Source organism: Sus scrofa, chromosome 1 (assembly GCF_000003025.6).
Source record: "Sus scrofa isolate TJ Tabasco breed Duroc chromosome 1, Sscrofa11.1, whole genome shotgun sequence".
Lineage (NCBI taxonomy): Eukaryota > Metazoa > Chordata > Mammalia > Artiodactyla > Suidae > Sus > Sus scrofa.
In genome coordinates this window covers 250,728,580-250,972,372 of record NC_010443.5, presented here as the reverse complement: position 1 = coordinate 250,972,372, position 243,793 = coordinate 250,728,580, and the positions used below count along the sequence as shown (strand labels likewise).

Below are 243,793 nucleotides of genomic sequence, written 5' to 3'. Positions count from 1 at the left end.
TGAAAGCAAGTTTTGTTTTGTTTTTTTTTTTTTGCATGTATGTACTACAGTTCAGACTTTTATATTTTAAACTGGAGTAGGGAGGGGACACAGAGGTCTATTTAAGTCATATAAAAATTAAGGGGTACGGGGTGAGGCTGGTCTAAGGATCCCCAGGGAAATTGCCCTTTGAAACTTTTAGGATGTAATCTTTATTCTAGCCTTTTCTACATTCAAATAATACGTATTTTGGTTTTGGTTAAAATGGGAATTTGCTTAAGGAGGTTGCTGAAGCTATGAAGATATAGACACCTAACAGCACTGTACTCCTCAGGACTTTTCTTGTGCCCTAGAAAATGCAGGGAAGTTTTCCTGATAAGACGAGAAGAGGTTCACACAACAAATGTGAACTGGCAGTAGGAATCCAAGAGGCCACCTTGCTCATTCCCTGGAGCTATTTTGTGATGTATACTCTTACTCCGTCGGACCTGCTGGGTTGTACTATCCAATAGGACGAAAGACACTTTCTGGTTCTATCCTAATCAGCGGAGCCATGTATACCTTGAGTCATAAATTGAGGAGCTTCTAAAAGATTGCATATTCACAAAGTTTCTGAAACTCATCTTTTAGCTATGCCGAGAATTCACGGTTTCAGTAATGAATGTGCATGTTGCCAGGTACAACTGTAAAACTGTTCTCACCTTGGAATGGTTTTCGTTGTAAACAAAGTTACACTGCAGGACATGAGAATATTCCCACAGGGAATGGGCCCTTTGGTGGGTTAAACTCCCCAAGCGAGTCTGGTGATAGACAGAGATGGTTGAGCTTCTAGATTTTAAGTGATAACAAAAGAAAGTCCTCCGTGCATATTTCATCTATGTTCATCTGTGTTTTGCATGGACAGGGTTAAGTTTTTAGAAAGGAAGGACTGGTTTAGTGCCAGCTGCCATAGTCCCTCCTCTATTGCCATGTTCCCATACTCCCTTCACCTCTTTTGCCACCCATTGGTTTGGTGGCATTAAATAAATGGCCATTGTCAAAGGTGTTCTGTGGTCCCTTGAAATGAAGTTCTGCAGGAAGTGACAAGAAAATAAACTGTTTTCAGACTTGGCCTGAACATTTTATACCAGAGATGAGGTTGTCTCTCTAGGAATTTAGAGAGAGATGTTTTTTCCCCCTTTTATAAAAACTTGACCCTAACCAAAATAAAAGCCTCCTCGCATGTAGAAAAATACACGTTTATCACCAGAAAGCAAAATGGACTGAAGCAGATACACATCATTAACATTTCAGAAAGGAGTCAAATCAAACTCCAGAATCTGAGTTTTCTGAAAGCCTTTGAATAATTTGAAGAAACCATGTTTGGGATTTGGCCAGAAAGGAATACCCTAGCCCCTTATACTCTCCATTACTCGGTATTAAATGACATCACTGGACATTGTCAAGTCACTTTTAGAAGCAACTGATTTTGCTTATATAAGGAACATACCATCATTGTGGATAAAAGAAGCACAAAATAAAACAAGAAAATCCTCTTAGTTTTCTGTCTGGCACTAAAAAAGAAAGTCAAGGGTATACAAGCCATCAAGATTTATCAGAATATGTAAGGTTTAAGTTTATCATGTTAACTCTTAAAGGATCTTTAATTCAAAGCCATTGAGAATCTATTTATAGGCAGATGAAACATCCCCCCTTCCCCTCTTTCTCCTCTTTCCATTTAAAAGGGTTCTGATTACGTGATTTTAAAAGTCCCACGAACCATGAGCTCCAAAATGACCATGGTTTTGCAACTTTATAATTGATTCTCTAATTAGTCTGATGATATAAGTCAATACCCTGTATTTTTAAATGGTGTGATACCACACATGATAACGTTTTTACAGAGAAAACGCCAGTACCAGCCAGGAAAGCAGAATGTTCACAAACACAATTCTGTTTATATTTTCATTATGAAGGGGAGTTCCTTGTCGCCGCAGGTGGGGTTAGAGGTCTTGTCTCATAAAAGTACTGGCTGAGTCTGAATCCCCTGCGATGACAGGAAAACAATGCAAGCTATGCAAATAGATATGCCATATTCAAACACACCTTCGTTTACTGTGGCCACCCGTCATTTTAATAAAAGTAACATATTTTACTTGAAAACCCATTGAAATGATAAGCTTTAGCAGTAAAAGTATAGCGAGAACTCAAATTCATGTAATTTGCTAATCCCTATACTAACTATTGATAAATGAGTTTGCAGATTATCCTTGGTCTTTCAGATTTCACGTGTGGTGTTCTGTAGTGAGAGGTGCAGATCAGTTTCTTGGTGAGAAAATGATTCACTGATGGACGCGAGGTCCTCCCAGGGAATGATCTGTCCTGGAAGATTCTGCTTCTGTTTATCAAACAGCACGCTCAAGGCTAAATTCCATCATTCCACTCACTAACTGTGCTTTTAAAAACTCATGTAGAATAGTTTCAATCCCCAAGTGAGTAAAAAAAAAAGGATAAACTACAGTAACCTTTTAGATTGTTTCTTTCTAAAGGAATTATTAAAATCAGAGATTGTCCAAAACATGGAAGCTGTTTCCTTTTCTATGTAAATAGGTTTATTGGGCATGTCATTTTCTACAAATGTTTAAATGATGCTTAAATGACCATTTACTGAGGAGCATGAAGCTGAAAGTAGTGAGGTTTATAGGCAGCAGAACCAGTATTATTTCCAGATAATAGAGCAGTTTTATTCAAAAACAGCTGCTTTGGTGAACCTGAGATTTAGGGATCATTCTCTCAGCTGTTCAAAGACAAGGATTCCATGGATGGAATCATCTTAGAAAGTAGAACTTGGCTCGTTATTTTTCCCTCTGAATTTTTAAAAAATTTACTTACTGGTGATAAAATGACTTACTTTGTGCTTGTTAAAGACATAATTTGGGGGGGGAAATTACTTTTGAAAATTAAAAAATATTCTTTTTCCCCTAATTGGAATAAATATAATTTCAAGTCAAGAAATTAAAATAACAAATAGTTAGATTTAGCACTAAGAAAGCTATTTAGGACATATTTAGTTGGTTCTCGAAGAAAATTCTCTCAAGATCATCTTATTTTTCCCTCATTTACTTTCCACAAGAGGTTAAACTTGATATAGTTCATCTTAACATATGTTTTTTGAAACTATGCTCTGTGGAACATGATAATTCTGTAAATTATCTGAAATAATGCTATGGACATTTGGGCAAAAAACTTCAAGATATTTCTGTTTTAAAATCAATGTTACAGCTTTATTTCATTCCTGTATTATTTTACTACATTGCTTCCCTTTGGTTTTATTATATCTGTGGCTGTCTGCTTTAGGGGAATGCTAAGCATTTAAAGAATTGTTCATTGTGTTCTAGATAAAAACATCCTTGATGTTCTGGAATCTCCAGAAGTTGAAGGAACAATGCTTGAAGAAGCTCAGCTATGTGTCACTCAGTCAGTATTTGCTGAACCCATTAAAATACTTAAGGTTGAGAAGATAGGGCTTTCTTAATCTCTCAAACATTTTTTACATTTTAGAGTATAATTTGTGGGGTAGATAAACCTACATGGTGATGATATGGGAAACATTCTCTTTCTTGTGGGGACAGAAAGAAAAGAGTCCAGATGTAAGGCTCTGTAATCAACAGGGCAGGTGAGATGAAGAGTTAACTCAGGTACAGCACCATCCACAGTGGAGCAGAAGCATCACAGCAACCACAGTAGGTCAGAAGAACTGTTTTAGAAATATGGTCACTGCAGAGATACTCCTCAAAATGACCCTTTATTGAAAATAGATTAATGTGATCAGAAAAATCTGTGAAAAAGAAAACTATAAAAATTTACTTTTTTTTTTTTTTTTTTTAGAGAATAGAAGCAAGGCTCACGAATTTGCTTAAATTTAGAGATCACGACTGATGCTCAAAACAATGCTTGTTTCATGTCCTTAGAAAGTTAAAAATGGTGCTTCTTATATAAAGGGCCCACCAATTAAGTCATAGAGAGACAGCTGCTAATGGGCAGGTTATGGAATCAGTCCCTACAATTCAGCTGTGACAAGCGCTGGGTTCTTTTCTTTCACATCAACTTCATTTCACTTTTAACAGAAGGAAAGCCATAGATGCACAATACTGTAACCTGGAAGCTTATGTAAGGCAGCAAAAAGCATCACCCTAGATTGGACAGACTAAGTAAGGTCCACTTTTGGCTACACTAGCAACCAGCTAGAGCCCATAGCATTTTGCCACACAAGATATAAAAGCAAAGATCCACAGCAAGGGCGGCAAGTGAGAAATCAGTGACGTGGCGATGTGTGACTACGTGATAGAACACACGACAAAATGAAACCCCGGGTGCCCACGGTTTCAGTTCCATTCAAGTGAATTAAGGCTACTAGATCACTGGCTGATGTGAAGAGTCCATTCCAATTGAGCAGTAAGGAACCGATTCCCTCTTGAAGACACAAGGAAAGGTTTAGAGGAAAAGTGAGTTCTTGGAAAGAATGAAGCACACACATGCATGTTGTCTCTGAGCTGAGGAAACTGGAGAAAAATGAAAGGGAAAAAAATAAGAGGGATCAAAGCAATCCAACTGCAAGGCAAGGCAGGTGTTTGCTTCCAGTTCACAGTATTGCAGTTAGTGGTACAGTGAGGTCTACGTAAGTGGTGGAGAGCACAGAGGCTGCCCAGAAGAAAAGGGAAGAAAGAAGTAGTCACATGACAACACAGCATTGACATCGCTTTTTCTTTTGGGTACCTGGGGCTGGCTCCGTGGCCAGGCTCTCTTCCTTCCCTTCAGGGGATGAGGGCTCTGTGGTGTCTGAGATGAGTCTCCCGGACACCAGCTCGGCTGCATTCCCATCAATAGTGGATACGTCTGTTACTGTCTTCTCCCTCAATGACTTCTCATCATCTTCATCAATGAGGACCAACTCAGCCTTGATGGTTTCATCATAGCCTAGCACCTTCTTAGTCTCCTCTTCATCCTCGATATTTTGGTAGCCCATGAAAATCATGGTGACTGGCTGATCCAAGTTTGCCTCTGGCCCTTCAGTGCTGGGGGCTGGAGCCTGCTGCCCTGGGTTCCCAGAAGAATGATCTTTCCTAGACTTATGGACCATTTCTAACTTGGCTTCTTTGCAGAGCATGTGTTCCTTAGGGTGGCTGAGACTTCCATCTGCAATCACAGTCCTTTCTGACACGTGCCCTCCTCTTAAGCTTGATTGTCCAGCCTTCTGAATAAGCTCTTCTACATCCTTTGAGCTTAATTTATGAACTCCATTTTCTACTATGGTGCTTCCTGAGTGCACCTCATACACTACTTTGGTACCATCATCAAAGACTTTGACTCCTCTCTGATGGACCCCCTCTGGGCCAATGGTGGATGTAGAGAGAATCTTGGTCTCTCCTGTTTGTTTGTCTTTCTCCACATTAATTTCCATGGCGTACACAGCTTGAATGAAAACAAGAGAAAGGAAGTGCATGTTACAACAAAAAAAGCCAGTGAATGGTTAATTGCCAAACAGACAAAAAAAGGTGTTGTGCCCTTTCTGATCTAACTGCCAAGCATCTTGAGTGTTAGAGTGGGTGCACTGCACAGAGGTAGTTATATGTGTTTTTTAACACAGCAGCTAAGTGCACTGGGAAGACACATGTACAGAGTTACCATATATCAATGGAACTCAATGGAATTCATGCTAAGGAAGATGAGCTAAAATAAGGCCACAAGCAACTGTTGAGATCCAGTGTAGCAAATTACAGAGAGGCTGGCGACATGCAAGTTTACCTTGAATGTGAGCATAATTTAGGCTTATAGGCAATTTTAAAGCCCTTGGTCAAGATATAACCTAGCTGCAAAATCTTAAATCTTTTAAAAACTCTTTAACCAAGTGTTCTACCTTTTTTTTTTTTTTTACATTTTCCTTTCCTGATTAATGGAGATTATGCAAAGCATCTTGCAGGTGGCACATGGCTCTCCTTTACTGTACTATAAAAGAACATACTTGCAAAAGTTGAAAGCCATGAAAGGAGTGAGTCAGATTATATGCTCTGTGAGCTTCAGTCACTTAGCTAGGTTTCTAAGACAAGAATTAGAAAAAGAACAGAATAGAGGTGGCATCATCCCACAACACTGGAATCTGAGGACAATGCTTGCACGAGGCTTCTCCCCCCATCATGTATATATTGCCAAATCCTTGTGATTCTACTCCATACTGTTGTTCTGATCTGTCACCTTTCTGCTCCACTGCCACCAATCTGAGATACTACTTACTTCCTCTCCCCTAGATGATCACAAGAGCATCCTACCTGGTCTTCCCATGTCAGCCTCTCCAATTCTTCCCAAATCCTGCTGTCAGTCTGAGCTCCCTAAGGACCAGCTCCTTCCTATCCTATAGGCTCATGTGACACTCCAGACTCTAAAATCTGCTACCTCAGAGGCTCCCTGCAAGGCACATGTTGTAGAGGGGAGAAAACTAGGCCTCAGACCCATTGAGCCAACTGTCCTCAGGCACCCTTCCCTGAATGACCCATAGATACATCAACCTCTACTGTTTTAAAACTGAATCCACCTTCTCTCAAAACTCCCCCATAAGTCTTGGTATGAAGTAACAGCAGCTCTACTACCTGGACTCTCAAGCAAGAATTCTCAGAATCATAGCTGATATGTCTTTTCTCCCTAATTTTCCATAGTCAAACAACTAATTCTATTTCGGATGTATTTCCTCATGCATGTATCACCTTGCCACAATCCCTATCTTCACTGCCTTAGACCAGGCCCTCTTCTGCTCTCTGCACAAAAGCCTATGTCTGATTTTTAGCCACCACTTCTGTCTTTTCATCACCAAAGGCCAAAAGCAGCTGAGGCCTGATTTTGGATGGTCAGAGGAGGAAGGAATTGTTTTTACATTTTAAAAAATGTTAGGGAAAAAAAGGAAAAAAGGAAAGAAAGAACTTAAGAGAAAAGGAAAGGAAAAGAATATGCCGCAGAGATATTATGTGGTCCACAAAGTCTAAAATATTTACGATCCAGCCATATATAGAAAAAGTCAGCCAAGGCTCCACTTGGCCCACAGAGTTACCTTACTCACAAACCCTCAGTTGGTGCCTCTGTCTGCAGAGGGTAAACACCAAACTCCTGAGTTTGGCATGTAACTCCTTTTGGCATTTGTCTGTGACCTTCCTTTCTTGTCTTGTCTTGCAGCCCCTCTCATTCCACATGCACTCAGGCCATAACCTAAGTTCTCACTATTATGAGGACACCCAATATCCTTTCATGACTGTTTATCCTTGTGCCTGCCTAGCCTCTGCCTAGACTGCCTTTTGTACCTTCTCCACTGGCAGACCACAAGAGTCCTGTGTCACAACTCTACTTGTCATTGCCGTTGAGTCCCTACCTCTTTCTGAAGAGCCCTAAGTTCCTCAACTGTGTTAAGAAGGTCCAAACTATCTTCTCAATCACATGTTCCATTGCTCTTTCCCTCTAGCACAGCCAAAGAACCACATACCATACCTAACATTTCCTGCTTTTGTTAAGATTTCCTTCTCTTTGAAACGTCCTTCTTCCAAGTTTCTGTACCTCCAAATATTACTCATCCATCTATGCCCAGTTTAACTGCCCCCTCTTTTGTGAACCTTCTTTGATTGTCCCATCTCTAAGTCATCTCTCTCTTCTCAAGATGCTCTAAACACTTCTTCTAAACCTCTCTGAAGGCACTTAACACTTTTCACTCAGTAATGTAATTATTTGTAGGAATGTTTTTTATTAGTTCCATAAATTTTTTAAGATCCTTGAAGGCTAGTTTGTTGCCTGACATATTTTTATGATTCCCCTTCCCCATCAACACCTACCTTAGAGCCTTTTGTATAAAAGACACTTGCTATACATACCTGTGAAACAAATGCTACTAATTGAAAAGTCTAATTTGTTGTTTTATCCTAGTCACAAATACTTTATATGACACCAATGACAAGGTACACACAGTGATTAAATTTAAATTGGTTTCAAAAATAGCAATACTATTCTGTCTCTTTGCAAAATAAGATACAATCTGATCATAGTTAATACTTAAATAAAAAGATTTTGAAGCAAAATCCAATGCTGATTTTCATCATGTCTATTTTGAAAGTTCCATTTGCTCAAAACAAAGCTCTTGAGTTTCCTCAGTGATACGGTGGAAGAACAACCAATATTTGCCATAAAGCTACACGGGCTCACAGAATGATGGTATAATCAAGAAAAATATGTCTCTATAGTTCCTTATTTTCCACAAAATGTGTCATCAAAGAAATAGAAGAGGCATTTAAAATGTTGCATGGGCTCCAAAAACCTGTCTTTAAATATTACATTTATATTAAAAGCACAGTTTTGAGTTAAAACATTATATTCTATCACTATTAACACACTCATGGGACATATTCATAAATAAGGAAGGCAAAAAATGATTGTCAGTTGTAGATACAATACCCTAGACATCCAGTAATATGTGAACCAAATGATACACAGACTTTTGATCGATACAGAGTATAGAATAAAACATTTCTATTTTTATATTCATATGTGATAGAATATAAATTATGGACATGGGAATCTTTAGGGATGTCCCTCTCTCTCGGCCCACCAATGAGAATGCTGTCATTGTTGGTCCAATTTTCCTTTCTCCACCATCCTAATCCCCAGCTTCATCTGATCTTTGCCTATTCCTAGAATCAGAGACTAGACAGAAAGGAGGAGAAATTCTTTGCTAGAACGGTTAAGTAAAACCATACCATAAAGAGCTGAGAAAAGGGGAGTTTAATGGTAGGGACAGCAAAAGCTGGAGGGAGATGGATATGGAGGGAATATTCTGTAGTAGTGGATGATGCCTTGGAGAGTTATTCCTGGAAGAAAGAAAAAGGAATATGAGAAGTGCTTCTGTGTGGAGATATGAATTGGATCCCTTTTAACATCCTTGAGAAAAAGTAGGTAAAGAAGAGATTCCCTTTTTGGTTTTTGTCTGTGATTTTAAACTGTATTTTGTTACATGTCTGGGCCTGAACCACATGTGACATGGTTTTATTAGGGTTGCAGATTAATATTTATATTTTCATGTTATACACTGTTCTGGCAATATTTCTAGAATATGAGAGTAGAACATTTAAAACATATTTATAATAAATAAAACCTAGTTATGTTATGCCATAAAATACAACATCCACATGTATTTTTTTTCCTCAGATAAGACATAGGGGCTCAAAGGAACCACAGTTTTTGAGTAGGTTTCTTCAGGTTTGGCTTCACATTCCTCGTGAGACATTCCTGGGTCTCACATGCCTTCACTCTCTTCTCTAGTAAGGTATACAAACACTTTGAGAAAAAGTGAAGCAAACACTTTGAGAAGCTCTGGCTTAACACAAAGGCAATATTTAGACTTCATGGATACACATATGACAATGCTATTAGACATTCAGAAAACTGCACAGGAAGTGTGAATGTTTATCTTAAATGTGTTGTTTGCGAATAAGTATTTATATTTCACCCCAATTCTTAGCTAATAATATCCCAAATGTAAACTAGGGTGGATGTGAACCAGTAGGAAAATAAGACTTACATTTCAAATTCAACATTTTATGGTTTTTTAGGGTTTTTTTGTTTTTGTTTTGTTTTGCCACATCCATGGCATGCAAATGTTCCCAGGCCAGGGATCAAACCTGTGCCACAGCTGTAACCCACGGCAGTGACAAAGCTGAATCCTTAAGCCACTGAGCCAGCAAGGAACTCCTCAACATTTTGTTTTTGATACAGACACACAATTTTTAAAATTCTCCTGCTTTTTACTACTGTCAAGTAGTATATACCAGAGACCTCTCCCTTACATCATCCCCTCAGCTCTAACCACAAAAAAACACTCTCTAATATGCCATTTTCCTCCCTCAAACTTCCCCATGCCACAGATACACAATGATGAGGGTTGTAACAGCTTGGCACCTGCTCATCTTACTGAAAAAAAAAAAATGAGGTGGGGTACTGCTTAGGGGAGGAAACTTTCTAGAGATCCCTTGAAAGAGATTTTGAAAGAGCCCCATGGATATAAAGAAAAGCATTTGAGGAAGGACTAGGAGACAGAGGAAAAAAAGAAAGAAGACAGTCTGAGGGGATGACTGGAATCTAGAAGTACGTTGCTATACTGATAGATTCCATTATTGATATCGAAATATTACACACTGATGCCAAAGAAACTGGGGGATACAAAGTGTGTTTGCTCTTCCCGCCAATAATCCAATGAGAAAGCAGAGTAATCTCTCCATTTTGTTAATGACAAATAAGAACCAAAGCGGCTTAGTTTCTACAAAGGGATACAAGTGGATGGGTGCTGAGTTTGGTTTTTTTGGTTCTTCTCCCCAACAGCTCTCTCATCAGTAGAAAAGCTATCTTGAAGAAGCAGAGACCCACTAATGGAGGTTAATAATCTCAGTGTCTAGGTTCTGAAAAGACCCAGGTGTGGGTAAGAGTGAGGGGCCGCTGGGGAAGATACCTGTGCTCATAGGGCCCAGAGAGATGGTCTGAGGAGAGAGAGTCACTGACTCCAGGTCAGACCTCCTGCCCTGGCTCTTTGCACTCTCTTATCCCTGTCACCTTCAGCCTTGGCAAAGAGAGAGCTGGTATAAGGGCTATAAAGAACCCAGGAAAAAAGAAATAAGAGCACCTGACACAAGTAATGGAAGGAGGCCACCATTACAAAAAGAATGGCACGATGCCCTTTCAGAAGCCAAGAGCACACAAAATAGGACTCTGTGCTCCATGAGGATGCAACATTCAATCACCGTTAATTCCTCGACCCTGGCTTCGCCCAGCTCACTTCCTCTGACTCATTGATCCATGGGTGGAGGAATAAGGCTGGGGATCACATGTAACGAAAAAAAAAGAAAAAAGATGAGCCACACTGTCATCAGTCAATAACATGGGAGGTGTTGTGGGGAGGGAGAAGGTCAGTGAGTCCAAATTCCTATCTCGGTCACATTCCAATTTGAGGCCTCATTTTTCCCATTTGTACAATGAAAGGTATCCATGTGTTTGCTTTTTTAAAATTGAAGTATAGTTGATTTACAATGTTACATTAGTCTCAGGTGTACAGGAAAGTGATCCAGTTATATATGCATATAAATACAAATATAAATATAAATACAGATATATATAAAGTATCCAGATTTGATAGTCCATGGGGCCATGAACAGCCTAAGTGAGTCAGTGATGTGTCAAGTAGAAGGGGTCATCAAAAGACAGCCAGACCAGGACCACCACTCAGCAGTAAGATTATCACAATATAATGAGCATCATGTAGGTGCCAGTGTACCTCGCATGTGGAAGAGAAGCAATACATATGCTTGGTTCATTGAATGAACATTTGCAGTCTCACCCCTTTGAACGTATGATGATACATATACATGTATGTTCACCCCCTTCTCTTGGGGGTGGAAATATAAAATTGGCATCACAATGTCAATAACAATGAAAATGAGGACATTCCTTCAGAGTGGATCCCCCCTCTCCTCCCAGAGGGCAATCCCTAACTTCAAGAAACAGTTATCAACAGTTCCCACTGTGGGTTTAAGAAACCAACTGCAGCAACTCAGCACAGGTTCTATCCTCAATCTGGTGCAGTGGGTTAAAGGTTCTGGTGTTGCCACAGCTGTAGTTTGGGTTCAATCCCTGGCCCAGGAACTTCCATGTGCCACAGTTGCAGTCATAAAAAAAAAAAAAAAAAAAAAAAAAAAAACCACAGTAATCAAACATTTCTTCAAATCAACTGTTTTCGCAAGACACCTTGATATAAATGAAAATAAGTCAGCAAGGGCACAATGTTGATGGACAAACATAGGCCAAAGCCAATTTCTCATACTGATTTGGCTTTGATCTTTTTGGTCAGGAAGGACAGTTTTCGGTCTGAAACGTGCTGGAAAGAATACTGCCAAGAGGTCATTGAAACGCAGATGAGTAGAGAAGACTGGAAAACAATAAAGCACCTTGAGGTACAAATGCTCTCAGTGCTTTGGGCTGTGAGCTGCAGTTCCCGTGTCGATGAATATGCCTCAAGGATTTTATATACCAAGAAAGGTGCTGGAGAGAGAGACTCAAAAGGTCTGATCTTCAAAAATGAAAAGGGAGGAATTCTCTAAACTACATAGAAACGACTTGACATCGGGGCTGGCTAAGTTCTAGAGTTCATTTTCAAGGAGCAGAAGCAGTTTCAAGGAGCACATGCATCTCATTTTCTGCTTTCTTCAAGGGTTCCAGAGAGATTCAGCAAATGCCAGAGATACAGCATATCTGGATCATCATCAAGTCCCTCACATGCCAATGGACACAACAGAAACACATGCCGTGGGCATTAGGACAACTGCCAGAACTTGTCACTGGTTGAAGGGCCACACCCCATGGATGCCAAGTGAGGATTCCCAATGGCTGGGCCCCTGACTTTGGTTCCCACTGGGTTGTTTTTATCAGTGAAACAATGATAAATAAAGCAAACTTGCTTTTCAGATCTGAAGTGATACTACATTGAGAGGCAAAGTGAGGGTATCAGGTGCCACGACCATGAGCCATAAAAGCCTGGGCAACAGAGAAGAGAGCTTTCTACTTTCAGAACTGTTAAACCCTTGATTCAAATGAAATCTGACGCAGAAATACAATATGGAAACACAAGCACCTGGGAGCTGCTGGGTTTGAAATGGGAGGCGACATCAGGGTCCTAGGTACCACCTTCCGGAGGCTCCTCAGTGACCCCAGGGGGCCCTGACACTCATGAGGAACTTTAACAAGAAGAAACTGAACAGCCATGTCAAAGCTACCAAGGGCAGACAGGTGCATGGCTCAGCCTTGCTTCTGCCTCTTGAGATGAGACATAAAGGATTTTGCAGGATCTTCTGCACATGAGAGGGTGAAGCAGGATGTGCACAGTGGTGGGGAACAGACCACTCACTGCCACTGAAATGATTCTGGAGCAATGACTCCACTGGACAAAGGAAAGGAGGCTGAGCAGTGACACACGTTATACACTTTGGAGGCTTTATCTTAGAGCCTGATGCTGAAAGGCTGTGATGGCATGTGAGTCGCATGGGCTGTGGCATCCAGCTCAGCTCTGCAGGGTGACTTGCTCAGCCCAGAGGGCACAGGGCAGCTCTGAGCCTTACATTTCAGGAAGATGAGCGACAAATCGGGGAGGGTTCAGAGGGGAGGGACAGGTATGGTGGAGGGTGTCAGAGCAACCTCATCATCTTGAGACCTGCCCAAGAGACCAGGGCAGTGGGTATTGAGGGGATGGCAAGTAAAGCCCTGGGAAAAACAGGACATGAGAGTCCCTTTCAAATCCTTACAGGGAAGTCAGAACTTAGGTTTGTTCTGAAGGGTGCCAGGGGTCAGGCTAAGGAACAATGGATGAAAGATGAAGGCAGCAGACTAGCAGTGGCTCCATCAGAGGAAGAACTCCCCACTGTCAGACCAATTATAGACTGAATAGGCCACCTACAGGGAGACTGAACTCCAGTCTCCCAGGGTCCAAGGGGAATGGCTGCTGTCTGAGGCCCTCTTTGCAAAGGGCTCCCACCGCCGGCTTCCATATTTGACTGAGGGGTTGGCATAGAGGCCTTCTGATTCCGAAAAGCAATTATTCTAAGGAAAGGCCCACTTATACAAAATCCAAACCCTCCCAAACTCCAAACCACCGGAATATCTGTCATAATACTGAGTGATGACCAGTGACATTTATTAAATTAAGGGCCCTGAGATTGTTTACATTTCTGAAAGGATATTCCTAAAGCAAGACGGATTCTATCTAGGAGAAAGAATTCCAGGGCAAAGTGCCATTAACTCATATGCTCTCCATGCTCTGCGGAGTCACTGCTAGCCATAACCCATCATTAATCTGGATGCTCTATTGCAAAACCAGCCTGGAAGAAGCAGTTAACCACAGCCAATGCGTATTCTCCCATGACACTACATTTGTATATTTCCATAGTAGATACATGTATGCAAATTAGTTCTTAACTAATAAACCAAAATACATGTCAACTTATTTCTTAGATTTTGATTACATAACACTTTGTTAAAAATGCAGTGGCTACTTGGATCATTATGCTTTTACAGTATCTTCAAAGATGAAGGATGCTAGCTTGTAATAACGTGTGTATTTCTATGCACACAACACTACAATCCCAGGAACCTATTACTCTCCAACTTTACTTTCCTTGACTACCAATCCTTTTCATCTCTCATAAAATTGAACCCCCCACACTGGCCCTACCGCCTCCATGAACTGACCCATTAGTTGGGTCATACTGCCTGTCTTGTGAGGAGCAGAAACATAGAGAAGGGCTGGAAAGCTATTTACCCACAGCTATTGGGAATTACCAACATTCTAGTAACAATAGAAAGATATGTGACTTTTGAATAGCCTATCTCAGAAGTGCACTTTGGAGTATCTGAAAGAATCCACAGCTGAAGTCAATGATTTCTTTGATGCACAAGTGTAAGCTGCAACGTTTGGCTTCTCCTTTTTTCAGGGATATATGGACCTGGCTTGGGTTTGAGCAGACACGATATACAGTTCCCTCTCCGACCCCTCACAACTAAGAACCCTGCAAGTCTCTCTATGAAAGTAATATGCTAAGATGTTTACAGAGACACCCAATAGATATTTAAACTTAGTCAGTGTGCGTGACAATTATGTCAAACTTACTTGCCCTTGTATTTCATTTTTATATTAAAATAAAGAGGCATTATTTGTTTCATAAAATTCAGGTTGGTCTGTATAAAAGATTTCCTCTGCCTTAACAGGTCACGATTTTGTTTCAGAAAAGGTGTCATTATGTGACTTATTTTCAACATAAATTTACCCATCATGTAAAGCAGAATGAGATGTTCATATTCAACTTCATCTACTTTGTCACTAACTGCCCAACCTTGGCAATTCAGTTTTCCTTTTAATCCCTGCCCTAAATGCAATTCTGCACAGAGCAAAAAGATTAGTATAGAGATTTATCATTCATGGCCGCCCAGTTCTGATTTCCAAAGTACCTTCATGCTGAACAGAGCAAAGCATAGCTCTCTATACGCTTTACACTCACAAATGTATTATTTTCTAAAATCATACTTATGCGAAACATGAGCAAGAAACATATGTCCTTTAAATTGCTCCTTTTATTTCCCAGATATACCACAGTGGCTAAGCAATAACTCCAGAAATGGGAAGACTTAGAAATAGATATGTTTCCAATATACAAACAGCTCGATTCCCAAAGGGTTCCAGCAACACACTTGTATGCTTTGAAAATACTTTCCACCCAGCACAGCTCATTTGCTCTTCCACAATTCCAACATAAAAAATAAAAATCCATGGAGGCAGTGTACAGGCTAACTTTGAGGATAAGGACAGATATAAAGACCACAAACACGAAAGACAGACTCTTGAAGTAGGAGAGAAAACACTATGATTTTCCCCAATACTCCCTCCCCTTTAGTCCGCAGTCACCCATCACAACCCAGTAACTGCCCCTCGTGGCCACAGAAAAGTCTACATCTGAAGCTGAGCTGAGGATGGGGTTTCCACCACCCCATGTAAGGATATCTGGGCCTCCCTCATTAATAAAGTTCAGGGAAACGCAAGCCCCATCATCAGTCCTGGCATCAAAACCAAATAGCTCCCCAGGACTTACCAGCTGCTCTGCTGGTCCCGTCCTGCCCAGGTGATGGTTCTCCTGTTCGTGAACAGAGGGTTGGCAAGTCGGGGAGCTGGGAGGAAATGTAATTTACTGCATCTGGTAGCAGAGAACAGGGAAGACAATTAGGCACAGTGTTGGGAGGCCCAATAGGTTGGCTGCCGAGGCAGCAGCTTGTCTGCCCTACATAATGGACCGCAGAGGCGGCCACTGCATGAGAGGATCAGCATAAACAAAGACCAGCATTTGCCCAGGGACTGGTATTCAGTAGAGTAGCTGAGGTAGGAGGGATCCTGGCCAGAGAGCTCAAGCCCCGGGACGGCTCTATGTATTAAAAGATTGATCAGAAAGCTCTAGATTCCAAGAGTACAATGAGTTTGGGGGATGGGGAAGAGAGATGGACCAATGAGAGCCATTATCAACTTGGTGGCATTGATCAAATATGCAACCTCATACTAGACATGCGCCTTAAACAGACCTGGAAAATAAACTGGGGGCCCTTTCCTTGAACTGCAAATATAGCTTTATGTGCCTGATTCATTCAGAAGACTAATTTCATAGGCATCAAACAAAACTCCAGAATCTATCCACAATTTTAATATCTCTGGCTGATGTTTCAGCTAGGAAATCCTGAGATTTCAAATAACAACACCCAGTGAATTCACCATGAGCTCAGTTGTAGGAAATTAAGCTGCACAAAAGAGGGAGACCAGTGCTGCTTGGGAAAATACCTTGAAAGTCCATTTAGGGAGGTGAGACCCTGGAGGGCTGGCATGCCAATGCATGAGAGGAGAGGAGGAAACCCCTGGGGTGAAACCAGGAGAAGGATCTGTGTGTTCTCCAGGGAGAAATGGAAAGCAAAGGAACATTCTAGAAAGCTGGGCTCTAGGTGATGTGACTTCTTGTGTCACAGTCGCATCCCAGAATCCTGGAATGTCAATCACTTGTCAATGATTACACCTAACTCCTTACTGCCTATTTCCACTGAATATGCCACAATCACCTCAAACTCAACGTGGGCAAAACAGAACTCTCATCTCCGTTCACCCGCTACCTCCCTGTACTGTGTATCTCAGTTCACTGGCACCACAAAGCACTCAGGCTCCTGTGCAGTGCCCTTAACCCCCCTCCTGGGCCCTAGTCTAGCCGCTATCTCCCTCACATCTCTTACATCTGTCCCTTCCTCTGTATCCCCATTGATGCTGCCTTAGTTCTGGCAGGTTTCTTTGTCCTTTTTAAAAATCTCATGCTGGAGAGGACTACAGACAGGCACTGGATAGGATTAGGATCAGTTCAGCTTGACACTGAACCAGACCGTCGGTATTTGTGTGAGTCTGAACAATCCAGAATGTACTGATGCTGGACCATCATGTTCTTAGGGCAAAGAACACACTCTATGCGAGCAGATGGCATGGAGTCTCTCTAAGAGAATGGATCTGTCTGCATCAACTCTTGGTGGAGATGGGTCAGGAAGTCAGCAGTAGGCAGGCGGGCCCACAGTTGGAGGGTCTGTCCCCAGGGCCATGTGTGCTGGAGCTTGGGTCCTGAGTCAGGCTGACATGGTTGAAGGCCCTCCCCTGCAAGGAAGGAAGGTGGGCCTTTGAGATGAGGGTGGGCTGGGAGATGGCCATGAAACAGCCTGCAGGAACCTCTGAAGATGTACTTGAATTTGAGACTGGGCCTCTGAGTGTGGCCACAAATTCTACATTGCCCATTATTCTCCATGTTGAACTGCCCTGCTAGGGTTCCTCCAGTCAGGTTACAGACTCTGCGGTCACTGTGGGAGCTGTGGGAAGGGTCTGGGCCCCAAGCCAGCACAAGGCAGGACCAGACAGAGCAGCAGTGTGGGGTGAGCAGGTCCTGTGGGGGTAGGGGAAGAAATTAACAGTGGCCCAGCAAGGAGGGAGCAGCAATGGGAAGGCTAGAGAGACAGAGTAGGGGATAAGAGATGACCAGAGCAGAAGTACAGAACTTCCAAATTTCCCTGAAGATTTCCAGGAATCTCTGGAATGGCAATCTTAACAAAGATGACTTCCTGTATGCAAATGAGATGATGGATGCTCAAGTCATGAAGACCAAGTAAGATATGGGTCTGGTACATATAGAATTCCTATATGGTATGTGCTATATAGAGAATTCCTAGACAGCTCTGCATACTGAAAGTTTTCAGAGCTAGAAATAAAAGCCACTTGCAGACAGGGAATCCTGCAGCTGAAAGAGCATGTGATTCTAGTGATTATGTCTCAACCTCCTTCAGGAGACCGCTCCCTGCCAGATGCAAGTAGGTGGTGGAGTTACCTTTGCCCAGCAGTCACTGGTTACAGGCTTGAGGACTACAGCTCTTGGGGGGATAGAGGGCGCAGGGCTGGGGCTCCATAGCTTCTAAGAGACAAGGGGGTCCAAGGAGTGGGGCATAAGGAAGGGGACAGGGCAGCCCCTCAGTCTATCAAGTAGTAAATCCTAGCTTCTGCAGCCAGGAGGGGTCTGATTGACCAACCCAAGGAATAAGCAATAAGACCTCCAAAGCTGCCACAGGGAGAATTTCTTCACATGGCCTCAGGAAACCACTCTCCTCCTGCCAAAATCAGGGCAGTCATGCTTCTTCCCACCATCAAATAAGGTAGGGAACAGTCACTCACAGAGCAGAGAGGTAAGGGTAAGTGCTTCTCATTAGTTCCAGCACTGCTGAACACTCTACTGTATGAAGAACACACACACCCAAAGCTAGGGAAGTGAAGTTGATGAAAACTCTCCTGAAATCATGACTTCTGGGCAGCTGAAGACACACAGAGATGTCCCAGCAATTGGTAGGAAGGTATTGATGTGGGAAGGGTTCCAGGCCACCGCAGACAGGGATGGAATGGAAACCTGAGAAAATCAGTCTCCAACAGCAAGGATGAGATGGACCCAGGTCAGACATCTTCCTTTGCCCGTTCCAGCAAGGGTTTCACACCAGCTCCACAGTGGAAAAAGAAATGACGTAGCCCTAGGTAAACGCTACATGACATGTACAGTGACGCAAAACACTGTGCCTATTAGAGGGCAGTAAAAACAACCCACCCAATAGATGGTGACTCCATCGTATAACAAGTGTGTATATGGGGTGGGGAGGAAATGAGGGGGGATCAGAAAGTACGTGGCCAAGAAATTCTACTCAAGACTGGAATATTTTCTCTTGATTGCCAAGGAGACCATGTAATCAAAAACCACTGGTGATCCAGCAAGACAGGACCTTTATTTCCTCTGAAAAGCACAAGGGGGACATACACAGGATACCTGAAATAGGGTCATTTCGCATGCACACACTAGCAGCCATCTCCTTGGCAACTCGTTAAACTGCGGATGCTTTTGCTGATGATCTTGGACAGTTACAGAATTTCAGTTGGACCTGGATTCTGTAATCATTGTGTTTTAGAAGTTGAGTGTATTTCCTAATTCCTATTTTCCATTATTATTCTGTGATCTTTTTTTTTTAGTTAGTTCTTAGTATCAACAATTGGTTGATGCAAAGTGGGTTTTGACAACTTTGAAATCAGATAAAATAATCAGGCTTCCCAAAGTCCCTGAACTGGATATGTCTCATGATGCATTTTTACCCTCAGACCACAGAGTGACCTATAAACACTGACCACATTCTTGGAAGGACTTGTTCCCTCTTTCAAACTCTTTTCTTTGCCAATGGATGTGGTGTAATTGAAAGGTCTCCCTAGACTTAGTGAGAACTAGACACGGAAGGATTTATAATCCAGGGTGATGAGTATGGCCTCTGGCCATTTCTTGGGATCCCTGAGACTGTGCATCCTCTTAAGCCTCGGCTTGCCCATCCCGTCAAAAATCAATGGAGGATAGAATCAAGAAGGCTGTTTTCTCTGTAGGTTCCCTCCTCAGTCACCATCTGGTGTCTTACCATCCATCCGAACTATGTAGATGAACAGATGCAAGCACTGGGAAGTATGTAGTCCAGGAAGAAATGAATGTGAGAAGTTCAGGGTCAAAATAAAAGTGTGGAGAGAGTTTATAACATGGCTTCATGGATGCCCACTAACACGTCATAGGCTACGTGAGTCTCTATGTCCCATATGACCTTCCCTGGAACATGACAAACAGGCTCCATCCCTTCCCTTATCAGAGAGAGGAGTCTAGGAAAGGCTCTGGATTGAGAAAGGAAGAAATGAAAGCATAAACGGTCAACGTGCACGCTTCCAGTATGTGGGCATCTGTGCTTCACGATGTCTGACCCTTATTGTGTTACAACACTGCCTCAGGGCAGCCCTAGCATGAGGGGAGCCTACTGTCCTTCCCAGGCTGCCATCCCAACTCCCCAAAACAGGCAAGGCTGCCTCCTCAGCCCATGCTCCACCCCCAAAGCATAAGTGCCTTGATTTGGCCACACCATGGAGAAAGTTCTAGAACTAACATAAACCTTCTTCCTACAGTTGTGCTGGCTCGATTCTGACTTGTCTCTGAGCATATGCACTGGGAGCAGGAATTTAATACCTTCCTGAAGATCACCCAGGGAGCCAAAATCCAAATCCTCTGCCTTTTATTTCCTGGGGGAAAAAAGGCTGACCAAACCACAGTTTGTTTGTTGTTTTTGCTGAAGTAAGAATTACCCTATTGCAAGGATCTTTGGTAATCCACAAAAAGGCATTCTCCATCTCTGCATTTTAAACTCTTTAAGCACAGATTTCCCAAACACATTGGGAAAACACTAATGCCAGCGCTCTTTCTGCCTTCTGATTGCCTTCCTAGTTTAGAGGTCAGCCTTTTAAGAATCAGGCAAGCAGATGGTATCTGACCCTTGCTGACAAGTTCTGGCATTTTAAGGGCCAGCGTGCAAGTGGGAGTTAAGTGTTTTTCATGAGTTTGCAGCTAAAGTTAGAGATGCAAGGTGAAGGCTGAGAAACACACAATCCCAAGTTCATCCCACAGGCCTCCGTGAAGAAGAGCAGAGGGCGGGGCCAGGAAGGGGCGGGAGAGAAAAAGAAGGCCCGCCCCTGCCAGGATGGAGTCAGGAAGCCGAGGCCCGGCTCCCATCTTTCATGTGCTCCCAACCATGCCCCCTACCTTCCTCGGAGGAGGTTCTGCCCAGCCTTGTTTCCCTGGAAGGCTGGAGAAACGGCCGTTTTCTGATTCAGAGTAAAACCAGAGGCCTTAGGAAGGTTTCCTAAACACCAGATAACCAGTTTCTGATGTGTGTCGTAACCTGGAGACCAAACCACCAGTACGAGTGGGCTCATCCTTGCCAGCACGTTTTAAGGAAGAACCAAGCAGTGAACTTTCTTCGGGGATCAAACAGTAAAGAGAGGAGCCAGGCCAACCGTGGAAGACTGGAAGGAGCTGGTCCAGACACAGCCCTTGAAAAGGCGCGGCAGAGAAGACTGGGGGCGTGGCCGGCCTCAGCGCCTGCGCACAGCGCTCCCCTTCTCTCTGACACCCTTAGGAAGCAACACATCGTGTCTCGCGCTGAACCCACTAAGCTGGCGGATGGAGACATTCAGGTACATGTGGGAAGAGAGCGCTTACACTTACCTCCATCCGTACTGGAGAAGCTCTGTGGAAACAAAAGCAAGACAGAGCGTCACTACACGTGTGGGAAGAGGGCCTCTCGCTCATTTAACCCACCCTTCACCCCCAGAGCCTGACTCTGATGGCCAAACCCAATGCTGTTTCACCTTCTGGGAAATTTGTTTTGGATCTCAAAATGTAAGGGAAAGGTTTACCCTTCCCACCCTTGACCGAATTTCACCTTATACCGAATTTTTCTACGGAATTTTTTCTTAGGGGTTTATTTCAATTAACCAGCAAAGGCCCTTGGTGGTGTGGGAGAAGTGGTATCAGGAAATCTCCTCTTAATATCAATCTGATTAGATTCCTTTCTATCACTACTGAGTATCTGGGGAAACAGGAGTTATAAAACGGAGGGTGAGGGGGGGTCCTGAGTTATCCAGAGCCTGCGGGCTTTATGAATTCTCTCATTGCTACATAGCACCATCTGTTTTTCCTAGACAGGCATACCTCATTTTATTGCACTTCAATATTGCATTTTTTACAAATGGTAGATTTCTGACAATGCCAAGTCAAGCAGGTCTGTCCTTATTCCAACAGCATTATTTTTAATTAAGGTATTGCATTGCTTTTTTTTTTTAGACATAATGCTATCACACACTTCATAGACTACAGTCTAGTGTAAACATAATTTTTACATGCACTGGTAAACCAATAAAAATCATGTGACTCACTTTATTGCAGTATTTGCTTAATTTCAGTGGCCTGGAACCAAACCTGCAATATCTCAGAGGTATGCCTGTACAGTGAAATTTCATGGATTGACATTTTGGTTTTGGAATTCACGTCCATTTGATGGGGTTTTACTTCTGGCCTTTAGTGTAAAGGGAAAGACTTCAAGCCACAGGGAGCCTATTTAAATCTGCTTCTTAAGAATTGGCTTTAAAAGTCTAATGGGAGATGCTGTCTCTGGCCTTAGGCATAAAAGGGTTTGGACAGTAGGGAGATGGAGTTGATTTTATGACTTTTCTCTGAGCTTCTGGGCAGGCCAGGTGGTCCTACATCTGAAGACAGGCCACTCTCAGCTTCAGAGATGGCACTGGTCCTCACTCATCTGCCCTTCATTTCAGAATGTGTGGCTGAGACTTCTCCCCAATACCAACTGGCCTTTTCTCCAACTGGCACCATGTTGCAACAAGCGTGTACTTCCCCATGGGTGTAATTTAGAGAAATCACATTTGTTTTCTTCACCTTCTGAAAGTCCTTGAAGGATTTTTCTGTCTCTTTTAGTTTCTCTAGAATGATTTGCTCTTTGGCAGATATCTGGGATTCTTCACTTTCTAAGGCTTGTATTTCCTGCTCCAGCCTGGAAAACACACAAAACAGAGGACAGGTTACTTTATTGTCCTGCCATCCTTGGGCCAGAGAGCAGCTTCTTCCTGTTGGGTGACTTCCTGGCCGGCTCCGTTTTACATTATGCTGTGGTACCCAGCCAAGGTTTTACTTTACGGAGCATCCTGTGTTTTCAGCTTTGCCACTCAGCAGACATTAGTCAAAGGAAAAAAACCCAGAGTTCCTGCCACAAGTTCACTGCCACCACCTTGCAAGAGGCTTTGATGCCTTCCCCTCAATTCTCTTCAAGTGCACGTCCTTCTTTTTTGCTTTTTAGGGCCGCGTTTGTGGCACATGGATGTTCCTAGCTAGAGGTCAAATCAGAGCTGCAGCTGCTGGCCTATGCCACAGCCACAGCAACGTGGATTCTGAGGTGCATCTGTGACCTACACCACAGCTCACGGCAACACCAGATCCTTAACACTCTGAGCAAGGCCAGGGATCGAACCTCCATCCTCATGGATATTAGTCAGGTTCATTACCTCTGAGCCACAACGGGAACTCCTGCAAGTGCACATTCTTAATCTGGTAGTATATATTCTTACAGAACACAAGCAGACTATCTCAAGGAAAACAGCTTCATATTCTCCTAGCTCAGAATAACTGCTCTTCTGTTAAGTTGGCCAAAGGGTGAAGAGACAGTCTTGCTCAAAGGAAATATGTTGCCAGGAAAGGGCTGGTGGCCAGTACCCTGGGGAGCCTGCTGTCACCTTCCTCAGTGGCCTGACCTCTACTACCAAGAAGAGAGGAGATGAAGGGACTGATACAACTGTCCCTACGCTTCTGGAACTTCCCTCAGTTTTTACGAGCATCCTATATATTTTCAGAAAAGGAAATTTCAAGACAACCAGGAGACTCTGGGAATATTCCAGAATAGCAGCCAAAAAAGGTGATGATTTGGAGGAAGTCTGCGCAGCTATATCCTTTCAGTGAAATTATAGTAATGACCATTTGGCTTTTATTGAGCATTAAATCTGTGCCAAGAACTGAGCTAAGAATCCATGTGGATTATTGTATTACACCTTCCCAATGACCCTATGAGTAGGGAATCCCCATTTTACAGATGAGATCATGAAGGGGTGGTCAGGTTAAGGAACTAGCTTACTGCTGAGGAGCCTTGAAGCAAAGGTTCAAGCCAGGAAATGTGACTCTAGACTTTGCTCTTAATGATTCTGTTAAACTCTTGTCACCTGAGCTCAACAGGACTTCACAAATAGCCAGGCTTGTTTCCCACTAAGTGCCTTGCCATAAATTGGGTGGTGCTATAACGCAGCCATGCCTGTGGGGTTACGAAGGGATGGGTGAATGGTCCCCTGCCTACAGGACTGCAGACTGTTATGCTCTCAAAGCATTTGGGCTGAATTCATTCATCCATTCATTCATCTGAGACTAACACCCAAAATAAAGTGTTCAGATCTTCTGAGGGGTAAGGAGCTCAAAGATACAGGCATGGAGTTACTCAGGGTTGCACTGTGCCCCTCAGAGGCCTTTTCTGTTTCTTCATTTCAAAAAAATGACTTCTGGATGGATGAGGCTTTGCAGCAATCACTCTGGGTTATGAAGACAAACACTGTGTATAACTGCACCCCCCCCCCGATGAACACAGCTTCAGACATACTGACCATTTCCATCACAGATCTCATCATGACTTAGATGGTCCTACAGCATTTGGCCTCCTAGTTCCTATACGGCCTTCACTCCTACCAATGTGCCTACCTTACTTTATGCTTTAGACAAACAGAGATCATCCTTTTCTGCCCATTTGTGCCCCATGATTCTTTCTTCTCCAAGAAACCCATCTCCAAACCCTAATCATTCTTGAAGTCTTAGTTCACATACCATCTGCCCCATGAAGCTTTCATAGATCCACCACCAGGAAATAAAAAGACCAGTGATCTTATCAAGTCCAGTCAATGTTAGAGCAAAGGTTCTCAACCAAGATGCTTTTGTCCCTGAGGACACATTTGGCAATGTCTAGAGATATTGCAGTTGTCCATTGCTCAAGCAGAGTAGAACTGGTGCTACTGGCGTCTAGTGGGTAGCAGTCAGAGATGTTGATAAACATCCTACAAAGCACGGGACAGCTCCTCACAACAATTACTTGCCCTCCACGACAATGACTTGCTTCCCACCCAAAGCCGAAAGTGTTGAGGTTTAGTAACTCTAAACCCTGCATTAGAGAATATATAAATTATTCATTTCCCCTACTAGCATATAAACTCACTATGAGAAAGAGCATAAATGCTCAACATAAGTATGTTGAATGAATGAAAAAAGCTGAACCAAGCTGCAACAAGGCATAGATCAGCCAAGATGAAACCTTCAGGATTTCTGAGACTGGGGTAAATTCTTCAGCAAGCTTTGACTCGAGAGGCTGTGTGTGGGCTGATATGCAAACAGAATCTAGAAGATAGAGGCCAAGCAACGCTGAGATGTATAAAGAGATATAAAGCTCATTTGTTGTTCCGAATGGCCAGCAAGTTTTTGCACACATCTGTGTAAATGACTTTGGGAGGAATCAAGGAAAGGAATATGAGTATGGAATGGCAACAACTCAAATGATCCATAAATGGAACTAATTCAATGGGTAGAGGGGCTCCAGGCTAGAGGTTTCCTGTAGAGATTGGATGATAGTACCAGCCAGGTGAGTTCTGAGCAGATTTCAGAGGAATCTCAAAAAACCAAGTATCTCAGCAGACATTTAGGATGTGGATAGTCTACCACTCTCAAGCAAATTCCCTCCCTTCCCCCTTTACCTCTATTGGAAAAGTATGTACATTCCCAACCCACTGATGTTGGTCTTGGCCACATGACTCTCTTTGGCTTCATGGTGGGCGAGATGTACTTCTGTACCCCTTGCCTTTGTGTTCAACCATGTGACCTGCTTTAGCCAATGGGATGTTAGCAGACATGACATATGCACGCGTGCGCGCACGCGCGCACACACACACACACACACACAAGCTTGGAATGTGTTTGCCCAATGGGTTTGTCCTCTTGAACCTCTGCTGGCACCAAGAGATGAGCTTCTCTGGTAGCTGCTGTCCCTTCAGCCTGCACTCCAGAAAGAACACATGGGGGGTTGTCAGAAGCCTAGAGCCAGAAGCCATGCCCAGTCAGAGCTGCACCTTAAATTAGAGTCACTCAACTAAGCCCAGCCTAGATCCTCGAACCCAGCCTACTCTTCATAGAAGTGTTGGCAAGAATAAATGATTATCGTTTTAAACCACTGAGTTGAGAGTAGTCTGTCATATAGCACTATTATATAAAATACATATATATTTTACATATAAAAAGTAAATACTATTTTATATAATATATATAATTTATATAATATATATATCCCAATTATATACACACACACATCCCAATAATTCTTGAATCTAAAAGATTTATAAGCTACCCTTTCCTTACTTCCCCCAACCCTCAAAGAAATCTGGAGGGGTCCAGGTCACCCCTTCATGAGGATTAAGATTGAGAAAACAGGAAAATATCAGTGGTAGTTGTCTCTGGGTAATGGGATGTTGGGTGATTTTCATTATCTTATTTATAATTTGCAATATTTTCCCAATTAAAAAACTCATGTATTCCTTACCTATCAGAATAAAAGCAATACATCACTTTAGAAAAATGCCCCCTTGGACCAAGTGCTGAGAAGGCTGCCCTGCACAGGCTGTGGACTCAAAAAGGAGCCAGGGTCTCAGCTTCTGTGCTGAGTGAGGGGTTAAAATGGGCACACCCCAACCTCAGTTTACACTCAATGCATCCAACACTGACAGAGCCTATTTGCCCAGACTCAGAGTGAGGCACTACAGGGGATTCTAGACTAAAATTGGGTTAAAGAAATGGACTTTAAAAAAAGGCTAACCCTACGTAACTCACTTCTCCTGGTGAAGCAGCCCCAAGTGATTAAGAATTCTCTGTGACCTGATGCCCGTTGCCTGGCCTGGTTGTCTCCACTGCCTGCCCAGGGCCCTATGGGTTTCAAGGCTCTTGGTTATATAGTTCAAGTGCTAAAGATCTGGGTCATGATACTGAGTAACTGAGAAGGAACGGAGAGAGAAGGAGAGAGAGGGAGCGGAAAAAAGTAACAAAACTAGACTTTCATGATAACAACTGAGTTTCATCTAAAGGGAATGAACTTGGGAAACTGAAGGTTTAGAGAAGTCTAAGTGAATCAAAACCCAGTGGCAGATTTCTCTACAAATGCACATGGGTCACTGGACGGCCTGGGTTGCCTTCTTTACTCAGAAAACCTGAGTCCCAGGGCTGAGGAGCTTCCCAAGAAACCAAGTGTCATGGGGTTAATAAGAGTCACCTCAGCCAGGCTAGAAATACCATTGTTTTGTAGTTTCAAGACCAAAATCAAATGCAGTCTTCCCTGAAGGAGCCAAGGAAGTATTGCGCTAAAAATAAAGACCAAGCAGGTAGTGTAATTGACACTCAAGGTTAACCAAGGCTCTTCAGGCTAAGACAGGTATGCATAACAGCCTCTGACCGGCTTGCTCAGTTTCTTCCAAGCAAGAAGCAGACTGTAATAGACGGTAAGGAAAGGTGACACACTGCAGCTGTGCAGGTTCAATTTACTGGAGATGAGGTTGCGATCCAGGCCAAATGGTCTTATAAAATCTACCTAACCCCAATAGACCTTCATCATGGGAAAATAAAAAGGACCTATGGCTCTGTGAAGTTCATGGATCATTCTCTCATTTCAAAGTCCATTTATATATCTATCCATCCAACTTAATGCAAGTGCCTTCCTTGTATCAGGCACTGAGCTGAAAATTAGGGACAGAGCACTCAATCAGCCACAGTGTCTGCTCAGGAGAGCTCTTGGTTAAGGAATGAGAACAGCCAGGTAAACACATAAATTGCAATTCAGCCCAAAAAGAACTGGAGGAAAGAACAACAATTTAGAAAAGTGTCAGTTCCGCCAGGGAATGTGGCAGAACTCCAAGTTGCCTGCCCAAAATCCCTTCCCCGTGCTAACAGAATCCTTATTTTGTTGGGGATATGTGTCAAGGTGTCCAGCTTAGAAATTATTCATCCCAGCTTCCTTTGCATAGAAAGGTGGCCACAGGACAGTTCCAGCCAATGAGAGGTAGGTAAACATTGTTGGGTGGGACTTCTGGGAAAGCTCCTTAAAAGGAAGAGGGTTGACCTAAGCAGCATAGGCCCTTCCTTGGCCTTTCCCTTCTTCCTGTCTGGTACAGGGACCAGGTGCTAGACAGATGTATTAGCTTTCAACTGCTGCTGTAACAAATGACCACACACTTTGCAGATTAAACAATATACTATATTATATTTCTGTGAGTTTGAAGTTTGACATGCATGTCACCAGGCAACAATCAAGGGGTGGTAGAGTTGCGTTGCCTCCCGCAGGCTTTAGAGAAGAATCGTTTCTTTGCTTTTTCCAGGTCTCTGAGGCCACCAATAGTCTGTGCCTCATACCCGACTCCTCCACTGTCAAAGTCAGCAACGTGGCATCTCTGACCAATCTGCCCCAGTCACATCTCCCTCTGACTCTCTTCCGCTGCCCCCTGTTCCACTTTTAGGAATCTTTATGATTAGATTGGGCCAACCTAGATAATCCAGGAGATAACTCAGGGTAACCGCTCTATTTTAAAGTTGGCTGTTTGGAGAGCTTAATTCCATCTGTAACTTTAATTCCCCTTTGCCACGTAACCTGATATATTCACAGGTTCTGGAGATAAGGACATAGGCATCCTCGGGGGTCCAGTACTCTGCCTACCATCAGGGATGTGATGCAATAGGCAAAGTAGTCATCTTGTGTCCATAGAGGCAAGAGTCTGCTAAGGATGGCTGAGTGTGCAGAAAGAGAGAAACTGTCTGGGTTCTAGCTGGCATCATGGAGTGACTACACCAGCTCTGGAGTGTTTGCTCCAGATTTCTTATTGTGAGTTGAGGCCCCTGTTGTGATCACGTGAGTGCAATTTCCAACAGATACAAAGTGGTGAGAAAAACTTGGTGATATGCTAGCCGGGTCTTGGAAGATGCCTTCCCCAGGTGGAAAAGAGAAGAAAACATGCTAAGCAGAGGACACAGCACAGATCAAGGTGCAGAATATCAAGTATCCCTCCCTCACCCAGGAGCCTGTGGCCTTGGATGGCCTTTGTGTCACTGCATCCTCTACCCTCCAGGGCACATGGCTCAGCAGGGTGCCTCAGAAAAGTCCTCAGTATTCCTGACCCTCATACCCATCACTCATTGTTCTTCTGGGCCTTGGATAGCCCAGAAATACCTGGCCTTCAAGGCCCTGGTGGGGCCCTACCTTTCCTCACCTGCAATGGGAGAAAAAAAGGCTCCAGCAAAGAGAGAAGAAGACAGGCAGAGTGAGTGGGACCCTGGGCCATTGCTTCTCTAGCTCCTGCTTCCCATGATCCCCAGCTGCACCCCTGCCCTTCTTACTTACAGAAGCCAATCAATGTTTCTTTTGCATGGGCAGTTGAATCCAATGAGTACAGACTAATATGAACTGGGTTTCCAGTGGTCTTACTGGAAGAAAGCTTTGCCTGTAAACTCACGTCTACTCCCTTTTTCTTTCTCCATCAGTGATGGTGAGAATAATTGCTACAACACTCACAATTATAACATTGCTTTTGTTAGGCATATATTGCTTGTAGGTGAGGATTACGATGAGGATTTCTGAGTGCTTCCTCTGTGCTGGGTACTGTTCTGTGCATTTTATATGCATCATGAAACTTCATCTTCACAATATCCTATGACATAGGAATTCTTTCACTCCCATTACATAGATGAAGAACTGAGATACAGAGAGCTACTGACTTGCCCCAGGGTCTCAAAGATAATGTGGGGCCAAGATTTGGACCCTGATTTTAGAGAACCTGTAATAGAGAACCAGGACTCCTTGTCACTGCTTTCAACTACCTCACTAGGATCATTTTCTCCTTTTCCTTGCTTCCTCAAGAATGCATAGCATGGGGAGTTCTCGCTGTGGCAGAATGGAAACAAATCTGACTAGTAACCATGAGGTTGTGGGTTCGATCCCTGGCCTTGCTCAGTGAGTTGAGGATCCGGCATTGCTGTAGGCTGCAGTGTAGGTGGCAGGCATGGCTTAGATCCTGTGTTGCTGTGGCTGTGCTGTAGGCCGGCAGCTGTAGCCCTGATCAACCCCTAGCCTGGGAACTTCCATATGCCACGGTGTGGCCCTAAAAGAAAAAAAATGCATAGTATGGAGTTCCCGCTGTGGCACAACACAATCTGTGGCATCTCCAAAGCGCCAGGACACAGGTTCAATCCTCAGCCTGGCACAGTGGATTTAAGAACCTGGTGCTGCCACAGCTGCGGCGCAAGTCACAAATGAGACTTGGATCTGATTCCTGGCCTGGGAACTCCATATGCTGAGGGCAGCCAAAAAGAAGGGGGAGAAAAAAAAAAAGGAATGCATAGTGCATCGCCATGGGTGTTTCACGCTCACAGAACCACAGATCAGGCTGGAAGTGGAAGCCACTTGAACTGATTTCCAGAAACTTGAAGCCCCTGAACTGCTCTTCACCCAGCAGTTATCCTACATTTGCTTGAAATCCCCTGCACATGGGGAACTCACTACCTCCCAAGGCAGCCCTCCCCTCCTTGAACAGTGCTGACCCTCAGAATGCTTGCTCGCGGGTTTAGACATTGTTTGTGTGCCCATAACTTTCACACATGGGCTGAATTCCATCCCTTGGAAGCACAGAGGTCAAGTTTAGCAAACGCCACAACTTGTAGGAGCTGTACTTGGGAAATGGAACTTGTGGCTCAGTGGGGAGCATGGTGACAGGAACAGGGGCCCCATAGTGGGGTGATGGGTGGTGAGAAGAGCAGAAGAGGAGAGGGTAAAGTGACCAGGAGAAAGGGGGGCTTCTGGGTTTCTTCATGGGCCCAACCCAGCACCCAGTAAAAGTTGAGGTGGCAGTAAAGGGCAGTAAAGAAATTGCACAAAATCCTGGGGACCCTAAGTATAGTTCTGGAGGAGCTCTAAGCAGGACTAGTCTATTCCTGACAATGCCCCTTTACAATGTCTCTCACTATGGGAGGACAATGGCCCAGGTCACACACAGAAACTGTGAACTGGCCAACCACAGCTGCTCAGTTGACATGCGTTAGAGTCTCAGCAAAGCCTCTCAGAATGAAAAGGAGATGCTGACAGACTAGTCGACGGTGCTGAATTCGGACCTGTTCTCTCGCATAGAATGTCCATTTCATAGCTGAGCAGCCAAGCAGTGTATCTGTCTGACCAACCTGCCAAAACAAGCACCTCAGGGAGAGCGTTTGCTTCTCAGAGGAGAGGAAAGCTGTCCACGCTGCTCCTTATGTATCCAGCCCAAGGCAACCTGTCAGAAAGGCTGCTAGCTGTTCACCAATTCCCATCGTCCCCCTCTTTCACAGCACCCTAAGCCCTGAAGGCAAGCTGGGCACACAGACGAATGTTCACATTCCTCTCCATCTTTTGTAGCCATGGATAGCATATTCTGGCCAAAGGGATGTAAGGCAAAGTAGCGTAGGGTAGCTTCTAGAACCTTCTTTAGCCCTTTCTTCTTTCAGCCCTCTTTTCACCCCTCTGCCTGAAATGAGCATGTGTGCAGGTGAAGCTCTAACTGCTATCCTGGATTCTGACAAAGACAGGCGAGGGGTAAGCTGGAAGAAGGCTGGGCCCCTGAGGAATTCCCAGCACACAGCCACCAGACAGCTCTTGACTGCCTACCTGTGGATTGTTCCTGGACAGAGAAATAACACATCCTGTTTATTTTATTTATTTATTTTTTCTAGGGCCACACCTGTGGTATATGGAAGTTCCAGGCCAGGAGTTGAATTGGAGCTGCAGCTGCTGTCCTACACCACAGCAACGGCAAATCCTAAGCCCAATGAGCGAGACCAGGGATCAGGGATCGATCCCGCATCCTCATGGATACTAGTCAGGTTCTTAACCCTCTGAGTCACAACAGGAACTTCTAAACGTCTTGTTTAAGCCACTGTTACTGTGGTTCTCTGTTATCTGCAACCACATTTAATCCTAAGTAATGCAAGACATTTACCACATATTATCGAATTTTGAATGACTGCTCCTTGAACTAAGCTGAGAATATGGGGCCATAGCTAATCACAGCTCAGAGCCTCATTAATGTCTCAGGAGCAACGGAAGGAAAAAAAAAATAAAGAGCAACTGCACGGTTTGCAATTCATTCCTGCTAATCAACCCTCCCTTATAAAATGGGGCTTGGCTAGATCTGTGCTTCACTCCACTCCGGCCCAAATCCCTGTCCCATCCACGTCTCAGCTGGGAAATTCCTACTCTGCACAATAAGCATCCATGTCTTAGCATCTCTGGTGTGCTAGGACTGTGATGTTTGTGGCAGCTTGATGCTCACAGCCCTTCCAGCTGAATCATGTCAGGAAGAGTCAAGGCTGGACTGTTCATACACTTGAAAGACCTTCCCAACCTTGCAGTACAGTGAGCTAATCAATCATCCCATACATGAGATTCAACAATGATACAGCTGAAACTAACTCAACACTGTAAATCAACTGTATGCCAATAAAAATTTAAAAAAAAACCTCAGCAACATGGAGCTCACCCATGACCCTGGAATTCTGGTTACAGAGTGGGCGCAGAAGACACATTATCTGCGGTCCAGAAGTGAGTGTGGTGAGAGATGCTAAGGTGGGCATTATTAATTTTGCCTGCTCAAGATCCTGCCCCTCCCCTTTGGGGAACAGCATTCAGCTCCTCCACTGGGAAATCATGTCTCTAGAACACCTTGTGGGTTTGGTGAAACTATTGATCAGAGGGGCCCCACATCCCTGGCCAAGAAGTGGAAACACAACTGACTTAGGTCAACTGGACTCTTGTCCAAAAATCTGCATCTTGGAAGGAGTGGCTCTAGAATGGAGAGTATTGGGAGTAGGGGTGGGGATTGGAATCCTTTACAGCAGAATTAAAGACTGCCGCATTAGTTCCTGCTGCCTGGATCCTCAATTCTGCCTGAGAAGTGATTGTCTAATCCCTCCATTCTAAGAATATTTAACTCTATGTATGTATGTATGTATGTACGCATGTATGTATATATCTATCTATTTTTTGATGTTTGAACAAAATAAATATATTACCTATTCTTTTAAAAATTGGAGTAGATTTATAGGGTTGTGTCAATTTCTGCTGTACAGCATATGATCCAGTCATATATATACACACACACACACATAGATATACACATATATATGTATTTTAAATTTATCTACCTTTTTTTTTGCCTTTTGTCTTTTTAGGACCGCACCTGCAGTCCAGTCTAGGGGGTCCGATCGGAGCTATAGCTGCCAGCCTACGCCACAGCCATAGCGATGCAGGATCTGAGCCATGTCTGCTACCTATAACCACAGTTCACGGCAATGCCGGATCCTTAACCCACTGAGCAAGGCCAGGGATCAAACCTTCAACCTCATGGCTACTAATTGGGTTTGTTAGCCACTGAGCCACGACAGGAACTCCTATCTACCTATCTTAATAGCTCTTTCCATATTCCATATTCCATATGTTTCCATATGTTTCCATATTCCAGGTAGGACCCCAGCACATTACTGGTTTCCTTTCACACAAATAGATGCTACAAACTTCATTTTCCATATTTCTGGAAAACAGTGCATTTGTTTCTATGGAACTCCCCAAATATTTTTCATTTGTGACTCAACTTGCAAGGAAACAGTTTCCTTTTATTTAGATGAGTGTATCTGGAATCACTGCAGATCATTTGGTATTTTATGGTGAAAAAGGTTAATGGCCCTTAAATAAACAGAGGATTTCCACTTCTCCTTGTGAAAGAACAGGGCCTTCCTTGACTGTAAGGTGTCAGTGGAAACTCAAGCCCTTTCTTTTTATTTTTCTACATCATTCCTGAGACAGAAATATGGCAGAGAAGAGAATGGTCCCTTTAAGAATTCCTAAAGTATAGCTCATATCCTTTTCCTTGTTAAAAAGTTGATGGTTCTCCATTACCTCCTTCCTGAATCTGACTGATCTTCCTAGGCTGGAATCTGATTGCACTTAACACCCTCCAGACTCTGCCCTAACCTCTTCCCAGCCTTCCATCTTCTCTGTTCCAGAACGGAGGGCTTGCTGCTCTGTGAAAAAGCCTGAAATGACTGCCGCCACCCCTGCTTCCAACCCCATCTGCTGAAAACACCTCTAATAATCAAAGCCCAAACTGAATTGTTTCCTCAGTTACATTTTCCTTAAATCCCCCCAATCTAATATGTTCATGCTCCCCCAAACCCCATACTCTTAGCCTTCGTAGGTAGTCGGTATACCCCAGCTGGTATCAGAGCATTCAAAGTCTATTTACTCTTCTCAAACCTACCTGTACCGTCCCTCTCCTGAGTATAGGCTTATTGAGAAATAGGACAACATTTTACTTTATCACCATACCTTATATTCTTTCCTGTGTATATAGACGGTCAAATAAATATTTGTTGAGTGAATGAAAAGCAAAGGAAAGGAAGAACACACTTTAAAAGGAATCTACGGTGAAACTAACTTGATGGTGTTATTCAAGATTATTTTTAACATCTTGGCTTGGTTTTGCCACTTCCCCTCTCTCCTCAAATATACTAAAATGTGTATATTCATTGAAAAAAATGTACATTGGATTGATTTCTATTTTTACCTTAGTGTATAGCTGGGACATATCAGCACTTTTCACTACTGATGTTGGTACAGGCAAATTTAATCCCAGGTCAATAGGAATGAAAATTTGTCTCTCCATCAGTTTTCCTTAGCCCGTGGAAACCAGCCAGTTCTTCTCTTGTGTATTTATTCCATCTGGAATTACATGGCTTTGTACCATCAGAATCTGTACAAGTTGATTTCTACCACAGAAAATCATTTTTCCCAGCCTCACTGAGCACTGATTTCTTGGGTGTGATTCTTGTTTGAGTCTGTTTCATAGGAAATAAAGAGCTTTGATGACACGAAAGCTGAGATGATCTCCTTTCAAAGCAATACATTTCGCAGCAGCTTAAACCCTTTCTTCCTGAGAAATTTCTCTTTCTACAGGAAGAGAAAAAGTCTCATCCAGCCTTTCGCCTCCAGCCTCTGATTCAGAGACTCTCCGGCCTGTGCTTCTGCCTGTGCACCTGACCTTGTGCAGATTCCCTGGGATGGCACTTTATCAATGCCCCCCACCTCCCCCCCGCCACCGTAGCTTTAACTTCTCTCCAACATGCCTCCTTCCCTTTGTCCCTTTAGAATACATTCACTCACACCCAAAAAGAGATGAACTTCCCTTGACCCCACGTCCTGTGGCAGTTCCTGCTGAACTGCTCTTCCAGATCTCCTCAACAGCACCTGCCTCTTTTTGCCTCCACTTGCTCACATCCCAACCACCCCGCGACTTACGCCACTCCATCTTGGCACCCGCCCCTCTGTTGTATCTGGTCTTGTTAAAGTCCATGACATCCTAACTGCCATGTCTAATGGATATGATTCCGTGTGAATCTATGATTAACTTCTTCCTTTCATAAATCGCTTCGGACCAACCCTCCTCCCCTTCAGGGGCCATGACACCACATTCTCAACACGGGTCCTCTTCTACATCTTCATTAAATGTTCACATGGCTCAATGATCCATTCCTGGCTAATCACACCCACCTTCATGTTTTAATTCCCACCTACATGCTGACATCCACCCAACCTGTGTCTTCAGCTTCTCTCCCAAACTCCAGCCTCTATATGCAACTGCAGGTTCAATGTCTCCACCTGGATGGTCCTCAACTTCCTCAAACCCTACATATGCAAGACCAAACTCATCTTCTCCATAGAGGTGTTCCTCCCTCTTGCCTTCTGTGGTTCACTTGTTGATACTACCACTAACCCATTCTACCTAAGATGGAAACCTGGATGTCACCTTGACCTCTGACTTGTCCCTCCCTGGGAAATATCACACATACATCAGCCACTATGTTCTATCAATTGGTTCCCCAGGTAAATGCTACTTACTAAGAATCTGTTCAGGTATCATCTCTTTCTGGAAGTCTTCCCTGATCCCTCCCCAGTGCTTACTTGCTGTCATATCTTTTAGATACATTTACGTCACTGATTTTATGCCATTGTATTTTAATCCCTTTTGGTGAATTCGGAGCTCCATCCCCAACTACCATTGGCAGGTCTCTTGAGGAGAACAGCCATCTCTTCTTTATCTTTGAATATGGCTTCTAGCATCTAACTAGCTTGTGTCTAACAAGGAACTTGGCTCAAGAAAGTTCTCAAGAAATGTTGATTGCATAAATGAAGTTGTTCTCATTGGAAGTAGCCTCAAAACAGGTATGTTGGCTCAACTCCTTTGGTCAAAAATGATTCTTAAAAAAAAAAAAAAGGCAACTCTGGACTTAGTACAAAGAACAATTAAAAAGAAATGTGTCTTATTTGATTTCTCTGAGATAAGATAACACAGAAGGGAGCTTCTGTGTTTTCTAGACCCCAAATGTCTTAAATATATAATTTTACCAGACTGTGTGTGTGTGTGTGTGTGTGTGTGTGTGTGTGTGTGTGTGTGAGATATATGGTTTTTATTTACTCTGGGGCTCATCTTAATAAAGCCACAGGTGGAGGACACATAGATGTGCAGAAACTAGGCCAGCATGATGAACAGCCTTAGCGTTTACCTCATTCCCCCCTGTGGTTCTCTTTGAGCTCATGCCTTCATGTAGGAAACATATGGGCTTTCATATCGGATTGTGAAAATTGTTTACGTGGCATATTTCTCTTGTCCAAAGCCCTGTTTATTCGCTGTTTGTGCCTAAACCCAGCACTCTGTGATAACCTTCCTGCTGAGTTTGAGTTTCCCATCAGCCTCTGTGTGTGTGTGTGTGTACATCCACATGGCTTCAGCCACAGCTTTTATAAGTGCCAACACAGGATCATCAATGCATTTCTGTCTGTTGTACCACATTGGAGGTTACAGTGGAGAGACTGAGAGGGCTTTCGAGATACTTGTGTTGGTATATGAATGAGTCATTCATGGAAAACCATGATTTAGTATCCAACAGGAGTAGTGGTAAGAACAGCTAACACTGGTTGAGCATTTACCATGAGCCAGACAACATGCTACATGGTTTATAAGCATTATTCAATTCTCTGCAATCTGCACTGTAATGGCTACTATCATCTGCACTTGGTAGATGGTAGACCAGAGGTTGAGAGAAGTTCAGTAACTTGTGACTGGCCACTAGTGAAGAGTAGAGCTGAGATCTAAACCCACGTCTACCTGCTGCTGGAGCCTAGGATATTATTTTTCTTTTCTTTAAAAAAAAATGAAGTATAGCTGGTTTATAATATTGTGTTTGTTTCAGGTATACAGCAAAGCAATTCAGTTATGTATGTGTGTGTGTATATATATAAATATATAGGTATGTATATGTATATATGTGCATACATTTTGTATGTATTCCATATACATTGTATATATAATGCATTTTTCTACTCTTTTCCATTATAGTTTATTATAAGATATTGCAGAACCTAGGATATTAACTGCTGCCTTGTGCTGCCTCCTTCCAAGAGCAAATGAAATTGTTCCTACACCAAAACTTTCCAGAGTTTCCTCTTTTTGCTGCAGAATTTCCTTTTCCAACATCTTGGTCAGGGAGAGATGCTATGGTTGAGGCTTGAGCTGATGGGGAGCCCCTCCCCTCATTTCTGGCCTTGGGTCCGCCTTTCCACAGAATGGAACGTGGCTTGGAAATCAATGCGCTGTGAGGGTGGAAATGGCATCTGTATTGCTCTGACCCCTGCGGTGCTGACAATGCTTTGTACACAGCCAGTGCTCAATCAATGTCTCCTGTAGGCATTTGGTTCTGAAAGGGAACATTGCCACCGCCAGCCACTAACAGCCTGGGCTTCCATGAGCAGCCCAACAGGGCACCGAAGGACAAACAGTGCCTCTGGCCTTTGAGCCCTAGAGAGGAGAATGGTCTCCATCTGAAGGCACAGGTGACAGCTCAATTGTGCCTGAGCAGGAAACTCCGAAGGAGGCTGCCCCGGGATGCTGTGGCAGGAGCTGGGAGGTCTGCGAAATCCATACGATCTTCCTAAAAGGACTGGTTCTCTCAGGTTTGTTTTTTTTTCTATTTGTGGGTTTGCTTTTTGTTTTTGTCTTTTTAGACATGCACCCGCAGCATATGGAAGTTCCCAGGCTAGGGGTCAAATCAGAGCTACAGCTGCCAGCCTACACCACAGCCACAGCCACAGCCACAGCAACAGCAACACAGGATGCGAGCCACATCTACAACCTACAGCACAGCTCACAGCAACGCTGGATCCTTACCCAACTGAGCGAGGCCAGGGATTGAACCCATATCCGCACAGTTATGAGTCAGGTTCATTACCACTGAGCCACAACGGGAACTCCTGGTTTTTTTCTAATCATGTTTTCCATGCTTGACCTGACCAGGTGACAGCTCCTCCACCAAGGAGAAATTTGTCATCTCACTGGGATAATTCCAAAGTTATTCTAAGAGTTCCTGCTCAGAACAAATCAAGCCAATCAGGAAGCACCTCCACTTGGGCTGTGCCTGACTGATTGTTTCCCACTTGGACATTTCCTGCCATTGTTCCCAGGCATGTTCTCAGAGGCACAGCTACAGAGCCCTGCCCCTTCCTCTCCAGAGCTCAGGGCTATACTGGTGCTTTTGGATCATGAGGTATACACCATACTCAGAGATCAGGTATTTGGTTGGGAGGAAAGATAATAAAGGCCGTTCCTGGCCCAGGTGGTTAAAGCAGACAGCAACAGTGTTTGGGTCTCTCTGGGTTACTGAGAGAGGGTGAAATATGCTGGGTCTTTCATGAATTTCTTATTAACCATTTGATAAGCTCTTGAGCTGGTACAGTGATAGTTGCCCAGGCACTACTTTTGAGAATTTCATCTGATAAGGAAGGCAGATGTATAAACAGTGACCAAATAGTGCTCTGGGGAGTTCTAACTGGATGTCCCCAAAGCATAGGGGATGCAAAGAAGAAAGTTGACTAACTCTGTTGAGGAAGTAGGTGGGGCAGGATTCCAGGAGGTTGAGACATTTCAGTAGAACTGGAAGGATGAGAAAAAATGATCAAGGCAGAGGTGTCTAGAAGGCATTATGGGCCAAGGGGATGGCATGGACAAAGGGACTCTGAGGCAGAAACGTGCAAGGAGGTTCAAGCACCTCTGTAGCTTAAGTTCACTCAAGCACCTGTGTAGCTCAAGTTCACTCAAGCACCTGTGTAGCTCAAGTTCACTCATGCAGGGAAGAGAAGGAAGTGGAGGGGAGGGTCCAGGACGTGATGGCTCTTGAACGCCACTGTGAGCAGTTTAGATTGGATCCCGAAGGCAATAGGAAACCATTTGAGCTTCTGGTTTGTCCATCTGCTTTTTCTGTTTGTTTTTGTTTTGCTTTGTCTTTTGTCTTTTGAGGGCCACACCCGCAGCATATGGAGGTTCCCAGGCTAGGGGTCTGATTGGAGCTGTAGCCCCCCGGCCTATGCCACAGGCGCAGCAATGCAGGATCTGAGCTGTGTCCACGACCTACACCACAGCTCACGGCAACGCTGGATCCTTAACCCACTGAGCAAGGCCAGGGATGAACAGTTGGGTTCGCTAATCGCTGAACCAGGACGGGAACTCCTTGTTTATCCATCTGTTTTAAAGGAGTGAGCAGATCAGCCGTGTTCCAGAAAGATCACACCCACACCTGCCGCTGGGTGAATGGTAGAGGTGGATGTAGGGCAGAGGAGCAGAGTGAAAGCAAAAAGATCAATTAAGGATTTATCCAAGCAGGAAACGAGGTGGCCGTGCAGGGCATGGACTACTATGAGAAGCAAAAGAGTTCCATGGATTGACATTTATACCCTAATAAAACTGAGGACGTCCTAGGTCAACCTCTTTGCACCAGTATGGCCCCACAGGCTGGGCTGCCAAACAAAAATGAGTGACCTTCAATTGTGACACTAACAGCAAACGCAGCTGAGGGAGCCCAGTGGTGTGGACTTAGCAAGACCCTCGGCTTTCCCTTCTCCCCCAGCACTCTCTCTGCCTGCCGCTGTCCAACTGTTAGAGGTACCGGGAGCTTCTCTTCTCTGGGCAAGAGGGGCAATACAGCAGCAGCCATCTATGAGCCCTTTGATGGTGTTCGGTAAAGAGCTGGCCAAGATCCGAGTTTGAACCTCGAGACCCTGATTAAAAAACGTTCCGAGGACTGAAACGGTCTCAAACCTATTTCTACCAAGAAAACCAGCCCTCAGCCTGAAATGTTGCATCACCGCCCTCCCGTGGCCTCAGCAGGAAAGAACATGGAGCTAGAGACTAGGGTCAGCATGGAGTCTGGGCAGATGCTGAGGCTTCCCCTGGTTCCCTGCAGCGAAGAGACGGAGTCAACACCTAGCACCTGGCACCGTGTCTTCTTTGAGTGTCCTGCATGGGCTGTAGGCACATCGTGGCCCTGCACTATTGGTTTCCCCTTGGCACGTTCAGAGTCTCTCTGGCATCTTATTTTTCCATCTTACAGATACAACAGAGACATTTTTCATCTTTGAAATGCTGCAAGAAGGCCTCAGGAGGCCCTTTTCCCGGGGTGCATCTGGTTTTCAGAAGCAGCTACAGCCCCCTGGCTCCAGCTCACGTGTGCCCCCTAGTGGCCTGTAGGCTGCGCAGACTGAGAGAGAATGACCTTGGTGGATGAGCCCCGCCCCTGACCTGCGCTCTGGGAAACCCAGCTTAGGGCAACTGAGTGGACCGGTGTCCCACGGAGCCCCTGCAGAAGCTCAGGAAAGTCACACACCACATTCATTATGCGATTTTGACACAAAAACTTTCAGAACTACAATAAACTTACACAAATATTTTCTCTGATGAACTTTATCCTGACAGACTTAGCCCTGATTCTGTTTTATGACAGCCAGCTGAGAAGTCCAATGAGAAAGATGTCTATTTTGGGGTTTTCAGATCCCAAAGGAAAACAAAACCTTCCTTCTACCAAGAGTCTGCCAATGAGAACCTCCAGATACAAAATGTTTCACATGTAGAGATCAAAGCCTGGGTCACAAAGCATTATGTAAGCCGAAATAGAGAAGCTCTTAGAAGCAAGACCTGCATCGGGTCCAAAGGAGAAGAATGCCCTTTAAAACGGATCCAGAGGCTTGTGCTTTTAATGGAAGCCTTCTGTCAAAGGGATGATCTGATTTGCCACTTGAAATGGAAACTTTGGGATAAAGAGTACTTTGTGTCCCCAAATAATATATTTAAAAAAAAAAAAAAGCTGCCTCTTCTCAGTGACTTGGCTTGTACAGAACTGGCACAAGCCATCTCTTTATCCAGCTGTGGTCCCACCCCTGGATGTGTCTGTTATTCCTGGATCCGGAGGCTAAGGGAGAATTACCTGTTGAAAGCACAGGAAATCTCACTGCAACACGCAGCTGTAAGAGAGAGCTCAGGGCAGACTAGATTGGGTATTGAAATAGTGCAGGCACTTCAGTGTGGAAGATCTCACACGGGGCACGAATTTGTGTGTGTGTGAATGACTGAAGGATCATAAGCTTCCTAGGCACAGATGAGGGTTCTCGTATTCCCACAAAACCCAAATCATCCCTCAAATATAACAGCAGACGTGTGTGTCATGCTTTACAGCTTACAGAGTCCTTTCACAGCAGTTAGGGATTGTTTTGTTCCTATCTGGGGTTTTTTGTTTGTTTTTCCATTATTTTGTTTATTTTTCAATAAAAAAAATTTTTTTGGACACCCTATGGAGTTCCCCGACCAGAGATCAGATCCGAGCCGTAGTTGCAACCTATGCCGCAGCTACAGCAACGCTGGATCCTCGACCCACTGTGCCAGGGGTTAAAGCACAGGTATCAAACCTGCGTCCCAGTGCTCCAGAGACATCACCAATCCTCTTACGCAGTAGTGGGAACTCCTATTTATTTATTTTTAAGTTGAAGTATGGTTGGTTTACAATGTTGTGTTAGTTTCAGGGGTATAGCAAAGTGGTTCAGTTATACATATATACATATCTTTTTTTTCCAGATTCTTTTCCTTTCTAGGTTATCACAAGATATTGGATATAGTTCCCTGAGCTATACAGTAAGCCCTTCTTGGTTATCTACTTTATATACAGCAGTGTGTATATGTTAATCCCAAACTCCTAATTTATCCATCCCACCCCATTCCTATGTTATAGATAAGAGAATTGAGATGAAGGAAAAAAAGAGAAATCGGCATCAAAATACCTTTCATGTCAAGATCTGATTTCTTCTAAGTCTCTCCCAATTGTTTCTATAAGTAAGAGGCAGCAGGATATAGTGCAAAGGAGCCAGGATCAGGAGTTCAATTAGCCTGCCATTTCCTAAAGGAAAATATGAGGAATTGCCTGGATTTTCTAAGTCTTCACTTCCTCGTGTATCAGATGGTTATAAGGATATGGAAGAGCTATTTCTATGCTATGAAGATTAAATGAGTTAATATTTAAACTATCTCAGAGTATCTCCTGCCATTGAGTAAGCATTATTTAACAGGAATTCTATCTCTTCTGGTGCTTTTTAAAAAATTGAATTCAAAGACCATTTTGTGAGGAGTTCCTGTTGTGGCTCCGCAGTAACAAACCTGACTAGTATCCATGAGGATGCAGGTTCGATTTCTGGTCTTACTCAGTGGGTTAAGGATGTGGTGTTGCGGTAAGCTGTGGTGTAGGTCAGACTCGGCTCAGATCCCACGTGGCTGTGGCTGTGGCTGTGGCTGTGGTGTATGCCAGGAGCTGCAGCTCCTATTGGACCCTAGCCTAGGAACTTCCATATGCTGCAGGTGTGGCCCAAAAAAGCAAACAAAACAAAACAAAATTGTCAGATACTGCATGCACTCCTTTACAAGACAAACCAAAACATATTCAATGGAATAAATTCCAATTCAGCCTCTGAATCATATAGTTCGTGGTTCATAAGATTCAAGAACACCCATAGATGTTATGTTAAAACAGTTTTCCAGAGAATGTAAATAAGCTCATCATCTGAAGGCTGAAAGGAAAATTTAAAAAACTGATTATTGGCCTCAACAATGGTGAATGTTAGCATGTGTGTGTGTGTACATATTTTTAAAAATCCAGAAAATCTAATTCAAATTCTGTGTGAGAGAGGCTTATGTGCGCATGTGGCTCCATCTAGTGGCGAGTAGTGTCCTGTTCCGCCAACGGGGGTAGTATGCTTGGGAATTTACCTAAAGTGTCTGGGAGGAAACCACTGTGCTTTGCATTTGGTATCATGTGGTTATTTGGGACAAGAAAGCTCATCATATCAACATTCGAGTGTCCATCATCCTCAATGCTTTGTTCCCTTGTTCTCAAAGGAACAGTGCACTTGCCGCTAGTGGGTGTGTACAGGAATCTGCAGCCAAACCCTGTGAAGCTAACTTGTTATAGACTCTGTAACAGGGAAAGAAACTGGTTGAGAAGATCTTTAAGGTTTTGGGAGGCAGGGACTGGGAGCATCTGAACCATCTTCATTTCTATAACATCCATGTGATGTAAGACATCATCAGTGGGTTACAGTAAGTCACCCCAAAGGCCGGTGATGAACAACCTAACCAGTGACGTGGTCCAGCAGGGCCAACCTCTGCCAACACCCATGTCCTCTCTACCACTGAAGCTGGTCACTGTGTTGACAGAGACCCTAATACCCTCGGCTATCCTCACTTCTGCAAAGCAGCAGCGAGACCCTGCAGGTGTGCAAAGCCCCACCCCCAGCCCTGAGGTTGGCTTGGGGTGTCCCCACCTCTTTGCTTAAGGAGCAGCCCTTTCTCGCATACATCTGGTAATGCAGCCCCTAGAGCCAGTAGCGACATTTGGTTCATGAGGTCAAGCCCAAGATGAAGTTCATGACGTCTGTGAGGTGCCAATTGCAGAGGCCAGGCCACGGTCATCTCAGGAACACCAGCACCCAACCCAAGGACTCGTCAAAAGAGATCCTGGGTCCCTATGGCACTGAGTGGGGGCCTGCACCCCCGCCACCTGCTCTCCAATGTTCTCCTCTCCTCTCAGCCAGGGAAGGGTTTAGCTGTGTTCCCCCTGGACAGAAAGTTCCTCCCAGAGCCAACAGGTCCACATATATCCTTGGATTTCCACGTCAACCAGGGCCAGTGGCAGAGTGCATGTCTGGGGACAGACGGGCAGGCTCTGCAATGAGGCTGTGGCACCTTCTACCCTAAGTGCTATCTGAGGCATGGCTGAGTAGATCAATAAGTTCATGGATTTGCTCCACCTTTAAATTAATTAAACAGAATTGGCCCTTTTAAAAGAATTCAATGATGACACATCTCACCAGACAAAGGACTATAAGCAGGGCTTCATAAGAGACCCGGGTCCTCTCCTGCTTTAAAAGGAGGCTTTACTTCCACCTTCTCAGGGACCCAGTCAATGTAAAATGAGGGGATGGCTGAATTGACTTCATAATGAAAGAATGTTACTGTTCCAACCACATTCCTCCCTTTAAGTTCTCCCGCTGGCTAGAGATACAAGACCCACAGAGGACAAGCTCTGTCCTGTAAGAAGACAAAGACAAAAGGATACGAACCCATTATGTGCTGGGCACAGATTAGCCACCTTACCTGTATTAACTAGGTGAAGCCTCACAAGAACTCAGTGAGATACCCAGTACTGATTTCCGCTTTACAGACAGGTTAAGTAGCTTGCCCAAAGTCCCATGCAATTAATGAGGGGCAGACCTGAAGTTCAAACCAAGGTCAGTTAATGTCAAAGATCATACTCTTTTCCCTGCATCTTGGAATAAGCCCCTGCTCTGCCTTTCAGAAGCAAAGGGAAAGAGGAACCGCTAATTCATGGCAGAACTCCATTCAGGGTCAAGATATTGCTGAGATTGATAATCATAACGAGGAGGGGGAGGAAGAGCAGGAGGGGGAGGGAGAGGGGAGGGAAGGTGGGGGGAGGATGATGCTCTACGTGATGCTTTCTCTGGCTCAAGCATGAAGATCTCGGAATTACTGAGCGATCTGCCCTCTAGCATCCTGGTCCAGCCCGACCCAACCTAAACTAACAGTCTGCGTAGCTGGTTCCCAGTCTACCTTTGACTTGTCTACCTCCCTCTTTCTCTAACTATAGCATTGAATGAGCATCTGAGTTTCACCCCTGGGTTTATTACAGTTCCCCTGCTCTGAAATGTTTAATCATGTTCCACGAGCTTGAGGATCAATTCTAAGTCCCTCAGCTCACGCAAAGCCCTTTAGGATCTGACTCCAACCTGCTATTCTAGTCTTTTCTCCAGAATTGCTTCTATAGTTAGGTCTGTGATCCTCTGGTGTTTAAAGAGATGGCAGATCCTGTGCAGAAGGAACGGCTCACGCTAGCCATGCCTGGACCACTGCTGCTGATAAAGAGGGTGATTCTGTGAGACTAGCAATCAACTGTTTCCCATGCTCACTGTTTCCATGCTCTCCTCCCCACCCCCACCCCCCCAGCTCCAGGCAGGGACAACATGCCAGAGATAGTAACAGCCTCCAAATGGAGTTGGGCCCTCTTCAGCTGTTTACAACAGGTGGCTGAGCTGTGACAAGCCAAATAAGCTTGGTCAGTACAGAGCGTCCATGACAACCAGCAGACCTTGCCAGTTAAGCTTCAATCCAATACGCATGTGGCCAGCATCCTCGCAACTGTATCATCCAGTAAATCAAGACTAGCTCTAGAGCTGGGATCCAACCTGGGGCCTAAAGGGGCCAAGGCCTCACTGAGGCCGAGGAAGGGCCCCCATGGATGATATCCCGGTTTATTTGCTCCATCTCAGTGACAGCCCTTTAGCTCCCATCCCGACATAGCCTTCGTGGTTCATTTCCTCTGAGCCTGGAATTTCCTTCTTATGAATTGAGGCATCTTAAACTTGACTTCGTATCTTTTATTTTTTAGAAGTGGAGCCATCACTGCTTTAAAAGCTTCAAGTATTAAAAGTTCTGGGTTGAGGACTTCCTGTTGTGGCTCAGCGGCAACAAACCCAGCTAGTATCCATGAGGATGCGGGTTCGATCCCTGGCCTTGCTCAATGGGCTAAGGATCCGGCTTTGCTGTGAGCTGCGGTGTAGGTTGCAGACATGGCTTGGATCCAGTGTTGCTGTGGCCGTGGTGCAGGCCAGCAGCTGTAGCTCTGATTTGACCCCTAGCCTGGGAACTTCCATATGCCATGGGTGCAGCCCTAAAATGCTAAAAAACAAACAAACAAACAAAAGTTCTGGGATGGGACCGCAAAGCCCTGTCTGAGGTCAAAGTTAACTTTCTTGGCAGTAAGAAGTACTTCTCAGAAGAAGACCTTCTAACATTAAATGGTAGGACTCATGAGCAATAGAAACATAAGTCCAGAAGGTCCAGGAGATCTCCAATTACCCAAAGTGCAGGGACTTTGAAGAGTGGACTTCCATTGTCATTGAGTGGATCCAGGTCTCTTGAGGGTAGTGACTCTTCCATTTTCATCTCTAACTGAGCTTGGCCTCTATTGTAGCATTTTGATAAATGTTTATTTTTTTAACTCAGTGAATTTTATTATATTTATAGTAGTAAAACCATCATCACAACTTCATTTTATAGCATTTCCATCCAAAACTCCGAGCCCATCCCTCCCCCTCCTCCATCCTGTTTCCTTTGGTAATGATAAGTTTTTCAAAGTCTGTAAGTCAGTTTCTATTCTGCAAAGAAGTTCAATGTATCCTGGTTTTAGATTCCACATATAAATGATAGCATATGATGTTTGCGTCTCATTGTCTGACTAACTTTGCTTGGCATGGTAATTTCTAGGTTTACCCATGGTGCTGCACATGCAATTATTTCATTCCTTTTTATGGCTGAGTAATATTCCATTGCATATATGTACCACATCTTCTTTATTTACTCCTCTGTTGATGGACATTTAGGTTGCTCCCACGTCTTGGCTATTGTATATAGTGCTGCAATGAACATTGGGTACATGTATCTTTTTGAGTCATGGTTTTCTCTGAATAGATGCCTGGGAGTGGGATTGCTGGATCAAATGTTAATTCCATTTTTAGTTTTCTAAGGAATCTCCATACTGTTTTCCACAGTGGTGGCACCAATTTACATTCCCACCAACAGTGCAATAGCGTTCCCTTTTCTCCACACTCTCTCCAGCATTTACTGTTTGTAGACTTTTTGATGATGGCCATTCTGGCTGGTGTAAGGTGGTACCTCATAATAGTTCTGATTTGCATTTCTCTAATAACTAGCAATGTTGAACATCTTTTCATGTGTTTTTTGGCCACCTGTAGATAAATGTTTGTTGAATGAATGAATACACCTTAGAAAGATTAATCTCAGCCAAATCCCACCAGAATAGAAGCCCCGATCCCAAGGCCCTCAAGGACCATTCCTTTCTCTGAACTCCTGCTATCTTGAGAACAAGTATGACACCTCCAGCAGCTGTCATATGTATATGCCATCCATCAGATACCTAGACTGTTAGATCCTAAGAGGAGGGGAGAAGACATCAACCTCTTTTGTATAATCCCAACATCTTGCCCATTGCTATGTGTGACACACCATGACTATCTACTTAATAATCTTGTTCCAAATGGATATTATATCAACCACATCAGGCCAATTAGTTGTGATCATGGCCATTTGCTCATGGCAGTTTTTGTCCACACTTCTATGTAAATGAAAGCCATGCCCAGAAAACAATCTTCTTTAGTTCAGGTCATGATTAAATGTCAATCAAAGGAATGGAAACAAAGGCTCAACATCCAGTAGGAAATGCCTGTCAGAGAGAAATCTCACAAGCCTTTATACTTAGAACAACTGTGGGTGTGTCACCTGTGCTACCTTCATTCTGTTCTTCCTCCTTCCAGTAACTGTATGGGAAAGCCCTTGGAGCCAGGCAGTGCGCGAGGCGATGGGAATATAAAAGTGAATACTATACTCTCTTATCCTGTAGGAAGCTGAGGCTGGAGGGATGGAGAGAGGAAAAAACAACAGCTTCATATGTGCTACAATATAGTAAGTTCTAGGCTACAAACACTTCTGGTGGCCATGTATCCAGTGTTCAGGGCTCAGAGAAAGTTGTACCTTAACTAAGGCCTGGCGGATCCATAGGAGGTGGCCAGGTGAAGAGGAGCAGAAGAGTGTTCCCTGCAACAGGAACAGCATGTGCAAAGAACTTGACCCAGCGAGAGCATGGTCTGTGCAGGAAACTGCAGAGAGTGACTTGGGGCGGGGGGGTGATTGGAAGCGGAGGAGGAGGCAATTAAGGGAGATAATGTTGGAGAAGTAAGCAGAGGTCCTGTCTTAAATAGGAAGGAGTTCGGACTTTATCTTTCAGTCCAAAGGGCTATGGGGGCAGGTTTTTAAGCTGGAGAGTGGCATAATCAGATCTAAATTTTGGAAGACACTTCTGGTGGCTGGACAGAGTTTGGGTTAGAAGGATACCACCCTAGAGGAAGGAGGACTGTTAAGAGACTGCTGAAGCAATCCACAGGGAAAGTGATAGCCTGGACTAGGGTCATGGCAGTGGGGGTGGAGAAGAGTGAAAGGATTCTAGAAATGTTTGTGACATAAAGTTAACAAACAAACATAGGGTAGAGAGGGGGAGGTGAATCAAGGACAATGCCCTGGTGTCAGACTTGAGCATGTGGACGCACAGTGGTGCTTTTCAATGACATTCAGAACCAAAGCGAGGGAATTTACTAGAGAAAGTAATGAGTTCAACTTCTGACATGTTGGGGTTTAGGCGTCTGGGTGAGAGCCAAATGGATATGTCCAGGAGAAGCCTGGCTGAATGGACAGCTCTAGAGAGAAAAATCAGGATGAAAGAATGTTTGTGTATCAGAAGCCATGGGAACAAAGGCTATCACTTCGAATATGAAAAGAATAAGGAGCATCAACGTAAGAACCTTAAAGGAACAACATCTCAAGGATGGCCAGAGGAAGAAGAGACAGAATGATGCTGGCATTTCAAGTAAACCAAGGAGGAAGGATGGTTCAAGTAAGAGGGAGGAAGGATGGTTCAAGTAATTCAGGAGTCTCATCTGATACAGAACAGTCAGCTAAGGTGAGGATTAAAAAGTCCCCATCATGCTGAGCCACTGGTGATGTGGCAAGTGCAGGGTCAGAGGGCATGTAGGAGAGTGAACAGAAGGTGAGGGGGTGGAGACGCTGGGCATGGAAGATCGCTCCAGGAAGTGTGGGGCTGAAGGGGAGGAGGGGGAGGGCAGTTAGTGAAGATGGGGTATGGAGTCAGTGGAGTTTGAGGAGGGGGAGAATGTCTTACAATAAATGGCTCTTCCAAAGTCAGCTATGCATTCATGGGATGTTCACAAGCATCACATTGTTTTTATTAAGACCCCTAATTGGTACCTTCTAGATTGACCTTTCGAAGGTGCAATAATTCAACAAGCAATGGCGAACATGTCCTAATGAAGGAAACAACTGTCAGATCTTATAAATGTGGACATAAACTAGTCCAGGCAAGAGATATTTCCAACATATATCAGAGCAGAAGCATGAATTCAGCACTCTGTGAAATGCTTCAAATGGCTAAAAAAGACAGGACTTTTGAGATCTGTTACTTCACCCATAAAACATTATGGATAGATGCAAACTATTGCATTTAGAATGGATAAGCAACTACTGTATCTCATAGGGAACTATGTCCAGTCTCTTGGGGAAGAACATGATGGAAGAGAGTATGAGAAAAAGAAGATATATATATATATATATGTATGTGTATATATGTATATGTGTGTATATGTGTGTATATATATGTGTGTGTATATATATATAAGTGTGTGTGTGTGTGTGTGTATATATATATATATATATATATATGAATGACTGGGTCACTTTCCTACACAGCAGAAATTGAAGGAACATTGTAAATCAACTACTTTTAAATAAAAAAATTTAAAAACATTATGGAGAGAAAATTTTGGAGAATGGGAGTCTGTGTGTACATGCAAAGTTGAAGTAACCTGTATTTGAAGTATTGGGAGTTTGACCTTGATATTGCTATGACCTGGGGCAGGTGTGAAGGGTATAGTTGTTGCTGCAAAGGAAGTAAGGTACCACTGCTTATGTGCTTTTTTTGGTTCAAATTACTGTTATTTTCAAATAAAGGTATACCCAAAATTAATTCTCCTTAGAGAACAGAGACCACCACAAATAGATTTCAAAGGATACTTCAGTAAACTATTTTTTGCCCTATTAAAGTATAAATCCTTCTGATCTGTTAATGTGATTAACCTCATTTAATGCAAATTCCCATACTCCAGTGATTAAAGGATGTTTCATGTGTACAGCAAGTGGGCCCCTCCACACTCCCTGTCTTCCTGAATGAGCTGGTAGCAAACACAGGGGAACTGGGGGGAAAGAACGTGAGTACCACAAGGCACAAAGGTCTTTTTGAAAATGGTGATGTACAATCATTCCCACCACCCCCCCAAAGAAAAAACAACCATATACCTGTACTTACTTATATTGATCAAAGTGAATATGATTTGGAACATAGCTCAGGATTAAATTAAGGTCCCTTCAAATACGTAAATAGTGAAAACTGGTCTGAGGATCATCCCATTTGCTTGAAGCAAACACAGGTTTTGGGTCATGGAAGATAACTAGCAGCTATCTTTGTCAGATGCTATTTTGAGAACTTTACATGTGTTCACTCCTCTCATCCTCTCAACAATCCTCTAAGTATGTACTGTGAGTATTTCCATTTTACAGATGAGGAAACTGAGGCACCATATATGATGTAAGCAGTTCAAGGCCATGAGAGGTGGTGAAGTGGAGATTCGAGTAGAGTGAGAATGCTTGCTCTAGACCTTAAACCATTCATTCCGCCTTCCTCGGAGGATGATGGGTTGGCCTCAGACCTTTCTGCTCACAGGTCAAGTGGCAAATCCACATTTCCTGTTACTAGAATTCTGTGTATAATCTGGAAATCACCTCTAAGGAGTGCCAAAAAAGAACTTGGGACTAATTACCAAGTGAAGCGAAAGATGGCTAGAGAAGATGCCAGGTAGGCCATGTGAAAGTCAGTGGCATCATTCCAAATAGAAGCCCAAGGAGCATCTTAATAATGTTCTTTATCAGCGCTGCATCCGACTCTACCAGACATAGGACATACCTGGAACCTAGGTGTCGCTCTTAGAGATACGAGGTATGAAAGATACATCCTTGAAACAGGAGGATGTCCCTTCTGACTCTCCCCAGTAGTTCTGTGATCTGAGGGTGGCTTCCTCCCTGCCTGGCTCCACGAATACGGTCAAGGCCATGGCAGTACCGGCCAAAGGAATAGCCACTCAATTGTAGAATCTCCCTCCCCCTTCTTTAGAAATAAGAGGAATGTGCATCACTCTGAAGTGGTGCAAGTGTGGTCCTACCTGAAGGCAGGAGCTGCACACACCGGTTGCCAAGGGTATTTCCAGCTCTCAGATGATTTTCTTAACCATGGAGAGTCTTTCAGATGGTCTCCCAAACCAAATCATCTCTCTGGGCCTCCTGACAAAAATTCCTCGGAGGTCCCCAGGGAGAGAAAATCTTATTCTTATTCCTATTTACAGATTCATCTGGGACATTAACTGATTTTTCTCAAGATCACACACCAAAACATCTGTGTGGTGAATGTTAAAACATCAGTGGCTTAGAGTCCTGTCCTTTTGTTTCACAGAGCAGACCCCAGCACCCTCATATTACCCTGTATGGAAGGCCTGAGATGCCCCCAAGTTCTGCTTGTAAGACAGCTGCTCCTGAGAAAACCATATCATCATCCTGGGCCATTAATTTGGAATTTGTGATTACTCATCAGGGGCCGAGATTTTCTCTTGCATTAGCTATAGGCAAAGATGGAAGCTCTGAGACAGCCTAGGGGACCTGGGTTTCCTTGCAGGAAGATCAATGGCTGGCTGGGGTATTCTGAAAGTCCTGGGGTCTCTCCTGGCCTCAGGCGTGATGGGGTGCTCAGTCTAAAGACTCTGCAAGTATTTCTCTAGATCTAAAGATAAATTGGTGCAAAGAGATGGCAATGACTATCTTTCAACATTTAGGGAAGAACTGTGATTGTGGGAAATACATTCATCTCTCCGGTGTCTGCTCTGCAGCAGTGTGGTCAAGGACTATGGTTTTATCCAACCCATCACAGACCAATGTGACACTCAGCTTATGACATGTGTGACTCACCAAGGGCTGCGGCAACCCAAAAACTACAGTCTGAAAACTAGTCTCAGAGATAGAGCCACTGAGTACCACTTGGTTGTTATGGCAATGCCAAATTGCTGCTAACGTTTCCAAACACTCTTCTGGTAGTTTCTGTCCTTATCTTGTTACAGACTGATAACAACTGGTAATAAACAGGTGCCTGACCGGAGACAGTCCATGAACATACTTTAAATAGCACTGGGATTAGCCATTTTTCTGTAGCAAAGCAAGTCCCCTAAGGACCTGAGCAGATCATCACGCTGACAATCTAGATGATTTTTTTTTTTTTTAGGGCTGCACCAGCAGCATATGGATGTTTCCAGACTAGGGGCCAGTTTGGAGCTGTAGCTGCTGGCCTACACCACAGCTCCCAGCAACACCAGATCAGATCCCCAAGCCACTGAACTAGGCCAGGGACCGAACCCACATCCTCAAGGATACTAGTCGGGTTCATTAACCGCTGAGCCACAATGGGAACTCCTGATTTTTTAAAAAATAAGTAATTGGAAAGCAGAATGTCCCTTCAAAAAAATAACCTGCTGAGATAACTCCAGCTTCTCACCCGATTTCACCAGGTGTGCCCCACAATTGGCCTGAATTTGTCTAAAATTCATTGATCATGTTGTCCTACTTCTTTTGCCCCCAGAGTTGTTCTTATAACAATTGCAAATATATATGTACCCAACAAAGGAACACCTCAATATATAAGGCAGATGCTGAGCACCATAAAAGGAGAAATCAACGGTAACACGATAATAGCAGAGGACTTTTAACACCCCACTTACATCAACAGACAAATCATCCAGACAGATAATCAATAATGAAACACAGGCCTTAAATGACACATTCTGGATACTTCAAAACCCAATCTACTAACCAATAATGAAGCAACTGAGGGAGCAGGCAAAACCCACGTAAGGCAAGATGCTTGCACAACATCTGGCAGGAGGCTCTTCCATTACTGGCCCTCAGGAAACTCACTCACAATGCAGATAGATGTGCTTGACTGCAATTTCAGAGTGCTTCCTCCCTCACCTGGCCCAGCTTCGTAAGCTGACCCCAATCCAGAAGCATCCAGACTTCAAGGTCTATAAAGAGGGACTTTGCCATGTGGTCCCTGGAGAGTAGAGTGGGGACCAGAGAGCCAGTGGAAATTGGCTTTCATCCCAGGGGAAGATCCTTGTGACAATGAGAGTTGTTCCAGTGTGGACTTGGGTGTTACTTTGTGAGGAAGTGAGTCTCCTGTCACTTTCAGCCTCTGGGGAGAGATTATCTACTGACTTCTACTCACTGGGTTCACGGCAAATTCGAGTATCAGATAAAAGTTGATCCAGATAACACCTCTGTTAGGCATGCTCTAAGATTTCACGGTTTTATGAGCTGTCATAAAAATCGCTGCCTTTGCAAAACCAGCCCAGTATTGGATGCCAGAAAAAAAAAAAAAGGGCAACCATTACTTTTTAATGCAGAACTGACTTTCATGGCTCAGCGTTTGAGAGACGCCTCCTATTTCAAGCAACTGAAACACTTCATGTCATTCTTCACTGAAAATCATTAATGTTATCTTCATAAATCTTTTTAGGGTTCTGTATTCTGAAGCTACTTGATGGGGTTATTTATTTTTTATCTTAGTATTAACACTTGTAATTCTGGGCTTTAGAGCAGGGGTTCTCAATTGGGGGCTATTTTGTGTCCCCTAGGAGATACTCAGCCACACTTGAAGATACTTTGATTGTCATTGACTAGAGGTGGAGGGTGGTGCTACTGGCATTTACTTGGTAGAGGCCAGGAAGCTGCTACATATCCTGTAAAGCACAGGACAGCCACCCACAACAAATGATCATCTGGCCCAAAATGTCAATAGTGTTACTCATGGGAACTCTCTCTAAAAGGATAGAGAAAACAATAACAATAGCACTACTCTTACCTCCTGACAGCCTACTGTACTTGGCACTTCACAAATGCACATAATCTCCACATATGACAACAACTCTTCAGAATGGGCATTGCTATCCCCAGCATACGGGTGAGGAAATTCAAGTCCAGAGAGGTTACATGGCTTATCCAGGATCAAACAACCTGTAAATTCAGAACTAGGGCTCAAACCAAGGTCAATTAAATTCCAAGGTCCAGGTTCCTAAGCAGTATGCTATGCTGGGAGCCCTTTACTCAACTCTGCATCACTTCCAGCAGAGATTTAAGCTGTATACAGCCGAGAAAGTGTACTCACAAGCAAAGGGCTTAGTGAGAGAAGGAAAGGAACCAAATCTGAAAAATAGAACCTGTCCTTCCTGAAACAGCCTGAAGGGGGCAGCCTCCCCAGTCATGATGACCACTCACTTTGGATCCAAGCCCAGCACCTGCCAGGTCTCTGCCCATTTGCTTCCTAAAGAGGCATTTATGGGGGCTGAGGAGGAAGGAGCACGTTTACCTGTCCATCCACTTAAACCATGAGGTAAACTTTAGTTGATCTCAATGAATATCACAGGTCTCAGAGATTTTTAGTTTTGAAGAGCAACTCTTGGGATTCTGGAGAATATGCTTTGGAGCCAAATGCTGGCTCTTTCACTTCTTAAGGGGGCATTTGGAACAGCAAATTACTTTATCTCCTAAGCCTCGGTTCTCCCGGGTATAAAATGAGCATCATTATCATCACCATTACTCTGAGGGAACGTGCTGGGAATGAAAGAAGAATATTCAGGAATTTAAGGAGGCCCCAGAGCAAGGTTAGTACCCAGGACAGAGTAAGAGACCAATGAATATTAGATGATCTAGTGCTATCATTATGTCACCATACGGTTTATAGTATATAGAGATTTCTTTTGGAGAACCAAAAAGAATAGGAATGAGATCAGGACTCGCCAAATGTGCTGGAAGGGCACAGACGTGGAAAGCCAATGTGGCATGCTCCATGCCCTGCCGAGAAAGAACAGTGTAGCTGAGTTAAAATTAGCAGGCAAAAAGAACACACTGAATTCTGAGCAAGTGTCCTTGTGATTCCAAGGAACATTGCGGTGGCTGCCTTTTCTAGAAAGGCTATTTGTGGGTGGCTGTCATCTTCTTGGTTGCCAAAATCCCATAAAATAACACACACATGCTTATGCCTGATGTCGCCCGTCTTCTGCTTTGAGCCTCTCAAGAATGTGGAAAATGAAATGAATTCTGGTGTCCATCAGAGACCAACAGAGGCACTCGAAGAATCTTGAGTCGGAAGCAGAGATGAGCCAAACCCCTTGCATCTTGAATTTTCTTTCTAAAAAGCTGCATGGCCCTCTCTGGGTTAGCAACCGAGATGTAATATTTTATTTAATGAATATTTTGATGTGACATATTTTAGAACTGACGCTGTTCAGATGAATTAGTCACCTCTGGGATGAGTCAGTTACACACAGGGCTTTTGTTTCTAAGATAACTTAATCTCTTTTCCTGTTTCTGGCCTGTCTCCAAAACTACTTCCTTCTGCAATAGTACATTTCTCTGCACAGGTATATTTGCTCAAAGAGGGCTCCCTAGCCAAATTAGAGCATCCCAGAGTACTGCAGCTGGAAGATCCTGAGAGATGCCTTGCTGAGAAGATGAGGAAACTGAGACCAGAGAGGATGAGAGACTTGCTCAAAGTCACACAGCAAATTACTGGCAGAGCTAGAATCAGCACCTTGGCTTTGCAACAGTTTGTTCTATTTTCATTTACTGCTCTGAGGTCTCTCATCCTCACTGGGGTAATTCCGAGGCAGGGGAGGGGAGAGACAAATTTTCACTGTATTTCTCACCAAAAAAAGTTAAGAGCAAACATTGAAATAAAACCTGGTGAAATTAGAGAATCTTAGAAGGGAAAACCACAAGGTGAGTGATAAGGCTTTTTAATTGGAGAAGACACTACGGAGACAGACTAGTGTGGATCTAATTGCCTAAAATTTCCAAAAGCATCAATGGGAAATCCAGATGTGGTCTGCCAGTGACTTCCAGGGACCCACCACATCCAATGATGGTGTGGACAAATGGTTGATGATGGGCCCAAGCCAGAACAATCCTTTGGGTTTTCCCAATATCCCACCCCAATGGGAAATAGAGCACACAGAAGATCAAACATTCAAAATGTTTTAAAAAGAAAAATATCTCATTCAAACTTTGCTTTCAATAATTCCAGCTTTTTTTTTTTTTTTTTGTCCATTTTACTTCTGGTTTCTAGTGAGCCAAGAATATAATCAATGGACAGGGCCATATGGACATTGCCCGTGAAAAGTTGTACAAAGAATCTGATGCTCGATTTATCCATTGTACTGAGTTCTCGTCTTCCTTTCTTGTCACCTTGATGTCATCATTTCAAGGCTACATTGCTCTTAATTTCAGTCAAAAATCTTGAAAAATGGTAGAATTTTCTTGCCTTTGGGAAAATAGCCAGCTGTCTTGACCTGTATCAATTTGAGTCGGATAAACCAAGGCTGTTTCTGATCAAATGAAAGCTTGGCTCCATAGTAGGGCCTAGGGCGAGAGACCTTAGCCCAATGCCAGAGAGACAGCTCTGCTCTCACCTACAGGAATCCCAAAGCAGAGTTCGAGTTTCCTGGAGTCAAAGCACTCAGGCTTCAAATCAGTCTGAAGTCAAGGGTCAGGGTTGTCCTTCTTTATCTGTTTACGTGAAATCAATTTTCTTACAAATACTACTTCCTTCTCACTTCCCTTGGGGATTACAGGTATTAAAATGGGATTTCATTTATGATCTATTCTCTTTTCCATTTATAGCAATTGTTCCTGAACTTGACCATGCACAGGAATTACCTGGAGCAGTCTTTGAAATATGTAAATTACTGAACACTCCACTGCATCCAAATTTCCTGGAATGAGGCCTGGAATTCATATTTTTAAAAAGCTTCTCAAGTGATTCTAATGCCCAAATGTAATAGTCTAGTTACATTTCCCTTCCTTCCTTCTTTCCTCCTTCCCTTTCTTCTTCCCCTATTCCCCTCCTTCCTGTCCTCCCTGTGGGCTGCCGTTAAAATCTAAGCACCACATACAATAGTTTTAAAAGAGAGACAACAGTCTCAATTCCAAACCACCACCAATTTACAAGTAACATTTTGGAAGAAAACATATCTATAAACTTCCTGAGTGGTTCCTGGCACTGGAAAGAATTTTTGAATCAGAATTAGAAAGGTGGTTATATTCTTTCTCTCTGAAGATATCTAGGGAAACAGACATATGTCTCAATGCAAATTCTCATGCTTTAAGTCTTTATCACATTCAGAATGGCCCAGATAAAAGCTAAGGTGTGACTTAAGTCCTACATACGCTTGAAATTTTGAGTTAGGCTGCTATCTTGACCTTCTCTTATTCTAAATGAAATGACCCAGCTCTCCCTTAATCTTTCCTTGTAGGCATTCTCCCTGCTCCTTTTTTTTTTTTTTGGCTTTTTAGGGCCACACATGTGACATATGGAAATTCCCAGGCTAGGAGGTCAAATTGAAGCTGCAGCTGCCGGCCCACACCACAGTTACAGCAATGCAGGATCTGAGATGAGTTTTGGATCCTTATGTTTATAATGAGGCTTTACAGCAGTTCAGGTGACTAAAGAGTGTGAGAGAGAGTCCATGCCTGATTTCAGGAAAGTGTCTTAGGTGACTGAGTATCCTTTAGGGGAAGAGAGGGGAGAGTTCCTTTCTTCCCCTGGGACTGGAGCTTAAAGATGCTAAACACTGGGAGTTCCCGTCATGGCGCAGTGGTTAATGAATCCGACTAGGAACCATGAGGTTTCGGGTTCAATCCCTGGCCTAGCTCAGTGGGTTGACGGTCCGGCGTTGCCATGAGCTGTGGTGTAGGTTGCAGACACAGCTCGGATCCTGCATTGCTGTGGCTCTGGCGTAGGCTGGCAGCTACAGCTCCGATTAGCCCCTAGCCTGGGAACCTCCATATGCCCCGGGAGTGGCCCAGAAATGGCAAAAAAAAAAAAGATGCTAAACACTGCAGAGGAGAAGCAAGATGAAGTGAGGTGGAAATTGACATTTAGGGTAGAAAGAAACGCCTCCCTCAGGGGGCCCTAATGACGCCCATTTGCAGTCCTGCTTCTACAGAGAAGCAGTTTCAGGGAACACAGCTCATCCCCCAGCAAATGGCCAATGGCTATTTGGCCAATGTCCAGCCAAGCCATGATTATGGCAGAAGAAAACGGCCCCTGAATCCAAGCCTAAACACCCTACCTCCACCCCTTTAGGCTGTTATGGTTTCTTTCCTTCTGGCTTGGCAATCTACCATGTAAATGGGCTCTAAGAGATTGCCTGTATGCATTGAGTGAGTTCTTTCTTCTCTTAACTCAAAGGCTAAAAAGAGATCTTCTTTATTTTTCAGAATACAGTCATGCCCACCTGAACCATAAACCAACCTCTAAGTTTTAGATCTCACTCCAGTGATTAATTTACTCAAAACTGAGTCTCGATTTAAGACTCTCTTTCCACGTGTAATGGCTTGTCACAGGAGGAGAGCTACCACCTGTGGGGCCAGAACAACAATATATTTGTATTCAAGCCAAACTGGAACTGCCAGTTTCATTGAAAACCACATTTTCTGATGCCATTTAAGAAAACCAGAAAAAAACCACACAACTAGTTTTATCCTACTTTCCAAATCCTGTCTGCCTTCCGGCTATAATAACGCCTACTAGATGAAATGAACATACATGTCAGGCTCAGTGAGAAAAATACCCAGGTTTGAAAAAAAAATTTGAAGTCAAATTTTCTGCCCATCAGTGTGTACAAGTTCTCCCTCCATATCAGATCAGGGCTTGCAATTCTCATCTCTGATTCTCTATCCTGCCTGGAACTCCTTGGCAGCGCAGCACTGCCCCCACTTGAACCTGAACCGCGAGCTTTCCTGTGAACAGACTGTGTCCAGGCCACTTGGTTCCTAGGATTTTGCCAATCTGGATGGGAGACTAATCCCTCGGCCCTCTTCTGCCAGGCTGGAGTCCTTGGATGCACGTTGCACCCAGGACCCATCCTTGCATTCAACAAACAGCTATGGAGCATCTGCTTGGTGCCAGACCCATCTGTCATGATTACATAAAAACCAGTAAGAAAGAGACAGGAAAGGAACTGGAGCTTTTAACAATAAAGACAAAGGGATGTCAGATGGGGTCAACTGTGACTGCAGCTGAAAGCCCTGCGGACTTACCACTTTAAGACTTAAAAACAAACCTACGACACCATTTCTCAGAGCTACCTTTTCTTCTCCAATTTACTGTCAATATTTCAGATAACCCTTGGTTTCCTCATCTTGCCTAAGATGCAGCAAGCAGAGCCACTTCTGAAGAGAGGGAATCCCAGAGGCTCAGGACTCAGAGCTAATTCATCCAGCCCCCTCCCTCTTTCTATCTTCTGAGCTTCAAACAGGAAATCCCTTTCTTTCTTGGGTCCTGGAGGTACTTGTTCTCACAACCTTGAAGTCAGTACTTTCAGGATTAAAATTTCTTTTTCCAATGTCGTGTATGTGAGAGAGAGAGAGAGAGAGAGTGTGTGTGTAGTTTAGCCTTTCCAGTGTTATACACACACACACATATATTTTAGCCTTTACCCTTTGTATTTTAAGTGTGTGTGTGTGTGTGTACATGCATGCATGTTTATCTATATGTACGCACACACATCCCATGTATGCTTTTTCCTAGTCACTTTACTCCACAAGCAAAACTTGGCCAGGCTGCTCTGAGAACTATTTAAGAGACATTAGGACCCAAGCAAAGTAGGGACACAGACCTTTGGGGCTTATAATCAGTTTGCATGTCCCTTTGGGGAGGCTACTGGAGTCCCCTATGTACCCTCATTGGCTTCATTCACTTTTGGGTATAAATGACTGGTAGCAAGTTAGCTATTACTCTTCATATATTTTTTCATGGCCACACCCACAGCATATGGAAGTTCTCAGGCCAGGGACTGAATCTGAGCCACAGCTGAGACCTACTCCACAGCTGTGGCAATGCTGGACCCTTTTAACCCACTGTGCTACACAGGGGATGGTAACTGTGCCTCCTCAGTGACCTGAGCCTCTGCAGTCAGATTCTTAACCCACTGCACCATCGTAGGAGCTCTATGGATGAAACTCTCCAGGGTGAGATTTCCAGCAGAATTTGGTGGGATAAGGTGGAGGGGGGTGGATTTAGTTCTAAGGCATCGCTTCTCCATCTTCCCCCAACATCCCTCATCTCTGGCTGGGTGTCGTGGGACATGGTGTGGCTATAGTTCCCAAATGGAAACCTGCATTTTTTGCTTCTGTACGAGCCTAGCCAGACACTGGCCATTGGAAGGTCACTTATCTCCCAGACTGAAATGTTCAGAACCTGCTTGAGGACCACAAAGAAAGCAACTCGCCCTCTGAGCACTGAAACCAGACAATACTACGTTAATTTTTAGAGCTCAGGCACACAGCCCACAGGGGGGCCCTCAGTTTCAATTCTAAGACCTTTGGCTACAGTTCTCCCATTTCAAACTGATCAAGTGTAGCAAATTTGAAAACAAACCCACTAATAGCTAACAGCCTGAGCTCAAGGAAGAAAAGGACAAAAGCTGCCAGAAGAACTCAAAAAGGGGGCATTCAGCTAAGGGGCAAGCTACCTACCACACCTAGCTGGTCCATGAAGACATCACTGTGCTGTGATGTCTAATACAATACTTAGTACTCGGAGTAACAACTCTGGGTTGTCTGGAAAAGCTGCAGAGGCAACAATGCACATAGTCTGTGTAGGCAACTGATTGTAAAGACCTGGGAAAAAGTGAGGGTGTCAAGAAGGGCCCCCTAGAGGACAGTAGTGGTTACTGCACTGTAAAGCCACAGCCAGGGGCTCTGGGCTGGAGACCACCTACCTCTGAATGTTATCTTCAAGTTGTTTGACTCTGAACTCATCCTCCTCAGACTGCCGCCGCCTGGCTTCCTCCTCTTCGGCAGTTCCAGCGGGTATACCCTGCAGCAGCCATTTTTCCCGAAGCACTTTGGACTGTGAAGCAAACAGAATAGACTAGATGATACCCTTCTGTCCACACCTTCCTCTTCCTCCGCGGTGCCCAGGTTTCAGCTCCGCCCCTCATCAGGGTCCACCTGAATCGCTGCTCACTAACTTGGTCCCCCTACGTGCCTCCTGCCCAAGGCCGGGAGAGCCACCAGAAAGACTGATTTCCACATTTTCTATTATTATAAAATGTGAAAACACAGAGAAACAGACAAAATTGAATGACGCGTGCCTAAGTAACCTCATCTGGATTTGACGATTATGAACATTTTGCCGTTTTCCCCCCATGGATTTGTTCTTTCCACCAAAGCATTTTTAAGTAAATAATGAACATCATGACATTTCACCCATAAATATTTTAGTACAAGTCTCTAAAAAATAAGGATGTTTTTCTACACAACTACAGTTCCATTATAAAATATCTTAAGATCATTTAAGATTCAGTCCATCTTAAAGTGTTCTTTTAAAAAGATTAATCTATGTCATGCATTTTCTTAAAAACTCTTTAATGACTCTCAACCATCCTCAGCAGTGGTCTTTAAATGGTATTAAGATCATGCACCCCTTCTGTGCCAATGTCCTAATATAATCATGGAGTAAAATGAAAAGTTTTTGTGTTTGGGGTCAATAGTTGGGAGGAAGAGATGGACTGGTGCTTGGAGAAGGGAGATGAAAACAGCTCAAGAGAAAGGCATGCTGAAACTTCCTAAAATGAAGAGCAAAACACAGAAAGTGCCCTGGGAGAGGATTTTTTATTTGGGTCCCATTGCATGGCCCCTAGATGGAAGATGGCTACTGGGGAGTCTGCAGAGGCTGAACCCTGGGCATCATGGCTGAGTGTCCCTGTGGGCAGGTCGGTGGTCAAGGGAATGGACCACTATGAAGACACATCATCAGTTCTGCCAAAAGAAGTGTGCATGACCAGTTCTTCCCAGCAAGGGCAGGAATAATGGCCATAAAGCCAGTCGACATAGAGCAAGTGCTAGGTTCTCTGGCTCCTTGTCATCTGCTCTATCAGAACTGTGTTTGATCTCATTAGGTAGGGTAAGGAGGTGGAAGAAAGGGAGCTGTCATGATGACTAAGAACTGGGTCATGCATGGTTTTGGACCAATTAAACATTACAGAAATGTGAGAATGGACTGTCTCTAACATTGTGGACACAACTTCAGACTATTAGAGTTTCCTTTCAAAGGCTCTTAGAAGCAAATGCTACATTATGCCATAGACTCTCATTTTATATGGGATTAAGGGCTATTTATTATGCACCTATAAAATGAGATACTAATGATTACTAACATTTAGGAATAATAAATTAGAATTTCTTAATGGTTCTGATTCACCATTCTACTGAGAAGTCCAGTAACCATTCAGCACTGTGGAGATACAACTGTTTGTACAGAAGCAAGTTCTGCTGGCTGGAATTCCTGAACTTCTGGAGGGACCTCTGGTTAGCAACGCACCATCCATGTGGTGTCCAGCTATCCATGGTTTTTACTGGGGTTCTTGTTCCTTTTTCATGACAAATCATCATTGGTGAGATCTGTTCCATCATTCTTAGAGTACATAGAGAGGCATATTTATAGCACTTGACCTGTAGCTTTCCACTAATTAAAGACAGGACTTTGTTCACATATAAGCAATTCCTAACAGCACTGCTAAAGTGGTTGCAAACAGGAACCACCCCCTCACCTCAATGTGCTTCAACAGTTAGTTACACATCGTTGCTAACATGTTGCCAGTGAACCTGTTGTATATAAATAGCTTGTGACAACTACTAAGGAAAGTGTGAGAAAGTACTTAAAAAACTTACAGGGCATTGTTTAATAATATAAATCCATGTGCAAAAGCTTAGTGTACAATTTGTGTATATTTGTAGCTCTCTTATGAATTGAATTGTGTGGTCCCCAAATTCATATGTTGAAGTCCCAACCCTCACTACTGCAGAATGTGACTGCATTTAGAAATAGGGTTTTTAAAGAGGTAATTCAGGTAAAATGAGGTCATTGGGATGGGTTGTAATCCAACATGACTGGTGTGTTTATAAAAAGAGGAGATCAGGATGCAGACATGGATGGAAAGAAGATCATGTAAAGACACTCGAGGAAGATGTCCATCTACAAGAGGGCACTGGAAGAAACCAACCTTGCTGACACCTTGATCTTGAACTTCTAGCCTCCAGAATTGTTAGAAAATACATTTCTCTTGTTTAGAATATCCACTCTGTGCTATTTGTTATAGCAGCCCTAACAAATTACTACATTCTCCAGAGCTTTAATCACAGAGACTTTTTTCATTGGAAAGTAGGAATGCGTGTGGTGAATTGGTTGCTCTTCCTAAGTGAGTTATAAAAGGAAAAAATTCAGAACAACTGTTCTCAAGTCACTCAAAATTCCCCAGGAAGATCATGCTGGCCTAGGGCAAGAGGGAAGAGTGATTAATAGGCTGGATTCTGGAGCTAGTTAGACCGTCACTAGCTGTGTAACCTTGGACAGGCCCTTAGCCTCACTGAGCCTCAGTTTCCTCATCTGTAAAATGGACACAACAACAGTGCTCATCTCAGAGGCGTGTCATGAGGATTTAAGTGAGTTCATAAATTAACAGTGCTGGGTCCATACTTAGTACTATAGGAAAGTTTATTATTGTTGTTCATCCTGTTGTCTGGGTCTCTCCTCTTTGTACCTGAAAAAGAGCAGGTAAAATGCCACCCAAGACTTCCTCCACTTCTCCTGGAAGAATCAAGGTCTTCTGTAGTGGAGAACATTTTCTAGAGCAGTATTGTATTGTGTTGTATTGCATTGTGGCCACGTCCATGGCATGCATAAGTCTCCGGGCCAGGGATTGCACCTGTGCCACAGCAGCAAACTGAGCCAAAGCAGTGACAACGCTGGATCCTTAACTTGCTGAGACACCACTGAACTCCTAAACATTCTTCAGATTGCTCCCAAATTATTTCTTTTTACACCTGTCCCCCCTCTAGACTCTCAGTTCCCCAAAGGCTGGGATCAATCCTTTTTTTTTTGGCCACAGCCATGGCATATGGAAGTTCCTGGGCCAGGGTTCGAATCCAAGCTGCAGCTGTGACCTATGCTATAGGTGCAGCAATGCAGGATCCTTAACCCACTTCACTGGGCCAGAGATTGAACCCATGTTACCACAGAGACCGCCAGATTCTTAACCTGCTGCACCACTGCAGGAACTCCTCCTCACTCACCTTCGCATCTCATCATCTCACCTGATTCAGTCACAGCCAATGAATGAGTGAGTTGGAAATTTTTCAATTTTCTTTCATTCTAATTACTAGGGAAGAGGGTGTCACCCTTTCAGAGAGCTTTCTGTGCTAAAATATTTGACATTAAACTAGTTCAACCCATAGAAAGTAAAAACCTCATTAAGATTTTGGAAGGTAGATGTGCTGGCAACCTTGGACTTGGTGTGTAGACCCTTCTGGAAAGACAGCCATGGACAGGCCCAGTCTTCTGTGTCCAGCAGCAGATACTCTGCAGGCCAGGGCTGCTCTTGCAAATGTTCTCTCTGATCTTCTCTACATAGTGTCTCCTGCCACCAAAGGAAGGGTCTAACCCCATCCCCCATTTCTGGCCAGTTTAGCCCCAGCCATCAGTTGGTACCTCTGACAAAAGCAGCCTGGTGACCAAGAACACCAAAAGCACATGTGTACCCAGATCTGTCTCTTCTCTGGATACAGCAGTGGTATCACCAAAACATCCCCAACAGCTGAAGCCAAGAAGAAGGGATCTAACAGAACAAGACCGGAGGCCTGGTCTCAGGGAAGTCTGTTTCACAAAGGTGTTTTGCCCTTACAAAAAGAAAAAAATATATATAGTTGATTTTTCACTTGCCCCCAAAGTAATGCTGTTAGGGAAAACCACCAATTCAAATACATTTGCCTCTAAAGGCTTCCTTAACCTACTTCAAATTCCTTCATCTTGCCTGAGAGGCGACTGTGTTCAGGCCTCAGATAAGATGCATCCATTGTGTACTGATCATGCAGGCCTATCAAAACACCCTTTTCCCTCTATTGATCTGGCTCTCATTGGCCACCTGAGGGTCTCAGAATTTAGTGACAAGCAAAGCCCAGCAGAAGTGAAAACTCAAACTGAAAAGTTTTTATTTTTAATACCCTTATTGTCCAAAAAACATACATCTTCCCCCCTCAAAAAAAAGTTTCAAATCTTGCAGGTGCAAAGAACTGTCAAAACTTCACTTTTGTCAAGTGGAGGCAACCGTGAAGACAAGAAGCAGACAGACAGCTGGCAGGGGACACACGGAGGAGCCTTGACAGGGCTCCCGAAAGGCTAAGGGAGAGAGCCCGTGAAGTAAATCTGGTTCTTGCTCTGTGAGGCAGTACAACTTTGGAAAACAAAACTAGCGCAGAGCCTTCAAACGTCAGTCTGCATAGGGATCCCCGGCAGGGCTTCCTAAGACATAGATTCCAGGGCCCCACTCCAGAAATGTTGATACTGTGAGTCTGGGACAGTGCCTGGGGATTTGAATTCTATCATGTTCCCAGGTGATGCTATCACTGGTGCTGCTGGATGGAGGACCACAGTTTGAGTAGTGCTACATGAGGATCTGTGACCGTCCAAATGCCTGAAGGATGCATACGCTTTCCCTCTGGCTAGCCAAAAGGAACTGCTCATCCTCTCATAAAACTATCTCCCCTCCTGCACCCCCATCACCTGAGCAGCGGGGTCCCCATCCATTCTCTCTATGCCAGGTACTCTGCCAGGTCCTGAAGGCACCACTCGGAAGGACAGGCAAGTCCCCACTGTAAGTCTTCATCCCAACAAATAAGGTTGCAAGATCATGCCTGACTATGATCAGTGCATGACAGGAGGTGGGCAGGATGATGTGACAAAAAGGGATGGAGGAAGGACACTTTAGGTGGGTAAGAGTGGAAAGTGTGAGATGAACAAGTGTCTTGATATTTTTTTCTGCTTATCTGTCATTTTCATGAAGTCAGATCTAGAAATATGTTTTACCTTAGAGTTCTGGCTTTGGAGAAATAATTAGCTAAGACTTTCTCATTCTAAGACTTATTATTATTATTATTTTGCCTCTTTTTGTCTTTTCTAGGGCCACACACATGGCATATGGAGGCTGCCAGGCTATGGGTCCAATCGGAGCTGTAGCTACTGGCCTATGCCACAGCCACAGCAACGCAGGATCCGAGCCACGTCTGTGACCTACACCACAGCTCATGGGAGCGCTGGATCCTTAACCCACTGAGCAAGGGCAGGGATTGAACCTTCAACCTCATGGTTCCTACTTAGATTCGTTAACCACTGAGCCACGACGGGAACTCATTCTAAGACTTATTTACCTGTGATTTCTTCTTATACAGTTGTGATTTTACTTTTTACACCATCCAAATGCCTGAAGGATGCATAAGCTTTCCCTCTGGCTAGCCAAAAGGAATTACTCATTCTCTCACAAAACTATCTCCCCTCCTGCACCCCCATCACCTGAGCAGTGGGGTCCCTATCCATTCCCTCTGTGCCAGGTACTTCCCCCCTCCCTGGATCACTTCCCTTCCTTCCCACTGACTCCCAGCAAGATCCTGGTTTGGTTTTGCAGGTTTGTTACATGCTTCATTCCACACCAAGGCTGATTCAAGTCCCTGATAGAAAACAAAAACAAAAACAAAAACCCGGGTTTTTTAACTTCCACTCAAGCTCTGTTTACAGGTCCAGGGGAGGTATGATGGGGAAAAGGATGAGATATAAAATTCCTTTACAATGGGTACCCTTCCTGCCTGGTCAACATTTTATGTTTTTTGTTTGTTTTGTTTTCTTTTGTTTTAGGGCCACCCCCATGGCATATGGACATTCTCAGGCTAGGGGTTAAATCAGAGCTGCAGCTGCGGGCCTACATCACAGCCACAGCAACACAGGATCTGAGCCGTGACTGTGACTCACACCACAGCTCATGGCAACGCCAGCTCCTTAGCCCCTAAGTGAGGCCAGGAATCAAACCCGCATCCTCATGGATACTAGTCAGGTTCATTTCTGCTGAGCCATGAGAACCCCCCTGTCAGTATTTTAAAAGTTGAACTTGGCCTTTCACACAGACTAGTAACCAAGAAAGGTCTAAAATTGGTTTGAAAGGTTCACAGTCGTGAGAGACACTGTAATGACTTTGCAAGCAAGGCTCCTCGTACCCTAGCAAATGACCTTGCTGGATGGACAATAAATATCTCACAGGGTCACAAATCAGTCTTCGCTTTTTTTTTTTTTTTTTTTTTCCATTCAGTCTTCTGGAGAGAAAAGGCTCTGGTTTTTAAAATGTAATAACAATGTTCATAACTTGGATTAGAAGAAAACTCCAGTCAGGTTTCCTGCTCATGAATAAATAATTCAAAGGCAGCTTATGTCCTAAAGCTGTGGTATTAGCAATTGGATTCTGACGGTGCTGACTCTGTCATACAAACCTTTCTAAATGTGACAGTCCCAAAGGGATTCATGTGGCAATACATACTGAGTGGCTACTCTTGCTGGGACAAGTAAAAGAGACAGAGCTCTGCCAATTCAACCAAGAGGCAAAAGAGAATATTAAATTCAGTCTGCCTGGTATAATACAATAGTTGATTTATGTTTTTAACTCACATGATCACAAGTCACATAATAAAAAGAATAAAAATAAGTAATTGTTTCCATGGAATTAAAAGCCAAGACAATTTTTCAAAGAAAGAATAATGATGGCTCTTGCATTATGAAATATAATAATATATTAAAAAGCTCGAGGGGTGAAAAAGAATAGTATGGGCACAGCAATGGCAGATTAATGGAATAAAAAGAATCCATGAATGGAGGACTGGAGCATAAGTGAGAAATATGTATATGATAAAGAAGACATCTAAATTGGTGGGGAAAAGAACAAATTAATCAATAAATCCTGTTGAGACAACTGGCTCACCATCAGTGAAAAGAGAAGTTATTCTTGTCTTATACCTTATAGGAAAATAAGCTCTATATTTTAATCCAAAAAATACCGAAGGGTAAGAATCATGATAGGTAAGGGTTTAAGATGGATCTGTTCCTTCCAAGGACAACATCAAGGTCAGAAACCATAAAGGGAATGAATGTTAGATGTAGTTTCATAAAAATTATGGGTTTGTGTGAGAATTTAAATGAACCCATATACAAAAATCAAAGAGAGACAAAGACTAAAGTATTTTTGGGTACAAATGTTAACGTAATTTCACTTTACTCAAAGGCTGATGAGACCTATAACAAGAGTAACATATCTTAATCTATAAAAATATATTGAGTTCTACTTGGGTGGTGAGCATATAATTGATATTTTAAAATATATTTTCCTGTACTTTTGAATTTCACTATTGCCAAGATCATACAATCCTTCCTTTTATAATCAGCAAAAAACAATACAGCTCTTAAAATTGCTTACTGGTCTCATAAGTGAACATTTCTTGGCAATTCTTACATCACAAATATTAGATACTCAACATAACTAAGGATCTTGTAAAAAGAAATCTGAGATTAATTTGGCCAGGGCTTCAAAGTATCTGGAGGTTTCCTAATCATGGGTGTAGCAGCTAATATTTCAACATTTCATAGTTTGGTCCTTCATTGCCTTAGAGAATTTGTTTATCATCCATATAAAAAGTAATAATACTCCATTTTGTGCAGTTACTGCGTAGCCGTAAACATTGCAACTAGTGAGTGTGTTAATCAAATATTCAAGTAGCAACATGACTGCCTTGCACTCTATTTATTTGCTTTGACAAGAGACCAGTGAATCTAAATAATTCATATCCCATTACATGAGAATAAGTATCCACAGAGTGATAATGAGAATTATATCTTAATAAACGTGAAATCACTATCGAAAGCTTTGCCAGTTAACTTTGCACTGAGAATTTTTTTCCCTTAGAGTGCATCTGGGATTTTGAAAAGGGGTGAACTAAATACTAATTATTGACATATTTCTCTTTTTAAATGATGTATAGTTGATTTACAATGTTGTGTTTCAGGTGTACAGCAAAGTGATTGTGTGTGTGTGTGTGTGTGTGTGTGTGTGTGTGTGTGTGTGTGTACACATGCATATATTCTTTTTCAGATTCTTCTTCCATATAGGTTATTACAAAATATAGGGTATAGTTGCCTGTGCTATAAAGAAGGTCCTATTGGTTATCTATTTTATATATAGTTATATGCTAATTACAAATGCCTAATATATCCATATCCCTCACCCCAACATATTTCTTTTCCTTTTTTTTTGGCCATGCCTGCAGCATGCATAAGTTCCCAGGCCAAGGATCAAACCCAAGCCACAGCAGTAACCCAAGCCATAGCAGTGGCAATGCCAAGTCCTTAGTCTTTAGGCAACCAGGGAGCTCTGACATATTCTTAATGTTACTACAAAGCACTACCAATAATCACTATGGCACATCTCCATGTAGTCCAAACTTTCCAGAGCCCATGAAAATATACTTAGAGTAAAAGAGACTGTGATAACAGTAGTTGACATCTCTCTAGACAAATCATTTCATTGGAAGAAAACAGCATCCTGGAAACAGCATGATAATGGAGATAGTCCCAGGGTTCAGTAGTCTCTGTGTTCTTGGGCAAATTACCTGATCTCACCAGTTTGTTTCCTCACCTGTAAGATGGGGAGTGGTCATGATTGACAGGATGTATTTAAAATATCAGGCACATATAGGCACTGAAAAAAATGATGACAATTATTGAAGATGGACAAGGGGATGACATGGCTGCTGTGCTGCCAGGAGGAAGCTCGCTGGGTCTCCACCAAGAGCTCACAGGGGAACTGGAACATCAATGAATTTACTACCATCCAGGGGTGAGACTGCCAAGCTCAAAACTGAATGATCACAGAGCAGATGATTCACGCTATTCAAGGTCAGTCACCGGTTAACTGCTGTGAAGAACATACTCCCTTCTGGTGCCTGAAGTGTCAGATCTCTCAGCCAGGCACCGCCTTCCTGATATCTAATGACTCAGCTGTTTGGAGAAGGATGAAATCAGAACAAAGAGAGGCAGAGTCATGCGGGAAGTTTCACCTGTGCCTCTGAAGACAGATGACTGTCCTCGCCCTACTGCAGACCCCATCTCCCTGGGGCAGAGACACTTGGTACCTCAAAGAGCTGGGATCTCTATTCAGGGTCTCTCTCCAATAAACCACCTTTGAAACCTCTGCGCATTCCTTTTTTTGTTGATCAAGGCTAGTGGTCCATCCTCGTTCTATTATACAAGTCTTCCCCAGAGAAAGAAAATTACAATGCATTGGTCTCCACCCTGCTAAAATGTCATCATGTCCAATCCTTTTTTTCCCCAGGTATAGCAAGATTACCTTGGTGAAAGTGCCTTAGTCAATCTCATCTAGTGTGTGAGGATTTTACCAGGATAACCATAAAGAACTATCTTGTTTCTAAATCTTTGAGAGAATCTCACTGCTTCCTCATGCAGTACTCAGTCAGTTCTACTGTTGTTTCTGTTGATTTGATGGATGGATGGATGGATGGATAATAGACAGGTGGAGTAAGAAAAGAATACTGTAACACTGGACTGTATCAGCAATAATTAAGTCCTTGGTTATCTTCTTTGATACCCAGAAAGATGAGACCAAAGAAACTGGATCCTCTGCCAGATGTTTCTTGCCTGACTTTTGATTCGAAGAATGCAAAAGCAAAGAACCACACTGAGCTGAAAGAGAAGAGTCTGTCTAGTCAAAAACAGTCTCTCATTCATTTAGTCTTCTTCGTCAAAAGTTGACCTTTAAGCAAGAATTCGCTGAGGTTTTAGTACATTTTGGTCTCTTATAAGAAGTGAGCTGACTGTCCTCTGAGCCAGAGACCTAGCTCTGTCCAGATTGACCTTGAACAATTCACTGGGTTCTATTAAGTATGTTTAAGCCCCCTTCTCTTTAGGAATGTGGGAAGGAAAGAGTAGCAGCATGAGAGATAGATGCAAGCTCCTAGAAAGAAAGGTCCCCAAATGGATCTGCATGATGAGCGGACAGAAGCATATCATGCCACCTTTCTTCCTTTTAAACACCTTTTCCAGTGAAAGTTGATGGTGGACTGATAAATATGCAAAGCAGATTTAGGTCATGCTGCTATTTAAAATCTGGAGCTTGCTTGCTCACGATTTCATTCTGAACACTCATTTTAGCACAATCTCCTCTTCTAGAAAAGAATGGGAAATGCAACCCTAAATATGAACCTAAAAAGATTCATATTTTAAGAAAATCTGAATAATCCACACTATCATCACCATGAAAGTCAGTCCCACCTTCCCAATCCACCCTCTGAGCAATGCAGTTCTGTCCATGCAATGTCACGACAACTTGGGTTGAGCAGGCAAAGCTTTTCCTAAAAAAGCCCAGGAGCAGTGAAAAGCAAGCAGCAACTCCCAGCTGGCTACTGGTCACACTATTCTCTGAGCCTGCAGAAAGCAACATTCTGCACAGAGTGGAGTCCTTGTGACAGTGACAGAGCTTGCTCCTGGGCTGCAATCAATTATGATGCTTAAGTGCATTATGTTTTAAAGAAAAATAAATAAGCATATCTATCCCCCCGTCTCTCTCTCTCTCTCTCTCTCTCTCTCTCTCTCTCTCTCTCTCTCTCTGCAGTGGAAACCAACCAGGGCAAATAATTTCAATTCTGTCTTTTGACCAGCTGCTCATTCTAACAGAACACTTTCAAAATTGTTAAAGTACAAATAAAACACATGCATCATCTGAATGCACAGCATTGCTCTTTTCTCAGACCATACTGCTCTTACCTCCCTTTCCTCCAAATCAGAAAGACAAGATTAATACTTCTAATTTAATAAAAAGCATTATATTAAATGTATCTTTGGGAACCTCTACCTATACACATACACACATGCACACACACAGCACCTATGCATTGGAGACACAGTCCTGGAACACTGCCTCACCCACCATGTGGAAATTCTCCTCCAATTTCTATATATAACCACTACTGTTCACAGGCACACGCCACCCCGCAAACGCATCCACAGGCACCCCATCGTAGCAAAATGCTTGCAGAAACTGGAATGCTATAACAATGTCTTAAATTTGAGAAATGCACGAGAAAAGCCCAGAGACGGTTTCCTGACTGAATGAAAAAGGGCTGGTTCAGCCCGCGGCAGCGCCTTCACACCAGGGCAGGCTCTGCCCAGCTCTCTGGAGTGTGATCTGCATGCCTAATAATGGACCAGGTTCGTGGGATCAGCCGCTTACCTTAGAATGCTGCAACAGAAGTATCTGCTCGTCAAGCTCTTGGCGCTTGCCTTCTATTTCCGTCTGCCTCTTTCTTTTTTCCTTGAAAATAAAGAGAGAGAGCCTGTAAGTGTGGGTGGGTGTTGGCTCCAGGAATTTGAAGGCAGGAAGACGCAGCAGCAGCAGCCCACATCTGTCGAGACCCTTGCAGAGAGGCTGGGCGCACACGCTGTGTCACCTGCCCCTCCGTGTCTGGGTGTGTTGTGAGCAGCATCATTCTCCTAACATGTCTGCTGTGGGCTCGGTGAGTGGGAGAAATTCTCCTCACTCAGCCAAGCTGCAACAATTTAATCCAGAAGAAAAGGCAGCTTCTACACTCACACACACACACACACACACACACACAGAGTCGTGGTCTGTGCAGTGATAATTTAGAGACAGGGAATAAAAATGTCCCAGTTGGTAAAGACAGAGGTTGTTACAAACTGCAACAATGACAGAATACAACAGTGGGAAATTCTGGGGTTCAATTCCAGAATTGTCAAAATCCCACACACAAAGATTCCAATGCAATTTCAACTTCCGGAGGACAGATCATCCAGTTGGACCTACTGAACAATGCAAATTAGAGGGATGATCTTTGCTTAAGCTAGTTTGGGAAGGAGCATGTCATGGGGGTGGGGGTGGGGGGGCATGTTCACTGCAGTTCTATGAAGTCTGGACTCCATCTTCCTGAGTCCAAGTCTCACCTTTACCATCTGCTACCTGCTTGACCTCTGACAAATTCTTTTATCTCCCTGGATTTAAGTCTTCTCTCACATAAAGAAGAGATAAGAATAGCACCTAAACCATATGACTGGGGCATGGATTAAATGAGATGATATATGCAAAGGACCTAGAACAATGGCCTGGCACATAGTAAATGCTCAATAAACATTATTGGCCACCACACTTACTGTCACATGTTTACTTCTACACAATGTCTAAAAACTGGATTTCAAGGGATGTATTTCTTTTGTATTCTGAGCATATCTGCTCCATTGGAATGTACCCTTCATACTTTTCTTCTCTATGTATCCCAAATATAGACAATAAACATCATATAAACGTGATCAATTGAAGAGCAGAAAGGCCTGCCCTTACGATAGCTTACTTGTTCAATGTTCTGTTTCCAAAGTGCATAAGGGGATGATTTACCGAGACATTTTCTACTCTGGATTATTTCCCTTTATTCACATATGCAGGGAGAAACTTGGTAGACAAGACATAATGGAATTTCACAAAACAGCAGCCAAATCCTGGAGAAGACAATAATGCACAAATCTGGCTGTTGAGGCTCTGTGTTAAGGAAGCTTTTATTTCATGCAGTTGCTCTATTTCTGGGGATGTGCGTGTACCACTGCTATTCGAATCACCTTGGTGATCATTTGTTTTATAGCCAACTTCTGCGCCACGCACAGACATTTAAGAAATAGCAGCTTATAATCTCAAACCACTGGGACATATTATCCAAGTCAGGGACATAACCTCCGTGCCAAAATGAGGCCTGGGAATATTTTAGGAATTCACCATTTACCAAAGAACTCCAATCAGTGGTGCATCACTGATGCTCTTAATCCCAGAGGAGGTACGAGCATACACAATGTATAGCAGGAGGTGGGAAAGGTGAGGCCTAGCGAGGAGAGCCCACATGATATTCGGCATCTCAGAGCATCTGAGAGGTACCACGTGATAAAGCAAGGACTTCCAGAACCAGCCACTCTCTCTCTACTCTAGGATTTCTCAAGAGTAGGTTTATCGGACTTCATCTTTCATCTGCACCAGCTATTAAGGTATGTAGTTGTGCTACCTTTAAGACCAGAACCAAAAACACAGTGTCATGGGTACCCAATGCTGAAGACTCAGAACTCCCATAAATGTTAACTGAGTGCTATGTGTGCTACAGACTGAATTCTTGTGTCCTCCCCCACAATTATACGTTGGAACCAAGTCTCCAAGCTGATGATGGTATGAGGAGGTGGGCCCTTTGGGAGGAGATTAGGTGATGAGGATGGAGCTCATGATGGGACCAGTGCTCTTATAGAGAGACCCTAGAGAGCTCTTTCACCCCCTCCACCATATGAGGACGCATCAAGAAGACAGCTGCCTAGGAACCTCAAAGCAAGTCCCTGCTAGACACCAAATCGGCGGGCACCTTGATCTTAAGACTTCCCAGCCTCCAGAGCTGGGAGCAATAAATTTTCTCTTGGTTATAAGCCATCCTGTCTATGGCATTTTGTTAGAGAAGCCTGGATGGATGAAGACAATGCTCTAATGACCTAGCTGGTCCTTTGCAAATCTTTCCTAAGCTTTCCTACCTCTGTGCCTTTGTTCATACGTCCTCACTATGTAAGTTTCCCTCCACCATATTGGGGAACCATGCCTTGAACAGAAGAAATAGCACCAGATGGTACAAGCAGTAACCTTTACATGAGGAGACTCATTAGGTCAATGTGAACAGATCTAATCATGAAAGATGCAGGTTTTAAACTAGTTCTTCGACGAAGTAACTAAGGCAGGAATTGTATAGATACAGATTAATGGGCAGACATCCCAGGTAAAGGGAACCATGTGAGCAAGCGTAGAAATACACAGCATATTCCAGGGATGATGGAGAGGGAATTAAAACTAAGGTACAGGGCTTGCTGTTAGGAATAGGAATCAATGATTCAAAAGACTGGACAGGACCAGACCTTTGACAGTCTTGGATGCCAGGCCAAGAAGCTTGGATTCTTGGAAATAAACCCTGACACCTATGGTCAATTAATCTTTGACAAGGGAGGCAAGAACATCAAATGGGAAAAGGAAAGTCTATTCAGCAAGCATTGCTGGGAAACCTGGACAGCTGCGTGCAAAGCAATGAAACTAGAACACACCCTCACACCATGCACAAAAATAAACTCCAAATGGCTGAAAGACTTAAATATACGACAGGACACCATCAAACTCCTAGAAGAAAACATAGGCAAAACACTCTCTGACATCAACATCATGAATATGTTCTCAGGGCAGTCTCCCAAAGCAATAGAAATTAGAGCAAAAATAAACCCATGGGACCTCATCAAACTGAAAAGCTTTTGCACAGCAAAGGAAACCAAAAAGAAAACAAAAAGACAACTTACAGAATGGGAGAAAATAGTTTCAAATGATGCAACTGACAAGGGCTTAATCTCTAGAATATACAAGCAACTTATACAACTCAACAGCAAAAAAACCAATCAATCAATGGAAAAATGGGCAAAAGACCTGAATAGACATTTCTCCAAAGAAGACATACAGATGGCCAACAAACACATGAAAAAATGCTCAACATCACTGATTATAAGAGAAATGCAAATCAAAACTACCATGAGATACCACCTCACACCAGTCAGAATGGCCATCATTAATAAATCCACAAATAACAAGTGCTGGAGGGGCTGTGGAGAAAAGGGAACCCTCCTGCACTGCTGGTGGGAATGTAAGCTGGTACAGCCACTATGGAGAACAGTTTGGAGATACCTTAGAAATCTATACATAGAACTTCCATATGACCCTGCAATCCCACTCTTGGGCATCTATCCGGACAAAGCTCTACTTAAAAGAGACACATGCACCCGCATGTTCATTGCAGCCCTATTCACAATAGCCAGGACATGGAAACAATCCAAATGTCCATCGACAGATGATTGGATTCGGAAGAGGTGGTATATATACACAATGGAATACTACTCAGCCATAAAAAAGGATGACATAATGCCATTTGCAGCAACATGGATGGAACTAGAGAATCTCATCCTGAGTGAAATGAGCCAGAAGGACAAAGACAAATACCATATGATATCACTTATAACTGGAATCTAATATTCAGCACAAATGAACATCTCCTCAGAAAAGAAAATCATGGACTTGGAGAAGAGACTTGTGGTTGCCTGATGGGAGGGGGAGGGAGTGGGAGGGATGGGGAGCTTGGGCTTATCAGACACAACTTAGAATAGATTTACAAGGAGATCCTGCTGAATAGCATTGAGAACTGTGTCTAAATACTCATGTTGCAACAGAAGAAAGAGTGGGGGAAAAACTGTACATTGCAATGTATACATGTAAGGATAACCTGACTCCCTTGCTGTACAGTGGGAAAATAAAAAAAAAAAAAAGAAGAAGCTTGGATTCTATTATACAGATGATGTAACATCATTGTAGGGTTCTAAGCAGAGAGTATTAAGGTGAAATTGAATTTTAGGAACATTAATCTAGCACTGGTGTATAGGATGGATTAATAGGAGTTAGGAGGAGTTCCCTCCATGGCACAGTGGATTAAGAATCTAACCACAACAGCTCAGGTCGCTGCGGAGGTATGGGTTTGAACCCCAGCCTGGCACAGTGGGTAAAGGATCTGACATTTCCACAGCTGCAGTGTGGGTTGCAGCCACAGCTCGGATTCAGTTCTTGACCTGGGAACTTCCATGAGTCACACTTGTAGCCATAAAAAATTTAAAATTAAAAAAAGGAGTTGGGATACTAATAAATCTCCTTTTTGCTTAAGTTACTTCGAGTGGTGTTTCTGTCACTTGCAACTCAAAGAGTTCTCACAACTACAGAAGGCTTTTTCTGCTCCCTCCAAACAGAATTCATCACTTCTTCCTTCTTTCTTCCCTTCATGGGCTATGGAACTTTCTACATTAGGACCTTCAGCACTTTAGGACTTTATTCACTTAACTTTGCACTTAACTGTGTACAAATCTCTACCAAACTCTGGGCTCCTTGAGGACAAAGATCCTGGCTTACTCATATCTCCAAAGTCTAGAGTGTTGTACGATGAAGACAGACACTCAGTAAGTATCTCTGAATGAGATACTCTTCTCCTCCCATCATGTTTCTGTTTGTCCAGATCTCTCACTCAAATGCACCGTGAATGTGCCACTCATGATCTCAGTGGCAGTAAAATAGCTCATTGAAAACACATTAGCCATAAGTCCACCAAACTGGAAGTATCTTTCAGTTGAAGACATCAGGCCACGAAGAATAGAGCCTTATTGCTCTGCATGTGAGAAAAGAGTTGAAAAAGCTCATTCTGGGAAAGAATCGTGGAAGGTTCATTCTGGGGAGAAAGGCTGGGGGAAGTAGAAATTGCAGGGAAAGCATAATGAGCTGACAGTAGCAAGCTATTCAAGGGAAATATGCTCCAAGAGACATTTGGAATGAAGTGATCTCAGTCCATCAGGAAGATTTCCAGATCCCTCCACGAACTGGGAGGCCTAGCAGGCCACTTTGATCATCTTTCTGTAAATTATATCTTTTCCTAGCAAGTATTTTCTGGAAGTATGGCAACATTATGAAATGGCAAACTCTTCATGTAGTAAGGCACTCTCCCCTCACCCAGCCCACCCCCACCCCAAACTGTACAGAATGGAGGACACTCCGTTCAAGGCTGGTTAATAGGTATTATGGGATTAGAAGTAGGTAGGAAGGCCATGTCCACCCCAGGGCAGCTTCAGGAAGAGACCCTGCCAGCTGTGCTGTAAGCCAAGCTTTGGGAAACGCAAGGGGGTAGCTGGGGGGAGGGGTCCCTACTTAGTCTCTGAGATACAGTGCGAGAGGAAAGAGGTTGAGCAGGAAAGGCTGTGAGAGGCAGGGAGATGTTGCTCCCTTCCCCCTGCTGAAGCCCACTCTGACTTGGGCTAAAACCTAGAGCCCCAGGATGCAGCAGTGGGAAGGAACTAGAAGGTCTACTCAAGGCAATATTGCTGCTGACATATCCCAGAATTTAGATGAGAGGGATAAAAAAGAAAATATATTAAAATTGAAATGTTGCAACCTCTCCTCTTTCTACTGCTAAATAAATCAAATTCAGTGTTGACTCCTTGTATTGTGAGCTTAAGGCAATGGTGTGTCCTTCCCCATTACACAGGCTTGTAAGTGACTTTGGGCCTGCCAGTTTCTCAGCCTTGGCAATGCAGAACCAGAGATAGAAGTAGTGTGCTGGAAAAGTACACAAACCAGACTATTTTAAGTAGTGTGCCCTTGGAAAGGGAAGAGGGTACTCTAGATATCAGGAAAACTGAAGATGGACAGAAAGGATGACAAAAAAAGAGCTGAAAGGGTTTGGGGCTAGTTTTGCAGTTTAAAAATTTAAAAATAAAGAGACTGACATTGTGGAAAGCAGTAGGGAAGATCTTCAAAATACTGAAAACAGAGTTGCCATATGACCCAGCAATGCCATTCCCGGACATACATCCAGAAAAAAGTATAATTTGAAGAGATATACCCCGATGTTCACAGAAGCACTATTTACAATAGCCAAGACATGGAAACGATTTAAAGTCCATTGACACAGGAATGGATAAAGAAGATGTACTACATACAGACAATGGAATATTATTCAGCCATAAAAAGGATGAAATAATGCCATTTGCAGCAACATGGATGCAACTCGATGTTGTCATACTAAGTCAAGTAAGTCAGAAAAAGATTAATACCATATGATATCACATTATGCAAAACAAGTTTAATATGAAACTAAAATATGACAAAATGAACTTATCTATGAAATAAAAATAGACTCATAAAGAACAGACTTGTGGTTGCCAAGGGGGAGAGGGAAAGGGGGAAGCATGGACTGGGAGTTTGAGATCAGCATATGCAAACTAGTATATATAAGGATGGATAAACAACAAGGTCCTACCTATAGCACAAGGAACTATATTCAATATCCTATAATAAACCATAATGGAAAGAGAAAAAAATACTCTAGTCAAATGGTTGAGGAGATTCTTGGAGATTTACAATGCATACTAATTATTCTGAGGAAAATCTTTACTTAAAAAACATCTCTTTGGGGAGTTCCCGTCGTGGCTCAGTGGTTAATGAACCAAGTAGTATCCATGAGAATGTGGGTTCGATCCCTGGCCTCACTCAAAGGGTTAAGGATCGGTGTTGCTGTGAGCTATGGTATAGGTTGCAGACGTGGCTCGGATCCTGCATTGCTGTGGCTGTGGTGTGGCTGGAGGCTACAGCTCAAATTGGACCCCTAGCCTGGGAACCTCCACCTGTCACAGGTGCAACCCTAAAAAAAGGCAAAAAATAAATAAATAAAAACTGACAACTTGAGTGATCAGGTATAAAACAATTAAGGAGGGGTCCACTTAGCGTAGTCCAACCTCCTGTTCGGCTAACTTGAATGTTGTGTGTGCTCAGCCAGACACATCTCTATTAGAGATCACTTACCTGATCTCAGTGCTATTACATATTAAGACCCTCTCCCTGGCTCTAACCTCAAAGTCACCAACTACGATTTTGATTTCATTCAGGCTTTGAAAGTAGTTACCTAAATAGAATGATAACCCTTGTTAAGCTCCCTGTAATGTCCACCTGCCATAAAATAAATAACCTGGCACTTGGGTTCATAGTCAAGTGTACTGACAGCTAAATTGGTATGTGGTTTTCTGATCTCACAAACTAAGTAATAGAATCTAGAGTCAACATAAAAGTTTTGGTCAAAAGGACAAGTAAACTGGATTTCTTGTAATTACACTGTGCTGCCTTGCCATGTACCCATCAACCTTCCACATCATCATATGAAGTAGGGATTCTACAAGTCTATTCATTCCTCATGGCTTAGTTTTGATCAGCATTTCCACTTAGATAACATCTGTTTTATTCACCTGGTTTCAAGTACAGGCTCTGCCACTAACCCCTAGGTGACTTAGACAAGTCCCTTATTGGTTCTAGGCCTTAGATTTGACATTTAATGTGAGCAAGTTGGACAGGACTCGCTCTACAGTTCCTCCCATCTCTATGACTCCACGATGCTAAGGAGACTAACTTCATGTGCTAGACAACCTACAAAATGCAAGAAAATATTTGCATATGACACGGCTGGCAAGGGGTGAATATCGAAAACATATGAACAGCTCATACAACTCAATATCAATAAATAAAAATGGGCAAAAATTCTAAATAGACATTTCTTCAAAGATGACATAAAGATGGCCAATAGGCTCATGAAAAGATGTTCGAAGTCACTAACTATTAGAGAAATGCAAATCCAAACTACGGTGAGGTACTACCTCGCACGGGCCAAATGATCATCATATAAAAAATCTACATATAATAAATGCTGGAGAGGGTGTGGAGAAAAGGGAACCATCCTATACTGTTGGTGGGGATGTAAACTGGTACAACCACTATGGAAAACAGTATAGAGGTTCCTTAAGAAACTAAAAACAGAGCTACCACATGATCCAGCAATCCCGCTCCTGGGCATCTACCAAGAGAGCAGATACATCTACCTCAATGTTTACAGCAGCACTATTTACAATAGCCAAGACATGGAAACAATCCAAGAGCCCAGAAAGAGATGATTGGCTTAAGAAGACATGGTATCTATATCTACAATGGACTATTACTCAGCCATAAAAAAGAATGAAATATTGCCATTTGCAGCAACATGGATGGATCTAGAGATTATCATACTGAACGAAGTCAGACAGAGAAAGACAAAGATTTTATGATTCACTTATATGTGGAATTTAAATAATAACACAACTCAATCTATATAAAACAGAAGCAGACTCATATAGAAAATTTATAGTTACCAAAGGGGAAATGGAGTAGGGGAGGGATAAACTAAGAATATGGGATTCATAGATACAAAGTACTATACATAAAATAGAGAAGCAGCAAGGATTTACTGTATAGCACAGGGAAGCATATTCAGTATCTTATAATCATTTACAATGGAAAATAACCTAAATATATATATACACAAACACACATATTTATACAAAACTGAATCACCTTCCTGTACATGTGAAACTATCGCAATATTGTAAAGCATCTATACTTCAATAAAATTTAAAAAACAATGGTAATAATAATAATGGCAACTAAGTCTACTGACTACTGGCTATGGGCCAGGCTTTGGTCTAAGGATTTCCCTTAAGTTTTTCATTTAATCCTCAAGAATATTTTGAGGGGAGCTCCAGCCTTGGCTCAACTGTAATGAACCTGACTAGTATCCATGAGGATTCAGGTTCAATCCCTGGCCTCGCTCAGTGGGTTAAGGATCCAGCACTGCTGTGAGCTATGGCATAGGCTGACAGCTGCAGCTCTGATTTGACCCCTAGCCTGGGAACCTCCATATGCCACAAGTGTGGCTCTAAAAAGACAAAAATAAAGAATACTTTGGGGTATGTGCCTTTAATATTCTTGATTTTATGAATGAGGACAGTCAAACCCTGGCAAGGATGTCTAAATTTGTTCAAGGTAATGAGCCAAGAAGTAACCAAGCAAAGGGTGAAACTGAGACAGTCTGACTCCAGGACCCTTTACCATGGCAAAGATATGTTTTGGCTGCTAAGATTTGTTTAGCTTTGAGTGAACTCCACCCAAGACACACGAAACATATTATTTCACCACCTTCCTGCTTATGAACCAGAACTTTTCAGAACAAATGAGATGTTGAAAATGCAAAACACTCTGATGTCAAATCCCTCCACTTCTAAAACAGGAGCCCACTTACAAAATCCAAGAGCATTTCCCAATTCCAAACAAAGAGGCTGAGGCTGGGTTGGAACCTTCAGCAATGCCTGGTGAACTAATAAATTTGTTTACTTAACTCTCCATGGGAGACATTTCTGGGGGACTGAAATATCTGATAAAGAGAGAAAATGAAAAATATTTCTCTCCCATTTGGACTTTTCATTGAAGAGGCAGCAGCTAGGAAAATTCTCAGTTGACCATGTTGGGCTCATGAGTGCAGAAAACTCTGAATCCGGGCTTCTGGATATCAGAATCTATCTCCCTCAGGTTAGACGGCAGGAAGAGTAAGGAGCAGAGGCATCCACCAAGTTGAAGGTTCCCTCCTAGGAAGATGCTGCAAGGTCTGTCCAGGGAAGAAACATCTCTGGACAGGAAGCAGGAGTGGACACTGCCTGGACCTTGAAATAAGCAGCTTTCCCATGGGCTTCTTGCAGGTCTCAGAGCAACAGCCCACAGGACAGTGGAGGAGCTGTGGCGAAACTGAACACAGCTGTGCTGGTTGGAAATACAAAACAGTGTGCACAAAACTAGAAAGAGACACAATGCACAGAATCCTGTTGTCAACAAAGGACCACAAACTCCCAGAGATGAGCCTAATTCCAAAGACATACACACCTTTTCTGACTTTGGCCAATCACGTTTTTATTCGTTTCTTTAGATGTCAAAATCAGGTGAATATCTATATCTGTCTCTATATTTATATTGCCCAGATTAAATAGAGCATTTAAAAATATATTAGGAATCAAGAGTTCCTGGTGCGGTGAGGTGGTCTGAGATCCAGCATTGCCTCTGTGGCAGCATGTGTTTGATTCCCAGCCCCGTAAAATGGGATAAGGATCCAGTGTTGCCACAGATGCCCTGTAGGTTGCAGCTAGGTCTCAGATTTGATCCCTGACTGGGGGAGTTCCATGTGCCACAGGTGTGCCCAAAAATAAATGAAATAAAATAAAATGTATGAAAAGTGAAAATGTTGGTTAGAAACTAGCCTTTAAAAAATAAATAGGGGAGTTCCCTTCGTGGCTCAGTGGTTAAGGAACCCGACTAAGATCCAAAAGGATGTAGGTTCGATCCCTGGCCTCACTCTGTGGGTCAAGGATCCGTTGTTGTTGTGAGCTGTGGTGAAGTTCACAGATGTGGCTCGGATCCCACACTTCTGTGGCTCTGGAGTAGGTCTGCAGCTACAGCTCCAATTGGATCCCTAGCCTGGGAACCTCCATATGCCGTGGGTATGGCCCTAAAAAGACAAAGAGCCCTAAATAAATAAATAAATAAATAAATAAATAAATAAATAAATAGGAGTTCCTGTTGTGGCTCAGTGGGTTAAGAACCCAACTAGTATCCATGAGGATGCAGGTTCAATCCCTGGCCTCGCTCAGTGGATTAAAATCCCACTATGCAAACTGCACATCCAGTGTGGCTGTGGTGTAGGCCAGCAGCTACAGCTCTGATTCAACACCTAGCCTGGGAACTTCCACATGCCACAGGAGTGGTCCCAAAAATAAAAAAATAAAAATAAAAAAAAAACATAATAGGAATCTAACTAATAGATGTGCATGGCGAGAAAATACAAATACACAAAGAAACTATATGGAGAGTGGAATCTCCCTTTACCCCACCTCTGTCAATTACATTCCTTTAGGTTTTGTACATATTTTACTATGGAAAAAAAAAATGAATGTACCAACATATTATCCATATGGGTCTTTTTTTTTTTTTTTTTTTTTTTTACTTCACCTACAGCACACAGAAGCTCCCAGGCCAGGGATCAAACCTGCACCAGAGCAGTGACCCAAGAAACAGCAGGGACAATGCTGGTTCCTTAACCCACTGAGCCACCAGGGAACTCCCACATGGATCTTTTATTATTTACATGAAATCAATCACACCATAGACTTCCTGCTTTTTGTCTTACTTCTTAATCATATATCTTTGAGATTCTTCTATGATAGCGGAGGTCCCCCTCACTCTTTGTAACTGCTGCATGGTAGTTCACAAGTGTCCTTTAACCTATTTTTCCAGTCTGCTGAGGATAGATTATTTAGGTGGTTCCCAGGGTTTTATATGCTATTATAAACAGGGCTGCAATGCATCTTCCTCTGTATACATCTTAGAGGTACTTTCGTGGCTATGTCTATAAGGTAAATTTCCAGCAGTAGAACTGCTAGATCAAAGGATTTGAGCCCTTAAAATTTTAATAGCGCAAGTTGCCCTCCCTAAAATACTTCTCTGTGTTTGATGTGATGTAAACCTGATTTGAAAATAAAACTCAAGAAACTAATACAAGTTTTGATGGTTTTCCCCCTTATTAGCCATATCCTTGGTGACCCGGGGGATTTTATGTGGAAGAAAATATCTACCACCTTGTTAGTAACTGTAAGCTGTTTTAAAAACATACGAGTGATATGTCCTTATCATAGACTATTACTCTGTTTTCAGGTTAAAAAAAGATAATTTTTTTAATCTCATGAACAGAGGTCTATTATGACTCTAACAGTTTTCTGGAAGGAATAAAATCTGTATCTCTTCCCACACTGTTAATGTTAGAGTTATCCCATAGCCAAGTTGTGCACACTTGTCCATTATGAAAGAGGGTCTATTATTTCTGCTGTTGTTGCTGTCCTCCTTGGTTTAAAAGCACAAAATTTGCCATCCACCAAAATAATGTCTAGATGGACTCAGGCATTGTAAAAACTGAAAACATGAGAAAAGAGAGTGACTCTCTGATTTTAGGATGGGAAAGGACTTTATAGAAAGCTTAGAAAGAAATGACTAAGTTCGACACTGATAAACTTCATTACATAAAACTTAAAACTTTGGTTTTTATGGTACCAACCATATATAATAACTCAAAGGCAAGGGCCAATCTAAGAAAAAATATTTGCAACATATACATCAAAAGGCTAAGACCGCCAGTAAATAAAGAGTTCTTACAAATCAATATGATTTTATAAGGAAATATATAAACACTTTGATACAAAAAAAGGAAAAATATAGGGAAAATTTTCAACATTATTAATAACCAAAGAAATGCAAATTAAGCACTGAGATACCATTTTCCATCTATGAAATGTACTCTTCCCCATGTGTTCTGTGTTGGGGAGGGTGTGAGAAAAAAGACCCTTTCTTTGATTGCTGTCAGAATTATATATAATAATTATAAAAGTATCATTATAAACATATACTTTTCAGAGTTATAAATTGTCTTTCCAGAAGGCTATTTCAAAAGTTTTGATGGACTTTGTGAGAGTTTATCCAGAGAAAATTATCTTCAGTAGGTTCAAAGACTTTTGTAAAGAATATTCAATACAAAGATATATGTCAACATCAAAAAAAAAATCAAACAGCAAATAATTGGTCAAATAAGATGGCATCTTATAAACCACCAAACAACTTCCTTTGTCACTTGGAATAAATTCAAAACGAGCCCATCCACGGTCCGCATTTACATCTCACACTGTCCCTCTCTACTCCTCACTTCCCACTCCAGCCACATTGGCCTTAACCTGAGATCTGCCACAGGAGGCAGGGAGGGCAGGCAGGTGGGGTCTATACTAACTCTGGCTCAAAATCAAGGGGTACTTTGCATTCCTTTGTCATTTGCCTCCATATGCGTATCTTTCTGGGGAATGGTCCAGAATTATCATTGCAATCTGAGGTAAGATTCAAGAGTTACAGGTTATTAATACCACGTAAGTGGTGCCTCGAGCTCATTATTTCTGATATCTGGCTTCCAGTCTCATCCAGGTCTTGCCATGCATGAGCCAGCTGGATGCCTCCACACCTTGACCTTAATTCTCCCCACAATGTACAACCCCAGATGACCATTAACATCACCTGAGGAACACTGCAAAAGACCAAGCCCAGGCCCCACCTCCAGAGACTTTGACCTTATTGGTCTGGGCACTAGAGGATGTAAATGCTCCCAGGTAGGTTTAACATTGGCCAAAGTGGAAAATCATTGCTGAGCATGTGGCAATCTCATGGTCCAGGCTGATAAGCAAATTCCTATGCTTAAGCTGATTTGAATTCTTTCTCCATCAGTCTGAAATAAGCTATTTGGTTAAAGTTTGATAGAAGACAGCACTGGCTTGGTCATTTTTCTATTTTTGTAGTTAAATCTTTGCTTCCTTTGCTCTTCAAAGTCTGGGTTTCAGCCACAGGTCGATGGGGTTTTTGACATAGGGCTTTTAGAGTGTGTACTGAGCATGTGGCTTTCCAGGATCAACGCTGCTTTTTTAGTGTACTATTTATCATCCTTATCAGCTGATGTCTCTTTTCGCTTCCTCTCCCTTGAGGCCCCTTCTCTTAGGATTAGTTTAGATGACTATTTTGTACCCCAGGGCCTGAGTGATTAAGCAGGTCAGAAGGAATGAGGTGGAAGTTTGGCTATAGAACCACAGAAAACATCCTAAATGCAGGTGAAAATGAATCTGCTTTGATCTAAGGTCAACAAGTTTTGTGCTTTTTTTAAAAAAATTATTATGGTTGATTTACATTGTTCTGTCAATTTTGCTGCACAGCAAAGTGACCCAGTCATACATATATATACATCCTTTTCCCCATATTCTATCATGTTCTATTGCAAGTGATTGGATAGAGTTCCAGGTGCTACATGGCAGGAAGGTTTTGTGCTTTAAAATGCTACACTAATCTGAAACTAATACAACATTGTAAGTCTATTGTAAATTCTATTCCAATAAAAATAAAATAAAATAAAATAAAATGCTACATTTCAAAATGCAGAACGACCACGGTTAAGAAAAATATCATCCCTGAGAACAGGTTGTGTTCTATGCAGCCTGCACCTATAACACCTCTGAATGCTAAGAAACAGCAATAAATATGGCCTGAGCAGGTTTTCAATCAGCTTTGAATTACAGGCCATAGATACCACATATACCTCCAAAGCCTCACAGGGTCCCTCTTCAGTCTCCTTTGGTGACTGATGACAGACTGACAACAAGGACAGGGAGTTAGTTCTACTGAGGGTCTGGGAGGCCCATATGGGCCTCTCTGAACTGACTCAGTTTCCCTGGGGCTACCTTACACATTATGAACTAGGGGACCCATCCTATCCTCTTCCTCTATTCCAGCACTTTCCAGGATCTCATCAGCATTTATTTCAGGCAAGTTCCTGATCAGGGTAAAGGACCAAAGAACCCATGCTGATCATGGTCTAATTTAACAACAAGCATAGAAAATAATGCAAGAATGGAAAATCACAAACTTGGCAAATAGCATCCCTATTACGACACGCTCCTACATCTCATTTGCTTGTTTGACGTGTGAAAGCCAACCGACTTGGAAAAGGAAAGTGCTATCCAAGAAACAAACAAGATTATATGAAGTGATGCCAAATATTCATTTCCTGACCTACTTTAATAGGGAAGGTATCTATCTGCAAGTCCCCAGCTGGATGCCTTATGTGTAGGCTCATTTTGAAATGTCTGCCTCCCTAAAGAGTTATTAACGCATGCCAGCCTGGAGCCCTGGAAGATTTGACCTTTGGAAGATTCCTACCTTTGAGCAGGGGGCTGAAAGTAAAATAGGTAAAAGTTCCATAGAGCACTGCATTTGTTAGGGAATAAAGAACTTTGTGGAAACCCTTAGATCTCTCTCTCCCTCCCCCCATTTCTCTTCCTCTCCTCTCTTTTACAGAGAGCCCATGGTCTGTCCTATAACCTCTGTCCTCTCTTGTGGGAGTTGGCTAACTTGCTCTATAAGGGCCACATAGCAAATATTTTTGGCTTCATAGCTTCTGTCACAACTACTCAGATCCCACCAGCCTCCCACCTTTTATCTGTAGAAAAGCTTTAGCCTCCTAGACCTTCCCTGAGTTCCAAAAAGAAAAATTTCATCAAAGAAAAAAAAATACAGAAACAAAACAGTCAAGCAAGACAAAATAATAGTAATTTAGCCATGAAACAAAGTCAAGGACCTTTAGTTCCTCCTCAAGGGCTACAGATAATATCTAGAGCCATGTCTGTGAGCTGTCCTGCAGATACTGAAACCCCTACCAGGTGGAAACAGTTCACAGCATGCTGACCACCAGCACAGAGACTGCAGACCAGATAGTACCAAAAGGCTTATGATTGAGATTCTCAAAACATTGCTCTATTACCCCACCACCAATCAATCAGAAGAAGGTACATGAGCTGATCACGCACCCCAGGACTCACTTGCTCACCTTGCCTTTAAAACCCTTTTCCTGAAAGCCGTGGAGGAGGATGTGGTTTGAGTCTTTTGAACATGACCTGCTCATTCTCCATGCTTAGCCCTGCAGTAAATGCCATACTTTCCTGCACCACAAGCTGGTATCAGTAGATTGGCTTTAATGCTCTCAGGAGAGTAGATCCAGGTTTGGTTTGGTAATACTCAGCTCTTCCCTCATAGCACCAAAGCAGCTACAGACACTACATGAACAAATGGGCTGTGCTCCATCTGGCCAAAGGCTGTACCTTGCAGACACCCAGCTACAAGTATTAAAAACCAACCACCCCATGCTCTGTCACTGACACAAGCTCCTCCTTCTAGGAGGCTGAAGTCTGATCGACAAACTGTGCGTGCGCATTGGAGGTGGTGGTGATGGTGCTGGGTAAGTACATGTGGATAAGTCACAGAGAAAGGAAACATGAGAAAAACACCAAGTCTCATGAGTCTTGAATCAGTGCCCTTGTTCCTAGAAGAGAGAAGGAAACGAGGGAGCACAAAGGAAGAGGAGTCTCACTAGGTGTTCAGTGCACCTGGGATTGTCAGGTGTTATTTTATTCAAGTCTCACACCAAGAAGGTTGCATGACCCCTACTTTGCAGAGGAAGAAACTAATGCTCAGATTGGGAGGGCATCCAGGGCACAGAGGAAGAAGAGGTGGTGCTGGCATTTGCCCCCAGCTCTGTCTGGCTCTGAACCTGTGCTGTGTTTTCCCCAAAGCCAAGGCTTCAGTGCTAAGGGTAGTGGATCTTAGAGCTTTCTGCCTTCTAAGCCTGGCATCCTCCATCACAAAGCTTGGTGAGGGCTGGCTGATGGAGGAGACTCGGGCAAGAAAGAACCACAGTGGCCAGAGACATCTCACATGATGCTGAACCCTTACCAAGGTGGCTGCCCCCCCTTGGGGTCTTATTCAATGACCGTGTGACAGGCAGGACACCGACCTGCCACTTACTTCTCTTCCTCTGGAGGCAAGTCCCTATGACCATGGGCCCTAACCTGGGTGCCCTGAGCTTCTCTCCCACCTGGGGTCCTGCCCCTCCCACCCTGAACCTCTCCTTTGCTACTCAGTTCCACCAGTTTCCACGTAGGACCTCAGAGAGATCTGGCAGCAGGGAGTGGAGAGAGGGGGCCTGCTGTCCCACCTGGACAGCCACTTCTCCCTCCTGCCTCTTGATCATTCTTCAGATTTCAACTCAAAAGTCACCATCCCCATCCACCCAACCTAAACTAACCACACTGTCCCTACACGCAGGCCTCTCTACACATCAATGGATGCCTTGTATTTTCTCCCCCGGTGCTTATCCCAATATGAAATCACCTAGTTTATGTGTTTACTGGTTGTGATCAGTCTCCTCTCTTTAGGATGGGACTTCCTGAGTCTGGAACCTTCCAACTGTCCTGCACTATATCCTTAATGCCTAGCATGGTGTCTGGTGCAAGGGAGCCAACAAATAAATGAGTGAGTGAGTGAACACATATGCACACCTGGTGAGTTCTGTTTCCAGTGAGGATGGTGAGCTCAGCGAGCCCTCAGCACACAGGACTTCTGCATCATCACGGAAAGCAGTTAGAGGAGTGGGTATTTTTCCTCTCCCTGGGACTGTGCAGGAAAAAAAGATGGAGCATGCATGTGCTCTGCTCTTTGGGGGCCTTCTTACACTGACAAGCAGGATGACATTAATACTGTCTAACCCAGAAACACTGAAAAATCTCTGAATCTAGTTAATAGAGCAACTTTTAGCAAGTCAAGCACTTTTTATGGCTGTCCTAGAGCCCTCTGGGGAAGTGACTGCTCTCTCCTAAATTGTGACCTGTCTCTATTCCACCTTAAGCTGCTGCCCAGGAAGTGGCCATTAGCTAAAGGATAATAGAAATATCCTTTTAGCATGGATACCACATGTTAAAACAAAACAACAACAAAAAAAGCAAAAAGACTCACAGATACAGAAAACAAACTGGTGGTTACCAAGGGGAGAAAAAAGGAGAAGCAACAAAGTAGGGGTGTGATATTAACATACAAGCTACTATGTATAAAATAAGATAGCAACAAGGATACACCGTATAGCATAGAGAGTTATACCCATTATCTTATAATAACCCATAATGGAATATAATCTGCAAAAATACCAAATCACTGAGCTCTACACCTGAAACTAACATAACATTGCAAATCAACTAAACATTTCAATTTAAAAAAAAAAAAAAGCAAAGACTGTGGCCAGCAGCTGCATGGACTTGTCTTTTAGATCATGCTCCAAAGGATCCCTTTATTTCCTTTTGGGAGGATCATGGAAGAATAAAGTAGAGGAATCCTGATTGTACCTGCTAAAAAGAGGCAGCTGGAAATGACTTGCCTGCGTACACCTTACACAATGTAAGGTGTAAAGCGGCCATTCTGAATTCTACCCTACGACCTCACGACTTACTTCATGAAGCCTTATCAGCACACACACCCCCTTCCTGACATTTGATACCAGGGGACTAGACTCACCCACAGTCCAGGTTTTTTACTGCACAGTGAGACTAGACAGCAGTAGGGCATGTCACACATGAGTTGGGTGGCCTCCCTCTCGCTGGCACCCATGTAAGGCCCTGCAGCTTGAGTCATGCAGAGACAGCAATGGGTGTGCAGTGAAGCGCTTAGCATGTGCATGATTGTACACAGACACATGTGCAGGCATGTGTGTCTGCAGACATATGCAAGAGCTTGATGTTTTTCTTTTTAAATACATTTTTTTCTTTTTTTTACAGATGCACCTGCAGCATATGGAAGTTCCTAGGCTAGAGGTTGAATCAGAGCTGCAGCCAGGGCCTAAGCCACAGCCACACCAGATCCAAGCTGTGTCTGCAACCTACACTATAGCTTGTGGCAACACTGGATCCTTAGCTCACTGAGCAAGACCAGGGATCAAATCCACATCATCATGGAGACTAGTTGGGTTCTCAACCCCCTGAGCCACAAGGGGGACTCCCTTTTAAAGTACATTTTTATTTAATAATTTTCAATAATTTTATAACAATGTTGCAAAGATAGTACCGAAAGCCGCCACATAACCCTCACCCACCCAGCCTCCAATAATACTAACACCTCTCACAACCCTGGCGCATCTGTAGAAACTGAGAAGTTAACACTGACGTCGTGTGGTTAACTAAACTTTAGACTCTTTGGATTTCACCCTCCCCCCTCTCCCACTAATGTCCTTTCTTGGGTCTATAATCCAATCCAGGAGGCCACACTGCATTTAGGGCCTTTCTGTTTGACAATTTAGGATATACCCCCTTAGTTCCCCACCAAATGGGCTTTGGAAATGGAGAAGATGGCTCTCAGACCAATGCAATGCTGGGGTTTCTTACTGTCACATTTAGTTTACTTTTCTTTAGTAAAATCCCTTCTCTAAGCCTCCGTTGGCTAGTGTGCAAAACAGAGCTAGGAGCAGAATATCCTTCACATGATTGTTGTGAAAATTAAGTAATTCTGGAAAAGTGCTTACTTAGCTGAAGGCCAGGCATACAGTACACCCAGTAAATGTTACCCTCCAAGATCCACTCTTAACAGTGACAGGAGCCACCGTAACCCACATTCAGATCCACCAACAAATGGTCAGAAGCTAGTTGGAGGCGCAGACCTCAAATCTGAAAAATACAGTTTCTGTGTGCAACCCACCAAAGAACTGGGCATGGCTACTGGGATCAGAAACCTGAGGTTTGAGTCCTGGCTGCTGTGTCTTGGCTGTGTCTGGGGGTAGGATGCCAGGGCTGTGACAACTGTGCAGTGGTGACAGAAGAGGGCCACTACTAGGCAGCCAGCTGGTCTTGTTCTGGCTCCTACAAATGTTTGGAGCTCAGCACGAGCAGCTGGGACAGAGCCAGGCCAGAGGTAACACAGCCAGTGAGCTTTAGCTGCTCCTTGTTCCACAAATCAAACCAACCACTTCGGTGTCATCAGCACAGTCCACTTAAGTACCGCACACTCTATTCCAGGGAAGAAGAGGATGGAACCCACACTGACCGAGCGTGATGTATGCCAGGCACATTTATATTACATCACAGTGGTCTTCAACTTTTTTCCATACACCTTTTAGTTTGTTTTCCTTTTTATGGCCACACCCTCAGCATATGGAAGTTCCCAGGCTAGAGGCTGAATGGGAGCTGCAGCTGCCAGCCTATGCCACAGACACAACAATGCGGGATCCAAGCTGTGTCAGCAACTGACATTGCAGCTTGCGGCAAGACCAGATCCTTAACCCACTGAGCGAGGCCAGGGACTGAACTGGCATCCTCATGGATAATAGTTGGATTCTTAACCTGCTGAGCCACATCAGGAACTCCTTCATACACCTTTATCTATAAAATATTTTGCGTTTATACCACATGAATACTTACAAATAATAAACATAATCTATACATACCACTGAACCAATGTATACATTATAGAATATGCCAAAACAGGCATTTAAAATGAATAATCTATATGAGTTCCTGTCATGGCGCAGCGGAAACAAATCTGACTAGGATCCATGAAGATGAAGGTTCAATTCCTGGCCTCGCTCAGTGGGTTAACAGATCCAGCATTGCCACAAGCTGTAGTGTAGGTCGCAGATGCGGCTTGGATCTAGTGTTGTAGGCCAGTGGCTGTACAGCTCCAATTCGAACCCTAGCCTGGGAACCACATATGCCATGGGTGCTGCCCTAAAAAAAAAAAAAAAAAAAAAGAGTAATCTATAGATGAACTAAGCAATACACTAACTCAATTAAAAATTCATTTAAGTAGAGGTAAATCTTAGTTCACGAAGTCTTCTTGAGAGTTCCCATTGTGGCTCAGCAGGTTAAGGACCCAACGTTGTCTCTGTGAGGATGTGGGTTCAATCTGCAGTGTCAATCAGTGGGTTAAGGATCTGGCATCGCTGCAAGCAGTGGCATAGGTCACAAATGTGGCTTAGATATGGTGTTGCTGTAGACCACAGCTGCAGCTCTGATTCGACCCCTATCCTGAGAACTTCCATATGCCACAGGTGTGGCCCTAAAAGGAATAAAAAAAGTCTTCTTGATAATTTTGAACTTCTTGGGCTCAATCCTTAACAGATATGATCAGCCTATCTTTGCTTTTACATCTTACTGGGGCTGATTTAAAAAACTTTTCAAAGAAGAAGTGTCAGCTGTCATTTTGGTTTGGCAGACACTGTTAATATTAGCTTCTAATTCCTGGTTTGTGTGCAAAAACCTTTTTAAGCCACACCTTCGGAGTGGTAGCATTTGTTGAATTTAAGCAAGATAATATTCTCAGTGAGCTCATTACCTGCAGAGAGAAATTGCATAAAATAGAACCTGAAGAATGGGGACAGAGCTGCCAACCCCTTGTATTTCTGGAACTTTCTCTCTTCTCTAAGGGCATGCCTGCAACATGCAGCATATTGTGGACAGCGGGGTCAATCCATATATTAAATATTAGCAAAGCTTACTAAGTAAAAAAATGACGAGAAATGCTAAAAATTTCTACCCACACTCCCAAGAATAGCCCTTTATATGCCCTGGTAACACAGCCAGTGAGCTTTAGCTTTGGATTCCGGTCTCTGCTCTGAATTGCACAAGAGCCCTATCAAGTAAGTGGATAGCACCATTCCCGCTTTACATGTGAATGGAACATGAGGCCCAGATAAAATGTGCATGTATGATGTCAACGGGGAGGTGATTTTTTTTTAAATTGAAATACAGTTGATTTATAATATTATGTTAGTTTCAGGTATACAGCAAAGCGATTCAGTTATATGTGCAACTGAATACACATATACACACACACGCATATATATGATATATATATTCAATATCTTGTCATAACCTATAATGGAAAAGAGGCAATAAACAAAAAAGTTTATGACAAGATATTGAATAGAGGTCCCTGTGCTATAAAGTGGGTCCTTGTTGGTTATCTCTTTTTTTTTTTTTCTTTTTTAATCTGTATACTGGCTTATTTAAGTGATTACTTTCCAAATATGATTTCTTTCATCCTATATCTTCTTTCTTTTTCTTTCTTTTCTTTTCTTTTCTTTTTTTTTTTGCTTTTTAGGGCCACACTTGCGGCATATGGAGGTTCCCAGGCTAGGGGTCCAATCAGAGCTACAGCTACTGGTCTACGCCACAGCCACAGCAATGCAGGATCCAAGCTGCGTCTGCAACCTACACCACAGCTCACGGCAATGCCAGATCCTTAACCCTCTGAGTGAGGCCAGGGATCAAACTCACAATCTCATGGTTCTTAGTTGGATTCTTTCCCCTGCACCCCAACGGGAACTCCGGTTATCTCTTTTATATACAGTAGTATGCATCAGTTAATCCCAAACTCCCAATTTATCCCTCCTCCTTTTCCCCTTTGGTAACCATTAAGTTCATTTTCTATGAGTCTGTGAGTCTGTTTTTGTTTTATACATAAGTTCATTTTATCTTTTTTTTAGAATCCACATATAAGTGATATCATATGATATTTTTCTTTCTGTCTGACTGACTTAGTATGATCATCTCTAGGTCCATCTGTGTATCCAGCATGTAACTTTATTTAATGATTTTTAATTAATTTTTATGGCCACCCCCATGGCACATCGAAGTTCCCAGGCTGGGGACTAAACCCAAGCTGTCGCTGAGACCTACTGCAGCAATGCTGGATCCTTTTCACTCACAGTAAGATGCTAAAACTTTGGTTGACATAAGGATTTAAGGGGTCCTTCTCAGCACTCAACACCATACCTGGCACATGGTAACGCTCAGTGAACAGAGCTGCTATTTCTGTTTGATTTTCCAGTGTACTATCCTGGGTAGAGCTGTGATGCTCCCAGGGCCTGAGCTGGCCCCTCTGCTCTATAAGACCCCCCAGCACCTCACATCACAAAGGATTAGTCTCAGATTCCATATGGCTTTCCATCCCTATAAGGATGCTGATTACAAGTCATATCTTACTTCCTGTGGCAACCCTGCTAAGACTCTCATCTGCATATCCTTGGAAAGAAAACTATTTTCCTTTATGGAAAAAAAATTAAAGGCAGTGAAGGAGCTCAATCCCAATGGATTTCTCCCTATTATGAAATGACTCTTCTTTTCCCCATATTGATATTATGTTAACTCATTTGTATGTTAAGACATACAAATTGTACACTACAGTTCTAAGGGATGTGGTGTCTTAAGGAAGGAGCAGAGCTACAGACAGAAAGAGCTGGACAGGAGAGAGGCCCTCGACCTGAAGCTGCAGCATCCCACCGGGGGGGGGCTTAGAAATGCTTATTTTCTCAGATTGTCACAGGTCACAGTGGGGGTGGGGTGGGGAGCATAGTTGGCATTGACTGTTGGGAAAGTAGAGACACTACATTTCCTACGATGCGTAGGGCAGTCTCACATCAATGGTCAATCAATGGATAATGATCTCATCATATATACCAAAAACTTCCCCAATGGGTCATGCTTAGAACATTCCTTGATGGTCAAGGGAGTCTTCAAACTAGGTGAGCCCGCAGACTAGAAGTTGGGACCTGTGGGCGGGCCTGAGAGGGCCAGGGTGGTCTGGGCAGCTCTGCTCTCACAGGCCTCTGTGAATACCTTCAGGACACGTGGCAGCCCTTTTCTGAAGGGTAGCCCCAGCTGGACAGGGAGCGCCAGGTCTGCACACACCATGTTGAATTCACCTTTGCAAATTCCAGGCCCACTGTGGTGCCTAAAAGTTGATTTTAAAAGGTGAGTTGGTTTGCCTTTAATGAAGCAGGCTGGCTGGACAACAGCTCTGGCATGAGGAAGACATGGGTCCAAAAGAAGGAACCCAAAGGCCTAGAACAGTATATCTCAAAAAGCCATCAACTCACTGCTTGCATCAGAATGCACATTCCCAGGCCCCATGCACCTCTTTAGGGAGGGGGCTCAGGTACAGGAACTCTGCACAAGCGCTCACCATGTGAGAAACACCACAAAATTGTGTCAGGTAATCTGTGACTGGGGAGTGGGTTTTGTTGGGATAAAGGAAGTTTGGGACTTTTGAGAGCTCTTCATCACTACTGCTGAGGAAGTTTCTGGATCAGACATCTGTATTTGTGAAAGTCTTCTGAGGTGTCTGGGTTTTTCCATGAAGGCATGGAAGTTAAATGAGAAATTCAATTTCTCAGTGTAGTTTTCTTAATTTTAAAATAATGCTTCTTTCAGACTCACATAGAGAAGAGACTTGTGGTTGCCAAGAGGGAGAGAGTCGGGGAGGGAAGGATGGGGAGTTTGGGGTTACAGATGCAAACCAGTATATACAGGACGGAGAAGCAGTGAGATCCTACTATACAGCACAAGGAATTATAGTCAATATCCTGTGATAAACCATAATGGAAAAGAATGTAAAAAAGAATATATATATACACACACATTTACATATAAAACTGAATCACTTTGCTGTACAGCAGAAATTAGCACAACATTGTAAATCAACTATACTTCAATTTTAAAAATAGTGGGTAATCCCCACTCATATAATAACTAAAATAAAATAACGTTTCTTTCAAATATGGCAATCAGACATGGACTATTGTTAGGCAGGAAAGAGGGACTCATATAACCCCAGGGACTGAAGTAAGGAAGTTCCAAAGGGCTAATAACCAACTTCATTGTAGCACCACGCATGAGCCCAGCACTGTGCTACACAGTGACGTGGATTTACTCATAACACAGCATCCTTAGAAGTGGGCGTGGTGAGCGTCATCCCCGATTCACAGATAGTGAAGCTGAGGCTTAAAAACATTAAGTAACTTGGCCACATTTACACATCCAGTAGGTGACTGGACCAGAAGTCAAACTTAGGCAGTGAGACTTGCCAAAACCCCAGCGGGGACCACTTCCAGCACCTTCCATGCATACTCTCCAGCCCCTCACAAGCATACTCTGCACTCATCCTATGAGGAGGTGGGGTCCTACTTCTACCTATACTGGATCTCTGACACCTGTCCAGCCTTGGCACTTAGTGAGGCTCCCCTGTCTCTGCATTTGTGAGTTGAGGTGAAGTACTACAAGTGGAACAAAATAGAATCTGTCAGTATCCTTCCAAAAGGAAATATTTCCACCCTGGATGGTTGGTTGGCTCCCAGTCTGTGACTTTAGAATTTGTAAGGCTCTACTGCTTGAAAATAATTAGCTTTTTAAGTTTAGCTGACAGCTCAAATCACCCAAGACAGGGAGTTTCGGATCATTTTCTCTACCAAGACAAAAAAAAAAAAAGAGGAATTCAGCAATTAAAAAGTTCAAGTTCTATACTGACTTATCAAAGAAATGGACTGATTACATCGAAGACTATAAAGCTCAATATTTTCCAATAATTATCAAGAAATTCTTGGCACATCAATTATAAACAACTGAGAGGGCTTGCCTAATTTTAGCCTTATTCATTCTGCTCCTCTAATTGCACCTGTCACTAATTTTGAGATAAGTTCAGTAAGAATCCCATTATCTATGGGCCTGAAAACAACTCCCAGAAGATAACCAAAGCCAGCCAATCTCCCTCAGGGAACTGGCTTTTGGGAATGTTTTTGGTTTTGCTTTGGTTTTTGTCTTTTGTCTTTTTAGGGCTGCAGATGCACGCAGTATAGGGAAATTCCCAGGCTAGGGGCTGAATCGGAGCTACAGCTGCCAGCCTATGCCATAGCCACAACAACGCCAGATCTGAGCTGCATCTGCATTTTATACCACAGCACACAGCAATGGCAATGCCAGATTCTTAACCCACTGAGAAGGTCAGGGATCGAACCCACATTCTCATGGCTAGTAGTGGGGTTCTTAACCTGTTGAGCCATAACGGGAACTCCACTGGGAATGTTTTTATTGAAATTTTTTGTAAGTCATCCAGCTTCATTGGACATGTATGCATGCAACTGGACAGACCGTAGCCCAAGGATGTCAAGTGGTGGTTTATCTTATTTGTCAAAAATCACCCCAAACTATCATGCACCTTGTACCAGGAGCCATGGGGGATGGGGGCTTAAAGACAAAGGAGTTACACTCTCCAGACCCTGGGTGGAGAGTTCTTATCTGGGAACTCCCTAATACAAGACTAAGTTCAGCCACAGAGAGGCACCCAGGGCTATGGGTAGGAAGTGAGGTGGGAAAGGAGCCCTTACATGGGTGAAAACACATGCCCCATGTGTGTGTGTGTATGTTGACATGTGCATGAATACTCCTTCGCATGTGTGTGTGCTGGGGGAGGAGGTGATTACACTTACTCAAGGGAAAGAAATGACTGCATTGGAAAACCCACTGAACACTTCCCCTCCAATTAAACAGCTCCTAATTCTAATAGCAAGTTTTCTAAGGCTCCAGGGACCCAAAGACTCATTATCCATTCATTCCCTTGACATGCAACCCCTAAACTTGATGTTCCCCCACAGATCTGGGTGGCACCCAGGAGTCTCCATGAGCCTTCACCCTTTGAAAGTTTTAAGAGTTGCAGTGACAGGTGTACAGACTCTGGGTTGAGACTGGCCTGGGCTCTAGTCTGGACTTTGTCAACACTGAGGTTGTGACCTGCAGGGGTCCTTGAGCTTCAGAAGCATCCTTGGCAAAATGGAGAGTTGTCCCTCCCACCTAGGACTCTCATGTATTAAACACAGCACACAAACATCCAGCAGGCCGCTTAAAACCAAGCATCCTCTCCTCTCCCCGCCCCCACCTCCCCCAGGCCATTATGTTATTCCAACCCAGGTTTGGAACTATTGGCTGGGACTTTCCATTCAAATTAAATAAACACAGTCCATTCTCTTCATTAAATGGAACCATTGCTTAGCTGAAACCACTGCTTGTTCTTTCCTTTTCTTTAACAGTTCATTTTTCCTCCGATACAGGAAAGGCAGGCATGAAAAGGCTTTGCTCAGTCTCAGCTGGCAGTTGGACCAAGATCAGAATCCTAGGCCTAGAGGTGTTTTGGTGATGAAACATCAGCACCAGCCCTTGATTTGGTGAAGGGACCTGCCTTTCCTTCAGCCCTATACACATACACAATGTGTCCATGAAGCTTGTCAACCGCAAAGTCTATCTGGACCATAAACTGGTTCTCTCCAAGAATCCTACATTCTGTTTCTAGTCTGTGTATAAGGCAAAATTCATCTATAGTCCAAGTCAACCATGAGCATGACTTAAGAGGTCCACAAAGCCCCCAACAGCAGTGTCTCAGGGAGTCCACTGCAGTCACCTCCTCCTCCTACTGTGAGCCAGGTCATCGCCTTTTTCTTTGACCACCAGATAAAGAAGCTGACTTGTGTTTAGGGGCCAAGAAGCATGAAAAATATACTTGCATTTTTAAACAGAAAACTCATAAACAGAGGCTGGTAGAGATTTCAGTAAATACATCAATCTCCTATGTCATACTCACCCAGGGCATAAGCTCACAAAGAATCAATGACAATATTCAAATGGGTCATTATTTTTCCTTCTCTCAATCTCATCTTGCTTCCAATTTTTTATTTTTTTGTTTGCCTAGCATAACTCACTTATGTTAAATGTTTGCATGATCAAATTTTCCATCAAGGTTTATTTTGTATTGACTTTTTTCATAAAAAATTAATGACTGATTGACAGATTGATTTTTTATAAGGGAACAGGTTAACCAAGTAAAATTGGTTATCTCAGTCCAGAGACCTTAATTGAAGTCACTGAAAACTGCATAAGCACATTCTAAATGATGCTCTGGCCTGGATAGGGGATATGCACCCTTGATAAAGAAGAAAGAGCAAAGGGAGCAGGGCAGAAGAAAAACTGTGAAATGAATGACTTCTGCGCAGCAAGAAACACTTCATAATTTTTTATCCCAGAATCTTGCAGCAGATGGAGAACTCATAAATCTGTTTTTATTCTCTCTCCACAGTGAGCAGGGCAGTCCCCAGATTCCTTGATTACATTTACTACAAGGACCTACTATGCGCTATACTCTCTGCTCCAGGATGCTGGGGAAACCAAGATAAATAGGTCATTCTCCCAGTCCTCAAAGCACTCCCTAGCTAATCAAGGAAAGCAGGTGAGGAAATAATAAATACAGTAAATCCTATGGATATAACAAGACACACCTGGGGGAGTTCCCGTCGTGGCACAGTGGAAATGAATCTGACTAGTATCCATGAGGATGTGGGTTCAATCCCTCGTCTTGCTCAGTGGGTAAGCCATCTGGCATTGCTATGAGCTGTGGTGTAGGTTGCAGACGTGGCTCAGATCCCCTATTGCTGTGACTGTGGCATAGGCTGGCAGCTGTAGCTCCAATTCAACCCCTAGCCTGGGAACTTCCATATGCCATGGGTGAGGCCATAAAAAACAAAAATAAAACCAACCAACCAAACCAACAAAAAACAAGACACTCTTGGATGAAATACAAAGTATGCAATCTTGGGAGAGGATGGCCATAGGGCTTTATAAAGGAGGTAATACAACAGGGTATATGTTCCCCAGACCAATGGAGAAGTGAGGAAGGCATCCCAGGGAGAGAAGAGAGCCTACACAAAATAAGTAAGTTTAACCTTGTACAATTTTTCTATGTTAAAATTTCTTTACATAAGTAAGCAATATCTCCTCTGTATGCTAATTACTGGCTGTGAACAACAGCTGAGGCAGAAAGCAAACTCCTATGAAATCAACAACTAAAGCATTATAAAACAAATCCTATTTCTCCCTCCTCACTTGATAATTTGAGATAAAAGATTCCATTCACAAAAAAAGCTCTACATTCCATCACCATATCATTGCCTTTTAATAAGACTCTTTCAAGATCCATTTTCTAATTACAATAAATGGAGCCTATTTTAGGTTTGTTTCTGAAGACTTACTCCCCTTCATGACTTAATTCATGTAGTGATATTATTCTTTCCATAGGATAGGACATGAACCCATGAACTCAAAGTCACAAGAACTGCCATGTCTTAAGAAAACCCAAAAGGCAATTTCTCTGTATGAGCTCATCTTTAGTAAATGAATTCCCATTCCAGGAAATAATGGTGAAAGTCAAAAATCTCTGGTGAATGGTACAGCTGCACCAGAAGATAGACTTATACATCTATCATTTTTACATGACAGAGCACGCTTGAAATGAGGTAGCAACTGTGCTGGAGAGCATGCTATCACTCACAGATCATGAACAGATCACTCATTTGGGTTGTCAATAATTCACTGACATTTGATGAGCAGAACTAAGTTGTACAATATTGCTCTGATTCAAGGAGTTTCATGCACGGATTAATCCAGAGGAGATACACATGGCCACTCCATACCTGTCCTAGAAACTCAAAGTATAGGAAGAGAGGGTATTTAGGTCATGTCACATTTGGAAAGCTGGACAGAAGGTGATGAATTGCCTTGTTAGGAGACAGCCTGGTAGGCTGCTATGACAAAACAAGTCAAGAAACAAACCAACCTAGAATCCAAGAAGAACAATGCAAATTTTAGCTCACCATGTTCTAGATAAGTGATCCAATTCAAATCCCCTAAAGTCTCTGGACTTTGTTTTTTAATCTATAAAATGTCAGTGACACTACTGACCTTATAAGATTGAAGTGAGGGTTAAAGAGATAACAAGTATAAAGTACTCAGCACATGGTTAGGTAGGTACTCAATAAAGGTTGGTTCTACTTCTCTTGCCCTGTATCAAGTAGTCATCCAATTATTTCCCACACCGTTTTGTCTTTCTAAGTCAATAGTATATGATCTTTGAAGGCAGAGACTTTTTTATTTTTGTTTTTAAAGCAATTTTTTCCACACCATGGTACATTGCATAATGCTGAAAACACAGTTGTGGTTCTCCTAGGGCAGCAAGGCTCCAGCCCCAGGGGATGAATCTTCACAACTTTGCTTCCCTTTGCTAGTGACTGGTCTGGGGTAGGCATGCAGATGGGTTGTAGTCAATGAGATGAAGGCGAAGTCTCCTGGGGAGGGGGTGGATCCTCACTGAGCAAATCATCATGAAGTCCAGCAACTCATAATTCTTAAAAGCACTAGAGACAATTCTGATGTCCAGTGAGAGCTGAGAGTAACATCTATTTTTCCTTTTTTAAAAAAAAATTTAAATGAATTTTCTTTATTTGCAATTCTGAGAACTTAATTTTTCTCATACAAACCATTTTAAAGGAAAATGTATTTAAGATACTATAAGAAAAGGATTATTTGCTTTTTTAAAATTGAAGTATAGTTGATTTACAATATTTCAGGTGATCGGCAAAGTGATTCAGTCATACATATATTCTTTTTCATTATAGGAAATTAAAAGATATTGATTGAATATGGTTCCCTAGGCTATACAATAGAACCTTGTCGTTTATCTGTTTTATATACAGTAGTGTATCTGTACTAATAGTGTATCTATTAGTGTACCTGCTAATCCCAAATTCCAAATTTACCCCCCCCCCATTTTTCCTTTTGGTAACCATAAGTTGGTTTTCTATATTTGTGAATCTATTTCTGTTCTGTAAATAAGTGCATTTATATCATTGTTTAAGAATCCACATATAAGCTGTATCACATTATGTCTTCATCTGACTTACTTCTCTTAGTAGGATAATCTCTAGGTCAATCCATGCTTCTGCAAATGGCATCATTTCATTCTTTTTCATGGCTGAGTAATAGAGAATAACTTTTCCAAACCAATGACCCTCAAGCTTCTTTGATCACTGCCTACTTTGGTCACCCTATGCCCCACCTACACCTTTCCCTTTTGGCAATTCCAACTATCTACATGGATGCTGCATTATAGGAGTTTTGTTACTGAATAGCAGCTAGACCTTCTAGTAGAACTAATTAGAGTCTCTGACGCTTCAGAGTCCATGGTAACATGCCAACTTAAGTTCATAAAGTCTCTTGACAATCCACTTAGTAGGTTACTCTAGCAACCCTCAGTCATGCGTAAAAACTGGTATTTTATGGGACTGTTCATTCATTAAAGAACTTATATTGTGATCTTAGTTCATAACCAATTAGGAGGACTGTATTTTGAGAATTGCTGACCTAGAAAACAATCATGTGTTGAATCAATTACACCCACTTTCTGAGTTCCCATTACGGCTCAGTGGTTAAGGAACCCAACTAGTATCCATGAGGATGCAGGTTTGATACCTGGCCTTGCTCAGTGGGTTAAGGATCCAGTGTTGCTGTGAGCTGTGATGTAGGTCACAGATGAAGCTCAGATCCTGCAGTGCTGTGGCTGTGGCATAGGCCAGCAGCTTCACCTCTGATTAGACCCCTAGCCTGGGAACTTCCACATGCCTCAGGTGCAGACCTAAAAAGTGGATATATATATATATATATATATATACATCCACTTAATTGAAGATGTGAAAAGCTATATGGCCTCAACTTCAATTATCCCCAATAGCAAGTCTTACCAGATACATCCACCCTCCACTCCCCACCCCATTCACATCCTCAGGCCATCTTTCTCACAGATACTCACATTTTCTTTAGCTTTCTCCTCAGTCCCCCTTTCTTCCAGTTCTTACCCAACTAGTTCAGAGAAATTTCTTTCCCTATCTTCCTTGTGCAAGGTAAAAAATATCTAAATAACGTAAACACAAGTAATTATTACCAAGTCAAAAATGTGCTTTACAGTATAATTATACATAATACCCGTGTCATTATCTTTTAAACTCTTGAAAGACCCAAGAATCCCTTTGAGAATCTTCATGAGATTTCATCTGCCCCCTTCAGTCCCTTAGATTAAATATACTTTGCCTCAATCACCAACATTCATGATAAAAAAGTAAACTTTTTGAAAATTCAACATTGGAGTTCTATTTTATTTCCCTGCTAGTCTTGGAAGGCTTCTTTCTTTGCCAAGTTCTCTGGAAATATGTACTAATTTGGGTACATTATATGTTAAAACTAATGACTGTGGACTAGCCTGGGATGGTAACTATTTTTATACTTAAATATTAAGTTACACCTTATCTCAGAGCACATTTTCTCTATATGTTGGCAACTCCTACAGTCATATCGAAACCTTCTTCCCTTACTTAAAAAAGACATCATTAACAGCAATAGTAAGAAAAGAGAAACATAAAACAAGATGCTCAAGAGATATGACCTTACACTTTTTTTTTTTTTAGGGCCACACCCATGGCATATGGAGGTTTCCAGGCCAGGGGTTGAATCGGAGCTACAGCTGCTGACCTGCACTACAGCCACAGCAACGCCAGATCCAAGCAGTATCTGCGACCTACACCGCAGCTCATGACAATGCTGGATCCTTAACCCACTGAGTAAGCCCAGGAATTGACCCCGCATCCTCATGGATCCTGGTCGGGTTTGTTAACCACTACACCATGAAGGGAACTCCCAACCATATACTTTTACATAAGTATACATATATAGAGAGAGAATATATATACATATATATGTAAAATTACATATATTATACATATGTGTGTACATATATCTATATATTATTTTTTATGGCTGCATTCATGTCATACAGAAGTTCCTGGGCTAGGGATGGAATATGAGCCACAGCTGTGACCTACACTGACCAACGCTGGATCCTGCACCAGGTCGGGGATTGAATCTGTACCTCCACAGTGACTTGAGTTGCTGCAGTTGGATTCTTAACCCACTACGCCACAGCAGGAACTCCTACCTTATATTTTACAGTAATTGTATAGCAGATGTAGCTGTTAAAGTCTCTTCATAGGCAAAGCTATTTAAATATTCCTAGGTTTTATTATGGCTCAAATATGTATCTATACCTGCTTCTGAATGACACAACAGCTCCATTTACCAGCAATGAAAACCAACCAGAGGTTGGTAAAAATAGAAGGCCATGTAAAGATCAAAGCAACTGGAAGAGATTTAACAAAAGAGTCCATCTGAAGAGAGTATTTGGGCCCCAAAGATGGAAAGAGCCAAATATGCCATGAAGGCCTCACACAGGGAATGTGCCCTGTCAAAGCAGAACTGCCCCGTTGTCTCAGCTCTTCAAACTCCAGCCAAGACTTTGCAGAAGAGAAGCAATAATAGCAGAGGTCATGGTGATAGTGGCAGGGATGATCAAACAACAGCAGTAGCAACACAGAGCCAAGAACTAGAAGGGGCATCTGATCAATAGACCTGCATGTAGGACACAGGGTTAAAGGTAGATTTCAAATATCTGCTCGCACCCCTTTTCCTACCTCCACCCTGCTAGTCCAATAGGGGGCAGAAGGGACACAGGAGTGAAGGAAGGGAGAAAGAATTCCAGAAACTACAGTGATGGGGCTAAGAGCAACAACCAGCCTCGTTTCTCATGAAGAGAAGGTGCATGTCACTTACATCCCTGCCTGTCCTTCTTCAGGTCAGTGGCCTTGGGAAATCTTGTGACACAAGCACTAAAAACTATGCTTTGAAGGTTTTAAAGAATATACAAAGTAGAGCAAAAATTACTTCTTTCCCTTTGTTAAGACCATAACACAAAGACATACATTTGTATATAGCATTGAAAACTCTCATCCTTCCCCCTACACACACACACATAAGTCTTTTAGGAAATAGACTGGCATCTTCATTTTGTAGATAATTTTTTAACTTCCTTTGAATTTCTAATGATTTTTTTTAACTTCCTTTGAATTTCTAATGATGACAGAGAGAGCCAACTCCACAAAACAGCCAGTTCTATGGTCTATGCAGCCTGATGGTGAGAAAGTTCTTTGGGATTTTCAGCCACTGTTACCATTCGGTGGTTTTCCCAGTGGTTTCACCCTCTAGAACCAGATAGATAACACATTTGTTCCTTCTCCAGCATGATGGCCCTTCGTGGCATTGAAAGCTATGTCTGTGACTCCAAATTTAAAATGAAGGTTTGGCCAGGGGAAGGAATTACCCAAGATCTCAGAGTTATTTATCGGTGGGTGCTTGATTGGAATCCATGCATTCTGGCTCAGGCCCAGGGCTGTTCCCAGAACCTCCACAAGAACCCTGTGAGTCCTGAAGTTCAAGTCAGAACCACATGGGTTCAGGGCAGAGTCCATCTGACCATCTCACCTTAAACATGTAGCGATCATGAAAGGGGTTTTGGTACGTGGGCTACACGTAGTCTCTGTGTGTAGACTCACACATGCTGGATACTTTAGGACATGCCTGTCTTGCTCAAAATGTGTCCCCCTTCTCTAGAAGCTAAATCACTTCCCAAAGCATGACCTCCAGGAGCTACTTTTGAACAGTACAACCCTGGTCCCTGGCCACACCTGGTTTGAAGGGAGTCTCTGTGAGGTGGTTTGGCCTGTGACACACAAACTTAAAAACTGTTGGGCAGCCAAATTTGATTAACCACATGCACCAGAAAAACAGGGGAAGTTAGGTGGAGAGAGAAATACTGAGCAGGAGAAGGGAGAAAGAGGGAGAAGGGAAGGGAAAGGAAAGAGATGGATGGATAGATAAGATGGGAAGACAGATAAGACAAATAAAGATTCCAGCGACTTTCTCTTTCTTGGATTTTATGTTCTCCTTTGGCCCAGACACACTTCTGATCCTGTAAGATGCCCCTGCATCCTTAGAATAACCCACCCCTTTTCCCTTGGGTGAGCTCAGTCTACTCTCTATTTCCTAGAACCCCAGGTTCCGACTCATACATTTTTCTTGTCACATGCAGTTATGAATCTGGTATTATTTAACCCTTCCAATCTGACTACTGCACAAGCAGAGAAAAAAAAAGAGAAGGGTACCCATGTCTAGAAGGAAAAACATTCACTTATGAAAAACTATATTTGTGTTTAGAAAAAAATCAACTGCCTTTGGTCCTAAAGTGCCTATTACAGGCAATGTAATCTGATGCATTTTTTTTTTTACACAAGATGAGCTTATAAAGGTAGCTAAGCGAATGGGCTCCCCACTAAGTAGAGTAATGTCAGGGAGAAGATGAAGATGGTGCAGGTCTTGGACAGGTGGCAATAGTCCTTTGCTAATCAGTGACCACAGGGGAAGCATTAGAATCAATTTGGGGACACACAATACACTACTATTATCTCAAGATATCTTTTCTGTTAGACTGTGAAGTCCTTAATGGCAGGGACCATGCCCTTTTCACCACCATGTCCCCACCTCTCCAGAATGATATATGACACAGAGTAGGTACTTAATCAACACTTCTTGAAAAAATGCATGAATAGATGGATGACCCTAGATGATTCCAAATGAGGTGGACCCCAGCAGCTCGGTGAAAAAGGCTCTGTGGTGGGGAAGGGATCCACTCATGATTCCAGATTATGGGAATGTCGGTTCATTCAGCCATTCCAGGACTATTATTCAGAACCTACTCTGGAGACCCAGACATTAGGTGGCCCCTACTTGGGGTTGTTCCTGGTACCTCCCAGCAGCTCCCAAGGTGGCCACCTCCCCTGGCCATGACAGGAGTTGGAAGTGGTATCTGCGTCTGATGCAGCAATGGAGGAACACTTTAAAAATGATCTGAGGAGCTCAGCAGTAAAGAATCCAACTAGTATCCATGAGGATGTGGATTCAATCCCTGGCCTTGCTTAGTGGGTTAAAGGATCTGGCATTGCCATGAGCTGTGGTGTAGGTTGCAGACATGGCTCAGATCTAGTGTTGCTGTGGCTGTGGTGGAGGTCAGCCGCTGTAGCTCTGATTTGACCCCTAGCCTGGGAACCTCCATATGCTGTGGGTGCAGCCCTAAAAAGCAAAAACAGACAAACAAAAATGATCTGAAATCAAGGAGGCTGAAATAGACTGACTTCTTAGAATGAAATCAGGAGGCTGTGTTAGAGCTAAGAGTTCCTATGATAGTTAGGAGCCCAGCTGGGACAAACTTGGGGCAGCAACCAGAAGTCCATGAGTCCAGCATGCTGCACTAACTGAAGTGTCCAGGGGATGTCCTTGGCTGCCCCCAGTTAGAATGTGTCAGTTATGAAAACCAGGTCTAAATGCTATTGGTATACGTTGTGTAGAGTGCTGTTCAAAGGAAGAGTCTGAATCCATTTTCTCTAGTCACTCCGAGGATCCCCCTAAAGACGAAAACTGAGAAGAAGTGAGGTTTCCTTTATCCTGGGCCTAAGATCTGCTCACAAGCCAGAATTCAAATGACAAAGCAGTTAGCATCACTGGCATTTTTGTTGAGTCCTTTCCATTGATTGTCTGGGGCTGGTGAGATCTCAAATAAGAAATATTGGAGTAAGGAGTTCCCTTCGTGGCTCAGCAGTTAACAAACCCGACTAGGATTCAAGAAGATGCAGGTTTGATCCCTGGCCTCACTCAGTGGGTTAAGGATCCAGCATTGCTGTGAGCTGTGGTGTAGGTTGCAGACATGGCTCGGATCAGGCTTTGTTGTGGCTGTGGTGTAGGCCAGCAGCTATAGTGCGGATTTGACCCTTAGCCTGGGAACTTCCATATGCTGCAGGTATGGCCCTAAAAAGACAAAAAAAGAAAAAGAAAAAAAGAAAAAGAAATATTGGAGAAGACAGTACTTGCTTTTGAGCTCCCGGGAAGCTCTGAGATCACTTCGCCCTTAATGATTTCACCTCTTTGCCCCTTGAGGGCTTGAGCTAACGACAGGCAGAAGAGGGATGGATACTGAGCCCATCACCATGGCAATCATCCATCACAGGGGACTGAGGTGACAACATCCCACTTCGAGAGCACCCCAGACAGACACACAGGGAGATTTCCTCCCAAGTCCTCCTTTGAAAAAGTCTTTAGATGAAAAAGTCCAACAAGACCGAGGATTCAGGTTACCATCAAAACTTCAACCACACAGTTGAGTTGATCCCCAGATGGTGTAAGATAACTCTTAAAAAGTAGATTCCTGGAATTCCCGTCGTGGCTCAGTAGTTAACGAATCCAACTAGGAACCATGAGGTTGCAGGTTCGATCCCTGGCCTCGCTCAGTGGGTTAAGGATCCGGTGTTGCCATGAGCTATGGTGTATGTTGCAGACGCAGTTTGGATTCTGAGTTGCTGTGGCTCTGGTGTAGGCCAGCAGCTACAGCTCCGATTAGACCCCTAGCCTGGGAACCTCCATATGCCGCAAGTACAGCCCTAGAAAAGACCAAAAAAAAAAAAAAAAAAAAAAAAAAAAAAAAAAAAAAAGTAGATGCCCAAGAGGTTTAAATTTGACCAACCTGGAGTTTCCATCGTGGTTCAGCAGTTAATGAATCTGACTAGCATCCATGAGGATTCAGGTTCAATCCCTGGCCTTGCTCAATGGGTTAAGAATCCGGGATTGCAGTGAGCTGTGATGTAGGTCAGTGGCATTGCTATGGCTACAGCTCCGGCTCAACCCCTAGCCTAGGAACCTCCATATGCTGTGGGTACATCTGTAAAAAATGCCAAAAAAAAAAAAAAAAAAGTGGGACTCTGCGAAGGGTTTTTCTAGTGGACAAGTGCCTTCCTAAGTAATTCTTGGTTCTGCTCTCTAACTGGTCAAAAAAAATTAACTTGTAGCCTAAATGGTCATTTCCATGGCAACCAGATGTTCCATGTGCACTACTCAATTTGGTTTCTCTGAAGAGCTGAGAAGAAAAACTGTGCCACAGAGAACATAAAATCTCACATTCAAATACACAATAGGAGAAAAATACACTGTCTAGAAAAACACATGATGTGTCTATTGATGTATCAATAGCCAACTTAAGTTTGAATGATGCTACAGACCTGTCAATGCAGATGTTCATGGGTCCCTAAGCCTTATTTAGAAAGTCTGATGAAGTAAAGTGTCAAAACTATATATGCCTTAGCATTTATGATATTTCTATGAAAAGGGCTATAAATTTAGGAGGTGGTGTATTTGTTCAAAAATTTCCATAGTCGGACCATTTTATTCCCTACAGATACAGAAAATGCTGAGAAATCAATGTTTAGCTAAATGAGTTCTTTCAAGGCAAATACCCTTCTAATCACAACTCAGTTCGAAATAAACAGAACTCCATCAGCCACTCAAGAAGTCTCTCCATGTGTCCTGCCCCAATTTAAATCCCGCTCCCTTCAGGCAAAAATAATCACAACTTTAGTTTCCATGTTATTAATCCTCATAGCCCCTATAGTTATGAGATGCTGTGGTTCAGAGTCATTTTTTCACCATCAAAAGATTGCATATAACGTTAAAATATTCCAAAGGTTTATTTACACCTTTCTATTTTACTGCTACTCACATTTAATAAGTATGTTCACTGGTGTATTTGTTAACATCTTGCCTTATTCCAAAAAAAAAAAGTCAGGCTAAAGAGATGCCATGAAATTGCCTCCACTAGGAGGCGCTACATCCTTTTATGTTCCCAGACACTGGAAAGACCACGTTTCTATGAATGAAGTCACAGATGAACAGGTAGGAAATCCACTGAATGACTTCTTAACCTTGCCACATATCACAAACAAGATTCACTATCTTAAATTCAATACACACAGGTCCTCAGAGGTCCTGGTGCCTGGCAGGCTCAGCAAGACTGAACCTATACAACTACTTTTCCCCTCACAACCCAAATCCCTGATATTAAGGGAGGGGGCCAAGAATATATGTAACAGACAAAAGGGCCCTGTTTCTGAGCATCGGTGAAATACAGCTGGTTTACAGTGGTGCTACCTTCCTCGCTGTAAGTCGAGTCACAAAACAATGAAACTTTCAGTGCTCACGCCTATGATGCTAAGGAATTCTGAGCATCCTTATGGGCTCTGAGGCGACCAACTATTTGCTCTCTGGATTCTATTTTTCAACCCACCTACATTGCACAGCTCATATACTGAGAGGCAAATCTCCACTGCAAATGTACACAAGCCTGTATCATCTACTTTTATCCCAGTGTTTGGTTTTTGTTTTGTTTTTCAGATTAAAAAAAAAAATCTGAGTCATAGAGCTATGAACTCTTTAATTATAGAGGCTTAAGGTTTTTTAAAAGACTCCGTTTGCTGTTCTTGTGACTCACAGCTATTTACATTTCTCTGGTCCAATAGTTCTCAACATAACAGGTAGGTTCTGATGCCAAGCCTGTGTTAGAAATAGTAGGATATCATGTACATGCAAGGGGTATTCCTAGTTCAACACTGACCTCAAATCAGACCAAAAGGCCAGCAACTGTGCCCACGCCATAAAAGTGCCAGCTGGAATGTTTTCACATTTTAAATGTCCACTGCAGTCTAAATTTTAACCAGAGATTTATAAGATTGGGTTGATTGATTTAAGGAGTTCTGGGATGCATGTCATTTTATATCTATCACTTCTTTGGTCCCTAAGATTGTTTTTTAAAATATGGCATCACGAATTTGGAAAATTCAGTAGAGATGAATAAATCTGGTTGAATAAAGCTGAGAATGAGCTTCCTAGAGCTTTTTTTGGTTTTTTTTTTTTTTGTTTTTTTTTTGTTTTTTTTTTGGGGAAGGTATTAGTAGTACCTTCATGCAAACTGGAAGTTATCATTCAGCTTCATATTCAGTGAACAGTAGAGGATAGTTTTAAGAATATTTAGGGGAGTTCCTGTTATGCTACAGCAGAAACAAATCCAACTAGTATCCATGAGGATGCAGGTTCGATCCCTGGCATCGCTCAGTGGGTTAAGGACCCGGCATTGCCATGCACTGTGATGTAGGTCACAGACATAGCTCGGATCTGGTGTTGCTGTGGCTGTGGTGTAGGCTGGCAGCTGTAGCTCTGATTCAACCCCTAGCCTGGGAACTTCCATATGCCACAGGTACAGCCCTAAAAAGAAAAAAAAAGAATATTTAGGGTTAGTAGATGCAAACTATTACATTTAGAACAGATAAGCAATGTGAGCAATGTGGTCCTGCTGTATAGCACAAGGCACTATATCCAATCACTTGTGACCGAACATGATAAAAGATAATATGAGAAGAAGAATGCATATCTATGCACAACTTGGTAACCCTGCTGTACAGCAGAAACTGACAGAACACTGTAAATCAACTATAATTAAAAACTTTTTAAAATAAAAATTGTTGTAAAAGAATATAGCCTTTTAAACCAGGCTGTATTAGAATCAGAAGTGAGTTTGATACTTTTTTTTTTCACTCCCTAGTGTTGCTTCCAGATCATGACTGTCCTCCTAGAAAGTCTTGCTTGTTCCCTTTTTCCAACCATCCTCATCTCTGTCACCAAGTGATCTTCCGGTTACTTCCTCCCATCTACTGATGACTGCATTCCTTGGCTCACGGTCTCCATGTCAAATCCCACCATCATCCTGGTGACCTCAGTGTTTGTGTGCCTGACTCATCCAGCCGTTATTCCCACAGTTCCCTGACAATCTCATCTCAGATAGCCTTGCTCTTCCCCCTCCTCAACCACCCCTCCCCAGGGCTGACATCTGGCCTCATCACCAAAGAGGAAACCTTAGGTACAAAGGCCCAGATTCCAACCCCAGCTGCTCATCCTTCCCTCTCTCTCCTGGGCTTGTCCTCACCACATGTGCTCTTCTCAAGCTCTCTCATCTCCGACTTTATCTTCTCCCCTCTCATCACAACTTCATCTTCTCCCCTCTCATCACAGCAGGCTCTTCCCCTTCATCTCTGTTCAGCTAAAGCCCCATGAACAATCATGTCCAATCATTGTCTTCCTGTATCCTCAACCTCCTTGCGTCCTCATCCTTTGGCTACATCCATCTGGCAAAATTCCAAAGCAGGGATCAGTGCCCATCCTGAGGTCCCAAGATAAAACCCCCACATAGGGTAACAGACCCTGGTGGAGGACATTCGTAACGCTGCCGGAGATTGCCACTACAAATCCACGGTCTTCAACCTCAGGCAGGCTCTCAACAGTGTCCGGGAATCCTTGTACATGCTTTTTGTCAACTCTGTAACTTCAGTAGAAGATGCTTCCTGCCCATGCTTAGCATAAGCAGGAACTCCTTACATTGTTTGGGTTTTTTTTTTTTTTTGTATATAAAAGGCTCATCTCAGAGTTCCCGACATGGCTCAGTGGTTAACAAATCCGACTAAGAGCCATGGGGTTGTGGGTTCGATCCCTGGCCTTGCTCATTGGGTTAAGGATCTGGCGTTGCCATGAGCTGTGCTGTAGATTGCAGATGCGGCTCGGATCCTCCATTGCTATGGCTCTGGCGTAGGCCAGTGGCTGCAGCTCCAATTCAACCCCTAGCCTGGGAACCTCCATATGCCATGGGAGTGGCACTAGAAATGGCAAAAAGACCAAAAAAAAAAAAAAAAAAGGCTCATTCCCAGTGCCTTGAATTCCATCATTTTATCATCTCTCAAAGATCTCAGGCCATCAATTATCCTTCCACTCGTCTTTAGCTTTCACCTCTTTCTCTATTTTCAATTAGCTCTTTCATCTCAGAATTTAGATTTATCTTTTTTAAAAAATGGTGTATTTCCCATTGTGGCTTAGTGGGTTATGAATATGACTAGTATCCATGAGGATGCGGGTTCGATCTCTGACCTCACTCAGTGGGTTAAGGATCCCTTGCACACAGTAGGCCATCAATACCCATTCTGCACATCAGTAAATGAGGAGAATGAATCCTTCCAGTCTTGGCCAGCTCACATCTTCCATCTTATCTTTGCATCCGATTGTTACAAAGTTCTTCCAAGAGAGCATCCTTAGATTTAGAATCCTTCCACAATCAGATTCGGACTCATAGAGGGTTTCTAAGCCTGTACTTTGATGTTTCTAGATTTTTTTCTCTTGAAAACTCCATCACTGACACTAATACATCAAGTGTACCTTTAGATACATAGGCATTTACACGTCCACATGTACAGGAGTGAAAAAGCACAATGGGACCACGCAGACCTTAGGTGATGGTACGAGTATGTATTGTGTGTCTGTCTTCATGTGAAGGATGCTCACCCCTCACACCCTAATGTGGAACTGGCACCTTCTAATGTCATCCTGAGGGACATGCCAAACTCCTCCTATACCTCAGAGTATGAGAGCCAGGGAGTGTCAATCAGTCCAGTCACCATATTTACACAAACCCAAAGGGCAAAGGAGGGGTCAAAGTCAGCCGCAGGGACAGGAGTTCAGGATGTGGGAGTGATAAGGTTGACACAAGAGCAGGTGGGAAACCAGTGAGGACAGTCCTGGGGGACTATCACAAACCATCTTGTGGTGACCGTGTCTGACTTTTATCAGTTGGGGCTCAGGGTGTGGCATGTTATATGCTTTGTAGTCCTAACAGAAGGTAAGAAGAGTTTGGCTCTTGGGTCCTCCCAGGAGTCTGGGGGTCCCTTTGAAAGCCCAGGATGCCCTGGTAATAGCTCCCATGTCCCTGGATCACTTGTATTGGCCTCATGCCCAGGTCTCTTCTTCAGGACTAGCCCTCTGGGTCTCCCAGGGCATGGCCCACAAAAAGCCCTCTCCTTCTGTCATTTCTCATCCCTACCTCTTTAAAGGGAGGCAGAAAATGGGGAAAACACTGACCTCAACCATGCAAGGCATTAAAAAGTAGCAGCTTCAGCAACAAGCCAAGCATTTACTAGCTAAAGGAGGAACCAGGCAACCAGAGACTGTTACAGATCCCTGACACCTGGGATTGAAATCTAGCCATTTTCTTCCATGGATGTGATCTACACATCTCACTGGCTTTTTTTTTTTTTTTTTTTTTTTTTTTGTCTTTTTGTCTTTTTGCTATTTCTTTGGGCCGCTCCCGCAGCATATGGAGGTTCCCAGGCTAGGGGTCGAATCAGAGCTGTAGCCACTGGCCTACGCCAGAGCCACAGCAACGCAGGATCTGAGCCAAGTCTGCAACCTACACCACAGCTCACGGCAACGCCGGATCCTTAACCCACTGAGCAAGGGCAGGGACCGAACCCGCAACCTCATGGTTCCTACTCGGATTCATTAACCACTGCGCCACGACGGGAACTCCCTCACTGGCTTTGAAATAAAGGAGCCCCTATTCATTAGGGCAAGCTGAGAGATGGGCAACCTTTTGATGCCATGCAGATCTCACAGCTCTGGATAAATCAAGCTTCGGCAGCCACACAGTGGTTTTTCTTTCACTTCCTGTGGGAAAACTTTGGGAGAAATCTAGGTCACTGATAGTCTAGCACTTGATTTACAGCAACAACCGATTGCTAACTTGGCTTTATCGGATCCGCTCTGGAAAACGTTTTCAGCTGCTATGGGCAGTCCTGTTAAATTGTGCAGACCTGCAATCGTTTTTAAAAATCACTCAACCATCAAAGATGTGATTTGGTCTGCTTAATCTGTGCTGACCTTGCTTCATTTTGCAAGGCTAGGGTCTCTATCCTAACCTCCGGCAGAAGCCTTCCAGCTGCGTCTTACATTACACTTTCCCAAGCTCTGCGAATCTCTTATCTCAGGCTACTGAGAAAACAGCTATCGCCATTTCCTCATCAGGGATGAAGGGGCTCAAACACGGGAAGGTCTTGTGACAAAGCCATGATGCTGCTGGATTAGCGTCGGGACTCACACCAGGTAGAGTCACTCCACTTCACGACCCTAACACACCCTACACACCTGCCCTAGGCAAGAACAAGGTCAGTGAGGCCAGGAGGAGGATCTGTGGTTTCTCTCTACCCTGTCCTGATTTATCTTAAATATGGACCATGGGGCCATGGATGAACTAAACATGGATTTTGCCGGAATGCTATAAATGGTATGCTGGTATGTAGGCCTTCCATCTGCGCCGGGGGAAGGAAGCAGCCGTTTCTCATCAGCCCCTCCTTGCTTCCTCGGCACCTGCCCTTCCCAGATTCTGCAGCTGGTCCATGCTTCCACCCTCAGGCTCAGCCCTACTCAGTGCCTGAGCCAGCTCAGACCATGGTGGGAAGGGAGTCTGAAGCTAAGGGGTGTACCCCCAGGTGCCTCCCTTTCTTCTGTATGTGTATTTTGTTTTGGTTTTTTTTTGTCTTTTTGTCTTTTTAGGGCTGCACCTGCGACATATGGCAGTTCCCAGGCTAGGGGTCGAATTGGAGCTACAGCCGCCAGCCTACACCACAGCCACAGCAACACAGGGTCCAAGCTGCATCTGTGACCTACACCATAGCTCACGGCAACACTGGATCCTTAACCCACTGAGCAAGGCCAAGGATCAAACCCGAGTCCTCATGGATAGTAGTCAGGTTTGTAAACCACTGAGCCACCAAGAGAACTCCTTCCCCTTCTTCTGAGCTACCTGTGTGTCGATGTGATTCCACCAACAAGCCCGGTCCCCACACCCAGCCCTGACAACTCAGGAGGAATGGTTAGAATTCCATATGCTGTCCTTCCTCTGTGCTTCTGTTACACTGCCTACTACTCTCCTTCCTCTCAGACGGGTGTTCCTGTTGCCGGCTGTCCTCAACTCTTCCCAGTTCTCTTTTCCTGAATTGGACAGATCCCGGCTCCAAGGTAGCCAGGGGCCCTCTCTCTATGTGTCTCCATGCCTCTTACCAGGTATTTCACTGATCACCAGTTCTGTTATGTGACAAAGATTGTTACTGCCTTGGCCAGTGGGGCACCAGCTGCATATGTAAATCCAGCCCTAGACCCTGGACCCCTGGTTCACGTGTGGCTTCCACTCAGATCCCTCCCAGCTGGCCAACAGCATTGAGATTTATCCAGAATGGCTTACATTTTGTTTCTTCCAGATATACTTACTTTTGGGGGGGAGGGGCTGCACCCTCAGCATACAAATGTTCTTTGAGATCGAGCCCACCCCACAGCCACAGCAGTGACCTGAACCACAGCAATGACAATGCTGGATCTTTAACTGCGAGGCCACCAGGGAACTCCCCATATATACTTACTTTAAGAAAAATGCAATACAAACAGCAACACCAGCAGCTAATTATTACAATCATTATTATTCCTAGAAGATGTTTCATATATAAAAACTCACTACAGATTGTTTTAAACATGGTAACTTTTCATCATGCATTGGAAATAAGATGTAATTTATAAAAAGGAATCCAATTTAGAAAACATAATACTCTTTTCGTAATGTTTTGATCCTACCACCCTTTCACTGCCCTTGATCCACCTCACAGCCTCACTTCCCTCTTTGGCCAGCTTGTAGGTTCCACCATCAACAACTATAATCACACTCTTCCAAAAGTCCAATTCAAATGAAATCCAACACTTTGCCTCTTTGCACCTGTACATATTCGGTCAAATATGCAAGAGAAAAACACAGGACCATGGTGTCAGTCTTGCTTTATTTTTTTTAATTTGACTGGGTGTGGTTGATTTACAATGTTGTGTTCATTTCTGATGTAAACAAAGTGATTCAGATATATATATATATATATATATATGTATATGAATACATACATAGTGATTCAGATAGATAGGTAGATATAGATATTCATGCATATATATTTTTTTGTTTTCCATTACGGTTTATCACAGGGTATTGAATATAGTTCCCTGTGCTGTACAGTAGGACAACCTAGTATATCCATCCTATATATACCAGTTTGCTGGTTTTGCTTTCAGTTCATAACCTTAAATCACAGAAAGTCCTTGGAGTTATCCAGAAATCTGTGTTTCCCTAGACTGATTCCTCTCAAACTGTCCGAGAGGATTATATTATACTTCCTATCTCCTCAACTTCCAACACCTCTTCCCCCATCCTCACTGCCATTGGATGACCTTGCTTCCCACTTCATTGAGAAAACAGAAGCACTTAGTCAGGAAGGCTCAGCCACACCTTACATCACAGGCACCAGTCTTCTCATTGGCCCCGTAGGCTCTGCCATTCATTCCTCTCGTAGGAGGACAACCTGCCATTTGTGCTCTCGATGACATCCTCACTCCCCAACTCAAGGATGTCCTTCAGGCATTGGCTCTCTCTCTCCTGCCTCATCAAAGGTCCCCAGTCTGTGGGTCATTCTCAACAGAACTCAAACATGCTCTAATTATCTCTAAAAGCAGCCTCCTCTGAACCCACATTCCCCTTCATCTACCCCTCCTCTTTTCTTTTTCCCTTTATAACAAAACTCCTTCAAAGAGTCAACACTCTTGCTGTCTCCAGTTCCTCTCACGTCTCTCCCCCAAATCTCCCCCATCCAGCGTTCCCCTCCACCTCTCATCACCAGTCCAGGGCACCAGTAACCTCGACACTGCTACATCCAACAACCAGTCCTCAGACTTCAAATTTCTTGGCATCTCACCAACCTTTGACAAAGATGATCACTCTTTCTAGAAATATTTGCTTAAATTCCAAGCCATCCCTTCTCTTAGTTTTCATCCTAATTCACCGGCCATCCTTTCTTAGTTTCATTTGCTGGTTCCTCATCATCTCCTGCAAACTCAGACTCTTGTCCAGCGACTTCCACCCCCTTGGGGATGTCATCCAACCTCCTAGCTTGAGAGACCAAGCCAATGCTGATGATTCCCACATTCATGTCACCAGCCCAGACCTCTCTTCTGAACTGCAGACTCATACACCTAACTACTCCCTCAACATTTCCACTTGCGTGTCAAATAGGCATCTCTAATGTAGCATTTCTAAGACTGAACTCCTATTTTCCCTCCAAAACAGACTGGGAGGGAGCATCCTTGACTTCTCTCACATTCTACTCAGCGAGAAAATCCCTTGAGCTGTCCATCAAAGTGTATCCATCATTCGCTCGGCTACCGTCTTGGTCCAAGTAGGTTTCATCTGTGTCTTGAATTACTGCAGTATCCTCTCAACTGGTCTCCCTGCTTTCTCCCTTGCCTCCCTCACTAACTAGTCTCACCACAGCAGAGAGAGTACGCCTTTAAAAAAAAAACAAAAACCAGTTCACATGGTGTTCCAAACCCTCCAGTGGATCCTCATTTTACCTCAAGGGAAAGCCAAAGTCCATAACCTAGTATCTAAATGCATGTCATCTCTTCCTGGCCACCACCTCTTTGGTCATATCTCCTAGCACTTTCCTTCACCACTCTGCTCCTGCCACACTGGCTTTCCTGCTGCTTTTAATTATTATTCTCATCATCGACATTATATAAGTTCCAGGTGTACAGAGTTATACATCAGCACATACCATAAAACAATCACAACCATAAATCTAGTTTTTACCATCTTTCATCCACTTAACCCTTTACCCACCCATCAATTCCCTTCCAATCTGGTAACTAACCTGATCTTTGTATCTATGTGTTTCTGCTTCTTGAACACACCAAGGATGTTCTCACTGTGCCTTCTGCCAGGGGTGTACTTCCCCCAGCTGCCCACGTGGCTCACTCCTCCATTATATGTCACAGTTCTAACATCATCTTGTTGGGAAAGGGTTCCTTGACCATCCAATAAAGGCATTCCCGCCTAGTCCCCTAGTCCCCATACTACAAACCAACACAGCACATGCTACTCATTTGCCTATTTGTAAGCTGTTCCTCTTTCTATTTCTATTCATCTAATTGTAAATTGTCTCACCCTTCCCACCCACCACCACCACCACAAATGCAAGCCCCATGAGGTCAAAGACCATGTTGTATTTACTCTGGCATCTTGAGCACCCACAAATGTGTCTACCACGTAGGAGATGCTAAAAAAAAAAAATCTATGCTGCCTGAATCACATAAACTTAGACTCACTTGTTGATAGATCATACCTGACTTTATAGCTTTAAATTGTTCACAGAAAATGAGTTGAATTAATGAAACTTTCCATTTAGTAGGCTCATTTTGCAAATAGATCAAAGGGATGATGGTTTTTATGTTTCTCATTTTATTATTGAGTAATGACAAGATCATGTCCACACTGTTTTCCCCACGAGGAACATAACACATTTTGTGGGCACACAAAAGGGGATGCCATGGCCTTGAGAAAAATAATTGTCATGTTACCAGGCAGTAAGGCAAAAAAGATGTGTAACTTTGGATGAGGCTGGTTTAGGGGACAGGCAATGGCTGGCCCCGAACCTAAGACAGGGCTTTCCTACAGCACTAGAGCCTGGAGCCTCGGAGATAAATGGCTCCATGTCAGGCAATCAATCACTCTACCAGCTACACTTCCAGTAACTAACAAGCAACACTGGAGCAAGGCTCACCACACAGCCAATACCCTAGGTGCTTTGGGAAGCAGTTCAGCAAACGTATCCTAACCTTCTGATCATGGAGATGTACAGATGTTAGAGGTCACCTGGTCCACTTCACTTGATCCATAAATTACCTCTTCTGCCCACATACCAACTATCTGTCCAGTCTCTGCATTTTGGGGCAAGCTACTCACCATCCCATGAGGCAGTTCATTCCAAACTGGGCCAGCTCTAAACGCTGAGGAATTTCTCCTTATCTTGTGTTGACAGCTGCCTCCCTGAAACTGATATCTACTGGTCTTGGTTTTGATGCAACTTTCATGACTGGTTGTACATTTGTGCTCCAGCACCAAATTAGATGGTCATAAACAGAGCAAGCTGATTCTCTTTAAATCCTGTCACTTGCCAGGTAAGCAATCAAACTGGAATTTTGAAGAAAAAAAAAAATCCATTGCCCTTTGATACAGTAATTCGAATTCTGACCACTTTAAGAAACCTGCATTTCTCCACTACAGAGGCTGGAAAAGTTAGCAACTCACCTTCCCAGACTTTTTTTTTTTTTTTTTTTTGAGTGAGGGCAGTCATGTGACCCAGACTCCCCAAAGAGCACGAGAGCATCAACAGTTCCTTATGCCTTCAATGAGAAGTCCCTTAACCCAAGAGCTCCCTTAATTGTCCCAATTTCTTCTTTGAAACTAAAATACTTCTTAAGCTATTGTTTCTCAGCTTTTCTGGTACTCACGGCCAAATGTACTCCTAACTAATGATTACACAGTCAATTAAAACTGTATTTATGAAAAGTTTATAACAGCATGAGAACACATTCATGCAAATGGTTTTTTGTTGGTTGTTTTTTGTTTTTTGGCTCTACCCACAGCATATGGAAATTCCCAGGTCAGGGACTGAATCCGTAACATGGCATTTACCCAAGCCATGGCAGTAACACAACCAGGTCCTTTAATCACTAGGCCACCAGGGAACTCCCATGCAAATGGTAAGTGAAAAAGCTCAAAGGGAAATTTAAATGGAGTCTAATTATACCTACATAAAACTGATGTCAAGAAAATCCCACAAATTTGTTAGCTGTTGAGATTATGGACATTTTTTCCCCTGTTAGAAGGTTAAAATATTCAGCCCCCCACAGCAGGTACTTTTAGATGATTTCATTCTCTTCACTTCTTTGCACATTTCACATTTTGTTTGGGGAAAAAAAAAAGATGTTAATAAAAATAAAAAATCCTTTGTCCTGGAAAATCTTAAGGAAAAAAATCAACCAATTATGACTTGGGGAAAAATCCACAGAAATAAACTCTGCCAAGGCCTCTTGGCACTGTCATCATTAGAATTTTGATTTGTCAGCTAACCAGGAAAATGCGTACTCGAGGTAACGGAAGGCTGGCAGGAAATTGACAAATTAACCTCAACGGCAAAAAAAAGTCAAATGATCACTGCTTGATTCCATTACTACTGCATAAATAATCATGATTGTTCAAAAATGAGGGAGAAACTACCAAGTTCTATGATTTCACCTCTAGGATGATAGGCTGTTTATGTGGCATCTAAATATTATCTTGGAGGAAGAAGCTAATGAAATGCAGATCCATTCCAATCCAGACTGAGATTCCATTCTAGCTTGGAGTTAATTAACTGAACTCCAATTGCATGTAAGCTGAATTTTAAAATACAATCAAAATATGTAGATGATACTCCTTCTGACCCGCTGTGATGCCAAGCTGATTCTCTTAATTCCTTGATGCCCTGCTCCATCTCATGAAAGACAATGCAAGAGGCTGTAATGCATTCTCTCAGTGATGAGGTGATGCAGACGTAACAACACTCAGCCAGGTGAAGACTTCTGCTTAACTCAGGGTAAAGCAGGAAACTTGGCTGCATCCTTAAGCCCCCTGGGGAAACTATCCAAGCGGCTTTGGCAACAGCGATGCTACAACTCAGTCACCTAATTCAGCTGTCAGAGCTGGGCTGGGAATTGTCTCTTTCTGGAGCTGCCTGGAAAAGGGTGGGGCTTCAAGGGTGGCCAGACAGTTTTATTATGTGTGAGTCTTTGATTTCCTTTGGACTCTATGGGCCTGGTCTGGGACACTGCCATGGGGCTTCCAAGCTCTAAAGAGTGTGAGTAGGTTGTTGGCTTCATTTAGACATCCAGTCATCTCATCTGCTTCTTAACTGTCAAGGTGCACATACCCATCAGATGCAGACACGAACCCCAAGCCACTATCTGCATCTTCATACAATGTCTACTAGGGAGGCACGCAGCAGGGTGAGGGCTGGGGGATTAGGCCTGTGGTGCTTCCTCCTTCTTGCTGATATGAAGTTGCCTTCGTGTCTTCTGCATTCTTCCCACACAACTCACAGACACACCTGGCTCCATCGGCACATACAGCAAAGTGTTGAGCAAATGAGGACTTTGGGCTGTGTCTAGTCCTAGAGGTTTGTGAAGGTTTCCAGGTCTCTGATCCCTGCTTGGCCAATCACCAACCAAGTGATGGAGGTGAAGTAAAACCATCTCCAAGGTAGCCTCCTTTCTGGCTGGGATCCAAATGATCTTGAGCCCCCCCCCCCCCAACCACCCGGACCTTGCATAACAGACACACCAGAAAATAAGGCTCAACAAGACGAAATCAGCAGGCAGGGAGTGTGGTTTGCCAGCAAGGATTCTGTCTGGGCAATGGGATTTTGATTCCAGTTCTGCCCTAACCTCCCGCCTCTGTTCTGATAAGCAGATTCCAGATGAGTCTTGCCACCTCTCACCAATCACATGCCTGGGGCCTAGAGGCTGCTGGCCTGAGCTGGACTCTTTTCCCTTTCTTTCTTTCTTTTTCTCTCTCTCTCTCTCTTTCTTTCTTTCTTTCTTTCTTTTTCTTTCTTTTTTCTTTCTTTCTTTCGTAAAGCACAAAGGCTTTAATTTTATTGAACGTACCCTGCAGTGATGATCTGTACGTGCTACTTTCCAACTGTTCCAACTATTCAACCCTGTTCCAGCTCCATCATCTGGAATCTTGAAGAAATAATGACAGCCTCCATGTTTCTAAGCAGTAAGTCTCTAGCCCTATTTCTCAATGTTCCATTTTTTTTTTTTTTTTATCTTGACCAAGAACTTCCTCCTGGATGGACTGCTATCTCATTCCACCACATGGCTGGGACCTAGATACCCCCTTTGCCACCATCCTGGGGATTCTTTTTCTCTTGTCTGAAGTTGCTTTTTTTTTTTTTTTTTTTTTTTTTTTTTTGGCCATCCTCTGCAACATATGGAAGTTCTCAGGCCAGGGATCAAACCTGTATAACAGCAGTGACAACACCAGATCCTTAACCCACTGAGCCACCAGGGAACTCTGAGTATGCTCTTAAGGAGTCCCTCTCTCCTCATTGGGACCTTGAGTTCCAACTGGTGCTATACTTTTAGGACAACAGGCTTGCCAGCTGAGGTGACATTTATCACAGCTGAAGGGGAGAAAGCTTCCCCAGAGTTGACCCCATCATCTGGCTTTCATAGCCTGGCCTTGACATCCGCCCAGCCCACTTCACCATCCTGCTGTAATTAATCAGACTGGGCTATTTGAATGGTTTACTGCTACAAATGGCCTGAGTTCTTTAGGTTTGTTCTCCATCTCCCACTCACCACCGCAGACACCCACACATAAGCCAATTGTCTAATCAAGGCTTGGGGTTCTAAAATGTCATTCTTCCCTCCAAGGCAGTTAGAAGCCCCTATTTAAGACTACAGAGTCTCCACTGACTGTAACAGGAAACTGTAATGAATGCTCCATGGATTCCAAGTGTTTAGGAAATAAAAGTTATAAATAGAGCTGTAGAAATCAACAATAATAAACACATCTTCCAGACTTAAAGACTCCATTTTGAGCAAAAACAAAATATAAAACTAAGATGACAGATGGGCTTTATTCCCAGTCCTAATGCTGCACAATAGAGCACAGTAGCTACCTACAGGACTGTGCTGAGAAGGATGCTGAGGCCAGATCTGAGCTGAGCATCCAATAATTCCATAATTAATTAGAGATAGACGGGACCAAAGACAGGCAGCATGCAAGCCATTTATTTGCCAAACCTGCAGTGGTCATTTGCACGGGCTTTGAAGCCAGGTCCAAATTCAACTTCAAACTCAGCTACCTTGTCCTAGGATGATGTTTAACCTCCTTAAGTTAACATTTCCTCACCTATTAATATATTGACAATGCCATACCTCCAACAGAATGCTGATATTCCCATTAAATTTTGGCAAAGCAAAATATGTTGTACATATTCAATGCCTAATAAACAGGAACCCTTCTAATATTAGTTCTTTAGTTCTAAAATCAGTTCTCAAAAGTAAATGTCCTGAAATAGGCTCCTCTGACTCAAAGATTTGTTTACGTTGATTCCCATCTTGTTTTCAAATCAATAAACCTCACACTGGTGTGTAGGAGGCAGGCACTGGGTTGATGATAAATACAGCATTTCTGCTCAGCATCCTCTCCACCAATAGCCCCTCTGCAGTGGCAGGCACTAAAGACTCTGAGTGGCTCCAGACTGAATTCTCGGCTTCCCCTAAAAATAAGCTCACAGACTGAGTCACCCCTTTATTCCCAGGCTCCTCTGAAAGTTGAACAGGATGTCAGTGTCCAGAAATAGCCTCCACATTCCAACTCTAAATTGGCTTCCATCAGCAATAAGGCTCTCAGCTGAAGTTGGTTAAGATGATGCTTCTGGGTTTTAGGAGAAAGAAAAGGATTTTAGGTGACTATAAAAGTTAAAGGTGACCTCTGCACCAAGGTGAACAGACAGGCTACCTCAGAAGCCTCTGGGAAGTTACTAGCTCTGACAATGTTGGGGCTCAGGGAGCAGTTCAGTGCCTCATCTTGCCTCCACTCTAACTCCAGGGCAGTCTAGGACAAACCACGCATCTTCAGTGGCTCTGCCAACCATGGGACCAAATCCTGGCCCCCATACCTGCCACACCTGGCCTTCCATGACCCAGCAGCCCCTGCCCTTTTGGCCTCATTTCTTGGCCTATTTCAGCTACACCCAACTCCTGGTCAATTCCTGATGCTGCTGCCCAAGCCTTGTGCGTTTGGCCTAGAACTTGAAACAAAGAATAGTTCACCTTGGCCACCTTCACCAGGCCTAGACTACTTTTTGTCCTAGGATGGGAGGGCCTGATGGTCCATGGGGCCAAGAAAGGGAATCGGTGAGTCTATGAGACTTGGGTCATGGGGACCACACTGTGGGGACTCAGAGGAGAGATGGAGGGTGACAGGGAAGGTGTGTGGGAAGTAGTGGGGACATCTGGCCTAGGGATGTGGATGATGTAGCCCTATATGATCTTGGACAGACTGCTTCCCTGAGCTGCTCTTTTCTCTGAAATGAAATACAGAAAATAACCCTCATCCTGCAATTTGATGCCACAACAAGACAATGGAAGTGAGAGAATTCTGCAAATTCTAAATAGCCACGAATCCACCAGGAATGTTTTGATCATTATCGGTGGTGAGGAGGGGGACCCTTCAGGGTCCTGAACGAAACATGGATGGCCCTGATGGTGGCCGAGTTGACACGTGAGCTCCAGGATTCAGTCTTACATTCTGCCCTCTGTTTTTCACAGGCTTTCAGGGGAGGGGATGTTTAAGCTTTCTTCATTCCATCTTAGTGTGAAATGCTGTTCTGGCCCTTTCCAGATAAAAGGCTTTTGATCTGAGACAGAGGATAAGGAGACACTGCAGGTCCTGGCCACTAAAAGGAAGTCATGAATGTGACAAATGGCAGTGACTTGAGGCATTCATGGCACCTCCTACTTTTGAATCCCTGGGCCATTTCCCTTCGGACACAACTTCTACTTTCATAGCCAGAGGCAGATTAGGGTCTGAATGGCCATCACTGTAAGATACGGATATCATTTGGAAACAAGAAGGGACCCTGCGATGGGCTGAACTGTGTCCCTCCATAAAAGATACAGTCCTGACCCTGAGTGCCTCAGAATGTGACCCTAGTGAAACATGGTCTTTACAGAAGTTCAAATTATGTCATTAGAATAGGGCCTGGTCCAATATTGTCTGGTGTCCTTAGGAAAAGGGGGAATTTGGACACAGACAGGCACATGCAGAAGACCATGTGAAGAGCCACAAGGTAAAGAAATCCAGCTCTAAGTCAAGGACAGAGACCAAGGGCAGACCCTGCCCTCATGGCCCTCAGATGAAACCCATCCTGCTGACACCTTTAAAACTTTATTATACTTGATTTACAATGTTCTGTCAGTTTCTACTGTACAGCAAAGTGACTCAGTCATATATATATTATATATATATATATATACACACACACATTTTTTGCATATTATCTTCCATCATGTTCTAATACGAGTAATTGGATATGTAGTTCCCTGTGCTATACAACAGGATCTCCCTGCTTATCTATCTCGAATGTAATACTTTGTATCTATTAACCCCAAACTCCCTATCCATCCCACTCCCTCCCACTCCCTCCCACTCCCCCTTGGCAACCACAAGTCTGCTCTCCATTTCTGTGAGTTTGTTTTTGTTCTATAGATAGATGCATCTGTGACATATTTTAGATTCCACATATAAGTGATATCATATGGTATTTGTCTTTCTCTTTCTGACTTATATCACTTAGTATGAGAATCTCTAATTCCATCCATGTTGCTCCCAATGGCATTATTTTGTTCTTTTTTATGGCTGAGTAGTATTCCATGTGTACCATATCTTCTTAATCCATTTCTCCGTCAATGGACATTTAGGGAGAGAGGATTAAGATGGCAGGAATAGAAGGACTGGAGCTCAACTTCTCTCCTAAAAACAACAAAATTCATAGCTAAACACTGAGCATTCTTCACCCAAATGGACCAAAAACCTTAAAAAAGATACCCTACTCCAGAAGAAAAAGAGGAGGCCACATCAAGAGGCAGGAGGGGAAATTTTGCGATATAAACAACCTCATACCTCCCGGGTGGGAAGCCCCACTGGACTGAAAACTATCTGGTTCACAGAGACTCACCTACGGGAGGTGAGAGTTCTGAGCCTGTGCGGGGATCAAACCCTCACGTGCGGGGATCGGGCACTGGGAGAAAGAGCCCCTGGAGCATCTGGCATTGAAGGCCAGTGGGGCTTGTGTGCAGGAGCTCCACGGGACTGGGGGAAACAGAGACCCCATTCTTAAAAGCCGCACACAGACTTTCACATGCACTGAGTCCCAGGGCAAAGCAAAGTCTCCATAGGAATCTGGGTCAAACTTGACTGCAGTTCTTGGAGGACCTCCTGGGAAAACAGGGGGGAATGTGGCTTGTTGTGAGGAATGGGCATTGAAAGCAAAGTTCTCGGGAATATTCAGCAGCCATGCCTTTCTCTGGAGGTGGTCATTTTGGGAAAATCTGGCCCCACCCTCAGTCAGAGCTCAGAGGCCTCAGGCCAAACAACAATCCAGGTGGGATCACAGCCCTGCCCCTCAGTAAACAGGCTACCTAAAGACCCCTCAGGCACACAGCTGCCTCTAATCCCATCCAGAGACTAAGCCCCACCCACTAGAGGAATTAGAATCAGCTCCACCTACCAGGGGGCAGGCATCAGCCTCTCCCATCAGGAAGCCTACAGCAAGCCCTCCATACCAAATTCAGCCACAAGGGGGGCAGACACCAGAAGTAAGAGAGGCTACAACTCTATTATCTGTCAAAAGGTCTCCACACCAAAAACCTATCAAAATGAAAAGACAGAACTATAACCCAGATGAGGGAGAAAGGAAAAACCCCAGAAAATCAGCTAAGTGATGAGATTGTCAGCCTCCAGGAAAAAGACTTTAGATTGTTGATGCTGAAGATGATGCAAGACATTGGAAATAAACTGGAGGCAAAGATGGATAACTTACAGGAAACACTGAGCAAAGAGATACAAGATATAAAACTGAAACAAGAAGAGATGCAAAATACAATAACTGAACTAAAAAATTCACTAGAAGCAGCTAACAGCAGAATACAGGAGGCAGAAGAACGAATAAGCGAGGTGGAGGACAGATTAGTGGAAATTACAGTTGCAGAACAGAAAAGAGAAAAAAGATTGAAAAAAATGAAGAGAGTCTCAGAGAACTCTGGGACAATGTTAAACGCACCAACATCCATATTATAGGGGTGCCAGAAGGAGAAGAGAGAGAGAAGGGGACAGAAAAAATATTCCAAGAGATAATAGCTAAAAACTTCCCTAACATGGGAAAGGGATCACTCACTCAAATCCAGGAAGCACAACGAGTACCATATAAAATAAACCCAAGGAGGAACACCCTGAGACACATATTAATCAAACTAACCAAAAATAAAGACAGAGAAAATCTTGAAAGCAGCTAGGGAAAAGAAACAAGTAACATACAAGGGAACTCCAATAAGGTTATGGGCAGATTTTTCAGCAGAAACTCTGCAGGCCAGAAGGGAGTGGCATGATATACTTAAAATGATGAAAGGAAAAAATCTCCAACCAAGATTACTCTGCCCAGCAAGGCTCTCATTCAGATTTGAAGGAGAAATAAAAACCTTCACAGATAAGCAAAAGTTGAGAGAATTCAGCAACACTAAACCAGCCTTACAACAAATACTAAAGGCACTTCTCTAGGCAGAAAAGAAAAGACAGCAACAAGAAACAAAGATGCCACAAATGACAAGGCTCACCAGTAAAGGTAAAGATACAAAAGTAAAAAAGTAAAGGTAAAGATACAGTAAAGATACGAAATCATCCATGCACAATTATACCACCAAAATCAGAAATCATGAGAAGAGGTGGGTGCAAATGCAGGGCACTGGAGATGAACTTGCAATTAAGAGAACAATTTAAAACAATCTCATATACATATAGACTCATTTCAAAACTTCAGAATAACTGCAAACCAAAAATCTACAATTGATACACAAACAAGGAATCTCTGGAGAATAAATATATCTCATAATAAATAAATGCATAACCCACCATGAAGGGGGTCATTTGACATCATTCTCGGAATGCTGAAGTCTTCTTAGATCTGATTCTGATTTCCTCTCCATCAAAGAATTTATGATAATTATAATAATGCAGCTGTACAATTAAACAATACAGCTCTACAACTGTATTATTAATAACCATTTCTTTCCATGGTACAATGTAAGGTCTATAATGTCTTCTTTATCACATCACCTAGAATGGTGTAATGTCTATATTGAAGAATCAATAAGATGTAACAAAAGGTGAGGACATATTTATATAGTTACACTGTTTTTTAACCAATTTACGCATTTTATATTTTACTTATTTTCAGAGGGTGTAGTGTATTATTTTTGCTATTCTTACCAGTTAAGTTATTCTTTTTACTATGCTATATAAAATATTTAATGGTATATAAGGTTTTCTTTATAAATTTTAGTTGCATAATATACACAATTTTAATATAATGCTAATTTTTAAAGAAATGTAATAGATAATACTAAATAGTAAAGATGAAAGCCATACAAAATGGGATAAAGTATAGAATAAATTTCCTATTTGTCTCAGCATATTTTCCATTCATTTCTCCAGAGGGAGTCACTTAATCTCTTTCTTAAGATCCAACTCGATATAATAATCTGTGTGTCACTTAATCTCTTTCTTAAAATCCATGATATAATAATCTGTGTAAAATATACATATTTTATTCTGTTAAAAAAAATTCAAAAAAAATGGACATTTAGGTTGTTTCCATATCTTGGCTATTGTGAATAGTGCTTTGATGAACATAGGTGTGCACATATCTTTTTGAATGAAAGTTTTGTCTGGATATATGCCCAGGAATGGGATTGCTGGATCATATGGTAGTTCTATATTTAGTCCATCCTGCTGACACCTTGATCTCTATTTCCAGCCTCCAGAGTGGTGAGACCACATATTTCTATTGTTTAAGGCACCCAGTCTGTGGCACTTTGTGACAACAGCCCTAAGAAATTAATAGAGACTCTTTATAACAATCCAGTGAGAAAAAGAACTTCAGAAACCCCAAGTGTCCAAATTGGGTAGAACACTAATGTGTCCATTTGGTGAAAAACAAAGGTGCTAATCCCACATAGAACATTTTGGAATGTGCTGACCTTTCTGTCAGAGAAAACTAATTAGAGATAGCCCACTTTTATTTATTTTGAAATTCCTCTGTAGCCATTATGAATCTCCACATGCCTGGCTTACATGCATGGCCCCTACTCTGGTGGTCCACTGCGAGGTAGGCAATGAGGACCGCAATGGCTTCTGCCCAGCTGTTCATGGCAGATGCATGCAGCGAGGTCACTGTAGGTCAAGAGTCCTACCCCTCACACTGCTCACTGCTGCATCTGGGGTCACAATGGGGGTCCAGCCCTCTCTCTTCCCCAGAGGATAAGATGTGGAAATCTCCCTCAGCAGACCTTCAGGAATGGGACAAACCAGACTGAAAACTGATTTCCATGCAGAAGGGAGGTATCAAGAGTGGGCTGAGCTCAAACACATTTATGAACCAAAAAAATGTTGCCTGCCATCCCAGCAAACAATGATGTTGCTGGCCATCAAGCCATCAGCCACTGCAGATGCCCAGACAGTGTGTGCTGAGGTGAATTCAGGAAGGAAAAAAACAGGATGGTGGCCTTAGATAGTTTAGATGCATATCAAGAGAATAACCTCAATGAGTCTAGACTCTCGCATCTTCCCATACATAAAAAAGCACAAAAATCATTAACTTGCAATGTCTGTTTTCTGTGATTGGCAGTAATCTTTTGTTGTGGGACTACATGCTTTTGTTTTGGTCTTTTTTTTTTCCCCCCCAGCAAAGCCTCCCATATATCCTGGCTCTCCCCTAACCTCTTCTGAACAGTCCCTCAGAGCTATCTGAGAGGCTGCCACCCCAGGCTGTAGTCCACAGTAAGGCCACTAAATAAAACATAATTCTCAGCTTTTAGGTTGTGCAATTTTTTTTTGTTTGTTTTGTTTTTTTTGGCCGACACAGTCCAAGCAAAGAGCAGAGAAAAAGAGTAAAAGAGAAAAAGAGTAAAGATGGCAAAATGACCATTTCATCTGAACAAGCCTTCCTTGGGCATTTAGGATGTACCTTCTTCTCTCTCTCCCAAGCTTGGGAACCCCAAGCTGGGGCTGGATGCTTCCCTTCCCTTGTGAACTTGGATAGGAGACCAAACACACAACCCAACTGGGAGGGTTTACACGAAAAGGAGACTGGAGGAGGGAACCTGGAGAAATTTGCTAGGGAAGAGCCTTGAGCAGGTGGCTGGGGTAGCCTCAAGTGAGGGGATGGAGGGAGCTTGAAAGCGGAAGCCTGGTTAAAGAATTCAGGGAGTCCAGGGATGGGCCAGAACTCAGGGCAGTCAGTTCAAGGCTATTTTCACCAATCTCTACCTGAAATGTAGCATCACCTGCAGTTACAGACATAAGCACAAGCCTTGGAAATATCAATATCTATGACTTTGTCACCAGTAGAAATCACAGGTATTTTCATTCCTCATTATGGTTGTCGGAGATAACCCAAAACATCACTTACGTTCATCAATAATTTGAAATTGGAGTATATATTAGCACTGCCACTAGATTTTACTTGATACAATATAAAAGCACAGCTGTTATCTATTGCAATTTTCTAATATTATGCTGCCTGGATTTCCATGTAATCGGTCCTCTTTTTAATCTTGTGTGTTTTATTTTGTGCATTTAAGCATTAGTCTGAGTCCACAAAACTGCGGAGGGGCCCAACTCTGCTTAAAGTGATGGCAGGCTTGGGACCTAGGTGAAATGTACCATGGAAGGCAGCAAAGGGGGCATGTGAAAATGACATTGTCCTTGTCCTCCAGGAGCTTATAATCAAGTGACGGGAGAGAGACAGGAATGCTCCTCTTTGCTCCTTTTCTCTTGCTTCCTGCTTCTAATCCCCATCAAGCTGACTATAGCACCTCCACTAGGCCACATGGTGGATCTAGAAAAGACACCTCTTCCTCAAGACACCTTTCTGGCACATGCTGGAAAACTGCCCTAACACATATACAAAGCCACAGTGATCACATGTGAACAGTGCTCCCAGGGGCAGTGACGACCACAGACAAGGGCCCAGCTGATGAATCACTGAAGAGATACTAGGTAAGAAGCCTCCTTACACAGGCAGGGCAGCCCCCCCCCCATCTCCTACACATAAAAGACAACTCTGGTCTATCATGTTGTTCTTTCCCCTAAACCCACATACAGTCTCAGACATCCTCCTAAGACAGTCAGAGTTGACACAGGAGATGAAAACCATTTGTCTCCCTCTGTGAGAAACTTATATTTTCATGGGAGATTCTGGAAAGTAACAAAGCCTTCAAAGCTTAAAGGCATGAATCCCTAGGGGTGAAAGTTTAAGCTAAAGCAATGAATCTCTAATGCTGAAAGTATGGGAAATACATTTGGTCAGGTATCCCTTATATTATACTACATCAGTGGTTATAAAGGGACGTATTTTGTCCTCCAGGGGACATTTGGAAAGGTCAGGAGACACTTTTTATTGTCATGCCAGGGCATAGGCGATGCTACTAGCAGTTACTGGATAGAGACCAGGGATACTGCTCAACGTCATACAGGACAGCACCCAGAGCAAAGAATTAGCTGGTCCAAATTGTCAATAGTGCCACAGTTGAGGCAACCCTACAGTAACCCCATACTAGACTTCCTTTTCTCCCAGCAGCTGCTCAGAAGTTGTCCAGATAATTTCAGGGTTTGGCACATGTCTGACCAGAAAGACAAAAGCCATCCACTGGCAGACAAATGCCATCCACCGTAAGTGTCCACACCACTGCAGGTCCCAGCACGTTCACACAGCCAGCCCAAGTACTGCAGTCACAGCTTTCTAAATCTGATTTCACAATTATGGCTCTGCTATCTTCCCAAACCTTGGGCAATTTGAAAATATTTACTAAGACACCAAAGTCCCTCTGGAAATTTCCAGGCAGACAAGACTCAAAATTGTAGCTGGCCCTTTGGGACAAGAAAAGGATGGGGGCAGAAAGGACACATTGGATGATTCAGGGAGGCCAGAGTGGACTCCACTACCCAAGGCCACCAGCAGCTTTTACCTGCTGGTCACTTCATTTGCAAAATGCAGCCATTGGCCTCTATAGCTTCCATGAGGTAACCGACCCTCAGCAAAAGGCTAATGAATGACAGGGCAGCTGCTCAAAAGCCACTTTCCATTGGCTTCCTGCTCAGACTCAGAGCATGTGGTGGCTGTGGTCTCTGACTCCCCTTCTGACACTTCCCCCTGAAAATCCCCAGGGAGCACAGAATGAGGTTTCTGGCAATTTCTGGGGAGGAAGAAAAATGATCCGGAGAATCACCAGTGCTTTGCCTCTCCCCTCCCAGCCCCTGGCGATGGGAAAAAAGAAATGGTTTGGAATGTAATCATTTATTTTTTGATGGGCCAACCGTTGCCTCTAAGAGATCAGATTTTCTGTTTTTTTTTTTCAAAAGAAAACACGTGGTTGGCTTAGACAGCGGGATGTAACAAGAAAATTCGAGAGTAGCAAAACAACATGGGAGCACTTCAGTAAATGCAAGCCTCTCATCAGAGTCGCCCAGAGTAGAGTAAAAAGGATCAGTAAAGTCTAATACTTTATTGTTCTGAACCGCCAGCTACCCGACAACAGTTACCTCTTCAGCTAAAAGAGTCCTGGAGCCTCCATGGCAAGTGTGACCATGGGAGATAACAGAGTTTAAGAGCAGGAGTCGGCCAAGTTTCTCTACAAAGGGTCAGACAGTAAATAGTTTAGGCTTTGCACGCCCTATGGTCTCTGGTGCAACTAAACAACTTTGCTGCTATGAAATCAGCACAGACTACGCATAAACGAATGGCAATAGCTGTGTTCCGATAAAACATTATGCGCAGACCCTGAAATCCGAACTTCCTATAATTTCCACATGTCATGAAATATTTTTTCAAACATTTTCCAACCATTGGCAGATGTAATAACAACGTATTGCTCACAGGCCTTCTGAAAAGAGGTTGCAGGCTTGATTGGGTCCACTATCATCTGCGGACCCTTGGTCTAGACAGAAAATTGGAATTTCCACTCATTCTGCATTCTGAAGGTACTAAGGAAAATTGATGTTCCTTCTTGCCTCATTGTGATTCAGAAATCGCACACGTAAAATTGATAAATGAAAAAACAAACAAACAAGAGAAATCAATCCTCCATCAGAGCATTCTCAACCACACTATCCTGGCGGGGACGAGCTGGTTGTGACCACTGCATGACTCGCTGGCAACACACCACAAGGCCTCATCTTGGTCAACACAGGATAAAATGTATGACCTGCTAAAGGCCAGCATTCCAGTGATATTTTCAAAATCACGCAGTATGAACAATCTTCTTGTTTAGTCTTCGCAGTTTCATATCATTCAAAGGTTGGGTCAAGCAAGGGAGCTGGGAAATGCACTGATTTCTGAAATCCAGTTGTCCTCTGCCCTCCAGCACACATTAATCCATTTCTTTTTTTTAAAAATTTTTAAAGTATAATTGATTTACTAGTCCATTTCTTTTTTCTTTATTATTATTATTATTATTTTTAATAGTTATTTCCCCAAGACATTTTTTTTCTGCTGTACAGCACAGTGACTCCGTTACACATACATGTACACATTCTATTTTCACACATGATCATGCTCCATCATAAGTGACTAGCCCATTTCTTATCCTCCAGAAAGGATATGTCTAGAGGGTTTCTTGAAAATTCACTAAGTCTGGAAGAGGCCCTATTAGCCTTCCAATACATGCCCTATCTTCTTATAAACATATTCCTATTTAAAACCAATGAGTATTTTCCACACTTATGATGGAAGAATGAGACATAGACCTAGAAAAAGTGGCTTCTGAACTCGTTTGTGAATGCAGCATATATGGGAAGGGGATAAGTTTAATGGATAAAATACTGGATGCCCAGTTACATCTGAATTTCAGATAAATAGCACATCATTTTTTAATATAAAAGTCTATCCCATGCAATAACTGGACAGCCTCTATTTTTAGTTGCTAAATATGATGACTGTAGGAGGGGATAGTGCAAAAAGAGATAGGCTGGAGTGGAGGGCATTTATTGGGGAAAAGAAAGAATTTGTTACAGATACGGCAGGGGCGTTCATTATGAAAGAGTTACCCACCAAAGACTGGGAACCTGTTTCCTGTTCTGGTTAACTGGACCCAGTCCTAAGTAGTTTTCAGAATCCTTAAAGCCAGGATGCAAGGTGGGACCAAGGAGAAATACTTATATTCCAGTGTGTACAGAGTTTAAAAAACAGTGCTTCCTGGGGGAGTTCTGGGGGCTGACGGACTGTTCTGTTTTTTGGGGTTTTTTGTTTTGTTTTGTTTTTCCCTGGCTGTACCTGTGGCATACACAGATTCCCAGACCAGGGACTGAACCCACACCACAGCAGCGATCCAAGCCACAGCCATGACCATGCTGGATCTATAACCTGCTGAGCCAGCAAGGAACTCCTTTTCTATATGCTGAGTGTGCTGGTGTTTACACAAATCTACATGTAACAGGATTCAGAGAAGCGGACATCAAAAGAGTCACTTTTGTTCTGGGTTAATTATTATTTTACAGAGTGATTTCAGTTCTTCGTTCTTACAGAGAGTTCATTCAGCATGGTGGATAAGGAACTGATTTAAGCAGCAGTCCTGACTATACCCCAAGATCATGGTTTTCATGTAATGTCCCCATCCGGGCTCTAGCTTCCGGCAGGCCCTCCACCAATTTGCCCAACTTGCCTAAACATACCTACATCTGACTTGGAGTCAAGCTGTAACACGACCACCCTATCACCTCCACATACCACTGGCTTTGCAATTAAATAAAATACGCTGTGAAAGGCAGAAGTGGGAACCTGGGGGGCCCAGGGTGGGGGTTGGGGGCAGGGCAGGATGGGGAATGAATCCAGCCCACTCTGTGTTAAAAAATCTCACTCTGTTTGGTTTGGCCCACACAGTGTTTCCATGGTTGTGACTCTTTAAATGTCAACAGACTTTCTTCCAAAGCTGGATTTCCAGGTGCTCTTGAAGAAGTGGAAGATCCTGAACTCACATTCACACCAAGCACCCATCAGCTGGAAGTGCCCGCTGCCTGTCCCCGGGGCACCCACCCTCGCCCCTGTCACCATCACCATCCCACATCAACCTGCCACCCCACCGGTGCACAGCAGGGTTTTGTTGTTGTTGTTTGTTTTGGTTTTTTTTTTTTTTTTGTCTTTTTTTTGCCTTTTCTAGGGCCACACCCATGGCATATAAAGGTTCCCAGGCTAGGGGTCGAATCAGAGTTGTAGCCACCAGCCTACGCCAGAGCCACAGCAACTTGGGATCCGAGCCGCATCTGCAACCTGCACCACCAGATCCTTAACCTGCCGAACAAGGCCAGGGATCGAACCCGCAACCTCATGGTTCCTAGTCGGATTCATTTACCACTGAGCCATGAGGGGAACTCCACAGCAGTGTTTTTAACACCCAAGAGCAGGCACTCAGCAGGGGGTCTGGCACAGGGGAAGCTCTCAGGAACCACAAGATCCTTCCTCTCTCCCCCGAAAAGAAAGGTACGGGATGAAGCTGCCATTGTTGGCTTGTCTTCTGAGCCCTGGGGTGCCCTGTCTCCCTCTAGGGGAGATGTTCCCTTCCTGCTAAGCCATTCTGCCTCTGGCTTTTCTCTATGGCTGCAGGCTCAGGGCATATTTTCCAGAGGCACCGGCAGTGACATATCAAGACGGAGAGAGATGAGGATGGGAAAGGGAGAGGGAGGGTAATTGACCAGGGGAAATTACTTTCACCTTCGCCTCCTGGTCTGTGTGTTTTCAGGGCCAGTGCTCTCTCTTCATCGTGGCCATCAGATCCAATGCTATTTGGCTATCAATCATTCTCACTGTAGTGTGAATAAGGATGGGGTGTGATCAGGCTGCCAGAGTCTTACTTCTAGTAGTTGGGAGAAAGCGTATATTCTACAGCCAGCCTTCGGGCCTTCTTCTGACCCTTCTCCACAGACCTAACCCAGCTAGTAATCAATATTCTTTGGGTTTTTCGGCGAGTTTTATTTGATGGACAGCACTAAATTCTGAACACATATGCTCAGACTTCACTATTCAGGAACAAGGCTGCCTACATACCACCTGGAAAGAAAAATGGGCAGTCAGGTGACAGGCTCATCATTACCTATAGCGTGTTTTTGCTTGCCTGATGTCTTTTCATGGTCACTCATGTTGACGTCAGGCTTTCCAGATCTTTTTTTCTTTTTCCTTTTTTTTTTTTTTTTTGCTTTTCAGGGCCACACTTGTGGCATGTGGAAGTTCCAGGCTAGGGGTGGAATTGGAGCCAAAGCTGCTGGCCTACGCCATGGCCAGAGCAACGCCAGATCTGAGCTGCATCTGTGACTGCAGGTTGTGGCAATGCCAGATTCTTAACCACTGAGTAGGGCCAGGGATCAAACCCACATCCTCATGAATACTAGTCAGATTCATTACTGCTGAGCCGCAGTGGGAACTCCCAGATCCTTTTTTCAATTGAACATTTTTTTCCCCAGCTTTGAGGTTTGATTGACAAATAAAAATTGTATAGATCTACAGTATACAATATGATGTTTTACTGGGAAGTAATGACCGCAATCAAGCTCATTCATACATCTATCACTTCACACAGTTACCATTTGCACGCAATGATGACACACAAGACCTAGCCTTGGCATATATGATTACATATATCATATATGTCATATATATATATATATTTCAAGCATATATGATTATGAACAATAGTCATCATGCTGTCTCTTAGGTCTCCAGAACTTTTTCAGCTTATAACAGGAAGTTATCTCCTTTGATCAATTACTTCCCCTTCTCCCCCACTTCCCGGCCTCCAGTATCCACCATTCTCTTTTGTTACTACAAGTTCAATGTTTTTTTTTTTTTTTTAGTTTCCATATATAAATGAGATAATGGGTATTTATCTTTCTATGTCTGGCTTTTTCTCACTTAGCATAACACCCTCAAGTTTCCCCATCCATGTCGTCACAAGTGGCTGTATTTCCTTCTTTTTAAAGGCTGAATAATATTCCATTCTATGCGTCCCACATTTTCTTTATCCATTTATCTGGGCAACTATGAATAATGAAGCAATAAACATGGGAGTGTACATATCTCTCCCAAACAGTGATTTTTTTTCTTTTCTTCTTAAAGTTGATTTACAATGGTGTGCCAATTTCTGCTGTACAGCAAAGTGACCCAGTCATACATATATATATATATATATATATATGCATTTCCTTTCTTATATTATCTTCCATCATGTTCTATCACAAGAGATTAGATACAGTTCCCTGTGCTATACAGCGGGACCTCATTGCTTATCCATTCTAAATATAACAGTTTGCCTCTACTAACCCCAAAATTTCTGTCCATCTCCCTCCCTCCCCCCTTCCCCTTGGCAACCACAAGTCTGTTCTCCATGTCTTTGAGTCTGTTTCTATTTTGTAGATAGATTCAGTTGTGTCATACAAGATAGTGACTTAATTTCCTTTGGATATATACCCAGAAGTGGGATGACTAGATCACATGGCAGTTCTATTTTTAATTTCTTCAGGAACCTCTCCACTCTTTTCCACTTTTCTGATCTTCTGTGACTCACCATTGCACAGGGGCAAGGAAATTTTTGAACCATTTTCCAACCGATTAGAGGAGGCAAGTATTACCAACCCAAGCAGACAAGTCAGGCCACAGAAACTCTAGTTAAGAATGAACCAGGAGCCCAGAGGGAGCCACTGGGTTGATGCCATGCTTCTCGGCCAAGAGGGACCTCTTCCAGGTGCTGGCTCTTCTATCCATCACATGCGGGACATGTGTCTATCACAGTCACCCCAATCCTGAACCCCTGAGTGGTATTTATTGGTCTCAGAATTTCTGGCATTACTGCTCAAACTCAGAGGAAGGGGATCCCCTGCTACCACCAAAGGGGTTAAGTTTTCCAAGCATGTGTTTTTCTCTTAAGAATGGAATAACATTTTTTTTTTAAAATAACCCTCAAAGTTTTAAGTTTCAGCCCTGAATTTAAAAATAAAGTGAATCCTCAGATGACTGGTTATAATTTAGAAAAAAGGGGGGGAAAATTCCCACCCACCTAGAATAGTAAGTCAATCAGTATAATTCAGCAAAAAAGTAGTAAGGGCAGGTTTTACAAATGCCTTGGAGACATTTTGCTAGTGCACAGACTGTCTAGAGCTTGGAAGCCGGAGGGGGAGTGAAATAGGCTGCCAGAGGGGAAATGATGAGTAGGGAAGATGAGTTCTGAGGTCTGGCTTGCAGCCTTTGCTTCTCCAGCTAGGGCTTTTATCTTGGGGCCCCGTGCGGTTTTTCGTTCCCCTTCCATTTTAAGCAGGGGAAAGGGGTCAATTTCCCTATTCCTCTCTTCTAGCTAAGCTCAGAGGATGCTATCAAAGCACTGATACCAGAGTCAAAGACTACCCCCAAGTATTTTTAATATATGTTCAAGCATTATGCAAATAGGCTACAGGCTTATCTCTGTCTATATATTATTGAGTAATCGCCTTTCGAGGATTATACTTCAACAGGAGAGTCATGGAAAAGACTGTCATACCAATTAACCAAGAGCACATGTAGCTCCAACATGCACCCCACACACAAACCTCTGCTTCAGCCGGCATTTCCTGCCAGAAATAGGTCTCAGCTGTGCGGTCTTCGCCCAAACCCACAGCGCTCGTGTGCAAACTTTCCTCCACGAAGCACTCGTGCTGGGCGGCCCCCTTCCAACAGTCCCTCCATGTTCTCTGAGATCTCTTCCTGCACAGTGTGGCCTCTGTGCTTTGTGTTTTAAGACAAATACGAGTCTGGGGGAGGCTGAATCCATCTGAATATGAAGGGTTGATTCAAACAATGGATGCTACAATTAGGAGGAGGGAAGCCCTTAGGACAACTTGGCGAGAATAAACTCCTCTTTGATATGCCACTGACAAGCCAGGCTTGTGCACACACAGACTGGCTTAGGAGAGTCACTAACCACCCTTAAGCAAATGAACCTCAGTTGCTGCCCACCCTCACCCAGGCCTCCTACTAGAGTTGCCCAAGTGAGAAGCAGCTGCTTTGAGCATCAGGCCTGAGGGTGGGAGGGGCTGCCGCAAGACCTGATTGGCTGATCTGCTGTGGGACTTCTTCATCCACAGCACTGTGATAGGTTTCATGTGACTTTCTCAAAGGGGCTCCAGCTGTACTGCTGGCTATCTGCTCTACTGCATGACTTCTTGTCTCACTGAGAGGCCCTCTAGGGCCTCCCCAGGTGAATTTTGGAATGGCCAATGCCCATCCCGAGTATTTTTTCCCTTCAAAAAGGGGTCTTCAGGTGACCGACTGACAGAAATTGCACTTGATTTAAATAGATTAAAATAAGTACCCAAGACAAACAAGACCATTTCTTGATCAGCCACTCGATGGAAGATGAACAAAACCACATCAGTGTGTGTGTGTGTGTGTGTGTGTGTGTGTGTGTGTGTGTGTGTGTCTTTTTAGGGCCACACCTGTGGCATATGGAGGTTCCCAGGCTAGGGGTCTAATCCGAGCTGTTGCTGCCAGCCTATACCACAGCCACAGCAACGCCAGATCTGAGCCACGTCTGCGACCTACATCACAGCTCACAGCAACGCCAGATCCTTCACCGACTGAGCGAGGCCAGGGATCGAACCCGCAACCTCATGGTTCCACATTTCCACTGTGCCACGACGGGAACTCCAACCACCACATCATTTTCAAACTGAGCTAGGTTTAGGCTCTCATGAATTAAGACTGAATTTGGTCTTTTATTCCATTTCACCTCTTTAAAATAGACACACTTCACAAGCATGGCACAGTGGGTGTGGGACACGAATACAGACCCCAGCCATCGTCTTCCTTTGCTACTGGCCTTCTACCACTTCACCAGGGCTTCTCCACTTGTATTCTCCAGAACGGCCACTGCAGCTGGGCACAGGAAACCCTGGGAGCTTGTGAGAAATGCAAATGCTCGGGCCCCACCCCTGATCTACTGTATCAAACATTCTGGGAGCAGGGCTCAGCAATTTGTGTTTTGAGGAACACTGCAGGTGATCCTAATCCACCTAAGTCTTGTTTTGTTTTGGCTGCACCTGTGGCATGTGGACGTTCCAGGGTCAGGGATCAAACCTGCGCCACAGCCGCGACCTGAGCCACTGCAATGACAATGCCAGATCCTTAACCCACTGTGCCACAAGGGAACTCCCGAATGCACTAAAATTTGAGAATCACAGTACTACAGCATTTCTGGCCAAAAGTCTATGTCCAGTGGCAGCTGCTGCTATTATTAGCAGTCCTAAGCCCAGCTGGGTCTCCTATATTGTCTATGATTTGAGGCTGGTAATAAATCAAAATCATCTTAAACACCGGGGTGACATGTGTGGGCTCAAATCTGCATACCTTGCTCTTAAGAATTCTTCTGTGGTAGCAGGAATTTCCCACATCAGGGTACAGCCTTTTCAATTTCTGTTAATTCTGACAGAGCAATCACCTACCTAGATATGAATACTGAGTTACCAATAATGTCAGCAGTTGCAAGGAGCTCATTTAAGATCAAAATGTACAGTAACCATGTGCTATTTTCTCCATGATCCAAACACATCTTAACACCAAAATCACCAAGGTCTAGTTGAAAACACACCCTGATTTGGTTATATTATGAAAGATTTTGTGGGGGGTGGCGGGAGCTGGTAGTACTACTTCACAGCCTCCTGATGAAACCCAAATAAGTTCATGCAAAAGGAAAGCACACTGTAAAGTTCAAAGCTCTACCTACATCTGGAGGTCACAAAAGGTCGACCTGTTGACTGAAAGGAATTTGGTTGTGTCCACAAATTTTTTAAAGGCTTTTAAACTCGTTGATACTCTTCTCTTTTGAAATGGGAACATTCACAAAGGAAGATTCTTGGCTCCTCTTGCGAATCAGTGGATGTGACAACATAGGAATCACATTCTCATCTGGGATGAATTAACTGTATCTTAACTGAGAAATGGTATCTGCTCTCCAGGTGCTCACAATTTCCCACTCAACCTGTGTCCTTCATTTTTGTCGCATGCTGACTCCTGGATCCTTTGGGGTTTGTAACTCCTGTCCACTATAAATGATCCTTTTCATTGTTATCATTAGTGGCCACCTGCACTGCAAACCTTCAGGTGTTACTATACTCACTGAAAATTTCCCAGTTTGGCAATTCACCCACTGAGACGAATAGGCTTCATCTTTCGCACTTTGTGTCCATCTTCTGCTTAAGATGCATGAGTTATGGTTTGTCGATTTGCTGACTATAAACAGAAAACTTTTGTTGAGTGTCTTCTGTACCCTCGCTCTGAGGATTTCCCATGAAATCTCTCAACTAATCTTCACAACAATTCCATGAGGTGGATATGACCATTATTCTGATCTCATAGATGAGGAAGCCAAAGGACAGCCAGGTCACAGGGATACTAAGAGAAAAGCGGGGATGTGAACCAAAGCTTTCAGACACCAGAATCCATGCTTCTTAGTCACCAGACTGTGAAGCAGTGACAGCCCTGGGGACCACTGTCTCTGTGCATCAATGCATTTGCTGTCATTCAATGTCACACCACATGATGAGCAACTCTTACTGCCAAGGAGGCTGATCAACATCCCCAGAAGGAATCAGTGATGAAGCCTGGGTAGTTCAAAGGACAAACAGGAGTGGTCCCCAAAACCCTGGGCAACCCCAAAGAAATAGAGAGGGGCCTCTACTGAGCCTTGCTTTCTTCTAAATATTGACCATTCATAACCCACGGGCCCCCTGCTTGGCTTATTAAATGATGACTGCTCTATTTCATAGGGCACTTGCCAAAGCAACTGCTCTTTGTCCCAAGAGGCTAAAGCCTGAAATACTCAGAGGTACAAATAAATGGTCAGCGAGGTGCATGACCCCTGTGCATGTTTGTGTAAGGCCTGCCTCGGCCCTCACAGACCTGGCAGTGACCCAGAAAAGGCCCAAAGTGGCACCTATCTGCTGGCAAACTCTTCCTCAGCACCAGTGTCTGAGCAGACCATTTTTTTAGGCCTCCACTTGGAGTTTTGGAAGCAAGGTATCATTTATGTAGCAGATAACAAATGAGTGGCTGGGAACTTCAATTTCCCAGCCCTTTCCCCAGCTGCCTGCCAGTAACAGAGGCTCACAAGGGGCATGTACAGGGCTGCCCCCCCCCCAAGAATCAGAGTTTTGTTATTATAGGGCTTGGGTTTGGGTCACTAGACCCTCTGAGGGAATCCCTGACCTGGGAAGCTGGCCTGGGCTGGATCACATGCAAATGGCAGTCAGAATTTTTGCCTGGGGCCTGCAGGCCAACTAAGTCTGGATCAAAGTGGGTGGATTGGCCTCCCTTAGCCTTCAGTCCACACTCCAACTCTGGCACTCAAGGCCTTATTGCTCTAAGGCAAGAAGAGGCAATGAGCGATGAAGCCAAGGAAATGCCAAGAGTGTTTCTTTGCAAGTATGGGGCAGAGCCAGTCTAGGCCACCCACCCACATCTGGGCCTTCTCAGGGCAGAGAATGAAGTCAGGTGGGAGACTTACACCCCTAACTGCACCCTCTGGGGGAGATTTTTAAGGGGGAGAGGGGCCCAAAGTGAAATCTGCCACAGGGCAGATTCCACAGAGGCACATCCACGCCCCACTCCCACCCCCTAAGCTCACGCCTCTCCTCACTACCCCAGTACAGAAGGGTCCTAGGCGAGGCTGCCACCCATAGCCAATCACCCTTCCCCCTCAGCTAGACATGCCAGTAACACAATCGGGGACCAGGAGACACTGGACTTAGCACAACTCTTCCACATCTCACTGAATGAGCCCAAATGCTTTTTGCCAACTTGACTGTAAAGAGGAGATAATGAGACCCACACAGAACAGCTCAGCACTGAGGTAACAGACATAGGATTTTGAACACTGTAAAGTGCTGTGCAAATACCAAAGATTGCTTTTAGTATTGCACAGAGTCTGCGTTCCCACTAAGCGACAACATCCTCTAAAGAGCCAGGCGGGTTGAACGGACATCTCATAACACAGCACAGAGGGACATACTGGAGTTGGACCCTGAGGCCTTGTCACTATGGATGCTGAGGACTTTTGCCCAAAATGACCTGTACAACATTCTGTTAGCTTCACACATACCCAAGGAAGGCTCTCTTCCTCTCAGCTGTGCAGACATAAAAACATCCTCGCCCAAAGCTGGCTTCCACTGAGACACTGGTTTCTTCCCCAAGGCAATGTTACTCATTTGATTAGAACTTCCACTGGGTATTTCCATGCACTGAAATCCAGCTTGGAAGGCTCTCAAAAGGATGTGGCCTCCTGGTTTGTCTCCATCTTTCCTGAAGCGACCAGATCAGTCCGTTTCTCCCTTACCCACTCACATGGAAGCTGCTGGAACCACCTGCACAGCGGGCTGACAGGAAGCGCAGGGGATGCTGTCACCATTTGCGGGGGAGCAGTTGTGGGCAGGAGTCAACAAAGGGGCTCCTGTGCCCTGCAGGGTGGGGTTCCCATCCTGGCCTTGACACTCTCTGATAATGTTGGGCTCTTTATCTATAAAACATGGATAAGACAGAAGTTCCTCCCCCATCAGCTTCTTAGGATTAAATGACATCACTGAAGTTAAAATGCCCTTGAGTCCTATTACTGAGTTTGTGCCTTTTAGCTACTGACTTAACTTCTTCATGTGTTTGGCTTTCCCTTTTTTTATACTAGCCATTCCAAATAAATAATAAACAAACTAACCACAAATAAATAGATACCTTCTGCTGATGGGGAGGTTGCTATGTTATTTTATATCTTGCTTTACCCACTCTTCAAGACTTGCCCCAACATCTCTCTGGGAATGTGTTCCTTAACCTCTTTGGAGGTTCTGTAACCTGGAGAAGGTTGGCTTAGCTGTTCCACGTGTATGCTCATTTGCATAAGTACTCCTGCCACTGTCTAGTAATTGTTTATGTTAGACTATTAAAGTATAAAAAATTTGTAAAAAATGCATGTCACAAGGTTCACTGCTAAATAGAAAATGGTCAATAAATGACAACTGTATCATTCTTCCCAGAATGATTAGTCACATTCATTCTGCCACAGAGGCATTTTGCTATCTTCTAAAACGACAGCTTTGGGAGTGTCCCCACAGACAAAAGGAGCACCTGGGAGTAGAGACACTTGTCGAAGATGGATTTGCTCCTCTTTTGGCAGGAAATAGGATGGCATTCATCTTTTCTCATTGATTAGTCTCTAGAATCAACTGGAAGATTCCACTAAAGCACTCTAGTTTCTGAGTGTTTCACTCTCTTGGGGAAGAAATACCCCACAGATGTGACAAGTAGGTCGCAGGACATCTGTCCTTTCAGAACTCAAGTGTGCAAAGGGTGAAATCTTCTCTCTGATGGCCGAAACTTGGGGACACTTTTTGGTGTTGCCAGTACCTTCCCAGATGTGACACTCTGGGAATGTCAACTGCTGGATGACTGGACAGACAAATCCTCCAGACACAGCTCCACACTCGGTCTGAGCTGCTAGCAGAAGTGACACCTGGCAGAACCCTGGCCTTTGGTCGGAGTTAAAGGAAAGGATAAAGAAGGCTCAGAGTTCCCGTTGTGGCTCAGCGGGTTACAAACCCAACCAGTATCCATGAGGATGCAGGTTCGATCCCTGGCTTAAGGATCTGGCATTGCTGTGGCTGTGGCTGGCAGCTGCAGCTTCAATTGGACCCCTAGCCTGGGAACTTCCATATGCCACAGGTACAGCCCTAAAAAAAAAAAAAAAAAAAGGAAGAAGGCGGTTGGTCACACTCTGCTTCAGAGACATTGCCTCTCACCCTCATGGGACAAGGCAGCAGTACAGATGGGAACTGGGGGTTCTACCTCAAGACCACTTACTGGCCCCCACATCACCTGCACCACGTCTAAACCTGACAACCAGCCCTGGAGGTAGAACTCAGGAGCCCACCCAACAGATGAAGGGACCAAGCTCCAGACTAAAGAGTCCCCAAGGGTCTGCCGACTAGAATCCCCATTTATCTGCTTGGCCTCTTGGAGAGGAGCCCACGTTGGTGGGGAGGTAAGGAATCATTCTCTTCCTCCTTCACATCTCCAGAGAGGGCTAGGCTCTTGGGGCCAGGCCCCAGGGCTCCTGAGGGTCCCCTGAGAACCCTAGAAAGGTGACCGAGTGAGGCGGGGTTTGCCAAATTTGGAGAATATGCATTAGGCCGAAGCACGGTGTAGAACCATTTACTGATGCGGTCACAAGTCTCCCCACCTCATTCCTTCCTTCCTTCCTTCCTTTCTTTCTCCCCCCGCCCCCGGCACACACACAGTTCATTTGCTCTTGGAAAATCTGCCCTAATAACAATATGTTCACTGAGGACGGAATCGTTCATAAGAATTAGCAACAGCTTCCCAGGTACAGGACAAACACAATTCCACAATGGAACAGGCATGAATATGTGTGTGTATTCTTCTCACATGCACAAGAGGATTCCAAAAGAGGGGCTAGACCTTTCTTAAAAAATCCATTTAGCCCCTGTGGGATTACCCAAGCCCACTTGGAAAAGGTTGGCCCCAGTGTAAGCTGCTACTGGGTCCCCATTCAGAAAGCGCACCCTTTCATTGGGCTCAGCTGTTCTTCAGGCATCCAGTAAAGCTGGCCATGCAAAGGCAGAAACTGTGACAACTGTTGGAAGCCGTCAGCAGCAGCCGATGGAAGCAAATGAATGTTCTCTGGGGCAGGCACTTCATGGACAGCTAAAGCAGCCTATTATTCAGTTTATAGAAAACACCCACCAGCTAGATGGCACCAAGAACTGAATATCTCCATTCTTACCAAGTTCATGACATACCGGCCACGCTGCCTGGCCACTAATTCTAGAAACCAGAAACAACTTCAATAACCCTCAAAATCCACATGTACAGAGTGAAAAGGAAAGAAAAGAAGGGGAAAAAAAACCATAAAAAAACACCAACTTTTCTGAGTTCTGAGCACCAAGTTCAAAGATTGCCCAATAGGCAAAAAAAAAAAAAAAAAAAAAAGTCATAGCATTCACCATTGCCAGCAAACATCTCTCTCACTTCAGCTGTAAAACCTCCAAGACATTTAAGATTTGAAGACTTTGATAAAGAGGGTCTCAGAGCCACAGAGACCACATCAAACGCTTCTTTAAAAAAGAAGAGCCTGTGTGCATTTTCCCAATGAAGAATCCATCCAAAGGATTCTGAAAACACTTCAATATATTTGGCCTCCAAAACATGATACACTATTTCTCCAACAAATTTATATGTGTTTCCAGGGAACTCCTGGATCCCCCAAAATAAAAATAAAGGTACTTAGGTCGAAGAATGCCTGGAGATTCTTCGATGCCAATATGCTAACAGACCTTTCTCTTTTAATTGCTATTATTTCATACAGCAGCAATAATCATTCCCTCATCTGCAAAGGAAATATATAACCCAGCTGTGGCGGCTCCAGTAAAAATACCACATCTGTGGCTCATTGGCAACACTGGCAGGATTGCTCAAATTTGGGCAGCTTTAGAGAGTTCTCTTTTATACCCAAGACGCACAAGGGTAGACTTTTCTGAAAGTGCACATAAACTTTGCTGAAACCCGTTGCTCCACTGCATGCTGGAAATGAGGATGCCATAAGATTAGCCACAGCCATAAAAAGGAGGCTCTCTTGGAATATTATTCCCAGGACCCAGTCGTTCTAAGAAGTCCCCAGACCCCCTCCAGGATGGTGGCTTGCGCCAGCACCCTGGTCAATATCAAACAGAACGGGGAAAATGAACCCTCCCGGTTTCAGGAAGGAGGTTGTACTGTGTGGCTGGCAAGGGAGCTGACTGCTGCTTTTCCACTTAGCAGACCAACAGCTTCCAAAGAGAGGATGGCAGCCACCGTTCTGGTGACCGTTCCCGCCATTCGCCAGTGTCTCAAGTCAAGAGTAATACTGAGCACTGGGTGGTAATATTCCAGGAATCGGCCCCCATGCTTCTGTTTAGTCTTTCCCCAAAGCCCAGTAGCAAGCGTCTTATTTCTAAGCCAGTCTTCCAACATTCAAATCCCCGGCCCAAAGCGCGCCCTGGGGGTTTCCACCTACAGACTGTAAACGAAAAAGCAGCGTAGCTGAGCCTTGACAGACTTTTATCCCCAAAGCACATGTCCTGCGGCTACTGTGCTGGAATGTCGACGGCCCCAAAGCACCCGGGGTCCTTTTGCGTACCAGACAATAGAGCAAGAAAATAAAATGAAAGTGGACTTACTGCTATGGCTTGCAGCCTTTCCTTGTGCAATTCCGCCTCTGCCATCCTGGAGAAGGGCACACGGGGAGGGAAAGAAGAAAGAAAAACAAAACACGCTGTAGTCACCCAAGGAAATTGATGGGCACCCCGGGGTGGGGGGTGGGGGCTCTGCTAGAACCCTGCGGAGAGCCGAGGGGCGGCCAGGGATCCGCTCCGGGGGTGGCGGGCAGAGCTGTGCGCGCGGCTGGCTCCCCCAGCTCAGCCTCTGGCCCCCGTCCGCGCGGCCGCCTGGCTGCGCCCCAGCGCCGCCGCTCCCTGCATCTCCCGGCTGCGGGCCGCGCCAGTCGGAGACGTGGGCCGCGGGCAGCCGCCGGGAGGGCGCGCTCGCCCAGCGCTTGATCTCCGCCCTGACGTCTCCGCGTCTCGCTCCGCCCCTGGGGTGTGAGGGACCCACGGCCGCGGCCCCAGGCGGCTCTAGGCGAGGGGTAGACTCCGGGGCTGTCTTCGCCGGAGGTGGGGCGTCCCCAAGGCGCAGCCGGGCAGCGCGCGTACTAGCGGGTACCAGGGGCGCCGCGAGGGCGCACGCTTGGTGCGCCCAGGTGGACACGTGCTTACTGGGGATGAAGAGACGCCAGCCAAGGCGCCTCTGGAAGAAAGCGGGGTGGGGGGGGGATGGGCAGCACGCCCCAGCTTCTAGCTTGTGCCAAACGCTTGGGCTCCACATGGAGACATTTCCAATAGGGAAGGGCCGCCTTGCCCACATGCCTTAGATGGCAGGGTCCTCAGACATCATGTTGGCCAAGGGCAAGGCCGAACACAGGCCACACCTCTGTGAGGCCAATGTGGGTTAGAAAGACAGCTGCGAGTTTGCAGTCCTAAGTGCTCGGCTAGGCCAGGCTTGACCATTTATTAGTGAAACCTTGGGCAAGTCACTTAACCACTCTGAGCCTCAGTTTCCTCATCTGAAAAATGGGGTGCTGTCAGTGCTGGATGAGATAACATAGATAAAGGTATTTTGTAAAGGGCAGTCTGTTCCTCACATTATCCTGTGACTTGCTGGGCTGAAACTCTGAGGCTTTTCTGTGTTCAGTCTCTGAAAGGTAGGTGCTGGTCACTAAAATACTTCACCTATTTTCTACTAAAACAAGAGATGGTACTAAAGTGCATCTTTTATGATAGGCCCAGGGCTGGATATGAGAAATGGGTAAGATCCAGTCCAAAAGGAAATGAAAGCTAAAAACAAACAGAATTCCTCTTATCCTCCAGAAGGGTCCTGCCTAGAACTCCCAAATTCATGAGCAAACTTTCCTCCATAAAATGAAATAAACATGTGGGGGGTGGGGAGGAACCACTGTGACCTCTTAAATCCTTGATGATTCAATAAATGTGAGACTTAAGAAGGCATGTTAAAAGGTATGCACATCAAATTTCTCCAAATCACCTCCTTCCTGAGCACATTCTTGCAAATTCTACTAAATCACCTTTTCAACGCTCAGGGAGGTTTCACCTGTCATTTGATGAGCAATTACTACTCTGCCTGAAGACTGAAGCAGTCACCAAAACAATTTTACTGATTGATTGTCTTCCCTTTCTTTTCATAACAGGCGTAGGTGGAGCTGTTTGTGTCATAAATCTGAGCCAACACCAGCTTTGACATTCCACTCCAGTATATCCAGAATTTCTACTTTCTGGCTAAGACCCATCAGTTTCTTCAAACGCTTCATTTTCTCTTCACATCCAGCACCAGCTTCAGAAGACAAGCCTGTTGAGGGGTGTTTGCTCACAAGTAAACAGCACAACAATGTGGATGAACTTAGCATTACTGAACTGTACCCTTAAAAGTGATTAAAAGGGCAAATTGCATGCTATGCATATTTTACTACAATAAAATTTTAAAGGCGGGATGGAAGATGAGATGGGATGGGAGATGGGTTTAGGCCCCTCTTGGAAGTGACTGGCTGGAAAGCTTTGAATCTCAAGATAGAAAAATCAGGACTGGGGATACATATCTGGGTATCATCTACGTTATGGTTATACCTCAAGAAATGAGAATGGCCAGGGTGAGAAAACAGAAGAAGAGGAGAAAGCCCAGCAAAGGAGGCTGAGGAAGTGTCACCTGAGGATTAGAAGGAAAATTCAAGAGGGATGTTTCTACAAAAAGCACGATAGGAGGAAAAGGGTTTTCAACAGAGTCAGATGGTTAGGGGAGGTCAAAAAAGATGCAAACTAAGAAGAAGCTTGGGCAGTCAGGAAGCCATGGGTGACTTTGAGAGAGTTGTGTGTGTTTAAAGGTTGAGTATGTAAGCAATTATAGAGAACTGAGAATGAGTGAGGGGTGGGGAAGGAGCATCCTGGAATACAAACCACTCCTTTCAGTGGTTTGCATGTGAAAGATGAAGGTGGTGGGGAAAACAGGAAGGTGGTAGATGGGAAGCAGAGTCAAGTTGAAGGGTCGTTAGACCAGGGGAGACATGAATGTTTCAGGCTGTCAGGGAAGACGAAAGACATAGTCCAAAGGGAACATAAGTATTAGTTTTTAGATTAGATTAGAAGGCATCCAGACAAGCACTGGTGACTAGGTTAACCTTGGAAAGAAAGGAAAATGAAAGATGAAATGGGTAAAGATGAAGACATTTTAGTTGAAGGAGAGAGAAGTTGAGTGTGCATACATCAGAAGCCTAGTTTTCCCAGCTGATGGAAGTGTCATTGGTTGAGGCTGGTGGGGTGGGGGTTAGAGGACTTCAGACAAATAGAAATGGTTTGTAAAGAAACTGTAAGAAATGGAAAAAATTAAGACATGGTTCCCAATCAGTAGTGGTCATCAGAATCTCCTGAGTCACATTTCTCTGAATACATGTACAGAATTAAATATCTATGGAGTGAGGTAGGGGTTAAGGATGGGTTTTGCACCATTGCACTAATTGGGTTTACTAGGAATAGACAGAAGACTTATGACCATTTGTGTGTACTTCCTCAGTGGCTGTTAACAGCCTGAGACCCATGATAAGCAGTGGTTGTGTTTACTCAATGTTGAGTATTGTCAGAGCAGGCATGGCAAAAAGTCAAAGGAGAGGAGAAATTCAGAATGCTGGACTTCTGAATTTGGGGATTTGTCCAGGTGGAAATATAACAGACTCTTCCATATTTCTTTGGCTGCCCAGTGTGTTTGGCCCTTTCCATCTTTGGGGAATTTCCCATATTGTGAGCCATAGAGCAAGTCATAGAAGCTGGGAAATACCAGATACCTGTTTCCCAGGTCCCCAGAAGCTATGATGTGGTGGGCAACCTGGGTTCAGTCAGACATGTGCATTGGATTGGCCAAGGACCTTGAAGACATAGCATCAGAGAAGTCTTTCAGGCTGGTTGCTCATCTTTGGTCCTGCCCCTTGTTCAAGCCTCCTTCTTTAGCTTTTCCAGCTATTCTGCAAGCTCCTTAATACATGCCTTCTCTGTATCAACTAGAATCACTTTCTACTGCTTGTGACTAAGAACCCTAAATGAAACCAGAAGGCACATAAAGGGCAGAGGGAAAACATTTTCTCCTCTTCCACACTTCTCCCCTCATATTTCTAAATGTTAGCATTTTAAAATCACCTAACCCATTACAAACACAGACACTTCTACCCCACATTATTCCCTTTCTTTCATAAACTTTCATTATGTAGCTACTCTATACTAGACATCTGGCTATGGCTTGGTATTTCAAAGAATTCATAGCCTAGTGCTAATATTGGTGACTTTTTGCACTACGCATTTGAAATCTCGAAAGGTCTATTACAATGGTGCATAATATGTGTAACAAATCACTCGTTCTTGCTGGTACATTAAAATATGTTGCATAGGTACTACCCATATTGTTTAATGGGTTTTTCTGATAGATGCTGTATTGCGAGGCATAATATGGCAAGACTACAGAATGCTAGGTTTGCAAATAGACGTTTTGGTAATAAAAATTCAGAATCTCTTTTAGAGCATGAGTCCTTTGGGAACCACAGATGATCACAGGCTATTCCCTTGTGGGGAAAACGGAAGCTCTATAAACTGAGAGGGAATTGACTCACCAAGGCCCATTGAGTGAGTCAAAGTTAAAAGTCTTGTCAAACAGGAGACTTCCTGTCGTGGCTCAGCACTAATGAACCCGACTGGAATCCATGAGGAGGCAGGTTCCATCCCTGGCCTCGCTCAGTGGGTTGAGGATCCAGTGTTGCCATGAGCTGTGGTGTAAGTCGCAGACACGGCTCGGATCCTGTGTGGCTGAGGCTGTGGTGTAGGCCAGCAGCTCCAATTCGACCCCTAGCCTGGGAACTTCCATATGCTGCGAGTGCAACTAAAAAGACACACACACACACACACACATACACACACACACACACACACACACACATACACACACACACACACCTTGCTGAACAGAAGCTAAGAGTGTGAAATTTCATAGTAACATAAAGCTTTCCTTTGACAAAAGTCATTTTAAAAGAAAATGCCAGGACTCCCAAATGTCTGTATTTGTATTAGCTCTCTTTTGCTAGGTTCTTTTAGAATTCATAGTCATTCAAAACATATGTGGTGACTGCACAGAATCAAAAGGAGGGAAACAGTGCTTGGAGCCCTTTTGGCTCCTATGGTTGTGAGTAATTTGGGAAAGTTGATGGGATTTCAAGTATGTGCTGTTTCTCTCGATGGGATTCAAATGACAGATCCATAGAGAGAGTCCCCTGGGGTGCAAGAAAAAGAAATAAACTAGGCTGGATGTCTCTTAAGGTGTAGATTGACTAGGCTCTCTACACAGAAGATTCAAAATGAGCAATTGGAAATCCATCTAGAAAGGAACTGTGGAATTTCCATTTGATGGCTTCCTTTTCTCTTGGCTAGCCTTGGCAGTGTCAGCTGACCAAAGTTGTGAGTTGCTGGAAAAAACTAGGGATCATGAGGAGACTATACAGGAATTAGATCTGCATGGTTTGGGATCATTCTGCATTCACCTCACTGGGATATTCAGATGCAGGTTCTTAATAGTCTTGTTACTGATAAGAATTTTGAAAAATGGGATTGGGAAGTAGGAGAAGGGTGTGACACAGAGAAAAGGCATCAGCTGTAAGGACAAGTTAGAATCCCAGCCCTCAGATTCACCAACTGCACAAACTTGAATTCCTTTAGCTCCATTTCCTCATCTTTAATGGGGGATAAGAACCCTAACCTCATAGCAATATTGTGGGAAATCAGGATAACAGACAGAAAGTGCTTGAGAGTGACCACAGTAAGTGCTCCAGAAATGATAGGTCCTAATTACTCAACCCAATTATTGATTCATTAAAACTGTCATAGAGCAGGAGTTCCCATTGTGGCTCAGTAGGTTAAGGACCTGACATTGTCTTTATGAGAATGAGGATTCGATTCCTGGCCTCTCCCGGGGAGTTAAGGATCCGTTATTGCTGTGACTGTGGTGTAGGCCTCAACTTCATCTCCGATTTGACCTCTACCTCGAGAACTTCCATATGCCACAGGTGCAGCCATAAAAAAAAAAAAAAAAAAAAAAAAAAAGAAAGAAAGAAAAAAGAAAAAAATCACAGACCAAATGGAATGACTTGATTTTTATCTACCCTTTTATGAAGGCTATTTTTTTTTTAAGAAAATGGCTGAACTATTGACATTCTTAAAGTTCCCCACATTAGTAGGTATTTCTCCTTTTTTCACTTTTAAAAAGGATGATTCTGCTCAGTGTCATTTATGGTCTAGAAATTTCATTACCGGCGTCTTCCTTTAATGATTCATAGACATCTATATAGGAGTCAGTTTAATAAACAAGAAGGGATGAGAATGGAATGCTTTAGAGGACATAGACTGAGTCCTAAGAAAAGATGGAAGGTAAAGCTCAATTGTGGAGTGTTTAGGAAGAGAGCTAGATGCCTACACAGTAAAGGTGCCCCTGGAGTTCCCACTGTGGCTCAGCAGTAATGACCCTGACTAGCATCCATGAGGACACAGGTTCAATCCCTGGCCTCACTCAGTGGGTTAAGAATCCAGCGTTGCCATAAGCTGTGGTGTAGGTCGCAGATGCAGCTCAGATTCTGCATTGCTGCGGCTGTGGTATAGGCCGGCAGCCGTAGCTTCGATTTGACCCCTAGCTTGGGAACTTCCATTTGCTGTGGGCGCAGCCCTAAGAAGACAAAAAAATAAATAAAAAAGGTGCTCCTTGATGGAGCTCGTACAAGGTTTAGATGTGAGTGATCCACAAAGTAGAAAAGTCTTTGGGAAGACCAGTCCAGTTGTCTGACACCAGTAGATATAACTGGGTCATTGGCTTCTCAGAGAGCTTAGAGGCCAGTCTAGTTTGCCCCTTAGTACAATGGCCACGATGTGCTCCGTCAGCTTGGATCCCTTTTTTGCTGTGTGGCCATCAACACTTTCATTGTTAGCCGTGATTTGATAATGCTGTACACATTCTGCAAGTCAGCACTGCAGACAAGAGAGAGATTTCCTGTGGGTTTGGTGGTACAGGGAGAGCAGCCTACCAGTTAAATCCTGTGGGCCTCCTGGCTGGGGAATGAATAATGGAAATGGGAAAGCCTAGCTTCAGTTCCTTCCACCTATGGATGCTAAGCCCTTCCAATGCCCCTTGGAGTGTCCAGAGTCTCAATCCTGCATGCCCACCCATTGCCCACCCTCCACACACTGGCAGAATAGATCCAACTTGTGTTGAGCCCCTTGGAGCCAGTCTCACTGAGAGGTAATAGCCAGCCAGTCTCAAAAATTGCTCCTAATCAAGAACAGTATGGAGGCTCCTTAACGAACTAAAAATAGAGTTACCACATGATCCAGCTCTTGGGCATATATCTGGAAAAGATGAAAACTTTAATTTGAAAAGATATATGCACCCAATGTTCATGGCAGCACTATTTACAATAGCTAAGACTTGGAAGCAACCTAAGTATTTATAGACAGATGAATGTATAAAGAAAATGTGGGGTATGTGTGTGTATATATATGTATATATACATACATATATATATAATGGAATATTACTCAGCCATAAAAAAATAATAAAATAATGTCATTTGCAGCAACATGGATTGACCTAGACAATATTATTCCAAGTGAAGTAAGTCAGAGAAAGGCAAATATCATATCACTTATATGTGGAATCTAAAAAATGATATAAATGAACTTATTTACAAAACAGAAACAGACTCACAGACATAGACTACAAAACTTATGGTTACTAAGGGGAAAGAGGAAGGGAGGAATGAGTTAGGAATTTGGGATTAACAGATACACACTACTATATATACAAATAACAAGGGCCTGCAATATAGCACAGGGAACTGTATTCAATATCTTGTAACAAACTATAATGGAAAAAAATCTGAAAAAGTGTATATATATACACACACACTCACACATACACACACTGTGTGTATATGTATACCTGAATCGCTTTGCTAATAATCTGAAACTAACACAACACTGTAAATCAACTATACTTCAATTAAAAAAGGAATGGGATGTACAGATTGTCACTTCTATTTGAACCCATAAAGATTACTCTCATTCTTGAATGGAATATTACTCAGCCATGAAGAGGAATGAAGATCTGACACCTGCTACAGCATGGATGAATGCTGAGGACATGGTGCTTATTGAGAGAAGACAGTCAAGAAAAATCAAAAATACATTTTCTTGATTCAATTTATATGCAATGTTCACAGCAGACAAATCCATGGACACAGACATAACCTGGTGTTCTCAGGGGAAGAGGAGGGGACATGAGTGACTGATTAGTTGAATGAGGTTTCCTTTGGGGGGATGAAGGTTTGCTGGCACCAGCCAGAGGTGGTGCTTACACAACACTGTGAATGTGATAAATGTCACTGAATTGTTCCCTTACAAACAAAATAATATTTAATAATAACCCCCACACACCTCTATACACAAAATTGCTCCCTACTAAATGGGCCTCATGGAGAGATGGCCTTTCCTTAAAGCATCTCAAGATAGAATGGAAAGAGCACAAGACCAAAATATCAATCCTAGGTCCTAATCCTACCTCTGCCACTTACTGTGTGACCTCAGACAAGTCACTAAATTGCTCTGAGCTGAGGTTTTCTGTTTGTAAACTGGGAGTAGAGATAACTCACTACCCCCACAAGGTTCTTGTAAGGTTGAAAGGAACTCATGAATGAGAAAGTGTTTTGAGAACTATAAATGCTCTCAGAGTGGGAAGGACTACAGTGAAAGGGATGACTTCCAAGTTAGGGACTCAGGGAGGTAAGGACTGGTCAGAGCAAGGGGGCAGGAGGAGGAGTGTGAAGTTTCTATGACTATAAAACATGCTGTAGCAGCCACCAGCTCCGCCCACCAGGAGCAAAGACTCAGCAAATAGGTAAGACAAAAGAGGCTTCCAGGTGTCTGTGGGGTGTCTAAGACAATCAAACCAATACATGAAAGTGATCAACATCACTTAGGGCTCTTTTTGACTCCTTAAAGTTTTTCACTCCCTGCTTTATCCAGCCAAACAGTTGCATATTCCGATCTACATAATCAAGAGCTTCACCAAATGCAGATTAACATGCAGGGTCCGAGAATGCTGTGGAAGCAGCAGAGAGAAGCAGGAGAGGAGATGGGAAGGCTTGGATCTTTTCTGCCAACAGTGTGTGTGTCAAACTTAGATTTGAAAGCTATCTGGGCCTTGTTTACATGAATGTGCCCTCCTTTCTGCATTCATTCAGAGCTAAATTTATTCCCCTGGAGGGAAAGGCATGCTTGGGGAGGTGGGGGTGGAAAAAGAGTCGACACAGAGGCGTCTGCTTGACTGGGAGCCAGGAGCACTGATGGGAGGGGGGAATCCCACCCCACACAGGGCAGCCCTCCTCAGGAGGCTCCCAGGATGGAACCTGTGCTGCCTCGACAAAGGAACGTGAGTCCCTTTGAGTGGCTGCACCTATCACTACTGAGGAAGGAATGCACGAACGAACAAGACTCCGGATCCTGTGTGTTAGAGAAAGCAGCTCCCTGGCTCCCCTGAACCCCCAAGTTTGGCTCAACCCTTGGGGAAACAGACACTCACTTAGCCTCTCGCCCAGTCTCTCTAGTGAGCATAGTGTCTGTTCCCTGCAGAAAAAGCCACTTTCGAGGCACAGTTGAGCTTGCCTGCTTTCTGTGGGGGTATCACTCCCATGGCTTCCTCATCGGGGACAGCTTTTTCTGGGGTGGGGGTGGAGGACACAGGTTGTTGCCTGCTGTGATCTGGGTTGGATTAAGTGCTTGCACCAACATCTGGACGTCAGACTGTTGATGCCTAGGCTGGGACCCAGGTGTCTCCTGCTGGTCTTTTATGATTTGCCCTCTGCCCATTCAGTTCCTCTCTTTTCTCCTCTAGTCCTTATCTTTCATCCTTCCCTAAGCCAAGCCCCTTGTTACGCCATCTTTCGCAAGTGGACAAGCCATGGCGATGGAGTTAGCCTTTTCCATGACCAGAGAGCTCTTGGCTAGAATTGATCTCCCTCTAGATACACAGTCCTTTTCCAGCAGAGGCTCAGTCCCCTTGTTCTGTGGAACATCCCTTTGGGGTGGGGGAGGGGAGGCTCCTAGGATTCTGAGATGGTTCTCCTTTGTTACAGGCTCAGAGGTCACCACAGCATCTTGCTAGAGCTTTACCCTGTTTTTAGCCTCCAGTCCCCTTCACTCCTCCCCAGAGAACTTGACACCTCTTCATCTGTTTGTCCCACTCCAAATTTGGTGCTTTCTCATACCAAGAGCTATGCCTGGAATGCAGCCTCCCCCTCCCTTTTCTAACGTTCCAAGTCTCCTCTTGTTAACTCCACAGAGTTCCAGAAATCCCACCCCCTCAGGGCATGCATGGTGGTCCCTTTGGGAAGGAAAAGTGGTTATCCCTCCCAATTCCTGACATAGTGTGTGACTTATAAATTATTTGCTTGACCTGTCACTCTTTCAGTTAACTCCAAAAATCGTAAAGCCAGAACCCTGAAGGAGATCTCAAATTTCATCAGCATCTCACAAGCCACCATGATGGTTGTCTGCATGTAATAAAGCTACCTAGGTTGGCAGGAAGCACGGATTGGACAAACCGGTCTTTCAGTCTCAATTCTACCACTAAATGACCTTGAGAAACGTACTTGACTCCTTTATGTTACTGTCTGTAAAATGGGAAAGATATCACTATCCATTTTATAAGATTATTGTGGCAATCAAATGATGTGATATATCCCAAACTCCTGACATACTGAAGGTGGTCAGTGAAAACACTTTTTATCAGTAAGAGCATAATCTTATTTATTCATTGATATCTGTATCACTCTGGATGTGTTTCTGCATAGACATGCCTCTGTTTCTGAGTCATTTGTTTAGCGCAGCACCAAGCGCTATGGACTGCATGTGTGTGCCCCAGCCAAAATTCAAATGTTGAGACCCAAATCTCCAAAGTGATGTAGAGGAGGCCTTTAAGAGGCAATTAGATCGTGAGAATGGAGCCCTCATGATGGGATTATAAAAAGAGACAGTAGAGAGCTTGCTTTTCTCTCTGCCCCAGCATGAGGACACAACAAGCAGCCAGCCATCTACAGACGAGGAAGAGGGCCCTCACTAGGAACCCAATCCATTGGCACCCTGATCTTGGACTTCCCAGTCTTTGGAACTGTAAAAAGAAAATCATTGTTTAAGCTGCCCCATCTATGGCAATTTGTTCTAGCAGCCCAATGTGGCCCTTAGCCTAGACCAGCACTTAACTCATGAATGCTCCTGACTCTTGCTTCTTACTGCGAAAGCTTGCTCTCCAGGGTTTTCTGATACTGTGAAAATCTTTTTGTAACATGTTGGCTTTGCCAAATTCTGCACATATCATGAGAATGAAGGAAGTAAAAGTGCAGCGTTCTTTAGTGTGCTTTATCTAGAACAGTGATTCGAAGCTTCTCAGGAAGGCAGATCACAGAATACTTTTGAGAACCTGGTAAGAACTCCAGACTTCTGGGCAATGCATGTGCCTACCACATTTTGCACACAATTTCTGAGCTTCCAGGAACCCCTAGAATCCTGCCACAGACACTCTTAGAGGACCCATGGACCTCTGGCTTAAAAAGAAAAACAACAACCTAGAATATCAGAGGAGTTGAGAGTGATGAGGGAGAGTGGATTTATGAGCTGGGGAGCTCAAGCTGGTTATCAGTGTAAGAGCACCAGAAATGTGGGTCTTTTCTGCTCAGCTCCGTTGCCACCCCCCACCAACCTGGCCAATGGCTGCCCAAGCTGCCCGCTCTTCACACTGAGAGCCAGTAGTTCCCTCTCGCAGCTGCTGGCAAAGAAAAGGCACAGGGGCCAGTGAAGCCCCTCCCTGGGCATAAGCTACAGTAGACTGTGTTTCTCTCAACCCAAGGCTTCCTCTGACCAATGCCTACCCAGCCTTTTATCCTTCTAGAGTGGCCCTCACTGGTCTCCCGCAGAATGGACCTGTCTTGTATCTGTATACAGTAGGTATCTTATCAATCCATTTTTGCCTCCCAGGATTAGGTTGAAACCGCCTTCTATTCTAGGTAGAAATAATAAAACAAAACAAGATATCAGGACCTTGAGTTTGAACAGAATAACAAAATGGTTTGTCCACATCACCCTCATATCGCGGTAGGTACCATTTTTGAAGAGCCTCCAATATTCCAAATCCACTTTCCAAAGGCCTGTCCCACTTTCCTGCCTCCACCACTGCTGGCTGAAATCATCTGACTTCCATATTGGAACTTCAGAGAGAATGAAAGCTTGATCCAAAACCATTGGACCCTCCAGCTTCCAAGGAAAACAGACTGCTGCTGAATTAAAGATGCTGTTAGGTTGGTTGGAGCCAAAATAAATGGAGCTGGCTTTTCCTTAATAAGAGGGAAGCAGCCTTTCCAAGGTGGTGACCTAATGAGGCCAGTGACAAATGGGTGTCAGGTTTCAAACCTCAGCATCCTGGAAAGCCAGGCAAATGATACTGTCTTTCAGAATGAACATCAGCAGACTTCAGGGCAGCCTTGAGATTTCACACTTGCCTTCAGAGTAATGAAGTCCTAAATTTGATAATCCTATTATTTAAAAAAGCAGTGTAACAGCCCTAGTCCTAGTCCAGAGAGGAAAAAAAATTTTTTTTTTTTTGTAAGAATACGACCCATGATGGGAAAAAATGGGCAGAGAGAGATACACTTGGCCATGTTACTCTAATAGGCCTAGTATTGTCCTGAGTTTTAATAAAGCAGAAACAAACTGATTTAAGTAAAAAGCTGAAAGCTTCCAAATTTCTTTCTATGTTAAATAAAGGTTTGGATTGAATTCTGGAGGGAATAGTTTGAATTTGAGCATGAAAGTTTTATTGATTTATTTTTTTTATCTTTCATAAACACTGACATGATGCTTACTCTATCGCTGGATCCCTTCTAAATGCTTTGCGAACATTACTAGATGTAATCTTCACAACAGCTCTGCGAGGGCAGCACTATTATCATACCTGTTTTACAGATGATGACTCTGAGTCACAGAGCTTCCTGTCACACAGCTTCTCAACAGCAGGTATAATAACATCACGTAACCTGCTCGTGCCGTTGTAAGTGTGGGACTACTTAAATGTTTGGAGGGTTTATCTGAACAAATAACATGCATCTGAAAGAGGTAAACGTGATTTCTTTCCTTTTGAGGTACTTGGAATATCATCCTCTCCAAGGGATAAGACCTCTCAGATAACAACCAGAAAAGGGGGAGTCGGCTAAGCTGACTTCTTCCGTCATTTCTTTCTTTCCTTTCCTTTCCTTTTTTGTTGCACCCATGGCTTGTAAGCATCTCTTTGGGGCTGGAGGAAAGGAGTGGTGGGGGCAAGAATCCAAGGTCAGTTAAGGGGAGGGGACACAGACCCCTCGGCTTCAATCCCCAGCTTACAGAAATCACCATTTCTCTAAGATCAGCTCCCTCAATCAGAAAATGAAATTAATAGTACCTAACCCACATAGGTGTTTTGAAGACAAAAGGAGATAATCCTTATCAAGCCCTGTGTCTGGCAGGTACTAAGAGCTCTTGTAAACGCTGAGTGGCGATATTCTTACAAGAGACGTTGAGTGTCTTGGTAAGAGCAGTGGTGCCAGGATGCTCTGGGTTCAGATACCAGCTCCATACTTATTAGATGGGGGACTCTGGACAAGGCACTTAATGTCCCTCAATTTCATCCTCAGGTAACTGAGGTTAACAACATCTACCTTGTAGGGTACATGGGGAGGTCTGTGTTGGCTTTTATTATTCTGGTAATGCGGATGATAAATAATGCACGCCTTCTAAAAAAATGTAATTGATGTTGACTCCAGATCTTAGGAATCAGAACATAGGAAATGAAAGTCCAAAGGATAGGTTTGCTAGTTAAAAAGGAAGAGTCTTTGTCATCAGATATTTCAGTGACTCGCAATTGCACATAATCAGCATGAAGCAAAAGGATGCTGTAACATTAAACACATGCACGCTACGTGAAGATGCTCTCTGCTTTGCTCCAGCCTGATTCCACGATGCTGCGAGTTCCAAGCTGTACACGCCGGCAGCAAGAACCTCTGCCTCCAGCTTAAACCTCAGAGAGGGCTGCTTCGAGGAAATCGTAATGAGTTTGCAGGAAGATGCAGAAGCAGTCTTGTAGGATTAACATCCTCTGCCTGTGAGCCAGCTCTGACTTTCACCTCCCACCCCTTCCCTTGCCTGGTTTGACGGAATCATTACACTGTTACACTTGGGCTATCTTGAGAGCCAGGGACTTTGGCATTTACCAATGATTGACAATCCTTCAAGTCATTTGTGTCCAAACCAGAGGCAATACTCCTATCCTTATTTGGCAGGGTAATTGACTCAGCAGTTTAGACACACACACATACACACACACACACACACACACACACACACACACACACACACACGGCCCTTTTAGGGGCAAAATGATAACCCTGAACTCTGCAACCTGAAGAGCTAAGTGCTAAGTATGCAGCATTCCCTTAAATGTTTTTGAAAGGACTCTGGGTACTGTAATGAATGTTCCTTTGACATGTGTCTTATTGAGGGAGTCAGAGAGCCCACCTGCCTCTACTCCCAGGGTTTGACTAAGCTAGTGAGGGAGGGAGGGAGCAGTGTGTGGCACTAGGAGGTGACAGACCTGGGTGGAAACAGGGACCACATGGCCTCTGTCACAATCGGTCCCTGTGTACACATCAAACCCCCAACTAAGCTGTGGGTGGTGTCTGCTTGGGCTCAGGGTTTGTATTCGAAAGCCTCGCTACTCCTAGTGTGCTCTGTGGACAGCCACATCCCTCTCACTGAAATGCAAGGTTGAAATACAGCTTCTTGCTGGCCTGAAATCTACTGAACAAAATCTGCATTTTTATAAGTTCTCCTGGTGATGTGCAGGCAGATTCAAGTTGAACAAGCACCGATCTAGGGCCTGCTGGGTCTCAACTGTGACAGCACATTAGCCCTGAGATGCTTTAAAGTATTCTTCACCCCTGGGCACCCATTCCAACCAACTATATCAGGATCGGTCTTCAAATTTCTCAGGTGATTTTATTATGCAGCCAATATGAAGAGCCATTGAGCTAGAATGTCATTGATGGTGATGATGATGATAGCAGTGATTGCAGGTAAACTTACCGAGTGTTTATATACGTCAAACTTTTATTGTCACTGTATTAACTCATCACAGCCCTACAAAGAGGCACTACTATTTTCTCCACTTCGGAGATGAAGAATTAAGGAAACATCTAAGGTCATATAGGGTAGATGGGGCAGAGATGAAATTTGTACCTGTAACCTCTTCACAAATTACTGAGCCTGCGCCAGACTGACTTTATCAGAATCTCTGGGGGTGGATCTCCAGGGACTCACCTTACAAACTTAAGCACCAGGTAAATCATTTTCATACTAAAGTGTAATACCTGAGAACTATGTTTAACCTGTTCACAAAGGGGCTTCATCAATTTAGGGCTTGGAAAATTGAGAAGAATCAGAGCACTCTGGGCAGCTATGATGAATTTGCTCAGTAGATACTTTGCATACCATGCATGGGAATGTTTATACACATACCTGTTCATAATTTACACTACACAGATACAAGCCTGGAGTAGTCACACTCCACGCTCTAAACACTGCTTAGATCTTCTAACCACAGATGGTCAGCTTTAGTCTAGGTTCCACAGGATCCTTACTTCAGAGTTTTCCTTTCCCCAGTTATTATCCATCTATCCACCCATTCATTCATCCACAGCCATCCATCCATTCTCCCGGTGATTCATCTATCCATCCACAAATCCATCCATTCACTCATCTGTCTATACATCTGACCATTCACCCACTCATTCATCTATTTATACACCCAAATACTCATCCATCCATCCATCCAGTCATCTATTTATACATCTAACAGTCCATCCATCCATCCAAATATCCATGCATTATTCAACACCTTCCTTTACTCCCCTGGCATTGGGGTAGAGAGCCGAGTAAGGTACAACCCTCAAAGAGTAACAGAAATATAAACAGACCTTTACAGAACAATGAGTTAAGTTTGGGGACAGGGATAAGTCCAAGATGCACTGGGAGTAAAGAGGAGGAAGCCAATGCCTGGTGTCTGAGGGTGTTGCCTGAGGAGGGTCCAGGAAGGCTTCCCAAAGGACAGAAAATGAGAACTGAATTTCAAAGGATGCACAGGCCCTCAGTAGGGAGAATGGTACATAGGGAGAGGGGACAAGCTGTGCAAGGGCCAGAAGACATGAAAGAGTGTGGGGTGCTTGGGACACAAGAAGCCATCGTATTTTGAAAATGGATGTGCAGAATGGAGGACTGTGGGAGATGGTACTGCTAAGATGAGGCAGGAGCCAGGTCACAGCTCCACTCAGCACATCACAGATCCTCCTGCAGGTGATGGGGAGCTACTGAAGTGCATAAGCAGGGAAGTTACTTTCGAAAAATCACTGGAGCTCCTTATTGAGAATAGATTGTTGTATGAAGGCTGGAGGCAGGGAGACTATTTTCAGAGTCTAAAATAGAGACAAGAAACTTCTGAATGGAAGAGAATAATTACCACGGCAGTGGGCTGAATAGTCCCCAAAAGATAATTCCAAGTTTTAACCTTTGGTACCTGTTCACATGACCTTATTTGGAAATAGAGTCTTACACAGATGCAGTTAAATTAAGAAGCTTGCTATGACAGCATCCTGGATTGAGGGCAGGTCCAGTAACTAGTGACTCCAAAAGAGAAAGGAGAAGGGGATTTGAGACACACAGACTCAGAGGGGAAGGCCAATTAAAGACAGAGGCAGAGTTAGACAGCAACAAACCAAGGAATGGGCAAAGGTTCAGGCAGCCACCAGAAAATAGCAGGAAGGCATGGAACCAATTCATCCTCAGCGCCTCCAGACAGAATCAACCCTGCTGGCACCTTAATTCAGACTTCTGACCTCCAGAACTGTGAGAGAATACACAGTTCTGTTGTTTTAAGCTCCCCCCACCTCCAGCTGGGTAATTTGTTATGTTAGCCCTTGGAGATTAATACAGCAACTGCTGATATTGACATGCCCTATGCCAGGTACTCTGATGCATTTAGCACTCCCCCCATTTTATAAGATAAGTACCGGTATTGTCATTCCCATCCATCGGATGAAAACACCAAGGCAGCGGAGGGCTTAGTCATTTACCCAGGGTTACAAAACCAGTAGGTGGCAGAGCAGGTTCTTTCTGCCTGCACTTTCAGCTCCCCATGGTAATGTCAGAGAGGTGGAGAGGAAGGAGCAGACTTGAATAGCTGGGGAGAACTACCAGGACCTGGCAATTCACTGGGCATCTGGAGGGTGGGCAGGAAGAACTGAGCCCTCTAGATTTCAGGGGGTGTGGTGCCTCCATCCTCTGGTTTACAGCAGCCTCTATTTTCCATGCCACATCTCCCCCCCAGGATGTGCTAACCTGTCCAACTCTCTCATCCTGCTCTGTGCATCTGCTTCTCCAAGTGTCCTCCTTGCCTCTCCCCAAAGATACCCTCAAAATGGTCCTATTTATTGATTCACCTGACAGTTGACTTGATGCTTTTTTCTCTCTCTTGGATCTGGCTGTTCTTATATCTTTAGGCTCTACCCTGGCACTCAACCCCTGACCCTAGAGTTCTCATGTTTAGTCTGGTCTCTGCTCTCAGCACCCTTGTCTCTTTCCTCCCAGTGTCCCCATCTCCTTATAAAATGAGGAGGTGAAGCATCCAGGTAGAGGGCTGGGAGGAAAACTATGCCTTCAAAGGGAAAAGTATATATATACTTCTTCTATATGGTTTGCTTCTTTCCCTTTTAAAAATTTCCATTCTCTGAAGTTCCTGTTGTGGCTCAGTGGTAACAAGCCTGACTAGTATTCATGAGGATGTGGGTTTGATCCCTGGCCTTGCTCAGTGGTTTGATCCAGCATGGCCATGAGATGTGGTGTAGGTCACAGATATGGCTAGGATCAAGTGTTGCTGTGGCTGTGGTGTAGGCTCTGGTTCGACCCCCTAGCCAGGGAACTTCCATATGCCGCAAGCATGGTCCTAAAAAGAAAAAAAAAAAAATCCATTCTCTCAGCTCAAAGCTGAGTCCAAAACAAAATAAAACAAACAAACAAAAACAACCAAACAAACAAAAACCATGCAAAAATATTTTGCTCCTTTATAATACTTAGGGTTTTTCTGGTCCACAGTGAATGAACTGCATTTGCCTGGGTTGCAATGATAAAACAGAGTCTACTGTGTTATTGCTGTATAGATGTGTACACTGCTATTTCAAGACACTGACAGCTCCTCCAATTCCCTCTGTGGGTCTAGGATGGCAAATCTGCCAGTGACCATATTGATTGATTGATTTAAAGGTGGGTATGAGCACCGTTGCCACACATCTAGTCTTAAAATGGACCATTATTATACTCTGAGATGAAATTTCATTGGAAAATCCCAGGATATTAAAAAGACAAATATTTTAAATTTAAAAATGGACTCTTAGACTAACAACCTGGCTGCGACTACACTTCCCCTGCCCAAAGATCATTGCCAAAAGAGGAACCATTTTGGAGACATAATTATTTAAAGGGGTAATGAGAAAATCAAAGGCTCAAAAACTTCCCGGAGTTCCCTGAGATACGCTGGCCCCGCCTTGGGGAAGCGCACAGGCTTATAGGATAGAACGCCAGGTTCTACATCCTTTATCTTTATTCTCAGACATCATTTCCCAACATTCCACGAAATGACATTATCATCACTCCTGACATTTTCATCTGTTTTCAAACATTCAGATTGTTTTCCGAAAAGCAATCATCTTATTTGGGAAGAAATTTTCTATGTACCATACTGGTTTGTCAGCAACTTAAAATACCATAAGATTAGATTTTCCTTTCATTCCAATATTATTTATTTATTCATTCATTCATTTTTATTTTTTGGCCACACCTGCAGCACATAGAAGTTCCTGGGCCAGGGAACGAACTTGAGCCACAGCAGGGACAACACTGAATCCTTTTCTTTTTTTCTTTCTTTTTATTGTTTGTTTCTTTGTTTTGTGTTTTTAGGGCCCCACCAGTGGCATCTGGAGATTCCTGGGCTAGGGGTCAAATTGGAGCTGTAGCTGCTGGCCTATACCACAGCCACAGCAGTGTGGGATCCAAGCTGTGTCTGATACCTACACCACAGCTGATGGCAATGCCAGATCCTTAACCCACTGAATGAGGCCAGGGATCAAACCCTTGTCCTCATGGATACTAGTTAGATTCTTTATCCCCTGAGTCATGTCGGGAACTCCCCAACACCGGATCCTTAACTGTGCAAAGCCACCACGGAACTCTCACCAATTCTATTTTATTATATAACCTATTTTATATTCAAACATACCTTAGATATTAACTATTTATTAAAATGGTTTCTAAGTAGTTATGTTAATTTCATTTAAGGTTGACTTTCACTCCTCATGGTCTAGCTATAGAACATATTAAGTAATAATTAGTTGACTATTGCCTTTGGAGTGGTCTTTAATGAACATAAACCTTCATTTAAATGACAGGCAAACCAAAAGAGGATAGTTGGAACTCACTCATACTTGCTCAATCCATGTGTTGGGATGACATAACATCACAGGGATTGAGAGATAATTTCCATTTTCCTTTAAGTACAAAAAGGAAACATTAAGATAAGGAAAATGTAACAGCCGAAAAACTCCCACTGAACTAATGGGAAGGAAAATACAGTGCATTTGCATTAGAAGAATCAGAAAGATGGATTCCTTTTTTTGTTTTTTAGGGCTGCATCCACAGCATATAGAAGTTCCCAGGCTAAGAATTGAATTGGAGCTGTAGCTGTCAGCCTACACCACAGCCACAGCAATGCAAGACCTGAGCTGCATCTGTGACCTACACCACAGCTCACTGGTAACACTGGATCCTTAACCCTCTGAGTGAGGCCAGGGATCAAACCCCCATATTCATGGATACTAGTCAGATTCATTTCTACTGAGCCATAATGGGAACTCCATAGATTCCTCTTTATTGGTTCAGTTAACAGTATTTAATAGGTACCTGCTGTCTAATGGACACAGTGCTAGTTTCTGGGCTTCTAGGGAGTGATTTAGAGAGAAGATCTTCCTTCCAGAGCTTATGGGTCTTCTTGTTAACTCCCTTTACTAGACTTTGGGGAAGAGGGAGCCTGGCGGAATCCATGAAATAAAGTCTTTCAAATCAGAGCTCAGTTCAGTGCTGATTTTCCACTTACTAGGGTTCTGTTTGGGGACAATCCACTTAAACCATCTAAACCTCAGTGTCCTCATCTGCTGAATGGGAATGATGACAATAAGACTGTCATGTGAAGTACAGAAAACAGTAGGCACAGAGAAGGTGCTCCATACAAAGTAACAATTTTTAAACAGTAAAAAATAGTATAATAAAAATTAAACTTGCCTTGTGTTTCTGTTTCTCCCCCTTTCCTTTTCGCTCCTGCTTTGTGACCATTACCTAACCAGTGGTATGACTTTGGTGAGCAGGACTGTTTCACCTAAATTCCACAAAGCAATGAGGAAATTGTTTTCTTTGTGTTTAACTGCAAGGTAGTTGTTAAAATAGCCAGACACAAAAAGCTCCAGCATGTACGATTTCTTTCACATTGACAGTCTGGAAAAGGCAAAAGTATAGGGACAGAAATCAGATGAGTGATTGACAGGGACAGAGAATGGAGAGAAGGAATAGAGGACAATGGGGTCCAAGGAAGCAAACACTTTGTGGGGATGGAAGCGTTCTGCATCTTGAATTTGCACATGATACACATCTGTATATATAACACTCATTGAACTGTACACTTGAAAAGGGTGAATTTTACTGTATGTAATTTACAGCTCAATAAGTCTCACGACAAAGAAGAAGAAGGAGGAGGACGGGAAGGGGGAAAGGAAGATGACGACAATGACAGGACAGTGGTTTGGGTTCCTAAAGGTTATCTTTAGGGAAAAAAAAAAATCTATGATCAGTATAGGATATTAGCAGTGCTCCTAGGAATACTTTTATACAAAATGAACTATAATAAAGACAGACACTGATAATCCTCTTAAGAGAGGGACAAAGTTCTCCAGGAATTCAGAGGCAAGCAAAATATACATTCAGGAACACCAAGACTTACTTCATGGAAGAGACTGCATTTAAACTGGTTCTGAAGAGTGCAGTTAATCACTGGGGCTTTTTTCCTTCTCTACCAGCTAGGATCAATATCTTAGACTTCAGCCTCTGTTTACAAATTGCTTGCAAATTTTATTACAGGTTGGATTATTCTTCTATTCTAAAAGGTTGTATATTATAATGCATTTGCCAGAGATTAAATGATTAGCATTATCCTACCCATGGAAAAAACAATCATGGTTCTGAGGCAATGTTTTCTGAGTTTGGGGTCTTTAGGAAATTGTTTTTACATGTCTGCTTATAAATGTTCTTCCATTCTGTGAAATGAAGAAAAGTGGACTGTTATTAGAGGAGACAGTGTGGGTAAGGGAAAGAAGTTGGAATGGGGTCCAAAAATCTGATTCCATAACTCACAAGGGACTCTATAAATCAGGAAGAAAAAGATCAATAATCTAAAAGAAAAAAGGAGGGGACGGAGAGGAACTCTGTAAACAGTTCAAGAGAAAAATATGGTGGCTCTTAAACATAAGAAGAGATTCATTCAATCTCAATATAATTAGTGAAATGGTTATTTTTCTTAACATATGCTTTTATGAATCTGTGAGACATAAGATCAACAGTGCAGTGAAAATAATGAGCAAAGTAAGTGAATAGACAGTTCATAGAAGAGAAAATACAGATAGTCTTGAAATACATAAGACCCCTAAACTCACTCATACTAAGAGAAAGGCAAATTAAAACTATTCTCTTTTATACTCATCAGGCTGGCAAAAAAAGCTGATCAAGTTTGTTAACATAGTGTTAACCAGGGTGGAAGTAAATTGGCTGCTGCTGGTTCAACCTTTACAGATGTCTGTTAAAAGTACAGCTCATAATGATTTTGACCTAGCAATTCCAACTTCCATGAATTTTATCCCACAGATCATCCATGGGCAAAATGACATGTACCATGTTATTCACTGTATGTAACGGCAAATGAATGCCCCTCATTGGGTTAAAAGAGGTTTTGTACATCATATAAGAGAATACTGCTCCACTGTAAGAGAGAATAAGAAGCAATTATCCAGATGTGTTAGAAACCGAGACCCTCAGACTCCAGCCCAGACCTCTGGAATCAGTATCTTCAATATAACAAGATCCCCAGATACTTTTTATGCAAGGAGACTTTTTAGAAGCCCTGATCCAGCTAGTTCTCACTCATGGTCACTCAGGGCTTGATCTCCTTCCAAAAGTCCTCTCTCACTCAGCTTTTATTCTACCTAATCTGCACGGAATGCCTTTCCCTGGTCTACTGTTATCCTGTGTGTTTCCTTCCATATTATTTGCCACACTACAATTTTCTAGACTCTTCTATTGCCCCCACCAGGAGACATTCACGGCTGTCTCACAGGACCTAGCATAGAGCCTGATAATACGTAATAGATGCTAAATAAATATCTTTTTGAATAAATAAATGGATGAACCAGGTCAAATAAAAGTGGGAATGGGAAAGTTTGCTTAGAGATCTTTCTTGCCATTTACTTTTTCTGAAACACTTCTCTTTTCTGCACAAACCGCCAACTGATCAAGAAAAAAACAGGCACCCTTGAGAATAGCTTCTCTCCCCTTCCACCCTCAGGCCAAGAGCTGCAGGCATTTGAACAAATAAGATTTCCGGCTCTTTGCTTGGCGAAGGATGCAGCTCAGAATAAAAATAAAAAGCTTTAGGTTCCGATGACATTTTCGTAGAGCCACAAATTCCCTAGAAATGAGTCTTACTCTAGGAGATGAGTTTCCCGGGCTGACTCAACCTCTTTATTTGGGAGCATCTACTGCTCCCATCGCTGCCAAACTCCAACCTCAGAGAGGAAAAGGGCTCTAGGAAAAGCCCAAGCACATGGTACATCAGAACGGATTTAGCATCATGTGTGCACGTGACCCCAGGAGTGAAATGAAAGGGTTGCTCTCGCCAAATCACAGCATGGCTGGAGTTCCCTCCAGAGGCCAGAGGCACGATGGCAAAGGAAAGCAAACAAAAGAAACGTTCTTTCCACTTGTGAGTGAAACAAAGATCCCACTGAGAAAACTGAAGTGAGCAGGGGAGCTGTAAAAATCAACAGAAAGGGGGGCTGTCTGTGGAGGAGGCATCTGGTTTCAATGTAAACATCCTTAAAATGTTTCAAAAATGAATGTACATTTGAATAATTTATTATTAAACTGTTTCTTTTTTCCTTACCCGGGGACCTTCAGGGCAGATTCAGCCTTGAAGATAGATATCCTTCCATATGCCCCCCTCAATTGGTGTTCCCACTCCGTTTAGATGTTTTCTGAGTGGAAGAGTGAGAGGAAAACATTTGAAAGCAAACTAAACAGAGTTGCCTGGGCAAATCCAGGATTGCCTGGCTGGATGCAGGTATATTTTAAAAGAGGCATGTGAACATAGCCCACTAAGATGGTACACTTTGTGCAGGAAGCCTGAAGTGGGGGTGGGGGTAAGTGCCTCTCCCTGCTCTGGTTTCTGTCGCTGGAAAAGAAATTTCGCCTCTTGAATTGCCTTTTTTCCTTCCAATCATGAATCGAATACATAAAGTGCTCAAAGATGCTCTAGAAAAGAGGTTGCAAATTAGTGACAGAGATATTTTGTTGGGGCCGCGTTATGTCTCTAGAAGGAATGTCTCAAATTGGCTGCCAGCATTATTAAAATGTCTGCATGGCAGCAATTGTTTGGATCCAAGAAGAATCCATTTGCTAATGATCTTTAGAAAAGACATCCATCCCATTTTGCCCCAACCCCACAACTACCTATTACCTGACCCAGGTCACTTACCCAGGCTAGCTGCCTGGTACACACACACACACACACACACACCCTAGAGCAGCCCTCAGGAGCAGAAGAAAATGAGTTTTGTCTCCATTGGTTGGCCAGCTTTGGCCATTCTAATTCAGGTACCTTACTTGATTACTTGGTATTGTATGTTTGGTGGGTTTTGTGTGTGTGTGTGTGTGTGTTTCATATGCTAGCAGAACTTTTTCTTCTTTTTTCTTTTTGTGCTACTTTCTTTCCATGATACTACTGCTGTAGAATTATAGGAATGATACATTTTGTATATTTTCTCTCTTTTTCCTCTTCTTTAATGAGAAACTGAATACACCAGTGTCACTGGCATCTCTGCCAGCCGTCTCTGTCTCAGGGAAGACAAATGGTAGACCTTTCCCTGGCATTTCTTGTTTCATGCAGCTCCTTTGGCTTTCTGGCTTTCTGTGCTTAAATACAACCCTGTGGGGATTTACCTACATCTCGACTTCTGGCTTTGTCTTGACATGTCAGGAGGTCTGGCAGTATTGGCCACACAAATCACTGCCCCTGTTCTCCGGCAGGGTGAAGGAGAAATTTTCTCTCGTAGGAGCAATACAGCTGTGTCTGGGATGCCTACCAGCCTGGAGCTGTTCAGGCTCTAAATGCTAAAGGAATGAAAGCCATGGACTCCAATGTAGCTACTTTTGACATTCGCCTAGGTGTCTGAACATACAAAGAAGGAAACGAGTTGACTGGGAGTTCCTGGGAGCAGGGGACTAGGACTTATTTGCCTCTGAATGACTGTATCCTAGAGGCTGGGTTCAGCCCTGGTGCCTTGTATGGAGTTAGTGCTCAGAAAGTGTCAAATTTAGAAGATGGAGGTCATGGGTTTAATTCTAGACAAGAGCAAAATAGTTCTGCCTCATTCTATAAGATTACCTAGTACCTTAACTTTTATAATGATAATATGTTGTAAAATTGCAACTTCTTAAAACACTCGATTTAGGGTTTGTTTCCAACCTATGAAAATACGTTTGTACTTTCCAAAGCAAGTCACATATAATGGGTCTTAGAAATCATACAGAGCTCATGAGAATCCAGGTAAGGAAACCAGTTCCAAGTAAGAAAAAAAACTTGTCCAAGAGCAGGTCAGGGGCAGTTTGGACAAGAATCATCTCTTGATTTGTAGTCTAGGGAGTGTTTTCCAGGACTCGGGATTTGCCCAAGCCCAGAGTGGTTCTAAGACGGCAGAGTTATGTGAGCAATATCAATAGTCTGTTTGAAGACACATGGGGATGCCCTGCTCCCTATTGCAAAAGACCTGGGCTCCTCTGTAGGGCAGCCTGACCTGTCAGGCTGATTCCTGCAAAGGCTTCTGGGTAGCCCAAGGTGGGAGGGGAGGGGCGGGGATGGCAATGCACGAGCTGCCCCTATCACCCCATGCTTAAAGCAGATGGCCCCATTGTCCCAGGGGCCCTCTGGAAGAACACTTCCCATCCCAACCTCACACTGCAATTCCCAGATCCAGAGCATAAATGTGTCACTGTCACTCATGACAAGATACCACACGACAACCCATGAGACTAGGCATTTAACTAAGGAAACATCACTACTCTGTTTCTAATAAATTGGTATCAATATCACAAAGTATTTCATCAAGGTAGGAAAAAAGCAAAGATAAAATGGGATTGCCATCTTGTAAACCCCCATCCTTGCCTCATTTTTCTTGTTCCTCTTACAGTAGCTCATTAGCTCCAGGGTTTAGTGCCCTATTGGGAACAAGGGTGTGGGCAGTTTATGTGCCCCTAGTGCAGAAGGGCAGCTCAGCTAAAGTCAAAAAGGAAAGAAAGAGAGTTCCTATCATGGTTTAGCAGTAATGAACCTAACTAGGATCCATGAGGATTCGGATTCAATCCCTGGGGTTTGGATCTGGCGTTGCTGTGCACTGTGGTATAGGTTGCAGATACAGCTAGGATCCTGTGTTGCTGTGGCTGTGGCCGGGAGCTGTAGCTTCAATTCGACCCGTAGCCTGGGAACTTAAATATGCTGCGGGTGCAGCCCTAAAAAGCAAAAAAAAAAAAAAAAAAAAAAAAAAAAAGGAGTTCCCGTCGTGGCGCAGTGGTTAACAAATCCGACTAGGAACCATGAGGTTCCGGGTTTGGTCCCTACCCTTGCTCAGTGGGTTAACGATCCGGCGTTGCCGTGAGCTGTGGTGTAGGTTGCAGACGCGGCTCGGATCCCGAGTTGCTGTGGCTCTGGCGTAGGCTGGTGGCTACAGCTCCGATTCGACCCCTAGCCTGGGAACCTCCATATGCCGCGGGAGCGGCCCAAGAAATAGCAACAACAACAACAAAAGACAAAAAAAAAAAGGGAAAGAACAGAGGGGCTGGGCACATTTGCCATGGCTCATAACCTCTCTTCTCCCTCACCTTCCTGGTCCCTCCATTCAAGTGAAAAAGCACAACCCAACTTCATTCCAAATGATGAGTCAAATAAGTGCTCTAAACTTATAAATCAAGTATATAAACAAGAAGATAGTCTTGGGAGTTCCTGTTGTGGCTCAGCAGTAACAAATCCAACTACTATCCATGAGGATGTGGGTTCGATCCCTGGCCTCACTCAGTGGGTTAAGGATCTGGCATTGCCTTGAGCTATTGCATAGGTCACAGGCACGGCTTGGATCCTGCATTGCTGTGGCTGTGGTGTAGGCTGGCAGCTGTAGCTCTGATTCAATTCCTAGCCTGGGAACTTCCACATGCTGCAGGTGTGGCCCTCAAAAAAAAAAAAAAGACGAAGAAGAAAAAGAAAAAGAAGACAGCCGTGTATTGTGTATTGTAATAGCATAAAACTCAGTTTGGACTGGTAAATATTTTGATAAAACTGGTCAAAATAATACTTTTGGTGGCACCATCTTGTGATCTTTAAAATTATGGAGTCATAATCTTTTTTTTTTCCATTTTGTAAAGTTTTATTGAACTACAGTTGAGTTACAATGCTGTGGTCATTTCTGCTGTACAACAAAGGGATTCAGTTATACACGTATACACATCCATTCTCTTTCAGATTCTTCCCACATAGATTATCACAGAATATCGGGTAGAAGTTTCTGTGCTATACAGCAGGTCCCCATTGGCCATTCATTCCATATACCTCAGTGTGCATATGCCAACCCCAAACCCCTAGTCCATCCCTTCACCCCACCCCCACACACACACCTGTCCCTTTTGGTAACCATAAGTTTTTCAAAGTCTGTGAATCTGTTCCTGTTCTGCAAATAAGTTCATTTGTGTCCCTTCATAGGATGTCATCTTTCACTGTCTAACTTCATTTGGTATAATACTCCCTAGTTCTACCCATGTTGCTACAAATAGCATTATTTCATTCTTTTTATGGCTGAGTAATAGTCCACTGTATATATGCACCACATCTTCTTTATCCAGTCCTCTGTCGATGGACATTTAGGTTGCTAGTCTTCTGGAAATGGGAGGAACCTTACTTTCTGGTTCAATATTTACTGCCCCCACCCACATACACAAGGCAACATTTAGTGAAATCACGTTTGATGATGCCTTTTACTCAGAAAGGCTGCTCTGTGACATACAAGTGACTGGCACGAAGAACTATTTGATTCTTTGGTTCTTCTTATGATTTTGCATAATTGTGGGCGGGTTTATATCAAAGTCTACATGAAGCCCAAACATTACTACTGAGGCAGTTATGTACAGCATTACTTAGAAATGGAATCAAATAGAATTTCCAGAGTAAAGTATCCATGTAAGAAGACATTTTTAATAAAAGACCCAATACCAGAGACTTTCTAACAGTGTGGTATTCATCAGTGTGGTGGCTTAACATCAACCAATTGTAGGTCAAGGGCAAAGAAATGAGGCTGATGAATTTGGCAGCTGGTGACCATTCTTTAGGTGCCTGCAAAATAGAGCTCAACTACTGTGTATTTGTCTAGATACACCATAAACAATGAAAAAAAAAAACCTATGAAAACAATTGGCTTGTAGCAGGAGCAGTGGTAATAATAATTACGGAGCATTCGCATCGGCATTCAAGGCTTCCGTAACACAGCAGTACCTTATGTTTCTAGTGTGACTTCCCACCACCTTCTTACACATGCTTCAGTCCAACCAGATGTGTGCCTAGTCCCTCCTCCATGCTTTTGCTCTTGTTCCTTCTGTCCCCTTTGTCATGCCCACTGCACGTCACCCAATGTGTCTGTCAAAATCCCCATGGAGCCAGAGTGCCTGGGTTTAAACTCTAGGCTTCCACTAACCAGCTGTGTGACTTTGGACAAGTTTCTTAATCTCTCTGTACCTTTGTTTCCTCATCGGCAAAATCTACGTCATCTGGTTGCTGTGATGATTAAATGAGATCCCAGTATCTGAGACACTTGCAACAGTGCCTGAACCAGACCTATACCATCCTCCCTTCAACCTCCAGGGGATATTGCTGGTGCTTTTTATCTACTGGGCTAGAACACTAGACTCTGTGCATGCGAGGTTAGTTCGATATAGCTATAATTATTCACTAATAAGAGCTGATAATTAATAAGTAGACTTGCCTCTGTTAACTCTGACCTAAAGATTGAATTAAACAATTAAATACTAGCCTATGTAAATAAGGTTCTACAGCATAGCACAGGGAACTATATTCAATATCCTGTGAGAAACCATAATGGAAGAATGGAAAAAAGAATAAATATATACATGTAACTAAGTCACTTTGCTGCACAGCAGAAATTAACACAACATTGTAAACCAAAGCTACTTCAATAAAATAAGTTTTAAAATATTAGCATAAATGATCAAGCACTGACTCCGTAGCTTGTATTTAGCTCCCTTTCTTCCATTTATTTGGGAGCTTCTTGCGCCCTGTGCTTATTAACTAACTTATGAGGGTGGAGGGGAAGACGTCCTTTTGTGCTTTCTAAACTAGAATTATCTGGTGAAATTTTCTAAGTGGCTCCCACTTCCCTCCAAACCCGCTGGCATTCCCAAATTCAGTATCAGAGAGGGGGCTCAAAGACCAACAGTTCAAGGCAGATAGGACCTCCTGGGACTAAGAGCAGAGCGCATTTTTTGCTGTCAACTGCTTCTCGCTGGCTGACACTCTAAGTGGTTGTCATCCCCTCGTGCAGAAGGAAAATACCATAAAAGGCAAGGCTCAGGCCAGCCCTTCGGCAGTTTGAAGTGCTCCTCGGGACTGCGAACCCTCTTGGGAAAGACCAGCAGACCCCTGGCAAAAATTCCAGCACACGGCAGGGCAAACTTGTGGAGTAACAAAGCGCGTATTGTTACCTCCTAACGCCAAGCTCCATGGGCTAGTAAAAACACGTAGTATACCTTTTTAATGGGGTGAGGGGAGTTGGCTTCCCTGGAACGTTTTGGATGGAGTCAGAGAACAAATAAACCGTATTCTGGGGTCTGAATTTATGAAGCCCAGTGCCGAGCTGCGTGGTCACAGATGGGGCAAGCCAGACCATTGTGTAAATCAAGTGCAGAGGCCAAGGCGCCCTGGCAGCTGCACCTCTGCAAGCTCACGTAGGGAAAAGATGCCTTTGAAACACGTCCCAGGGGGCTTTACGGTCTCTCTGCCACTTTTGTCCTAAATGTGTTTATTGTTCATAGAATTGATACTTTTCCCCTATTTTTAGTGTTGCTAAAAATATAGAAGCTGAGTGACCTTTTTTTTTTTTTCCTCCCCAGTTCTATTTATTTATTTATTTATCTAGGCCATGTCTGCAGTTTGTAAAACTTCCCAGACCAGGGACTAAACCTATGCCACAGCAGTAACAAGAGCCACAGCACTGACAACACTGGCTCTTTCACCTGCTGAACCACCAGGGAACTCCTGAGTGACATTTTATTTTATTTTATTTTATTTTATTTTATTTTATTTTATTTTATTTTACTTTTAGGGCCACACTCACGGCATATGGATGTTCTCAGGCTAGGGGTCGAATTGGAGCTGCAGCTGCCAGCCTACACCATAGGCACAGCAACACAGGATCCAAGCTGCATTTGCAACATACACCCCTAACTCAAGGCAACACCAGATCCCCAACCCACTGAGTAAGGCCAGGAATCCGAACCTGCATCCTTATGTATACTGGTCAGATTTGTTTCCACTGTGCCATTATGGGAACTCCCCTGAGTGACTTTTTAGATAACCTGGAGTGTGACTTAGCAAAACAGGAGAGGGAGTGAGGGTCTATTCTGACTGATGCGGTGCCTGTCTATTCCTTCTTGGAGCTAATTCTGTACATGTCTGCAAATACATAGACACATACACACACACTCACATACACACATGGCTCCTAGAGTTTACTGCGGAGAAAAGGAAAGAAGGGAGACAGCGTCCACTTCAGCCAACAAATCAAGTTACAGAGGAAGTGAAAACTTTGAGCAATGAGCTCCCTCTCAAATGGAGCCCATATCTGTCTCTGGCAATAGAGAGGGCTTAAATAATTTGGATCTGCCTTCCTGCCATTTCACGTAAGGTAGTTCCTAAGAGCTAATTGCAGGGCTCTAACAATGAGCAAGATGGAAACTGTGTTCCCTTCTGAGATGGCACTGAAACCCTGAATACGCTGTCGGAAAATTTGCTTGGTGCCTAGGCTTGAACGAAGGGGCTATGCGAGCCCAAAATGATCAGTGCGCTTAAAGGGACTAAAAAGGACACAGACTTAAAGGGACACAAGGGGAGTTCAGGGAGAAGGTGTCTTCATCGCTGACGGTTGTGGAAGAGAGGAACAGAGCAAGAAGTGAACACGGCCGAACTATGAGGTCTGATGTTACTATGAGAACAGTGGGGTGGGGGTGGTGCTTAAAACATTCCTGGAACCTGCTTAACACAGGGAGCAAAAGACGTTAAGGAGAAGGAGAGCCTTGGTTGTGGGGTGACTTACAACCACTGACCGCGATTGCTTCCTTTTTCTCAAGTGTGGTGTTCAAATAGTCACTCCCTGTTCTAGACCCACAAAATATTGAGATCAGAAGATAGTCACGTCTAGCAAGGACCTAGCAGCCGTCTGCCAAGCTTTTCCTTTCAAGATGAAGAAACTGAGTGGAAAATTGCCCCCAGGCCATGAAGTTAGACAACCTCAGCTGAGATTTGCAAGATATTTTGCTTTATCCTTGTGATGCAGAAATATTGTCACTCATTTTGCATGGAGTATGACAACCGTACTCTGAGTTTCAGTACAGAAAATTGTCTCTTGGAACACTTCACAACGTTTTCTGTTCCAGCTATTCTTACTAACTCAAAAATAAACATAATTTTGAGATTGTAAATCCATTCCTGGCTTGCCATATTTAACAATATATCTCTCCTGTCATTTACAGATCTTTTTCCTTTTTCTCTGCATTTCGAGAGATGTTTCTAATTTATCTTCCCTAATAATGGCTCAGTCCTGCACTGCTTCAGTTCAGTTATTTACTGTTTCTAATAAGGATTTTAATACTGCTCGGGAGATTTTCACTTTCAGGCATATTTTTATCCCTTTCTCATTTCCATTTTCATCCCATTCCAATGACTTTGTGATTTTTCTATTTCTATTTTTATGTTTTCCTTTTTATAGCCACACTTGCCGCATATGGAAGTTCCCAGGCTAGGGGTTGAGTTGGAGCTGCAGTTGTTGGCCTAGCCACAGCCATGACATCACTGGATCTGAGCTGCATCTGCACCCTACAGCATAGCTTGTGGCAGTGCTGGATCCTTTATCCACTGAGCGAGGCCAGGGATCAATCCTGCATCCTCACTGATACTGTCAGGTTCTTAACCCTCTGAACCACAGTGGGAACTCCTCTATTTCTATTTTTAAAATATCTATATGGGAGTTCCCCTCGTGGCACAGTGGTTAACGAATCCAACTGGGAACCATGAGGTTGCGGGTTCGATCTCTGGCCTCGCTCAGTGGGTTAAGGATCCGGCGTTGCTGAGAGCTGTGGTGTATGTTGCAGACGTGGCTCGGATCCCGCGTTGCTGTGGCTCTGGTGTAGGCTGGCAGCTGCAGCTCCAATTGGACCCCTAGCCTGGGAACCTCCATATGCCACAGGAGTGGCCCAAGAAATGGCAAAAAGACAAAAAAAATAAAAATAAAATAAAATAAAATGTCTATATGGAACATAAACAAGTGAGTACATTCACATACTAAACAAGAAAAAAGAGTGCATTTGGTCATTCATTCATTCAGAATCTATGATATACCAAGCACTGTGCTAGGTTCTAAAGCAAAGTGTGTCCCCAGTTCTCAAAATGTATTAGGAAATACACATCATAAATAACCACAATGCAAGGTAGAAAGCGTTATGGGTCTTAAGAAAGGCTTAAATTTCAAAAGATATGAATGCTGTGTTGTTTTTCTTGGAAAATTTCTTCTGACTCCTACATTAGACAATTTTTAGAGGTCTTATTTTCTTCTGAACGTTTAAGGTGGATGTTCCCTTCCTTGAGGTCTACATCAATTTCATCCCCTGGGTCCAAGTAGTCTTTTATTTATTTTTTTCAGTAATGATAACAACCCGAGCTCTCTCAAGACAGTAACAGCAGCCGTACTTGGCTTAGCTTTTCCACGCCCACTCTTTGCCTGTCTGATGATCTCACAGCTACAGCTGGAGGGCAGAAGGAGGTGCAGCTTCCACCCAAACTTCAGATTCTAATTCAGATCATCTCTCCTGGGGGAGCATCCTACCCTGCCCCCTCCACCCCCGCTGCCTGTTTTTTTTTTAGATTCTGACTTAGGGTACGTGAGAAACTCCAACTCCAGCCTAGAGAGTGCTTCTGCCCTAAATCCTACTTCCTGGACCCACATAAGTGCCAAATTTATGGGACTACACTTTCCCAGATACAGCTAAACATCACACTTACTTCAAGAGAAGGAGAAAGGTTCCCCTCTGTTTTTTCCATCCTGTTGGGTTGGGGGAAATTGTGGAAGTTCGGTGGGAGAAAGAGAAAGAAGGAAGGGTGAATGGGAAACAGCTTTGTGGGCGCCTTAAAAGGAAACAGCCCCTCGAAAGTAGGAGGAAGGGTACTTGGCTTTCTGGGTTTTTACTTCAATAAAAAAATATTTTTAAATTTCAAAATAAAACTAAACGTTTTTTAAAAATAAAAAATAATTAAAAAGGTAGACTCTGGGATAGGCATAAAAAGACTTCTTCTACTCCTTCCTCCTCTGTTGTTCCCTCAGGGAGGTTACTCCTGGATCTTGGCAACAGGCTGCCTGACCATCATCCTTTTTCAGGGCTGTGGTGAGTGTTCTTTCTTGTTTTTGCATCTTTCTGGGCATTTTAAGAAAGTTAACAGAGCTACAGTGAGGCTGCAATCCAGATGCCAGTTCTCTGCTCTCCACATCTGCTTTTTAATCTTCTCCACCCAAATATGACAAGTAGGAATGAGAACAAAAATAGAAGCTATGTTAACCATGTAAGGGGCTGGTATATGTTTACGTGGTATGGGTCAAAGAAATATATATAATCCTACACACACATGAGAAATGCCCTATAAATCTGGGACTAACGAACCTAAATGGAAATGATCATAGCTTGGGGGAAGCCATATGGAGCACAGACGAATGAGTACGCCAATGTGCTAAAGGGGGGTGAGGGGGGGCTAACTGTGGCATTTGTTGGAATTCATTCATTCATTCACTGAGCACTTATGATGTGCCAAGCACTGGATGGATAGGAGAAGCTGTGGATATCAATCCAAGCAAATGTTGTCCCTGTTTTCAAAGTCTGTGTGGATGTCTTTTAAGATGCCCACATAAACAACTGGTTTGCAAGATAAAAAGTGTTAATTATCTTCATGGAGCACCAGAAATTCACCAGCAGCTTTCTTCTCACTTGGAGTAAAAACAAACCCCTTCTGCCGAGACAAGTCAATGGGAAAATAAAGCATTTTTAACAAACAGTGCAGAAACTGGATATCTGCATCTCATCCTACCTTACTGTATATGCAAAAATTAATTCAAGAAGGATCTTGCAACCAAAGCCCAAAGCAAAAACCATAACACTTCTAGAAGAAAATATTTTCATGACTTTGGAGTAGACAAAAATGTCTTACACAGGACACACAAAAAAGTAATAATCATGAGAGAAAAAAAATGATAAATTTTATCCCTATTATAAGCCCTACCTAGCCAAAGATGTCATTAGAAAATAAATATGCAGCCTGAAGACTTTAATAAAATAATATACAGACAGAGAGAGAGATAGATAGATGAGAGATTTGCTAAAGGAATCTTAGAATATATGTTTGAAAACTGCTATAAACAACAGAGAAAGACAAATAATCCAATTTTAAAAAACTAAGCAAAACATTTCCTCAGAAAAAGATATGCAGACGCCAAAAGGCTCATAAAAACGTCCTTGATATCAGCAGTCAGCAGATAAATGCAACTTAAAACCACAATTAAGTATATTTCACACTGCCTCTAGGCAGTTCTAATGGCTAGAACAAAAAAAAAAAAAAAAAAAACACCCACCTGACAATACCAAATACCAGTGATGGCACAACTGGAATTCTTACACACTACTGGTGTAAGTGTAAAGTGGCACTACCACTTGGGAATATCCTTTGGCAGTTTCACATAAAGTTAAACACATTATCAGCCCATGATCCAGGAGTTCCACTTCTGTGTATGTACCCAAGAGAAATGAAAAATGTACATCCACAAAAAGATTTGTTCAAGTATAGGCCTAAATTCATACAAACAGAAAACAGATTGGTAGTTGCCAGAGGTGGGGGATGAGGTGAGGAAATGGATCAAAAGGTACCAGAAAAAAAAGAATATTCATGGCAATTTTATTCAAAATAGACAAAAACAAGAAACTTCCACTAAAGGGGACAGTGTTGGGGGGAGGGGGACATAAGTTAGGAGTTTGGGATTAATATACACACTACTGTACATAAAGTAGATAAACAGCAAGGACCTACTGCATAGCACAGGGAACTCTAGTCAATATCTTCTAATAACCTATAATGGAAAAGAATCTGAAACAATTTTGTACATGTTTATGCATGTATAATCAAATTGCTTTGCTCTACATTTGAAACTAACGTAACATTGTAAATGAACAGCACTTCAATTTTAAAAATAGTAAAACAAACAAAAAGAAACATCCTGGGAGTTCCTGTCATGGCTCAGTGCTTAATGAATCCGACTAGGAACCATGAGATTGCGCGTTTGATCCCTGGCCTTGCTCAGTGGGTTGAGGATCCGGCGTTGCCGTGAGCTGTGGTGTAGGTCACAGATGCGGCTTGGATCCCGTGTTGCTGTGGCTGTGGTATAGGCCAGCAGCTACAGCTCTGATTGGACCCCTAGCCTGGGAACCTCCATATGCCGTGGGAAGCGGCCCTAGAAAAGGCAAAAAGAAAAAAAAAAAGAAAAAAAAAAAAAAAGGAAAGAAAAAGCATCCTAACTGTCCATAAAAACAATGGATAAAGTAATTGTGACACATTAATTTAATGGAATACTCCCCAGCGATGAATTACTAATAAAAGCACGTACATGGATGAAACTCCAAAATAGTATATTGAGTAAAAGAAAACAGACTCAGAAGCATACATACAGCATAATTCCCTTTTTATAAATTTCATTAACAGTGATAAAAAAAAAAAAAACACTGGTTACCTCTGGGCTGAAGGGAGAATTGACTGGAAAATATGCAAATGAAATTTGAAAACTTGATATCACAGGAAAACTCTCTGAAGTGATGGAAATGTCCTATATTTGGTTTTGCAGTGGCTACCAAAACCCACCAAAACAAATACCTGAGATCTGTACATTTTCTCATATGTAAATTATATCTCAATTTTTAAAACAATTTTTCAAAGGAAAAGTCCTTATAATATTTTATAAGGCCCTTCATGACCTGGACCTGCTCCTTCCCTGATCTCAACTCCTGTGACTCTCCACTTCACTCCCTTCACTGCAGCCATGCAGGACTTTCTGTAGTTTTCTGAAGATACCAAGCAGTCTCCTAACTCAGGGACCATGCCTTGCCATTGCCTCTGTCTGGAAAGTTCTTCTCCCAGATAGCTACTTGACCTGTTTTTCCACTTCCATCAGGTCTCTGTACAAGTGCCACCTCAACAGAGCAGCCTTAGGTAACCATCCTATGTAAAACGGCAGTCATCACCGTCACCCGCGCCACACTCTCAACTCTCCCTTACCACTTACTCATCAACAGCTGATATGTAAAGAAAAATATTTACAGCTTTGTTTACTGTCCATCTCTTTCTTCTGGAATGAAAGCTTCTTGATAGCAAGGCTTTGTTTTGCTCACTCTTTCCTAAGCAGTTACTCCAAGTTCCAGCATGTGGTAAATACCCATTGAGTAGTTGATAGACAAATGAATGAATGAATGAATGAATGAATGAATAGAGAGGTGGTGATGGTAGAGGTGATGGCAAAAAATCATATTGGACTGATGTGCTTAATTTTGACTAGACTTCTCTTTCAAACTGTGGGCCAAAGCACCCTCATTTCAAAACACAAATAAGAGGAAGAGCAGATGTGCTTCAGAAAAAATAAACAACCTACTTCAAAGAACTCTACCGTATTTTTAAGGGCCCATGTGGCCAGCTTTGACAAGCCCTGTAAGATGAGAGGTCATGGAACAAGATGACACATGAAACTGTCCTTTGGGCTCACCGTGGGAAGCTCCAGGGGATGACATGCCCCTGGGAGAGACCCATATTCTGCAGCCCTCCCTCGTGGCCCTGCAGAGGGTCTGGCATGGATGCATTCCCAAATTACAACCACTCAGAACCAGAAACATGAAAGTTAGTTTTAAAACTAATACAAACTAGCAAACTATTACATATAGAATGGATAAACAACAAGGTCCTATTACATGGCATAAGGATCTATAATTAACACCCTATAATAAATCACAATGGAAGGGAATGTGAAAGAGAATATATGTATCTATGTATAACTGAATCATTTTGCTGTACACCAGAAACTAATACAACACTGTAAATTCACTATACTTCAATTTAGACTTCGTGTTTTTTTTTTTAATGACTCCACCTGTGGCATATGGAAGTTCCCAGGCCAGAGATGGAAACTGAGCTGCAGCTGTGACCTATGCTGCAGCTGTGGCAACACTAGCTCCTTTAACCCACTGCACTGATGCAGTGACCTGAGCCGCTGCAGTTGGATTCTTAACCCACAGTGCCACAGTGGGAACTCTGTCAACTACGCTTCAATTTAAAAAAAGTTTTTTTAACTCATACAAACTAAAAATATGGAAATACTCCCAAGTTTGGGGTGTAGGACCACAGAATTGGACTAGTGTCTGGCTCTTGACTCTTAAGACCAAGTCTGTCACTAACTGGTAGTGTGAACATAAGCAATTGCTACAGTCTTGTAGCTTCTGCTCCCTCAACTAGGAAAGAGGGGGTTTGGCCAGAAGAATTCTACAGTCACTTCATAACTCTGAAATCTTTTGAATCTGTGATCTCTATACTAATAAACCAAGGGAGAATTCAACTTTTCATGAGCAAAGCCTTCAGTCATGACATCTAGATTTTTTTTAAATAGGCTTTTTACAGATGAATTTGAGTTTGTTATTTCTTTCTATAACTGATGGCATTCTCTAAAACATGAGGCCTACCTTCCCTCCCTCCATCTTCATTGGAACCCTGGTGTTGGTAAATGTATGCAACAACTTGCATTTCTTTAAATATATTCCAGTGCTCAGCTGTTGTCTAAGCAACAATTCAACTGCTTGAATTAGTGAAATCAGTCTGTCAGCCAAGACTGACGCTTTTTGTGAATCAATGTTTTTTTGCTCCGTTTCTGGCTCTGTTGCTTAGAAGCTACATGAGACAAAACTACTAGGTATAAAATAAATGAGTTACAAGGATGTGATATACAGTTCAGGGACTATAGCCAGTATTTTATAATTGTGTATGGAGTATACTCTGTAAAAATATCAATCTTCCCTGTTGTACATCTGAAATCAATATAACATTGTAAGTTGAATATACTTCAACCTAAAAAACTCCATAATCTGAGACAATCTATGTATCATCTATAAAAGGAGGTCATTTCAGTCTTTCCTTACCCACAAGCTATTTTTAAGGATCAAATGAGGCCAGACATGGGAAAACTTCATAAAAATATTATGTGGCTATGAGGTAATATTATTATAATATTGGACTTTTAAAGCCAGCCTAAAACCAAGTGGAAATGCTAGGAGTTAAGGAAGAATTTTTGAAACTTTGAGTACTTGGAATACAATTTATCAGATGCTTCCCCCCACCCACCCCCATTTATAGTACATGTGCAGAGAACAGGGTTGAGATCGGGGGGAAAAAAAAAACAAAAGATTTTTGATTCAGAGGTCAGAACTCACATCCCAGTTCATGAGTTTAAGAGCTGTGAGGCTTTAGGAGAGTTAATCACTCTGGGTCTGTGTAAAGGTTTGTTTGAGGAGTCTTAACTCTTTGGAGGTAAAATGTAGAACACTTTTTATTGTCTGAGTAACTGTTCTGTGTTGATTCCTCTTTTCTGCTAGATCACAGACACTTTCAAGTATAAATCCATCAGATCCTAACACTTTCTGGATATTCTATTTGTATAAGTGTAATATTTTCAAAGGACATGTTCCAACTGTTCAATGCCAATATGTATTTGTGTGTATATATATGTGTGTATATATATAATATTATATATTATAATATATGTCATGCATGTTTATATAGCAACCTTTTATCCTAAGGCCCTGCTAAATTCACTTATTAGTTTGAGCAGCTTTTTTGTAGGTTTCTTAATTTTCTAAATCAACAACAATCATTCTGTGAAGACAGTTTTATTCTTCTCTTCCTAGCTATATGTCTTTTACTTCTGATCATTCTTGAAAAAATGGCAAACCCATTAGCAAGCCCTTAGGGCTAGCTGTTGTTTCTCCCAGTGTTCCCAGCAGCAGTTGTGCGAAAATGGGGAGGAAGATCCCACCTGACACCTTATACACAGCATCCTTATCTAAAATTAGGAATAGTAATTTGACCTCCTAGGTCAAGACCAGGTAGAAATTTGTGGCCAATGCAATAGGCTGCTTGTGTTAAGTAAATGAATATTAATGAGTATTAATTTTTGGTAATATTGGTGTTAGGAATAATCTCAGTTTAGAGGTCAGCTACATAATGACTGTCTTTGCTTCTTGCCACATGGAAGACACAATCAAGATTTTCCCTGTTGAAATTAGGATATATAGAATGGATAAACAACAAGGTCCTACTGTATAGCACAAGGAAATATATTCAATATCCTGTGATAAACCATAATGGAAAAGAGCATGAAAAAGAATATATATATATATCTATATATATATATATATATCTATATATATATATATAATGAGTCACTTTACTGTACAGCAGAAATCAATACAACATTATACATCAACCATACTTCAATAACATTTTTGAAAAAAGATTTGCCATGCTTAGACACCAAGGTCATGTTAGGCAAGTTGGTGCCCATCTACCTGGTTTCAGACTTTTTCATTCCAATACCTAAAAGCCGCAAAGATTTTGAAAAAACATATGAAGAATAAAAACTTAAAACTGGATGGAGACTTCCATTTTATGTTTAATAATAACGTTTAACCAGGGTTCTTTACTTTGGTTCTTTGAAAGCACAAATTTTGGAACCCAATAGATGTATATAGATTTGCTAAACAATGCAGGGCCAAAATCCACTAATTATAGTGTTACCTAGTTATTTCCTCATTGGATTGTCAATCACTCTTACAATGAGGTCAGTAAATGCACCTAATTAAAATTAGCAAAGTTATATCTTACCCTTGGTCCTGTTTTCCTTCAGCTTTTCATGCTTATGGCCCTGGATTCCTTCTTTTTGTCTGTGGCAGGCCCTTTGGCATGCTTCACTTCAATATACAGAGGGTGCTACTGCTGTTTCTCTCATGTTTCATCTGCTTCTGTCTCTTTTCAGATATGCACTTGGCAGAGTAAGTGACACTTCTCTGCACAATCAAGCCAAACCTCACCCTTGGCCACATGGTCATGAAGTCAGTGAGTTTATTAGGCACTTCCTCCAGGCTTTAAAAGAGACAGTCCTAGCTGTGCTGTCACAGGACCCAGGGATCCACTGGTCACTTCTTTCCAGCTTTGACTGACCACTCAGACTGCCTGGGATGTTGGCTCTGTATGTTGAGCAGACCGACCACTGGTCCTTACATCTTTTCTACCACGTCTCTGTAAGCCACTCCGGTCATATGGTTCCCAGGATCCCTTTGATGTCTTCTGATCCAGAACAGTGATTCCCTAACCTTCTTCTGGTTTCCCTTAGGATTTAGGATGAGAAGGAATGCTTTTGGACAAAATCCTCCCCAAGAGATATCTCCCTAGAGATTAAAGAATCTTTTGCTATGTTATCTTGCTAATCAATTTTCAAATGCTTTTTGTTTTTCCCATAATGATGTTAAAGATCAGAATGATTAAGCCTAATATACAAAAGATATGGCTAAACTGGGCAGCCATTCAGTTCTTTAAGGCAATTTAACTCTTTTCTGTGCAACATGGAGTGCACATTCATACCAGTATTTTAGTTGTGGTCGAGGGAAAAGATGCTTTCTCCAGCCTTCAGAAAAGGGCAATCAAATCTTTTCAGTCATGTAGTGAAAGTAACCATGTGTCACAGCCTTTCATTAAAATTGAAGAAAGGGTAACCCATTTTGCTTGGTCTATTGTTTGGCCATGGTAACTGTTATGTAAGAGTCTCATGACACCCAGACCATTGCTTGAACAAGTCTTGCAATATATCAACTCATTCAAGTTAAATTTAAATGATCAGGAGTTCTCATCATGGTGCAGTGGAAATGAATCCGACTAGGAACCATGAGGTTGCGGGTTCGATCCCCGGCCTTGCTCAGTGGGTTAAGGATCCCACGTTGCTGTGAGCTGTGGTATAGGTCGCAGACACGGCTTGGATCTGGCATTGCTGTGGCTGTGGTGTGGGCCGGCAGCAACAGCTCAGATTAGACCTCTAGTCTGGGAACCTCCATATGCTGTGGATGCGGCCTTAAAAAGACCTAAATAAGTCAATAAATAAATTTAAATGATCAATTGCTTTCATTTTCATAGTCACTACAGAATAAAAGAGATTGCTTTTCTACAGTGTTTGGTTATACATATATACATTCACAAATACATGTGGATTTATGACTTTTTTTTTTTTTTTTTTTTTTTTTTGCATAGGACTAGACCTATTGAACCTATTTTCCACATAGCTAGATGAAGACAAGTAAGAAAATACAGGGAATTTTAATTTTGCTTATGCCTTGAAGAAGTCTGATCCTAGACACTGGGATGGTTGGGGATTTTCCAGACTCTAGAAATCAGTGTGAATTTGGCCCATAGCCCACAAGCAGACAACTTTCTTGCACTAGGAAATGACCTCAGCATAGACTAAAGATAACCACCGTGGGAGAAACGCCTACTTGGTTTTTTTCTTTACATTTGGCCCCATTCCTCAGCATCTGAGATCCAGAAAGATGGCTAATCTTCCAAAGCCTGCTGCACACAAACAGAAGGCTAACCCAAGTCACAGCCCTAAAAGGCAGGGAAAGAATCAGTTTCTGTCCTGCTTCTCTTCTTCTCATCATCAGCATGATGACGAGATGTATGAGGTCCAATACTGATGCTTTGAACAAAATCAACCAGCGTCCCAAGGAAAATCTATTAAGTGATAACTAGCCTCTACACCATCTTTCCCTTTCCCCTAGGATGCTTTCACAAAGCATCTTTAGATAGTAGAGCAAGCATGAAGGGAACAAAGTTCATAATCATGCAACATGGATTTCAGCTTAATAAACTATGACTTCTTGACTCCATAATTAACTTGTTGTGTGACTATAGGCATTTCATTGGGCCTTTCTGTACCCAATTCTACAGTGTTAAAAATGGAACTCATTGGACTCAGGCCTCATAACTCCTTGGAGTACATGATTTGAGTTGGTATTTTTCCCCATGAAGTTGCCTTTAATTGAGGCTCACCAGATACATGAAGCCTTAGAAACACAGCTTCCAACGGTCCTCAGGTAACATGTTCTCCAAGGTGTCCTTCCTTGCAGTATTAGGAGATCACAAAGAATGGTGGGTCCAGTCTCTACTTGGCCTTGTGTTGCTGGAGACCAGGGTCAGCCACAGCCACAAAGGAGCTTCAGGAAAATCCTGTGGATTTAGTGTTCAGGGCATCACCAGGCCCTGTGGGCAGTTTTGCCTGAGTCAAGAGAATAGCAGAGAGAACTGGAGAACAATTCCAACTATGCTTGAAGAACAAGGTTAAGTTCTCATGCGCCACATCTTGACCAAGGTAGTATATGGGAATGGAGTTGCTCTATTATGTCTTCATGCTCTTTGACAAACAGCTTAGCCCATAAGAGAATCTCATACTTGGCAAGCTCTTCTCCACATTGACTGAGATTGGTAAATATGTTTGTCAAAATGGAAGTGAAGGTACCACCTTACACCTGTCAGAATGGCCATCATAGTAAGTCTACAATTAACAAATGCTGCAGAGGATGTGGAGAAAAGGGAACCCTCATACATTTCTGGTGGGAATGTAAATTGATACAACCACTATGGAAAACAATATGGAGGGACCTCAGAAAACTATATATAGAACTATCCTATGACCCAGCAATCCCACTCTTGGGCATATATCTGGAGAAAACTTTCCTTGAAAAAGATACATGCACCTTTGTGTTCACTGCAGCACTATTCACAATAGCCAAGACATGGAAACAACCTAAATATCCATTGACAGATGAATGGATTAAGAAGATGTGGTACACATACACAATGGAATACTACTCAGCCATTAAAAAAACAAAATAATGCCATTTGCAGCAACGTGGATCTAAATAGAGACTCTCATGCTAAATGATGTAAGTCAGAAAGAGAAAGACAAATTCCATATGATATCACTTATATCTGGAATCTAACATACAGCACAAATGAACCTTTCCACAGAAAAGAAATTCATGGACTGAAAGAACAGACTTGTGGTTGCTAAAGGGGAGGGGGAAGGAGTGGGATGGACTGGGAGTTTGGGGTTAATAGATGCAAACTATTGCATTTGGAGTGGGTAAGCAATGAGATCCTGCTGTATAGCAAAGAGAACTATATCTAGTCACTTGTGATGGAACATGATGGAGGATAACGTGAGAAAAAGAATATCTGTGTGTGTGTATATATACATATATATACATATATATGTGTGTGTGTGTGTGTGTGTGTGTGTGTGTATGACTGGTCAACTTGCTGTACAGTAGAAATTGGCAGAACACTGTAAATGAACTATAATGGAAAAAAATTTAAAAAAAATTTTAAAAAGATAGAAAAGGCTTCAGTCTATTTCTCCAGAGATGGGAATGGCTGAGCTCACTGCCATTGTTCAGGGCCTTGTGATGACTCGGTAGATAGGCCATCTTTCCATCTGCTGCAGATACTTTTGGCCACTTTGAAAAATGGGATCCTAGAAATACAAACATTTAGGCTATTGTAGGAAAGCTAGCTTTGTTTTTCTTCCTCTAGGGGTAATTAGTTGGGTCTAACATACAGACATATATTGCCAAAGATGTCAGTGGCAAAGGGTATGAAATTAAAACATGGAAACTGTTTGACAAGAACATCTTGCCTCTACAAACATTCTAAAGAGCTCTTCTTTTGATTCCAACAATTAAAACTCATAGATTAGGCTATCCAATAGAATAGCCTGCAATGAAGGAATTTTTTTTTTTTGTCTTTTTTGCCATTTCTTGGGCCACTCCCTAGGCATATGGAGGTTCTCAGGCTAGGGGTCTAATCGGAGCTGTAGCCGTCAGCCTATGCCAGAGCCACAGCTCACGGCAAAGCGGGATCCTTAACCCACTGAGCAAGGCCAGGGATTGAACCCGCAACCTCATCGTTCCTAGTTGGATTCGTTAACCACTGCACCACGATGGGAACTCCCGGAAATATTTTATATCTATGCTTTCAAGATGGTAGACACTAGTTCCATGTGGCTATTGAGCATTTGAAATGTGTCAAGTGTGACTGAGGAACTGATTCTTAGTATTATTTAATTGTAACTAACAAATATAAATAGATGTATATGTATAATGGCTATATATTAGCACAATTCAATAAGGTTAAACATTCAATTTGTAATTTATTCTCTTTGTACCAGCTGCAAGATGTCATTCAGAATGCATTATCTGTGGTCATTTAGATTGATTCCCCAAGATGAGGCTGAAAGGAAAAATGACTATATGATTCTTAAAACATTTAAAGCCACTATTTCAAAAGGAGATAATTGAGTAGAAGAGTTACCTTAAATGAAATGAAAACAAAATGGACTTTAGACTCTGCCAAGAAAAAGACAGTTAGTTGTAATTATGGTCTCTCCCTTGGGCTTACATTAAGTCAAGGTTAAATCATCTAGAATTCGTTGAGTTGTTCTTTAATCACACTATTCAAACATGGCTGCATCTCCCCTATGCAATGATGCATTAACCACTGAATGCAAATCTAGGCTACCCAGGATCACCTTCTAGTCTCTTACAAGCCTTTTGTGGCCAAAAGAAATTATGATACTGACTAAGTCAACTTTCTATTTCCTGCAACATCAAAAGCAAAAATCTTTCCTTCACTTGGTTGCACAATTGCTAGCTGTGGTAGCAGTAAAAAGAAAAAAGAATTTCCCTGATGAATTCCAGATTGATCCCCAAATGATTACATTAAATGCCATGATTAAATTTAAAGATAAATTTACATATAGCTAGTTCCCTTCTCTGGGAGATAAAAAGCTATTGTGTTATAAATTGTCAACCCTGGAAAGGCTTCAGCCTGGTTCAATGTCACTCCACAAAGAAGGAAATGGACTAAGTCACCAATTGAAAGCAAAGCAAGGATGAGGGATGAGGGATGAGAAAGAAAGGCACCCTTAATGTGTTTCTGCTCTGTACCATGAGAGGGAATTTACTCAGGTATCACAGTCTCTGTTCCCACCCTGCTGAGCCATTAAACTAGACAAGGGTACTTCACATTCACCATGCAGGATCTACTCACCCTATAGCATTGTTGTTGACCAGGGTACAACTTCCTGAAGGTTCTCTAGGGGAGGAGAGGTGTGAGCTTCTATCACAAACCACACTCTGAACCACCAAACAAATGTTCCATGGCTATTTCTCTTCAACCCAAGCTCCTCCTTCAGCCAAGCCAATGGGAAGAAGAGTGGAAGGCATGTTTCCCCTCAATTCTTTCCTAAGATGCATCCAAACCACTCTATCTGCTAACCACTCTGTCCTTAAGCTCCCTCATCCTCCCTTCCAGTCTTTTATGTCCCTTCCCCTTTCTCAAACACAGCATCAACCAATGCAATCTTTTAAAAACACTTCCATAGCTTCCCAACCCACTTAGGATAAAATTTGAACTCCTTGCCCAAGCCTCTCTCGTCTGGACCCTGCCCACCCCTCAGCCATCTTCTACTATTCGCCCCTTGACTCACTCCTGGTCAGTTGATCTTTTTGGGGGAATTCTATCAAACACAGCTGCATGGTCCTTATACTTCAGAGACCTCTGCGTGGAACAACCTTTACCCTTGGGTTTTCTATGTCTAGTTCCATTGACCCAGAGAGAAGCCCTCTCTGAGCATTCTCTCTAGAAAGACACCTTGCTACTCCAGGCACTCTCAAACCCCTTTCCTGGCTTTGTTTTTCTCCCCAGCACTCAACATGATGCATGTATTGTTTTTCTTTTTGACTATTTTCTAATTAACTGCCTCCCTTAACTAGAAGGTAAATTTCGTATGATCTGGGTCTTTGCCTACCTCATTCATGCCATGTCTCAAATGTTCATTGTTGAATAAATTCATGGACCCAACTTAGCTCGGTTCTTACACAACCAATCCCCTTGATAAGCAAACAAAAAGTCCTTCAACTACTCTCAGCCACCCACTTTAGATGACAACAATTATAATTAAAATCAAAAAATGTTCCCAAGGGGTTTCTTGTTAATCATGACAGGAATATGTTATTAGGTACCTTGAACCTGGGAGGAAATGATGAGGATCCTGGGGGCCAAGCTGCTCAGGGTCATAGAGCTGAACTTCCTTACTTTTTGCCTCTAAAGCTGATGCTGTTTCTATCTCACCAGCTGACCCTTCCAGTCTTCTAGGGCAATGTACCTGAGAGCTTTGGGGAAAACACAGAATAGGGAACACATGGAAGGATCTTTGTTCTTATATGTGATCTGCCATTGATCTGTACATTGCTCTTTGCATAGTTTCCAATGCCACAATAAAGCAGGTCTCTTGAACTTGCTTGAAGAAGACTGGTCTCGTAAGGGGTCTTCTTGTCTCACTGTTCTTTGTGCCCAAGTAGCTCCTACTTGAAGGCACTAAGGTACTAAGTTTGCTGGGCTTCCCAAATCACAGAACTGGCTGGGCACCTGCTCAGGATGTCATTTGTGGCACCATCTACAGGCCCCATCCAGCCCTATAGCTGAAACAAGAATCAAACCCAAGGTGATTTCATTCTTTGGCACCTCAGGTGCCAGATCTATAGGATGTAGATCTTCTCTCTTTTCTCTTCTGACACCCATGTCACACACAAGTATTGTCCCACTCCAAAGCTGTTAACCACAACTTTACTCTCCTCAGACCACATATAGGAGTACAATGTGGTTAAATCTTACATCAAAAATTTTTTCACAGAGTTCCCACTGTGGCTCAGCAGGTTAACAACCCAACATAGTGTCCATAAGGATGCAGGTCTTACTCTCAATCTTTGGCCTCACTCAGTGGGTAAGGATCCAGCATTGCCACAAACTGTGGCATAGGTTGCAGAAGCAGCTTGGATCTGGTGTTGCTGTGGCAGTGGCCTAGGCCTCAGCTGCAGCTCCAGTTCAACCCCCTAGCCCAGGAACTTCCATATGCTGCAGGTGCAGCCATAAAAATAAAATAACATAAAATAAAATAGTAAAGTAAAATAAAATAAAATAAAAATCCTCATAATCGTCAATACTTAATTACCATTAGTAATAAATTAAATGCAATGTAACTTGTCCACAAAGTTACAGGATAATCTTGGTCCACCAAGATACAGGATAATCAGGCAGTCAGATAATGGAAAGATTAAAATACCCTAATTTCCAACTTCAGTTTAATTTAAAATTCAGTTCACCATTCTTTCTATTGAATAAAATAAAGTGATTGTATTCGGGCCACAAATACTTTTTTTCTTTATTTTTAGAAAAGAAAGATAGGACAGATAGGATAAAGGTTAGATTTGCTGAAAATTAAGCTACTCCAAGATGTTTGAGAACTATATCATTTGTTACAGAAAAGAAAGGAAACATGGCCAGTATAAGCCAGTTCATTCATACAGCCTTGGTGATTCCACGATTCATTGGCAGAAAGGCATAAGTGCGACCATTAGCAAAAAAATCAGGAATTAAGACACAATCTTCACTGTAATTATGTTAAAAGAGTTCAGTGTGTGTCAGTAGGTATATGCACATATGCGTTAATTTTAATATACACTCTGGGTGTGGTTAGTTAACATATGCAGTGCTTGATCAGAAATTCATATTCCAGGATGATTGGTTAGCATTTGACGGTACCTAACTGGAAATCATAGGCAAACAGTTCAAGAATAGCTACCTAAATCTGCACCCAGATGTTTGTTAATTAGCATTAGGGACATTACACTTTTTCTCTCCCACTGTTACGCAAGCTACATGGTTGATTAAAAAGACTACAGACACACCTATTCTTGCATAAGTAGGCTATAAAATCTAACTGAGTCCAGCAGACTGACCTTTGAAAATGGCTATGTCCCCATTCTCTTTTGTGAAGCACCCCACAGGGTAGAGAAAAGGGTGAATATTGTTCCTTAAGGACTTTTTGTATGCATATACCAACTCTCTGAAAAGGCGATAAATATTTTTTAAGATATAGTGACTTCAAAAAATTGTCTTAGATTTCTTAAGCCAAATCCAAAGTCTCAGAGGTACACTTTTGGTAAAAGCAAGGCAGTCTACCAAAGACCAATTACAGAAGAATTCCCCATTTTATCAAACACAGAGGTTAGTGTATTTTCCTGACCAATCCTTGATTCATTAGTACTCCTGGTGTTGCAGCCCCAGGCAACATTCCAGAATAAGTCGACATTATGCAACAGCCTTATTAAAACCGCAGGGAGGAACCTGTCAACTTCTAGAAATGGTTCATCACCTTCCAGAGATAATTGGCCTAATATAATGCTTATGCTGTGGCTAAAGTCCAATATCTGGCCAATGACCACAGGAGGACATTTATGAATTGGGGTTTTACTTGCACTTTGACTGTGGAGGATTGTCATTTATTATCTTATGCAAGATTTTACTCATGGGTTTCTGCTATGAATTATTAGATGGTTGAAATTCATGTCTCCATTCCTTTGTGCATGCTGTTCCCTTTGACTATAATTCCTTGTCCCCCATCCCTCCTCCCTTCTTTGACAGAGACCTCCTAGTCAATCTTCGACAGCCAGCTCCAGAAGTCTCCTGTGCAACATGATTTCTGTCTCCTCAAGGTATCCTCTTACCACTTTAGTGCATTTATTCATCCAAGAGATAATTATTGGGTGCCTGCTGTATGTGATCACTGTGATAGACTCCAGGAACTCAGCAGTGAGCAAAACAGGTGGAGTCCATACTCTTTTAATAATTTGGAAGAAAATCAAGCTTAACATAATTTAAAATTAAATCATAACATTCTCACCCACAATCTTCCATAATACAAGCTCTTCTTTTTTAGGAAACAAAGGATCCTCTGGGACAGAAGTGCATTTCCTGGTAGCCTAATTGCCTAGAAAGGTTAAAAGGTCCTCCAGTGATGCCAAACTCTAGCTGAGGGACTATCTTCCTTTCTGGGAGAATCTGCCTCCTTGCAATTTTGGCAGACTAGCCAAATGCATGTCCTTTTAACTAATCCTTGGTTTAAGCTGAGGTCTATCATTCTGCATTGATAGCAGAATTATGATCAGTTTCCTCTGCTAAAGGGCTGACATGGTAGATTTGGTCATAATTATCCCCTCAAGCAGAAATCACCTGTGGAAGAGATCCAGTCTTCAAGATGTCTTTAGCTATACTGGCCTGCTCATGCTTGTGATCACTTGTACTGATGTTTCCAAAGGATTAAGCAGCAGTTTGAATTGTTAGAAAAGTGGATCTCCATTGTAAGTACCCAGTACCAAATTTGGGACATGCTAGGTTGGAGGAGTCTATTGGAGGTCCAGGTGGCTACCACAGGTCAGCAGGAATGCACCTAGAGTATTAATGGAACTACTCTCTGGAAGGTTTATCAACCAGCTGCCTATCACCTTTGATGAAAGGATAATTGACTAGCATGAAGTATGTCACAGTAGAAAAATCTTGAAACTAGAGACTAAAAAACCCCAACAGGATTTGAAAAAAAAAAGTAGCAGACAATAGAAACTAAAATAAACCCCTTCAGGCCTATCTTACTTCAACATGTTGTTAAAATATCCCAAGACCTTTCTCAGCACATTTATTATTCAAAGGTCAAACAATTCCCTGTGCAAATAACTAAAATATCTACAGGATGTTTCAGGCAAATGCCACATTAAATTATTTCTCCAGTGCAGTTCAAGGCTTAGGTTCTAGAATGAGGAAGGAGGAACAAGTCTACACGTGAACCATCACATCCAGCCAACTCTCAGAGGCCATATCGGCAGTAAGGTAGTTTTTACTGGCCTGACACAGGAAAAATAATTGCATTATTTTTCTATATATTCCTTAATTAAAATTTATCCTTTGGATAAGGTTATGCATCTTTGTATTGGTGGCATTAATTAAAGCAAGTCTAGGTGTGGCCAAGATGGCAGAAAAGGAAAAACTTGAGTTCATCTCCTCCTATGGACACATCAAAATCACAAACGTTTACAAAGCAACTATCAAAGAGAATAACCTGAAGCCTAACAGAAAAAATTTTCCACAACTGAAAATATAAAGAAGGCACCACAATGAGACAGGTAGGAGGAGAGTGGAGATGCAGTACAGGAAAGACTCTCACCCCTGGGTAGGCAACTCATAAATAGGAAGATAATCACAATTGCAAATGTTTTCCCCAAGGAGCAAGGGATACAAGCTCCACATTGGACTTTGTAACCTGGGGGTCCTGAATTAGGAAGATGAGCCCCCAGAACATCTGGCTTTGAAGGACAGTAGGCCTTAATACAGAGACCCAGAGGGCAGTAGGAAAGAGATTTCATTCTTAAAGTGCACATGCAAAATCCAACACACTCTGAGACCCAGCACAGAGGCAGTAATTTGAAAGGACCCTGGGTCGGACCCATTTGCTGATCTTGGTGAGCCTCCTGGAGAGGCAGGAGGCAACTGGGACTCATCCTGAGGACAAAGATGTAGGCAGCAAACATCTGGTGGAGCTTGTTCTACTGTGAGGACACTGCTGCTAGCAAGTGCCATTTTGGAGTTTTCCCTCTAGCCTATTAGTGCTGGTGAGTGTTACTCACTCACCAGCTAGTGGGTTCCAGACTAGGACCCCACTAGCCATGCTGCCAGTCGTATGCAGACCCAGCCCCAACCACAAGTGAGATGGAACCTGCTCTGGGCAACCTGGGCCCCAAAGTCAGTTGCCCCAGCTCTCAGCCCTGCTCACCAGTGGGCCAGCAGCCTCCACATGAGGCAAAGCCTGGCACCCAACCAGGCTGAGGGCCAGTTCTGCCTACTAGCATGCCCACAGGAGTTGGCCATGTCACAACAGAAGAGCCTATGCATCCCACATAAGGGGTACATGTAGATCATATAGATCTGGTGACCAGAGAGGAATATACTGCTGGGCCCCATAAGGCGTTTCCTAGATAAAGCTGCTTCTCCAAGATGGAAAGATAACTGACCTACCTAAAACATAGAGATGAAAACAGAGGATTAGGCAAAATGAGGTGACCTAGGAATATGTTCCAAAATGAAGGAGCAAGATAAAGTCCTAGAGGAAGAACTAAGTGAACTGGAGATAAGCAATCTACCTAATAAATACTTCAAGGTAATGATCATAAAGATGCTCAACAAACTTGGAAAAGAATGAATGAACACACTAAAATGTTTAGTGAAAAGTTAGAAGATATAAAGAAAAACCAAATAGAGCTGAAGAATACAATAATTGAAAATTTAAAAATACCCTGGAAGGAATCAATAGTAAATTAGATGATATAGAGGAACTGGAAGACAGAGTAGTGGAAATCACCCAAGCAGAACAGGAAAATTAAAAAATTATTAATGAGGATAGTTTAAGAGACTTCTGAGAAAACATCAATATTAATAGTCACATTATAGGGGTCCCAGAAGTAGAGGGGTTGCAGAGAACATGATTTGAAGAAATAATACCTGAAAACTTCCCTAATTTGGGAAAGGAAACATATATCCAAGTCCAAGAATCACAGAGAGTCCCAAACAAGATGAACTGAAAAAGATCCACGCCAAGGCACATTGTAATTAAAACAGAAAAAAAAAAAATAAAGATAAAGAGGGAATCTTAAAACTAGAAAGGAAAAAGCAATTAGTTCTAGACAAAGAAACTCCCATAAGACTATCTACTGGCTTTTCAGCAGAAACTTTGTAAGCTAGAAGGGAGTGGCATGATATATTTAAAGCAATAAAAGGAAAATCCTACAACCAAGAATACTCAACCCAGCAAGGTTAAAATCCAGATTTGAAGTGAGAGAGTATTATAGATAAGCAAAAGCTAAAAGAGTTTAGTACCACTAAACAAGCTTTACAAGAAATGTTAAAGGGACTTCTCTAAGCAGGAAAAAAACACTATTAAAAATATAAAAATCATAAAACAAAAATCTCATTGGTAAAGGCAAATATACAGTAAAGGGAGTAGATCAACTACTTACAATGCTATAGGAAGGTTAAAAGACAAAAGTAGTAAAATCATCTATATCCACAATAAGTGGTTAAGGAAGACACAAAAAAGATGCAAAATATGATGTCAAAAAACAGTAAATGTGGTAGGGTAGTAAAAATGCAGGGTTGTTAGAATTGTTCAAACTTAAGAGCTCACCAAGTTAAAATAATCATATATATGTGATTTTGTGTGTGTATCTAATATACACATATTATAACTAATATATATATGTATATATTAGATATATATTAGATACACAAAAAAAGAGAAAGGAATCCAAACATAACACTAAAGATTGTCACCAAATCACAAAGGAAGAGAGAGCAAAAGAAGAAAGGAACAAAAAAGAACTAGAAGAAATAATTCTAAAATTTGTATGAAAACACAAAAGATCCTATATAGCCAAAACAATCTTGAGAAGAACAAAGCTGGAGGTAACATACTCCTTGATTTCAAACTATATTATAAATCTTCAGTATAAAAACTGTATAATAGTAGTACAAAAACAGACACATAGATCAATGGAACAAAACAGAGAGCCCAGAAACAAATCCACCTTATGTAGTCAATTTATTTATGACAAAGGAGGCAAGAATACACAGTGGTGAAAAGGTAACCTCTTAATAAAAGATGTTTAGAAAACTGGAGAGCTATATGCAAAAGAATCAAATTGGACTACTTCCTCACTCTATATACAAAAATAAATGAATTAAAAACTTAAATGTAAGCCTCAAACCCTAAAACTCCTAGAAGAAAATATAGGGAATATACTCTTTGGCATTGGTCTTAGCAATATTTTTTGGATATGTATCCTCAGGCAAGGGAAATAAAAGCAAAAATAAATGGGACTACATTAAACTAAAACGTTTTTGCAGGAGTTTCTATAATGGCTCAGTGGAAATGAATTTGACTTGTATCTGTGAGGACGCAAGTTTGATCCCTGGACTCACTCAGTGGGTTAATGATCCAGCATTGCTGTGAGCTGCGGTATAGGTTACAGACATGGCTTGGATCCCACATTGCTGTAGCTGTGGCATAGATCATCAGGTATAGCTTCGATTCGACCCCTAGTCTGGAAACCTCCATATGCCACAGTTACAGCCCTAAAAAGACACACCTGCACAAAAGCTTTTGCAGTTAAAGAAACTATCAGCAAAACAAAAAGCCTACTGAATGGAATAACAATATATTTGATAAGGGGCTAATATCCAAAATATAGAAAGAACTCATACAACTCAACATCAAAAACACCCAACCCAATAAAAAAAAAAAATGGGCAGAGGACTTGAATAGACACTTTTACAAAGAAGATATGGAGGTGGCCAAGAGACAAATTAAAAAATGCTCAACATCGCTACTACCAGAGAAATGCAAATCAAAACCACAATGAGATACCATCTCACATTTGATGAATGGCTATCATCAAAAAGTCTAGAAAGGTTGTTGAGGACAAGACAAGAAATTATTGGTGAGATATGGAGAAAAAAGAACCCTTGTGCACTGTGCATGAGAATGTAAATTTGTGCAGCCACTATGGAAAACAGTATGGAGGTTCTTCAAAACCTGAAAAATAGAATTACCATATGATCCAGCAATTTCACTCCTGGGTATTCCCCCCCAAAAAAAACCCCACTAATTTGAAAATATATATGTACCCCTATGGTCACTGCAGCATTGTTTGCAAAAGCCAAGGTATGAAAACAGCCTAAGTGTTCACTGACAGATGCATGGATAAAAAAGATGTGGTATGCATGTACAACGGAATATTACTCAGCCATAAAAAGAATGAAATCTTGCCAACTGCAACAATGTGGATGGACCTAACAGGAAATTATGCTAAGTGAAATAAGTCTAACAGAGAAAGACAAGTATCACATGATTTCACTAGTATCTGAAATCTAAAAAAACAAAACAAATGAACAAACATAACAAAACAAAAACATGCTCATAGATACAGAGAACAAACAGGTGGTTACAAGAGGGGAGTGGGTGGGGGGATGAGAGAAATAGGTGAGGGAGATGAAGAAGTACAAACTTACAGTTAAAAAAATAAATGAGCTAGTTCCAATCATGGCGCAGCAGAAACAAATCCAACTAGGAACAATTGTGGGTTCAATCCCTGGCCTTGCTCAGTGGGTTAAGGATCCAGTGTTGCAGTGAGCTGTGATGTAGGTCGCAGATGAGGCTTGGACCTAGTGCTGCGGTGGCTGTGGCGTAGGCCTGTGGCTACAGCTCCAATTAGACCCCTAGTCTGGGAAACTCCACATGCTGCAGATGAGGCCCTAAAAAAGACAAAAGACAGAAAAATAAATAAATAAATAAATAAAACGAGTATGAGTCATGGGATGAAATTACAGCATAGGGAATACAGTTTGTTACTAGACTTACCATGATGACCATTTTATAATGTACACAAACATCAAATGCTTCTATTTGTGCACCTGGAATTCACAGACTTGTAGGTCAATTGTACCTCAAAAAATATTAGTAAAAAAAATTAAAAATTTTAAATTATAAAACCAAATCTATATCAAGTAGGATTCTTAAGAATGCAAGTGAAAGAAAAACTGACACCCAAAACCTTTGCTTGAACCCTCAAAACTTCAAAGTGAAGGGCTAGAACTGGCTCAACATAACTGACTTTAGGGCTCATCTGCTGTCATCAGGACAAGATCTTTTATTTTGGCCATGATCATGGCGTGTGGAAGTTCCCAGGCCAGGGAGCAAACCCGTACCACAGCAGTGACCCAAGCTGCTGCAGTGACAATGGAAGATCCTTAACCCACTGCACCACAAGGGAACTCTCAGGACAAGGTTTTTCTTGGCTTCTTTTGTGTGCTGTGATCATTTTCCATCTGCATGTGGTAGCAAGACGGTTGTAACAACTCTTAACTTTCAAATCTTCTCAACTTTATGCCCCAGATTAATTATGAGCTATTAGGCAAGACAAGTCACTAAACTTCTGTGCCTCTTTCCACATCTGTAAAAAGGGAATGTCAATAAAGTGCTTAACACATAGAAAATGCTTGATGAGTGCTAATGACAGTTAATGCTATTGTTATCATAACACAATTCTCTACTGACAACAAGGAGCATCCATTTTCCTAACAGAAAGTTCTAAAAAAATGCTATTAAGCTAAAATCTGCAAGGCTTAATACTCTCTCACCTAGAATATCCTTGCTTCTCAAGGCTTTGGCCTAACATTTCAATCTGATAACAGCAGCTGTGGGAACAGGAGACTCAACAAAGTGAGGTTGACACTGAGTGTGTTTGAACTTCTGACTAAAAAGGAGCTTGACAGTCCTTCACTGGGATGGACCAGGGGGCAGACCTCAAGGACTAATTTTGAAATATGCATTTGAACACTAGAATTTGGAACAGTATTTTAATCATATTCAGGTAGACTGTGTTCCCAGAGCAAGGAATAAGTTGCCAAGCATGACTCTGGGACACCCAAAGAGAACATGCAGATTTAAAACTTCACTTATTTGCAAGTTGCTTCTGAACATTTAAACATTAACTACAGTACAAGAAAAAATATATGACCATTGGGTAATTTGAGAGATTGTAATCTCAGCTTCTCGATTTGCTTTTTACATATAGGCTTTGCCACCAGTAAAATGGGTTACTGCTTGCCAAATCTTGAATAAAGATTCATTCTAGATGGGTCTCCTGCCACCGCTGCTAGATTAGATGCTGTGTGGCACCTTTAGCTTTGAGTAGCCGGCTTCTGATTCCAAGTCTGGGGGTGGGGAAGGTAATTGAGCCTAGGCCACATGTCTGTGTTCTAGCTGCAAGGGAGGCTAGAATAGCAGGAATCTGGCCTCTGCAGAAGGGGACAGACTCATGAGCTAAGGAGTTCCCCAAACAAAAACAGATGTTTATTACACCTGCCTCCTAGGGAAGAGGGCTACTGTGCTACAGGTACCAGGTCTCCTGGGCAATAAAGGGACCTACAGAATTAAAGACCTGGGGCCTAGGGGTGGGCTGGCATATCAGGCACTCTCTACTATCATTGGGGAAATAGAATATGTCAGAGAATTAGGAGGGATAGAGTAGTTTAGAAAAAAGAAAGTTTTGAGAGAGATAGTGAAGAGTTTTAGAGTAGCTGCCATAATGAGTATAACATTTCTTTTGGATACTTTTTTATGTGACATCAATAAAGATTTGCATTACTTTTTGAGACTTTTTGGAGTTGTGTGTTGCATAATTGAGATTATTGTACACCTATAGTTCTATATATTCATGCTTCTTTATTTACTCCTTAATACAATAGAGATATCTTTTCCTTTAAATATGCACACCTCTATGTCACCCTTTTCAATGCCTGTATAATACTGAATTGCACAAATGTACCATACTTTATTTAATCAATCCCCTGATGGCTAGTTTGAGTTTTCAATTTTTTCTTCTACATTGTATTACTATGAGTTGTGTAATTGCTCAGTCATAATCTTAGGTAAACTTCCTAGAAAAAGAATTACTATATTAGTGGCTAATATAAATCAACACCTAATATGTTGATTTATGTTTGAAAATCATTATCAAAGGTAGTAATCATTTCTTTTTTCATCCAGGGCTGAAACTAGGATGAAATGTATAAGGCATTTTGCCCTAGACACAAAGTTTGAGGAGGCATTAAAAAAACTCAGTAATCAAGGCAAATAATATTCAAATGCAATACTTTAAAAATCAGAATCAATGCAAATAGGTCTATGATGAACAAAATATCAAAATTTTAAATAAGGGGAGAATCAGTATTACTGATTTTTCCTTTTATCTTGGGCTCTGATGCAATATTGCTTAGCATAGCATTATTCCCACCATGTTCTTGCCAATGCTAGGCATTTATAAATCCTTTTACTCTTTGCCATCTTGATAAGAGAAACATGATATCATTTTAATTTCATTTATTTGATTGCTATTAAGATTAAGAATCTTATCATATATTTATTGGCCATTTATATTTTTTCTTCTATGACCCAAACGTGAATCAATTGTCCATGTTGATTCCTTACTTGTTCTATTAAAGTGTTCATATTTTATTGATTTTTAAGAACTCATTATATGTCAAGGATAATAGCCCTTTGTTATTATATACATATATTTTGTAAGTATTTTCCTAGGTTTGCATGTTCTTTTTTGTTTGTTTGTTTATTTTGTTTGTTTGTTTCTGCTCTTTAGGGCTGTATCTGCAGCATATGGAAGTTCCCGGGCTAGGAAATACTGCTGCTGGCCTACATCACAGCCACAGCAATTCCAGATCCAAGCTGTATCTGCAACCTATACCACAGTTCATGGCAATGCTGGATCCTTAACCCCCTGAGTGAGGCCAGGGATTGAACCCACATCCTCATGGATACTAATCAGGTTTGTAACCTGCTTAGCCACAAGGGGAACTCCTGTTTTGTTTTATTTTTAATTTATTGCTTTAAATGTTGTATAGTAAAACTTGTCAATATTCTATTTTTTAATTTCCTTGTTTTTACCTGAAGAAAAATCACTTAATTTGATTGAAAATGAAGGTTTGAGTCCTCCTGCTAAATTCTGGAACAAGATAAGGATGCCTACTCTCACCACTTCTATTCAACATGGTATTGGAAGTCCTAGCCAGAGCAATCAGACAAGAAAAAAAATAAAAGGTATCCAAATTGGAAGGAAAGAGGTAAAATTGTCATAATACGCAGATTGCCCTAAAAACTCCACACAAAAAATACTAAAAGTGATAAACTCAGCAAGCTAGCAAGATACAAGGTTAACATACAAAAATCTGTTGCATTTCTTTACACTAACAATTAAATAGTAGAAAGTAAAAAAAAAAAACTTTTAAAATCATATTAAAAAATTAAAACAGTTAGGAATAAACCTGACCCAGGAGGTGAAAGACATATAGGCTGTGAACTCTAAAACATTGATAAAGGAAATTGAAGATGATTCAAAGAAATGTAAAAATATCCAATGCTCTTGGATTGGAAGAATTAATATTGTTAAAATGGCTACTACCCAAAGCAATCTGCTGATTTTAACGCAATCTCTATCAAGGTACTCATGACTTTTTTCAAAGAACTAAATAAATAAGCCTAAACTTATATGAAACCACCCAGAATTGCCAAAACAATCCTGAGGAAAAAGAAAGTTGGAGGCATAACCGTCTCAGACTTCAAACAATACTACAAAACTACAATAATCCAAACAGCATTGTATTGGCACCAAAACAGGTGTATGGATCAATAGAACAGTACAGAGAGCCCAGAAATAAATCCACACACATATAGTCAATAGATTTTCAACAAAGGAGGCAAGAATATACAATGGAGAAAAGATAGTCTCTTCAATAAGTAGTGCTGGGAAAATGGATAGTTTCATGTAAAAGAATGAAATTAGAACATTTTCTAACATCATATACAAAAATAAACTCAAAATGGATTAAAGAACTAAATGTAATACCGGATACTATAAAACTCCTAGAGGAAAACATAAGCAGAAAACATAAGCAGAACACTCTTTGATATAAATTGCAGCAACATTTTCTTGGATCCATCTACTAGAGCAATGAAAATAAAAGCAAAAATAAACAAATGGAACCTAATTAAACTTAAAAGCTTTTGTATAGCAAAGGAAAGCATAAAAAAGTTAAAAGACAATTTACAGAATGGGAGAGAACATTTGCAAATGATGCAACCAACAAGGGCTTAATCTTTAAAATATACAAACAACTAATATAACTCAACACAAAAACAAATTTAAAAAAAACCCAACCCAAATGAATAATGGGCAGAAGGCCTAAACAGACATTTCTCCAGAGACAACATACAGATGGCCAGTAGGCACATAAAAAGATGCTCAAATTGTTAATTATTACAGAAATGCAAATCAAAACAACAGTGAGGTGTCACACCAGTCAGAATGGCCATCATTAGTAAGTCTACAAATAATACATGCTGGAGAGGCTGTGGAAAAAAAGGAACCCTCCTACCCTGCTGGTGGGAATACTATGGAGAATGGTGTGGAGGTTCCTTAAAAAACTAAAAGTAGAGCTACCAAATGATGAGCAATCCCATTCCTGGGCATATATCCATACAAAACTACAATTTGAAAAAAAGATACATGTACCCCAATGTTCATAGCAGAAATATTTACAATAGTCAAAATATAGAACCAACCTAATGTCCATCAACATATGAATGGATAAAGAAGAGGTGGTACACACACACACACACACACACACACACACACACACACACACACACACACACAAATGGAATATTACTCAGCCATAAAAAGAATGAAATAATGTCATTTGCAACAACAAGGATGGACCCAGAGAATATCATACTAAGTGAAACGTCAAGACAGAGAAAGGCAAATATCATATGATGTCATTTATATGTGGAATCCAAAAAAAAAGAGAGATACAAATGAAGTCATATACAAAACAGAAACAGACTCACAGACATAGAATACAACTTACATTACCAAAGGGAAAGGTGGGGAGGAATTAATTAGGATATTGGGATTCCCAGATATATACTACTTTATATAAAATAAACAGCAAGGTCCTACTGTATAGCACATGGAACTATATGCAATATCTTATCATAACCAATAATGGAAAAGAATCTTAATCACTTTTATGTATGCCAGAAACTAACACAATATTGTAAATCAATTATACTTCAAAAATTTTAAAAAATACTAAGATATCCCTACATATGCACCACAATAGCTGAAATCAAGAATTCTAACATTACAAAATGTTGGTGAGGATGTGGAACAATTGGAATTCTCATACACAGTGTTCAATCCACTTTGAAAACTCCTTGGTTTTATCTCCAATGTATAGACATACACATACTCTATGACCCAACAATTCCACTCTTAGGACTATACCCACAACAGATGTGTATGTGTGTTTGGACAAGAATGATCAGAGCAGAGTTCTTTGGAAAATCATCAAATTGGAAACAACCTAATATGCATCAGTAGTGGAATGTATAAATAAATTGGTTATATCTTTATAATTGAATACTATACAGATATAAATTCAACTACAGACACATAAAAATAAAATTAAAATAAAATAAAATAAAATACAGAGTCATATAGTCTGAATACCACTCACTAGCTTGCATGTAGCATAATCTACACATGCTTTATTATATGTAAAATAGTGATAATTATAGGACCTCTTTCCTAGAGTTTTGTGAGATTTAAATGAGCAACACAAAATGCTCAGAATGTGCCAAGCACAGAGTCAGGAATCAATAAATATTAGCTATCATCAGATCCAAAGCATATATGCATACATGATTCTGTTTCTGGATATTCTATTGTGTTCCATTTTTCTGTGCATTCTTACTCCCGAACATACTGCTTTAATTACCATGGATTTATATAGTGATTTTGATCTGGTTGAGCAAGCTCCCTTCTCATTTTCCTTGGTTTTTCAAGTTTTTCTTGGCTGTCCTCATTCATTCATATTCACAAATGAATTTTAAAAGCTATTTGTCAAGTACCACAAAATCCTACTGGGATTTTAACTGAAACTGTGTTAAATTTATATATTATTTTAGGGAAGCATGACATCTTTACAATATTGAGTCATCCTGTCAGAACACGGTGGTTCTCTTTATTTAGTCAAGGCTTCTTTTTATTCTTCTATTGAGTTTTACAGTTTTCTTAATGTACATCTTGCACATTCTTATTTTACTCGGTATTTTAAATTTTATTGTTTTTATTACTGCTAATGACATGCATGTATAAATAGGTGATGTAAGCACATTTATTTTGTATCCAGACTTCATTTTGAGCCCTTTTATTTAATTTTTCAGGGATTTGTATGCCTAGCCAAAATGAATTTCTTTTTTTTTTTTCTTTTTTGCCTTTTAGAGCTGCACTTGAGGCATATGGAAGTTCCCAGGCTAGGGGGTCAAATCAGAGCTGTAGTCGCCAGCCTATACCATAGTCACACAATGCCAGATCTGAGCCATGTCTGTGACTTACACCACAGCTCATGGCAACACTGGATCCTTAACCCACTGAGTGAGGCCAGGGATTGAACCCGCATCCTCATGAATACCAGTCAGGTTCGTTATCATTAAGCCACAATGGGAACTTCCCAAATGAATTTATAGTCATGTTAGTCATCTGCCTAAAATTCTTAAATAACCCTTCAGGACAAAGTCCAAATTTCTGTACCTGACATATATTCTTTTTTTTTTTTTTCATATATGACAGAAACATACTGTGTGCCTCCCCTCTTCCAGGCACTATGGAGCATGAGCAATCAATAAATAGACAAAACTCCCTGTCATTAAGAAGCTTACATTAAGGAGGACTATGCGCTTGGTTTTCACTCGTGCCCATGGCTCCATCCCCATCTCCTTTGCTTCTTTATAGGCTCTGAATTTTACCTAAACTGAATTAATTCCCCCCAAATGCTTTTTTGTTAGATACCTCTTTCTCTTGTTCTTTTTCCACCTGTCACCTGAAAATCCCCTTTCACTTCCTCATGACTCATGTCAAGGTCAATATTCTCTTAGCCACTTTCCCTGATCCCTTGCATAGTTAGGAGGTCTCTCTTCCATGTTCCACTCACCTCAGGGATGACTTTTTCACTTAAATACAATTGTTGGTTTATTGGTCCATGAGTCCCTAGAGGGTAGGAATGGAGTCTTGCTCATCTTTTGGCTACCTGGTGACATGGTATCAAGGTGGTGTTCAATAAATATTTGCTGAAAGTATAAATGTATAGAGTTGGTGGGGGGCACAGCATCGTGATGTTCATCAAGGCAAGTGGTCACACAAGGCTCTGGGCACTGCTCTGAGCAGTCACAATTAGACTTAGAGGAGTTCAGGGGAGGAGATCACCAAAGCTATGTGGGTAGGCAACATTGCCTGCAGAAAATGGACCTTTGGGTGGATATTGAAGGAACTTGAGACTTCTGTCAACTCTTCCCACCCCACGCCATCTCCTCTTCTCCACCAAAGGGCCTATGATCTGTGATAAGACCTCCCACTGATATTTCAGAAAGTGGGTGCAATGGATTTTACTGAGTTTACTGACTAGGCTATGTTTTGTAGGGATGAAGCCTTAGGACAAGGGCTATCCTCAAACCTACAGAGAAGAACCAAACTCCCACTCTTGCCAGGCTGCTCCTCCTTATGGGGACTGATGCAGTCTATATGTACCTCTATAGTTGTGGGCTTTTGGCATAAAGGAGGCCCATCAAGATTCTTCTCAGGAAATGTGTTGTGCTCTAGAATAGCCTAGTTCATTTAAGCTCAATTTTGGGGTTTGGGTCAAGGTCTGGGTTCATCACCCCAGCCTCACAGTCTAGCATATGGACCAAATTCTTGGTCTCAGTCTCAAGACTGCTTCGTTCCAAACCCTGGTCCCCCACTTACTAGCTATGCAAGACCTTGGACATTAAGTCAGGTTGACAGTGAGTGACTCCAAAGAGGGAAATCTTTGATGGAGACCAAAAAAATCATTTCAAGAAGATCACTGGATTGTTAACAGCCTGCAAGTCACCTGGTACAGCATGCTTAGTGCTTAAGGGCTTGGGAGACAGACTACTTGGGTTCAAACGCCAGCTTCTCCACTTTTTAGCTGTGTGACCTCAGGCAACTGACTTGACCCCAGTTTTTGAACCTATAAAATAGAGATGCTACGAGTACCTACTACATAGAATTAGTGTGCGGATTAAATGAGTTAATGCATGTTGAGTGCTTGGGCCAGCCTGAGTTTACTGACTAGGCTATGTTTCATAGGGATGAAGCCTTAGGACAAGGGCTATCCTCAAACCTTGCCTGGCAGAGAGTGAGCACTTAAATATTCGTTAGCTATCACTACATTATTATTATTCAAATATCACATTGTACCTGCTACTGTTTTGGTGGACCAAGAGAGGATGCAGACAGAGTTTTGCCATTTTAAGGGCAAAGTCCCATGTGGAAAGCATAAAATGTCTGTACTGGGAAAGGCCTCTGGGATCCAGAATTTATGAAATTAGCACCACTGAAGACCTGGCAAGCAACATCACAGAGAATTGCAGGAAATGACCTTAGCTGGAAAGGGGACTCCTTTTGGGGTCAAGGCAGGTTCCAAAAGGACTACAAACTACAAGGGTACCTTCAGACTTGCTGAGCAACACTTTGTCTGCAGAAATCCAGTGTTAGACAGGACAGGGATCTCTTTCTGGAGAGAATACAGCCCTTTGCATGCATGTCATCCTAGAGGGCAAGGAAAAAGCAGACACTGGCCTCTACTTAGGGGGATCTGGTACTGGCACTAGTTCTACATTCACTTCCAGGGAGGCAGAACTGTGGCAGGCAGGACTACCTGCTACAGCACAATTTTTGCTGTTTTGCCTCCTTTAAGTCAGGACCCTTGTGGATTGAGTGAAGCTAGAATTGGAACCTGCCAGTTTGACTTTGAAAGGATCACAGTGGAACTGTGTATGCGAGAGATGTCTGAACAGACCAATGTGGCAAGAGGAGAGAGCTTCTTCAGGGAAAAATATGGTATTCTAGAAATATGGGTGCAAATGTCATCCAGGGCCAGACTGAAATGCTAGATGAAGGATTTTATTATTTATTTTAGGGCTGCACCCACAGCATATGGAGTTTCCCAGGCTAGGGGTAGAATCGGAGCTACAGGTGCTGACCTACACTACAGCTCACGGCAACACTGGATCCTTAACCCTCTGAGCGAGGCCAGGGATTGAGCCTACGTCCTCATGGATACCAGTCAAATTCGTTTCTGCTGAGCCATGATGAGAACTCCTAGATGAAGGATTTTAAAATTTAAAGTGTATGTATGTACGTATATGTGTCTGTAAGAGTTCACATGGCTCAAAAATCAAAAGGTATCAATGTATATTATAGTGAAAATGTAGCCCCTTACTTCTATCCCCCAGTCACCCAATTCCCTCCTCCAGAGGCAACTGATGCTACTTATGTTGCTCCCAGGGATATTAAATGCATACAGAAGAAAATGTATGTTTAGTGTATGAATGCCTGTGTAGCCTTTTCCACAAATATTATTTTTCCCCCATTTTACAGTAGTTTAGAGAGCATTAACATCTGTATATAAGCATTTTCTGGAGTTTCCTGATGGCCTAGCAGTTAGGGATCTGATGTTATAACAGCTGTGACACAGGTGGCACAGTTCCTAGCATGGGAACTTTCATGTGCTATGGGCACAGCCAAAAAATAAAAAATAAAAATAAAAAATAAAAGAATTTCCTGTTTTATAGTAATCTACTGTATGAATGAATAATAATTCATTTAACCAGTGTCGAATTAATGGACACTTAAGTCATTTCCTGTCTTTAGCTATTACATATAATGCTATGATAAATAACTTCTACAGATAGGTGATTTTGCATGAGTGACTATATTTGTAAGATAATTTCTTAAAAGTGTTAATCACTGGGTCAAACGGTAGGTTAATGTTTTGGATTCTAATTTGTATTATGGGTTCACTGAAGAAGACATGTTCAACCAGTATTTAAAGAAACTGACCTATTATATTACTAATCAGATATGATAGATGATGTGAGAGGAAAGAATCAAGGGTTACTCCAAATTCATTAATTAAAAGGATGCGACGGCCAACACTTTGGACATAATGTAGTATTTTCTTACCCAAAAAGACTTTCTCCTTCCCATCTCCAATACCATATAGGCTCTCAACAAGGTCTCCACCAGACAATGGAAAAAGAACAGAGAGGAAGAAAAGTTTCTAGAATGGGAAATTACTTTAAAGAACCAGAGAGATTAAAGATACCAGTGGATTGTGTCATTAAAGAAACAGAAAATTCTGGAGCTGGAGTTGGCTTATTAGCTAATAGGGAGCCCAAACATACTGGCCCAGAAATGGAGAAGATATCTGATCTCCTAATTATCTGAGAAAAATTTTACTAAAAAAAAAAATCTAGGGGAAATGATAAGATGGAAAGATAAAAAGTAGATTTGCCTTCACTTTGTTGGGAGTTGGAAGACCTAGAGTTACAATTTTCTGACAATGAATTAAAATGAAAGAGTTTCCAATGGAAAGTGCTCCCTGCAGGCATTGTCCTCAGAACCTACCGTCTCAGATTTGAACCATGACCTCTGCTGCTCCCTTGTCATCCAGCAATGACAGTGTGACGGCAGATCAAGGTCTTGCCGATACCTCTGCAGTATGAGCTCAGCCTGCAGATGCCCAGTTCCCTGGTAATGTAAGACAGATGCCAAACCAGCTCAGCTTACTGATTATCTGGGAACTCTTTTATGGGAAGCATACTTTGGCTAAAATCCTGTAATTCAACCATCTAGTTAACCTTTTAAGTGAATGAAAGACAAATACAACAACAGGGCCAAAGCAATATGTCGGTGGTGATGACAGGCAATCCTTTAGGAGGATAAATAATCTTGGCCCAGTAAAAATACAGGCCAATCTACATTCTGCTCCACCTCTTGGGGAGAAGGCTGTAAGGTATTTAGCGGGGGCGGGGAGTTGTGCCACAATAAGACTTAAGACCACTCGGTAAGGGACTTGACCTGCTTCGCTTGCTATTGTATCCCCAGTGGTTAGAATCAAGGCACATAGTAGGTGCTCAATAAACATTGTCTGAAAGAATGAATGTATTTACTGTGAATGAGTGAAGGAATGAACAAACCCACCATATGTGTGTGTATGCCCTTGCTTATATTCACATATGTCATGACATAACACAAATCATATTTACAAATGAATATCAATTTGTCTTATGTTCATTTATGAAACAGCATTAAATCACTTTGTAAATAGCTCCAAATGAGCCCTCTACATTTTGATTGCACCTTCTCTTTTTCAACCCCCTAAAGACTAGTGTTCCCCTGAGCCTATGCTTGGCTTCTTCACATTCTCTCAGAGAAGTCCTGTCCATGGCTTCAAGTCTCATCTATATAAGCTAATGACTTCCAACACTCCCTAGCCCCAACTTCCTTCATACCTTCTAGGTCCAGGTATCCACCTAGCATCTCAATATCTGAACTCAGATGTCTCACATGTCTCAGAATCAAGTGTCACCAGCTAAATTTATTATCTTGTCCCTTTCAATTATATTCCTCTACATTCTGGAATTTTTATTTTTTTTATTAAAGTATAGTTGATTGTCAATGTTGTGATAATTTCTGCTATACAATAAAGGGATTCAGTTCTACATATACACACCCATTTTTTTTTTTTTGTCTTTTTAGGGCTGCACAATGCCAGATCCTTAACCCACTGAGTGAGGCCAGGGATCAAACCCACATCCTCATGGATACTAGTCTGGTTTGTCACCACTGAACCATGACAGGAACTCCAACACATCCATTCTTTTTCAGATTCTTTTCCCATATAGATTATCACAGAGTACTAAAATACCTAGGATTAAACCTACCTATGGAGGCAAAATACCTGTACTCTGAAAACTATAAGATGCTATTGAAAGAAATAGAAGATGATACAAATAGATGGAAACATACACTGTGTTCTTGGATTGGAATTATTTTTTGGCTGCATCCAGGGCATGTAGAAGTTCCCAGGCCAGGGATCAAACCTGAGCCACAGCAGTAACCAGAGCCACAGCAGCAACAACATCAGATCCTTAATCAACTAAGCCACCAGGGAACTCTCATTCTGGAATTTTAAAAATAAGAACTACAGAATAAAAACTAAAGAGTATTATTTTTAGTAACTATCACGTCACTGTCCAACCTAAATTCTGTTTTCTAGTCTAGAACTTCCTAAATGACTGAGTTATAGTTTGATGCCCAAGAGATCAATCTTCTTGGTTCTTGGGGTACCTGGGAAGAGCCTAGGGCAGCTAAGCACGAAGGCCAGGGGACTTAGGCTCGCTTACCCCAGGTTTCTACATGTGGCAGATGATTAAGAGGATTCAGAAGCGCTGAACTTGCCTTCAGTCCTCAAAATCTCCATTCACTCATCAACACCATTGCCAACATTCATATTGGTGCCCTTATCCACAGCAAGATCCTAAATGCCAAGTGAATCACACTATTCAAAGTCCTTGGTGTTTAGGGAATTCGATTGATTTTACTGTGGAATCTAGAATTTGAGAAAAATCTTAACTATTTCTCTGTCTTAGTCCATTTGGGATGTTATAACAAAAATGCCATAGACTGTGTAGCTTATAAACAGCAGAATTTTTTTTTTTGCCACGCCTACGGCATGCAGAAATTCCTAGCCCAGGGATGGGACCCATGCCACAGCAGCGACATCACCAAATCCTTAACCACTGGATCACCAGGGAACTCCTAAACAGCAGGATTTTATTTCTCACATCTCTAGAGGCTGGGAAGTCCAAGATCAAGGTGCTGACAGATTCAGTGTCTGGTAAAGGCCTCCTTCCTCATAGACAGCTGTCTTCTCACTATAACCTGGGCAAGGCAGCTTCCTCTGGCTACTTTTATAATCCCATTCATCAGGGATCTGCCTTCATGACTCAGTCACCTTCCAAAGGCCCCATCTCCTCATACAGCCACCATAGGGTTGGGTTTAAACCTCTGACTTTGAGGGGATGCAAACATTCAGACCATAGCACTGATTCATCACCACCTCTCATTTACAGGTGAAGCCATCAGGACTTGAGTTTAAGTTATTTGCCTTAGATGAATCAAGGCAGACTGAGAACCCAGAAGAAGATTCCCAGTCCTGTGCTCTCACACCCTTAGCATTAAACCTTGCAACCCACCAGCAAATTTTTTTAACTGTCATGGCTGCACCTGCAGCACATGGAAGTTTCTGGCGTAGGGGTTGAGTTGGAGTCACACCTGAGTCACAGCCATGGCAACACCAGATCGAGCTTCATCTGTGACCTGCACTGAAGCTTGTGGTGACCCAGATCCTTAACCCACTACACAAGGCCAGGGGTCAAACTCACATCCTCACAGAGACTACGTCAGGTACTTAACTGGCTAAGCCACAGTGGGAACTCCCAGCACCTTTTAAAACTGAACTTTTCCATAAACACCCAGTAATTGCCTACTAACCTAAACACTTAAACTAAACATGCTCTGGTCTTTTTAGGCCCATGAACAGAGCTTTATTGTTTTTGTTCCTTGATATCTAATTTCCAGACTGAATTAAGTAATTTTCAAATGGTTTATTTTTATGGGATGATGAAATTCCAGACTTTAGGTTTGAATTTGGAAAATGAATGTTTTTATTTGACGTCCGGCAGTGTATTTTTCCTCGCCAGAGCAATACACATCTGCCTCAGTTTTTTTCAACGCTAGCCGTGTGAAAAATCATTTTGAAATAGTTTATTTTACATTTAAGAATGTAAATAGAGATGTGGTCAATACAAAAAGCAAGTGAGAGGAAAAACATTATTTGCAAAGGGACCACACATTGGTACCAAGGACTAGGATGGGGAAGTTTACATTGGTGGAGTCAGGGAAAGTATGGATCTGAGGGGAGCAATTCTCAACTGAGAAGCACATTTAGAAGTTACACTATCAAGTATTTAGGACCCACACTGTCTAAACCCAGACAGTGATGTTTTCAGCATTTTAATATAAATCAACCTAGCGGAAAACAACACCAGTAAGGAATGTCTCAAAGAGATTGGTAATCACATTGCAAACATTTTTGTGTGTAATCTTTTTTTTTTTTTTTTTTTTTGATTTTTAGGGCCACACCTGCTAGCATATGGAAGTTCCCAGGCTAAGGCTCAAATTGGAGCTGTGGCTGCCGGCCTAAGCCACACCACAGCCACAGCCAAACCAGATCCAAGCCACGTCTCTGACCTATCCACAGCTCATGGCAGCGCTGGATCCTTAACCCACTGAGCAAGGCTAGGGATTGAACCTGAATCCTCATGTAGTCAGGTTCATAACCCACTGAGCCACAGTGGGAACTCCTATAAAATCTAACTTAAATACAAAAAGATAAGGTAACAAAGTCTAATAAAGACTCATCTTCAAGTCAAAATGTATCAGTCAACTAAAGGCAACTAAAGGCAAAGAATGTTCACGTGTTGGTAGGGCCTCTTTCTTTCCTCATCTTTCCTTTTATCTCCTGTACTTTCTCTCTTTTCATCTCTCATTCACTTCCCCCAAAACTCTCTTCTTTGTCAGCTTTGAGGCACCAAGTGTACTTAGATTTATTTCTATGACTTTGCACAAGGCATTGAATGCAACTGATCAAATGAGACCTTGGACCCAATAGAAACATGGAGCTTTCTGCTGAGGGCTTAGGCTGCTCGACCTGCAAGCTCGCCCCAGCAAAAGCCATTTTAGGACAGGGTCCTGCTGAGTGTGGGAGCCTAGCAAGAGATCACACACAGCTTCCAGAGCCTATTCCCCTCTTTGGAGAATTGTTTCTGCTTTTCAAAGGAAGAAGAACTTTATGGCTTCTAGTGCTATCTTTATATGATGACTCATCTGCCTTTCTGGCCTGTACTTTCCTGTTTCAATCAGCCCCACATCTGCAACTGTTTCTGCTGCTGCTTCAAATGGTGTCTGGTACACAGCCTGTTCTCTACCCCACACACATGTCCTGGCACAAACACAGGCAATTCTGTGGCTGTTTCCCCAGGCTCTCCTAAGCTATTCAGATATTGGCTCTTCCATCTGTCTCCTGGGCTGGGTACCTCCTGGGCCCTGTCCAGCCTGACCACAAAGACAGGACATGAGCTGCCTCAGCTGCACTCCAGAATCACACAGGTTGCCCTGGCAGGGCTCCTCAATGTTGGGAGAAGGCCGGGAGTCCAAAACCTGTTGTCGTCATTAACACCCCTTCTCTCACCACCAGCTTCTTTCACCATCGCCGGCTGTGCTTTCCAGGTCCCCACTGGGTCATGAGTCCCAACTCGTATCTGAACTCCTCCTAACCTGTCTTCAGAAGCAGGCCTTTTTCTTGTGACTGGCCTGCCATATTGGATCTCATTGGGTATTGTTTTTTTGTTTGTATTTTCCTTTTCTATTTTTATTATTTTAAATGATTTTTATTTTTTCATTGTTTTTTTTTCTTTTTTTATTACTCAAATGAATTTATCACATCTGTAGTTGTATAATGATCATAACAATCTGATTTCACAGCATTTCCATCCCACAGCCCAAGCACATCCCCCCACCCCCCAAACTGTCTCCTCCGGACACCGTAAGTTTTTCAATGTCTGTGAGTCAGCATCTGTTCTGCAAAGAAGTTCCGTCTGTCCTTTTTTCAGATTCCACTTGTCAGTGAAAGCATTTGATGTAGGTGTCTCATTGTATGGCTGACTTCACTTAGCATGATAGTTTTTAGGTCTATCCATGTTGCTAAAAATGCCAGTATTCCGTTCTTTTTAATGGCTGAGTAATATTCCATTGTGTATATGTACCACCTCTTCTTGATCCACTCCTCTGTCGATGGACATTTAGGTTGTTTCCATGTTTTGGCTATTGCAAATAGTGCTACAATGAACATCGGAGTACATGTGTCTTTGCGAGTCATGCTTTTCTCTGGATAGATGACCAGGAATGGGATTGCTGGATCAAATGGTAGTTCTATTTTTAGTTTTCTGAGGAATCTCCATACTGCTTTCCACAGTGGTTGCACCAATTTACAATCCCACCCACAGTGTACTAGGGTTCCTTTTTCTCCACACCCTCTCCAACACTTATTGTTTGTAGACTTTTGGATGATGTCCATTCTGGCTGGTGTAAGGTGGTACCTCAGAGTGGTTTTGATTTGCATTTCTCTAATAATGAGTGACGCTGAACATCTTTTCATGTGTTTTTTGGCCATCTACATGTCTTCTTTGGAAAAATGTCTGTTTAGATCTTATGCCCATTTTTTTGATGAGGTTGTTTGTTTTTTTGGTATGGAGCTGCAGAAGTTGTTTATAAATTTTGGAGATTAATCCCTTGTCCATTGGTTCACTTGCAAAGATTTTCTCCCATTCTGTGGGTTGTTTTTTCATTTTGTTTAGGGTTTCCTTTGCTGTGCAGAAACTTTTAAGTTTGATTAGGGCCCATTTGTTTGTTTTTATTGTCAATACTCTAAGAGGTGGATCTGAGAAGATGTTGCTGTCGTTTATATCAGAGAGTGTTTGGCCTGTATTTTCCTCTAAGAGTTTTATAGTGTCTGGTCTTATATCTAGGTCTTTAATCCATTTGGAGTTTATTTTTGTGTATGGTGTTAGGGAGTGTTCTCATTTCATTCTTTTCCCTGTGGCTGTCCAGGTTTTCCAGCACCACTTATTGAACAAGCTGTCCTTTCTCCACTGTATTTTCTTGCCTCCTTTGTCATAGATGAGTTGGCTGTAGATGCGAGGGTTTAATTCTGGACTTTCTATCCTGTTCCACTGATATATATGTCTGTCTTTGTGCCAGTACCATATGGTTTGATGATTGTTGCTTCGTAGTATAGTCTGAAGTGCAGGAGCCTGATTCCTCCAGCTCCATTTTGCTTTTTCAGGATGTCTTTGGCTATTCTGGGTCTTTTGTGCTTCCAAACAAACTTTAAAATATTTTGTTTGAGTTATGTGGAAAATGTCCTTGATAACTTGATAGGGATTGCATTGAATCTGTACATCGCCTTAGGTAATATAGTCATTTTGATAATATTAAATCTTACAATCCACAAGCATGGTATATCTTTCCATCTGTTTGTGTCATCTTTGATTTCTTTCATCAGCATCTTATAGTTTTCAGAGTACAGGTCTTTTGTCTCTTTAGGTAGGTTTACTCCTAAGTATTTTATTCTTTTGGATGTGATGGTAGAAAGGATTGCTTCCCTAATTTCTTTTTCTGCTCTTTCATTGTTAGTGTATAGAAATGCCGTTGATTTCTGTGCATTAATTTTGTATCCTGCATCTTTGCCAAATTCATGGATGAGTGCTAACAGCTTTCTGGTAAAGTCTTTAGGATTCTCTAGGTATACTATCCTGTCATCTGCAAATAGGGATAGTTTTACTTCTTCCTTTACTTCTTCCTTTCCTTGGATTCCTTTTATTTCTTTTACCTCTCTGATTGCTGTGGCTAGGACTTCCAAAACTATGTTGAAGAAGAGTGGCAAGAGTGGACATCCTTGTCTTGTTCCTGATCTCAGCGGGAACTCTTCCAGCTTTTCACCATTGAGGATGATGTTCACTGTGGGCTTGTCATATATGGCCTTTATTATGTTGAGGTAGGTTCCTTTTATGCCCACTTTCTGAAGGGTTTTTATTAAAAATGGTTGTTGGATTTTGTCAAAGGCTTTTTCACATCTATTGAGAGGATCATATGGTTTTTCTTCTTCAGTTTGTTAATGTGGTGTATCACACTGATGGATTTGCAGATATTGAAGAACCCTTGCATCCCTGGGATAAATCCCACTTGATCATGATGTACAATCCTTTTAATGTATTGTTGGATGTGGTTTGCTAGCATTTTGTTGAGGATTTTTTCATCGATATTCATCAGTGAAATTTTCCTGTAATTTTCTTTTTTTGTGGTATCTTTGTCTGGTTTTGGTATCGGGGTGATGGTGGCCTCATAGAATGTTTGGGAGTATCCCATCCTCTGCAATTTTTTGAAATATTTTCAAAAGGAGAGATGTTAGCTCTTCTCTAAATGTTCAATAGAATTCACCTGTGAAGCCATCTGGTCCTGGTCTTTTGTTTGTTGGAAGTTTTTTGTTTGTTTGTTTTTTTGTCTTTTTGCTATTTCTTGGGCCACTCCAGAGACATATGGAGGTTCCCAGGCTAGGGGTCGAATCAGAGCTGTAGCCACTGGCCTATGCTAGAGCCACAGCAACACAGGATCCAAGCCGCGTCTGCAACCTACACCACAGCTCACAGCAACGCTGGATCGGTAACCCACTGAGCAAGGGCAGGGACCGAACCCGCAGCCTCATGGTTCCTGGTCGGATTTGTTAACCACTGCGCCACGACGGGAACTCCTGTTGGAAGTTTTTTAATCACAGTTTCAATTTCAGTTCTTGTGATTGGTCCATTCATCTTTTCTATTTCATCTTGGTTTAGTCTTGGAAGAATGTACTTTTCTAAGAATTTGTCCATTTCTTCTAGGTTTTCCATTTTATTGGCATATAGTTTCATATAGTAGTCTCTTATGATCCTTTGTATTTCTGTGATGTCTGTTGTTACTTCTCCTTTTTCATTTCTAATTTTATTGATTTGAGTCCTCTCTCTTTTTTTGCTTGATAAGTCTGGCTAGGGGTTTATCAATTTTGTTGATCTTTTCAAAGAACCAGCTTTTCATTTCATTGATCTTTTCTATGGTTTTCTTTGTTTCTATTTCATTGATTTCTGCTCTGATCTTTATGATTTCTTTCCTTCTACTAACTTTACGTCTTGTCTGTTCTTCTCTCTCGAGCTGCTTTAGATGTAAAGTTAGCTTGTTTATTTGGGCTTTTTCTTGTTTCCTGAGGTAGGCTTGTACTGCTATAAACTTTCCCCTTAGAATGGCTTTTGCTGCATCCCATAGGTTTTGGAGTGTCATATCTTCATTGTCATTTGCTAGGTATTTTTTAATTTCCTCTTTGATTTCATCAGTGATCCATTGGTTGTTTAGTACCATGTTGTTTAATCTCCACATGTTTGTGTTTTTTGCAGTTTTTTTCTTGTTGTTGATTTCTAGTCATATACTGTTGTGGTTGGAAAAGATGCTTGATATGATTTCAATTTTCTTAAAGTTACCAAGGTTGGATTTGCAGCCCAGGATGTGATCAGTCTTAGAGAATGTTCCATGTGCACTTGAGAAGAATGTGTATTCTGGTGCTTTTGGATGGAATGTCCTATAAATATCTATTAGTCCATCTGGTTCAATGCATCATTCAGGGCATGTGTTTCCTTATTGATTTTCTGTCTGGTTGATCTGTCCATTGCTTTAAGTGAGGTGTTAAAGTACCCCACTATTATTATTGTTGATTTCTCCTTTTAAGGTTGTAAGCAGTTGCCTTATATATTGCGTTGAACCTATGTTGGGTGCGTAGATGTTTAAAATTGTTACATCATTTTCTTGGATTGATCCTTTGATCATTATGTAATGTCCTTCTTTGTCCCTTAAAATATTCTTCATTTTAAAGTTTATTTTTTCTGATGTGAGTATTGCTACTCCAGCTTTCTTTTGATCCCTGTTTGCATGGACTATTTTCTTCCATCCTCTCCCTTTCAATTTGTATGTGTCCCTAGAAGTGAAGTGGGTCTCTTGAAGACAGCATATATATGGGTCTGTTTTTGTATCCATTCAGCCAGTCTATGTCTTTTGTTTGGGGTGTTTAGTCCATTAACATTTAAGGTAATGATTTATATGTATGTTCTTATTGCCATTTTATTAATTAATTGCTTTGGATTTGTTTTTGTTGCTCTTTTTTCTCTCCTTTTTCTCTTGTTCTTTTCTGCCTAGAAAAATTCCTTCAGTATTTGTTGTAAGGATGGTTTGGTGTTGCTGAATTCTCTCAGCTTTTGCTTATCTGTGAAGTTTTTTATTTCTCCTTCAAATCTGAATGAGAGCCTTGCTGGGTAGAGTAATCTTGGTTGGAGGTTTTTTCCTTTCATCACGTTGAGTATATCATGCCACTCCCTTCTGGCCTGCAGAGTTTCTGCTGAAAAATCTGCCAATAACGTTATTCGGGTTCCCTTGTATGTTACTTGTTTCTTTTCCTTAGCTGCTTTCAAGATTTTCTCTGTATTTTTGGTTAGTTTGATTAGTATGTGTCTCAGGGTGTTCCTCCTTGGGTTATTTTGTATGGTACTCGTTGTGCTTCCTGGATTTGAGTGAGTGATTCCTTTCCCATGTTAGGGAAGTTTTTAGCTATTATCTCTTGGAATACTTTTTCTGTCCCCTTCTCTCTGTCTTCTCCTTCTGGCACCCCATAATCCGGATGTTGGTGTGTTTAACATCATCCCAGAGTTCTCTGAGACTCTCTTCATTTCTTTTCGATCTTTTTTTCTCTTTTCTGTTCTGCATCCATAATTTCCACTAATCTGTCCTCCACCTCACTTATTCGTTCTTCTGCCTCCTGTATTCTGCTGTTAGCTGCTTCTAGTGAATTTTTTAGTTCAGTTATTGTATTTTGCATCTCTTCTTGTTTCAGTTTTACATCTTGTATCTCTTTGCTCAGTGTTTCCTTAAGTTATCCATCTTTGCCTCCAGTTTATTTTCAATGTCTTGCATCTTCTTCAGCATCAACAGTCTAAAGTCTTTTTCCTGGAGGCTGAGAATCTCATCACTTAGCTGATTTTCTGGGGTTTTTCCTTTCTCCCTCATCTGGGTTATAGTTCTCTGTCTTTTCATTTTGATAGGTTTTTGGTGTGGAGACCTTTTGACAGATAATAGCGTTGTAGCCTCTCTTACTTCTGGTGTCTGCCCCCCTTGTGGCTGAAGTCAGTATGGGGGGCTTGCTGTAGGCTTCCTGATGGGAGGGGCTGATGCCTGCCCCCTGGTAGGTGGAGCTGATTCTAATTCCTCTAGTGGGTGGGGCTTAGTCTCTGGATGGGATTAGAGGCAGCTTTGTGCCTGAGGGGTCTTAAGGTAGCCTGTTTACTGAGGGGCAGGGCTGTGATCCCACCTGAGTTGTTGTTTCTCAGCTCTGACTGAGGGTGGGGCCAGGTTTTCCCAAAATGGCCACCTCCAGAGAAAGGCATGGCTGCTGAATATTCCCAGAGAGCTTTGCCTTCAATGTCCTTCCCTCACAACAAGCCACATTCCTCCCTGTTTTCCCAGGAGGTCCTCCAAGAATTGCAGTCAGGTTTGACCCAGATTCCTATGGAGACTTTGCTTTGCCCTGGGACCCAGTGCATGTGAAAGTCTGTGTGCACCTTTTAAGAATGGGGTCTCTGTTTCCCCCAGTCCCATGGAGCTCCTGCACACAAGCCCCACTGGCCTTCAATGCCAGATGCTCCAGGGGCTCTTTCTCCCAGTGCCAGATTCCCACACATGAGAGTTTGATGTGGGGCTCAGAACTCTCACTCCTGTAGGTGAGTCTCTGTGAACCAGATAGTTTCCAGTCTGTGGGGCTTCCCACCCAGGAGGTATGGGGTTGTTTATATCATGAAATTGCCCCTCCTACCTCTTGATGTGGCTTCCTCTTTTTCTTCTGGAGTAGGGTATCTTTTTAAGGTTTCTGGTCCATTTGGGTGAAGAATGCTCAGTCTTTAGTTGTGAATTTTGTTGTTTTTAGGAGAGAAGTTGAGCCCCAGTCCTCCTTTTCCACCATCTTAATCCCGTCTCTCCACTGGGTTTTATTACCAGCTCAAACCAAAGGCAAATTTGCCATGTCTCTTGGAACAGGAGATATCAGACAACCAAACATCCCCACAGGAGACCATCCTTCAGTCAAGTCAGCTCTGCCATTCTACTTCCCTATAACTTTATCCTTCTTCCTCTGGCTAGGATACCAGCACACCTGGAGCTGGACCCGTCCCCTTCGGCTAACAGATTTTCTAGATGCACACACATAGAGCCATCAGTCTCATTCTCTACCTTCCACTGACCATTCTTCATGTCCACCTTCCCAAACTGTTTCTGTTGCTCAAAGGGAGGACACCTTTTTTTTTTTTTTTGGCCATGCCTGAGGCATGCAGAAGTTCGTGGGGCCAGGAGTCGAATTTGTGCCATAGCAGTGAAAATGCCAGACACTAGGGCCACCAGGGAACTCCAAAGAACAATTTTTTTTTTTTAGGGATGCATCTGAGGCATATGGACTTTCCCATGCTAGGGGTCAAATCAGAACTGTAGCTGCCAGCTTACACCACAGCCACAGCAACTCAGGATCTGAGCCACATCTGCAAGTTACCCCACAGCTCATGACAACACCAGATTCTTAACTCACTGAGTGAGGCCAGTGATCAAACCCAAGTCCTCATGGATACTAGCTGGGTTCTTAACCCACTGAGCCACAACAGGGACTCCAGAGAGAGAACACATTTTGATGAGGTATTACTTCAGCCTTCTTGGGTACCACTAAAAACATGCACTTTCCCCCTTACTCTGACTAAAACCTTCCCCCATGACCTAGTTTTCTCCTTGGAGGGAGGAAGGGTCTTCCCAGCTTCCTGCTACCTACAGTCACCAGACTTAGCAAATAAAAATGCTAGATGCCAGAGTTTCCACAGTGGTGCCATGGGATGGGCTGCATCTTGGGAGCACTGGGACGCAGGTTTGAACCCCAGCCCAACACAATGGGTTAAGTATCCAGCATTGCCACAGCTGCAGTTCAGGGTGCAACTATGACTTGGATCTGATCCCTGGCCCAGGAATTCCATATGCCGCCAGGCAGCCAAAAAAGAGGAAAAAAAAAAGGTAAGATGCCCATTAAATTTGAATTTAAGCTAAATAACAAATCGCTTTTCAGCATAAGTATATCCCAAATATTGTGTTAGACATACTTACACTGAAAAATTATTTGTTGTTTATCTGAAACTCACACGTAAGTGGACATCCTGATTTTACCTGGCAACCTCCATGCCATATTAAAGTGGGGTCCAGACAACAGACAACCAAACTATTCTCTTGGGTCTTGACATGGAATTCATGTGTCCAGGGGGTGGGTGCTGAACAGCTAAGGTGAATCACACACAGTTACACTCTGCTTCATGTGTTTTTAATCCTTGATAATATTATAAACATGGGAAGACATAATAAAGACCTTCTTGGGAGTGATGTGACATAAAGGGGAGAGAATTTTGACAGAGTTATCCCAATAAAAACCTTTACCTCTTTATATTTTCACACAATTCTCCCTTCTAGAATTACATCATGGAACAGTTTGGGCTTATTTAAAATCTTACCTCTGCCTTGGCTGACACAAGAATCGCTCACATCGGAAAATATTCAGACAGTTCAGTGATTTCCCAGCTGCAGATGATAAAGTGTTCTAGCCATTCCACTCAACCTGACAGAAAAGTCCAGCATCCGAAAAAGAAGTAGGAATCACATGGGCACCATAGATGTGGTAATAAACAGAGCAGAGTACATCTGCTTCATAAAGCTGGTGAAAATTGGCATCCTGGGGTCTAATATTCTGAGGAGTGTTGCTGTTGCATAAAAGGGATACGCAGTGAGGTCATGCTTGAGGCAATTCTGATCTGAGCAAGTGCAGAGGAGAGGTGGAGGAATATGGCACAAATGATTCTATCTACAAAACAGAAACAGACTCACAGACATGGAGAAGAGACTTGTGGTTGCCACGGGGGAGAGGGGAGGGAACGGGATGGACTGGGAGTTTGGGGTTAGTATATGAAATTTACTAAATGTAATTTTTTATTATATTTGGAATGGATAAGCAATAGGGCCCTACTGTATAACACAGAGACCCATATTCAGTTTCCTGGGATAGACCATGATGGAAGATAATATAAGAAAGAGAATGTATATATATTTATGGATCACTTTGTTCCACCACAGAAAATGGTGCAACATTGTAAATCAACTACACTTTTACTTTTAAAAAATAAGATAAAACAAAGAAGTGGAGGAAGAGCTTACTTTCTAGTTGACTTAGTAGAACCCACATTTGCTACAGAGGGGGGAGGGAGGGCAGTGTACCCCATTCGTCATACGTCCATAGAAAAGAGGGGCCATCCCCTATTTCCCCATAAGGACACAGTATTGAAGGAATATTTGGGATTCCCATCCCCTCCTCATTGCACTGGCTTCTCTGCCTGCCTGTTGCATCTGAACAGGCCTGGGCTCTTCCTCTCTTTTGGACCTGCCAGAACTCAGAGTCTGGGCTCAGCCAGACTCTGCTCCCACCCCTGTGATAACTGTACCTGCATCAGGCACCAGAGTCCACATTTGGGGGAACTGGCTAGGAAATCAGAGCTCCTTCCTCTAAACCAGCATCAAACTTGAATCTTAGCATAACAAATTGTGTATTGTATTTAGCTTCTTATGCCTTTTCTTGATTAATTCAGGATGCAAGTGAGAGCAGAGCCCCCACCCCATCAACTCTTCAAATGCATCCAAAGTAGCTCTCCAAACTCTATAGGCAGCCTCCTACAAGATATGACCAAAGATAGACAGCAATAACCACACTGAGGGTTTAAGCACTCAGGGAGTTTAGTTCCTTATCTGGGGGTAGCATGAGGAAAGCCTTTCTGAAGGCGATCCACTTTTAACAAACTGATATGGATATTTTGGAGATGGGCTGATGAATGGACATTTCCAAAAAACAAACCTGGCACAGACAAGAGGCAGGTGCCAAGTTGGGTTACACTGAGTGCAATGGATGGAGGCATGGAAGCTGGCTGGGAATGGAGGGCCCCTGTGGGAGAGTGAGTGAGAGTTGGGGCTCTGGGAATAGAGAGAGTTAGGAACTGGTTGTGGGGGACAATGGCCAGCCCCACTTAGCCTCCATCTTCTGGCACCAAACTTGCCCCCAGGCAGGAAGGAGGAAATGAGAATTCAGCACCAAGCCACTCATGCTAAGCTGCCATTCTGTCTCCTGATACTACTTACTGGACTTCCCTAAGTCCAAACACCTTTTTGACTGGAACCACTTCTGCCCATTCCCAAGTTTTTAAAATCTTATTTGATTCATATCTAGAAAGCAGGCCTATGTCACAGGGTTGATGTAAATAGTATAACTTACATAAATACAATAACCTAACACAGCACCTGCAACCTAGAAGGTATTTAACAAATACCAGTTAATTCTCCTCACACCCAGTTTTGGAAAGATAGTGCACATGAGTGAAACAGCACAGACTTAGTGTGTAATTGACCTTGGTTGCTATCATTATGTGGTTCCCTACGTGGCAGATCCCAAAACAGAGACTTGCATGCAGAAAATTGATTGTGTGCTGCATGGGATGCAAGAGCTGTGGGGAAGTGAAGGAGAACTGAACTGTGATGCAGCCGCAGCTGCATCCCATGGGTTGTGTGTATGGGGGGCGGGGTTCTAGTGCATGGATGGCTCTTCTGAAATGTGCTATTTCAAGGCTAGGAGGTAGGGCCTGGATATCTCCTTATCCACCAATCACTAGGTATAGCCTGGCCTTGAGAGGTTTCTGTCTTCAGGTGAGAGCAATTCCCAGAGAGACACTCACCCAAGAACTGCCAGCTGTGAACACTCCCAGCAGTGGGAGCACATACATAGCCTGGGCACACACCTTAGCATCTTTGTTAATTAATTATCTTTGTTGGATCAGCTAGTGGCAGATCTGCATTCAGGTCCCTGTCCCGACCTGGTGAGATCATGTAACATCCCCATTCTGATCCTTACATCTATTTGGATGGTTGGGGTGGGGGGTGAAATTGACATTGGTCTATTATTGTAACAGATGTTGGTGGTTGATCTTAGAATGGAGGAGACATTAAAGATAAGAAGACCACCCAAGAGGCTGTCAGAGTAGTCCAGGCTTGGGGTGATGGGAACTCTTTGTCCATGCCAATCATTATGTAAATTGAAAAAGCCTGAGATTGCAGAGAGACAAGAGGAGGAGGTGGTGGGGGGTGTGAACAGCAGGAGTTACTAATAAAGTGAATGAAGTAAATTGAGGAGGAATAGGAGCACAACAATATCCTCTGCATCTGAGGACCTCAGAGGTTGGCAGTTGGTGGGAACTGGGTAGCAGTACCATTATGGGAGAAATGTGATTAACTTGGCTTTTGATATGAAATATCCTCCAGAAAAATGGAGATATGGTAGTGAATAAACAGACTGGTGACCTGCCTACCTAATAAGATCTTTTAAAATAGACTTATTGGAGCAGTTTTAGGCTACAGAAAAGCTGAACAGAGAGTTCAGAGTTCCATCTACATCTTCACTTACCCACCCCAAGCTCCCTCTATTATTAACATCTTGCATTAATGTGGTGTATTTGTTATAACTGATGAGCCAAAACTGATACATCGTTATTAACTAATGTCCATAGCTTACATTAGGGTTCATCTTTTGAGCTATACCTTCTATGGGCTCTGACAAACATATAATGACATATGTCTACCTTTATAATATTATCCAGAATAGTTTCGCTGCCCTAAAAATGCCCTATGCTATTTAAGTGATGGTAAGGTCAAATCCAGTACCCCTACCCATCTGTCTAGAGCATGTGGTTTATCATGGGGAATGAGATTTAGTCTTTGCTGCTGTAGGAAGCAGCATTTGGTCCAAACATCATACAAACACTTTTCGACTCAACAGAAGAACTTTCCTTGTGCTATTGTGACCTAGCAATAGAAAGAGGCTGCCCCTGCAAAATGGTGAATACCCCTTTCCCTGTGTGCAGAGACCACCTAGAGAGAAAGCCACAGAAGATTTGTCTCAGCAAATGGGAGGTGAATGTAAGAGTTCTAAGGCCCTCTGGGGCAAGCATTCCATAACTCCAAGCCTCTGTGGCTCCTCTTGTTAACGCACAACTTCCGAAGAAGGTGCTGACTTGTTTGAATGTCAGCAGGGCATTAAATACCACTTGGGGACACCTCAATCTTTCTGCAAACCATATTCATTTTGTAGCCTGTATTAAGGGTCACGTGAAAGATATAAGGCATCAAAACAACTGTTTCCAGATGGACCCGACTAGCTGAATTATTTGCAAACATGTCACTGGAAGGCTGACAAGCTTCTGAAGAAAAAGAAAACTTATTCCATAAGTCTACTAACACCACCTTGGATAGAGATAAAATGGCCTCCCTGAAAACAAGTATGCTGAGATGTGATTGAAGCCTCAGCCTGCAGTTTACTGAAAGGCTCTGAGATTAATCTTCTCTTTTGTAGGTGGATATCGGCACTAACTCTGGATAACACATGGTTAATGTTCTAGTTAATCCTTTAGCATATTTATTTAACTACCTTTTAAGCAATGAAATTCTGCCTGAGAATTCCTGATAATGCTGAGACGGAGCATAAAAACGTAGAAGATTCTTATATTACCTTGCTTTATTGGGTGAACAAGCTCATAGTTCCAATGTATATGCATCTGTCAGTTCAGAAGGCAGAACTGAGCCCTTTAGAACTGACTTTTTATGTGACTTGCTCACCCACACGCACACACACTTAAGCACATACACACACAAGAACAAGCACATCCATAGAGACAGCTAAGTAAGTCACCACTCATTTGGAATAAGTCTTTTTTTTTGCCTTTTCTGAGGCCGCTCCTAAGGCATATGGAGGTTCCCAGGCTAGGGGTCTAATCAGAGCTGTAGCTGCCGACCAGAGCCACAGCAACGCAGGATCTGAGGCGCATCTGCAACCTACACCACAGCTCACGGCAACGCCTGATCCTTAACCCTCTGAGCAAGGCCAGGGATCGAACCCGCAACCTCATGGTTCCTAGTCGGATTTGTTAATCACTGAGCCACAATGGGAACTTCTGGAATAAGTCTTAATTAATGGGTGGATACATAAAGATAAGAAAAGCCATGATTTTACTATCCATTCTCTGAAAGAACTATAAGATCCCAGCCATTGGATAGCCTAATACCATCTTACTTAGAGCCCTGATGAATTCAACAGACATGTGATCAGATTTCCTTGGAGATTGACCTGGAAGGTGGGGCTGGGGGGATGACTGGGGGGGGCGGGGGTGGTTTGGGGAGCTAGTGTACAATGAGCCCTCTCCTCAGCCCCTTTTCTGCCACCACAGGTGGAGCATAAGCTTTAGCAAGGCAGCTTTCAAAGGGCACAGGGTGCAGCCACCCCTTTCTCTTAATTGTCCCTGGACTGAGAGTATCACAATGTTGGACACCTAACCACCTCTATAACTAGGGCACTCAGACCAACCTTAAGCTCGCACAATTCCCCAACTCAGACTCACAAACCACCATCCAATATCACACTGGAATTATTATTCCCCTCTAAAAGCAGAGAATTTGCTTCTCTTTATCCATCAAATAGCTATTAACACAACACTGAAAACAATCAAATGAAAAATGTACAAGTTATGTATATCTTATTACTTGATCTATGGAGACTCTTCAGTAACTCTCATACATGTTTCACAAAGATTCTATAAACCATTTTATATACCTCTTAGTAGTACATATTAATATTGTATCTCAAGAAACTCTTCTGCTCAGGTTCAGAAGATGCAGAAGTCCCCATGCTTCAGCATAAACAGCAGACTCCTGTTTATCTGTGGAAAAGCAAATCCATTCTCCTCTATGGCTAACACCACTATCCATCCTTTTTTAAATGGAAACAAAGCATTCTTCTGTGCCAGGCAAAGGCAATAACATTCAAATAAGGGCATACTGGAATTAAAAAAAAAAACTTTCCATTTGAATTCCTGTTGCAAACCAAATCAGTTAAAATGCTTGTGTTCATCACGGAGATGGTCTTAAATCAATTGTGCATGTACACAGTATTATATATGAAATAAATATGCAGAGCAGATTTCAAATTATGGCCATGTTAGGAAACAGTATATATATATTATATATACACTGTAGTTCTCACCTCATTCCTTCCCTCTCCTCTCCAGTAGGTACTTTCATTTCATTCTCCTTGCAAGATCCAAGGAGCCAGATACCATTGGCTGCCATTGCAAGAGGCCCCAAACATTCCTGAGCTGAAGCAAAGCTAAAGCACAAATCCAAGCAGCCTTCTGCTCCTGTAATACTGATGCCAGCTACCCAAGGTGGGAAGAAGAAAGTAAATAAGTATCTATCGAGGAAAGATGGGGCACCATGCCCTGTATGTATCATCCAAAGCTGACAGCCATCCAGTGAAGTCAGAAGAATAATAATTCCCAAAAGGTAATCAATCAATGTCCTTTCCCTCCTCATCCCCACCTGTAGATGAGAAATGATGTTCAAAGTCCTGTTGTGACAGTGTCAGATCCAGGCTTCTATCTGCCTCCAGAATTCATTCTTTTTCCACTGCCATCTGCCAACTCTCTTCAAAGCTTTCTGAAGATTTGGCTCTGGTACCTCAGTCTCCATCACTGCCTTCATGAATGGTGTGCAGTGTGTATCTGTGCTATGCTCAAGAAAGTAGGCCGAGGGGTTGGAGGGGGTTCAAAGGAGCCTGCACTCTGCCCAGGAAACCATGTCCCCATCCTAGAGTGTATCTTAGTTTCTGATTGTTGGTGTAAGAAATTACAACAAACTGGATAACTTAAAACAACAGGGATTTATTCTCCCATTGTTCTGGAGGCCAAAACTCTGAAATGGCAATATCAGCAAGGTGGGACCTTCTGAACTCAGAAGGAGAATCCCTGTATTCCAACCCTAGCTTCTGGGCTCCCAGTAATCCTTGTCCTTGGCTTGTAAATGACTAATTCCAGTCTCTGCTCCATCACCATATGGTACTCTCTCTTGTCACCTCTGTGTTTCTCCTCTTAAAGACACCTGTCATGGGATTTGGGAACATCTTGTTAATCCGATGATTTCATTTCAAGGTTCTAATTATATTACAAGACCCTTATTGAAATAAAGTCACATCCACAGGTACAGGGTAAGGATTTAGATGCATCTTTGTGAAGGCCACTATCAACCCCACTTCAGATTGTACCCACCTAGAGGAAGAGCAGCTTTTCTAAATGTCTACCCAAAGGGGATATGGTTTCCATTTCATATAAGGCAGGTATGGCTAATGATGCCCTGGTCTCCTCAGTGTGCTCCCTGATCCTGCTATCCATCCATATAGGATTTGACCCATTCGTTGTAGTCATGGTTATCAGAGTCTTTAACCATGCCAGGTACCTGACAGCCTCCTTTGATCCTCTAGCCCTCTGAGGAGTAGAGTTTGGTGAAGGCCACACATGGTCAAGGGTCAGAAATTAGGTCTTGCCTATAGGATCTTAGGATGGGAAGATAGGCCTCTTAGGGCACAGGCTCTACTTGACAAGGTTGTGAGGGAATAGTAGTGATGGAAAGCTATGGCCTTAACAAAAGGCACTGGCCAGGTGACAAGCAGCAGCATCTAGGAGAGTCACTCAATGGTCTGAAATCTCACAGCAGCAAGAATGGAGAGACAGTCATCTTGGGAGGGCCACATGGCAGCAGGAAGAAGCATAAGGAGAGAAGGCGCAGATATCAGTCATCCAGGGGCTAGGATGGCCCTTCCATGAGAATTGGCCAGGCACTCTCACAGAATGTTGATTTGAGGCCCAAAGTTCGGGCCGGAGCCAGCATAAAAAATCACATTGGAATTCCTTGTGGCTCAGTAGAGTAAACCTGACAGCATCCATGAGGACACAGATGACCCGCCTTGCCATGGTTAGACTGGTATCCATGAGCTGTGGTATAGGTCCAGATGGCTGGATAGGCATGTTATGGCTGTGGGAGGCCAGACGCTAAGACTGATTGACCCTTACCTTGGGAACCTCCATATGCTGTGGGTGAGGTCCTAAAAAGCAAAAAAAAAAAAAAAAAAAAAAAAAAAAAAAAGTCACATTATAGTGCCCCCAGAATGTGGGCTGTAAACCCTTCAATCCCTCTTGCTAGTGGTCAGGATCTCTCTTGGACCTCCAGAGGCCCCACTAGAGAAGGAGAGTTGTGCAAGGCTCATTGACAGGCTCAAGCATCCTCCCCATTACCCTGGATTTCCAGTCCATCCTTGGCATGTGTACTCCAGTCCTCTGCATTCTCCCACTCAGCCTCCTTGACTTGTATTGGTTCATCCTGTCTGTGATAGTGTGATTTCTTTATATGTATATTTGGTCTTTGTCCAGTTTTTGGCACAGAGCTGCTAAAACTGAAATTCCTTAGAATTTCCTGCGATAAGAGAGGAAAGGTGTCATTTTTACGTTAATGAGGTGACTTTGGAAAGCTCTTAGGTCATCTAAAGATGGAGGCTGGTTGCCAGGAAACTCAACCATGAGATTAGAGGATTAGAACTTTCTTTAAGTCCCCACTGGACTCCTCCAGAAAGTGGAGACAAGTTGGAAATTGAGTTCAATTGCCAATAGCCAGTGATTTAATTAATCATCCCTAAGTAATGAAGCCTCCATAAAAACCCAAAAGATGAGGTTCAGAGAGCTTCTGGGTTGTGAACATGCAGAAATGTGGGGAGAGTGGCTGTCTGGAAGGGCATTCCATTTCCCCATACCTTGCCCAATGCATCTCTTCCATCTGCCTGTTCCTGAGTTATATCATCCTATAATAAACTGGTCATCTAGTAAGTAAAACATTCCTCTGAGTTCTGTGGGTTTCTCTAGCAAAGTAATTGAATCCAAAGAGGGGGTTATAGGAACCTCAGATTTATAGCCAATTGGATGGAAGTATAGGTAAAAACCTGGACTTGTGACAAGTATCTGAAGTACAAAGAATGGTTCGTGAAACCTCCAATCTATAGACTGTGGGTCAGAAGAACAGGTGATAACTTGAGCTAGCAACAAGCATCTTATAGGACTTAACCTGTGAAATTTGACCTTATCTCCAGACAGATGTCAGAATTGAGTTGAACTCTCAGACACCCTGTTGGTGTCCAAGAATTGCTTGTTGGCATGGAGGAAACAACACCCCTCCACAGTGGAACTGAGGGCAGAACCACAAACACCATCATAGACCTGGACTCAAGCAATGGGAAAGGCAAAGGAGAATTTACAGAGTACATGAGTTTCCTTGGAAGATTTCCAGTGCAACTAAAGCAGGAAGCAGGCAGAACCTCATGATGATTTTATTTTGGAACGTTGAGCCATCAGTGTGAGTAAGAATAGACGTTCAAAGACTTTCTAAGAATGCTCGTGTGTAGAAAGGCTTGCCTGGATTGATTTCAGAAAGTAAACCTAAATTCCATTCCAGGAATTGTATAGCCTTGCAAATTCTGCAGCTTCTAAATAAAAATCCCTGGGAATCTAATAATAAAGTCTTGGTGGTACACATGTCTTTATAGTGTTTATATTTAGCAAACATTTTCCACTCTGAAGTGATTTCCTGCCAAGAATATCACATTCCGATAGACTCTGTCATATGATGCTTGATGCCTATTTTATTGTTCCCCACATCATCATTGCCACAGAACCTGGGGTTTATAATGAAGGAGTGAATTCAATAGTCTGTCTTTAGTTTGTCTCCAAATTAAAGAGATTTATTGAGGGCCTACTGTGTGCAATAAATTGAGTGAGACTAAATGAAAACAGGGTTTGACTTTTTGGCATGAGATGGGCTTGTTTGGAGTTAGTGAGAGACATGGCCAGGGGAGAAGGAAGCATGGAATGTCACCAATAAATGCCTTTCTAAGGCCTGAGCATCTAGACAATAGGGAGTAGGTATAAATTCTGATACAGAGGTATCAATAATGGTTTTATGAAGAAATCTGGCAGTGATGCCCATAATGATTTAAAGAAGGAAAGAATAGAGGGAGCAAGAGAACGGGGCCTTTTGTTCCATAGATTATGGGGAAGATGTGACAGTAGAAATGGAGAATGGGCCACAAGATCTAAAAGAAAGGACCCTGGGCTCAGCCTGGGTTGGAATCTACAAGTTACTCATTCCAACGAGCTTGTCACCCCATTTACGGAAGAGGGACTCATAGAGTCTATGTCACTCAGTTATGAGAAAGAATAAATGAGATAACGAATGGCACAAAGTAGTCACTGAATAAATGAATGCCCACAGAGTCTGAAGGATGACCCCCAGAGACCCTTTGGGATGAAGTCATCCTGCCCTGCTGAGAGTGTCAAACAGGATTCTAAGTTGAGAGCAGAGAAACTGATCAGGAAAGAGAAGGAATTGGTTGAAAGGGTATTCATCTGCTCATACAGTTGCTAGGATGGTTGGAGAGCCAGGCTTGAAAAACAGGCAGGACTAGAAAATGAAGCAGCATTTGATCACAGCCAAAACAAAGCCAAAAATCAAACCAGTGAAATCACCCCTTACTGCCATGCATGGCGGGCCATGCCTTTCACAGCTTCCTCTGCCTGGCAATGGACACGAATGCCATCTCTGGAAGCCAGACTGGTTGTTGCCATTGCTCTCAACCTCATTCAGGATGGACTCCCCCCATCCCTGCTTTTTTACCTCTCTACTACCTGATGACAATCTGGGGCAGGTTGACTTAAGCCCAGGTTGGGTGCCTCTGACAAGTTTGGTAAGTTCGGGCATTTTCCACTTACAGAATGAGATGCGGCTGATGCATCACAGCCAAGATTCATAAATGGGGGTTTTCCCAATCTTGGAAATAGATTCAAATGCTGGGAAGCCAGAAAAATGATCAATGTCTGTTACTGTCACTGACAGGTAGGAGAAGCCATGTGGAGAAAAGAGGAAAAGGTTATTTATTCTAAAGCATAAAGCCCAAGGCAAGGGAAATTGTGGTTCTATTTTCAAAAGCTGGAGAAAATAAATGAATTTTTTTACACATAATTGACATATAATTTACATGTCATAAAGTTCACCTATTTAAAGTGTTCAATTTGGAGTTCCCATCGTGGCTCAGCAGAACCGAATTTGACTAGTATCCATGAGGTCGCAGGTTCGATACCTGGCCTCACTCAGTGGGTTAAGGATCTAGCGTTGCCATGAGCTGTGGTGTAGGTCACAGATGCAGTTCAGATCCTGCATTGCTGTGACTGTTGCGTAGGCCAGTGACTACAGCTCCAATTTGACCCCTAGCCTGGGCGCCGCCATATGCTGTGGATGTGGCCCTAAAAATAAATAAATAAAATAAAATAAGATCAATAAAGTGTTCAATTCAATAGTTTTTTTAATTGTATTTACAGATTGTACAATCATCCTCATAATCTGAATTTAGAATGTTTTCATCACTTCAAAAGGAAACTTCATACCTCATAGTAGTCACTTCCCACCCACCCCGTACTCAGCTCTAGGAACCCAGAGTGACCTTGAGTCTACTCTTCATCTCTCTAGATTTACCTATTCTGAATATTTCATATAAATGGGACTATACAATATGTAGGCTTTTATGGCAAGCCTCATTCACTTAGCATGTTTTTGATGCTCATCCATGGTAACATGTATTAGTGTATTCTTTTTACAGCTGAATCATATTCCATTATAGGGATATCACATTTTGTTGATGCATTCATCAGTTGATGGACATTGGGGTTATTTTTACTTTTTGACTATTATGAATAATGTTGCTGTAAACATTTTTGGACAAGCTTTGTGTGGACATATGTTTTCATTCCTTTGGGGTAGATACCTAGGAATAGAACTGCTGGGTCATGTGGTAACTCTATGTTTAGCATTTTGAGGAGCTGCCAAACTATTTTGAAAGTGACTACGCCATTCTACATTCTTACCAGTAATGTATGAGCATTATAATTTCATCACATACTCACCAAATACTTGTTATTATCTGGTATTTCTAATTATAGCCTTCCTGGTGGGATTGAAGTAATAAGCAAATTTGCAAGCTTAATATGTTAACCATGGATATCCAAGAAAACCTATCCTGATGCAGTTAGCCATCATTATCATCATCATCATCACTGAGGAATCAAGTTAGTGAAGTGAAAAAATAATGCGAATTTTTTTTTCTCCAAAATTGCAATAAATCTTTTTTTAAAAATCTTAATAATGTTTTGGATGGATTTCATAGTTTCCAGACATTTTCTGAAAAATTGCTAAAAATCCAAGTCACTTAAATATTTCAATCTCAAATGGGATTTCAATTTCATCTCCTCCCCACTCGGCCCTCCTCTATACATTTAACCTCTTCCTGGGTAGATCTGAAGTGAGGAGAGAAACATGGTTTATTCCTCTACTTATCCATGCTTTCCCCACTGGGACTGGGGGCAAGGCAGAAAGATTGGCAAATTAGCAAGGTACTGCTGTTGTTCTTGATAATGGACTTGTTTAATCCAATCGCCCTATAGAGTAGGTACTATTATTATCCATATTTCCATTACAGATGATAAACCAGAGGCATGGAGATGTTAAATAACTCAACTAGGTTAAGTAACTCAACTACAGACATATAGTGGAAGAATCAGGATTCATACTCAGGGGGTCTGGCTCCAAAGATCTGTGCTCTTAACCATACATTTGGAAAATGACAAAATATCATCTTAGTTAACTGGGAAGTTCTGCCTCATCATAGTAAGTCATGGGGAAGTACCCAACTCCAATTGTTGTTGGCTACTCTCAGAATGTGGGGCATTTAGCAATGATCTGTAACACTCAGCATATCCTGTGGAAACTCTTGGTGTGAACTGGTACAAAAAAAAAAAAAGACCGAAGTGTTAAGATATGACACAGGAAGAAGTGGAGAATATAGTGACACATAGCAGTGGATGGTCCAAGGTAGTCCAAGGAAGGACGGTGTTTCAAAAAGTGTGATCAAGAGCATCAAAGTTTGCCTGAAGGCTAAGGGAGATCTCAGAAAACCATGGGAATGAGGAGACTGACCTATCAACAATGACATCCAAGAACACAGGTTTGCTGGTACAATTTGGAAAAGGTGATTAAGCAAATATAGTGAATGATATGTGTAAATTAAAATCGAGTAGCTTAAAGAGAATATACAGAGGGCATTTCATTTACCAAATAAAGGAGAAATTAGGTTGTTCACTCATTTGAAGGGAGGTTACCCACAATCACTGATGACATTCACAGAGCCTTGTCCTCTTGCTCTAAGAGCTTTCCAGATATTTGCTCTTTCGACTTACATGTGCTCAGAGGTTAAGTTATATTTCTTATCATCTTTGTTTTCAGATGCAGTTAAGAAACTTGACAAAGGTCCTACAACTGGTGAATGTCTAGCTATTGATGCCCACATCTACATTCTCACATATTTTACCATCTTAACTCTCAGCAGGTAGGACTATGGGGCTAAGGAGAGAGGAATAGTTTAAAACAGCCCTTTTGAAAACTACTATGAGGTACCACTCACACCTGTCAGAATGGCCATCATTAACAAATAACAAATGCTGGAGAGGATGTGGAGAAAAGGAAACCCTCATACACGGCTGGCAGGAATGTAAATTGGTACAGCCACTATGGACAACAGTATGGAGGTACCTCAGAAAACTAAATAAGGAACTACAATATGACCCAGCAATCTCACTCTTGGGACTATATCCAGAAAAAACTTTCCTTGAAAAAGATACATGCACCCATATGTTCACTGCAGCACTAGTCACAATAGCCAAGACATGGAGACAACCTAAATATCCATCAACAGATGAATGGATTAAGAAGATGTGGGACATATACACAATGGCATACTACTTAGCCATAAAAAGAAAAAAATAATGCCATTTGCAGCAACGTGGATAGAACTAGAGACTCTCATACTAAGTGATGTAAGTCAGAAAGACAAATACCATAGGATATCACTTATATCTGGAATCTATGTCACTTATATCTGGAATCTAATATATGGCACAAATGAACATTTCCACAGAAAAGAAATTCATGGACTTGGAGAACAGAGTTGTGGTTTCCATGGGGAGGGGGAGGGAGTGGGATGGACTGGGAGTCTGGGATTAATAGATGCAAACCTTTGCATTTGGAGTGGGTAAGCAATAAGATCCTACTGTATAGCACAGAGAACTATATCTAGTCACTTATGATGGAACATGATGGAGGATAATGTGAGAAAAAGAATATATATATATATATATATATATGAGACTGTCACTTTGCTGTGCAGCAGAAATTAACAGAACACTAAATCAACTATAATTCAAAAGATAAAATAATTTTAAAAATATATAAAATTAAGATATTTTCTCACTTTAAAAAAATCAAAAAATTTAAAAAAAAAGAATAAGGACTTAAAAAAAAAAAAAAAAAAAGCCCTTTTGGAGACCTGCCAGGAGAAATGCACAGACAACTTGTCAAACACTGGTTAGAGCCAAGTTGAAGAAAATGGCAGCTCATAGGCTGCCAGGTCTTTATAGTTATGTGTTGTCTCAGATTCTTTGGAGCAGACGGACAGGAATGGGGAAGTAGGCTGTGGCAGAGGTGGGTTTGGAGATCATTACAGGTGTGAAGGGAAACCAGTGGGTGAGATACCTGAGATGATGGAAAAGTTAGTCCTAAAACAGTAACCAGAGGCCATCTACTGGATCCTCACCTACTGGATCCCCACTAAGCTCCCTATGGCCTTGGAGGCATCCCTAAAAATGACTTTGGTGCATCCACGCATTGAAAATCTGTGAAAGCATATGTATTTCCCATCAGAAACCCCATTCTGCAGTATCCTCTCTCTGTAAATGTCTCTCCCTGCAGTGAGGTGCCAAGGACTACATTTTTCTACCTTTCCCATTTGATTGACTTGTGTCAATAATTTATACATTGATAAGAATAAAATTCATAGCCATGGCTCATTTGATTTCAATCACTTACATATAGTGCATAGAGAGGTCATTCAGAGCCAGGGGCTGGTTTAGCCATGGCTTTATGGGGTAAAAATTTGAGAAAGTTGAGGGAGTTCCCTTCATGGCTCAGCAGTTAACAAACCCAACTAAGATCCATGAGGATGCACGTTTGATCCCTGGCCTTGCTCAGTGGGTTAAGGATCCAGCGTTAGTGTGGCTATGGTGTAGGCCGGCAGCTGTAGCTCTGATTCAGCTCCCAGCCTGGGAACATCCATATGCCACAGGTGTGCCCTAAAAAGTGGAAAAAAAAAAAGTTGAGAAACTTTTAAGTGAATCTGAGAGCTTTGCAGTCATGGTCTAGAACCTGCCACATCTGAGTACCAGCCCTGCTGTCCAACTGATGACTCCTCCCTAAGAAGGACAGCTTCTGTTCTTCCTTTCAGCTCCAGAACACTTGCTTTTTCTGTCCTGTGCTCCATCTCGGGCTCCCAGAGCCACGAAGCCATCTATCTGTTCTCTCAGAGATATTCCCTCACCAATGTCCTAAGGCTGGAAGGCTCCCAAGACACAAAGGCTGGCCAAGGAGATGTTCAGAAGTGGTCGATGTGGACTTCAATGAGCGCATCCTTTCCCAGTGGTCTGGACGACTTAAGACTCCTGAACTTTTGGATGATTAGTCAGAGAGAATGGAGACTGTCCACAAAATACTCTAAGTAGAATTTCCCCAGACATGGGTGTATAGGCTCAGAGAAGATGAATCAATTTTTAGGAAATAAAAGAAAATGCGTTTTCTGGGAGTTCCCTTCATGGTTCGGTGATTAACAAATCCGACTAGGAACCATGAGGTTGCAGGTTCGATCTCTGGCCTTGCTCAGTGGGTTAAGGATCCGGCATTGCTGTGAGCTGTGGTGTAGGTCGCAGACATGGCTCAGATCTGGTGTTGCTGTGGCCCTGGCATAGGCCAGTAGCAACAGCTCTGATTAGACCCCTAGCCTGGGAACCTCCATATGCTGCGAGTCAAAAGACAAAAGACAAAAGACAAAAAAAAAGGAAGTTTTCTCGTGTCCAAGAGTTAGAGAGTCAAATTAATGTTCTTCATAGATTAACTAAAATATTTTCAAGTTATAGTTCAGATAAAGACTACTTTTTTAAAACTTCTTCATCTGCCATGGAAGATCTCCATTATCTATCATCCTGACCCCTTATGAATATTCAATTTACACATCGAAGGTTTCTGTTCCCTGAAATACAATCACACTGCACAGTCTTTCACATTAACACCCACCATTCTCCTTTCTTATTTGAATAAATAAGCAAATTATTTCCAGGGATTAATTAGCCATAACATTCAAAAAAAGATTTGTTCAATTCCTATTTTTAATATAGAATGAAGATGCTATTTTGAAAGACGTATATACCTATGAAATTTTTCAAAAAGTTTGCCATTGCAAAGTACCATTTTAAGATATTTTCAGGACGTAATGGAATTATCAGAAAAGCGTATTGCTTGAAACATACCAGGTATGCAATAAAAATGTTTTGAATGGAAGAGACCACTCTGTGATCTAACATACTGAAAACTTAGGTAATAAGAAAAATCCCTCTTTTTAGTTACAACACAAACACACACCTTTTTCTGAAACTGTTCCTGCCAGATGAAGCCTGAAAGATATTTTTGCAATGAGTTACATAATGCTAAATAAGTTCCACTGGGAATACTGACCTGAATACCCACAACATTGCAAAAGTTATAAATATATGTACATTTGAATTTCTAAATGCAACCAAGTTGGAAATGTTTTGAAGAAATGATTCTTTACATTCTATCATCATGCCCAAGGATTTATTTTACAGCCATAAAATATTGTAAATTGTTCTGCTATCTCCAGCTATAACATTTAGACCTCAATCTTATCTCATAAATTTAATATTTAATGCAACATCTTCTTTTAAGTGTTCCCCCTTTCCCATCTATAAAAAGTTGCATTTCAGCCTAAATTGGATGTCCATACTTTGTCCTTGCTACAATTCTAGTCCTATTGTTGACTTACTACATTTTTGCCAACCACGCTCATGTTTTGATTTTCCATTGAAGGGATAATTTTATCAACTGTTAAATTGCACAGGCTGAAAACATAAGATGTCAGAGGTGGACAAAAAGGAAAAGGAAATAATGCATCTGCTTTCTTGGATTTTCTTCCTCCTCCACCTTGAATGAGCCCCAAGTGTGAAAGAAGCATACAGGGAACATTTTCAAATACCTGTCTGAGGAGGATGAGAAGTTTTCAAGTAACTGTTTAGAAACAGCCCCAACTCTCCAATGAAACACTGGAGGTATCATTGTGACTAACAGGTTACATCTTAAAGGAATTTTTGAGAGGTTTGAGTTAGCCGTATTCAGAAGGACATCAGAAATCTTTAAAGGATTTGAATAATCATTTAAAACACATTCATCTGTAAATATCTAGGTTGGATGTAGAATGAATTGTGTGATATTTACATCTCTTCCTTACCATTTGCTATAATCTTTTTTAAAATTATAGTTGATTTACAGTGTTGTGTCAATTTCTGCTGTACAGCATAGTAAAACCAGTCATACATATATACATTCTTTTTCTCATACTATCTTCCATCCTGTTCTATCCCAAGAGAGTGGATATTGTTCACTGTTCTGTACAATAGGACCTCATTGCTTATCCATTCTAAATGTAACCATTTGCTATGTCGTTTAATGTATTATAAAAGTAATGCCCATTTACAGTTAAAATGGGAAAAGAAAGAGAAAAAAACAAGATGGAAATAAAAATCACTCCTTTTTCCATCACCTAGAAGTCACCACTCACTCTTCTGACTTATTCCTTCTGTCTATGAGCACATCACTAACTTCTTTGAGTTCATACTGTGCTTTCTGGCTTTCTTCATTTAATAATATATCTGAAGTATATTCTCCTATGCTTATCCTTTGAAAATACGAAGTTTAATGGTGGAATAATATCCCACTCTAAAATTTCTTTAATAGATTGAAACATCTAATTTTGGAATAGGTTGTGTGCTACTCTTCACGATTATAAATAGCGCTGCAATAAACATCCTTGTACAAGAATCTTCATTTACATCTCTGATTACTTCCTCAAGATAAAATTCTGCAAAGTGACATCACAGAGTTAAGTGGCATAAACTGGTTTCAGGCTTTTGTTTTAAGTAGTCTACTTATCCATCAGATAATGTACAGCATTGGCAGCTGTATGTAGAAGACTTTTCAACCTCATTCTTGCCACATAAGGTGCTGCAGTTAAAACATTTTGCTAGTTTAATGGGTGAAAAAGTTATCGTGTTGATTTAATGTGCTCATTCTTTTAAGAACTGTTTATGGTTTTCACCCATTTTTCTATTGAGCTATTTATCTGTTATTAATTTTTAAGAGCAAGCCACCCATTTCCTGTCATACCTGACATAATCAAGCTGTCACCTTTAGCCTTTCGATTTTTTGCTGTGCCATTTCTAGTGCACAGAGTTTTAAAGTTTTGTATAGTCCAATAATATAAGCATAGGCATATATTATATATATATATATTTTTTTTTTTTTTTAGTTTATACACACAGACACACACATTGTTTCTCCATTTCCTTTTTATACATGAAAAGAACATTTGCTTATGGTCTGACTCTCATTTTCTTACTATCTTGCCTCAGAGTAAGTATAATCTCTATGGCGCCAACTACTATACCCATCATTGTGCACCCCGACATTTAGCCCAGAGACCAGCCTGTAATAAGTATTTATTGAATGTTTACTGAATGAATAGAAGAACACAGACCATGCAGACAAGATGTATTCACACCAGCCTTCCTGCCCCGTGTTTTGTGAGTGGATATTACAAATGTGACAGGAGTGAGAGGTTGGGGGGGCGGGGGGTGGGGGGGCGAAGCCCTTTGAAAGAACACTTTGCCTGCCTCCAAAAGCAGCACCCAAGGAGTTGAAGGATAAAAGCCAATTTTGTGCTTGTTATACATCCTGGTTTGAGGGATGGACAGGGAGAGAAGCATGAGATATCTTCTATTATGCTTCAGCTGCAAAAAGTTTTATATATATATATATATATATATATAGCTATGACCTCTGTTTTATGAGGCAGAGATGATGTGTGGTCTCAAGTTTCAGGACTATGCATTGTCATCACTTTCTGCATTTAAGCCCTAAGTCCAGTATGTTTGCTCTTTAATATAATGTACAATTCACAGCAAACATGTGTGTATAA

General features: G+C 42.5%; 1 protein-coding gene across 1 annotated transcript; it reads right to left on the bottom strand.

Annotated features, from left to right (window-relative positions):
- PALM2 (paralemmin 2) lies at window positions 3,828-148,318 on the bottom strand. The gene is given in 7 exon segments (NM_001204195.1): window positions 3,828-5,430; window positions 15,666-15,767; window positions 21,201-21,222; window positions 22,428-22,542; window positions 60,643-60,773; window positions 72,037-72,117; window positions 148,018-148,318. Coding segments are annotated over 7 exon segments (1,236 nt in total). The 5' UTR covers window positions 148,063-148,318; the 3' UTR covers window positions 3,828-4,690.